The sequence below is a fragment of the Rhinopithecus roxellana genome, chromosome 5 (genome assembly GCF_007565055.1).
Source record: "Rhinopithecus roxellana isolate Shanxi Qingling chromosome 5, ASM756505v1, whole genome shotgun sequence".
Classification (NCBI taxonomy): Eukaryota; Metazoa; Chordata; class Mammalia; order Primates; family Cercopithecidae; genus Rhinopithecus; species Rhinopithecus roxellana.
In genome coordinates, this window is record NC_044553.1 from 39,703,005 (window position 1) to 39,991,362 (window position 288,358).

Here is a 288,358-nt window from a genome sequence, read left to right on the forward strand (position 1 = left end):
CCATGTCTTATATCCAGGTCACACCCATGCAAGAGGTGGGTTCCCATGGCCTTGGGCAGCTCCAAGCCCTGTGGTTTTGCAGGATATAGTTCTTTTCTCAGCTGTTTTCACAGGCTGGTGTTAAGTGCCTGTGGTTCTTCCAGACACAGGGTACAAGCTGTTGGTGGATCTACCATGCTGGGGTCTGGAGGACAGTGGCCCTCTTCTCACAACCCCAGAAGGCAGTTCCCCAGTGGGGACTCAGAGTGGGGGCTCTGACCTCACTTTTCCCTTCTGCACTGCCCTAGCAGAGGTTCTCCATGAGGGCCCTGCTCCTGCAGCAGTCTTCTGCCTGGACATCCAGGCATTTCCATACATCCTCTGAAATCTAGATGGAGATTCCCGAACCTCAATTCTTGACTTCTGTGCACCCACGGGAAATTACCAAAGATTGGGGTTTGCACTCTCTGAAGCAACAGGCTGAGCTGTACTTTGACCTGTTTTAGCCATGGCTGGAGCGGCTGGGATGCAGTCCAGAGGCTGCACACAGCAGGGGGGCCCTGGACCCAGCCCAGGAAACCATGTTTTCCTCCTAGGCCTCCAGGTCTGTGATGGGAGGGGCTGCCATGAAGGTCTCTGACATGACCTGGAGACATTTTCCCCATTGTCTTGGTAATTAACATTCAGCTCCTTGTTACTTATGCAAATTTCTGCTGCCAGCTTGAGTTTCTCCCCAGAAAATGGGTTTTTCTTGTCTATTGCATCGTCAGGCAGCAAATTTTCCAAACTTTTATGCTCTGCTTCCTCTTGAGTGCTTTGCCACTTAGAAATTTCTTCTACCAGATACCCTAAATCATCTCTCTCAAGTTCAAAGTTCCACAGATCTCTTGGGCAGCGGCAAAATGCCACCAGTCTCTTTGCATGCCAAGAGTGACATTTACTCCAGTCCCCAACAAGTTCCTTATCCCCATCTGAGACCACTTCAGCCTGGACTTTATTGCCCATATCACTATCAGCATTTTGGTCAAAGCCATTCAACAAGTTTCTAAGAAGTTCCAAAATTTCCCACATTCTTTCTGTCTTCTGAGCCCTCCACCTCCAGGAAGTTCCAGACTTTCCCACATTTTCCTGTCTTCTTCTGAGCCCTCCAAACTGTTTCAACCTCTGCCTGTTACCAGTTCCAAAGTCACTTCCACATTTTTGGTATCCTTTTTTGTTGTTGTTGTTGTTGTTGAGACGGAGTCTCGCTCTGTCACCCAGGCTGGAGTGCAGTGGTGCGATCTCTGCCCACTGCAAGCTCCACCTCCTGGGTTCACACCATTCTTCTGCCTCAGCCTCCCGAGTAGCTGGGACTACAGGTGCCCGCCACCATGCCCAGCTAATTTTTTTTTGTACTTTTTTAGTGTACAAATGCCATCAAGCAGGGGCTCAACCACTGTGTTAGCCAGGATGGTCTTGATCTCCTGACCTTGTGATTTGCCTGCCTCGGCCTCCCAGAGTGCTGGGATTACAGGCGTGAGCCACCATGCCTGGCCATTTTCAGTATTCTTATAGCAGTGCCCCACTACCTCAGTACCAGCTTACTGTATTAGTTCATTCTCATGCTGCTCTGAAGAGATACCTAAGGTGGAGTAATTTATAAATAAAAGAAGTTTAATTGACTCACAGTTTTGCATAGCTAGGGAGGCCTCAGGAAACTTATAATCATGGCAGAAGGCACCTCTTCACAGGGTGGCAGGAGAGAAAATGAGTGCAAGCAGGGGAAATGCCAGACAGTATAAACTGATCTGCAGTGACTTATATCAACCTAAAGATAGTTAGAGGAACTACTAATAATGGTTATAAGATAGAATGCAAATGTTATCAAATGTGATAATGTAATTATAAAAACACACATGACAAAACTTAAGAGAAGGGTAGAGAGTCCAAGAGAAATAACAGGGTCCTTAATATTGCCGCCTTATACAATAGAGAGCTAAGAAGCACTGTCTACAGCTAATGAAATAAGAAAGATAAAACTGTGTTATTAAATATTATAAAGGAAGCCTATAAAGGAATCAAAAATAGTGACATTATGACACTAGAAGAAGGATGAGAAAAAAAGGAGGTGGGAAATGTTGTGAGCAAGATCATCATCTATTGGTCTGGAAAGCCATTAACTAATTATTAATACTATTAATATGGATTTTTTTAGAGACAGGATCTTGTTCTGTTACCCAGGTTGGAGTGCAGTGGCACAATCATATCTCACTTCAGCCTCACACTCCCAGGCTCAGACAATTCTCTTGCCTCAGCCTTCTGAGTAGCTAGGACTACACACCACCATGCCCAGCTAATTGGAAATTTTCTGTTTTTCTTTTAGAGATGGATTCTCACTACGTTGCCCAGGTTGGTCTGAACTCCTGGCCTCAAGCAATCCTCCTACCTCAACCTCCCAAAGTCCCGGATTCCAGGTATGAACCTCTGCACCTGGCCCCCATTAATATATGTCTAAAGTTAAATTAAGAAAACAAGAAACAGTGATATAAAATACTATTGAGAGATGTGGAGGCAACTACCAGAAAAAAACCAAAAACACAAAATAGTTTGAGTGTTCCAAGTAGTTCTCCCTCTTGAAAGCTAAACTTGGTGGCAGAGAGGTGTATTTTGTAATTCTTGGGTTTTCACAATGTCCTGCTGTGCTATTCACTTCAGAATCACATGCAAGAACAATATTTGATGAAAAAGATGAGAGGAGCAGAAAATGAAGAGTAATGGCATTTAGAACCAACTTTCAGTTCTATCATTCTATATCATATTTTTTACCCTATGGTTGAGCCCCTGCTTGATGGCATTTGCTGCATTTTGTTCTCTTAAAAAAATAGTTATGGTAGTTATGAATTTAAGCAATGATCCCAAAGAAACTACTTTTACATTTTGAGATCCTTTCTGGATCTGTTAACGTACTTAAATGCTTTTACAAAGTTGTAAAGACTCTTCTGAACCCTCAGCACACTTCTCAAACCTCTACCCTCTTCCCTTCATACTCTACCCTGGAAAATGACCTTACCAACCTTTCTCCTATGGATGGAACTCAGGTCAGTTAGCAGGCACTGTCTTCTACTGTCCCTTGTCCCCACCTGACCTCTAGTCACTCACCACTGACTGAAAGACATGCTAAGGCTGATCATCCCAGCGCTTGCCGTCTTGCCTCCTCTCTGTCTTTCGTTTGCCTTTCATACTTTTTGTTTTGCCTATAACCATAATCAAATCTTTCCTACATTTAGAAGCAAAACCAAAAACTTTTTTTTTTTTTTTTTTTGAGACAGCATCTCACTCTGTCACCCAAGCTGGAGTGCAGTGGTGTGATCATGACTCACTGCATCCTTGACCTCCTGGGCTCAAGGGATTCTCCCACCTCAGCCTCCTAAGTAGCTGGGACCACAGATGTATGCTACCATGCCTGGCTAATTTTTATTATTTTTGTTTTTATTTATTTTTTGAGACAGAGTCTCACTTTGTTGCCCAGGCTGCAGTGCAGTGGCACAATCTCAGCTCACTGCAACCTCCACCTCCCAGGTTCAAGCAGTTCTGCTACCTCAGCCTCCCGAGTAGCTGGGATTACAGGTGCACACCACCACGCCCAGCTATTTTTTTGTATTTTTTAGTAGAGATGGGGTTTCACCATGTTGGCCAGGCTGCTCTCAAACTCCTTACCTTAAGTGATCCACCTGCCATGGCCTCCCAAAGTGCTGGGATTACAGGCGTGAGGTGGGATACAGTGATGTCTGGCCCTTGGCTAATTTTATATTGTTTTGTAGAGATAGTCTCAATGTGTTGCCCAGGCTGGTCTCAAACTTTGGGGCTTAAGTGATCCTCCCACCTCAGCCTCCCAAAGTGCTGGGATTACAGATATGAGCCACCTCACCCAGTCCCTTTCACTAACTTTGAGCTTGGTTTGTTCACGCTTTTCTAGTTGTTTGAGATGTGTTATTAGATTGTTCATTTGGAAGCTTTCTACTTTTTTGTTGTAGGTGTTTATTGCTATAAACTTCCCTCTCAGCACTGCTTTTGCTGTATCCCATAGGTTTGCTATGTTGTGTGTTTCTTTCTTTCTCCCTTTTTTTTTTCAGACAAAATCTTGCTCTTGTCCCCCGGGCTGGAGTGCGATGGCACGATCTCGGCTCACTGCAACCTCCGCCTCCCGGGTTCAAGTGATTCTCCTGCCTCAGCCTCCCAAGTAGCTGGGATTACAGCCGCCTGCCACCATGCCCAGCTAATTTTTGTATTTTCAGTAGAGACAGGGTTTCACCATATTGGCCAGGCTGGTCTCGAACTCCCAACCTCAGGTGATCCGCCCGCCTCAGCCTCCCAAAGTGCTGATATTACAGGCGTGAACCACTTTTTTTTTTTTTTTTTTTTTTTGAGACAGGGTTTGTCTTTGTCACCCAGGCTGGAGGTGCAGTGGCTTGATCATGGCAACACTCCAGCCTCAACCTCCTGGACTTAAGCCATCGGTCTTAGCCTCCCACATAGCTGGGACTACAGTGTGCATCACTACACCTGGATAGTTTTTAAAGTTTTTTTGTAGAGATGGAGTGTCACCATGTTGCCCAGGTTGGTCTCAAAATCCTGGGCTCAAGTGATCCTCCTGCCGTGGCCTCCCAAAGTGCTGGGATTACAGGCATGAGCAACCTTGCCTGGCTAGTATGTTGTATTTCAATTTTCATTCGTTTCAGGAAATATTTTTATTTCCTCCTTAATTTCTTCCTTGACTCAATGGTCATTCAGAAGCATGTTGTTTAATTTCCACTGTATTTTTAGTTTCCCGGGTTCCTCTTGTTACTGATTTCCAGTTTTATTCCACTGTGGTCTGAAAAGATACTTGATTTTTAAAAACTTGTTGTGAGTTGTTTTGTGTCATAACATATGATCTATCCTGCAGAATGTTCCGTGTGCTAATGAGAATGTATATTTTGTAACTGTTGGATAAAATGTTCTGTAAATGTCTGTTAGGTCCATTTGGTCTATGTGCAGTATTTTTTGTTGTTATTTTGTTTTTTTTTTGAGACAGTCTCACTCTGTTACCCAGGCTGGAGTGTGTTGGCATGATCTCAGCTCACTGCAACCTCTGCCTCCCTGATTCAAGAGATTCCCCTGCCTCAGCCACCTGAGTAGCTGGGATTACAGGTGCATGCCACCACGTCTGGCTAGTTTTTGTATTCTTAGCAGAAATGGGGTTTCACCATGTTGGCCAGGCTGGTCTCAAACTCCTGACCTCAAGTGATCCACCTGCCTTGGCCTCCTGAAGTGCTGGGATTACAGGAGTGAGCCACCAAACCTAACCTGTAATTTAAATGCAGTTTTAAAATTTTCTAATGCTGAAAATGCAGTGTTGCAGTCTCCACTGTGATTGCATTAGTGTCTTTCTCTTTAGATCTGATAATGCTTGCTTTATCAATTGGTGCTCCAATGTTGAGTGACTATGTTTAGAATTGTTATATCCTGATAAAACTGATCCTTTTATCATTTTATAATGTGCTTCTCTCCTTACCATTTTTGACTTAAATTTTTTTTTATCTGATTAAATATAGCTACTCCTGCATGCTTTTGGTCTCCATTTGCATGGAAAAATCTTTTTCCATCTCTTTACTTTCAGTCTTATATGTGTCATTACAAGTGAGATGAGTTTCTTGTAGGTAGCATATAGTTGGGTCATGATTTTGAACCCATTCAGCCACTTTACCTCTTAACTGGAAAGTTGTAATCCATTTACAATATTATTGATATGTGAGGGCTTATTGCTGTGATTTTATTATTTCTGGTTGTTTTGTATATCATGAGCTGGTGTTGGCAGCTGATGGAATGGGCTGGGTTGGGCCAGTCCCCACGCCCACAGGTGGCGTATTAGGTGGGTGTCCACTGTGGTGGTAGCAGCAGGTTCAACAGGACTGACATCAGGCCTCCAGGAGTCCTCAGATGTCAACAATGGTGGACTCAGCTGGTCAGTCCCCAGGTCCCTGGATGGCATGCTTGGACACAGGATGTGGAGCCAGGCTGAGTGGACCTGTTCTCAAGCCTCCTAGTGGTGTGTGCAGGTACTGACTGTGTCAGGCAGGGGAAGGGTGATCCTCAGGCTTATAGCAGGATGCTTGTGGTGGTGGCGGCGGGGCAGTGGCCACACTGCAGCTCGGATACCGTAGAGGGCAAGGTTGTTTTCAGTTGCAGCAGCCACACGCAGGAGGCTATGAGCCTGCGCTTCACTCGTGCATTGGCCCTGGTTGCAGCAGCCTGCATCAGGCCACCGCAGGCAGTGGAGTTTGTCCTCGGGGCACACGAAAATGCATGCCAGCTCTACTACTGGGGCAGCAAGGTCTTTGCCAATGGCTGGGCACTTCAGCCCTGTAGGGAGCAGCCAGCTGTGGTGGTGGCTATTGGGCGGTGAACATCAATGAGGTTCTAGAGATGTGGAGATGCAAGGGCTGTAGGGCCTCTCTGCAGGACGCACTTTGGTGGGGACTAAGCACTCAATATGGTGCCTTGCTGTAGATGCTTAGGGCTTTGGGTGAGGGGATAGCGTAAGCTGTCTCTCTGTAGCAGTATCTTTTGTGGTCTCCAGGCAGCTCCCTATGTTAGTCTTGGGGTCTGCGAGGGTCTAGAGGCTTTCCTGTGGCTAGGATGCAGGAGTCTGTGGTGAGAATGTGGACTTCTGGGAGTCACTCATTTAACCCTTCCAGGCCCCCAGAAGATCCTGGCCAAGTAGGCTGCCTTGCTTCCCTCTCCTCCCTTAAGTGTCTCCTGTCCTTTCTCTGTTTAATTCCTGAGTTCGCTCTTGAATGATCTGGCTGAGGTGTTATCTCCTCACTATTGTGGCTCTCTGTGGAGGAGCAGAGTACCAGATGTCTCTAGTCAGCCAAGTTTAAGCCCCTCCTCTGTAATGTTTTACAAATAAGATGAAAAAGACTCACAATCTGCAAACATTTAATCCTACCTTAAGTACAAAGCCTTTACAAATGAAAAAAAAAAATCAAAGATTACAAGTCAATTTCTTTCTGCATACAGTAATAGTTGAAATGTAGAGAGATCAACTTCAGAAAAAATACACGGAAAAACATACCACTTTAATAAGACAACACTGCAAATTAAATCAATAGAAATTAGGTAGATCCATTTATTTTTTAAATACAAGTATAATTTTGGAAAGGGTATTTGACAAATTCAGCATTAACTGCCAACTCTATAGACATGTTTAACAGAAAACAAAACAAAAAACAAAAGGCATTTAGTCTTGGCCCTTTCAGTACAGGCGAAGTGTCCTACTGCATCACAAGTGCTAGTGATGCAGTAATAGATCCAAGGGCATAATATTAAATGTTTTTTCCGACTGCGATTTAGTTGAAAAATAACATAATACAAACATATATTAACTATCAAGACCACCAGTGATCTGCAGAATACCTAGAGGCCTACCTACTTAGAAGGTTGAAACTTAGTAAAACTGTATTCAAGTCAGTGTTTTTATTCTTAGATTAACAATGACAGAATGTGATATCTTTGATTCCAACTTTATAAGGTGTGGTGGGGAACTGAGAGGAGATATTGGGGAAGACTGGCAGTGTGTGCTGAGTTTGACTTGGGAATGTGGCTCAAATTAGTCAATATTGATTAGGATATTGTTTTAGAAAATTTTAAACGTGTCCTAAATTGTGGCATATTGAAAACGATATTAAGGAACAATGATTCATTAGCCCTAAACACAATTTAATGAGTGCCATCAATGGGCTTAAGAAATAAGCAGGGATGGGGGATGGTGAGGCAAAATGAGGTGAAAGAGAAAATGGAAAGTGGAAAATATGCTTGAACATTGGAGAATGTGAAAAGGCCACCAAATAAACTGCTTTAGTCATCACTCAGAAGTGCTCTTCCCATTGGCTACCTGCTCCTGATCACCCAAACACCAATTTTAGAGCACAGAAGCAGTAATCCCCTTTATCTGCAAATTCACTTTCTGTAGTTACCCGAGGCAACCTTGGTCCAAAAATATTACATGGAAAATTCCAGAAATAAACAATTCATGTATTAAATCACAAGCCAGCTGGGCATTGTGGCACACGCCTATAATCCCAGCACTTGGGGAGGCCGAGGCGGGTGGATCACCTGAGGTCAGGAGTTCGAGACCAGCCTGGCCAACATGGTGAAACCCCATCTCTGCTAAAGATACAAAAATTAGCTGGGCATGGTGGCAGGCACCTGTAATCCCAGCTACTTGGGAGACTGAGGCAGGAGAATTGCCTGAACCCAGGAGGTGGAGGTTGCAGGGAGCCGAGATTGCACCATTGCACTCCAGCCTAGGCAACAGAGCGAGGCTCCATCTCAAAAAAAAGAATAAAATAAATCACAAGTCGTCCCGAGTGATGAAATCTCATTATCTCTTGCTCTGTCCTGCCTGGGATGTGAATCATCCCTTTGTCCTGCTTATCCACACTGTATACTACCTGCCCCTTAGTCGCATAGTAGCCGCCTTGGTTGTCAGATTGAAAAAACATAGTTGATAAAGGGTTCAGTACTATCTGAGGTTTCAGGCATCCACTAGGGGTCTTGGAATGTATCTCTTGCAGATAAGGGGATACTACTGTATTACATTTCAGCTTCCATAAACTTTAGTAATTTGGATTAAGAACACAAAGCTGATTTAGTAAAAAGTATCCATAAATATTCAGAGGTATAGCTTTGTTTCATCAAGTAAAAAGAGCAACTAATTCCAACTGTTGAAGTAGTAACAAGTAAAGGCTTCACCAGGCTTTCCTTGATGAATAGTTAAGACATATTTTTAGGTCATCAGCACAAGATTATTGAATAACTTGTATGCTACAAACATGCTGCTTCCACTCATCAAAACAACCCAATAATCCTTACTATTCCAACTTGCTGAGAACCATGTCAGATGTTGCGTTCAAGAATGAAATGTTCCTCAAAACTGTTCTATCAAATGTAGTAGCTATTGGACATAAAACAAGTAATTTATTTCAGACTTGAGTTTTCATGAAGTATTTATCATCAACTTCAGTTTATTCCAACATTAATTTATGATAGGACAGTTATTAAGATTAGCCATTTCTCAGACTGTAACTTTGAAATAATAAGAAATGGACAATTAAGCTCACTAGTCAAAATCTTGATTCAAGTGGTGACACAATAGCTTACAAATGTCTTCAATAAACTCAGCTTTGAGGCAGAACAAAAAAACAGAAAAATCTAAAACCTCTCTATCCCAAGCACCAATAATGGAGGCTAAGCAATTATATCTACAAATCTGTAACGACAGGTCTCTCCTAATGAAAAATCCTGAGATTTAAGCACTGTGACTTACAGAAGGCAGGTTGGCTTAATGAGGAAATTTACTTTTAATAAAAAGACAATCAGCAATATTTTATTTTGGGCACTTAGCATTTCACAGATCCTCAATACGTTTTGAGGTAGGTCAAATATTAATAGTGTATTTTACAAACAAAACTCAAGCAGTTGTTTTGTTACTTGTCCCAAACCACAGGAGCAGTTCTATCATGGTCAAGAATAACATGGTCTCTCTGATCTTTCAGATTAGTCTTTCATGTGTGAATTTAATGGTAATTACTTGCAAATATTCATGAAAAAACCAAAAGACTAGATATAGAAATTCTACTCTGGGATATTTTAAACTTCTTAAATTGATCCTATAATGAGTATATACTTGCTCTCGTTACAAATATATATATAACTGATCTTTACAATTACAAATAAGCACAGGAGTGACTGTGTTGCTTTTCTGCCTTTTGGGGTTAGTACATCAGGAAGATAATCAGCAAGCTTTCCTCAGAGCACTAGGCAGCCTTTAACTGAAGGTGCTATGTTCGAGGCACCATTGAGTATGACTTGGGATCACAGGAGAGCAGGTATATTGATGGAACCAGGATTCAGAAAAGATGCCTGGATCCAAAAAGGGGACGCTCTCTGCAAGTCGAAGATGAAGAGAAAAACAGTAACATCTCAAGCCACTGATCCTGAGTATCACGCTACAGCATCACAACTACTTGTGACAGGAGCTCCTACAAGAGCAGTAAACTTGTTCCAATAAAGTCTGTTAAGTTCTGACTAACTAGATAAGCCACAAGTAAAACTAAATTGGTATTTTACTAAAGTGACATCTACAGAAGCAAATATCTACACATTTTTAATAGGAGTTTTACCTGTCATGTAAATTACTCTCATTGTCAAAAGCCTAATTCAATTAGCTTGTCATAATCCCTAAAATAATTTACCAAAATTCAGCTCATTTTGACATAGGTTCTTGAGCCAGTATTCCGAACTGTTTCATTATAAAGTTCCTTTTATTTATACAATTGTAGAATATTAGTAATAATAAAGGATCAAGAGTAGTTAACTTGAGCCTAGGAGTAAGGTTGCAGTGAGCTATGATTGCAGTACTGCACTAGAGCTCAGGTGATACAGCAAGACCCTATCTTAAAAAAAAAAGAGAGAGAGAGGTTATCAACTGAGAAATTAGAAGGAAAATGCCATTATTGTGTTATATAAAAGAGTAAGGATATAGACACCTATGCTTCCATATACAACAAACAGCTCAATACCATTTTGAGTCAAAGAACAAAGGGGGAAAAAAAACAGGTGGCAGGGGGCATGGAATGCAGAGTATTGAAGCCTTTTACTCTAGTGTCTCCAAAATTGAGTGTGGAAGTAAAAAGTTTCTACATTTAAAAAGTTCATATAAATTACATGAATTGCAACTTTCATAAAAATCAAAATGAAAGGTTCTGCATAGGACAAAAGATATGCCTAAGCAACATATCGTATTTGCACAAGGCCACTGAATGTCATGGATATTAGGAACAAATGAAAAGCTTAAGTCTATGGCAGATTGAACTAAGATTTCAGTTTGATATTCTATAAGCCCGAGATTGTAAACTACTCATTATACAAAAGCTATAATGATTTACAGAGTTTTGTGGAGGAACTTGTGCTTCTGGTTGGCACATTATCTACTCTTTAAGTATGTGAAATTAATACAGACATTTGTGAGAGGTTGTGCAAAACTACTGTATTTACAAAAATGGCACAAAAGTGAATTCAACAGTCAATGCACATGCATACTTCATTCACATCTTCAACAACAAAAGGTATTCTAACTCTACAGAACTGAATTATTAGCTTCAATGGCAGCTGTTAAGCACTAGAGTCACATAAGTTACACCAGAATGGGCAAATATTGCCCAAGTAAAATTCTACTGTTAAAGCTGAAACAGGTTTAAGGCCATTCAAGTTCAAGCACAGAGATACAAATCTTTCAGAGCCCCATCTAGTTGTGTTTGAAATATGTGACCTTTCTTCTAACTTGTGGTCTTAAACTTCTGTTTTACAAAATCCAAAAGGTAAATACAGAAGAAATCAATACAATAGAGATTAAATAAGAGTAACATACAAAGCTATAATTAAGATGAAGTAATGAAAGCCAAAACATTAAAATTTTAAAACTTGCTTGTTATTTGTTAGAACCAGTACTACACTAGGAGTTAGGTAATATATACAATTTTTTTCAAGTAGTTTACTTATGTTGCTCTAACATGTCCTCTTCACCAGTGCACTGTTAAACTAATCAAAAATTCTACACATGTATATTCTACAATAGCAGCACACACTACTGCTACCTGCAAAGCTGTCAGTCTCAAATGACTTAGTGAATGAAAGGAAATAAAAAGTAGATAAGTAACATATTAAGGAGAAATAATGGGAATTAGCAGATTCATGCAGTTCAGCCTTTTAATCAGCCAGCCAGCTTGCTAGCAACAAGGGATGGTTTCCGTTGAGGAAGGTCCTGCTGGAGTGGGAATGTGGTCACCAGTGACCTCCGTCTTATCTGGAGCTGCAGCAGGAAGTTGCTTGTTCTTCATTTTTGCTTTAGCCATGTTGTAATCCCCAGAATCAAAATATTTTTGCTATAAGTAAAAAACAAACAAACAAAGAACAATTCAGATTAGAGCTTAGCAATTACTGATTTAAGATGTCGATGCAATCTCATACTGTCAGTATAAGGTTGGTCTAAAAAAATTTAAACAGGAATATGAATTAGATGAAACAGTCTCTGTATTGAGTTCCAGCATAAGTCAAGAGCTGAGAAGCCCCCTTCAGACCAGGCACAGTGGCTCATTCTTGAAATCCCAACACTTTGGGAGGCCAAGGCAGGCGAACCACTTGAGGTCAGGAGTTCCAGGCCAGCCTGGCCAATATGGACAAACTCAGTTTCTACTAAAAAAAAAAACCACAAAAATTAGCTGGGTGTGGTGGCGCACACCGTAATTCCAGCTACTCCAGAGGTTGAGGCATGAGAGTCACATGAATCTGGGAGGTGGAGGCTGCAGTGAGCCGAGATTACCCCACTGTACTCCATCCAGCCTTGGCAACAGAGTGAGACTGTCTCAAAAAAAAAAAAAAAAACAAAAACCCTCCCCCTTCAGGCTTTCTTAAACCATTCTGGTTCTAATAAAGAACCATCAAGACTAATAAAATATTAAGCTATTTGGGAAGTCCAGACTCAGTGAAATAAAAACCTTTCATTTATTAATGGAACAACCAGGTTGAAACACTTGCTTAAATTATTTTATAAATAAAACACATAATTTGGCTGGGCATGGTGGCTCATGCCTGTAATCCCAGCACTTTGGGAGGCCAAGGCGGGTGGATCACTTGAGGTCAGAGGTCAGGAGTTTGAAACCAGCCCGGCCAACATGGTGAAACCTCGTCTCTACTAAAAATACAAAAATTAGTCGGTTGTAGTGGCGTGTGCCAGTAATCCCAGCTACTCCAGAGGCTGAGACATGAGAATCGCTTGAACCCGCCAGGGTGTGGAGGTTGCAGAGAGCTGAGATTGTGCCACTGCACTCTAGCCTGGGCGACAGAGCAAGACTGTCTCAAAAACAAACCCACCCCCCCATAATTACAGTTATTAAAACTATTACTTATAGTTTCTGGTATTCTGTCATTTAGAGCAAGTGTTTCTGCAAGAATTTAAATCATATTTATTTGAACTAAAGCAGTTCACCAAAAATTAAGGTAAAAATATAAATATTAGAATAATGAAAGAAATAAACTCACTAGAAATTACTACTTAAAATGCACATCCCTACTCCACACCCCCTCCATTTTTCACATAGAGACACGAAGTATGACTACTGCTTTTTTTAGTTGCCCTTTACCACTAACATGCAAATTGTGATGAGAGCTAAATATCAACCTTAATACAACGAATCTACTTGACTTCTAGAGTGAAAACATAAATTTGCCTGGGTTCTGACTTACACCTATCATGCTGAGCCCACCTTTACTGAGTGCCTGCTATAAGTGAGGCACTATGTGAGAGCTAGAGTCAGATACAAAGATGGGACAACAGTCAAGTAAATCAACGATTACAATACTGCCTTAAGTACAAACGGTGCTATATGGTGCTCAAAGAAGGGGACTCTAATCTCAGTCTTGGGTTGGCCAAGGAAATAATCCAGATATGAAATAAGGGCTTGGACAAAGGGTGAAAAAAACATAATATTTATGGAATCTTATGCTAATATCTTCAGGGATATTTCACATGATAAAACAAAATAGCTGGGAACTCACACCTTAGTATAAGACTGTTCAGTGGCCTCAGGAAAGTCTCATTGGCTGCTTTCCTCCACCATTCTTTGATAAGCCAGACCTGGCCTATGGCCCAAAGGCCTAAGGATAGAAACTGCTTTAATGTATTACTGTATATGTACCATACAGAAGAGTAACAAGGAACCCTGGACCAGGCCTATCTAAAGCTTTCTGCAGCTTCACTTCTGTATGTTTTAAAACGAGCAGACAGAAAAACCTCAGAATTTTGAGGCACTGTATTATATTAAAAAGCTACTTCTGAATTTTGTAGCCTCTAGAGGAGAACAAAGCAGCCTGCCAAATTTCTTATTTTGTCAAGAGCACATACTGAGAAATTTAACACACATGTAAATTTTAGGCAGATTTCCCCCCAATGTAATAAACCCAGTTTCTAAAGTGAGTAATTTTATAGTAAGCAAAAGTTCATCACAAGGGGATCTCATTTAACTGTAGATTACGCTACTCTGGGGGAAAGGAATTAAATTTAGTATGACTAGAGATAAAACTAAAATCAATGCTTGACAATTAGAATTGCCCTAAAAAGGAAAAGTTTACTGCAAAAGGTAGCAAATAATCAAACAGAGATTCAGCAAATATAATAATACAACAAAGATGTCAGAGAAAGAAGCTAATGCTTTAAGATAGAAGTGAACTAAATTAATGTTTCTCAAACTGGGATCCACAGATAACAATGATGATGATATCAGCTGTCTTTAACAATCTCTAAATTTCATGAGTTTGTAATGAAAACATTTAAAAATTAATTATGATCTAGATGATAATCTTATAAAAGCCTTCTCTCACCCAAATTTACAGGCCATACTCACATTGGCATTTACAACTACACTGACACTAAGTGATCACCTAAACTGATAATGTTCAACTTTAAAGCCATGTTTTTTACAACTGGATTCTCTCTTTTCTTGGGACTTCACAACCCCTACAAATATGAAAAAACAAAACAAAAAACAAAAAGAAATAAAAAATGTAAAAATGGGCTACACAGCTTCTTGATATCCCTCCTAGCTCTGATCATCTATGTAGTCATGCATACATGGTCATATTGTTAAAAGCCTAATAGTAACATTAACCTCATAATAACATTAATGAGTACAACACAGGAAGAAACCTATTATAACCATCATATCTAACCAAACCTTCTCAAATTAAGAAGCTACTTAAAGATGCTAAGATAATTTGTCAAGTTTGCTAACTAGTGACAGAGGAAAATTAAAACCCAGAACCTGTGATCCAGAGTTTTAAAAAAATCAAAACTTCATATAAAAGAACTTATTCACTGATATTCTGTTATAATACAGAATCATTAAAGAGCTCACTTCTCAATTTCTATCTACTTATTTCTTGATTCAGTGGCATTTTTTTCCTTCTCAACTATTTATATCTACGACACCAACTCCAAGATACAATGTATATGAAATCTGACTTAAAGATACTTAAAAAGTAATAAATAATTGAAGCTAGAGAAAAATTAAAATGATAACTGCCCAAATATTGGAAGAAAGCCTATCAGTCAACGTTATGCTGAAGATGAGCAAAGAAAACACTTCCTAAACAGTAATAATCAAGTCAAAATAATTTAATAGCCAAAGATTAAATAATTTATCTCATAACTAAAAAACACAGTTGTCATTCTACTTTTTCTATTTATCCCGTACATTATGAACTTTATGTTCTAAAATAACCACATAATACTCTATTTTACTGACTTCAACTTATTTAATCATTTCTCTGCTGTTGAATAGTGGGGTGCTGTTACTAATTATAGTTAAAAGCTATAAGGAGGATCTTCCAATTTGGAAGACTTTTTCCTTGTACTGAATTATACCCTTAGATTTAATAAGACATTATTGATTTGAAGAACATTTTTATAAACCTTAATCCATACCCCATTCTGAAACGAGTAATAATTTTTAATGTTTAAACACAACAAAGAGCGTGTTAGTTTCATTCAACTTCAACCTTAGCAACAGGTATTATTTTAAACATTTTTGTAATTTAGTTATATAAATACTATGATGTAATTTGCATTTCATTGATTTCTATAATGTATAAACATTTTTCTGTTTATTATATTTCCTGTTAAAATCCTTTATCCAGGAGCACCTTAAGTGTTTTTCTTGAATACTTAAAAATTCCCTTTTGTGTATTTAAAAGTTTTTGTATGTATTTTAGATATTAACTATCATTTTTGTAATAACTTCCCTACTTGATTATATATTTCATGGTACAGGAGTTTTACATCTTTATAAATTTGGTGTAATTATTTCTTGTCATCCTACTATTTTAAAGCTGTGAATGTTATTCTTTTATGTAAGATTAAAAATACCATTCTATTTTTTGCCACTTTAAAACAATCCATATGTAACTAGAGCTAATACACACACACACGTTTTTTAAGCAAGCGGCCGATACCAGTATATAAATGTATTTAAGGAGAAACATGATTTAGCATCTCATTCAACAATTCTCTTCTGTAAGTAATATTTCATCCTTCCCTGTATAGTAAATAATTTGAATATGCTTAAGCTGAAGATGGAACTAATTTTTTATGGCAAAGGAAGGGGTCACAGGACAATACTTTTAGGGAACAAACAGGTCAGCATTATCTCAATCTCATTATTGAGAAAAAATGGTATCTACCTCACAAAACATGCCAAGAATTTGAAAATAATATCTTCAGTAATTTGAACTATGAAAACGAAAATGTTTAAATTGTATTAGAGTAAATCTGACTGTGAAACATATTACATAAAGGAGACAGCTATGCTTTTATAAGTGATCATTTCATCCAAATAAGTATTTTAAGCTTTTGAATGTTGTGTGGGAATCATCTGCAAAAAAGATGTAAGTTTCAAAATATGGGCAGAAGGATAAACACCAGCTTCTGCATAGTGGTTGCTTTTGGAGAGATAAGGCAAAGGGCTCATATTTACATATAGGGCGGGTTTCAACTATATCTACAACATTTTCTTTCTTAAGAAAGATAAAACTGAAACCAACATGGCAAAATATAAACATTAAATCTGGGAAGGGGTACATGGGTTCTGTTATATCTGCTCTATTTCTACATGCTTTAAATAGTTTATTATTAAAAATGCTAAAGAGTGGTACATTCTCATAATGCTTATTTATAAACTTCAAAATATTGGAAAAACCCATTACAGATACATATACACACATGTACATACCTGATAAAGTACAACGCTATATGCACAGTCATTTCACAATCTGTCAGCATACTGAGTTCGTAGGGCTTAAGTATTTGGAAATTACCCATGAGAACTTACCCCTTTCTGCAAACGTTTCCTTAAGAAATCTGAACCTCCAGGCTTTTGTCCCAGATGAGGATATCTTGCTTTTAATTTTGCTTCTTCTGCTTTCTCTGGACTAGTCACTTTATCTTCCATTTCCTAAAATAATTTCAAATAAATTACTTCTCTATTACAACTCAGTTATTTAAAAGAATTCACCTTTAAAAATCTGGATTCTGAATTCTAGTTGTTAAATGCCAAGTACCACAGCTTCTGACTAAGAAATCAAACCCAGAAGCCTTTAAAACATCTCTATCTTGTTTTTCAAAAGATCCATGTGATAGCTCTATTATAGCTGTGATGCATGTGTAACACCCCACACACTGGATAAAAATATCAAGATAGCTCAGCTCTGAAGTCTTGCTTGCCATTACTTTTCCAGTCATGTATAATACATTTATAGTTAGTCACCTTCTATGGAACTCTTCAGTTCTTTGCCTATATTTAGAGAATCATCCTAATACTGTTAAAATATACAGGATTTTTTTCTATTTATGTAAAATTATGTATGATTTGAAGTTACTGAGATTCTTTACTAAAAATTAACAGCAGCCTACTCATCAGTACATTTTTCTTGAATACAGATGATCCTGATATTTTTTTATAATATATTTTTAATATTTTTATTATTTTAAATAATAGGCCGGGCGCGGTGGCTCAAGCCTGTAATCCCAGCACTTTGGGAGGCCGAGACGGGCGGATCACGAGGTCAGGAGATCGAGACCATCCTGGCTAACACGGTGAAACCCCGTCTCTACTAAAAAAAATACAAAAAAAAAAACTAGCCGGGCGAGGTGGCAGGCACCTGTAGTCCCAGCTACTCGGGAGGCTGAGGCAGGAGAATGGCGTAAACCCAGGAGGCGGAGCTTGCAGTGAGCCGAGATCCGGCCAGTGCACTCCAGCCTGGGCGATAGAACGAGACTCCGTCTCAAAAAATAAATAAATAAATAAATAAAAATAAAAAAATAATAGAGATGGGGTCTTGCTATATTGCCTAGGCTGGTCTTGAACTCCTGGGCTCAAATAATCCTGCCTCAACCTCCCAAAGTCATAGGAGTACAGGCATGACCCACCATGCCTGGCCCATCCTGATATTTTTAAAGAAGAAAAACATCAGTTTTTGTCAATCCTCACATCTATGTATATCACTGCCTAACTCTCCCCCATGTTTAAAATGACAAACTCTGTTCATGTCAAACATCCTATTCTTTAATATATCAAAAACCTGTTTCCTGTCAGAACTATCAATTCTTCAGTCTATTCACTTTGAACAACAGTTTTGATTTATTCTGCTTTCTTTCAAAGTGCTATATTTTATAGGGAAGGAGTGTTTATTACTTCATGGCAAGTACTGCAGAAGAATGAATCAAGAAAAACAGGCTGGGCACGGTGGCTTACTCCTGTAATCCCAACACTTGGGGAGCCATGGGCAGATCGCTTGAGGCCAGTAGTTCAAGACCAGCCTGCAATATGGACAAAACCCAATCTTTGTAAAAAAGTTTAAAAATTAGCCAGGCCATTGGTGTGTGTCTGTGGTCCCAGCTACTCAAAAGGCTGAGGCAAAATGACTGCCTAAGCCCAGGAGGTTGAGGCTGCAGTGAGGCATGATCACACCACTGCACTCTAGCCTGGGTGACAGTGAGACCCTGTCTCAAAACAAAACAGGAAAGGTAAAAAAAGAAAAGAAAAGAAAAGAAAAGAAAAAGAAAGGAAAGGAGGGAGGGAGGGAGGGAGGGAGAGAGAGGGAGAGAGGGAGAGAGGGAGAGAGGGAGAGAGGGAGAGAGGGAGAGAGGGAGAGAGGGAGAGAGGGGAGAGGGGAGAGGGGAGAGGGGAGAGGAGAGAGAGGAGAGAGGAGAGAGGAGAGAGGAGGAGAGAGAGAGAGAAAGCTGTCCTGAGATAAGACAAACCGGGCAGCTGGCAAGGCACATTTTCTAAGTAATGGACTCATTTCTGCACATTAAATCAGCAAATCACATACATCTGCCTATCTTGAGCCTTCTAGGTTACTTAGGAATAGTCAAAGCAAACCATTTATCTATCTAAGAATTGGAAAAAAATACTTTATAAAATGTTGGCATATATTATTATATTCATACATTTAAAAAAAGAGAGATGAAGATCCTGTTTCCCTTCCCTTTGTACCCACAGGGGGGAAAAAATTACAGGTCAGGCTATATTGTCCAGGCTGGTTTTGAACTCCTGGCCTCAAAGCTATCCTCTCACCTCAGCCTCCCAATGTGCTGGGATTATAGGCATGCACCACCACGTCCAGCTTTCATACATGTTTTATAATCAGCTTCATTCATTTTATATATTATCAGTATTTCATCCTGAACTGCTTCTTCATTTGTTGTTAGATCTTCTCTTTTTCAGTCTTGGAGAATTTTGAGAAAAAAGCTGCTGCTCTCAAATACTGTTTTCTGTGGAGCCTCTTTTTATGCTGCAGATTCATCCATTTATGTTATCTCTTTACAGTGGCCACATCATTCACTCACTTGACATGCACGACATTCAATTATGTGCACTCAGCCAGAAATAGAGAATTTAAATAGTAGTGGTGAGTCTACCAGTCATTCCATTCAAGAAGGGTATGCCCTAGAGAGGTAAAGTGTGAGGTATGTGATGCAAACCTGCCATTCCCACGTTAGTCTCTCGTTGGGTATCTTGCAGAGCGTAAGTACATCATCATTGTAGTGTTTAAAATCTCAGCCTGTACAACACAAGCCTATTACCTCAGCTAGCACTCAACCTAAGAATCACCCTAGCCATCTAGCCATCTGTTCAAACGCTGTACATAAAAGTGACTACCTGCTCAACTGAGAATTGATGGGGCAGTCTCCAATATGATTATGCCTTCTCTAGAATTTTGTCAAGGGTGATTTTAGTTATACGTGATTTTTTTTCCCTTACTAACATTAGAACCTAAGCCCATGTAAGATATGACCACACCATATTCATCACAAAAGCCAGAGAAATAAACATAAATGTAAGATTACCAAGTTTAATGTAGGAAGGCAGGCTGAGTCACTGCACAGCTTCACTGTGGCTCAGCCCTCACTGCAGATACCTACTGCAGCCCAAGGGTGTTCTCAGTGCTGCAGTTTAGAAGTGGATGTGGGAGGAGAGGCCTACTCTTGGGTTTCCCTGCACAGCTGGCTTCAAATAATATTGGTTGAAAAGGATCCCAAGCTAATTGTCACCTTTTAGTCCCTGCACCTTCAAATTAAGGGTGTTACTGGAGTCCTACATTTCCAATAAAAATTCAGCTTTCTTTAGCCTAGGAAATGAGACCTCTCCACTTCTTCCTTTGATTTGAAATAGTTCTCCAAGTCTAACAGTTCCCTGAATTCCTAAAATATTTTCAAAGGAAAATTGTATGTAGGTAGCAACTTACTCTAGTTTCCAGTGCTGCTTCTGCAGGTTTCCTCCATTTGATATATAAAGGAAAATACCTTGTACACAATCCTGGCATTTCCTTATTTTCTTTTTTTTTTTTTTTGCCATGTTGGCCAGGCTGATCTTGAACTCCTGACCCCAGGTGATCTGCCCGCCTCGGCCTCCCAAAGTGCTGGATCACAGGCGCAAGCCGCTGGGTCCAGCTGCATTCTCTTGTTTTCTTAATAAGGAATACATTGATATATCATATTAAGCATGCTCAATTAAATTAAAAAATGTTTTGGGCAAAACAGCATCTATGAGCTGCAAATACCATTTATATTTAGAATGAATTTATAATATGTCTTCTTGAACATTCTTGCCATAGCACAATTGAAAGCCCCTGCTAGCTGCAACTTCCTAACTGGATTCAGAATTTCAGTTGGATTTAACACCAAAAGGGGAAAAGACGACCTAGTCTAGATTTTTTGATGTAGTAAACACCATTAAGACATCCACAATACTTTTCATGAATCCTACAGAAACATTCTACAGAGGTAGGTAGTTCTAGGACCTTAATGATAAGTTAGTTCAAGTGCTTGGACATGCATTAATATTCTGACAGTTACTGAGTTTCTATTAGGTTCTGCCAGATTAAAAGGCATGAGAGAAAGAATCCATTCTGCTCCTGGTGATGCCACCACCAATAGCAGACAGCAGTCGCCCCTGTGAGCTCCTACAGAGGGACGTATCGCAGATAAACAGGGGCTCTAGTAGCAGATGATCGTCTGGTCCATGGGAGCAGACGATCATGGACTCTGAACAGTACTCATCCTTGCAGGGTCAAAGGCTTTCTGTAATCCTTACCTCTGGAAACATCATCTTCCTCTCTTTTGTTCCTCTGTTCCTTCTAATAATGTGTAACCTTATTCCCTAAAAATCATATTCCTTCCTTTTTAAAACATGCAAAGTGGTTTCTGCTCCTGTCTCCCAACAGGACACTGATAAAAGCAGGTAAAATAAGCGATTTATCCATAGTCATGTTCAAAAATGCAAAATAGAATATAATTTGATGGGACTCCATGTTTCTGGACCTCAAGGGAATTCCTAAACATTTACTTAAGCTAGAATGAAAACAAAGGGGAGATAAGCAAATAGTTATTTATTTGCTTATTTTTTCCAAAAAGAATCACAGAAAGATTAAATCATAAACTAGTCAAACTTTGGGTTAAACAGGTTAGGATGTAAGGGATAAAGAACAGAAATGACTATTACTAAAGAAAGAAATTGGTATATATATATACATATACTGGTAACAAGTCAATATTGTAATTTTAATGTCTTTATCATGTAGAGGTAAAAAAGGAAAAAAAAATACTTTATAACAGTACCATATTTTTAGTTTAAGTGTTCTATGGTCCTGTATAATTTAGAATAGGGCTTATAATCTTAATTTTTACATCTTGTTTAGTTAAGAATGCATGAAAAACTTAAACGAGAAACAATTAAATAGCAGAAATAAAAAGGAGTGTTGGGGAGAGCAAGAAAGGAAGAAAAATTTAAAAAATTTTAAATACCAAAAAGAAGCCAAAGGTAAGGAGAAACAAATCCCAATATGTGAATAACCATGATAACTATACTGAAGCAATAAACTATCCATTTAAATCCAGTAGCTGAATTAAAGAAAAAAAAAAAAAATCTAACCACTTGTGGAGCACACATTTAAAAAAATCTAAACAAGGACATAGGTTGAAAGTAAAAAAGACTGAGGGGTAGGTGATGGTGGTGACATACCAGGCAAATCCTTACCAAAACAGAGCTAGCGCAGTGCACCTACATTTTTTTTTTTTTTTTAAGATACATGGTCTTCCTTTGTTGCCCAGGCTGGTCTAGAACTCCTGGCCTCAAGCAATCCTCCTGCCTTGGCCTCCCAAAGTGCTGGGACTGCAGGCGTAAGCCACTGTGCTGGACTGTGCCACTAATAAAATGGCCTGAAAATATATAAAGCAAAAATCGACAGAACTATAGGGAGCAACTGACACTATGGAATTCAACACACCCTCCTTACTTATTGATAGCTATAAAAGATAAAGTAGTTAAGATACTTGATTTTACTTTTACACCTAACAATTAGGGAATACATATTCTTCCACAAGCACAAATGGAAAAACTGACTTATACTAGGCCATAAAGCAAATCTTAACTATTTTCTTCCAGACCACCATCTATGACTGCAATTCATTAAAGTCAGTAACAATAAAAAAATTATAAATCTCTAATATTTAGAAATTAAAAACATACTTCTAAATAACTCCTGGTTAAAAAAGAAAGCATGAGTATTTTAAAAAATAGGAGTTCTACACCTACCTGGCAACACAGTAAGACCTTGGCCTTTACAAAAAAAATTTTTTAATTAGGTAGGTGTCGTAGTAGATGCTTATATGCCTATAGTCCTGGCTGCTTGGGAGGCTGAGGTGGGAGGGTCACTTAAACCTACCCTGGGAGACAGAGCGAGACCCTGTTTCTTTAAAAACGAACAAACAAAATCCTACACATACCAAAACTTGTGGGATATAGCAAGTATCCCTCAAGGGCTTATATCAGAAAAGAAAGCTAAATCTCAATGAGCTACTGCATCCAATTTAAGAAGTCAGACAAAGAAAGGAGCCCAAAGAAAATAGAGAAATAAAAAGCAGAAATTAATGAAAAAGATAAAATAGAAAGGGCCAATAAAGGGGGTGGGGATGACAAGCTTAAGAAGTTTTTTTTTTGAGACAGAGTCTCACTCTGTTGCCAAGGGTGGAGTGAGGTGGCATGATCCTGGCTCACTACAACCTCCACCCCTCCCCCTGCCGAATTCAAGCGATTCTCCTGCCTCAGCCTCCTGAGTAGCTGGGATTACAGGCACCCACCACCACGCCTGGTTAATTTTTGTATTTTTAGTACAGATGGAGTTTCACCATCTCGCCCAGGCTGGTCTTGAACTCCTGACCTCGTGATCCACCTGCCTCCGCCTCCCAAAGTGCTGGGATTCCAGGTGTGAGCCACCGTGAAGAAGTAATTTTTATAATTCAAATCTGGTTTTGAAGTTTTATTCTCCAAGAAGCCTTTGTGTTACACAGCAATTTTACTACATTTTAAAAATAGATGCTGTAATGTAAGTGGATTTACTTAGGTAAGTAGCTTCTAAATTGATAATGGGGTCCGGAGAAGGCAGAATTCTGAACTTCTGGCTATTGGCTACAAGTTGGGAAAGGAACCCCAGGATATGGTAACACAGATATATGTTTACACACAGATACATGTATACGATTTATCCAAAACAAAAACTAAAACCTTAAGAACAGTATTTTTAATAATAGTTATTATCTTGGCATGTGCATTTTTGTGAAATGTACAACTGAAATACATCAGAAATTCTTTCTGTGAATAGGTGGGGTATAAGTTATAAATACATACATGTAAAAAGGACATTCAAATAACTTAGGATTATTTTGTAGTCCATTATACACTGAGCATAATTATGTCTCAATGACTGATACTACTTTTCAGCCTTTGGCAGAGGAGAGTTATACAGCAACACCAGCAATAAAAATCTGATCACTCTAAGCAAATTCTCCTCTATCTGCTCAGCAGTATGTTCACTGATGCACTGATTGATGAATAACTGAAAGGATTAATGAAAGCCAACAAATGCTTTGGGATATTGCCAGGAAGGTACCAATACCGTATCAAGCTCTATGGAAAATTACTGTTGTCATTCTATTAAGTCCTTGCTTGCCCAGTGTCTAGCATTTAATGAATGTTCAATAAAAGTTCATTCATCTGAATGAAAAAATACAATGTACTTGTTTCCATAAAGCTATAAAGCTAAGAAACTTTCTCCACACTTGAGGATTTCACCATCAGCTCATCTTTAATATTTTATGTTACAGTCAAACACAGCTTCAGGATTAAAAGTTGTTAAGTATTAAAAGTCTTGCACAAACAAAAGAAGCAATCCTAACAAACTGCTGTATAGCAAACTGCTAAGACAGCTAAGAGAAACACTTAAAAACTTTTCTGACGTTTACCTCCAGATTGTTAGGAATCGATGGTTGCAAAGACCAAGGGTGCATGATGTGTTCACTCTGAATAGAAACAGAAAACATGGATGTGGCGGTGGCTCACACCTGCAGCCCCAGCTACTCGGAGGCTGAGGTATAAGGCTAGGTGAGCCCAGAAGTTCAAGGCTGCAATATGCTATCATTGTGCCACTGCACCCCAGCCTGGGCGACAGAGCAAGACCCTGTCTCAAACATAACAAAAATATTCTTGAGCCTTTAGGTAACCAAAAGTAGTGTCAAAAGAGCCCCTGAAAATACCAATATGAACTCCTATTTTTAAAATACTGGAAGCATCGGAAAACAATTTATATCTCTTTATGGTTGATATATTAAAATAATTTAGATAAAGGTTCTTTTCCTCTTCTACCACTCATAAAGGCACCAACCTGTATCTTTTACCTGACAATGTCATCGACAGCTTTACTGTAGATATCCTTTCCACGACATGTTAGTTTGGTGAGTCTTACAACCTCTAGAAAACCTGCTATTGAGATCTTAAAAAAAAAAAATTAAGGCTACAACACAAACGAAAAAATATATACACACATCCCTGTAGTTTCGTTCAAGAGATCTTAAGTGGGTCTAAGCTAAGGTTTTCATCTTACCACGGTCTATTCTTCTCTGTGGTACTAGCATCGTCATTTGTTTTGAAATAGTACGTCGGCAAAGGTTTTAACAGAAAAGTTCTGAGAAAAATCCATTCAACCATTTTGTAAATATGTCAAGCACAATGTTGAGTGCTGTGAGACAGCAGACATATAAACCAGGGTCCCTAAGCATAAGCTGCTCACAGTGCAATTAAAATTACCATCTCTCTTTTTTTTTTAGACAGGGTCTCCCTTGGTCACCCAGTGGCGCCATCAAAGCTTACTGTGGTTTTGACCTCCTGGAGGTCAAGTGATCCTCCCCTCAGCCTCTGGAGTAGGTGGCACTACAGGTGTAGATTTATTATTATATTTTAGAGATGGGGTTTTTCTATGTTGCCCAGGCTGGTCTCAAACTCCTGGCCTCAAGCGATCTTCCCACCTTGGCTTCCCAAAGTGCTGGGATTACAGGCATGAGCCACCCTGCAGGGCCAGAATTATCTGTTTTAAGTTCCCACTTGCCTCTTCTCCCCTCCAGGTCTAGTACACATGCCTTAGCTTACTGTTGATAGATTCATGAGCTCTGTGCTCAAAACTTCTAAATGTTTTGTTTTCACTTCAGTGGTTATCTTAAAGACAAATATAAGCATATTCTGCGGCATCTGAATCACCACGTTGCATCTAAGTAGTGCTATGTGGGTTCCGCATCTGAGCTTTCTTGCACAAAGACTCAGCAGGTTACTCCAACTGTTCAAGAAAATGAGAAAAGAATGGAGCTGAACTTAAAATGTGATTGTATCTATGACTCTGGAAACTCAGTGACCTCATAGCTTACTCTTTTTTTTTTTTTTGAGATGGAGTCTCGCTATGTCGCCCAGACTGGAGTGCAGTGGCGCCATCTCGGCTCACTACAAGCTCCGCCTCCCAGGTTCACGCCATTCTCCTGCCTCAGCCTCCCCAGTAGCTGGGACTACAGGCGCCCGCCACCACGCCCGGCTAATTTTTTGTATTTTTTTTTTTTTTTAAGTAGAGACGGGGTTTCACTGTGTTAGCCAGGATGGTCTCGATCTCCTGACCTCCTGATCCGCCCGCCTCGGCCTCCCAAAGTGCTGGGCCTACATAGCTTACTCTTAAAGGGTGAACTGAGCCACCACATGGCCTAGGGGAGTGTTTACTTGACAAACTTAAAAACTCCCTTAACTTTTAACAATTGCTGTCATATTCCAAATACATTGGAAACTTAGTTTCAGCAAAATACCAAGCACACAATCAAAAATTTAGACTGGCTTTGCTTGTATTTAATCTATTTTAAATTTTATTTTTTTCAGACAGAGTCTCACTCTGTTGCCCAGGCTGGAATGCAGTGGCACGATCTCTGCTCACTGCAACCTACACCTCCCAGGTTCAAGCCATTCTCCTGCCTCAGCCTCCTGAGTAGCTGGAACTACAGGTGTGCGCCACCACACCCGGATAATTTTTGTATTTTTTAGTAGAGATGGGGTTTCACCATATTGGCCAGGCTGTTCTTGAACTCCTGACCTCGTGATCCACCAGCCTTGGCCTCCCAAAGTGCTGGGATTACAAGTGTGAGTCACCGTGCCCGGCCAAATTTTATTTTATTTATTTATTTTTTAACACAGAATCTTGTTCCGTTGCACAGGCTGGAGTACAGTGGTATGATCTCAACTCACTGCAACCTCTGCCTCCTGGGTTCAAGCAATTCTTGTGCCTCAGTCTTCCGAGTAGCTGGGATTACAGGTGTGGGCCACAGCACGGCCTTTTAAATTTTTAAAAAATATTTTTAAAGGAGTTCACTGTAGCCTCAAACTCCTGGTCTCAAGTGATCCTCCCACCTCAGCCTCCCCAGTAGCTGGGACTACAGGCCTACAGGCATGCCACCACACCTGGCTAATTTTTATTTTTATTTAATTAAATTTTTTTTTTTTTTTTTGAGGCAGAGTCTCACTCTGTCGCCGGGGCTGGAGTGCAGTGGCCGGATCTCAGCTCACTGCAAGCTCCGCCTCCCGGGTTTACGCCATTTTCCTGCCTCAGCCTCCCGAGTAGCTGGGACTACCGGCGCCCGCCACTTCGCCCGGCTAGTTTTTGTATTTTTAGTAGAGACGGGATTTCACCGTGTTAGCCAGGATGGTCTCGATCTCCTGACCTCGTGATCCGCCCGTCTCGGCCTCCCAAAGTGCTGGGATTACAGGCTTGAGCCACTGCGCCCGGCCAATTTTTTTTTTTTTTTGTGAGACAGAGTCTTGCGGTCGCCCAGGCTGGAATGCAGTGGCATGATCTCGGCTCACTGCAAACTCCACCACCCGGGTTTGCGCCATTCTCCTGCCTCAGCCTCCCGAGTAGCGGGGATTACAGGCACCCGCCACCACGACCAGCTAATTTTTGTACTTTTAATAATGGTCTCAATCTCCTGACCTCATGATCCGCCGTCTGGGTCTCCCAAAGTGTTGGGATTACAGGTGTGAGCCACCGTGCCAGTCCTATTTTTATTTTTTGTAGAGACAGAATCTTACTATGTTGACCAGACTGGTCTCAAACTCCTGGCATCAAGCAATCCTCCTGCCTCAGCCTCCGAAAGTGCCAGAATTACAGGCAAGAGCCACCATGCCTGGCTGTTTTAGTTTTAGAGTGGTACACAAGTTAAGAGATAAGAGTTTATACTTATTTTTTATGTTTGTACATATTTAATTGTATCCTAATACAAGATAGGAATCTATCTGGTTTTCTTCTCTTACCAAGGGAGCACACACCACTCAAGATAGAGAAAGTGACTTAGCTTTTACTCCATGCAAGGCCCAGCTATCTACCTTAGTTCTTTAGAGGCAATAGGCAACCTACCAGTAAACTATAAAGGTATTTTTAGCTGAATACTTTGGCTTTAAGTGGAGGGTCAATTGGGTACACAGACAATAACTCAATTTTTTAGGTCATCGAACTGATCCTCCAAATAGAAGAAACAGGTGATTTGGCCCACAGGAACACAGAAGTGACTGTGCACATTTTCTTCATAGTTAGGGACACTATCCATGCCACAGCCACTTAGCATTTACAGTCAATCCTGAATTTAAGAAGGAACATTATATTCCTAACATATTTTGGTTGATTTTAATGACAGCAGCTAAAACCAAAGCACCTTAAATGTTTAATGTAGACAATCAATAAGAGAAAATGTTCAAGCTACCCTTAGTATTGTTAAAAGACACATTAGGCTTTTCCAAGTAAAAGTATTTACACTCTAGAAATCAACACTGCATACTTTGGCAACACACTAACAGAACTTATCAAAGAAAATTACACAGCACACTACGGTGCACCAGAAGTTAATGCTAAGTTTGATGTCAGTGTTTAAGACAAAACACCACAGATAGGGACTTATTTGTTAGGGTTCCTAAATTTCAAGCAATAATGAACACAACAAGTATTTTTACAATAGGCAGGTAATACTTAATATTCCTTTTAAGATTGCAATCTTCAATATTTGTATTTTTTGCCCCCCCCCAAATTCATTGTTTTGGTAATGTGTTAAAATATCTATTTTCACTGGATATTCTCAAATAATGTGGCAACTTCGACTTTTACCTATGCTATACGTTGTTTTCTCGCTTTTCAATTACTTTAACATCCTAACAGAAGCACCCAACTCAAGAGAAGTTAACACGGTTTTAAGAACATATGGAATGGCTTTAGAACACTAATCCAATTCCCAACTTAATTAGGACATAAGCGCAACATTAAGCAGAAACCCGCACGAAGGTCAAGCAGTAGACCAAAATCGTATTTAACGACAACACAACCTGATTTGTAAGAAAAATTGTTGATAAACAATTTAGGAAACAGGATACCTCGGCCCTTTCTCACTTCTCGGCCAGTCACACCTACCTAGGAGAGCAGGGCGGTGGAAATAATTATAATGGGAGAGAAAAACACTAGCCTAAATAGAAAGTCTTGATAGTCATAATTTGAACCACACTAACACTCCTGGCCTATTCCCCTACATCAGGAAGGCACAAGTGCGTTTTAAAAATATTCCTATGTTTCCAATAAAACCCTGATTAATTTCGTGAGTAAAATTTTAAAATTCCATCCTTTCGATTTTTAGTCGAGTACCATATCTGAGTCCTATTGACTGCAACCTTTTCTGGCACAGACTGCGCTGAACACTACAGGTGACTCACCTCCTCTAGGCCTCACCCCGCCGTGGGAGGCAAGCACCAGGATTCCGCCTTTACAGGTGAAGGCACTGAAGGCCGGACTGTACCCCTGACCATAGTTACAAGGGTTGGCCCTGAAATGCCAAGCCCGGCCCACATCGTGGCCCGCACACGAGGCACTGCCTTTGGCGTGAACCGCACGCTTACAATACAAGTAGTTGGAGAGTTCTTCAGAGAAAAAAATCAAACTTCCTAAGCAAATTGACGCTCACAGAAAAACTTTAGGCTCTACGCCCAGACTGCGTCCTGGGCGCTCACGTAAATGTAAGTGACTGAGGAACACCGCGACCCACGGAGGTGTTAGAAAAGGCACGATTCGGAGTAAACGCGGGGCACGCTGGAACTCCCAGTTTGTCGGCGCACCAGCCAGTGACTGCGGGAAGCCAAAAGTGGGGCGCAGGCGCCTCGGCCCCGCACGCAGGGCGCGCCCCTCCGCCCGGCGGGAGCAGGCCGCCCGCCAGACCCGGCCCCGGCCAGGGCCCACGCCCCACGCCCCGCGCACTCACCTTCTGCTCCTCCGCGGAGGCTGCCTCGGGGATTTCCGCAGACATAGTGCTCCCTCTGCAGACGAGACGCCGGGAAAAGATGCGATTAGCGGGTGGCCGAGGCCACCCGGCAGCCTGCCGCCTCAGGCCCGCCCGCCGCCCGGCCCAGCTCTCCCAGCGCCCGCCGGGCCGCCTCCGCCCGCAAAAATGGCCGCCGCCTTATGACGACACGGAGCCGCGAAGCGCTCCGCTGGCCAAGGCCCTCGCACGCCGGAGCCCGCCTGCCCCTCGCGCACCGCGCCCCTACCTACTTGACCCCGCTTCTCCCGCTCGCTGTCTTCCAAACACTTCCTTTTTTCCTTCAAAGGTCGCCGCTCCCGCCTCACCTCACATCCGCCTGTGGCTGCCTAATGCTTCCTGGGAATTGTAGTTTCTAAGTGGAACCGCCTTTCCCCGCCCTTTCCTGCTCACTCTAGCCCCCTCGTTCTAGGAGCTTTTTATTTTACTCTTTCTACTTAACCAGCCTCGCCTAGTTCTGTTCTCCTCGCTCTCCACTCTGTAGCCACACAGGCTGTCTTTTGGGCACGCCAAAGCTCCTTCCTCCATTCTGCCACGCCTTCACATCTCCAGTCTTACGTCTCTGCCTCAGAACCTTTCCTTCCTAAACCTCTACACTAGGCCAGAGCCACCTCTTAAAGGCCGTCACAGCTCTGTACAGTTCCTCAACAACACGAACTGTATCATTAGACAATTGTCGTGACTTTAGGTCACCTTTCCTGCTCAGATAAGCCACACCAGGGCAGGGATCTCGTCTGTAATTACTTATATTTTACTCTGAGGGTCCAGCACTTCCTGGATACCCTAACGAAGCAATTCAGATTCATTTGTCCACTCCCAGGGGGTCCACTCCCACAAGCTTACCGAAACTGCTAGCATTGAGCTCCCCAATGACTTCCATTTGCCAAGCCCTGTGGCTTCATACTGAATCCTCATTCTACTTGATATCTGAATTTACTGGCAATGTTTGTCGGTTCCAACAAAATGTCCCTCAGAAACTTGGAAATAAGATTGCCCTCAAAGAGTTAAACTAGTAAAAAACCACAGAAAATGAATGCAATTCTGGGGGCAGGGAAGCAATCGAAAGACCCTAAGTGGCTGGATAAGGAATTTGGAAACCATCGAAACTCAGCCAGGATGTAGAATCTCAGACAGGAAGAATTGCACTGGAATTGCAACTAGAAAAACAAAAAGAGTTAATATTGCGCTCCTTTTGGAGAAACGAAGGAAGGTGTTTGTCAGCCAAGGAAGTATTGAAAGTAAAATGGTTCAATAGGCCAACTGTTTGACAAAGATACCCCTTAAGAATGTCTCACGCTGGGCTAACTGAGAAACTATAAGATCAACGACATATTTGTTCTCATTCTATACTCACAAAGTAATACACTGAAAATTTGCCTTTCCCTTAAGCAGAACTGCAGAGAGAAAGAAGAATGCACTAGTTAGGCCAACTGGAGCATTTAACAATTGTATTTTTATTAATAAATTGACTGGCATTCTAGTATATGTCCTATATTAATGTATTTGTGAACTTGGGTTAAAATCTGATAGACATACACTTATGATGAAACGCAGCCTCAAGAAAATTGGCTGTGGCCGGGCACAGTGGCTCACTCGTAATCCCAGCACTTTGGGAGGCCAAGGCAGGCAAATCACTTGAGCTCAGCAGTTCAAGACCAGCCTGGCCAACGTGGCGAATCTCTGTCTCTACAAAAAGAAAAAAAAAAAGTTTTTTTTTTTCTTTTTCTTTTTCAGACAGACCACCCAGGCTGGAGTGCAATGGTGCAATCTCAGCTCACTACAACCTCTGCCTCCTGGGTTCGAGCAATTCTGCCTCAGCCTCCCAAGTAGCTAGGATTACAGTTGCCCACCACCACACCCAGATAATTTTTTGTATTTTTAGTAGAGACAGGGTTTCGCCATGTTGTTCAGGCTGGTCTCGAACCCCTGGCCTCAAGTGATCCACCCTCCTTGACCTCCCAAAGTGCTGGGATTATAGGCGTGAGCCACCACACCTGGTCTTTTTTTTTTAATTGGCTATGTGACCTTGGGTAAAAAGAATCTGTTTCTGATAGTGACACTCGCAGGAGGGGAAGTTTGAATTTCTGGACGGCAGACTTTGGTCAAATGGAGAATTCACCACGGGCAACGCTCCACTATACGGACTGCCTGGAAAGTCATTCTTTCCCAACTAACACCACTCTGCATCATTATGAACCTTAATGTGTAAAATGGCACACTGGTCCCCAGCACCCTGTTTCTCAAAACTCCCTTCTCTTGATCTCCAGGATACTATTGTCTCATGGATTTCCTCCTACTTGACCTGCCTGTTGAATCTTAACCTGCCTCTTGATGGGAGGATTCTAACAGTTCTGTCCTTGGATCCCCTTCTCTTCTAGGTTTACACAGCCTCCAGGAAATAACTTCCACCTTCATAACTTTTTTTCTTTTTTGAGACAAAGTGTCACTCTGCCACCCAGGCTAGGGTGCAGTGGCACGATCTCAGCTCACTGCAAATTGCCTCCTAGGTTCAAGTGATTCTCCTGCCTCAGCTTCCCAAGTAGCTGGGACCACAGGCACATGCCACCATGCCTGGCTAATTTTTGTATTTTTTAATAATTGTAGGCCAGGTGTGGTGGCTCACACCTGTAATCCCAGCACTTTGGGAGGCTGAGGTGGGTGGATCACGTGAGGTCAGGGGTTCGAGACCAGCCTGGCCAACATGGTAAAACCCTGTCTCTACTAAAAATACAAAAATCAGCTGGGCGTGGTGGTGGGCACCTGTAATCCCAGCTACTTGGGAGGCTGAGGCAAGAGAATTGCTCAAACCTAGGAGGTGGAGGTTGCAGTGAGCTGAGATCACATCACTGCACTCCAGCCTGGGCGACAAGAGTGAAACTGTCTCAAATAATACTACTACTAATAATTTGTAAAGACGGGGTGTTGCTTTCTTGGCCAGGCTGGTCTCAAACTCCTGGCCTCAAGTGCTCTGCCTGCCTCAGCCTCCCGAAGTGCTGGGATTACAGACTTGAGCCACTGGGCCCACTGGACATTCATAGTTTCAGCTGCCATCTAGGGATACCTTCTTTTTTGGGGCTTCATTTTATTGTACTTCTAGATACTGCGTTTTTCACAAATTGAAGGTTTCTGGCAATCCTGCCTCCAGCCTCTATAGGCACCATTTCTCCAACACCATGTGCTCACTTTGTGTCTGTGTGTAACATTTCGGTAATTCTTGCAATATTTCAAACTTTTTCATTATTATTACATCTATTATAGTAATCTGTGATCAGTTATCTTTGATATTACTATTGTAATTTTGGGGGAGTACCACAAACCACTCCCAAATAAGACAGTGAACTTAACCGATAAATGTGTATGTTCTGACTGCTCCACCAACCAGCATTCCCCTGTCTCTCTCTCCTTGGGCCTCCCTATCCCTTGAGACACAATGATATTGAAATTAGGCCAAATAGTAACCCTACAATGGCCTCTCAGTGTTCAAGTGAAAGGAAGAGTTGCATAACTCTTGAGCCCAGGAGTTTGAAACCAGCCTTGGCAATGTGGTAAACTTCATCTCTACCAAAAATACAAAAATTAGCCAGTCTCATAACCTGATCTCTAAATAAACAAATAAAGAGATTAAAATTTTTTTAAAGGCTGGAAATGATTAAGTTTAGTGAGGAAGGCATGTCAGAAGCTGAGACAAGGCCGGGCGCGGTGGCTCAAGCCTGTAATCCCAGCACTTTGGGAGGCCGAGACGGGTGGATCACGAGGTCAGGAGATCGAGACCATCCTGGCTAACACGGTGAAACCCCGTCTCTACTAAAAATACAAAAAACTAGCCGGGCGAGGTGGCAGGCGCCTGTAGTCCCAGCTACTCCGGAGGCTGAGGCAGGAGAATGGCGCGAACCCGGGAGGCAGAGCTTGCAGTGAGCTGAGATCCGGCCACTGCACTCCAGCCTGGGCGACAGAGCAAGACTCCGTCTCAAAAAAAAAAAAAAAAGAGCTGAGACAGCCAAAAACTAGGCCTTTTGTGCCAGAGAGTTAGCCAAGTTATGAATGAACAGGAAAAGTTATTGAAGGAAATTGAAAGTGCTACTCCTGTGAACATATGAATGATATGAAAACGAGACAGCCTTATTTCAATTCTATGAAGTCTCAGAGAGGTGAGGAAGCTGCAGAAGAAAAGTTTGAAGCTAGCAGAGGTGAGTCCATGAAGTTTAAAGAAAGAAGGCATCTTCATAACATAAAAGTATAAGGTAAAGTAGAAAGTGCTGATGGAAGGCCGGGCATGGTGGCTCAAGCCTGTAATCCCAGCACTTTGGGAGGCCGAGATGGGCGGATCACGAGGTCAGGAGATCGAGACCATCCTGGCTAACACGGTGAAACCCCGTCTCTACTAAAAATACAAAAAAAAAAAAAAAAAAAAGAAAGTGCTGATGGAGAAGCTGCAGCAAGTTACCCAGAAGATCTAGCTAAGCTAATTGACGAAGGGGGCTACAGTGAGCAACAGATTTTCAGTGTGGACAAAACGACCTTCTGTTGGAAAATGTCATCCAGGACTTTCATACTAGAGAGAAGTCAATGCCTGACTTCGAAGCTTCAAAAGACAGGCTGACTCTCTTCTTAGGGGCTATTGCAGCTGGTGACTTTAAGCTGAAGCCAATGCTCATTTACTGTTCTGAAAATCCTAGGGTTCTAAATCTGCTCTACCTGTGCCCTGTAAATGGAACCACAAAGCCTGGGTGACAGCACATCTGTTTAGAACATGGTTTAGTTTGATTTAGTTAATATTTTAAGCTCACATTGAGACCTACTGCTCAGAAAAAAAAAAAAATCCTTTCAAAATATTATAGCTCATTAACAATGCACTTTCCTAAGAGCCCCGAAGGAGGTGTACAAGGAGATTAATGTGTTTTCATGCATTCTAACACAACATCCATCTTGTGGCCCATAGATCAAGGAATAATTTCAACTTTCAAGTCTATTTTTTTTTCTTTGAGATGCAGTCTTGCTCTGTTGCCCAGGCTGGAGTGCAGCGGGTGCAATCTCGGCTTACTGCAGCCTCTGCCTCTTGGGTTCCAGCGATTCTCCTGCCTCAGCCTCCTGGGTAGCTGGGATTAGCCACCACACCTGGCTAATTTTTTAATTTTTAGTAGAGACGGGGTTTTGCCATGTTGACCAGGCTAGTTTCGAACTCTTGACCTTAGGTGATCCGCCTGCCTTGGCCTCCCAAAGTGCTTCAAGTCTTAATGGGAAATCCATTTTGTAAAGCTATAGCTGTCATATACAGTGGTTCGTCTTATAGATGTGGGAAAACGAAATTGAAAACCTTCTGGAAAGAATTCACCATTCTAGATGCTATTAAGAACATTTGTGATTCAAGGGAGCAGGTCATTGTATCAACATTAACAGAAATTTGGAAGAAGTTAATTCCAACCCTCATGGATGACTTTGAGGTATTCAAGACTTCAGTGGAGGAAGTAACTGCGGATGTGACAAAAAGAGCAAGAGAACTACAAGTGGAACTTGACAATGTGACTGAATTACTGCAATATCATGATAAAATTTGAATGGATGAAGAATTGCTTCTTATGGATGAGCAAAGTAACTGGTTTCTTGAGATGGAATTTACTCCTGATGAAGATGCTGTGAATGTTGTTGAAATGACAACAAAAACTTCATTGGTACTCATTACCAACCTCTCTTCATCCTCCTCTCCCCAATTCCTTTGCAGCTTCTGGTAATCACCATTCCTCTCTCTACCACCATGAGATCCACTTTTTTTTTTTAGCTCCCATATGAATGAGAACATGCTACACTTGACTTCCTCTGTCTGTTTTATTTCACTGAATATAATGACCCCAAATTCCATCCAGTTGCTGCAAATGACAGAATTTCATTGTTTTTTTATGGCTGAATAATATTCCATTATGTATGTATACTACATTTTCTATACCTATTCATCCATTGATGTACACCTAGGTTGACTCCATATCTTGGCTATTGTGAATAGTGCTGCAGTAAACATGGGAGTGCAGACATCTCTTTGACACATTGATTTCCTTTCTTTCCTTCTTCTTCTTTTTTTTTTTTTTTTTTTTTGAGACAGAGTCTCACTCTGCCAACCCAGGCTGGAATGCAGTGGCTTACTGCAACCTGTGCCTCCTGGGTTCAAGTGATTCTCATGCCTCAGCCTCCTGAGTAACTGGGATTACAGGATGCACCACCACACCTGATTAATTTTTAGACATGGTTTCACCAGGCTGGTCTTGAACTCCTGATGACCTCAAGTGATCCACCTACCTTGTCCTCCCAAAGTGCTGAGATTACAGGTATGAGTCACTGTACTTGGCCAAGGATCTGAATTCTTTTCTTTTCTTTTTTTTTAAACTAAAAACGTTTTTTTTTTTTTTTTTTTTTTTTTTGGAGATAGAGTCTTACTTGGTTGTCCAGGCTGGAGTGCAGTGGTGTAATCTTGGCTCACTACAACCTCCGCCTCCCAGGTTCAAACAATCCTCCCACCTCAGCCTCCCAAGCAGCTGGGATTACAAGTGTGTGCTACCACGCATAGCTAATTTTGTAGTTTTTTGTAGACAGAGTCTCACTGTGGTGTCCAGGCTGGTTTTGAACTCTGAGCTCAAGTGATCTGCCCACCTTGGCCTCCCAAAGTGCCGGGATTATAGGCGTGAGCCACTGCACACAGCCATATGTCTTCTTCTGAGAAATGTCCAGCCAGGTCTTTTGTGCATTTTAAAATTGAAGGATTTGTTTTTTTTTTTTTTTTTTGCTATTGTTTGAGTTCTTTATATATTCAATCTCTTGTTTGATGGAAGTTTGCAAAGTTTGTAGCTTCTCGTCTTCATTTGTTTACTCTGCTATGCAGAAGATTTTTAGCTTGATGTAATCCCACTTGTCTATTTTTGCTTTTGTTGCCTGTGCTTTTTTTGTTGGTTTCTTTTAGAGATAGGGCCTCGCTCTGTCACCCAGGCTGGAGTGCCATGGTGCAATCTCAGCTCACTGCAACCTCCGCCTCTCGGGTTCAAGCAATTCTCCTGCCTCAGCCTTCCCAGTAGCTGGGATTACAGGCATGAGCCACCGTGCCTGGCTAATTTTTGTATTTTCAGTCAGAGATGGGGTTTCACCATGTTGGTCAGACAGGTCTCGAACTCCTGACCTCAGGTCATCTGCCCACCTCGGCCTCCCAATATGCTGGGATTACAGGCATGAGCCACCGTGCCCGACCTGTTGTCTGTGCAACACCTGTTGAGGTGTTACCTAAAAAGTCTTTGCCCAGACCAATGTCCTGGAGCATTTACCCAATGTGTTGTTTTAGTAGTTTTAGGTCTTACATTTAACTCTTTAATCCATTTTGACTTGATTTTTGTAGATGGTGAATGATAAGGATTTAATTTCATTCTTCTACATATGGATGTCATTTTCCCAGCACCATTTACTAGAGAAACTGTCCTTTCCCCAGTGTGTGTTCTGGGAATCTTTGTCAAAAACGGGCTGGCTGTGTATTTGTTTCTGGGTTCTCTATTCTGTTCCTTTGGTCTATGTGTCTGTTTTTATGCCAATACTATTCTGTTTTGGTTACTATAGTTTTGTAGCACAATTTGGGTAGTATAGACATTTTAACAATATTAACTGTTCCAATCCATGAGCAAGGGGTAGCTCATGGTGTGTTCTCTTCAATTTCCTTCATCAATGTTTTATAAATTTCCTCATAGACGTCTTTCACTTCTTTGCTTAAATTTATTCCTAGGTATTTTACTTTTTTTGTAGCTATTGTAAACGTAATTGCTTTTGTTTTCAGATTGATTGCTACAACAAAAGGTTTTAAAATATTATATAAACTTAGCTCATAAAGCAGTGGCCAGATTTGAGAGGACTGACTCCAATTTTGAAACAAGTTCTATTATGGGTAGGTAAAATGCTGTCAAACAGCATTGCATGCTACAGAGAAATCTTGTGTGAAAGGAAGAGTCAATTGATGAGAAACTTCATTGATGTCTATTTTAAGAAATTCCCACAGCCACTCCAACCTTCAGCAACCACTACCCTGACCAGTTGGCAGCCATCAACATTAAGGCAAGATCCTCCACCAGCAAAGATTATGACTTCTTGAGGGCTCAGATGATTGTTAGTATTTTTTAGCAATAGATAATTTTTTTTTTTTTTTTTGAGATAAGGTCTCACATTGTCACCCAGGCTGGAGTTCAGAGGTGCCATCATAGGCCACTGTAACCTTGAACTCCTGGGCTCAAGTGACAATAAACTATTTTTTATTTTTATTTCTTTTAGAGACAGGGTCTCACTTGTCACCAAGGCTGGAGTGATCTTGGCTCACTGTAACCTCAAACTGTTGGCGTCCAGTGATTTACCTGTCTCAGCTTCCCAAAGTGCTTGGATTACAGGTGTGAACCACCATGCCCAGCCCCATCATCTGTTTTTTGTTTAGGGTGTGTTTTTAGACATGATGCTATTGCACACTTTTTAGACATGATGCTATTGCACACTTCTAAGGTATAATATAGTATAAACATAACTTTTTAAAATTATTATTTTGAGGGGAGTTTCGCTCTTGTTGCCCAGGCTGGAGTACAATGGCATGATCTCAGCTCACCGCAACCTCCGCCTGTCGGGTTCAACTGATTCTCCTGCCTCAGCCTCCCAAGTAGCTGGGATTATAGGCATGCGCTACCATGCCTAATTTTTTTGTATTTAGTAGAGATGGGGTTTCACCATGTTAGTCAGGCTGGTCTTGAACTCCTGACCTCAGGTGATCCAGCTGTCTCAGCCTCCCAAAGTGCTGGGATTACAGAGTGCGCCACTGGGCTCAGCCAAATGTAACTTTTATATGCACTGGAAATAAAAAAATGTGTATGACTTACTTTATTGTTGTGGTCTGGAACCAAACCTGCAACATCTCCAAGGTATGTGTGTATTCTAGATTAGTGCCGTCTCATAGCACTTTGTGTGACGGAACTGTTCTATATGTGTGCTCTCAAATACAGTAGCCACTAGCTACATTTGACAATTGAGCATTTGAAATGTAACTAGGGAAACCAAGGAATTGAATTTTTAATTAATTCTATTAGCCATAGGGAATAGAATCACGGAGTGACCCTTTAGACAGAGATTCTCATTAAGTTTGGGGCAAGGTCCAACAACTGATGTTGAACCAAAGTTCCTCTGGTGATTCTGATGCATACATGCACAAAATATTTTTTTGATTTGGAACTTGATAGGTGTGTAAAAGCTTTAAAGAGAACAGGGTTCCTTTTGAGGTTTAGTTGGCCTAGTTCAAGAGTTTATAGGAGTAAGGAGATGAAGTAATGTCTCCCTCCATTCAATCCTCAAACAATTGAGAGAGGAAGTCCACCTGCATCATCAGAGTGTAGCAAACACCAAGAACAGAACACATTTTGAATGAGAGGAAGAGACTGGAAAATCAACTCAGGGAAACCAAGTGAGATACTGAACACCAAAAATCCTGGGATGAATAGTGATTTCTGTGAGCAAAGCCCAGAGATTGTTAACTGAATAAACAGGTCAGATAACTGTAAACAGCAGTTTCAACAACTTGCGTGTTGAAAGTGGAACTTAGAAAGTGGATGATCCCACTTCTCTAGACTTAGTGGTTGGAACAGGAAAATTTTGAATAAATTAAAAATAAAGGGCTGGGTGTGGTGGCTCACGCCTGTAATCCCAGCACTTTGGGAGGCAGAGGTGAGTGGATCACTTGAGGTCAGGAGTTTGAGACCAGCCTGGCCAACATGGTGAAACCCTGTCTCTATTAAAAATACAAAAATTAGCTGGGCATGGTGGCAGTGCCCAGCTACTCAGGAGGCTGAGGCAGAAGAACCAATTGAACCTGCGAGGCGGAGGTTGCAGTGAGCCAAGATCATGCCACTGCACTCCAGCCTGGGTGACAGAGCGAGACTCCATCTCAAAAAACAAAACAAAACAAAACAATACAGTGAACGATAGGGTAAAAGGGGATCTGGAAGAGACTCGAAAAACTGAATCTTTACCTCATGCCTCCTGACAGTATATTACATCGAATAGTGTCTGAGTTGCATTAGGATATTCATTCCCAAAGTTGTAGGTTTTAAAAAAATTGGACACTTGAGGTAGACATTTCTTTACTATACCTCACTTACCACGTGGAAAGTATTATCTTTACTTCCAAGAATATTGATGGAAAGTATATTTCTGGTGGAAAAATATAATGGAAATGAGGAAAAAAGGCAAAACATCAGTGTAGTAGAGTGAAAAAGACACTCTGTAACCCAGATTTGAATTCTGGTTCTTCTACTTATTGCCAGTATGACCTTGGGCAAGCTTCAAACCCCCTTTTAACTGGAGAATAACTGTAGAATTTTCACTCTTTTTCTGAAGCATGGTTTTTAAGGACTCAGTGACATATAAACTGCCTGTACAATGCCTAGCACATTGCAAGCATTCATATGTTCTCTTCCTTCTCCCCATGTCCACATTTTTGCCGTATCTCCCACAGATAGCCTATGATGGAGTAGAATGGGCTGATTCCAGTGCTATATAGGGATAGTCTAGGGATTTAGAGTTAATGCTCACCAATATGAAAAGCCTACTTCCATTTAGATTGACCCTGTTTTCCTAGGTCTAGCAAACCATATGGTGTATCACATACCAAATTTTCAGCAGTCACCAGCCCTGTTAAAGCAGTAGCTGCAAAGATCAACTTGAGGGAGTGGACTTTTTCATTTACTTTATATACTTATATGGTGTGAACATTTTTTATAATGGACATGTATTTTATAAAGTCAGAAAAGAATCACCACTTTATTCACAAAGTTAATTAGGAAAGAAAGAGTGAGGATTTCAAAGATGAAGCCTTTGAAGGAGAAATTTTCCCCTTCGTTAGCCCTCAGGGAATGACAGATCTGGTGAGGGAAAATGGCAAGAGGGGAGAAACTTCTGTTGCGTATTTTCCAGCTAGACCTCATTTCATCACTTCGATTTTTTAAATTCTCATGACAGATTTTAGCACTGTAATCGAAGAAAATCTCCAAAGGTTATTTGTGATCCATAGTTCCTTTTTTTTTTTTTTTGAGACGGAGTCTCGCTCTGTCACCCAGGCTGGAATGCAGTGGCGCATTCTTGGCTCACTGCAAGCTCTGCCTCCCAGGTTCACGCCATTCTCCTGCCTCAGCCTCCAGAGTAACTGGGACTACAGGCATGCGTCACCACGCCTGACTAACTTTTTGTTTTTTTTTTTTTTAGTAGAGACGGGGTTTCGCCATGTTGGGCCAGGTTGGTCTCGATCTCCTGACATCATGATCCGCCCGCCTCGGCCTCCCAACCGTAGTTCCTTTTTAAAGGGAGTTATCAGTTATGACTCATTTTATTGATCTGCAACACTGCCAACTGGGCCTGCAGTAAGATCTCTAGTATCTATCACAGGTAACAATGTTGGTTGTCTGCTGGTGTCTTTCTGTGCATGCCAACACTCAACTGTTATATAATCTAGTGATATAATTGAATACAGATAATAGAGATGTGGTAATGCCTTGGCCTATAACTACACAAGGGTAGAAAAAGAACCAGTGTGATAGAGATAATGCCAGGGCAAGTGAGAACAGACGCTGGGTAATTTTACCTCACAGAGGAAAAACATAAGTGAAAAAGGCCCTAAGAAGTAGAGGAGCAAAAGGTCAGCACGTGCTTGCTCTGCACAAACTTACCAGGAAGAAAGCACAGGATGCACCCAGGTGTTCTATTCAACTTCAAAGTTTCTAAAAACTGCTCAGAAAGGTTGGAAGACCATGTACTAGAAAGAATCTCAGAAAGACTGCAGTGTGGTATCCATGCAAAAAGACACCTGCACACAAGTATGTGACTATTTTTTGGGTAAACTTTACTGGAGAGGTCAAAAAAGAAATTTAAAAATGTTTTTGATGTTTTCCAAGTTTTATATAAAATTACCAATATTGACTTTTACCACATGCATATCTAGATTTATATATTGAAATACTTATTTCAAGAATTAGATAACAGAATTTAAGAAGAGAAGGCACATTAATCATACTCTTGCCACATTTTCTCAATCACACAGACCTGAAAACATTAGGGGATTCCTGGAGTCAGTTCCATCAGATACCATTAGAGCTGGGACTACAATCCAAACCTTTGGGTCCTTGTCCCATCTGTTTTCCACACAGTCTAAAGATTGAAAACAATCTTCATAATTTGCACCACTGAAATATATTTTTTTTAGCTTTATGCAATATAAACAGCCTTTTTAAACTGATATTTTAAAAGAAATATATTAAGAGGTATCTGCTTGCCATTCCACAGTCTGCTGGCCTGCAGCCACACACTCATCACCTGGACAGATAGATTCTCTTAAGCAGTCTGTCTAATGCCTGGGTCCGAAAGTAGACTTTCCCCTTTCCCAATTCCAGACTGCTTACCAGGTTCTAGATTCCCAAGTCTCCTGGGTCTGGCCTACTTGAGTGGTATGTTTTTTTAACTTGCAGTCATAGATTTCTACCAGCATTCCTAGTATTTTTGCCTTGTTATTTAATCTGCTGTTGCCCACTGTCTGAGCACAAACATCTAAAAACCACCCTGTTTTTTCCAAGGGTGTTGGAAGACAGACTTCTGATGTGCTTAGTGATAAACTGGGAACAAGACTCAAGACATCTTCCCCCTCCTTCTTTGCAGCTGTACAGCTAGAATGAAAATGCCTAATGGCTAATTCACTCAATCACATAAATGTCTCATCTACAAATAAAAGCCAAGTACACGTTTCTTAGTTTTTTTTGCATATATTTACAATATAAATACTAATTTGTTTCCAAAGTACATATTCTTTTAACAGTTTGAGAAAATTATCTAGCATAGGACAGTAATTTAATGTAAAGACTCTATAGTAGTGATTAAGGAAAAATAGAACTGTTTGGGGGACAAGGAATCCTGGCTATGAATGGGCATGATGATCTGAACTTGCAAAGGGAATGTGAAGCAGCTTAGTCCACATTGCACTGCTAATACAATAGGTGTGAGATAGCAACCTGGATATGGTGTTATAAAAACTAAACATGAGAGATATAAGAAGTACACATGCTTGCATAGTGTGTTAATTTTAAAGAAGCTCAACATTTTATTCTCATTTTCAATAACTTAAATGAACAGCACTTAACACATCACACAAAATTAAAGACTTGTGCATATATTTCAGATTTCAACATTAATGTCAAAAATACATAGTATGATTTTACATAGGATTTGTGCTACATTAGAACACTAGAGACAAACATCACTTGAGTATTAAGGAAAACATTAAATATTAAATAACTGAGAAATAAAATGTGTAAACACTAATCTAACTGGGGGTTTTGCTATTGCAACACGTCCAATGAAGTGGTTTCAACAGTACAAAAAGTATCAGAACATGAGTTTTTCCAGTCTACATGGAATATATGGATTTCATTTCAGGAATCCTTTCATAAAAACTGGTCCAGGATAACGGGAGAGGATCCACTCTCCTGATTGTTAATTTGGTACACTCCATTCTATGCTAATTTTTACTTGCAAACTTGGGTACTGAGTAAATACTTTAAATCATCACTCCTTATCAACATCTTGGTGAAAACTGAGGGTTTGTTGGCGATTCAGTGTAAGATTTGAGTTCATATGCAGCACCGCTATCAACCTCCATTGACTTTCTAGAGAACAGGAGCCGTACATCTCTATGGAGGTAGATCTTTCCAGATTTAGAACTCTGGAACCTAAACAAATAAACAAAATATAAAACATTTCAGAGAATGAGTTTTTAAAATAAACTAGAATAATTAAAATTTGAAAGCAGGAAGAACTAATCTTGCTACAATATTAGGTCAACACTAACTATTTAACATGATATTTAAGGTCTTTTCTAAAGACCAAAGCATATGCTTTTATTTAAACATTGCTCTCTTACCATTCCCTAAATACCTCATACTCCTTTTCCTTCCCTGAATGCCTGAGATGCTTCTTCCTGTAGATCTTGAGTGTCAAACAGAATCTTACTTTTCCTCCCTGACTCCACAGTACACGCACCTTTCCTCATCTGCAGGTTCACGTGGCAGTTCACTCACATTACTCAATAACATTACATTTGGGCTCTGTAGCCCTGGCATCTTCTAGCTCCATAGACCCATTTCACACAACTTAGCCTCCCATGATTTGGGGTAGATGATAAAAAACTATAATCAACAGTGGCTAGGCTAAGTAACACCCAGCCACCATCAAAAGTCAAGAGAAAAGTTAGCAGTAAAATGAAAATGGCTATCAAAACCGTATATGAAACGGTTTCTATCCACTGCTAGTATCTGTAACACAGTGCAGGGATTTGGAATTTTCACTCACATTAACTTACCTACCAAATAGACAAACATACCCTGTAGTGCTAACGTCTCTTTGTTTTTCCCTTGGCATAGCATAAATACTCTCTGGGTTTGTGGATTTTACTCCTGAACTAGCTGAAAGATGTAGTGGTTACAGCTCTGTATGTTAAAGCAGACTGGCTCTGACTGGGCTCACTCTTCCCTCCTCTCTGAAGTTTTTCACCTTCCCAAACTGAAGGAGAACATTCTTTGGGAAGTATACCGTTTTCCCTAAAAAGGTTTCTTTAAAGTGTCCTGTCATTATGTGGAGATTATAAAAGCTAAGGTGGCTGATTTTTACTCTGGCCAGTATCGGTTACAATTAGCTATGGTTGTTAAACTTCAAGAGGAATGGTGTCAAATGCAAGTTTAACCAGAGAGGGTTGAATCTTTTTCTAGTTTGGGAGGTATTCTCATAGTCTGCAATTTCATACCATGTCATTCATTTATTCACTCATTCATTTATGAGACAGAGTCTTGCTCCTTTGCTCAGGCTGGAGTGCAGTGGCGCGATCTCAGCTCACTACAACTTCTGCCTCCCAGGTTCAAGTAATTCTCCTGCCTCAGCTTCCTGAGGAGCTAGGATTACAGGCGTCCACCACCACGCCTGACTAATTTTTGTATTTTTAGTAGAGATAGGGTTTCACCATGTTGGCCAGGTTGGTCTTGAGCTCCTGACCTCAGGTGATCGCCCGCCTCGGCCTCCCAGAGTGCTGGGATTATAGGTGTGAGCCATCGCGCCTGACCATACCATGTCTTTTAAAAACTGTTTTCCAAGTCTGTTTTTCATAGATTTTTCATTCCCACAATCTGTGTAACATTTCTCATGTGGCTTACAGGTAGTATCAGGTTTGGTTTAAATACATTATGCTGGCTGAACATGTCTTTTGCATACAGAACAACAGGCAGAAGACTGAGATGAAAGAACTAATTAGTGCTTTGGGAAGAATAATTAACAGACTTTCATGTATGGGACTTGAGTGTATAGCTCGCTGCTTTTTCACTCCAGATCACCACTGCAAGGCATATATAAAGAAAGATAGCAGGTGGTCACCATCAGCAATAACAGATTGAAGAAGTCTTCTGCCTGGACCCGAGATGAAAGTTGACTCCTCCTGATGAGTAACACTCCTTACTGTAAGGAGTTAGTCTAAGATAAACATCACTGATGTGACTGAGGACTTTCTATGGAAGGGATCAGAAAATTATTAGAAACAGAGTTAGGCAAAAGTCTACTGAGCCCTCTTTTAACCAATCAATTCGCTCATTGATCCTGAGAGCTAAACTAGGATTTCAGGGCTGAAAACCTTACCCTGATATACTGACAACTTTGACCTCAAGAGCAAACAAGTGGCTTCTCACAACCTTGAACCATGAGTTGGGTAGTAAAAGTTAGAGGGAAAGATATTTATAATGGAAGGACTAGAGTATAAGCTCTACGAGAGCAGATTTTTGTCACTGCTGTTTTGCTAGTGTCTAGAAGCACGCCTGGCCCATAAATATCAGTTGAAGAAATTAATGAAGTTTAAGAACTTCTCTTTCCAATACAGTAGCCATTAGCCATATGTGGTTATTGAGCATTTGAAATGTAGCTAGCTCAAATTTAAGTGTAAAATACATACTTGATTTCAAGGAGTTAGTGATATTAAATATCTCATTGATAATTTTTATATCAGTTATATATTCAAATGGTAAAATTTGGATAGGCTGAACTAAATAAAACATATTAATTTACCTGTTTATTACTTTTTAAACATGGCTATTGAAAAATATAGAATGATTTGGCTGGGCGTGGTGACTCATGCCTGTAATCCCAGCACTTTGGGAGGGGGAGGCGGAGGCGGGTGGATCACAAGGTCAAGAGATTGAGACCATCCTGGCCAACATAGTGAAACCCCGTGTCTACTAAAAATACAAAAATTTAGCTGGGTGTGGTGGTGGGCACCTGTAGTCCCAGCTACTCGGGAGGCTAAGGCAGGAGAATCACTTGAACCCAGGAGGCGGAGGTTGCAGTGAGCCAAGATTGCGCCACTGCACTCCAGCCTGGCAATGGAGTAAGACTCCGTCTCAAAAAAAAAAAAAAAAAAGAAAAAGAAAAATATAGAATGATTTATATGGCTCGTATTACTTTTTTTTTTTGAGACAGAGTCTCACTCTTGTCACCAGGCTGGAGTCCAGTGGTGTGATCTTACTTAGCTCACTGCAACCTCCACCTCCCGGGTTCAAGCGATTCTCTTGCCTCAGCCTCCTGAGTAGCTGGGATTACAGGAACCCACCACCACGCCCAGGTAATTTCTGTATTTTTAGTACAGACAGGGTTTCACTATGTTGGCCAGGCTGGTCTCAAACTCCTGAAGATGATCCGCCCACCTCGGCCTCCCAAAGTGCTAATTACAGGTGTGACCCACTGCACCCGGCCCTCGTATTACATTTTTAAATAGTATTTGTTTAGAAAATGTGTTTCATTGCCCCAGATGCATTTGTTTTGGCATAAAATATTTTATATTAAACAGCTATAAATGAAAACTTCCTTAATTCAACAAGTAATAACAACCACAGGAAGGCATCTTGGCACATCATCAAGAGTCCCCAAGCTAAGCAAAGTCCCAAGGGACACTGGTCTAGTTACAGTCACAGTTTAAAAAAAAAACACTAAAAATTTCAGAGTTGTTCTAAAGTAACATTTTCATATTAATTTGAAGCATTACCTCAGATGTATGAGGTAGCGTAATAACCGTTCTTCTGTGTGTCGGATGTTCTCTTTATTAACACTTCTCTTCACCTCTTGTTTAACAGGTACAGAAAAAGTTCTTTGTCGTAGGAATGTCTGATGATTGGCTGGCATATCTCGTAAATCATATATCACAACAAACATCTTCACCACAGTCTTATTAGGATTAAATAAGGTCTGAAGAAACAATATAGAAATTATTCCTTAAAAATAGTGATTTGTTGATGTGACTCAGAATGATTGTGCCAATAATCAAACAAGATTTTAAACAACAATACCACTGAATATAATTCAGTTTCAGGGACTAAAATTAACAAAATTTCAAGTTTATGAAATAATATTCAGTATTTTTTAAAAGGTTCCATTTTTTGTTTTACAATAATATAAGGTCCAGTAAAAATCAAAATCTTTAATCACAAATTTCATATGTATAAATTTTACTCCTTGTTCAGAGGAGTAACTCTAAGGAATAGTTCTACTAGCTTAAGCAAAATACATCCTTATTGGGTTAAAATATTCCAGTTCAATTATTTCAAACATAACAGCTTTGCTAAAGAGTATCAACTTCAAACTTCTCAAAATTGAGTTTTAATTTTTCTCACATTTTAATACCAAATAGAATATTTCAAATAAAAATACAAGCTCAGTAAAATTAGCATGTTTGATGTCTTAGGGACATGTGATTATTATAAAATTTAAAATAGGTGCTCAAAGAAGAGACTTTTTCCTATCTGAACATTTCCCCAAGTTTAGAAAACAAAGCTCACTAGATCTATTAATTTTAGATCTAAAGTAGGCTTAATACTTCATTTACTCATACATGGAATCATTTCAAAATCTGTAGCAAAACTAAGCTTTAAAAAAAATCCTCAATATCATTATAGACCAAAATATGTATCCATGGTGACGACTGAATTAAATTCAATTGTTGCTTGGTTATGAATAATTGAAGGAATATTATTTTTAAAGTACTCATTTTTACACAAAACCCCAAGCTGCTGATCTGACTTTAACCAAATTACCAACACATCAATAGGTAACTTGGTACCCATGCTTTCAGAAGCTCATCCGTGGCACTGGACATCACTCACTGAATCAAAATGAGAAATATATCAATATCATAATCCAATTGTTGAAATCTAGTGAGTCTTAAGATTAAGGCTAATACATTCAACAACCACACCTCATAAGCCAGGAGTTCAAATCATGTTTATACACAGTTAAACTGTACACGGGATAGAAGACATACCCACATTTCATACTTATAATTAACCACTAAAGTTGGCAGTCTCCAAACAAGAGGTGAATGTGTTACCTCCGAGTTTATGCTTCACTATGATCACAACTGACAGCTAGCTTTCTGCTGACCCACACTTTCTCATGAGCTACACAGCCAAAGGCAAGAGAACACTGTCACTCCTTTACTTCAAGAAATTGGTTTACTTGTGGTATTCTTGTGGTAATTCCTCCTCAGTAAAACTTATATAAATATGTATTACTATATATGTATATATATATATACACACATGTACACATATTACATAGTTCTGTTTCATTCCTGTGTGATAGGAAATAAATGTATAGACTCCTTGCAGTATTGGAACAATGATGATGAGTAAAAGTGATCTGACAAAGTACTGAACACACTGAGGTCAAAGGTCATAAAAAGGCTTGCTGGATTAGGTCAAATCCTGGGAATGAGGAGCAAGCCTTAGCTAGACTCTCTTTCAGTCTGCAAACTCTGTAATAGATTTGAGGGCTTGCAGGATTATGCTGGGTCAGATCTAGAGTGAACTCAATTTCAAGCTGGCCTTAATATTAGATTCTTCTTCTCAGAACCCTAGACCAGGGACGATGAAAGACTGTTCTGAGATAGGAGGACTCTGAGCCAAAAGATCAATGCCTAGACCAAAAGGAATGATGCCTTCTCTGCCCTGACATCTGTCAGACTATATTTCTGCTTTGTGTGGTCATCTCCTTAAATCAATTTTAGAAATTATTAGAAATAAAATAATTTTGTTTCTCAAGTTTTCCTGCCAAAGCAATTCTAATATTTGGGGTCTCCTTTTAAATAGGTTCGTCTCAATCTGGTTTATTAAAAAGAAGGCACCAGTAATATTGGGTTCTAAATATATTGAAAAGAGCCCTATTGAAGTTATGCAAACTGTCATATGCTATTTTTCTTAAGTATTCACCTTGATTAGCTTATTAATGCTTTCCTTTTATGGAGGTCCCCAAATGGTCATTCCTGGGGCAGAGCAGGGAAACTCCAAACAAAGCTGCAGCCCCACTGTTACTTACCAAAGTTGTTGCAGCAGCAGTAGCAGGAGAAAGGGCTAAGTTCTATATGTATGTGAGAGAATGATTATTGCAATTGTAGGCTATAAAACACATACCACTTGTATTGTTCCTGAAGGAGGTACTCGATAACCCCTTTTACCAAGGGACTCTAAAGTAATCACACCCTTTAAATAAAAGAAGACAAATTGAGTACAAACTGATGCATATGTACATAAAAGACTAAAATAACTCATGTAATTTATTAAAATTTCAGAATTCTATTTCTATGGAAAAACATTCATATTGAATTAATAGAGATACATTCTATGTTTCTACCCCTAAGGAAACACTTTACTGTTCTTCCTGGCGATGTCACTATAAAGAATATATAACATCAATGGCTACAGCACCCAAAATTACTATTAAGATATAGGAATAAAAGTAAGGAGTTCCTAACTAAAAAGGAAATGAAGGAAGGTAACAGGACCCTTTCCATGTATCTTGAGGGAGAGGGGAAATGAAGAAGCAAGTAATTTATTGGTCTTTGGGCATGTAAAAAGTCACAAGTGTAGGAAAGTAAGTCTTGGCCAAAAATAAAGTCAATTCTTCAGTCTGGGAGTTAAGTTACATATCTGGATTTCTGAATAAAGACAGAAAAAAAATAAAAAAGGAATTTGGAAGTCTGTAGTTCCTGCCTGGTACTACTTTATGGGATAAGAGATGTTTAAGACAAAATGTGGAAAATGAAAGTTAAATCAGTAACTTTCAGGCTGTGGAAGTTCTATAGTAAAGCTATAAAATCTCACCTTCCTAAAATTACATATTTCTTCAGAAACAATCTTATATCATGTTGTGATTTAATCTGGATATTATTAAGGTATTTTGCTTTTGTTTGGTCATTTACTTATTAAGGAATCTAAGAATCCAAATTGATTCTAAATCAGAACACAATGGATTGAGAGCTGATTTGAGTCAAGGTTAAAGCTAAATGAGGGTTATTTCATTAGAGAAGTCTAAAAGAGGATATTAGGAGTCCTCCAGTTGGTCTGGTACTCAAAGAACGATCCTCAGATGAGCATCATCAGCATCACCTGTGAACTCGTTAGGACTGTGAAATGTCTGGCCTCTTCCCAGACCTTACGAAGTCAAATATACATTTTAACAAGATTCTCCAGATGATATCAATTTACATTAAGGTTTGGGAGCCCTGCTCCAGTATAGGAAGTAGTTTTTCTCAGGATGTTCTCGTTACTGCAAAATCCAATCAATGGGGAAAAAGCGTATGTTAAAACAAGGTAAGTTCAAACGGAATGTGTAAAAGTTTCTCAATAACCAGGATGATCAATAACTAGGATAACCAAATGACTATCGGTGGTAATTGTGATACTTTTTTTTTTTTGAGACGCTGTCTCACTCTGTCACTGAGGCTGGAGTGCACTGGTGTGATCTCGGCTCACTGCAACCCTTGCCTCCCAGGTTCAAGCGATTCTTCTGTCTCAGCCACCCAAGTAGCTGGGACTACAGGCGCTCACCATCACGCCCAGCTAATTTTTGTATTTTCAGTAGAGATGGCGGGGGGTGGGGGGGGGGGGGTGGTTCTACCATGTTGTCCAGGCTGGTCTCGAACTCCTGACCTCAGGTGATCCACCCGCCTCTGCCACTCAAAGTGCTAGGATCACAGGCGTGACCCACCGTGCCCAGCCTGTGATACTTAAAGAATGAATGGTGATGCATTTATGTTAACTGGGATAATACTTTTCTTTCAAGCAGTTAAGGTAGTTAAGGAGAACTGTATGTTCTACATTTCATGATTCCATTATTATACATCGTACATGCCAAACTTATATAAAAGCAAATATAAAACAGGACTGTCCTATTAGGTGACATCTCTCTGTTGGGTTCCAGGGTTAGGAAGTAAAAAGGAGTGGATAAAGGTAAAAGGGAAAGCCACATTCTGACATATGGATTCCTCAACCTCAAGTGAACAACACTTGACATCAGATTATTAAATTAACACATTAAGGTTAACACATACGTGGTTCTTGACAAATCAGATTTGTCAAGTGGTTATTTAAAGCATGAAAAAAGCACATCAACAAACTGCAACCCTAACCAAAACAGCAATGAAACAATTTATCTCTTGCAATCTGCCCTACATGCCTAATGAGGTACTCTGTATACTACTTTTTTTAATGAGCACAATGTGGCTATTTACTCTACATGAAAAAGGTATGGTATATTATACGCGTCTTCTTCCTAGTTTCAGAAAGAAAAAGTAAAATATACCTAAATAATAGCTATCTTTAAAATCACATAACTACATGTAATATACTACCGTTCTTCCTTGCCAGCCATTGGCCTCCCCACCAAATACATACAGTAAAAGTGGTAGAGCAACTACTACCAAGTTTATACTCGCTTCCTTTAATACATTCAATTCCAATAGTTTTTAGAACACAGTAACAGTAACTAAATCAATTTATTTAAAAAAATAGCTTTTTGAAAAAAACCATAAAGTTTAAGGCAATAATTTAAAACAATTTGTAAGCAATGTTAAGACTAGTAGCATTGGCAAGTTAGGAATTTTAGAAAGGGACTGGGAAATTATTTGGAATTTTATTATTATTCATCATTATTGTAATAATTTCATCATTTTAACTGATCAGCATATTAATATTAATACCTACGAAAAGTTACCATATTTAACACAAAAGAGAAAAACACATTTTCTTCTGGCATTTTTGTTTTTCTTTTTTTTGAGATGGAGCCTCGTTCTGTCATAAAGACTGGAACGCAGTGGCACAATCTTGGCTTAGTGCAACCTCTGCCTCCTGGGTTCAAGCGATTCTTATACCTCAGCCTCCCGAGTAGCTGGTATTACAGGCACCCACCACCACACCCAGCTAATTTTTGTGCTTTTAGTAGAGATGGGGTTTTACATGTTGGCCAGGCTGGTCTTGAACTCCTGACCTCAAGGTATCCGCCTGCCCGAGCCTCCCAAAGTGCTGGGATTACAGGTGTGAGCCACCATGCCTGGCCTTTCTTCTGGTATTTTAAAATGGAATAGTAGGGTTAAAATAAATATGGTCAAAATCTTATACAAAAATTCCTCAAATTATTATGGAATAGTGAATATGCACAAATAAGTGGAAAACCGAAAGAAATATATCTTGATCTGATTAATTACAAATGAAAGGAAATCATACGTGGCCCTGATAATATTATAATGAAAGTCATATTATAAATTTGCCACTGGCACACCTACCTTAGATATTTCTGCCTGGTTTCACAATACAACAGTTTCTAGACAGCTAAGTGTTGTCATATAACACTTGGAGAACATTTTTACCACTAACTCCCAACCGGAGAATAATATTATATGGCTTTGAGTTAATCTTTAAGGAATCATTTAATGAGAAATCCTATACCACCTCTATACCACAAAGATAGGATTTTCTGTGCTAAAATTTTACCCGTGTGAGTCATTTGTATAATCTGTGATAAGACGTCCCAAAATTATTATCAGAGTAACAAGGTTATTATAAGAGTAACAAATAGGAGTTTTATGTCTTCGCCCTGCTGGTCTGTGATATGCATAGTCTTACCAAAACATAACCAGTTCTTTGAAAAGAGACTCAACTACAAAAGTATAGATAATATTCCCTGAGGAACAAAATTAATCCATAGCAGGAAACACTGGGACTGGGTTATTTGCAAAAAGAATGCATTCCTAATAAGTAAACTTTTAATAGAAAAATACAAACTATTTTTTGAAAATATTCTAATTTTTTCATAGGAAAAATATAAACGGGATAGTTGATTGAAGAATGTTATCAGAGAAAAGAGAATCAGAGATTCTCAAAAGGATAGATTAAATTCAGTAACCTGATTCATACCCTTGCCAATATCTATTCAATGATCTGCAATCATCTGTGTGTACATCTCTAGTACTTTCTGGAGTGATAAAATCTTTTATGTCCCAATCATTCATTTTTTAGACATCAACTAAGGTAAAAGATTAATGCTGTTTTGCTTTTTAAAAGCATAGTTCAAATTACCTTTTGCTCATTAATTTCCATCAAAGATATTTATATGAGCTGATTTTCAGCCAGTTTACCCTTTTACCTTGTTTCCAAGCCATCCTAATGGCCAACAGGGACTCTGTTCACTAATGACAGATCACAGTATTTTATTTTATTTATTTATTTTGAGACAAGAGTTTTGCTCTTGTAGCCCAGGCTGGAGTGCAATGATGCGATCTCGGCTCACTGCAACCTCCGCCTCCTGGATTCAAGCGATTCTCCTGCCTTAGCCTCCCAAGTAGCTGGTATTACAGGCGTGTGCCACGATGCCCAGCTAATTTTTTGTATTGTTAGTAGAGACAGGGTTTCACCATGTTGACCAGGCTGGTCTTGAACTCTTGGCCTTAGGCGATCTGCGGGCCTCAGGTGATCTGCCCGCCTCAGCCTCCCAAAATGCTGGGATTCAGGCATGAGCCACTGCACACGGCCAGATCACAGTATTTTAGACCTTATCTTTCCATCCTCTATTACTACATGCCAATAAAAGGTGTGAAACTGATGAGATTCTTGATGTCCTGGTAAGGCAAACAGGCTGTAGATATACTCTCATACTGTAAGTATTTGAGTATGATATGCATTTATTCTGGTATTAAACTTATCTCAGTGGTACTTTCCATTTCATTAACTGTCCAAAATTATTTTTTCCAAAATAATTCTGAAAAGTGGGTACATCTTTCTATGGTAAATGAAGAGATAGCACATGTAATAACTGGGCAGGTTTGTGAAGGGGGGCCTCTTCTTTCGATAATAACCTATGCTGGGCATCTTCATGCTTATGACCCACAGATGTGAATGTTGTTGGGAAAAGAAAATTTTGAATAAACAAGCAGACACCACTATGCTTTTCCTATCAAAGTGTGAAACACTAATCAAGCTCTTGACTAATATCTTCACCCTTACAATGGAGTAAGCTTTCCTTGAGGAAACTGGGCCAATAATGAGTAGGTCACATATAGGTTCCTAAGAATAGCTTCCTTTCCTCTCTGTTGTTTCTCAATTATATAGATGTCCCTTTTTACAGCTTTTATTTAATAACAAAAGTCATTGTTACTAATGTCCTTGAAAACCTAGAAGGTTGGAGAGAGGCGTGTTAGGAGAGGAAGCAGTTGGGCCAGGTAGTAAGTTAGGAAATTCAAGCAGCAAGACTAGGCTATAATGTTCAATGCCTACAGTAATCTGCATTTCTCAAAAGTAACACCTAACATGAAAACCCAGATTTGACTCCATATTTGATACCATCACTGTCAACTTTTTACAGACCTGCATGGCTAGCTACTTACCTCTCTTTGTCTTTTGGAAGAGGGCTGATACTAATCATATACTAGTACTCAGTATCGTTTTTGCAAACGAATGCTTATATTATCCATAAGCCATTGGAATAAAAAAAAATCAGAAAGGTGAAATCATAAATTGATCTTAAGGCTCAACACTATAACTCAGAGGTGTCCCATCTTTGGCTTCCCTGGGCCACACTGGCAGAAGAATAATTGTCTTGGGTCACACATAAAATATACTAACACTAACAACAGCTGATGAACTAAAAAAAGAAAAAATCACAAAAAAATCTCATAATGTTTTGAGAATGTTTACAAATTTGTGTTGGGTTACATTCAAAGCCTTCCTGGGTTGCATGTGGGCTGTAGGCCAGACAAGCTTGCTCTAACTCCTCTTAGTTATTTCACTCTCCATTAAGACATTAGCATGAGTCTGAAGTAGCTAGTATCCTAAAGAACTCTAGGATTAGGCCAGTTGTGGTGGCTCATGCCTGTAATTCCAACACTTGGAAGGCCAAAGTGGGAGGTCTGCTTGAGGCCAGGAGTTCAAGACCAGCCTGGGCAACATAGGAAGGCCCTGCTTCTACAAAACATAAAAATGATCTAGGCATGGTGGCGCATATCTGCAGACCCAGCTACTTAGGAGCTCCAAGGCAGGAGGATGGTTTGAGGCCAGAAGTTTGAGGCTGCAGTGGGCTATGACTGGACCACTGCACTCCAGCCTAGGCAACAGAGTGAGAGCTTATCCAAAAATAAAAAAATAAATAAAAAAAGAACCCTAGGATTAGAATAGGCCCAAAGACAAACCAAACCAAACAGGAGAAAAGGGAGTAAAAGGGCCCTACAGAAGCCTTTTGTCACCAAAGCCTTGTAGGACTAGAGGGCCGAGTACATAGTAAGCATTTGAGAATGTGTATGGACCCAGCACGATGGAATTACAGTGTCACTAATCGATTTTTACCATTTTTTCAAGACAAAGAGAAACAAGTACATTTTTAGTACCATCCTTAAATGCAAAAGAGGTTATCTGTTGTTTGAACTAGCTTAGAAAGAAGTCGTGAGGTAATATTTTGGCATGTTAGTTTGTATTCAGCTCTTAGGAAGTGATTTATACTTTCAAGTATTGCACCAAAGCACTTAAAGAAATTTGTCATTAAGTTGGTTGATTTGGCAGGAAGACACACAATATAAAAAATACTTGCCATATAAGGAGAGGGAGCATTGTCATCTGAAACACTGTAGAATGACACTTCAACTGGAAGAGTCAAATGTGTGGGGCAGAAAGCACCACTTGCCCCTACCTCGGCAGTAAAACCATCAACAATGCCGAGAGGATCTAAACGATAGTTCAAGACAGATTCCTGGAAGACAAAATAATTTTTATAACTCAATTTAAAAAGCTAACACATTCATTTTTTTTCTATTTAAAGAAATATACACTTAGCCTAAAGGCAGAGAAGTGATAAAAAGAAATATATTACTAAGCTTTCTAGCACTAGAACAGTGGTTGTTACCATTGCCATGTCCTTATTTCTGCTTTTCATCTGACTTGAAGTCAACTCCATCTCCCATCAGTCTTCTACCATCCTACAACAGTTTGTTCTTCTCTCAGTATTCCAACTCACACTGAATTCTCCTGCAACTTCAGCATTAGTTAGGCCTAATTATTTACTATGTTGTTTTTATATCTGTAAATTTAAAAATATGCTCTATCAGAGCAGGTATTTACCCCTTGCAGTGCCTATTCATGGTGCTAGGCACAGAGAAACACTTGAAAACCTAACAGGTTATATATGGAAGTTCCATTAAAAGATGAAGTCAAGCACTTATAATTCTAACCAAGAAATAATTGCTTCTCTTATAAATACTGTAGTATGTGACAAGTTTTATTTTGTTTAATTTAAAACATAAAAACATGCATTTATAAAAAGTTAAAAGTACAGAAATAGTACAGAAGCCCTTATCCATCCCTCCCCCCAGGTCATTTAGTGAGATAACTACTTTTAACAATTTAGTGGTTATCTTCCCAGTTATGAGAAACATATAAAACTTTTTGCAAGCTTTATTTTATATACATATATTAACACATATATGCATACATCATGAAACGTGAGTAGCATTCCTTTAATTCTTTGAAAAGAAATGCTACAAAGCCTCATGATTCTAAAAGTTTGTGTAGTCTAAATGCGAAATAGTGACATATCAGCAATTCTAATCTCCTGATCAAAAAGATAAAGCCAAATGACCTGGGTCACAATCAACCTTCTATATCTCCTTTTTGCCCTCTAATCAATCCAATCCATATCCTGTTGATTTTACCTCTCAGTCTCATGGCCTCATCTCCATCCCCACCACCACCACTATCCTAGTGACTTAGGTGATCCTCATAACCTCTCCTCTAAATTAACGCTACATCTTCTAATTAGTCTTTCTATCTGTAGTGTATTCTCTGTAGTACTGCCAGAGTTCTTTTTTTTTTTTTTTTTTTTTTTTTTAAGGCTTATAGTATCATCTACCACTTAAAAACTTTGTTTCCTGCTGTCTATAGGATGAGGTCAACATTCATAGCACAGCACTTAAGCTCCACCATGCCTCTTGTTTCATCTCTCCCAACATGTACAGAGTCCCATGCTCCAGCTCCAGTTGATCCTTTCCGACATCGCCATGCTCTTTTACATTTGCACATGTGCCTTTGCACATGCAGTTCCCTTTGTCTAGAGTCTCTGATTCCTGCACAAATTTACTCGGCAAATTCCTTCTCATCTTTTGTGACCAAGCTCAAACGACAGTTCCTCAGTAAAGCTTTCCTCAATCCCTTTTTAGCAGAGACAGTAGATATAAGTACTAGGAAACTTCTATTACAATGCTAATTACTTGAGTTTATAAATTATTTACCCTCCTGGGTAAATTATATGCCCACCTTCTCCAGTAGACAATAAACGTCTCTAAGGCAGGAACTTTATCATTTAAACTTTGTATTCCTAGCACATAGTAAGTACTCAACTATGTTTCCTAAATAAGAAGTCCATTCTGAAGATGCAAAAAATTTTCATAGGAGAGGCACATACAAAAATGTTTATGGATTAAGGCAAATGACCAATATTAGTTGCTGACTCTATCTGAGATAATTTAGATTTTTGTAAATTTAATATACAAGCATATATGCGAGGCCCCACTCAGTGCAGTATGGCAAGAAAAAAAAAAAAAGGCATGAAAATAAAAAGCCAAAACTATCTGTATTTATAGAGGACAAGATTGTCTACGTAGAAAAATCCCAAGGATTATTTTTAAAAATCTACTGAAATTAATGAGTTGAACAAGATCACTGATTTTTTATAGATAACACACACATACATTCATTTAAAAATACTAGCAATGAACAATTGACAATTTTTAAGTTACAATATCCCAGAAAACATGAAATACTTATGTATACATCTACAAAAAGATATCAACAATCTGGGCTAGGCGTGGTGGCTCACACTTGTAATCCCAGCAGTTTGGGAGACTGAGGTGAGTAGACGGCTTGAGGCCAGGAGTTTATGAAAAGCCTGTGCAAACACAGCAAGGCCCTATTTCTACGAAAATTTTTTAAAAAATTAGCTGGGTGTGGTGGTGCAAGCGTGGAGTCCTAGCTATTCGGGAGGCTGACGTGGGATAAATGCTTCAACCCAAGAGATCGAGGCTGCAATGAGGTATGATCATGCAGCTACACTCCAGCCTGGGTAACAGAGAAAAGTCCCTACCCCTATTTTTTAAAAAAAGATGTCTGAGATATGCATGCTAAAATCTATAAAACACTGATGAAAGAAATAAAATAATATCTAAATAAATAGATTTCATGGACTGAAAGACTTTATATTTTTAAGATGTCAATTTTCCTCCAATTGGTCTATATTAAAGTAAGCCAAACAAAATCTCAGCAGGCTATTTTGTGGAAATAGACAAGCTGATTCTAAAATTTGTATGAAAAAATAAAGGAGCTAACATAGTTTAAGCAATTCTGAGAAAAAACAATAAAGTTAGAACTCACATTACCTGATTTCAAGACTAGAAAATTGAACATCCATATGCATAAAAAAGGGAACCTTGACTGCACACCTCCTATCATGTAAAAATCAACTCAAAATAGATCACAGATCTAAACATATGAGCTAACACGAACTTTCAGAATAAAACAGAAAAAAAGCTTTGTGACCTTGGGTTGGGCCAGTGGTTCTCACCCAGGGGATATATGGTAATATATGAAGACATTTTTGGTTACTAGAACTAGAAAGGGGGGTACTATTGGAATCAAGTGGGTAGAGGCCAGAGATTCTGCTAAACATCCCACAAAGCACAAACAGCCCTTCAGAAGAAGTATCTAACTCAAATATCAACAGTATTAGTGTAAAGAAGCCTTGGGCTAGGTAATGTTTTTTTAGATTCAACATCAAAAAGTAAGATTCATTAAAGAAAATGTTACTAAATTAGACATCAAAAAACTTAAAATCTTTTACTCTTGTAAAGACACTGTCACAAAAATGTACAGCCAAACTTCAGACTTGGAAAACATATATGCTTATTTGGCAAATAAGTGCAGGAAAAGAGGCTCAACATCAATAGTCATCAGGGAAATACAAATTAAAACCACAATAATTAAGGTGAAAACGACTGATCATTGCAAACACTGGCAAGGATGTGGAAGAACTAGAACTCTCATACAATGCTGATGCAAATTAAAATGGTATAATCACTTTGGAAAACAGCCTGGCAGTTTCTTAAGAGTTAAACATACAGCTATCCTATTACCTACTCTACTCCTATTCTCTTCTCTTCTATTCTTTCCTCTCCTATTCTGGGTAATTACCCAAGTGAAATGAAAATTTATGTCCACATAAAAATTCATACACAAATGTTTATAGCAACTTTATTTTTAATAACCCCAAACTGGTGACAACCCAAATGTCTAAAATCAGGTGAATGAATAAACAAACTGTGGTCTATCCATACAACAGCATTGAAAATGAATGAACTCTTGATACACAGGACAACACAGATTATCTTAAAAAAATGACACTGAGTTAAATAAATCCACAAGCCACCCCCCTAAGAGTAAATACTATGTGACTGTATTTATATAAAATTCTAGAATATACAAGCTATTTTATACTGACAGAAAGCACTAAGATTCCCTCCTATAGGAAAAATAACTCATTTCCAATGGTTGTACTATGCTGGACTGAACTGACTGAAGAAAATCACAGGACAGATGAATTGAGGATGACAAGGTTTTGCAGTAGAAAACTCTAAATCAGGGGTGTCCAATCTTTTGGCTTCCCTGGGCCACAGTGGAAGAGAACTGACTTGGGGCATATGTAAAATATGAATTGTCTTGGGCCACATGTAAAATACACTAACACTGGTTGGGCATGGTGGCTTATGCCTGTAATCCCAGCACTTTGGGAGGCCGAGGCAGGTGGATCACCTGAGATCAAGAGTTCAAGACCAGCCTGACCAGTATGGTGAAACTCGTCTCTACTGAAAATACAAAAATTAGCTGGGCATGGTGGTGTGTTCCTGTAATCCCAGTTACTTGGGAGGCTGAGGCAGGAGAACTGCTTGAACCTGGGAGGCAGAGGTTGCAGTGAGCCAAGGTTGCGCCACTGCACTCAGACCTGGCGAATAGAGTGAGACTGTCTCAAAAAAAACAAACAAAACAAAAAACAAAAAAAAAAAACTCTCTCTCTCTCTCTCTAGATACATATACATACACATTAACAATAGCTGATGAGCCTAATAAAAATCACAAAAAAAATCTAACATTTTAAGAAAGTTTATGAATTTGTGTCGGGCTGCATTTAAAGCTGTCCTAGGCCCCAGGCTGGACAAGCTAAATGGTGGCAAGAAAAGGTGACTATTAGCTATTAGACTATTTGGGTGTTATTCTATGTCCATGTGTTTCCAAACTCCACCTAATGCCCCACAAATAATGTCTAAGGATGATGATTTCCCCCAACAACATTACAGGGATAAGACTTTTCCCTGTTTTCACTAAACAAGTCTAACGTGTCATTTTAGTTACTCAAATCTAACCCCATCTTTTATTGCACAGAATGTCAAATTCACTAAGCCGAGGAAATATCTTCTGTAATTTACTTAAGAAAACATCAAATTCATTATAAATAAGACCTATGGGTTGGACAGTCTCAGAGCATCTCTATTTCTTCCTTAAGTCACTTGAAAAATGTATGTATATCTGCACAAATAGAATCCTCTGAAAAAAACTGTGTACTGATTTTTAACTATCTTCCCTGATATGGTTTGCATATTGTCTCCCTCAAATCTCATGTTGAAATGTAATCCCCAATGTTGAAGGTGGAGGCCTGGTAGGAGCTATTTTGGTCACGGAGGTGGATCCTTCACGAATGGCTTGGTTCCGTCCTTGCAATAGTAGGTTCTTACAAGATCTGGTTGTTTAAAAGCATATGGCACCTCCTCCCTTGCTCTCTTGCTCCTGCTCTCACCATATGATTTGCCTGCTCCCGCTGTGCCTACTACCATAAGTAAAAGCTCCCCGAGGCCTCATCAGAAGCAGATGCCAGCACCATGCTTCATGTAAAGCCTGCAGAACTGTAAGCCAATAAACCTCTTTTCTTAAAAATTATCCAGCCTCTGGCATTTCTTTATAACAATGCAAAAACAGCCTAATACATTCCCTTTTCTAAACTTTTCACATATCAGACTGCTTTCTTTTTCACTTATACATTTTTTATAGTACATGCCTCAAAAGTGGCAATAAAAAAAATTTCTTGTAGTACAAAGGCTGCAGAGCCACCTGACCCTCACAATGGCCTATGCACTTTTAATTTGATGACAAAGAGGAACAGAGAGCTTGACATCTTTGAACTGATACCTTGGAAGTGACATGGAAAAGACTTACTTACCATGAAATATCTTTTCATTCCCACTAAAACTTTGAAAGATAGCTTCACTAGTAAAATAGTTATAAAGCAAATGGTTAACATACCAAAACACAACTCCTGTAAAACTATCTTAAAAACACAAAATTTTAATTATTTTCCCCTAAAAAAACTCACCAGTTAAAATCACTTTAAAAATGTCATTTATACGTTCATGTTTAAGGTTAAGCTGATTTCTAATTACAGACAATTGAAACCCATGATTTCTACTTGACCCCAAGTAAAAATATTGGGAGTAAACATATCAGAAATCTTTATTTGAATTTTTAAAAAATAACCTTGTTACTTTAGAATAGCTGTAGATTTACAAAGAAGTTGCAAATAAAGTACAGAGAACCGTTTGGTTTTGTAAATCAACTTTCCTGATTATGAAGAGGCTGCTAATAGTCCTTCATTATTTTCTCTGGGTCCTAGACCCAATTTTACCAAGTAAGAAGATGTAGCCAAATCTATCCTCCTGGCTTAAGTACCAGATTCCTCAATCCAACCTGATTTCACCAGGTCTTCTCTTCTTCACTACCAGCTACCCAAATCTAAGATGTCAGTGCCAACAATTCTGACTTTCCTTCTTGTGAAAATAAAGTAAAAAGATAATTTCAAGGCTTGAAAAAAGACAATTATTTATTTCTTTTTCACAACCAAAGTTAAAGACATAAAATGACATCCTGGAACCTAGGGTATAAAATTTTCATTTAAAAAACAGTTTCAAAGCACATTACCTCAAAATTTCCTAGGAGACTAAGACTTGTTATAGGTGGAGCACTAGAACTCAAAAACGGTTTTTCATGAATATCTTGATCATCTTCAATGTTTAAACATGGTCGAGGACTATTAGAAAAACAAATCAGCAAAAGAACACATTAGCCACAATACTTTACTTTTTTAATCTTGACACAGGGTCTCACTCTGCTACCCAGGCTGGAGTACAGTGGCACCATCATAGCTCATTACAGCCTCAAACCCCTGGCTTCAGGCAATGCTCCTGCCTCAGCCTCCCAAAGTGCTGGGGATTACAGGTGTTAGCCACCAAGCCAAGGCACAATATTATTTACTTTTGTACAAAATTAGGAAAATCTGAACAATCCTACTCAAACTACCATATTAATGTTACCAAATTTTACAATATAAAATTTCAAGTTTAAAATTCCCAGATTTTATTATCTTTGTTACAATATTTTATAAACACACATACACACATCCTAAAAGATTTCGAGGTAGAATTTAGAACATATCACATAGTGGCATCTACTGGAAATAAATAATAATTCAGACTTCTATATCAATCTTATTTTCAGTTAAGTATGAGAATACAAGGGCAAAATTGTGTCACTAAAGAATATAATCAGAGTATTATTTGCCAACATGGAAAAAAATGGCCAAGGTTGTTTTTTTTTCCCCCCTGAAAGAGTGAAAGGTAGTAGAGGTTAGTAACTAGAAATATATAAAACCATTTAAATGTTAAAACCAATGTAAGAGTTCATTATGATGACCACTATATAGTTGCTACTCACTGCCTTAATTTCTTCCACACTCATCCTTAATAACTGTGTGTGTACATGGTATCATGCTGTAAATAAGATCCCTGTTAAAATTCTGATTTTTAGAATCAACATTATTTATTGTTAAATACCAGAATTTTGTGAAATTCTGTTTGAAACACACAAATGAATTTTGAGATAAATACCTTCTAGATGAGAAGCTTTTCAGATGCAGTAATGAAGAATCCAGATCAAAGCAACCTGATTGTGTTTTTCTCTGAGGAACCTAAAGTCAAAATGATCATTTGTGATATTAAAAAAAAACATAATTTCTTTCTTGAATTGATAAAAGAGTTTTTAAATGAAATTTAAGCATATCTTTCAAATACTACAACTTCTCCTATAATAGCTTATTTAAAATCATGCTGTTCATTACATACTGTTCTTACTTTTACTTTATTAACTAGTGTTGAAAAAACAGATGATTAATAAAAGCACTTTTACTAGGTTTTGATTTTTTAAGAAGCAGAAACAGTTCTTCCCAAAACCTGTTTGGAAAAACATGGAAAAAATTGCATGGAATTCCAATATATAGTATAAAGAGTATTTTGCTTTTTTATATACTTCTCTATTTTTTTGGGAGGTGGGAAACACTTCCAACTTTAAAATAAAAAGGAAAAAAAACAAAAAAAAAAAACAAAATAGAGATAGGAGCCTGAGGTCCCGCCAGCACTGCCCACTCTTTGCCCATTCCACCTACCGCAACATTTCCAAGAATCCTATGTTTTACAGAGAATAGATTTGAAAAGTACTACACTCCTAGGTTTTCAACCATCGTTGTATACCAGATTACATTTAAAGCAAAACACCACCTAGCTCAAAATATCCTAAAAAAAAAATACCTAAATGTTAATTAAAGGCAAAATCATATACAACATACAAGTTAGACAGTTTTGTTTCTAGAATATTAAATATGTGTACCTGACTCTCTGGTCTAATTGGTGACTGAAGAGACAGATGACACTGAAAATTTAAACCACCTCAACATTTTGGAGAGCTGTACAAGTGCACCATGTTATTTACTGTAGTCAGAACTTAACTGTGAAATTTTCAATCTAAATCCTCATGTCTTCAATTCTGCAAAGTTCTCTACCTTCATTTCTAATATTGCGTTTTCTTATTCTATTTAGTCCTTCCTTTTAAACTTCTACCAGACTTACATTGAACATCTCATTCTCTTTTCTTTATGGCTTTTTCGTGTTTTACTATTTCTCTTCCTTTTTGTGCTTCATTCTAGGTGCTTCCTAAATATTTGTCTACCCACTCACAAAATCTCTATTGAGTTGATCCTAGTCTGCTGTTTATTCATCTGTATGCGTATGCAAGTGTGTGTATACACTTCATGTATTTTTCATATCTAGAATTTCTATTTAGTTCAAATCCATGTTCTTTCATCTAAATTCCCTATCTTTGCCTTCATTTCTCTCCCAGAACACTTTAAACAGTTTTTAACTATCAAGTTGCTCTGATAACAGAGTTCCTATACGTGAATCCTTCCATTTCTTGCTCCTGCTGATTCTTTTAAGGTGCTTTGTAATTTTTTTTTCCTCTAAAGTCATCTTCAGTAAGAGGTATCTTCCATAGATGTGGGATAGTTTCATGTTCCCCTACTAATACTAAATGGATTTCATGGGTTCTTTAGTTTTTATGGCTATTTCTTAGCTAGACATCTCTGAATCTCACAGGTAGCATAAATTCAGAACCCCTACTATGTGTGGCTTAGATTTAGGTACAATTTCTTTCGGGTGCTTCCTTTTCTCCCATGTACTCCACCCCTGAGTAAATAGATGGATATTTTTTTCCCCCTCTCTCATTTAGAGAAGGCCAGTCTTCCCTGTGCCTGGCTTTATGAAGAATCTGGTCTCAGCTAAGATTGTTACAGACTTGCAGCCTTGACTCCTGTCTCAGCAGGGGCATTGAACTCTAGTGCTATTTTAGGTTCAAATATCCTAGGGGAGCAAAATTTGACCCAGGTTACTCCTTGGGAATGTTTCTTTCTTGCTCTTACACAACGTTATGCATTTGGAAGTTATTATACCTCTTCCAGCATCTCTGTGGGGGGAAGGAGCAAGTGTCTTCCTATATTGACTCAGTCCACCGTATTGACCAGAAGTCTGTGGTGCTTTTTACACTAGCAAGACGCTGAAAATTTCTTCCCTGATCTCTTGGGCATTTTAAATCACGTCACAGGTAGGTCAAACATTTGGGGTTTTTATTTTAAAATGGACAAAAAAAATCTGAACAGACGTTTCTCAAAAGACAACATGGAAATGGCCAACAGGTATATGAAAAAATGCTCAATGCCACTAACCAGAGAAATGCATATTAAAACCATAAAAAGATGTTGTCTCACTCCAGTTACAAAGACTCCTATCCAAAAGACAGACAATAACAGATGCTGGCAAGGATGGAATAAAAGGGAAACCCTCATACACTATTAGTGGGAATGTAAATTAGTATAGCTGCTGTGGAGAAGACTATGAAGTTCCTCAAAAAACTAAAAATAGAACTACCATATGACCCAGCAATCCCACTGCTGGGCATATATCTTCAGGAAAAAAAAGGGAAATTAATATATTAAAGAGACAGCTGCACTCCAATGTTTACTACAGCACCATTTGCAACAGCCAAGATATGGAAGCAACCTAAGTGTCCATCAATAGATGAATGAATAAAGAAAATGTAGTATATACACAATGGAATATTATTCAGCCACAAAAGGAATGAAATCCTGTCATTTGCAACAATATGAACGAAGCTGAAGGACATTATGCTAAGTGAAATAGGCCAGGCAAGAAAGACAGATATTCCATGTTCTCACTCATATGGGGGAGCTTAACAAAAACAATTGAACTAATGAAGATAAAGGGTATAAGGATGGTTGCCAGAGGCTTGGAAGAGTTGTGAGGAAGCAGGGATACAGTGGGAATGGTTAATAGGTTCAAAAACACAAACACTGTTGGATACAATGAATAAGATCTAGTATTTGGTTGTATAACAGGGTGACTATAGTTAACAATAATTTATTGTATATTTAAAAATAAAGAGTGAAATAGGAAGGTTCCTAACATAAAGAAATGATAAAGGCTTGAAGTGATGAATAATCCATTTACCCCGAATTGATCACTACACGTTGTATGCCCATATCAAAACATCACATGTACCCTATAAATATATACAACTATTATGTACCCATAAGAATTAAAAAAAAAAAAAGCAAAAACCATTTGGAATTTTTTAAAAGTTGGACTTTAATTTTTCTAAAATAGAAGCCTGAGGTCCATGTTATACATTTAAATTCTGCGTCTATTGTCCAATTATTTTTTGTACACAAGATACTGTATTTTTCTAGTTACTAAAAAACACATACAACTAAAAATACGTTTGTAGCAAATTACAAGGATTTTTAGTTCTGCTACACAATTTACTGCTTACCTCAAGTTTAACTGAAATGGTAGCCATACCAACTAACTACTGACTGCTTACATGCAAGAGGGATGAGACTAACCATCCTCACAACACTAAGGTAGACATCATCATCCTGATTTACATATGAGGAAACTGAGACTCCAAGAGATTGTGTTGCATAACTAGGGGGAAGTCAATGTGACTCCAAAGTGATGCTTTTAACCACTGCACTCAGATCTGTAAATCTATTTGTAATTGAGGAGTGGAGAGATTTATATGTCTCAAGATGATTAAGTGAAGGGATTCCAAATCAAAAACAGCAATAGATTTAACTTGCAGATGACCCAGTTAGTGGTATCAGTAAGATAAAAATCCACTTGATGGTTTTTGCTTTTTTCACATCTAGTAACAGTTAAAATGCTAGGCAAAAGAATTTCAGAGAAATATTGTAACTCTAATACATTTCATTTTTATTCACATTTTTGTCTTTCCCTGTATTATCACATAGCTGTTAAACGTGTGGTCAAAAAATAAAATGTTTCATAACTGGACATTTAAAGATATTTAAATTTTTTTCAATTAAAATTTGAATGAAATTATTTGTAAACCTTTCAGATGTGTGCAAGTTCTAAGCACGAGATAAGAAAAAAAAAAAATGCTTACAGGGCTTGAAAGAAGAGGCAAACCAGTTTGAGGATGAAAGGCTCTGGTTGAAGTTCCATCCAAGGAATGAAAATTATGTTTTCGCCAGACATTTGAATGTTTCAGTGTAGTCCTCTGTTAGGAAAATAATTAGATTTTAATTGTAATATTTAAATACCATTTAAAGAATTTGGACAGCTTTTTCATTTTTAGACTCATTCCTAATACATTCTGAGGTATTGCTGGTGAAGTTGGTGATACACAAGTGGGATATCCCTTATCCAAAATACTTGGGGACTAGAAGTGTTTAGAAGTTTGGATTTTTTTTCTGATTTTGGAATATTTGCATCATATATACTTTACTGGTTAAGTACCCCAAATGCAAAAATCCCAAATCTGAAATGTTCCAAAGAAAATTTCCTTTGAGCACCTTGTCAGCAATTAAAAAGTTTGGGATTTTGGAACATTTCAAATTTGGGATGCTCAACCTGTATATCTACATCTTATGTTTACACACAATATATATATTTCAATTGGAAAACAATGTCTAAAATGGTTATTGCAATATGCTGAATTAAGTTCTAAAGAAAACATGTCCAAATGTAAATGCCTTATATGTTCATGTTTGTTCAGAATTTATCATCTAGCAAGCTAATATTTGATTATTTCAATTTGTGAAAAAACTACTACAGTAGTCCCCTCTTATGCTTAGGGGATATATTCCATGAACCCCAGTGGATGCCTGAAATCACATGTAGTACCAAACAATATATATATATTTTCCTATACATATCTATCCTAAAGTTTAATTTATAAATTAGGTACAATAGATTAATAATAAAAAAAATTATAATAATATGACATAATAAAAGTTATTTGTGAATGTAGTCTTTCTCTCTTTCAAAGGATCTTATTGTACTGTACTCACCTATTTTCTGACCTGGTTGACCATGAGTAAACTGAAACCATGGAAAGGAAACCATGGATAAGGGGCGACTACTGTACTCACAGGAAAAATTAGTATAATGTTAGTATATTATATAAATACTAGTATAATGAAAAAATATAAAACTATGTCAATTAAAACCATTTTCAGATGATATAATTTGGTGGAACATCATACAGAAATATAAGAAACACTGTAAATTTAAAATTATATATAATGCAGTCACAGCACTATGTTTTTGATATTATACAAGAAATAGGTTAATTCTTAAGGACTGGACAAGTTTATACCCAAAGATCAGAAATTCATAAAAATTACATGAATAAGAATTATAAAAGACTATTCTGGGTCTTGGCTCTACCATTTATTAGCTTTGTAACCTGGGCAAGTTATATAATTTCCCTAGCTCAAGGTCCTCATTTGTAAACTGGAGTTAGTAAAAGCACCTAATCTCATATCAAAGTGAGAGGGATTAAGTAAGTCAACATGTGTAAAATATTCAGATGGGGCACACAGTAAACTGTTTATTATATTTAAAACAGGTACATGAAAAAAATGAATTTTAGTGGGCTTGAAAAATACCATGGCCAGGGTTAAGCCTCCCTATTAGATAACAGAATCAAAAGAACTGAATATTCTTAAGGCCATTGTAGGTTTTTGTGACATTTATGCTTTTAGAAAAATGGAAACTAACATTTGATTAAACCCCATGTTAGGGCGAGATCTTCTGAAGAAAAATATAAACTGGAAACATGGCATAATTTTGAAATGTCCAGAAAAACGAATTTGAGTGATAAAAAAGACAAACCAAGGTCATTTAGACTTGGATTAAGGTACTTAAGAAGAAGTTTTCCATATAATTGAGATACTGCTTGGAAAAATAAAGGAAAGTGAAGCCTAATGATTTTTAGAAATTAAAAGGTAGTTTGGTAGGAAATCAAATAAAATGAAAATAACTTAAAATATCTTTTATGTATATAGTACATTAAGGACTACAAAATATTTATAAATTGTTTATCACTGCTCTAAGGCAAAAGATATTAATCATGAGTCTTGTAAAATTGAGGAAACAGGTTTTTAGAAGTAATATGACTTATTTATGGTCACTCAAGGACTAAACTGTGAAGCCAGGACTAGAACTCAGGTGTTTTGACCAGTAGCTTGGTGATTTCCCTATAGACATTTTGAAAGTCATTAACTGATCAATGGCATAGCACAATGGGCACACCGCTAATATTGGGTTGGACCTGCTAACAAATAATACATTGAGCTAATACAAATTTGATTTCTGACTCTTGTTTACACTCCCAGAATTGTTTGTAAGTGCTGAAATAAACAAAAAAGGGCAGCAGGAGGGATTAATTTGTTTTCTCAACAGGAGGGAAGAACCAAGGACTTGTACAGTCCACAAATTTGTCCTTGATTATTGTCAGGTAGTAGAAAGGAGCCTGGATTAGGAGTCAAGAGACTGGGGTGAGGGTGCCAGTTGAATCACTAAGGACTTTGTACAGCTACTGGTATGTCAGTTATTCTCTTTGAGTCCCAGTTTCCTCATAACTGTCCTACCTGTCCCATATGGTGAAGTACCACAAAGAACCAAGTATCCTATTAGGTTTGTGCAAAAGCAATTGAGGTTTGCCATTACTTTCAGTGGCAAAAACTTCAATTACTTTTGCAGAAACCTAATATGCAATATAACTGAACGTTATATACAAGCAACATACAAAATCCTAGTAATATTTTATAAATATTATATAGTATTCATTCTCTTGACATTACAGATCACATATTAAAAAGCTGAATGCTTCTGTTTTTGTTTTTTTTTTTTTGGTTGGTTGTTTTTTTCCTGTTTTTGTTTTTTTGAGACAGGGTCTCACTCTGTCACCCAGGCTGGAATGCAATGGGACAATTATAGCTCACTGCAACCTTGAACTCCTGGGCTCAAGTGATTCCGGCACCTCAGCCTCTCAAATAGCTAGGCCTACAGTCATGTACCACCATGCCTAGCTAAGTTTTAATGTTTTTTTTTTTTTTTTTGTAGAGACAGGGTCTCATTATGTTGCCCAGGCTGGTCGCCAACTCCTAAGCTCAAGTGATCTTCTGCCTTGGCCTCCCAAAGTGTTGGGATTATAGGCTGTGAGCCACTGTGCCTGACCTGGGTGCTTCTGACTAGAAGAAAAAGAGGCCTTTAAGATGGGGGAGCAGGCAGAGAACAGAGCTAGAAGACCTAAATAATAGACCTAACACCTCATGAAAACAATTACTGTCCTATTAACAGTTTTAAAAAAAGGTACCACTTCCTAGTTTTTAAACAGCCTGATCTTTATTTCCTCCATTTACTTTCTGTTCTTAGGAGAGTGGGTTATTTGCAAGGATGTTAATACTAGTTCTGTAGGTTTATTGCTGTATCAGATTGTGTGTCCTATAGATAATGGAACCTTGGGACTTTATAACTAGATCTCCTGTGAACAAAATTTAAATCATAACAAATATTTCAGAATTATATTTGACATATTAGATGTTACTTACCAATACCTCTGTATTTTTTGGTTGCTCACACGTAGACAAACAGTCTTGTATACTTGTCTGAGAATAGTTTTGGGATTTTTCATTAGTTGGATCTTCTTTCTTATCCTGTTCATTTTTTAATTGGTCTGACTTTTTACATTTGAAACCTTCATTATCTTTATTGAGATAATTCTCTATGCTATTAAGTTGAGTGTACTGCTCACATGTCTTAGGCCTTTTTGAGTCTTTATTTGAGGACATGCTTTCATATTTGTTCAAATATTCAGACATTTCCAACACAGTAACTTTTATTTTTGAGTCATTTTTCTTTGAATCATTAGATTGAAGATTGCCAAAGAATTTTGGATTATAGTTCTCATTTATTATTTTTTCCTTATACTTATTTGTACAAATCTGTTTGTCAATACTGCTGCAATTTGAATACTGTTTATCAGTTCCATTGCTCATTTCTTGCTCCTTAAATCTGCTTGTCAAATCTAAGTTATTTTCTTTGTGCTGAGACAAAATTGAGGAAGTCGACAAACTAGAACTTTTGTTCTGTGTTTCCTGATACGTACTTTGGATGATTTCACTAGGATTGTTCTGACACTGATTTCTCGTTTGACGTTTCAAAGAACACTTTTCTTTACTATTATTTTTAAAAGAAGTAAAACATTTATTAGATACTAAGTTTTTCCCATCACTGGTATCTCCTAACAAGGAACATTTTGTGTGAGAAATGGAAACTGAGGACTTATCCTTAATTTTCTTCAACAAATTTTTGTCTTCATATGAACTCCTAAACATTTTAGATGCAACCGAACTGGAGTCATGCATGTTGAATGACGGCCGGGGGATATGTGATGCTGTTGGATCAATGTGCTCCAAGTGTTGAGCAATCCTTGCAATAACATCTTGCCGCTCTTGGAGTAAAGAGCCTATCAAAGGATTAGTCTCTCCAACAGGCATATGAGAAGAAAAGTCATTAGAAATACAAGTTGCACTTCGAGAAGTTTCTGGTTTTAGTCGAATTTTCCCCTCATTGCTGTCTTCTGGGGAGGTAAACTCTGGATTACCAAAAGACATGGAGAAAGTTTCTTTACCTTTTCCCACATTCTCATTTTCTTGTGAAACACGGGAAAGTTTTGAATGGAGTGAACTAGACTCTTGAGTATTAAATGGATGTCCAGAAACATGTGAAGTGCTTGGATCACAATGAATCAAATGCTGGGCAATTCTTGCAATGATTTCTTGCCGCTCCTGAATTAAAGAGCCTATTAAAGGGTTAGTCTCACCAGCTGACTGCCAGAAACTCTGGCGGTTAGAGACACTGGAATCGACCATTGAAAATGATTTTAAAGTTCTCACTGATGTTTCATGTGATTTTGTATCGCCTATACCACTAAAGCCCAGAATATTGGCCTGAGATGTCCCATGGTCAGATTTACTGCCAGTGCCTGGATACAGTTTGACGTTTTTGACAGCTGCAGTATATTCTGGACTTGGGCCACTTTTTGCATGTAATACACTTTCAGGTGCCATGGTCCAAGTTTGTTTGCTACACAGACGCTGTGAACTGTTTGTACCACATTGTTCTGCTTCATTTGGATTACGGTGCTGATGGGTTTTAAGTTTATGTTGTTGAATTCTTTTCTCATAAAGGCCAATATTAGTGTGAATACTGCAGGTCAAGACTGGGTAATTAGATTGTCTGGGCAAGGACTGAACACTGACTTTCAAGGCAACATTGTGAGAAACATTAGGAACAGGAAACACATGCTCAATTGGAGTCTGTGAAAAATTCCACTGTAGGTCTACATCAGCAGCACTGATTCTAGAATCACACAGAAAAATACTGTATTAATGGATTACAAAGGTTATATTCTTATTATTTTATATTATTGTAAATGTAAAGCAGTCATACACTTATTTTTGTTTGCATTAATTACCACTGAGGTTTACTTTTAGCCATTTTACCATGCATATAATTCTGATAAAACCAATGTAAGTAATACAATAACTTATGCTTGGAAGAGATAACCTTTTTAAGACCACCAGATCACTTAAGCATTAAAGCTCAAGAACATTATAATTTAAAAATATTTGTTAAAACAGAAAAAAAGTACTTTGTAATTACTAGTACATAAATGGATTCAGCTAATTTTATTGTGCAAGGTGATTAAGAGATACCCTATCTCATGGCCATTTGCCTAAAAAGCCAATTAGCTAAACAGCTAATTGTTAACAGCCTATCTGTTAACATTATCCAAGATGCCAAAAATTAAGTAAAACACAGAAATTCAGCAGCCCAGAAAACTTTTCTACTTTATAATAGTAGCATTAAGTCCATTGGTTCTCTAAAGTAAGCTTAAAAGTTCTCTTGATATTATTCTATATCAAATTTAATACAACAAACAAAATTCATACTGATTCAATCTAAATCTCTCTAACTTGTTTTGAAAAACCTCAGTAAATTTTATCCATTTATATTTAGAATTGAAGGAAATAATCTATTTAAAAGGTAAAATACCATTCGGTTGCTAACCAAGGTGTTTGAATATGCACTGTCCTTTTTTTTTTTTGGCCCTAGACATACCTGTAGAGAATATTTCGTGGAATAGCACCATGAGAAACACTCAGCCATGCACTTAACTGAGAAAAAAACACAAATGACCGGACAGCCAACAGAAGTGTCTTCTCTTCAATAAATCGGTCACCATTCCTAAGGAAAGTAACAAAGCATAATTTAAAAATAAGCAAGTACAAAATGACTGAATTTTAGAATGGCACAAGCTGACATCCATAAACTTATCACTCAGGATTTGTGCTTTGAAGAGCATAGGAATGCACTTACGATGTCACTTGAAGTCACAACTACTAAATGTAAGTACTACATTTACTCATATTTAGTGCCAAATATAAATAATATCTCAATTTTATTACATAAATAGAGGAATTAAAAGACATGACACATTAAAATAATTTATAGCAAGTAATGGAAAACTTGATTTACCAAGAACAACTCTGAACTAACGTTCAACAACTTACTGTCGAGGAACTGGCTCCAAGATCCATCTTTCTAATAATAATGCATCTTGCTTAATTGCAGGATCATTTAGATCAATACCCTCTGTGGTGGGCCCATCATCGCTGTAGCAGCAGTCTGGTAGTAGCATCATTTCCACCATGACTGGAAGGTTATTCTTCCACAACAATGTGACCTCAGACCTAGTTCGTCTGGCTTGGCGGCACTTAGAGAAAATGAATATAAGCAAAATGTCTCAAAAACTCACCTAATTTTGTATTATAGAAAATTATAATTGTAAAGTAGACATCTGTATGAGAAATGAGTCATCTATTGTAGAGCTTTTGCTCAGAATGCTATCTAGGTTTCCTCATTTAATAATGGATCTATGCTAGTGAGCTCTAGAGTGCAATGATTAGTACTGAACATTTATTTTATTTTATTTTTTTTGCGACTGAGACTCACTCTGTCGCTCAAGCTGGAGTGCAGTGGTGCGATCTCGGCTCACTGCAACCTCCGCCTCCTGGGTTCAAGCGATTCTCCTGCCTCAGCGTCTCAAGTAGCTGGGATTACAGGTGCCTGCCAGCATGCCGGGCTAATTTTTGTACTTTTAGTAGAGACAGGGCTTCTCCATGATGGCCAGGCTGATCTCAAACTCCTAACCTCAGATGATCTGCCTACCTTGGCCTCCCAAAGTGCTGGGATTACAGGCATGAGCCACTGTGCCCCGGCTGTACTGAACATTTGTAATGCAAATTTTCTTGAGGAGTGTATCTTTGCTTTACCTTGTGGAAAAAGAACTGCTATATCCAATGTCTGACAGGCCTCTGAGTTGGCCCAGCCTTGACTACTTTATTAATTTCATCATTTCACAGAAAAGATTACTTCTTAAATCTGAACACCAAAATGTTAAAAACTCATTTTCATTAAACACTCAAAATAAACAAGATCTTTTTTTTTGAGATGGAGTCTCACTCTTGTTGACCAGGCTGGAGTGCAATGGCATGATCTTGGCTCACTGCAACCTCTGCCTCCCAGGTTCAAGCAATTCTCCTGCCTCGCCTCCTGAGTAGCTGAGATTACAGGCACCCGCCACCACGCCCAGCTATGTTTTGTATTTTTAGTAGAGATGAGGTTTCACTGTGTTGGCCAGGCCAACCACTACGCCTGGCCTCAAAATAGACAAGATTTTTAAAGTTTAAAATTTTGGATCACATTTGAGAAACTAATAAGTGCGAGAAAAATTCTTAAAGCAAATTGTATGCTACCTACACCAAAATATTTTGAACAATGTTACACAAAAACATTAACAAAAAATATCTTCCCATTAAAAAAAGGAATACAAAAGAGAAATTGGTTAATGTGGGGTAAATAATCATAACAACATCAATTTACCAAATGAATAACAATACAAAGTGGAAGAGCCAGGGCTGAGATTCTAAAAATAAAGCAGGCCGGGCATCATGGTTCATGCCTGTAATCCCAGCACTGTGGGAGGCTGAGGAGGGCAGATCACAAGGTCAGGAGTTGGAGACCAGTCTGGCAAATATGGTGAAACCCCATCTCTATGAAAAATACAAAAATTAGCCGAGTGTGGTGGCACGCACCTGTAGTCCCAGCTACTCAGCAGGCTGAGGCAGAAGAATTGCTTGAACCCAGGAGGTGGAGGTTGCAGTGAGACAACATTGCGCCACTGCACTCCAGCCTGGGCGACAGAGCGAGACTCCATCTCCAATAAATAAATAAATAAATAAACAAACAAACAAATAAATAAATAAATAAAGTAAAATCCAACAGCAGAGATAGTCTTAAATCCAGCTTATAAGATGGCAGGTATGAAACCGGGTGCCCACCTCCCCAGTGATCAGCAAAACTACCTGCAGTGCCTTCAAGAGCCTTATTTGAGAGCCAAGTTTATTAGCTATGGTCCAGGATTTGGATTTTTTCCCCTTTATGATTATGATCAATTTTACATTGAAATGTGATAATTATAATTGTAATAAAATAAAGGTGATGATGAACATAAACTAGTTTATATAAAAGATATAAAGCATTCAACACAAGATTCTCACCTGGGCCAGCTTGTCACTACATTCATGTTTGGTAGTTACTGGGTAACAAGACTGTGCTGGAGGGCAATGAAAGCTTTCTGTTCGACCTTTTACAGAACATTCAGGTGTTCGTCCTTCTGTTATCAGCAAGGCCAAAGAGACCAAGAACTCCTCTGCATCATATTCAAAATATTCATCCAGAGTATCTGATATAAAAAAAGGGGCAAAGGGTCCTCAATTTAATGTACTCTTAATAAGAACTCATCTGGTCTGCCTAAAATAACTAATGTCACATTACACATTTAAGAATATTCATTTAACAAAGAGTGAAAATAATAAAATAAAGACAATCAAAATATACTAAACTCTTGATTCACAAACTATATAGAAGTGAGGAGATGATGGATAATTCCAAATTCTAGTTGAACTGGTTAAAATTATGGAATTGTTTTTATATAAACATTAGTTAAAACACTGAAGGTTTAGAAATACATTATCATCCTATAATAATAATAATAATTATTATTTTTTTGAGACAGAGTTTCATTCTTTTTGTCCAGGCTGGAGTGCAATGGCATAATCTGGCTCACCGCAACCTCCACCTCCTGGGTTCAAGTGATTCTCCTGCCTCAGCCTCCCAAGTAGCTGGGATTATAGGCATGTACCACCATGTATGGCTAATTTTTGTATTTTTAGTAGAGATGGGGTTTTGCCATGTTGGTCAGGCTGGTCTCGAACTCCCGACCTCTGGTGATCTGCCCGCCTCTGCCTCCCATAGTGTTGGGATTCAGGCATGAGCCACTGCGCCTGGCCTATAATAATTATATTTTTGGGTCACGTGTGGTGGCTTACTTTTCTAATTAAAAAGTAACACATTTTCTGAGAAATTTATAAAATTCATAGAGTAAGACAAAAATAACTCATTATTCAGAGATATCTATTTTAACTTTATAGCCTATAATAATTATATTTTTGGATCGGGTGTGGTGGCCAAATATATATATATTTGGATGCCAGGTACAATAGTTTTTCCACACAAATAATCACTAATAGCTAAAAGGTTAAAATGTCTTATGTCGTATTTTTACCTAAGATGTTCTATTGCTAGTATTTACATATTAGAAAAAGATACAGATCCACTCCATGTTTCTTTTTCTCTCCCCCTCCCTTCCTTTACTAGTTCCTTAGTTTCACAGCACTAATTCTGTGACATGAAAATTCATAGTCATGAGGTCCTCTGTGCTTTTACTATATAGTAGTAACAATTGCTAAGGAAGAAATGCTATAATTATCCAGCAGCAGCACAAAGCCTGATTTGCAATATGTGGAGTGTGGTATTTTGGTTATTACAGTTTCAAACAATCTAATCTGTAGATTTTTTTCATGTAGTTATGGTAATTTAAATATTTCTCATGCGTGCTCATAGTTTTTTAACAGTTAATTTTAAAAACTGTTAACCTGCTATACGATTCAATTTGTTGTAAAATTTGTTGTACAAAAAGTTGCTCTTATCTCTGCCAATTAAGCAACAAATATTTCAAGTGCCTATTATACCTCAGGTAATAGGGGGACACAGTCATATGTACATAGTTCCTAGTTTTGAAACCTTTGCAATTCAAAGAATTTTAAAAACAAACAGAACAATGCAGCATGAAATGGGAAGAGAGAAGGTGAATTTGAGCAGAGATTTCTTATAGAGAAAAGTATGCAAAAAGAAGGACTGGAGCCAGATTATGAATAGCTTTGAAGGGTATGATGAAGAATGCTCTTTTCTAGCTTCAGGAAGGCTTATCAGGAAAGGAAGAAGCCTTGAAGTAAACTTTATTGAACTGGCATTTTAAGACCATTCAGAAAAGTTTCTCTAAAGTGACCATTTGGAACATATAAAATGACAGCCAACATTTGGTAATTTATCACTGTCAGTTCTAAGTACTTTCTACATATCAACTCATTTAATCCTCAGAGCAGCTCTAGAAGGTGAGGACTATTACTTCTATTTTTCAGATAAATGAAGCATGGATAGGTTAAGTAACTTGCCCAAGATCATCAATTAGGAAGTAGCAAAGCTGAATTTTGAAGCTGGACAGTTTAGCTCCAGAACCTGGGCTCTAGTTCTATTCCCAGTCAATTCATTCAGTTTATCATACATCCCCAGCTTAAAAAATACATGGATCATACACTTTAAAAATTCTCAGAGCAGTAGACACAACCAAATACATACTATACTGTGATAACCACTCGTACAGACATTAGCAGTCTATAAGAGCACAGACTGGTGGCCAGTAGTTGGGTAGGCGTATGTGGTGGAAGACAGTGGTGAGGAAAGATTCTAAGGGGTATGTGGTGGAAGACAGTGGTGAGGAAAGATTCTAAGGGGTATGTGGTGAAGACAGTGGTGAGGAAGGGTTCTACGGTAGTGACATGTTGCTTGAGACAAGTCACTTACTGTTTTCTTCCATTAAATGAAGGTAACATCTGCCTAGTTATCTGAAAGAGCTTTAGGAAGATCACATAGAGCAAGATTTTTTTTTTTTTTTTTTTTTTTTGAGACGGAGTCTTGCTCTGCCGCCCAGGCTGGAGTGCAGTGGCCGGCTCTCAGCTCACTGCAAGCTCCGCCTCCCGGGTTCACGCCATTCTCCTGTCTCAGCCTCCCGAGTAGCTGGGACTACAGGCGCCCGCCTCGTCGCCCGGCTAGTTTTTTGTATTTTTTAGTAGAGACGGGGTTTCACCGTATTAGCCAGGATGGTCTCGATCTCCTGACCTCGTGATCCGCCCGTCTCGGCCTCCCAAAGTGCTGGGATTACAGGCTTGAGCCACCGCGCCCGGCCTGCATAGAGCAAGATTTTAACAGTGGCCATTGTCAAGAGTGAACACCGGCAGCCTTCTTTAAGTTGTGTGACCCCTGGTTGGAAGTGATGGTTCATGCCTATAATCCTAGCATTTTGGGAGGCTGAGGCAAAAGAATCCATTAAGCCCAGGAGTTCGAGACCAGCCTGGGCAACACAGGGAGACCCTGTCTCTACTATATATACAAAAAAGTGTGACCCTGTTCCCCAACCGCACCAAAGCCAATTGATTCAAAGTGGGCACCTGACCCATCCTGGGTCAGTCTATTCCCCAAGACACTGGAGTTAGGATTCAGAGATGTTAGTTTGTCCCTATCTGCTATGACTTAAACTGAGGCAATGTACACCCAGGAGCTACGCAATGACCATAGACTGCCATGGGCATGGAACAGAAAATTAGAGAATGAAATAAGCTCCATAGTGAATGAGAGAGAAAGGAGACTTTGTAGCCATAGAAAGCCAGAAAAAGTAGTTGCCTGATTCCTGACAATGTTCCAGTCCCTCATAAAACTACTGAGAGAGAACTCTGTATCCCTAGCAATCAATTCCTTTAAGCTTGAGTGAATTATTTGTAATCAAAAGCACCTTGACTAGTAACTAAAATATATTGTTATGAAATTAAAGATAATCATCAAAAATAAAAAAATTGCTAGCCTATAAATGAGAATTATTGAGTGATGGGCTTTGAATTGAAATTCATATATTGAAGCCTTAACCGGCACTGTGACTGTATTTGGAAATAAGGCTTTTAGGAGGTAATTACAGTTAAATGAGGTCATAAGGGTGGTAATGCAGGTAGCTTTAAAAGAAGAGAAAGTGACCTCCTCTCTCCCTGCTTTCCCCCACCTCCCACAGCCCGCATGTGTCTCCCTCTCGCTTTCTTTCTCTTCAAGGAAAGGCCACATGAGCACACAGGGAGAAGGCAGCTGTCTGTGAGCCAGGAAGAGAGCTCTCACCAGGACCTGAACATGCTGGCACCCTGATCTTGGACTTCCAGCCTTCGGAAATGTGAGAAAATAAATTTTCGTTGTTTAAGCCACCCAAGTCTATGGTATTTTATGGCAGCCTGAACACACTAAAACATTGAGGAAAATAAAACTTTCCAAAAATGTGACTATTTCAAAATTTAAATAATAATTTTCTAACTAAAAAGTAACACATTTACTGAGAAATTTATAAAATTCAGAGTAAGACAAAAATAGCTCATTTTTCAAAGATATCTATTGTTAACTTAATAGCCTTGTTTTAAGCATGTATACAACTTTTAAAACAAACTTAGGTTCATACAATGTAGCTTTTAATCTTATTTGTTACATCACACTATATAGTCTCCACTTTTGAATAAATAAATATTATTTAAAATAAATAAATAAATGAAATATGTAAAATTTGTAAGAAAGTCCATAATTCTTTTAAAACCAAATCCACATAATTGTAACACATAATTGACTGACTACCTCTGCATTATCACCTTGGTATTAAGCATGACTCATCTGCAGGCCTCTACCCAGAGCATTAATGTATATGATCTCCCCAAATAATGTGTACCAAAGCCTGGCTAAAAACTCATCATTGCCCTCATCTATTTTTATTCACTTTTTTTTTTTTTTTTTTTTTTTTTGAGACAGAGTCTTGCTCTGTCACCCAGGTTGGAGTGCAGTGGCACATTACTGGCTCACTGCATACTCTGCCTCCCAGGTTCATGTTCACGCCATTCTCCGGCCTTAGCCTCCCGAGCAGCTGGGGCTACAGGCACCCACCACCATGCCCGCCTAACTTTTTTGTATTTTTAGTAGACGTGGGGTTTCACTGTGCTAGCCAGGATGGTCTCGATCTCCTGATTTTGTGATCCGCCCACCTCAGCCTCCCAAAGTGCTGGGATTACAGGTGTGAGCCACCACACCCAGCCCAATTTTTCTTCACTCTTAACAAGGAAGTCTCTTAAAACTACTTTTTAAACACTACCACTACCACTATACATATCCTAAAGAGCACCTGATCATTTCTGCAGCGACAAAATTCTGCAAAACTAACAGGTTAGATTAGGAAAGGACATACAAAGTGGGGAAGAGGGTGGAGAAAGTGCAATGACTGAAAGAAAGATAGATGTTACCAGGACTCTATGACTTGTTATCCTTATGCCTGCAAAACTGTAATACATTTCCAAAGCTCTTAGCAGGGAGTGGCTAACTCTTGCAGTAGGAATTATCAAGTTTAAAGTGATAAACACTGAACTGTTACAAAAGAGTATTTTCTTCTTCTTCTTTTTTGTTTTAGAGACAGGGTCTTGCTTTGTGCCCAGGGTGGAGTGCAGTGGCGTGATCATGGCTCACTTTAACCTCAAACTCCTGGCCTCAAGCAATTCTCCCACCTTGGCCTCCCAAAGTGTTGGGATTACAGATGTGAGCCACTGCCCCAAGCCACTTTTAAATAATGTAACATTGGACTAAAATTTGGTTGCTTTGGTCATTGTCTCTGTGGGGCACACACTAAACAAACTTCAAAACCATGACTGGAGTTTGCAATCCCTCAGATGACTTACTGAACTTAGGGTGTTAAATGTTTCTTTTTTTTTGAGACAGAGTCTTGCTCTGTCACTCAGGCTGGAGTGCAATGGCGTGATCTTGGCTCACTGCGAACTCCGCCTCCCGGGTTCATGCCATTCTCCTGCCTCAGCCTCCCGAGTAGGTGGGATTACAGGCGCCTGCCACCACGCCCAGCTAATTTTTTGTATTTTTAGTAGAGACGTGGTGTCACTGTGTTAGCCAGGATGGTCTTCATCTCCTGACCCCGTGATTCGCCCGCCTTGGCCTCCCAAAGTGCTGGGATTACAGGCGTGAGCCAGGGCGCCCGGCGAGGGTGTTAAATGTTTAAATGAAAAATCTGAAACAAAGATTAGAGATGATACTAGTTATCTGTTAATTACCAGTGTAACTATTACATAAGTATTGAAAGGAATACTATGGATTATACAATGGTATTTTGAAACACATAAAATATTACCTAAGTACAAGTGATATGTGATGACAACTTTTAGAAATTTGTCGGCTGGGCACGGTGGCTCAAGCCTGTAATCCCAGCACTTTGGGAGGCCGAGACGGGCGGATCACGAGGTCAGGAGATCGAGACCATCCTGGCTAACACGGTGAAACCCCATCTCTACCAAAAATGCAAAAAACTAGCCGGGCGAGGTGGCGGGCGCCTGTAGTCCCAGCTACTCCCGAGGCTGAGGCAGGAGAATGGCGTGAACCTGGGAGGCGGAGCTTGCAGTGAGCAGAGATCCAGCCACTGCACTCCAGCCCGGGCGACAGAGCAAGACTCCGTCTCAAAAAAAAAAAAAAGAAAAAAAAAAAAAAAAGAAATTTGTCAAGAATGTCTAATTTTAATAAACGAGAATACTAAATCATAGTAGTCCTCAGAACAGTTACATTGTTATAGGTTGTCCTTGAAAATTGGCAGTAAAAAATTTTTTTAAAGAAAAGTTGGCCGGGCGCGGTGGCTCAAGCCTGTAATCCCAGCACTTTGGGAGGCCGAGGCGGGTGGATCACGAGGTCAGGAGATCAAGACCATCCTGGCCAACATGGTGAAACTCCATCTCTACTAAAAAATACAAAAAACTAGCCGGGCGTGGTGGAGGGCACCTGTAGTCCCAGCTACGTGGAGGCTGAGGCGGGAGAATGGCGTGAACCCGGGAGGCGGAGCTTGCAGTGAGCCGAGATCGCGCCACTGCACTCCAGCCTGGGCGACACAGCGAGACTCCGTCTCAAAAAAAAAAAAAAGTTACATCATTAAAATTTTTATGTCAACCTCTAAACACAACAGAAGAGTTTACTGAAGAATATGACCAATAATTGGGAAATATGGCAGACTAAAGAGAATTCAATAGATCTAATTTGATATTCTGAGGACATAGCTCACACTAGAAATAAAGTCTGATTTTAGAGCACCTGAAAAAGTCTACTTTTACAAAAAAAAAAAAGTGTTTCAAATCTAGACTAATATGAACTGCTAGGCCTTCTTACCAGTTTCACATGTTAGAAGAAATAAATTATTTGGCCAGGTGTGGTGGCTTACTCCTGTAGCTCACTCCTGGAGGTGAATCACTTGAGGTCAGGGGTTTGAGACCAGCCTGACCAACATGGTGAAACCCTGTCTCTACTAAAAATACAAAAATTAGCCAGGCATGGTGGTGCATGTTTGTAATCCCAGCTACTTGGGAGGCTGAGATGGGAGGATCACTTGAACCCAGGAGGTGGAGGTTGCAGTGAACTGAGATTGCACCACTGCACTCCAGCCTGAGGGACAGAGAGAGACTGTCTTAAAAAAAAAAAGAAAAGAAAAGAAAAATAAATTATTGGACATACAATGTAATATTGAAGAGAACAGAAAGGATGTTATAAATTTTCACAGGCTATGAAGGACAGATCACTGGACACCAGTGATTAACCAATGAAAACACAGTTCTGGGGGTCCCTCTACCTAAGACCTCAATGAGGATTGTGCTTGCACTAGGCTGTCTGGGAGCTATGATCAGACTGACTGCTTTTGCATGCTCTTCTGGTTCTGGAGTGTAGCAGCTTCTTAAAATTCCCCACCTGTTGTCCATCGAGAAAAGTGAACAACTTAGCCATTGGGAAAACTTTGAACAACTGGAGTGATCCGTAGACTAAACAGACTAAGAAGTAAATTCTTCATTGCTAGAGGTGTTCAAGTAAAGTTTGATAAACACTTGCCAGGGTGTGGCTGAAGAGATTTACGTAAGCGAGTGGTTCAATTAGGCTTGTTCTCAGGTTTTGTCCAACTCTGAGAATTTATGATGCTTTGTTCTTCAGAAAAACCACAGGAGAGAGACCAGAACCACTAACTCCTTCTTGAGAGACTCTAACCAGGAGCCCAGCTGAAGCACTACTCATTATATACACACATTTCTTGATTTAGGAAAACAAACAAACAAACAAACCAGGATGGCTCAAAGCTACTTCAATGGGAGTGAAAGAAGAGTGTCTTTCCCATTGCTAGGCTGTTACATACGCTGTTTTTTCCCTAAAGCCTGCCAGGGAACGAGAAGGAGTCTAGGCCTCTTATGCCATGAATTAACATGGAAAAGGAGGCCTGGGAACAGCCTGGGGAACTGCTGCTAAGAAAGTTTATCTAAAAATCATGTCCAGCCAGGGGCAGTGGTTCATGCCTGTAATCCCAGCACATTGGGAGGCTCAGGCAGACTGATTGCTTGAGCTCAGGAATTCAAAATCAGCCTGGCAACCTGGCTAAACCCCATCTCTACAAAAATCAGCCAGTGTGGTGGCATGTGCCTGCAGCTACTCGGAAGGCAGATGAGGGAGGATCACTTGAGCCTGGAGGTTGAGGCTGCAGTGAGCTGGGATTGTGCCATTGCACTCTAACCTGGGCAACAGAGTGAGACTCTGTCTCAAAAAATAAAATAAAAAAAAAAAGTGTCCTTTTTGCTTCATGATGTACAACTGATTACTGCGAATAAAAATTCTCCTTCTATGAATTTGTCCCCAGGAAATAACAGAAGAAGTACACCAAGCCAAATGTCCAAGGATGTTTATGAAAACGTTTATACCAACTTTAAAAAATCGGCATCAACCTAAATATTCAACAATATGAGACTGGTTAAATGTACTGTGGTTCAATTAGATCTAAAATAATGACATATCTACTTTTGACAAGGAAACATATCTACAATATAAGTAAAAACCTAATGTTTAAGAACAATGTTAGGATTATGTATCTGTGGAATCACAAGCATATATGAGCACAGACAGACATACATACAACAAAATATTATCAGTCCCATAAAGCAAACACATAATCTCATATACTAAATTGTAAATAAATCACTATTCTCTGACTAGCATTAGGTTAGTAACTCCTATTAACTGAAAAATAATATGCAATAAAAGCAGTCCCAGTTTCATATATTTTTAACTAATGAGTTACTACTTTTTGTAACCCCTACTGATATGGTTTGGCTCTGTACAAATCTCACCTTGAATTGTAATAATCCCCACCTGTCATGGGAGGGTCCCAGTGGGAGGTAACTGAATCATGGGGGTGGGTTTTTCCATTCTGTTCTTGTGACAGTGAATAAGTCTCATAAGTCTCATGAGATCTGATGGTTTTATAAAGGGGAGTTCCCCTGCATACACTCTCTCTTGCCTGCTGCCACTTAAGATGTGCCTTTCACCTTCCGCCATGATTGTGAGGCCTCTCCAGTCATGTGGAACTGTGAGTCCATTAAACCTTTTTTTCTTTATAAATTATTCAGTCTTAGGTATGCCTTTATTAGCAGCATGAGAATACACGAATACACTTACTATTTCTTTTCTTTCTTTTTTTTTTGAGACAGTCTCGTTCTATCACCCAGGCTGCAGTGCAATGACATGACCTCGGCTCACTGCAACCTCTGTCTCCGGGGTTCAAGCAATTCTCTTGCTTCAGCCTCCTGAGTAGAGATCACAGGTGCGCTTCACCATGTCCAGCTAATTTTTGTATTTTTAGTAGAGATGAGGTTTCACTACATTGGCCAGGGTGGTCTCAAACTCCTGACCTCAAGTGATCTACCAACCTTGGCCTCCCAAAGTGCTGGATTACAGGCATGAGCCACTGCACCCGGCCTACAATTTCTTAAAGTAGGTCATAGTTTGGTTACTTAATACTGGCATTTGTGAAGACACGCACAGGTAACAGTATACTGGTTCTGGTATTGAGAAACTGGAACTTAGTATCTGAAACACTTTTTCTTTTTAAAAACAAACTTTTAAAAAAATTAGGTAAGAACTGGAATCTCAGTGAGATTCCGTATGAGAAACATATGGAAATGAGTTGAGGCACCTGAGAATGGATATTAAGAATTAGCGGAAGAGGTTATGCTCAAAGAATGGGACTCTCAGTTAACATAACCACTATGTAGGTACTAAGACTTCATTTATTCAACAAATACCATAAAAGTACCAGGTTCCAGGCACTTTTGTAGACAGTGGGGCTTGGAGCTTATATTGTTGTGATGGCACAGAAAAACAAAAACAAATTAATAAAATATCAGATGCTAAGTATTATGCAATAATTATAAAAAGGATGATGTGATATGAGAATGATTCTGGCAATGCTTTCTATCAGGTGGGTAGGGAGGGCTTTTTGAAGCAGGTAACATTTCAGCTGAGATCTAAATGACAAGGAGCTAACCATTCAAAAATTAGGGGAAAGAGCATTCTGAGCAATGACAAAGGTGGGAACGAATGGGTCAAATCCCAGGAACTAGAAGGTGAATGAGGCTGAAATTGCAGTGGGGGGAGAGGGAAAACAGTAAGAGATGGACATTTAGCCAGGCAGGGTGGCTCACACCCATAATCCCAACCCTTTGGGAAACCAAGGTGGATGGATTGCTTAAGCCCTGAGTTCGAGACCAGCCTGGGCAACACAGTGAGACCCTGTCTCTATTTAAAAATAAAATAAAATAAAATAAAAAAATAATAAATAAAGCCAGGTGTGGTAACATGTGCCTGTGGTTCCAGCTACTTGTGAGGTTGAGGCAGGAGGGCTGCTTGAGCCCAGGAGTTCAAGGCTGCAGTGAACTATGATTGCACCACTGTACTCCTACCTGGGCAACAGAGCGAGACCCTGTGTCAAAAAAAAAAAAAAAAGTTTAGAAAGGTGGTCAGGGACTAGATCACAAAGGATTTTGAAAATAGGGTAAAAAGTTTAGATTTTATTCTAAATGGAATGGGGAGCCATTAGAGGGTTTTAACTAGAGAAATGCATGATCCGATTTACATTTAAAATGATCACCCTGGCTGCTATGTGGATAAAAGAATAGGGGGAAAGAATGAAAGTAGCTATACTAATTAGGAGGTTATTATAGTTGTCTGGGGTTGTAGGTATAGCTTTGGGGATCGCTGGCATTTGGATAGTATTTATAATCAAGAGTTACCTAGAGGAATATGTAGATAGAGGAGAGCAGGGAACTCATGACAAAGCCCTGGGGGCACTCCAACAATTAGAGAAGATAACGAACAACAAAACGAGCTGTCAGGTATGGTATAATGGAAGCCTCGAGAGAATAGAAAGTTTCCACGAGTGCATGATCAATGGTCTCAAACACTGGTGAGGTTTAATAAAATATAAACAAAGAAGTGACCATTGAATTTGACAATAAGGAAGTCACTGGTGACCTTGAAAATAGTGAGCTCAGTAGGCGGTGATGATGGAAGATTAGACAAATGTGACATACACTATTATTCTGCAGCGTATATATGATAAATGCAAAAGTCTACTTTCTTAGTCCTCTCTTAACACAATGGGCATTGATATAATACAATAGCCCTTTCTAGAAAAGTATTAAATATGCAATATCATCACTCATAGAGAATTATTTCCAAATCTCAAAATGAGACTAAAAGTAGTTTTAACTGCTTCCCTTCTAAGGCTGTGGCACAGGTGGTAGGAGATTCTCCTGTATAATCCTGAAATTACTAAATTTTAATTTGTTTTAACTTTTTCTCAGAATTAAACTCTTCCTTTTTATCCCCCAAACAGTTACCTAGTTAGGTTCTTATTAATTTATACCTGAATTACTACAAGTTTCCTAGCTATTGTCTAGGACTCTAGGCATCTCCTTATCCATCTTGAATCCTAATGCAGATTAATCTTCCCAAAAAGCCATTCCATTACAATCCTCTCAAGCTTAAACGTTTTTGGTTTTTTTGTTTTTGTTTTTGTTTTTTGTTTTTTTTAAACCTATCAAGCATGACTTCCTCCTCTCCTTCCCACGAACTCAAAGTTTTCTGGACTCCCACTCTTTTCTATGAAAAAGCCCATTCCTAACTCCTTTCCACATTGATCTCTGACTTACTTTGTACTCTTCCCCAGAATTTACAGAAGCCATCTAGGCTATAAATGGTTACTGTAGGGTGTTGGTGTACCAACTAAAGGTCATGAATTTCACCTTCTTATGGGTAAAATTTCACTCTGTTCCACGGACAGACTGTACAGTTAACTTCAGCCAAACTTCTCCAAAACTTAGGGCATTAATCACAAATGTGACCATGAAAAAGGAAAGGACATATCAGTGCAAATGAACCACACTTCAGGAAAAATTCAGCACGATTTGACAGCTGTATAGTTGTATCAACCTATTCATTTTTTTTTGAGTTTTCTTAACATGTTATGGACGTATATCTACTAATGGGTTAAATTTCACAATCACTGAAATATTTTTGGCTTCTCATTTATGTGTTCCAATCTCAAAGGAATATGTTATGTGTACCGGTTTTTTTTTTTTTTTTTTTTTTTTTTTGAGACAGAGTCTTGTTCTGTCACCCAGGCTGGAGTGCAGTGGTGCGATCTTGGCTCACTGCAACCTCTGCCTCCTGGGTTCAGGTGAAGTTTCCTGCCTCAGCCTCCAGAGTAGCTGGGATTACAGGCACCTGCCACCATATCCAGCTAATTTTTTTTATTTTTAGTAGAGATGGGGTTTTACCATGTTGGTCAGGCTGGTCTCAAACTCCTAACCTCAAGTGATCCACCCATCTTGGCCTCCCAAAGTGCTGGGATTATAGGTAGGAGCCACTGCACCTGGCCATGTGTACCTGTTTTAAGTGAGAATTGTAAAGGATCTTAGAAATCATCTTAGCCTAACCTACTTTACTTCCAGATGAGGAAAATAAGGTACAAAGACATCAACTTCCTTGCTTAAATAATATACTAAAAACCAGGCAACAGCGAACTACAATTCAAGTTTCTCAATACCTAGTACAAGTCATTTTATATACCATGAAAAGTTTTCAAGCAGAGAATAAGAGGCAAAGCTGACATTAGTGACAAGTGTGAAAAACACTGGCCACGGCTATAAGTGAAACAGCAATTTTATGTGTACACTACTACTTTATTATTAGTTATAAATATTCTCATCTACAGAACAGTATTTTCTAATATGAAAATACTCTCTATTCTTGGTCTTGTTAATCCACAACAGAATTTATTTATTTTAATCCTCAGCACTCTATTATGAAAAAAGACAAGTGATCAACTTATCAACTATGATAAGTAACAAATTTATCACAGACTGACTTTTAAAAGCAGTTTTCTGAACTTGAGCATGGTTTGTTTAAATTCAACCAAGTATCTCTGCTCTACACCTACACAATAACCACCAAAGTTCAAAATTATGACTAAAATACTGTAATATCATAAGGTGCCATCTAAAAAAACAAGTTATATGTTTTTATGGTAATCTAGCTCTTTGAAAATTGGCTATTAAATTCATTGTCATGTAAAACCCAAACATTCAATTAAACAAAGATGATCCCCATCAACCTGAGTTGTGAATTGTTTTATCAAGTTAGTCCTCATGAAGCAGCATAGAGCAGTAGTAAAGGGCTCAACTCTGAAGTCTGTCTGAAGTCTGTCAACCAGCTCTGCTACTTGCTAGTTGTTTGGATTTTACACAACATCTCTTTCCTCAATATTTCACCTAATTAAATGGGGATAATAGTATCAACTTTCAGAGGGCAGTTACAAGGATAATTATTTATGTAACTTTTACAATGCTGCATGTGTTTGTTAAATTTAAAATAAAACTAAATGCTATGATACACATCTTTCCCCATTTTACAGATGAGAATCCTAAATTTACAAAATCATTTGCCCAAGGCCACATACTTTATCAGTAAGTGGAGGATCATCTTGAAGCCCATTGGTATTACATGAATTCGGACAGTTATTCCTTTTGTTCCGCATGTCTCCCCTTTTTAAAGCTCTCAATTTAAGCACTATGGAAAAAGTCTAGATCATGTGGTTCCAGAAACAAGAGGATATCCAACTTAGAAACATTATCCTTATAATGCATGGCAAAACAGTACAATTACATCTGGTTATATATAAAGTGTTTTAATGTTCTGCTTTGTGCATTAAAAAACACCTAGAGTTAATTAAAACTAAGCTTGGTCCCTTTATCATCAAAGGGAAATAAGCAGCTTCTGTGGGAGAAAAGATAAGGGAAAGCTGGAAAAAAAAAAAAAACAAAAAAAAAAAAAAAGAGAGAGAGAGAGAGAGAGAAAGGTCAAGAGTTTTTTTTTTTTTTTTTTTTTTTTTTTTGAGACGGAGTCTCGCTCTGTCGCGCAGGCTGGAGTGCAGTGGCCGGATCTCAGCTCACTGCAAGCTCCGCCTCCCGGGTTTACGCCATTCTCATTCCTCAGCCTCCCGAGTAGCTGGGACTACAGGCGCCCGCCACCTCGCCCGGCTAGTTTTTTTTTTGGTATTTTTTTTAGTATAGACGGGGTTTCACCGTGTTAGCCAGGATGGTCTCGATCTCCTGACCTTGTGATCCGCCCGTCTTGGCCTCCCAAAGTGCTGGGATTACAGGCTTGAGCCACCGTGCCCAGCCCAAGGTCGTTCTTGTTGCCTATTCTGTACCAGTTATTCAGCCTCTTGAGGTTTGATCGGTGTCCTTACTGTAAAACACGTTGGTATTTAATTCCCAATCCCAGTTTTCCTATTAATTCTAACTAGGTTTTCCAGTTCTCTATTCTGCTTTCCTGCCAGAATGCTTTGTTTCTCTGCCCATGCAACCCCTCTGACCCCTATTTTTGTCAATGAGACATAACATTAGTTGTGTTTCCTCAATGTCAACCATATTTGATAGACTCCTGTTTGCTACAGTCACCCAAATTCTAAACCTGATACTTTCAAAGTTGCAAAAGAAGGTCTATGAATGAGTTAGAAAATACTCATCCTATTTTCTATGGGAAGGGAAGGAGAAGGGTAGACAACTTAACTGAAGAGTACCCTGTCACAAACTGCACATTTTTCAATGAAGAAACTGAACATTTGCCAACTTCTAATCACTGATTTCAGTTAAATTTCAATTACCTTATTGTAATGGCCTGTTTGCCTCTAACTCGACTATAAACTCTATGAGCAAAGAGCCAGGTCTAAATATTCATCATTTTATTACCAGTGCCTAGGACACTGCTTGACACATAGGAAGTACTCAGTAAATATACAAGCAAAATGAAAGCAGGCATAAAAGTGTCGTGATTTAACTTAGCTTATTGAAAGGCACTAGCACTTGTAAATCAACTTTGATCTATCTTGAAGTATGACCAGCTGAAGAATTCACACATTATAAGACAGGCAAACTCAGATTATTAGCCCTACATTAAGGGAGAAAAAATGTCAGAATGCATAAGAAGTCCTTTTGCTTTTATTGTACTATGATTTTTAAAAACAGAATTTAACTTATTCACACTGATTTTAATAAAGAGTTGTTAACACAGGCAGGACTGAAATTATTACATTTATGTATGTTCCTGGGCCTCAGACATCAGCATCTCAAGAGAATTTATAATGCCACTTAATAGCCAATTCTGCAATCTGATAGTGTCTTCAATAAAATGGTAAAAGTAGGTCCCTTTCAACCTCAAGTAATTTTGAGAGGCAGATTTCATCACACTCAATCTCACAGAAGCCAAAGGAAAAATCTTTGGCTAATTCTCTAATTGCTAATTCTCGATTGTGAATGATTAGGACAACTAGAATCACCAATGGAAATGAAGGAAAGAAAAGCAGGCTTGGTGACTGACAAGACATGCGGGAATTTGGAATTTAATTCTTTCCAATGCTCTAAAATGTCTCTTAGATATATCTAATGCTGTTCTTCATGTCTGCAGACATTCTATCAGGCCCACACACACTCTTGATTATGAACAAAATCAATATTAAATATTCACTCAATGATTTTCGATATTTTAAGATTAATAGTATTTTATAAAGCTCTTTGAGCTTCTTGGAACAATGAATCTAAGTAATGTTAAAATCCAAGTATTTCTAGACAAAAGACTTAAAAAGAACCTAAGAGAATTCTGGAAACACAGAAGATGCTCCTCTGATATGAGCCATGCCAGGGCGGTATACTCAGAACTCAGGCCACACTGATTTTCTGTGATGTTCTCTAAGTCAATTACAGCTAAGTAATAAAATGGGTACTAATACCTTTCTCACTTTTGTAAATACTGCAAAACATAAAACAGTAATTACCTGTCAATCTGAATTTGTTACCATAACTATTTACTACAGTAATTTAACAACTACAATGTGATACCGTTTCTGAAAAACACTATCCTAGATACAGCAAAACTTTTAAAAAGGCATATTTTTAATGTTATTTAAACTCCTCAAATGATATTATGAATAGATTAAAAGCTTACATGACAAAGAAATGTCATGTGATTAGTTTTTATGTATCTTCCATTAAAATAATTTTAACTACTTAAATTACTATGAAAGTACAACACGAAACAAAGACTCTATTTCAATAATAGTACAATTGATGACTTCATTAAATAAATTTCGATCTACTTTATGCAACTACTTAATTTTTCACTCAATTGTTAACAAATACATTTTCCAGACCACAAAAACCTGAAGCTAAGGTAAATCTCCTCCTTTATACAATCCTGAAAGGCCATTCTCTTCCAAGAAGACTAAAATTGGCTGCCATAACAAACGTCTTCCCCTCGCCAATTCAAATTCTTAATTACAGAAAGCCTTCAAACTGTAAGTGCTGTCCACATTCCCTTCCTGGCTGTTTAACAATTCAAATGTAAGTCATTGGTAAGGGTTTTTTTGGTTTGCTTTTAACTAAAGGTTTTTTTAAAAATTCAGTATCACGTTAGAGGTCATATAAAGACGTTTTAAGAGCAGTTTTAAGTTTACAGCAAAACTGAGTGGCAAGTACAGAGATTACACCCGCTCCCCAACACCTGTATGGCCTCCTCCATTATGAACAACCCCAAAAGAGTGGTACATTTGTTACACTTGATGAACCTACACTGACACATAATAATCACTCAAAGTCCATAGTTTATGTTGGGGTTCACTCAGGATGTCATATATTTTCTGGGTTTGGAAAAATGTTAATGACATGTATCCACCATGATAGTATCATACAGAATCCTTTCATGCCCTAAAAAGCTTCAGTGGAAGTAAGGGTAGTTAAAAAAAAAAAAAAAAAAAAAAAAGGCCAGGCATGGCGGCTCATGCCTGTAATCCCAGCACTGTGGGAGGCTGAGGCGGGCGATCATGAGATCAGGAGTTCGAGACCAGTCTGGCCAACATGGTGAAACCCCGCCTCTACCAAAAATAAAAAAAATTACCTGGGTTTGGTGGCGGGCGCCTGTAATCCTGGCTACTCGAGAGGCTGAGGCAGGAGAATCGCTTGAACCCGGAAGGCAGAGGTTGCAGGGAGCTGAGATTGCGCCACTGCACTCCAGCCTGGGCAACAGAGCAAGACTCTAAAAAAAATAAAAAAATAAAAAACCAGAAAAGACTAGAAGGATAAGTAACTAAGAACTGAAATCAAAACGAAGACGTTTGTAGGTATGATATGCTTCATAATTTTAAAAAATTTACATTGTCTCACGTATGACAAAATAAACCTGTTTTTAAAATTTCAGCATGTATATGGAAAACTGAAGTCTGGGAATTCTGCACAACATCTCACTCTTGCCAAGGTCTCACTGTTTGTAAGGCAGTACTAGTTAGTGAAAAATAATCACTGCATTGGATTTCATGAGGTCCACATTCTCCCTATTAACCTCTTTTGTTCTAGCTTTCTTTAACTATCGAAGTACACCACTTCTTAAAAAAAATCTTCCAACTTTAAGATTTTATGAGTTGATGAAAATATTAAGGTGAAGAATTATGGTATAAAGGGAAAAAAGGTAATATTCAACTTATAATATTGTTTAACTTTCCATAGGATACAAAGCTGATAAATCCAAGTAATAAGACAAACACCTAAGCCTGTGTGTTATGGTAAATTAATTTGCCATATATATATATATATATATATAATTTCTAGAAAGCATTTTGCATTTTTTAATGCAAGAAACAAGTTTTAAAGCAAGCAACATATCTCAAATTGAACACCCATACTGAAAGCTATAGACAAAAAGTTAGATTTCCTTGTTGGCTGGACAAATAACTAAAACGTTCTAAAACACAATGCTGACCCAATAAATTGCATGGTCCAAAATGTGTTTTGCAATTGAATAGGCAGTCCTTTACTTTTACATGAGCATAATATTTACTTTGGGGATAAATGTCAGTAAATATGCAGTAGACCTATTCCATCATAAAGTTGTACAGTTATCACTTGTTTCACTGGGGCATTACCTGCATTGTGTAATGTAGTTCTCTAGAAATCATGGACTTCCTTGTTTGTGGCAGAATTTAAATCAATTCTATTGGCAAGTGAATCCTTTTTACAAACTGTTATTATTTACTTATTTAATATGGTTATTACCCATCTGCTTTCTGTAAATTCCACAGGGGCAGAGATTTTGGTCAGTTCTGCTGACTAACACAGACCTAACATCTGGGAACTATGACTGGCACATGATAGGCACTCAGAAATATTTGTGGAAGTGATTAATTCTACATTGTGAGGAAGCTAGTTATATAAATCAATACTACACCTAGCCAAGAATAATGATGGTATTTTCTTTTTCTTTTTCTTTTTTTTGGAGACAGAGTCTTGCTCTGTTGCCTAGGCTGCGGTGCAGTAGAACAACCATAGCCCATTGTAACCTCAAACTCCTGGACTCAAGCGATCCTCCTACCTCAGCCTCCCAAGTAGCAAGGACTACAGGATTGTGCCATCATGCCCAGCTATTTTTTAAAACTTTTCGGTATAGACAGGAGCCTTGCTATGTTGCCCAGGTTGGTCTCAAACTCCTGGCCTCAAGTGATCCTTCAGCTTCGGCCTCCCAAAGTGCTGGGATTACAGGTAAAGGCTGACAGTGCTGGGAATACGTTGCACCTGACCAGACAGTATTTCTTAAATAATTTTCCCTTCATTATAGGAAGGTAGCTGTATACCCATTGACTAAAAACATCTTAAAGTGGAAAAGACTAATTTTATCTGAATTTTAGTTCATGATACTGTTCAAAAGTTACAGTGCCTCAATTTAGTGAGCATAAAATATTGACTACAACTTAAGCAAGTAGTTCTCTTAATCTTTATTTCTCTAGTAAGAGACGATCTATTGCTTGAGAACCATGCTGCTTATAATAATTTCTTCTGTTTGTTTAATAACACCATAAAGGTTAATTTTACTAAGGGTTAAATAAGATTCCAAAATTATAACTAATCTTATACCTGAAATACTGAAATCTGATACTTTTCTATGGAACTGTGATGGTAAAACATTGTAGCATAACTAGGAGAAAAGAATAGGCTTTTTTGATCAAGTAGGCATAAAAATCCAAATACCGAGTAACTCTGGGAAAGGTGAAATAATAATTCTTGCCCCTGAGAAATTTATGGGGAAAAAAAACTCTGCCCTTTGATTTTTGGCACACTTTGCTATGATAGGAATTATTAGATTAGTTTTCAGTTAATATTTGACCTTTAAACAGCAACCCCAGTGTAGTTGACAAGTATTTATTTTAAAACTGACTATAAACATACTGCTCCATACAGTCAGAAGATATTCTTAGCAAAGCTTTTATACAAAGGACCAGAATATAAATTAAGAAACTACTGATTTCATGAAGTATTTCATTCATAATATATTTTATTCAAGGAATGTCATGAAGCATAAAATCTTCCCCCCTTAAGAAATGAAATGGGATTATACGTAACATAACTGATGGCCAAGGAGAAGTGATAACTAAAATTCATACAAAAGATTTGAAAATAAAATTGTCCTTTAATAACTGTTTTGTAACTGTGGTAAGTAAAACATTTACTGTAGAATTCAATTTTACAAAGAAGGGAGTAAGATCCAATAAGTTCAATCTGAGCAAGTTCAGGCATGTTAGTTCATTTCTTCATTTATGAAATGGGAATGATATGTGTTAGGGGAGCAGGGAACCTTTTCTCTTTATTCAGGTTGGGCCTGTATACATAGAGAGGACAGGACTTTACCATAAGCCTTATCTTCCTACTAGGTGATAGGCTGGAGGGAAAACCTGATTTCTATATTCACTCCTTTTTGAATTTTTCCACAAGGCTGGTGGGGTGGCTAACTGACTTTGAAAATCACTGGGCTGTTTTCAGCCAGGACAGAGTAACAGATCTAATTTATTCTTACACTTTAAACCACTCAAAATACATAAAAGAACTGTTTTCAGACATTGACCAGTAGACAGGACAGGACTGTTATCCAGATGGGGAAAAAAACGGGTGAGACCAACAACTGCCCCACCTTACTGTCTGGAGCAAGTTTCCAGACTGAAGCACTGGGAAAGCCACACAGAGGCCAGCAGTCTCCCTAAATTGATGGGAAAAGAATGAGAAGGGAAGGTTCTAAGCAGTTAAAGCACCGAAGAGGAGAGAGTAGCACACAGAAAGCAAGCTCCAGAGAAATGGAAAGCAGTGAAAGAAAAAAATGCCATCAATTAGATTTAAAAAACCAAAGCAGAATACTTTTTTAGATATCAAAGCACCGAAAAAAAATCACTATCAGCAGACCTGCACTATCAAGGAAGTTCTTCTGACAGAAGGAAAATAACATTATCTACACAAAGAGCACTGGAAATCACAAAATCATGTACGTAAATATAATTTTTTCTAAGTTTTAAAAATCACTTTTAAATGTAATTATTTAAAGGAAAAATAATCATAATGCATTGTGGGATTTATAACAGTCTAGATATAAAATGCGTAACAATAGCATAAAGGCCCAAAGAAGGTGAAATGGAAGGTTCTTATACTATACACAAAGTGGCATATTATTGCTTGGAGGTAGCCTATAGCAAGTTAAAAATAATGTGCACCCTAAAGTAACTAGTAGTAAAAAACAAAATCCAAGAGGTATAACTAAGAAGTTAACAAATGAGATAAAATAGAATTTAAAAAAAAATCCAAAGAGCTCAGAAAAAGAGTGAAAAAGGGGCCAGGCACGGTGGTTCATGCCTGTAATCCCAGCACTTTGGGAGGCCAGGCCGGGCGGATCACCTGAGGTGAGGAGTTCGAGACCAGCCTGGCCAACATGTTGAAAGTGTCTCTACTAAAAATACAAAAATTAGTCAGGCATGGTGGCGTAAGCCTGTAATCCCAGCTACCTGGGAGGCTGAGGCAGGAGACTCGCTAGCCAAGATTGCACCACTGCACTCCAGCCTGGGCAACAAAGTGAGTAAAAAAGGAAAAGAGAGAAAAAGGCACAAAGAAAGATGGGACAAATAAAATTGTAAGATAGTGGATTTAAGCCCATCTATATCAACAATCACCTTAAATGTGAATGGTATAAGCATCTTATTAAAAGGCAGACGTTCTGAGATTTTTTTTAAAAAAAGCCAGACCCAATATATACTACTTACAAGATGTCAATTTTTCTTTTTCTTTTCCTTTCTTTTTTTTTTTTTTTTGAGACAGAGTCTTACTCTGTTGCCCAGGCTGGACTGCAGTGGCATGATCTTGGCTCACTGCAACCTCTGCCTCTCGGGTTCAAGCAATTCTCCTGCCTCAGCCTCCTGAGTAGCTGGGATTACAGGCACATGCCACCACGCCCAGCTAATTTTTTTATTTTTGGTAGAGACAGGGTTTCACCATGTTGGTCAGGCTGCTCTCGAACTCCTGACATCAGGTGATTCGCTCGTCTTGGCCTCCCAAAGTGCTGGGATTATAGGTGTGAGCCACGGTGCCTGGCCAGATGTCAATTTTGAATATAAAGAAATAATAGGTTAAAAGTTAAGTGTTAAAAAAATATATACCATGCTAACACTAATCAAAAGAAAGCTGGAGTGGTTATATTAATATCAGATTAAATAGATTTCAGAAAAAAGTGATATTGCTAGTGATGAGGTCTATTTCATAATGATAAGCCAATCACCAAGAGTGTGTAACAGCCCTAAACACTTAGGCACCTAACAACATAGCTTCAAAATATATGAAGCAAACACCAACAGAACTGTAAGGAAAAATAGAAACACCTACAATTTTATTTGGAGATTTCAACATACCCTGTTTCAATAATAATCAATAGAACAATTAACAAAGTATCACTAAAAATATAGAAAACTTGACACTTATAAAACACTCCACCATCAAAAGCAGAATGTAGATTCTTACCAGATGCACACAAAACATTTACCATGATAGATCATATTCTGGGACATGAAACAAGTCTCAATAAATTCAAAAGAATTTAGACGAGGTGCAGTGGCTCACACCTGTAATGTCAGCACTTTGGAAGGCTGAAGTGGGAGGATCACTTGAGCTCAGGAGTTCAAGAACAACCTGGACAACAAAATAAGATACCTGTCTCTACACATACACACACACAAAATTAGCTAGGCTCAGTGATGTGAGCTTGCAGTCCCAGCTACTTGGGAGGCCGAGGTGGGACGACAGCTTGGGCCTGAGAGTATGTGGCTGCAGTGAGCTACGACTGTGCCTCTGCACTTCTGCCTGGGCAACACAGTGAGAATTAAAATTGGCCGGGCACAGTGGCTCATGCCTGTAATCCCAGCACTTTGGGAGGCCAAGGCAGGTGGATCATGAGGTCAGGAGCTCAAGATCGGCCTGGCCAAGATGGTGAAACTCCATCTCCACTAAAAATACAAAAATTAGCTGGGTGTGGTGGCAGGCGCCTGTAATCCCAGCTACTCAGGAGGCTGAGGCAGGAGAATCACTTGAACCCCACGGGCAGGGGAGGTTGCAGTGAGGCAAAATCGTACCACTGCACTCCAGCCTGGGTGACAGAGTGAGAATCTATCTCAAAAATAAATAAATAAATAAATAATAAAATAAAAATAAAAATAAGGATTTAAATCATAAAGTGTTTTCCAACCACAATGGAATTAAATTAGAAATCAATAAGAGATATCTGGAAAATCTCAAAATATTTGGAAATTAAATGACTGGTGATTTTGATAGTCATTGCACCACCCTTAACTCTGAAATGAGGCTACCAAGTGCTATGAGCTAAACTGTGTCCCTTCCAAAATTCATATGTTGAAGCCCTAACCCTCAAGGGGACTGTACTTGGAGACAGGGCTTTTAGGAGGTAATTAAGATTAAATGGGGTTATACCAACAGGGTCCTAATCCCGTACAACTGAGAATACAAAGGAACATTATATTCTTTATATTCTCTTAAAAGATGAAGGCTCACATAAAAGCCATGCGAGCAAGCCAGTAAGAGTGCCTCACCAGAATAAAATCAGCTGGCATCTTGCTCTTGGGCTTCCCAAACTCCAGAACCATGATAAAACAAAATTCTGTTGTTTAAGTTACCCAGTCTATCGTATTTTGTTATGGCAGCCTGAGCTGATTAATATACCAAGGCTAAATAAAAGCCAGGAATTTGAGTCCTTATTTCCTGTTCATTCCTGAAACTCAGGGGAAGTAGTCTTGCCCTTAGCTTTAGATTCCTGGATAAGGCATGCTGGGGCCTGCACCTAGAGCTAGGTGTTCTCAGTTAATAAAGAGGGAGTTTTCCTGTTCCTTCCTGAAACTCAAGGGAAGTGGTCTTGCCTTTAGCTCTAGATTCCTGGATAAGACATGGTGGGGCCTGCACCTAGAGCTAGGTGTTCTCAGTTAATAAAGAGGGAGTGAAAGTACCAGGTATAAACTGGGGTTTCCAGAAGTCTTACACTTGGGGAATCTGGGGATGCATGCTCAGATTAATAGTGTGGTACTGTATTCCACTACCAATTATTGTGTGTATGTACTTCTGGTTGGCACTCATTTGGAGAAATGGTACCTTGAATTCCCAGCAATTATAGTAACTATCCAACCACCTTACTAAGGGAAACTTAAGAGGAAGAATAAATTTGGGATTGGGAGATCGGGGGTAGGAGTAGGAAATGTTGGACTTCGTGAATGTTACATGTATTTATCATTTTTGTTTGCTGTTAAACATCAAAGTCCTATGGCTTTAATTGTTATGATGATCAGAAGTGAAGTATATCAAAGACTGAATTATCAATCTTACCCCAAAAGAGAAAAAAAATCTTCTGTTCTATGGCATGGCGAAGTCAAGTTGGGGGACAGGAGAAAAAGGGAGAAAATTAAGACAAAAAGAATGAGGAATAGACGGAAAAGGAAAATGATACATACACGTAGCATTCATGAAGTCCAACACCATTTCATACTCCTACCCCTGCTCTCCCAACCCCAAATTTGCTCATCCTCTGAAGCTTCCTATTTACCATTATCCATGCTCAATCACCCGAGCCAAAAACTTAGTAATTGGGTCTTATAAATTGTACCTCCTAATAGCTCTAGCCAAGTTTGGTCCTCACTGCCAATGCTACTAAGGCCATCATCTCTTTCATTGGTCTCTCTGCATCTCATCTCTTACTCTTCCCATCTTTACCTCTCTTGTTAGAATTCTATAAAATGTAAATATGATTATATTGGATTAAATCTCCATAATGGATCCCACTATATACTAATAGGAGCCCAAACTCTTACACTTTTTAAAGCAGTTTAAAAGTCACTTAGTAGAAACAGAGGTGAAGCCTCCCTTACTCTCTCAGGCAGACATTTATTATTAGAGTATTGCTATTACAGCTAATAACCAATGACTTCCTGTAAGACGGAAGCGCTCCCAGTCACTCCTGTATCCTGAATATTAGGATTTTCTACATAAACAATCATATCACTGTAATGTAATGTTACTTCTTTCCAGTCTTTATGTTTCTACTTCTTTTTCTTGCCTTATTGTAATGGCTAGCTATACAATGTGGTATGAAAAAGCAGCTTGAGTGTCTTCCTTCTGATCTCAGTAAGAAAATATTCAATATTTCACCACTGAAGTATATTAGGTATAGATTTTCATAGATGTTCTTTATCAGGTTGAGAAGGTTTATAAGATTATCTTGGTTTGATGAATAGCATATGATATAAATTTCTCAAGGAAATTTTATTTTTTACTTAATTTAGAATGAACCATGAGTGCCCAATAAATTTTAAAGCAACAAACTTGTTTGCTGAAGAATATGCCATTTTTCAAATTATTTCTTATTTAAGAAACAGCCATATATTTAAAAATACTTATCTTCTATAACATGCCAGAAAAAATACATATCCTATTCACCAAGAGTAAACCCTAATGTAAACTATGGACTCTGGGTGATGGTGTTAAAAAAGAGTACCACTGTGGGCCGGGCACGGTGGCTCCCAGCACTTTGGGAGGCTGAGATGGGCAGATCACCTGAGGTCAAGAGTTTGAGACCAGCCTGGCCAACATGGTGAAACCCCAACTCTACAAAAAATACAAAAATTAGCTGAGTGTGGTGGTGAGCACCTGTAATCCCAGCTACTTGGGAGGTGGAGAAGGGGAATCACTTGAACCTGGGAGGCGGAAGTTGCAGTGAGCCAAGATTGCACCACTGCACTCTAGCCTGGGCGAGAGAGTGAGTGAGACTCTGCCTCAAAAAAAAAAAAAAAAAAAAAAGTACCACTGGGGTGAGTGGATATCAGTAATGGGAAGGTTGTGTGCATGTGGAGACAAAGGATATATGGGAAAGTTCTTCAGAGTTTTGCTGTGAACATAAAACTGCTCTAAAAACAAATCTTATTACTAATTTTAAAAAATTACCTTCTATAAAGGCCAGAAAAACATATACTTATTTTGCACAGTTTTAAAAAATAATCTATTCACTTATTCTAAAATTGTATTTAAGAAGCCTCCCTTGAGAAGCATAGATTATGAAGAAAAAAACCCAAAAATTACTGGAGAAAGCAACTTGAAAGTGACTTCAGGCAAAAAAAGAAAAGTGTCAAAGCTCAGATGAGTCTTTACTGTCCCCCCCCTCCAAAAAAAAGAAGTCCACCCAAATAGGCTTAAATTAAAAGTGTATCTTTTATATTAAGTATTTTACTATCTGATAAGTATGAATATATTTACAAGTCTTCAGGGCCTGAAAATCAGACTAGATTAGTTACTAGAAGGGATAAGTGCTAATTCTGTAATATCATCTGTTCCTGAACTTGTACTACAAGCAAAAAAACTGTTAAGTGGTTAAGGGAAGCACAGTTCTCATAGTAACTGATATTCTCAAAGTCTACTGACAATAACCTTGTTTCTCATATAATCTCTGGTGTTGAGTTTCTTGGACAAAATTTCCCTGGACTAGACTACTGAATATTTGTATCAGGTTTCTATATTTTAGAGATATGCCAGAAGAAGAGTCTCTAATGAGTAGTATTTTACATTTGTAATATTGTACAATATTGTAATATTGTAATATTGTACAATGACAGATTTTAGCATTCTATAAATACAATAGTCTGGGAAATAGCAATTTAGTGCCAGTCAGGTTTCTGTTTGTAAAAGGTCTTATCTATAGAAAATAGCTGAAAAGACAGCTGAATTATTTCATTTACATTGAAGACTGCTGGTAACTGCTTTCTGGTTTGTGACTGTGGATCAATCATGCAGTTTTAACACTGTTATAATGTTATAATAATGGCTAACACTTCTTAGGCTCTTACTATATGCTAGATTCCGTGATGAATATTTATTTATTTTTTTGAGACAGAGTCTTGGTCTTGTGGCCCAGGTTGGAGTGCAATGGCATAATCTCGGCTTACTACAACCTCCGCCTTCTGCGTTCAAGGGGTTCTCCTGCCTCAGCCTCCCAAGTAGCTGAGATTACAGGCACCCGCCACCACACCCAGCTAATTTTTTTTGTGTGTGGTATTTTTAGTAGAGATGGGGTTTTGCCATGTTGGCCAGGCTGGTCTTGAACTCCTGATCTCGTGATCTGCCAGCCTCAGCTTCCTAAAGTGTTGGGATTACAGGTGTGAGCCACCATGCCTACATGATGAATATTTTTTCTTATTTAATCTTCACAAAATACTTAGAATACAGTAAAAGTTAAGATACTTGCCCAAAGCCCACATATTAACCATCACACTGTACTTCCAAGAATAGGCCCATCATATACGTAACAGTCATTCATGTGTAATTACTATTGTTAACTAATCAAATCTAAAATGTCAATTTTAAGACATTACTCTTTTACCTTTTACTAACAAAAAAGCTTCCAATTAAACTATAGTGTGGGCCAGGTGAGGTAGCTCACACCTGTAATCCCAGCACTTTGGGAGGCTGAGGTTAGGAGTTCGAGAAGAGCCTGGCCAACATGGTGAAAACCCATCTCTAATAAAAATACAAAAATTAGCCGGGTGTGGTGGTGGGCACCTGCAACCCCAGCTACTTGGGAGGCTGAGGCATGACAATCACTTGAACCTGGGAGGTGGAGGTTGCAGTGAGCCAAGATCCTACCACCAAACTCCAGCCTGGGCAACAGAGCAAGACTCAGTCTCAAAAAAAAAAAAAAAAAAAAGAGCAGCAATCTTACATCAGAGATTTAAAATGTAGACTATGTACATTTTAAAATAAACTAAATATGATTATCCTAAAATTATCAGTTTTATCAGATTTTGATTTAAATGCAATATATACTACTAGAACTGAAAACAAAGTGAGTAAACTATTTGAATGATTTTCAGCTTCTTTTAAATTTTTATTTATAACTGACATAATTATACATATTTATGGGGTAACAGTGTGATGTTTCAATGCATTTATATATTGTATAATGATCAAATAGTATAGCCATTATGGAAAACACTATGAAGGTTCATCAAAAACTTAAAAATAGAACTACCATATGATCCAGCATCCCATTATTCAATATACATTCAAAGGAAATGAAATCAGTATGTCAAAGAGATACCTGTACTACCATGTTTATTGCAGTCCTTTTAAGCATCTTTTGAAAAGACATCCAGTCTTGGAGAATGAAACCATTTATCACAAACCTCTTATTTGAAGAAAAAATAAAACAGCTACAGGTACAGGTGTTTATAAGAACTGTATTCATAACTTATGCTTACATATTTCTAGTCAGTTTGTACATTAATCAAAGTTAAAATATTTCCATCAAAATGTATGTTTAATAAAGATTGGTTAAAGTAAACCTGTATTGTAAACAATGGGATGAATCAACACTGGATATTTTATGAGAAAGGCTGCCAAAGGGCACTGAGCTGAAAGTTGTTTGACTTCACTCTCTGTGTGAATAGTAACCAAGAGCCCACCTACAGTGCTATGGGGTCTTTCTCTTCCTTTCCACTGCTCCCATCTTGATCAGCCCAAGAGAAGCTTATCTATCATTTGAAGGAGCAATGATGGGAGGGTAGAGACCATGTTCCACGAAAGTAGAAAATTATCAGTTCTACTCAAACAAATATACAAGAAAAAAACAACCCCATCAAAAAGTGGGCAAAGGATATGAACAGACATTTCTCAAAAGAAGACATTCATACAGCCAACAGACACATGAAAAAATGCTCATCATCACTCACCATCAGAGAAATGCAAATCAAAACCACAATGAGATACCATCTCACACCAGTTAGAATGGCAATCATTAAGAAGTCAGGAAACAACAGGTGTTGGAGAGGATGTGGAGAAATAGGAACACTTTTACACTGTTGATGGGATTGTAAACTAGTTCAACCATTATGGAAAACAGTATGGCAATTCCTCAAGGATCTAGAACTAGATGTACCATATGACCCAGCCATCCCACTACTGGGTATATACCCAAAGGATTATAAATTATTCTACTACAAAGACACATGCACACGTATGTTTATTGCGGCACTATTCACAATAGCAAAGACTTGGAATCAACCCAAATGTCCATCTGTGACAGACTGGATTAAGAAAATGTGGCACATATACACCATGGAATACTATGCAGCCATAAAAAAGGATGAGTTTGCGGCCTTTGTAGGGACATGGATGCAGCTGGAAACCATCATTCTTAGCAAACTATCACAAGAAGAGAAAACCAAACACCGCATGTTCTCACTCATAGGTGGGAACTGAACAATGAGATCACTTGGACGCGGGAAGGGGAACATCACACACTGGGGCCTATCATGGGGAGGGGGGAGGAGGGAGGGATTGCATTGGGGAGTTATACATGATATAAGTGATGAATTGATGGGTGCTGACGAGTTGATGGGTGCAGCACACCAACATGGCATAAGTATACATATGTAACAAACCTGCACGTTATGCACATGTACCCTAGAACTTAAAGTATAATAAAAAAAAAAAAAAAAGAAAATTATCAGTTCTAAAAAAGGGGGTGATGGACCAGAAGTGTATGAGAATGATAGCTTGCCAAAAAGAAAATGAGATGATGTAATCACATCAAGAAAGAATACCCACCAGTTCCTTCAGTCATTTAACCAGTTGAAGGAGGCAGGCAATGCCACTCTTGTAACTGTTTGTATGACTGGATTCATTCATTACTTTCTGTGCAAATACAGGAAGATCAATTATTTGAGATGGAAAATTATAATTTAATTGTAAACGGAAGTTGTAAAGATATCACCTTGTTATAAGGTTGGTAAGAACAGAAACAACACATTTTCTGATTTTTTTTCCCCACAAAGTAAGTTTCATATTGCTCTGTTTCCTCTTTGAAACAGTAACTCTGCCAAAGGCAGTATCGTTTGATAAAGGTAACAATCAAGCAGTGGGATTTAACACTAAAGTAATGTTTTAATTAATGTTTTATTGGATGACTCTGTGGTTATTATCATTAACTTCAGGTAGCCAAGTAGAGAATATTTCTCAGAGCCAGATTAAACTGGTTTTAGTTCAGCCGATTCTCACACAATGAGAACTGTAGTCAACTAAGCACAGCTATTATGATCAAGCAATTACTTATTTTGTGTTATTCTGAAATCATCTGTTTAGAAGATAAATTTGCCAATCTGTTGAAATTCCATATTTAACTTGGATCTTTCCCCTAGATTTTGATAGCTAAATAACAGATCTTAAAGATCAGCATTTTCAGTTGTAATATATCCTGAAATTCACAGATCTCTCAATAAAACAAAAATCAAATGAAAATAATACGAAGCAACTTGCAAAAAGTATGAAAATTGCTGCACTAGAAGCCAGAAGACCTGGATTTTAATTTCATCTTTGTAATGAACTAGCCCTGAGAACCTTGGGAAAAGCCAATTAAACTCTGTGAGCCTCAGTAAACTCGCATGTAAAATGAAGGTATGTGAAACTAGATGGCCCCTTCCAATTCCAATTATCTAATTCTACTTAAGCCAAATTTTGAAATTATAAAATACTACAATCCCATTTATTGTTAGTATCAGTCTGGCCACAAGCACAGACTAACTCTGTTACATTTAGCCTGCCACAAACTAAAAATAATCATGGGGGTGTAGGTCAGAGTACAAAGCTTGTTCCAACTATAGCTGTTTTGCTTTTTGTGACTTGAAATCTTAGAATTACTTATGCCTCCTCTCTTTCACTTATTCCCAATAAGCCATCAATGTTAAAGTCCGACTGCTATTTCAGCAACCTCCCATATCTAACTCCTCACCCATTCCCAGACAGGCCAGAACATTAGATGCATAAAGGGCAGTAATGACAGACAGGTGAAAAAAGATCATTATTTGTTTTTTTGTGACAAGGTCTCACTCTGTCGCCCAGGCTACAGTTTAGTTTGATCATAGCTCACTGTAACCTCTAACTCCTGGGCTCAAACAATCTTCCCGCCTTGGCCTCCCAAACTACTGGGATTACAGGTGTGAGCCTCCACACACAGTCCCTATCTACCTTTTTTAACCTCACCTTCTAACACTCCCTTTTATGCTCCCATCACACCTGCCAAACTCATTCTCTCCCAGGGCCACCTCAAGATGCCCCACCCTCTGTATTCCACTAAATCACTAGAATTCCTCCTGTTTCCAGAATTCCCCTCATAGCAGGCCTTATAAAGACGTACCATGGAAAAACTTTGTGGTCAGAAAGTGATTCATACTTTGTGCATCAGGAGAATATTCTAACTCTCTTAACATGCTTTCTGCTTTTCCAATCTTCAGATTTAATGGTTGTTCCCAAAAATTACAGCTAGTGACTCAAAAAATACTTGAACTTCTTAAAAAAAATTGACCCAGCATCTTGCTCTGTAGCCCAGGCTGGAGTACAGTGGCACAATCGTAGCTCACTGAAGCTTTGAACTCCTGTACTCAAGGGATCCTCCCACCTCAGCCTCCTGAGTAGCTGGGACTACAGGCATGCACCACCACACCTGGCTGTTTTTTTTTTCTTTCTTTCTTTTTGTAGAGACAGCATCTTACTATGTTGCCCAGACTGGTCTTGAACTCCTGGGCTCAAGTGATCCTCCTGCCTCACAAAGTGCCAGAGTAACCAGGTGTAAGCCACAGTACCTGGCCTTGAACTTTTTTTTTTTTTGGAACTAACTTTTCAAAAACTATATTTTAGCCAGGCGCGATGAGTGGCTCAAGCCTGTAATCCCAGCACTTTGCAAGGCTGAGGCAGGTGGATCACAAGGTCAGGAGTTCGAGAACAGCTTGACCAACATGGTGAAACCCCGTCTCTACTGAAAATACAAAAATTAGCCAGGTGCAGTGGTGTGCACCTGTAATCCCAGCTTCTCAGGAGGCTGAGGCAGGAGAATCACTTGAACCCGGGAGGCAGAAGTTGCAGTGAGCCGAGATCACGCCACTGCACTCCAGTCTGGGTGACAGACGGAGACTCAGTCTCAAAACAAACAAACAAACAACAAAAAACTCCCATATTTTAAAGGTTTAAATCTTGTCATTTATGAAAGTTTTTAAAAATATTTGGTAGAGTTTTAAAATATTTATAAAGTTCCTGAATATATCTGTTAAATTTATTCAAAATTAGATGTTTGTTACTCTTGTGAAAGGCATTTTTTTTTTTTTTTTTTTTTTTAAGTTTTGGAGATACGGTCTTGCTATGTTGCCAGGCCGGTTTTGAACTCCTGGCCTCAAGCAATCCTCCAACCTCGGCCTCCCAAAGTGCTGGGATTTCAGTCATGAGTCACTGCGCCTGGCCTACATTTTCTAACATAATTTCTATTCTTATGGAGGAAAAATTTAACTTTACCTCTTCATCCAGTTCTTCAGATTAAAAAATTAGGGTAAGAAACAATCAGATGATCTCCGTTTCAGCTTACATACATAATTCTTCATTACATCCATCTCATCTGATCCCATTACCTTCTTTCATGGCTTTTTATCATTGTTAGAAGAGCCTGTGACACCTTATACTTTTCCTTCTTAGAATTTAGCACAAATAAAATTAAGTCATTATTTGAGCTTTATGAGAATAAGATCAACTCTCTTACTATTGCTTAGCATAGTGCTTGACATGAACAGGTAGGCACTCAAATGGATGTTTAATGTTTCATCATATTTTGTTTTCTTCTCAGTTTCAGCCTATTTCTGGTTAAAGTGATGAAAGCTAATTGTTACCCTTCTCAGATAACTATTACTTTATTCTTCTCTTGGGTTTCATATTTTAATTGCCAATTGTTTTTCTATCTTATCAATGTAATTATCTTAAATGAGATAAGGAAATATTTGTTTAAAGTGATTAGGCAATCACTAAATCTCTATATCAAGGGCAAAAATTGTCAAAAATAAAAAATAAAAGTAGAGAACACTTTGAGTTCTAATTTCTGTATTGATTACTAGAATTTCTAGGCCTCAACAGTTATTTAAAGGATTACAGATTGATCACAGGAACCTATTGAATGCTTATGTGAGCAGCTGAGGGCAACTCAAGCTATATAAAAAAAACTAAATTATAAGTAATTTGAAAGGCTAGAAGAGTAGAAAAAAGAAGTATTTGATATTTATGTGTTAAAAACTGTCAGTGAGGTTGAGCTCTTCTACAGAGGAAATGGGAGAATAAGCTACTGTCACTACCTTCTAGTAGGGGGCAGTTGTATGGAGAGAACACAGATAAGCCTAATTCATGGTGATGTGATAAATGAGGTCAAGTGCAGTGGCTCACGCCTGTAATCCCAGCTCTTTGGGAGGCCGAGGTGGGTGCATCACGTGAGGTCAGGTGTTCGAGACCAGCCTGGCAAACATGGTGAAACCCCATCTCTACCAAAAATACAAAAATTAGCTGGGCATGGTGGCACATGCTTGTAATCCTAGCAACTTGGGAGGCTGAGGTGGTAGGATTGCTTGAACCTAGGAGGTGGAGGCTGAAGTGAGCCAAGATCACGCTATGCCACTGCACTCCAGCCTGGGCGACAAAGCAAGACTCCATCTCAAATAAATAAATAAATAAATAAAAAACAAATAAAATAAGAGATCAAGGTGCTATGGGAATATTTAGGAGGGAACTCAATCTTGGATATCAGAGAAAGCTCCCAGGGGGTATGATATTTAAAATGTATGACTTAGAACTAGTCAGTGTTATCGAGAACACTTACTGGTTTCCTCAATTCATTTCTGTCTTATCTGCACTAATCCTATTCAATTTAATTTCTCCGTGCTCTGTGTAAACCATCAGACACAATTCATCATAGTTTCAGGGACTGAAGACTCTCAAGTAGAAAATACTGTCCTTTTCACTATCCTTTGTGGGAATATTCCTGATTATATGGTGTTATCACTCCACACCCCATACAGAAAGAACTCTGAGACAAAGATCTGAGAAAACATTGTAACAAAAGGAAACAAACTCCTGTCTCTCAAAACCAAATTCTAGATTTACCTATACTCTCATAACAATATTCTGTGTTTAAAAGGCAACAATCCACTATCCCAGTGCTGTTTTTTTTCCCCCAGCTTCATTAATCCTAGATAAATGGCACATAACTTTCCAAAATTACCCTTAAACTTAATCTAGTCTTACATTTTTACCTCATGGGAAAATGGTTATAACATAAGTGGTCCCCCAAAATACATTCTGTCCTTTCAACCTCCTTCTCCCAACCATATGAATGACCCCTACTTCTAGTACTCTCAACATCCTATTTCCCACTGAACGTGTGTATGTGTGAAATCTAAAACTCCTCGAGAAATAAAAAGTGGACAAAGACAGAGGTCTTTTTAATTAAGAGGTGAGAGACTTGGGGGCAGAGCGAGACTCCGTCTCAAAAAAAAAAAAAAAAAAAGAGGTGAGAAACTTGGGCACACACAGATCAGTTCTGCTTGATTCTCTTGAACAAAGATAGAACTGGGTGACATTCATAGCAGTGGACCTGTCATTCCTCGTGCAGAATGATTTCTGGAAGAGATTCCAGGTGGCAGCCTAAGGCCAAAGGAGGTGTCATTAGGTCTTCTCTAATCTCAGTCTACAACTCAGAGATGTGGCATGTAGGTTTTGAAGACCTGAACACCGCATTCCAGGCTGGTCCTTTTGTGCTAGATTTTCTATCAGAAGCCATCTAGAACGTCAGAGTCCGCGAAGGAATACTGGGTACTGTCCAGGGCAAACCCATCTACAAGGGTACTAATGTATGGAGCACCTACGGGAACATTTTACCATATCCCTTGAAGCGGGAAAAAAAAAAAACAAAACCATGTGACACTTGGCTTGCATACATATTCTGAAAGTCACATCCAGTCCATTTTAAGCCTCAATTTTTAAGTATTAATGCTTTTATACTCTGACTATAAAAAAATTTTGTTTTAAAAAATTTCTTAATCTAAGGTAATTTATGATACTCTTTGCTATTTTCCACAAAATTATGTGTACATAAACACAGATATGTTTTTCCCCCTAGCAAGGGGGTTAATAGCATTAAGCAGATTCTCAAAAGGATCAGCAGAAGATGCTGACATACAGCAATCATTCTTTTTCTACATGGATATTTTTGAGAGAAGCGATTTAAGGTAAGTATGCATTACCCAAAAACATATACACCAATGCAATGTAGTCAGTTAAAATTAGGATACGTATTTCTAAAAGGGCCTCCCCTTTTGTCAATTGCAAGTAGTCTCTGGGCCCAATGCAGAAGCTGATTTGTTAATATTACTGGATTCAATGACAGTGATAAAATGGAGTATACTTGGAAAATACTTTTTGTTTTGTTTTATATTTGTGTGTTCTCTTTCAATAAGCTAACCTGCACCTTCCAGCAAATTGGAGGGCTAAATAAATTTATGTAAAAAAAAAAAATCACAAAAATTATACCCTTAATGAAAATATGAAAAATAGAATGGAACCCAGATTAAACCTCTCTCCCAAAATAACGTATGTCAGCTCAAAGCAACGAAAATACTGTGGTTAGTTGAAAAAAGCTGAAATTTTGTGTAATTATGAAAGTGAAAAAAGAGCATTTTGGCTTTGAAGTTTGAGTTTTCACACCAACATTAGATTTTTAGTCTTAAATTTTAATATTTCAAGACAATTACACTCATATCTGTGATATTTAATTTCTGCCTTCCAGGCAGCTGGCTTGTCCCTTGTCATTAATATGGAAGGCAATTACAATGTCACCTTTAGCTCAGTTCTAGCTGAGGAATTCAAAAGAAAAGTCAGAAACAAGTTACTTCCCAGTAAATAAATCACCAAGGGATTTAGCTAGTCAATCAGCTCACCATCTGCGGGGGTCAGAGGGGTGGGGGAGATCTGGGGGTGTTAGCACACACAGGAGTGTACATACACACACAACAGAAACAAAGTAATACTACAATAATCAAACTATATTAATATGTTATCAAAACACTACAAACAGAACAAATGTTTCTTTTGCCTTCTATGTCTCTTCTCATTTTACTCATTCTTTCCTTATCACTATTGACTATTACCTTTCTTCAGATATTTAGCCATGCACTTACCCATGAATCCTGTCTTCTTTTTCTGTCCCAATCCCCATATCTCCATGGCTTTCCAGTTAATGAAGTATCTTAGGAAATTGAGAAACCTAGAAGTATATCTTAGGGAAAGGTCTAAAAAACTATGCTTAAAATTCTCAAAACACTGAGAAAACTCAACATATTCACATTTCTAATGTAGAATAATTTTAAAGAAAAGTTATAATAAAATCTCACATTTTATTATAATAACTAATTAATAAGTAGTAATGAATCTAAGTAGTTTCGCACATTCTTTCATTTAAATCCCAAAATCATCCTAAAATCTCATGATACTGAGGGGGATACTAAGGCCCAGAAGGTGAAACTATGCCCAATATTACACAGCTAAATAATAAATTATACAGGCAATCCACCCAAAATTTTTTCCTTTTTATTTATTGATATACCATAGTTGTATGTATTTTGGGGGGTACACGTGATATTTTAACACATGTATACAATGTGTAATGATCAAATCAGGGTAACTGGAATATCCATCACTCAAACAGTTATATTTTCTTTGTGCTGGGAACATTACAATTCTTCTGTTCTAGGTATTTTGAAATATACAATAAATATTAACTATAATTTCCTATCATATTGTTGAATGATAGAACTGGTTTCTTCTAACTGTATGTTTGTACCCACCACCCAAAATTTGAACCTCAAAAAGCAAAACACCTTCAAAATATTAAGAAAACAGAAACCAACATAAATTTTAATGGTAAATATTTAGCAATGTTAAAGAACAGGAATACACATAACTGATTCACATAGTATCCCTATAATATGATAGATGACAGGAAGCTTATAGCAAAATCTGAGGCCCAACTGTGTATGAGCCTTAGGGGCTGATTACTTTTTATACATTATCTTGACTACTTTCTCAAATTTATAATTTTACTGTCCCTGGGCTTATTATAAACCTTCTCTTCAAGTCCTATGAAGTCCAGAAGTCTTTCAATGAGTAGAACCGAGGAATCCAGTGAAAAAAAGAATAGAAAGATATTTCTAGTTTCTCAATAGTTCTCATGCTGTCACTTTTATAACTGAGCCTCATCACAAAGGATTATATAATAGATTCAAGTAATACTGCAAACAATTTTATTTTTAAAACTTAGGTCTTTGATTTTTTGATACTGTAACATCTGAAGATTAAAAAAAAGATTTACTATATACTTGAAAAAGCAATATAGTTTATGCAAAAACACGGTTGATATGTGAAAAAAGTTGTCAAGACCAAATTTTTGGCCCTGCTGACTATGAAAAGCGAGTATTTCTTGGATTCAAACTATGAACAAGTAATGAAATTTCTGCAAGGAAGACTCAAGGAAAACACGTGTCATATAGCACTTAAGGCATACATATAGAAATCAAACATTTGTGATAATACCTGAAGTAGGAATGATTTAACAAAAGATTTTCACAGAACACTTAGAGAAAAAGAAAAACTCAGATTGTTACCCCTTCCCAATCTGAGTTTTTATGTTACAGATGTTTTAAAGAACTGTAAACAAAACAACATGTATATATTATTGCCTGATTTCAAAATAATCAAAAACAATCTGTTTTACTTAAAACCAATTGTAGCAATCACTGCATCTAGTTAATAGTAGCACTTCTATTTGCTATTCCTTATAAAGAGGCAAAAACAAAAAAGAAATCACTGTTTTTGAGAACTAAAGTATTTTTCCATAAGCACAAAATAGCCAATTTAAAGATATGACATAGACAGAGACAATAAAAATTATATTGTCAAATAACAGACAAATACAAAAAAATTGAAATATGCTAGCTCAATTACCCTGAAGTTCTGCTACTGAATAGGAACTTTCAGATGCTCCAGTATATAAAACATTTTTAGGTGCTAAGCCCAGGAATAATGTCTGGAATTCTGCCAATAATATTCCTCCTGAACACAATGGCAAAGCCTGTGTGTGACACAGCAGTACACTCAACTTTTTTACAATTTCATGTTCCCCCATCTTTTGCAGCATATGAATGAGAAATAGCCTTTCTCTTGGAGGCTCTATTAATTTTTATGAAATAAACCAACACAAAATGGGTAGCAAACTGATTTAAGCAAAATTTTCATTGTTATGGTTCTATAATTAGAAAATAAAATTAGTAATTGATGAGAGCTACAGCTCAAAAAATGAAAATTACTAGATTGACCTTCATGTGGTTAGTCATATTTAACAAACTTGAGTCCTCTCTGCCTGTGTCTGCCTCTCACTCCAAACTCCCTGTCATACCCCTACCCCTTCTACACACAGCTGCTCTTCTTGAAGTGAGTGCTTTACATTGTGGAGGCCACCAAGTCCAAATAACATAACTTTATTTTGCTATAATTTTTATAACTTCTATCAAATTCAAGTTTTTGGCTGCACCTTACAAACTTGAAAATCTAAGAAATGCCAGTCTTTTAAACTTCAGCCACATATAGGTCTATGTAAAACACTTTTTTAATCTTTAAGGGCTATTTTGTAAATTTTCACCAATTATTAGAAATATTTTTAATACAAATATTTTATACATAGTATTGTTAAAAAGATCAGCAAAAGGCACAAAAGCATGGGATATATTTTGAGTTCTTTTTAAAGAAAAGAAATTTCTCTCCTTACCAGAAATGCTAACACTGATCGTTAAGACTTTCTAATGACAGGTATTTTTTGAAAAGAACAACAACAAACCCATCGTATTCCAAACTATATAGTTTGTAGAGATAACAAAGCCCTAATATTAACTCTGAGCTTATACTAACTTTACTCATCAGACATATATCACTGAGTGAATTAAAAGCCACTTAGCCATGTAAAACGAAAAAGCAAAGGAAAAACTGGTTATTAGCTCAATACGGATTGTTCGTAAAATGGGCACTATGCTAATTAGTCTGCTCTGCTTTAATTAAAAGAATCATTAGCTAAATCACATACGTAAACTTCAATTTCACAGTATTTGAGAAAGATACAAAAAGACCTTTTGTTTACTAAAACACTTTAAAACTTTCCTATAATCTGTTGAACAGACCAATTTTTCCAGATCCTGTATAAACAAATGGTAACCTATACTTTGTTCAATTATCACATATATTAGTGTAGTTTAATAAGATTTGACTATATTTGAAGTGTTAACTAAGTCAGATATATAATTATTACATTTAGGAGGTCTACTTCAATTTTAAAATACTAGCTTAACCTTGTATGTTGTCTTCAAAATCCTTTATTTTTCAGTTTTCTATATGGATGTTTAATAGAACACTACACTGACTTTGCAGTTTAATTATGACGCTTTACCTGAACTGCACAGAACTAGTTAATGGATTAAATAATTAAGAGATTGCACAATTTGAGGTAGATTTTCAGAAATGCTTTATAAAAAGATTTTAGCACACCAATTACTTAAACTATGTCAAAAATCTCACTTAGTTAAATTCTGACAATCTTTGTCAAATTCAGACACATGAATTCAATTAAAAATAAGCAGCTTATTTAAAATACATTTGTCTTAACAGCTTTAACTTAAAAAACACCTCCTGCCCCCATATACAGTTAATGCTTCTGGCTAATGCACATTCTCTTCCCTGTATTCTCATTTGTATCACATTTTTTTCCCCATTAAAGTGAGCACATTGTATTTGGTTTCTTTTCTTCCTATTCATTGTTCAGTTCAGCATTTTAATAATCTTTTCAGTACTGCTGTTCAAAGAAAACAGGCTATATGAAGCTAAAGAAAATTCTCTAAGTTCAATGGTTTTCAAAGTGAGATAATTTTCCTAGACCTATTTATTAAAAATCCATGCAAAACAAGCACCTCAACCAACTGGTAAACAGCTACAGAAAATTGGAAGCTTAAAAATAAAGCCGTTAAAAACACTTCACTACACACCTTCTCTGTGAAGCCCTTTGTTTCCACTGAAAACCATACTGGAATCCTTGTATAAAAGAAGTTGCCTTCTGGCTATCAATAGCTATACTATCAGTAACTGAGGGATCCAGATGTCTGCAGCGGTTAAAACAAATGTTCAGCGTTGGGTGCTGATTCCGCTTCCCTCCGTGCAAGGTTTTTCACAAAGGCAGCAGAGTAAGAGCGCACATAGCAACAGCACTCACAGCTGATTGGACAGAGGGTGTGCTCAACCTCCCCTGCTCACTAGGTCCACTACAGCTTCCTGTCTACTTGGCAGCACTGTCATGTTTTCTTTGCTCCTCTTAGGAACTCAGCTGTGTTTAGGCAACTTGAAAGGAAAGAACAGTAGACTGACAATGGCAAAGTATTCTAGTGTAAGCCCCTAAAATGTGTTTCTTCAGTTGCTTTTAAAACAGAGAAATTCGTGAGACAAAAATTTATTTCAGTTAGTGAAATAAATGAAACTGAAGACAAAGAAGGGTTGTGGAGGGAATCAATTACTTCACATTTAAATTAAATCAGGTCTACCAAATGAAACCCTGTGAAAATGTGTAAATAAAAAACTTTACAATAATCAGAATAAAGCATTATCCTCCATATACCTAGAACTATAAAGTATTTTACAACACTTCACAAATTCCTAGAAAAGCACAACCTGTTACATATTTAAAATGGGATAGGTCCTGAAATGGTCTCTCCTCAAATGCATGCAGTACCTTTTAAGAGGGCTAAAGAAACAGGTTACCAGACTGACTAGAAAAAGATTCAGAAAGGAAAAATTATCAGTTACTTAATAATCTCTGACAATACAAGATTTAACTAGGTCTTTATAGTAAAATGTCTCTGGATACATAGAACAATGACATTTAGCTTAAATTCATTTACTTTTTGTTATCATAAAATTACCCAGAGATATAAAAGCATAGACTTTTTTTCAGATTTCAAGTACTGGGGTTCAGTTTGCCAGTTCATACTGTCTCCACGAACTTTAATAGCAAAAACCCCTCCCCAGCTTACAAAGTTGTTTGGGAGAATCAATGAAAGTAGTAGGGGATGAACAGATGTGATGAATTATAAAAATTTCTCACTTTAGAAGTATTTCCCCTGAACGTCACATCAACTAGGATGGTGGTTTTCAAACGTTTAAAGCAATGGAACTCTATTTGCATTCTTCCTATAAAATGCATTATCAGTGGTAGCTCTAGGACTTCTATACAGGAAAGGTTTGTGGGAGTAGGCTGAGGCAGCAGCAGAAGCATGCCGTTTACTACTCAGATCTTTGTTTATCTTGAGTGTCTCGGCATTAGGGAGTGGAGGCTGATGGAAATGTTGGAGTTACTAAAGCGCCCCATGAGCACTATGAGGCTATTTTTAAGTGAGAAGCCACAAATAGCACGCAATTTCATCTCAGACCCAGAATCCACAAGATTTCTACCCCTGAAGAAGCTTCTAGGATTCCTGGAGTTCTATAGTACAGAAGAAATACAACCTGGAAGAGGTTTATTGCTTTAAAGAAATCTCATTACTTTAAAGAATCTGATCACTCGCTCCACATTTAGCCAGAGGGAGAGCTGCTAAGCCCCCTGAGAAATAACAAGACGTGTTTGGAAACACAATAAGCCTGAGGTAGGTGACTCAGAGAAAGAATGGCATGGTAGAGAGAGCAAGGATTTTGGAGGTAGGCCAACCTGTGTTCAAAACAGGAATCTGCCATTACTAACAGTGGGACCCTAAAAGATTATTACACCATTATGAGCTTCAGTTTCCTCATCTGTACAACTCCTAATCCAAGACTAGTCACAGGCCCACTGTACTTTTTCCTTAACACTTAGTTCATAGAATGTAGAAAGACTGTTTACAAAATGACTGGTTTAATGAGTCTCCTCCATCATACTGTAAGTGCTTTAAAGGTAGGTACTATGTCTACTTGTTTACCTAGCACCATGCCTCATTTATATTTTATATAATATTTGATTTGATTTCCAAATCATGGGAGGTGACTAGTACAAGTAGAACATCTTACTTGACCATCTTCATTGTTTAAATAAGGAAATTAGATCTAAAATTTACAAGTCACAACTAGAAGTTAAAGGAAATCAAATTTAAAAATTTTTTGGATTAATAAATTTATATTTCAAAATCAACCTTTTTCTATCTCCTATAATATATAATCCCAGGGTTGTTTTGGAATATTTTCTTTCAGTTATAATCCTTAAACTTTAAAATTAAAGGCTAGTGATATCATATATCTATAATATAAATCTATTGATGTCATATAAAAAAAGAATTTACAGAAAAAACATTAAATGTATTTAGTCACAACACATAATTATAAATGATAAAAGACACTCTAAATAGATGTGCCACCTTAAAAACTTAAATCCAACTGAGACAGCATTTTATTTAGTGAAATGCTCTCCTCTCTGCTGCTAGTTTTCCAATAAATTTCAGAACAGCACTTCATATATTTTTGAAAAAAGTTTGCTTTTCCCCAATTTGCTCATCTTGGTACACAAAACTAAATAATGAGTATGCTATAAAATGATGGCACATTATCTACTTTGTAAATTTCAAGACTACAAACTAAGAATCTGAATAACATGAATTTCTACACAAGTGTTAGTCCCAAATTCTCAATTCTCAATTCCCAACCATGACAAACCTCCTTCCCCCACTCCTCCAGAACCCACCTAGCATGGTTGTTAAGTATGTTCTCTAAATGGACAGTTCAGGAAACATATCATGCTCCTGCAGGGAAACAAATAGGATAGTAGATCTTTTACAAAAGTTTTAAAAACAAAACTATATATTCCAAATACAAAATGCAAAAATTTCAAATAACTATTTCAGATCATCTATGCTTTCTGTTAGCAGAAATAACTGAGATATACTGATAGTAAGATACTTTAAGAGATAATCATGCTATCTTTGAGACTTTCTAAACAAAATTATTGCAGATAGAAAAAAGAGCCCTTCAAAGGTAATGATTAAATAGCTACTACACATATACACATAAAAATAATTACTAAATATATATTATATATATATTAAATAGCCACTACCTACTGGCCCATGGGCCAGGCATGATGCTAATCCCTTTACATACTCTTCTCAGATCCTTAGGTAGTTGTTATCCCCACAGATTAAAACTGGCACAAAATCCAACCTCATGATTGGAAAGACCCCTTAAAGCAGCAAGACATAATGGAGGAGGAAAGCCACAAATTCAAGCTCTTTCCACTTACAGGATGTGTTACCAAATTATTTAACCTGCCTGAATCTATTTATTTGAAAAGTGGGAATAATCATTTCTCTAAGTGCTATAAACCACCTAGGTGAGTACTTGGGCTCTTAATTTGAAGTCTCCTCTTTCCCTTTGCAGACATCAGGTCTACATGACATAACCATATGTCTGCACACACACACATGCACACAACAAATAACAGCAATACATTAGCATACATTAGTTGTACACAGTATTAATAAAAACGGGAATGAAACAACTCTTGACCAAAGAAAGATATCTGTGATGCTGAATTATTTTTAAGTTTCTTAAATAATGTCACATCTAACAACACATGTAACAGCTGAATAACTAATTTGTAATGAAGACTAAGCAACAGTTAAAATTTAACATTAACAGTTTTGGAAAACAGAGAAATTTATGACATCATTAAATCAGTTTTTATTAAAAAACAAAATATGATGTCCAGGTCACTTCAGGGATAAATTAAACCATACATTATAGTGACTGCCATTTACATGAGATTCCCAGCAATCATACTTGCTGCAATGATCACCCACTGACCTGTATTCATTATAACAAAGTACAAATAAACCAAATGGCCAAACAGCAACCCAAATATACCGTTTTAAGAGTTAAACACAGTCTTAAAATTAAAATGCTAAAAAGTACCTAAGAGACTTAATTGAGGATCTCATCTTTCAAAAGATTTTGGGTTATGATGACCTAGATTAGTTCCAGGAGTAGTGCCTTGTTTACAAAATCTAAGATCTTGGAAAGAAGAAAATGTTCTAGCCTGTTTTTTGGCATCATTCATACTACATTGTTTAAAATGAGCTAGAACAGGGGTTATTTATAAGCTAAGCTACTAGACAAACACTTCGTCTAATAATATCTTGTAGACACATAAGTCAGATTTAATAAGAATCAAGATCATGTATTAAGAATTCACTTTTAATATCCTATATACTTTGTAAATTAATATCACCACCATTACATAAAATGTGTGCAGAGGTGCATATGGGTTTTTCTTTATGCATACTTCTTTGAAAGATATATTATGGGATGTTGTTAATCTCCTGCTATTACAAAGAATGCTATGTTTGATTCAATCTTAGATTGAAAATCAATCATACATTTTTATTATAATAAAATAACATTTTACGACAAGTTTTTCCATGAAGATAATGGATCCCATATTTACCTGTCCCTTTGACAACTGCAACTTTGTGAAATAATATTTTGTAGATGAAGAAACTGGATCATAGAAATTGAGGTAGGTCACCTTGTAAGAATCACCTACTCTAGGTTTAATTCCAAGTGCTGTGGTTTTTTTCCACAATTACCTATTACTGATACATGTCATTATCTCTGCTAACAGAGACAAACAGTCATACAAATGACTGATTCTGCAGTTTAAATTCTGGAGACTGTTAACAGAAATCTGGTTGAGTGAAAAAGCTGTATGTGTATTCAGTCAATCTTGTGTAGCTTAAGGAGACTCAATCATTAAGTCCCCAAAGCTTTAATAGTTTGCTTTGCATTTAACATTTTTAAAAATCTGCTTATTTGAAACTATTTTACGTTGGTTTGCTTCCAAGTGATATGACTAAACTCTTTTGGCTACCTCAAACTCTAGCATGTCTAAAACTGAATTAGTTTTCCTCTGAACAAGAGTCACCATTATTGTCAGTGACATCCTCCCAATTCCCTAAGCTAACAAACTTTGGAGAGAACCTACTCATTGACTGTGTGTTTAGTAAGTGCCTGGCACAACCACTTCACTCAGGTTATGTCATTCTAACAAAGTTATAAAACGGTGTAAAATACTATACCAGTTTTAATCAATCTAATGGCAACTCAGAGTAAGTTGGCAACTTAAGCTTACACAGAAAAGGTAACAAAATCAAATCTTGAACACTTTTAGTTCTAAGTGCTAAAACAATCTGTAGAATTAATGTGCTATAAAATTAATATAAGGGGTTGAGACTACCATTTTCTTTTTAAATAAAGTAGAAAAAAGAAAAAAATCAGTCATCATTGCTCATGGCAAGATTGGTAAATAACTTGCTTTTGGGCAGGGGTCGATACGGATGTTGTTATGGGGCAGCAATGTGAAATGTCTAATTGTGGATTGCAGTCAAAAAAATGCTAAGGCCACTGCTCCATCTGACACTGTCTCTCAGTTACTACCATCCCTCCCACTGTCTCCAAATAGATACTGGTTTTTACCATATCATATTCAACAAACATGGACTTTGGAAGCACAACAGCTGAAATTAGGTAGAACTGTACTAAATAGAGTTGGAGAAAATAGTCACGAGAGACTTACAGCCAAAATTCACATGTATCACAGGCTGTCACCACTCAATTCTACAGACCCTCTTTTCCTAGAGGTGACACTACTAAAGACACAGATGTTCAGAGATCCCTAACGATTCACAATGTACAAATGCTGTAACTACCAAATATAGCTTTCTGTGTAGAGGGAAACCATAGTTGTCTTTTCCCTTATATAAATGCTAGAGTCAACCTTTCTATGAGAGCTCTCCATTTTCAATGCAATTTCAGTTTATAAAGTACTTATTTGAATACCTCAATAGTTTTTACCATTTTAGACCAAGAAGATTTTAACTGCAGCACCTGAGAGAGGAAACAACAGTAAGACCTCATAAACTGAGCTCCTCAATTGAAGCTTGCACTTCCTGGGAATAATTTTTCATTCTTCACTCACAAAAACAAAACAAACCATCAAACATACATGCCCCCTCCCATTCAAACTCAAAATATTGGAGACCACCACAAATAGAAAGGGATAGTGGAGGTCAGGCATGGTGGTTCATGCTCGTAATTCCAGACTTTAGGAGGCTGAGACAGGAGGACTGCTTGAGGATAGAGTTTAAGACCAGGCCGGGCAACAGTAAGACCTCGTTTCTAAAAAAAAAAAAAAAAAAAAAAAAAAAAAAAAATTAAAAATCAGCTGGGCATGGTGGTGCACACTGTAGTCCCAGCTTCTCAGGGACTGAGGCAGGAGGATTGCTTGAGCTCAGGAATTGGAGGTTGCAGTGAGCCACAATCAAGCCACTGTACTCCAGCCTGGGCAACAGAGCAAGAACCTGTATCAATAAACAAAAAAAGAAAGGGATAGTAGAGTGTACAATTTCTGTAAGTTTGTACAGGCCATCTGATACTCTCTTATTCCTCTGGGCCAGCTCCTCTACCCCCAAGTCCCACCTCTTCTAAAACATCACAGGGTAATCTCAGCTTCTGATTCACCTGTTGCACCAGGAAGAAAGGACTTTGTTTTTTGTTTTGTTTTGTTTTGTTTTTCAAACTACAAGTTTCTGAGGGCAGAGGCCATGTTAGTTCTTGCTCATCACAGTACTTTCAGCACATACGCCAGGCACATTGAAAGTGCTCGGTGAATACTTGTTTCAGTGAACAAGAGAGGGGGAATGGTCCAAATGTCTAAGGTTTTACTATTTCTAACAGTTAAATTCTAAAGTGTTGTCATATTTAACCAATAAGACTATATAATCACAACTATATTGCAGAAGGAAATATTCATAAGAATTCATATCGCTTTCAAAAAGAACATTTTGTCAAAATATGGGTGTTGGGAGAAACATTTTAGAAATAGAGCATTTCTAAAACAAAATCCAAGTGTTTTGTACTAAATCAAAACAAGCATCCCATGTTGTCAATCCCTTGATTTCATACAAGTGCCCATGTAAATTACAGAATATTAGATGCAATATCCTACAAAACACAGCTGGGGCAAATCAGCTATTTTAACCTATATTTAAGCTATCTAAGTACAGAATGAAATACCAGTTAATGAAAGACAAGATTTGAGTGCACTAGCAGAACAGTAAAATGACCATTACGGTTATCATAAAATTCATTGTCCACTGAGGTGGGAGGTTTGCTTGAGGCCAGGAGTTCAAGACCATCCTGGCCAACACAGAAAGACCTTGTCTCTAAAAAGAAAAAAAAAGTATTAAAAAAATTGAAGAATAAAATTCATGATCCAAACAGTGGTAACACATTTAGAGTGAAAGGAGACCATTATGAAATCGGATTGGACACAGGGACAACAGGCATAAACCAGGACCATCCTATGTAGCATTTAACCCAGCCCATTAAAATAGTTTGAACTTAATGGTACAGTTAGAGATATAAAACGGTTAAATATGTTAAATTTTTTAAGCGTGAATTTTGTATTTCATGAAACTAACTGATAAAAGCCCAAACATAAAATTATGGTATCTTAGAACTTACATAGTTGTTAAGTAAGCAATAGGCACTTAATTTTTTTATCAAGCATCTAATAAATACTAATTCTGTGTCAACCTGTGACAGGTGTGAGGAAAACAGCTGGGAAGAAGTCAGATGTCATCACTCCCTTGAAGAACAATTATTCTAGTGAAGGAGACAGTATAAACTGAAGAAATGAGGGAAGCACAAACTATCATATAGTGGCTGGCCTTCTTGCAGTTCCTAAAGCATGCCAGACTCTTTCTAAATTCAGGACCTTTGCACATATACCTTTGGCCTGGGATGTTCTTCCCCCTTACACAACTGGTGCCTTCTCATCCTTTGCTCATTTTCTCAGGGGCCTTACCTAACCATTCTAACCAAAGAGGACTTCTCCTTGCTCTCACTTAGCCACTCTCTTAGCCTTTGTATATTTCCTTCAGCGCACTTGGAATGTGTTTATCTTACATATTGAAGAGATGCTAATTTATTAACAATGATAGGCAAATTTATTGAGTATTTATTCAGAATCAAATACTATTTTGTTTTGTTTTGTTTTGTTTTTTTGAGACGGAGTTTTCTTTTGTTGCCCAGGCTGGAATGCAATGGCTCGATCTCGGTTCATTGCAACCTCCACCTCCTGGGTTCAAGCAATTCTCCTGCCTCAGCCTCCCAAGTAGCTGGGATGACAAGCATGGGCCACCACGCCCGGCTAATTTTTTTGTATTTTTAGTAGAAATGGGGTTTCTCCTTGTTGGTAAGGCTGGTCTCGAACTCCCGACCTCAGGTGATCCGCCCGCCTCGGCCTCCCAAAGTGCTGGGAAAACAGGCATGAGCCACCGTGCCTGGCTCAAATACTATTTTCTAAGCACCTTATATGGACTATCTCATTTCCTCATTACAATAGCCCTTTAAGTAGGTACTATCACTAGCCTCATTTTTTATACATTGAAACTAAAGAAAAAATATTGTCCTCTATATTTCTAAATAATTAGTTTGTACTATTTCCTGATTTTTAAATTTGACAATTATTTCTAATTTCTTATTTCTTTATATCCATATCTTTCTTAGCTTCCTAGTTTCAAGAATGAAACGTCTTATTCACTTTGAGTCTACTTATTACCATTCGACTTACTTCTAAGAGTATGCATGTATTACTTTGAGAACAATGTCAAAATATAATCACCTAGTCTGTTCCTTTCCAGTTTCCTGATAAAAGCCAGATGATCATTATTTCATTTCTGGTGCCAGAACCTAAAGGCAACTGTGCTCTGCTAGAGGCTAGAAGTAATACCAAATACAGAAAATACTAAAGCAACTAGCAGAGAATTTGAGTTTTACTTTTTTAGTTGGATAGGTTGCTTTTCTCCAGGTCTTATGTTTTCTCAACTGTAAAAATGAAAGAAACTCACACACTTTAAGGATCTTTCCAACTGTGGTTTCTAGTGACAGAGTGATTTTGTGAGTAATTTCAGAATAACAAAATTATTTTCACATCCTGAACTTTTAAAAGTGGATTTAATATGTACCACTATGTAACCTGAATTTTGTTGTTGTTGTTAGCAACTTAGAGTACCCTGGTAAATACCTAAATTCTGCACCATAAGCTACTACAAAAGGTACAGGCCAGGGTTAGACTACAACCTCCTGAACCACAGAAGTGTGGCTGCAGAACCTGCATTCAATCAACACAATAACTACTCAGAGGCATAGGGATGTTCTTTACCTCAATTTCTGAAAAGTTAGTATGCCAACTTAATGACACACATGCTCAGAGAAACAATATTTAAGAAAGGAGTTATGCCATCAGAAACCTTACAAGCCAGGCCAAAAAAAAAAAAAAAAGTAATGAATGATCAAACCTTAGACCTAGAAGGAACCTCCAAAATGATCGAATCTAATCTCTTATCAGATGAGGCAACTGGTGGTCAAAGAGGTTGGTGATTATTCACACAGATAGTGGCAAACTAAGACCAGGAAACTGAGATTGCTTCTTAGTGCTCTGTCTACCACAATATACTGAACAAACCTCACTCTTACGATCACCATTTTTTTTTTTAAAGCTTTAGCGTGAAAGTGTTTATCTGGTTGGGGAGAGAAGAAGATACATCTCTACTCCTGACACAGCTAGGAAAGCTTATCAGTATCATGGGGACTTCCTTCATTCTCAGACCTTACATGAAGCTGAAGGGTATGAAAGCCTCTAATAGAATTCAAACTTCTGCCAGCAATTATCTGGAATGAGAAATGGAATCTCCAGTTTTACTCTGTATTTTTCTTCCATTTGTTATAACACACAGCTATTTTAAAATAAATAGTGCAGCTTACTACTCTGACAAAGAGTATTATAAAACAATAGACATAGTATTGTTAGTATTGTGTACCATGTTAACATTCCCAAGAATTTTTGTAAAATAAAACACAAATCCTTCATATATTATAAACAAAGAATGGTGGCAAAGGGAAAAATAAATGGAGAAGAAAAAGATTTAGCTAACAGTAGATGCGTGTTAGGTATTTTTTATAACAGCAGGCCATAATGTAATTTTGAGAGCTAAAAACTGATTTTAAGACTGTCTGATACTAGCAAATGAATGAGGCTCAAACGCCTTATAGCTTAATATTCAAAACTCTAATCTCTCCCTATTCCAAAGCAACCCTTCCCATTCACATTAGTCTATCTGTCATCCGTTAAACATTGGAATTCTATCTTCACACCTTAACTCATTCCCTCTGATCAGAATGTCCTTCCTTCCATTCCCTTCCCTGCCCCAATCTCTAAATTTTTATCTATCCAAATCATACCAGTTTTTAAAGGATCAACTCAGCTGCTGTCTCTGCTAAGACAGTCCCAGCCCTAAATTAACTTCTCCAACTGGAATTAATCATTCCCTATGACCTTTGATAAACATTACTTTTATCATTCATTCAGTTCTCAAATGTCCTGCATTATACTTATCTTCTTTCTTGGATTTACATTTTCTATAGGGCAGACAATATAATACATATCTCAGAGGTCATACCACAGAATGGTTCATCAATAAATACTACTGAATGAAAAGAAAAAATTTAGCCCAATGATCATGTGCACAAAACCATCACTTTTTTCAGATTACCTAATTGTTGCAAGATAAACTAAAAATAAGAGTTGTACATATTGTTAAGACGACACATATTACATTAATTTAACTATTTAATCAAAACTTTTTTTTTTGAGACTAGGTTTCACTCTGTTGCCCAGGCTAGAGTGCAATGGCTTTATCATAGCTCACTACAGCCTCAAATCCTCAGCTCAAGTGATCCTCCCATCTCAGCATCCCAAGAGCTGGGACTATAGGCGTGCACTAACAAGCTCAGCTAATTTTTATTTTTAAGTTTTTTTTGTAGAGATGGGGTCTCCCTATGTCATACAGGTTCGTCTTGAGCTCCTAGGCTCAAGCAATCCTCCCACCTCGGTAACCAAAACTTTCCTTAGTGAGATATCAAAGAAGTTGAGAAATATTATAGCTGAAATAGACACACATATCTACGTAAAATGAATGCCACAAAAATTCAAATTCATTGCACAGCAAATTTGAATTCTATCCATCCAGAGCAGGCATAAGTTTCTCTTTTTATCCAAAATTAGAGTAAGCTGAAACACTGTTGAATCAACAAAGGAAATCGATGCCAGAGTTTAACTTCACAGAAGGCTACTCTGTCTTGTGCTCAGTCCTTACTAAAGTAGGAAACCATGGATTGACAACATCTGCAGTTGAGCACAACTGTCATGACAGCAAATTCTCATATAATTACACAGCACTAAAGACTTTAGACATTATCCCCCCCAGACTTTCTAGATGTAAGTACTACTGTTAGTAAACTTTATTATAGTTACAGTTCTAGAATCCTAGTTGGAAAAAGTAGATTTAGGGGATACTGGCCCTGTATCCTCAGCATGACAACTTGTTTTAATAGAAAGCTGGCGCCCACCTTGTGCCCAGGCACTGAGCTGGATGCTAACATGTACTATTTCTTTCAATCCTCACAGAAACCTTGAGAAAAGAATTGCTATTCCCATTTTTACAGATTTCCGGGCAATTAAGACATAGAGAGTTTAACTTTCCTAAACTCACCCAGCTAGTAAGTAATGATGCTGATGTTTGAACAATGAGTTGTCCAGCTCCAAACCCATGTTCTTTCCACTGCCCTAACGGCCAACAACAATTCCTGAAAGTCAAATCAAGAATACCATCTAGAGTGTGGGCATGGTGGCTCACGCCTGTAATCTCAGCACTTGGGGAAGCTGAGGCAGGAAGACTGCTCAAGGACAGGAGTTCCAGACCTCGGCAACATAACAAGACCTGTCTCTACAAAAAATTTAAAAGTTACCTGGGCAGGATGGTGTGCGCCTGTAGTTTTAGTTGCCTGGGAGGCTGAGGTGGAAGGATTACTTGAGCCCAGGAGTTCAAGGGTGTGGTGACCTATGATCATGCCACTGCACTGCAGCTCGGGCAACAGAGTGAAACCCTATCTCTGGGTGGGGGAGCGGGGTGCAGGGGAAGGAATACCAGCCAGAAATTGACCAAAAGAAAAATCTATTACATGTTCTCACTTGTAAGCGGGAGTAAACACTGAGTATACATGGACATAAAAGTGGGAACAATAGACACTGGGGACTACAAGGGGAACGGAGGGAGGCAGGTGCAGACTGAAAAACTACCTGTGGGTACTATGCTCACCATCTGGGTGATGGGATCATCTGTATCCCAAAACCCAAGCATCCCAAAATACACTCATGTAATGAATCTCCACATGTACCCCCTGAATCTAAAATAAAAGTTGAAATTATGGGGGTGAGGGGAGACTGAAGATTTCAGTTAGAATTTAGGTTGGGCATATAATGTTGGAGAATGAAAAGATGTCTACTATTTGTACGTGAAGGAAAACAAGATACAAATCAGATAGTAATTAGCCATTTTCTTTCAAGAATATCTGTAAGAATGTGAAATCAAATTTAGAATCGTTTGTGTGAGTTTTGCTCATACATTAAAGCTAACAAGAGTGTCAGGTAGGGGAAAAACTATTTTTATTCTCATATACTGTTGGTGACCAAAAATTGGCATTTTTTTACCATAATCAAAAAGTGTGATTTTATAATAATCAAAAAACGTTTGTATATACTTTGATCAAGTAATTCTACTTTTAGAACTTTATCTGGAAAAAATAAGGAAATACACCAGGATTTAAAACAGGAATGTTCGTTACAGTGCTGTTTGTATTTGCCAAAACTTGGAGCTTAAGTATCCAACAAAAAGATTGTACACATGAAAATGGTTAGGATGATAAATTTTATGTTATCTACATTTTACCACAGTTAAAAATTAAAACATTAAGAAGTATAAATCGGCCAAATAACACAGGCATGCAAAAGTTAGCTATACAACCATTAAAGATACCATCATGGAAGAATAATGACATGAAAATACACAAATTATATTAGGTAAAAAATAGTTTGCTAAATAGTATATATGGTTTGATTAAAAAATATATTATTAATATGTACATACATTTATAGACTAGAAGGAGACACACACTCACACCCCCAAAATGTGAACTGTCTAATCACAGAATAGGAGCATTACTATTATTTTCTCCCTTTCTTTTAGCTTATCTTTATTTTGTACTTCTTTGACAGACTCATATTACTAGTGTAATTTTTAAGAGGATAGAAGATTGAAGGATGTTAATGTCTTAGTTTAGGGAACCAATATATCTGAGGCCATGATTCCTCAAACCACAAACACTACACTAGCAAGAGACATTGCCAAAGGAGTCAAGAATTTTTCTAGTTGCCACCCAGACTCACACACAGTACCCTGATGACTTATTCATCTGTATGTTTCCAGAACCTCGCACAATAGCTGATATGTAAACATAAATGCTTAGAGAATGAACAGCTGCTTATATTTACATAGCACTCTATCTTGTATACAGGGAGTTCATGTATATCATCTCATTTGATCCCCCAACAACCTTGTGAAGTGGGCATAAACATTCCCATTTAGAAGCAAAAAACTGACAGAGGAGAATTAGATCTTAGGGTTACTAAACTAACACATCTCAGAAAAGAGAATGCATAAAGTTGTCAAGTAATAAGTTTTATGCTATACCACAAAGATATTAAAATGCATGCAAGTGTTCATTCAACAGTCAACATTTATTGAAGAGCCTCTAAATGCCAGGTACCTGTCTGTGTATAGGGAAATGCAGCAGTGAACAAATGCCACTAAATCCCTTCCCTGCCCTCATGAAGCTTATATTCCTGTTGGGGAGAGGGGAAAAGAAACACAGAACATCAGGTTAAACAATGTTAAGGACTATGAGGAAGAGTAATGAAGAGTAAAGGGAGAATAAATTAGCTGTACTCTTCGAAGGATGGTCTGAGAAGGCTTCCTTGATGGCAGAAAGTCAAGTTAAAAAAAAAAAAAAAAGGAGCCATGAGACTTATATTCTGAGAGAAGACATCAAATATAAAGGCCCCAAGGTGTCAAATGTGCTTGTAGTGACTAAAGAATAACAAGACCAATATGGCTAGACTGCAGGGAACCTTGGAAATCACTAGGAAATGAGGTCAGTCAGCCTGAGACTTTAGGTTTAAAAATATAATTCTTTAATGTGTTATCGATGAATAAAATCTGGAATTTCAACAACATTCACTTTTCTCTTTAATCCATTTTGTACAAATAATATTTAAAAGCTAGAGGAAAAATCTACTAAAATATTACTTAGCTGTTCTATTTACATGATCTAATTTTTAATCATATTCTTATGGTGTACTCCAAAACTTTTGTAAATGTTTTCTAACATCAGGGTCTAACTCAATTTCTGTAAAAGGAAGCAATGCACAACTTTAAAAGGCAGTATGACTAAAGATATTATTGGAACAACAAGGTAAACATGAGTATAAACTATACATTAGATATCATTATTATGTAAGTATTAGATTTCTTGAATGTAGTAACTGTATTGCAGGTATACAGAAGAATACTTTTATTTTTAGAAGACATGCAGTGGTGTGGTGGTAAATGTTTAACAACTGGCTCAGAAAGGAAAAAAGGCCTTGGTTTGTAGCACTGCCAATTTCCATGGTATAAATACCGTTACCATGGCTGATTTCAAGTAACCAACTAGGTGTAGAGTTGAAATGAAATGTACACAATCAGCTCTTGCAAGTCAGTACCTGCCAGCTCTAGCATACTGCTGGATACATGTAGTATGTGGGGCTGAAGTGTCAAGATGTCTGCAACTTATACGAGTGGCCAACAGGTATATGAAGATATGTTCAACATTACTAATAATCAGAGAAATGCAAATCAAAACCACAACGAGATACAACCTTACTCAGGTTAGAACGGCTGGAGACAAAAGAAAACAAATGTTGGCAAGGATGTGGAGAAAAGGGGAACAGTTACACATGGTTGAGACTGTAAGTTATTACAGCCATTACGGAAAACAGTACAGAGGTTCCTCAACATATCAGAGATAGAACTACCATATCGTCCAGCAATTCCACTACTGGGCATATATATCCAAAGGAAATGAAATCAGCATGTTGAAGAGTTATCTGTACTCCCATGTTTACTGCAGTACTACTCACAATAGCCAACATATGGAATCAATCTCTGTCCATAAAGAAAATGTGGTACACACACACGTGCATACACATAATGGAATACTATAGAGCCACAAAAGGAATAAAATACTGTCATTTGCAACAACATAAATGAACCTGGAGGACATCGTGTTCAGTGAAATCAGCCAGACACAGAAAGACAAATACTGCATGATCTCACTTATGTGGAATCTTAAAAAAAGCTGTTATCATAGAAGCAGCGAGTAGAACAGTGGTTTCCAGAAACTGGGGAAGGCGAAGGAGAGAATAGAGAGAGGATGATCAACAGATACAAAGTTACAATTAGATAGGAGGAATAAATTCTGGTGTTCTACTGCATAGTAGGATGACTAAGGATAACCCTAAATTATTGTATATTACAAAATAGCTAGAAGAGGCTTTTGAATATTCCCACCACAAGGAAATGATAAATGTATGAGGTGAGAGATATGCTGAATACCCTGATTTAATTATTACACAACACATATATGTACTGGAACATCATATTGGACCTCATAAATATATACAATTGCAATGTGTCAACTGAAAAAAGTAGCAGTTTGAAATAATAAAAAGGCTTTGCATTAAAAATAGAAAAAATAGACAACAAAACTCCATGTCTATCCATCCCACCCACCTATCTCACCTACTTATATGGAGATACAACAAAAGTTGTAAGATGTTAACAATTAATCTATGAAAAGCTAAATGGATGTTAATCGTAGTATTTCAACTCCTCAGTGGGTTTGAAATTTTTAATTATAATAATGGTACAGCAAGCAAAGTATGGTAACTTAGAGAAATCCTATGGTCAGTTCTTTTATAAAATGAATAATAATTTTTTGTATATCAGCATCCTTCTGTCAAACATACCAAATATGATATAGACCTTTAAAGTTATTTTAAGACCAAAACAAACAAAAAGAAGTTTGTGAATATCAAGGGCTAAAATTGTACATTCTCTTACTGTTAAAAATTTAAGTAGAAATGGCCAACTAGATAATGATCTCTCTCACAAACCATGATCTCTCTTCACAAAAGAAAATTGCTAATGTGATGGAAAATGTAAATGCATTTTCTAGATGTTAGGATAAAGTTTTATAAATAGCCTAATTTCAGATACTGATGCTAAATTAATTCCATTCAGGAATATACATTTGGTTGAGTGGGAAACCAAAATATGAAAACTTTAAATATTAATTTGTTTATTCCCAAATACAGATTGGTCATGTTCCCAAAAGGGATATGTTTAAGTTTGACCATTATTTAGGCTTATATATTACTGACAAGCAACATAAGTTATGATTAGATTCCCGGAAGAGTCTACCAAAGGTTTCTTAACCTATAATGGCCATCTTGCAGCATCATGGAACAAATCTAAATTCTGGGTCACAGAAGCAGAAGGGCCATGCTCCAAGCACTGTATCGATCCTAGGTAATACTCTGAAATAAAGAAAAAAGCAATTTTGGGCAGCATCTCACCACTCTGTATTTTCCATCAGCCTCTTTCTAGTTCCCACCTCTGCCTCACTCTATGCCCTAATGCTGCTCTAAACTGTTCATTATGGTCTACTATCACCCAGAAACAGTGGGTTGTGTTCCAAATTACCTACTTTCCCTCTCCCATTGCATTTGCATTAAAGATTGGGTAGTTCAATGCTGGTTTTGATTTTTTTCTATGTGGTTGTATATTTCAGAAGACAAAGTTGACAATGACATAATAAGTGTCCATTGATCTTTTATGCTTGTTACAACTAGTTTTCAAAACGGAGTTCTGAAACACTCATTTCCTCAGTGCAGCTGTTCCAAGTTGTGTATTCTTGTTAGCAGAGGAAACCACTTAGCAATCCCTACCCAGTGCTAGGCATATGTTAAGTGCCAAACCATATGTTCTCAGTTTACCTTTCCCACAAGGCTTAAGGTTGATGATATTAGAGCAAAAACACAAAACCGTTGTTCAGAAAGGCTGTGTAATTTTTTCAAGGTCATTTGGCTAGTAAGTGCCGAAGTTAGAATTTCAATCTAAATTCGATCCTAAAAGCTTAGTGTCTTAACTTTTCTTGCATTATAGTAGGTTGCTAAAAGGAAACCATTTAAACTAAAATATGACCATCATTTCAACCATCCTTGAAAAATGTATAACTAAGTATACATTTATTAATCCAAGTGATCTCTAGTTTGGTATAATTTCTGTCAGGATAGCAAGAGGAAACTAAAAGTTATACAACTAAGATGCAGCTGGCTGTGTTTGGGAAGACCTGGCCCTTTGCTCATCTATACAAATAATCCTGCCCACAGAGTAAATTAGTCCACATTTATATAGCATTTCACGGCTTACTATGTTCTCTGACACATTATCTTAGTTGAAGCTCTGAAGCAACACCCTTGGCCAGCTACATCTTCCAGATAAGAAAACAGGTTTGGGACTTAGTCCAAGAATGGGTCCCAAATCTAAACCATAAATCCTTTGAGTTTTTTTTCCTATTACTCTATCCGACTTGTACTTTCTTATACTCATAAACCTGAGGTTTACTAATTTGAACATACAGACATTCTCCCTCTCTCTCAGAAACAGCAACAGGAGCAAATTCAGCACAGGGGGTGGACGTCAGAGAGCTTCTAGCAAATGTTTGTGCATGAATCATCTGTTAGTCAGATGTATATAAACTGGAAACCATTGTCACCAAACGGCTTTTGCCTACTTTGAAGATATTTTATAGTGTTTTAATTCCATAAGATATGATTAATTGAGAAATATAATCTTTATCTTATTTTTTTTTTTGAGACTGTCTTGCTCTGTCGCCCAGGCTGGAGTGCAGGGGCGCGATCTCAGCTCACAGCAAGCTCCGCCTCCCAAGTTCACTCCATTCTCCTGCCTCAGCCTCCTGAGTAGCTGAGACTACAGGTGCCCGCCACCACACCTGGCTAATTTTTATTTTTATTTTTAGTAGAGATGGGGTTTCACCGTGTTAGCCAGGATAATCTCGATCTCCTGACCTCATGATCCACCCTGCCTCGGCTTCCCAAAGTGCTAGGATTACAGGCATGAGCCACCGCGCCTGGCGAAATATAACCCTTATTTAAGTAAGTTATGGACAGTATCCTTCAATGTATTTCCAAAAAATTTTATATAAAATTGTGATAAGAACCTAACAGTCATTAATTCAAACCAATCCCTAAATTGGTAGAATTTCAGCTGGTATCAGTAAAACAATCAAAGATTGCTACCCAGCTGCTCCTATTCCTATCTGCTCCACAAACACTGAGACATACAAGTCTTCTTTCATTTAATAAATATGTATTAAACACCTATGCACCTACCATGTACAAGTCTGCTTACTAAATGATGGGAATACAAGTGTGAATAAGAGACAAGGTTTCTGGACTCACAAAACTTAAAATCTAGCTGTAGAGACAGACAATAAACAAAAGAAATTACAAAATGTTGTCAATGCTATGAAGGAAATACAGGCTGCTCAGACACAGAATAACAAGGGATATCTCATTTAATTAATGACAGCAATTAACATTCACTGAGCACTTTAGATAGGGTAGTGACAGAAAACCTCTCTGAAAAAATGACAGTTAAGTTCTATAACAAAAGAATGACATGGAGCCGCCAATGTGATGACTGGGGAGAAAGGCTTTTTAGGCAGCAGGAATTGCGCATACAAGATCCTGAGTGGTATTTAAAAACCTAAAAGGCAGTTAGTGGGGCTGGATATGGTAAACAAGGGGAAGAGACGAGTATCTTTTACATGGAAAGGGAAATATGAAAAAGCTCAACTCAAATTATTACCAGGAATTGTGGTATTACACATGGGCTCTTAGTCTATTATTTTTTATTATCTACTGGCATTTTTTTTTACCTATTCCATCCTGTTTTACATAAGCAAGAGTCTGGGCCAGGTGCAATGCCTCACACCTGTAATCCCAGCACTTTGAGAGGCCGAGGCAGGAGGATTGCTTGAGCCCATGAGAGTGAGAACAGCCTGGGCAACATAGTGAGATCCCATCTCTCAAAAAAAAAAAAAAATAAATAAATAATAAGACAATTAGCCAGGCATAGTGGCGTGCACCTGTAGTCCCAGCTACTCTGGAGGTTTAAGCAGGATGATCTCTTGATCTCAGGAGTTGGAGGCTACAGTGAATTATGATTGCACCACTGTACTCCAGTCTGAGTGACAGAGTAAGACCCTGCCTCATGAAAAAGAAAAAGTCTTACGTGAAGAGCTATTCTGATTTTTCACCTATTTGAGCAAAGACTATTAACAAATTGACTTTGGTTCACCTACTAAGAAGTACTGTTTCCAAGTACTACAATTTTGTCCTTTTCATTATCGAAAAAAAAAATCAGTATTATTAGTCTGAGTTTAATATTTCCAGTTTTTAAAATCCCCAGCCTCAAAAAGGGTGAAAACATTTTCATAATTAGATCCAAAGGTGAGAAAGGCAAAAGAATAAATATAAATATTCTTTAAGAACTAATTTTTTTCCTACATTTGTTCACAATGCAGAATGCTCAGACTCCATGGGTTTCTTCAGTTCTTGAAGAGAAAATCAATTTTTAAGTCATTCTCCTTATATACACATTTGCCTCTCAGTTCTGCCTTCCAATTATTTTTTTTTCTCATTCTTCAAAGAAATGACAGAGTTTAGTCCACTGAATCATCTCCTTCTTACTGGATGACAGGCAAAAACATAGACGGGGTATTTCTATGTCAACCCCTTTAGTATCTGAATCTCAGAAGTTGTATCAAGCCAGTGATTATTTGACAGCTACTAATGTCAGGACTCATCAACATAAATGGATGAAAGACCAACAGTAGCCAGCTTTTAACTTGAGATCACAGTGAATATACAAAACATGCAGCTGAATTAGCCCCCTTCTTTTGTCTTCCTCAGCTTTCACTAACTGACTGGCTTCTTCTTTAGAAAATGTCCAGAAATAATAGTTTATATTTGAATGCTAAGTGTCAGCCACTGTCTTAAGCACATTACACACATGAATTTAATCCTCAAAATAACCATGAGCTGAGGTACTATTACTTTCCCTATTGTAAAGATAAAAACTGAGGCAGAGAGGATACGCAGCTTTCCAAGATCACAATACTTACCAAATACCTGTTTTGAGTTTTCCTCAAGTATTTTTAAACCACTTTGGTCCCAAAATCTTATGGTATTTTAACATTAGTTACTGCTACCAGTCAGGGAGCTTAAGAGCATATACTCAAGTTCACTTCACATTTGAGCATGCCCTTTTATTAGCTGTGTAACCTTGGGTAAATTACCAGACTTCTCTCTGTGACTCAGTTTCATTTATCCATAAAACAGAGATGACAACAGCATCTATTTCCTTGAGTATCTGTGAGGATTAAATGAGTTATATATGTGAAGTACTTAAGACAGTGCCTGGCACATAGTATGAACAAGTATTAGCTATTGTTATTCATACTATCACCACCACCTCTACCTGGGAATTTAGCAAAAGGCTGCTTTATTTAATCTAGTCAATATTTCTTCTCCAACATCTGCCATTTCTTTTGTTTGACTTACATCAATTAACAATGAACTATTCTTAGCAAGCAATGCACCTAATTGCTTTGCTACATTTTTCTAGTCCTTAACACTTCTTTCCTCCTATTTCACCTGCCTAGGAGTGAATTGTTTGAGGTTAACAGAGTTGGCATTATGGTACAGTTAAGTTCATAAACCACTGGAATTCTAAGGCTAATGTCTAAATTTGTAATATAGCCAAGATGGAGGAAAAAACTAAGCACTTCTCTCTTTTAACCTCAAAAACAAAAACCCCAAAATTAGTCTGGTGTTTTGTTTGTGGAACACATTTTGTACTAATAGTTTTAACTTAAAGATCAACAGCCTACAATGTTTTTGAATATGAATTTTAACAGTAGATTTAAATTACTAATTTATTGATGATTTATTTTATAGGTCTTAATCTTTCATAGTGGTTTTGATAAGCTCAGATATCAAAAATACAAAATTAGAAATACATTTACAACATAACCTAATATGTTTTTAATTACTTCTACACTAAGACCACATTTATTTTTAAACAGAGATAGGGTCTTGTTATGTTGCTCAGGTTGGTCTCGAACTCAAAGTGGTCTCGGTCTCAAGTTCAAGCAATCAACCTGCCTCAGCCTCCCAAAGTGCTGGGAATTACAGGCATGAGTCACCGCAACAGGCCACGGACCACACTTTAGACTTCTCTTGAAACACCAGGTATTCAGTATACACACAGATCTAGAACCAGGTCCAAACTTGTACATCCTTGAGTCAAAGGTGGAATAACATTAAATTTTCCAGCTGCCCAGCTCTAGTCAGCTGTTAACATCACTTAAAAATCTAATTATTCCAGAAAGCTTAGTCCACCCATGTCATCCTCGACATATAGAAGTCATAATTGTAATAGCAAATGACAATATAAAGAAACACATTATACATATACTGCAAGTATCCTTCTGTAGCTTTTATATTTTCTTAGATAACTATATATTAAAAAATTATTAATCTGCTCAAGTCTTAGCAGGTTGAACACTATGAATGCAAAACAAAACAAAATAGCATTAGGTTATTAAACATTTCATTATTTCTTCTGTTGAGTGTATCTTGTAACTGACCAATATATAAGCATCTGTAGTGTTTATTTAACATAATAAATGCTATTATCTATTTAACACCTGCTATGTGCCAAGCACTGTCATATTTCATTCTAACTGTGAGAAGCTGGAATTATTCCCATTTTACAGATAAGGAAACTGAGACTCTTAGAGATTATGTGATGAAGATTAGAGAGCAAGCAAATAATGGAACAAGTATAAAAACACAGGTCTGTTTCTAAAGCTTGTTAATGACAACATCTAAGACTCATCTTTGGCAGTGTTACCCAAGTAATGTTATATTATTGCTTAAAATTAAATTTTTTACCTTTACAGTAAAATACTATCGACTATTGTGAAATGTAGCTATCATGCTATACCATAACATCTTATTTGAAAATATAGTAGAAACTCCTGATCTTCAGATAATTTTTTCTATTGGCTATCAGTTTGTTTTTATGGAGGGTATAGAGAGCAGAATTGACCAATGCTCCCCATACCTTCCATAAAAAGACAGTCAATAGAAAAAGAATTAAGCTTTTTTTCCTGACCCCCACCTTAGACTTTTACTGTTAGCCAACCATCACACCCAATCATGTAGGATAAGAGGCTATTGTATTTATTTAGAAACTTTAACTCTTTGACGTACAGCTGTCTCCCACAAAACTAGTATCTGAGTCTCTACATTAAAATTCACACTTTACTCACATTCTGAATGAGTAGCTGAGCAGTTCTCCTATTTATGTTCATCTTATAGAAAACTTAGTGTTAAGTACGGTTATCTCATTCTCTAGCTTAGAGACCAAAAGCAGGAAAATTAAAAGGTGGCAAGGATAAATATATTAACAAAAACTATTGATATCCAGGGAACATAAAAATCAGAATAAAAAAGATAGGCTGAGATAGTTTAAACTAGAGACAAAAAAAAAATCTCAAACCAGAAGCATGAACATTTTAAAAATGTGTCCATATATCATGATTACAACTGAAAATATTTTGACGTTTAAAAAGTTTCAATTATACAGAAAAGTAATTTATATAGGATAGTTCTTTAGACACCAATGTAGCTAAAAAAAAAAAAAAAATGAAGTGTAATTGTTTTCTTGTTAAGAGTTGTCCATAACTGTGCCTTTCAAATTGCAGGTCATCATGACCCATTAATTGGTGAAGAAATCAATTCAATGGGTGGTGACAGCAATTTTTCAAAATGTGAAACAGAATAGAAAATATAACACTACACTGCGCACAGTAAGGGTAAGTACATTTGTGAAAAGCTTATTTCAATATTTCTTTACTAGTTTGCTAAGTAAAAGATTACTTACACTGGTCTTAGTAAAAGACAAAAAAAGCCATGGGTCTAAAGGTTTATGTTATTATTATGGAATATAATCACAATACTAAACTCACAATCCCATCATTTTTACCTGAGAATGCTAAAGAAAGCTACAATTTTTAAGGTGAAAACTTCTTTGGAAATCTTGATGAATAAATTTGTTTTCCCTAAAAATCTGTATCAGTACATAACTAAACATTTTATTGTGTTTAACACTAGTTTTGGCTGCAAATACTATTTTTAAAACTGCTTATGACTGTAAAGCAACTTTTCAAAACAATTCAAAATAAATAGTGACTTTGATTTTATTTGCTTGTTTATTCTGAGATTCAATTACTAACCTTGGTGCCATTTTTCCAAAGTCATTGATGTAATCTAAAAATCTAAACTTGGTATATTCTACACAAGGAACCTGCTCAGGAGCAATACACTTACTAATACTTGATACATACATAGCTGCTGCCTAATTGTGTATCATAGCCAACACCTAAAACTAATTTAACTCACTAAATTAAGTACAGTTTTCTCCAATTCCGTCTGGTGCATTTCAACAGACCTATTTTACCCAGAGAATCTGTCTAATCACTTTGAAAAAATATATGGAAAAATAACCAGTTTAATATATATAAATTTTAAAATAAGCATCTAATTTCGTTGGATAAATTAATATTTGCAATCCTAAAGACTTGGATTTGGAAGGAAATCTGTCATCTAGTCCAGCCCCCTACCAAATAAAATAATCCCCACTTCACAGTGTTCCTTGGAATCAAACTCATATCTGACTGAAAAGCTCTCACTACTAACCACTATTATATTAACATTTTCTAAAATTGGTTCTTGCCATTAATCAGAAGACTGATTAAACAATTACCTTGAAATCCTTGAAAAACAGTGTATATAATATTCTTACAAATCCTGAAAATACAGGTTTAAAAAGGAAGTGACATTTACTTATCACTAGGGATTTCAGTGGCCCAAACTGTCCATATGCTGGTATACTGAATACTGGAGTACTCTGCAAACTTTTAGAGTTTGCTTAAAGCACAAAAATCAGCTAATCAAAGTAGTAATAAAATAATACTTATCAACTCAAAATCTTAAGTTTTCTCTTCATTTTATCAAGTTCACATTCAAGTTTAAAAAGCTTATGAACTTCTTGAAAGCTGAAGTTAATTGACTGCCTAAAAACGAGCAAGTACAACTCTAAAATACCTGTATTGTGGCAACAGATACAAATACCGTTCTTTACTTTCATTTTGAGATACACTAGAATCTCTCTTGAAGCTACTGTTTCAGAAGTACTTTTGTTAAAAAAGCTTAACCTTCTCTTCCATATGCCTTTCTCTACCTCACCAGCTGGAATCTATCACAAAAACAGATAATCACATATGATACAGAAATAGTTGATCCTACTGCAGAATTAGGTTAACACTTCTAAATTGAGGCACAGAAAAGAAGGGGGTGGGGGAACAAGCCCTACTTAAATAATTTACCTCGGTCTGGCTTCATTTTCACATCCAATTTTCACCCAGAGTGCTGTGAAATGCACGTGTGGGTTCTTTCAACAGGCTCGCCGCTGATTCTACGGCTTCTGCTTCGTTTTCAAAATGCTGAAAGAGATAAAAATAAAATTAATCTGGCCCTATTCTAATACCCGGACCTTGCAAGTAAACTACTGTTAAGTTAGGCCTCTTCCTGGCACCAACTGCGGTGACAGCACCCTCGGCTGGTCTGAAAAAAGCAAAACTCTCTCTGCACCGCCTCCCCCATCTCCTCCGGATCGAGCACCCTCTTCCCTGCCTCTGTGCTCTCCAGGCCAATGTGTCCTTCTCTGACACACAGTCTCTGAACCCAAGCAGGATCTATTTATAACCTGGAGGTACAGGCAAGAAGAAGAAAAAGATTCGAGCAACACAAACTAACCCCTTCGTACAAAAACGCCTCTGGGAACAGGGGCACCTCTGCAGGGTTGGTATGGAAATTCTTCCACCTGGTGCCTGGGCGCAGCCAACTCTTCCAGTCCCCTGCGCCTCCCGAGCGCTCCGCCCGCCCCGCCGGGCCTCACCTGTGTAATTACCCTCTGGCTAGCCTTCCTGCGGCAACCGCGGCCAAGTTTACACAGAAACCCGAGTCACCTCCTCCTGCCCAGCCCCCAGCCCCAAACGAACTCTTCCGGGCTGTCCCGGGGCGACCCTACCAACTCCCAACCAGTCCTCCGCGGCCGGCTCCGGGGGAGGTGTTTACAGCCGGGGGCTTGCCCCTTCCGTCCCGCCGCGGCCCCGGATTTCCTTCAGCCCCGCCGCACCGAGCGCCGCGCCTGCCCCTCTCCCTGCCGGAGAGTTGTTTTCATGGCGCTCTCGGGCTGGCCGGCTCCTCGGCTCCCTCGGCCGACCTCTGCTGACTAACTCGCTCTCCTCTCTCGTCCCAATCCCGCCTCCTCTTGGCACTTCTCTCCACCGCTCGCCCAGCGGCTCACATCACACTCCCACCTCAGACCTCAGGCTCCGAGAGGCGCAGGGCCGGCGGGAGCGGAGTGTGGAGCGCAGCGGCCCCAGGGGCTGCCTCAGGGGACCGTGGGGACCCGAGACGACCAGCCCGAAGCGGCTCCCCGGCGCCCCTGTGGCCATCCACCCGCGCCTCAGCCACCGCCTCGCTACGCTCCCTACGCTCAGCCCCTCGCCCTGCCTGACTGGCACCGGAGCCCCGCGGCCCCCGGGCTTCCCCCGCCCGTATCTCCAGCCGGCCCTCTTGCCCAGAGCTTCTGCCAGCTCCTTGCCCGCCCGCTGTCTCTAGCTCTGGCGCCCGGGCTCCACGTCCCCCTCGCTCGGCCAGTTCTTTCTCTGCTGTTTGCCCTGTCAAAACACTGCCTGAGTCACGTGTCCCAACAACAGCCAACCCACCCCGCTCGTCACTTCCTCCCCGGCGGCCTCCGCGGCCCTGGCGCCCGGTTGCTATGGCAATGCCGCCGCTCGCCCCGGGGCGCTAGTTTGGGACCGGGTTTTCGGTGCAGGTGCCCGGCGGTTGCGACGGCGCCGGAGATGGCGGCCGGGAGGCACCGGCGGAATACGGGAAGCCTGAGAGGTCCCAGGCACTTCGGCTGCTCCCCCAGCCAGCAGAGACGCGCCTGGATTCTGAGACTAGGAATCGGAGCTGCGCTATTAGAGCGCAGGGTAACTGGGGAGATGTCATCCAAGGGCCTGCCCCAGACGTGGAGGATAATTATAGTCTCCTCCTCCTCCTCCTCCACACGGGATGCTGGCGCAGAGTTGTGATCGAGCCCCAAGTGGATTGCAGCGCATAATGGAACCCGGGTTTAATGTGGCCGGGACAGGAGGGTGGGCAGCTATGCGGGTCAGGGAGTGGGATAATTTAAGAACAGGAAGCCCACCCCCACCCTAGATTTTCCCAAATCACTAAGGATTTTAGTAGGATTCAGAACCCAAGCTTCCAAGACACTGGCTGTGCTAAAAATAATCTTCATAACTTCTAAAACACTGACTCATGGGCAGGAGGACACTTTGACAGCATGTTATTGTTGGGGAGCTGTAATTTTGTTGTGCTATAGCAATGTGACATGATGACATTTCGTGTTGTGATGTTGTCGTCATTTAAACACAAACAGATGACAAGAACCTGCTGTACTTAAAAAAACACAGTCTTAACAAGCGCTGCAGCTATTAGCTACTCAGTCTGTAGACAAAGTACATCTGGGGCATGAGCCCAAATGGAGACAGGTAAAAATTTGCAAGGCTCTTTGGTTTCATTAGAAAAAGGTTTTTTTTTAGATATAATTTTGCATAAAAGGATCACAACAGGAAAGTACTAGGACAAGTCTAAGGCGATTTTATTTGTGCCTTTCTGTTTTAATTTTTTTTTTTTACAATGAGCCTATTATTTTCACATCAGAAGAGTTTTATATAGTGCAAGATTGACACTTCTATTTTTTGGGGGGGCCTCAGATAAAGTTCTTATGAAAAAAGCATGAAATATTTAAAAAGTAACATTTTCTACTGCTTAGATATGTACAGTAAAATAACATGTACAACTGAAATTGTTAACCTTAACTCCACGATTGTATCTAATCAGAGCAGAGAGAACATTCAGAAGGGTAACATTTCATTTTCTCTGAAATGTTCTGGCATCATGAAGATGAAACTGACAAATGGCAACAGTTCTTTAATCTATAAAATGCTACAAATATTAAATCCCAGTGGATTTGACTTTGATATTATTGAATACTGTATTATGCAGTTTTTTAAAAAATGAACTGAAGTTTTACTTGTTCTACAATCACTTTGCAATTAACCTTGGTAATGGGAGACAGAACAGTTACAGATAAGCCAAAAACCTAAATTTAGCACAACAGCTGGGACCAAATAACAGCTATTGTAAAAGGCTTACTGGGTGAACAGGCAGTAAAATCTGGTTTAGCTTCTTTCTTCCTCTATCTAATGCAAAAGAGGTAAAAAGACCAGGAAATGTTGAGAGCAGAAGCCAAGACTATTAGTCTGTAGCACAAACTATTCTCTCTTAAATAATTTTTTAACAGCACATGGGTAAATGATGATGTCAACATTTGTTAGACTAACCTCAAGTCTTTTTTAAATTTAGAATCTTAAACCTTTTCAAAAATCTGAAATCATTATTGCAGTAGAAAAAGTATTTAAAAGGTGTATTTCTGACTCATTATTCAAATTGTTTCATTCCATAATATGCATTTACTGAATACTACCTGGTAGGCACATACAAGTCTCTGAGAATATAAACGTCACCAAAACCAGATAGGGTCACTACTCTCAACGAGCTTACAGTACTACTACAGTTACATGGCCCTAATCAAGTCATATTCTAAAATCTTTGTTCCACCTATAAAAACGAGGTGTTTAGACTCTGACAATAGTTATCGCTTTCTTTTATCCTATGATTATGTAACACATGTTCAGAGTGTTTGGAAATAATGCCTTGAAATGGCAATTCACTCTAAGGTGCTCTGTTCACACCTCAGAGCACGTAAGCAGAACAAATGTTGGTGAAGGGTAAGGGTAAGCAAGGGAATCAAGATAGCTGGCAAGAACTTTACCCTCTTTTCATCTGGTTTGCTTTCCGTTTTGCTTTCCCCTAGGGTTCCAAAGCCATATATGAGTAACTAACTTCAAAAAACGTTAATTCATCTTCAGCAACTCATCTTCATCCCCTCAACTTTTACAGGTTTTGTTGAAATGGGTGGTGTATGATCAATCTGTAATGACAGTCTCTAAGTTCTTTTACTTATTAAGGTGATGAGGATAACTGGTTTGTTCACTTTATGAATACAAGGCTGTTACTATGACCAAAGTCATGGAACCAGTCCAGGCTACCAGGATGAGCTCCCCCAGAGCAGGGATTGGTACCTTTTTCTTTCTTGTATCCCTAGCACTTAGCAAAGAACTGGATATAAAGTAGGAGCTTGGTGTTAACCTTTGTATTCTCTAATACGCTTTTCTTGTGCATGCCTATATTCTGCACGTCTAATACTGGCTGGCATTTTCTCCCTAGTGGGATAAAGCTAGAGGTGAGAAATTGGTGGGTAGCACAAATTTCATTTGTAAATGATACATTTTCATTATACTTTTGAGGCAATGTATACATTATATGTTGTCTCATAATAGTAGCAACCCATTGTGGGTTGAAATGTGTTCTCCCCTCAAAAAAAAAAAAAAAAAAAAAAAAAGAGAGAGATATGTTGCAGTTCTACTCCCATCCCCCATCTGTGAATGTGAACTTAGATATGTACAGTAATGAAGTTAAGATGAGGTGGATCATTAGGGTAGATTCCAAATCCGTTGACTAATGTCCTGATAAGAAGGAGAGGTTTGAAGGCAGAAGACACACAGGTAAGATGACCCTGTGACTAAGAAAGAGAATGGAGGTTCTGATTGGTTACTCAAACATGAAGAACTTTAACTCTGTAAAAGTTACAGTAAATGAGTGAAAAATGTTAAGATCTCTCTAGTATCTTAAAAGAACAACTCTATGACCCACAGCTAGAGGATAATCATGAATAAGTGGTTGGGAATCAAATGAAGATATATTATTTTAAAGATGGTAATCAGTACATCTTATTCACCATGAAATATTGTAGAAATAAAGATGAGTAGAATTAAAATGTATAAATAAATCTGTTCTTGCAAAGTTAAAAAAACAAACTGTGTACTTTTAGTACTTGTTGAAACAAGATGAAATGCAAGCTATCTTTTCCATATCTAAATTGTTTCTCATTATCCACTTAAATTCAGTACAGTTAATTTCTAAGAGAGAAAAATCATGGAGTCATTGCTAAGGCATTGGCTTCTGTAAACAACCCTCTACCTTCACATATGTTGGTTGTCTGGCTTATTCTTTTTTGAGGTTCCTGTTTGTCTACCCTCTAAAACCACAGGTATAAGGAAGTAAAAATATATTCTTTCTGGTCCCAGCCTGCATAAGTGTCTTAGGGCTTAGAAATACAAGGGCCTCTAAACTTCAAGGTGGATAAACCTTTAATTAATTTGACCATTTTGCTGAGCTTCTGGAGGTCTCTAAGCCACCAAGACTTAATGTCTTTTTATAAGAATAATAATGGCCGTTTTTCGTGACAGTAACTGTGCTCAGCATTTTACATATATTATGTATTTGATCCAAAGAGGGTGATAACTATTTCTCAGATTAGGAAATTGAGGCTCAGAGAAACAAGTTTCCCAAAGCTATACGTAATAAGTAGAAGGCAGCTGCTTCCTGAATACGCTCATTTAATTTCTACTACAATATTCTGAAATAAGTTAAATAATTTCGAAATTCTCAAGTGGGTAAACTATGGCTCAGAAATGTTGAGAAATGGTTCTGCATTTAGAATTTAAATTGGTTGCTATACACTTAGGCTTAGTGCTTTAAGATATAAGTTCTAAATCAAATAGCCCTGGCTGGTTTGTTATGTGTACACCCCAAAGAGCAAATAGTCATCCTCAGATAATAGCTGCTGAAATTTCTTCAGTACTTAAGTCATAAGCACTATTCTGAGTGATTTATATATTAGTCCATTTAATACAACATCCCTATGAAATATCCCTATTTTATAACCAAATAAACAGGAAAGGGCAAGTTAAATAATTTCCCCAAGTTTAAGCAGTTAGGCAGTAGCAGAGTCAGGATTCATACCTAGTGAGCATGACTTGAGAGCATATGTTCTTACCCTCTATTTGTTACAGGTCCCTTAGTTTCATTTTCCACCCAAACCCTGCACCTTCCTGACACTGGGCTTCTGCCCTACATGAGATCCCCACCCCCAACTACTATGGAAACCCTTCTGGACTTTCAGGGCCCAAAGTCTCACCTCACAATGTCTTTTAGAACCCATACACTCACACACACCATCTGTCTTTTTTCTGAACACGTATTTATGATCTTTAAACCGCATATTCCTTTTATATTTTAAGGGCAGATGGACTGACTTCCAATTCCTTTGTCTTTCCTTGTTGAATAGCACCAGCCTAGGCACAAAGATTCAAGTTATTATTGAAGATCCAAGGCTGTCACTGTTCTCTAGAACTGCCCTGGCCTATACAGTAACTACAGTCATCTGTGGTTATTGAGTGCTTGAAATGTGACTAGTGAAACTGAGAAACTGAATTGTTAATTTTAATTAATTTAAATATAACTTTTCAGCTGGGCATGGTAGCTCATGGCTGTAATTCTGGCACTTTAGGAGGCCTAGGTGGGAGGCTTGCTTGAGGTCAGGAATTTGAGACCATCCCGGGCAACATAGGGAGACCATTGTCTCTATAAAAAAGTTAGAAAGTTAGCCAGGCATGATGGCATGAGCCTGTAGTCCTAGCTACTCAGGAAGCTGAGGCAGGAGGATCACTTGAGCCCAGGAGTTCAAGACTGCAGTGAGCTATGATTGTGCCCCTGCACTCCAACCTAGGCAACACTGCAAGATCCTGTCTCTAAAAACAAACAAACAAATTTTCAATAATTGAACTCATTTTTAAAGCTAAGTATGCTTGGAACAACTGAGTATATGCATCTAATTTTTTTTACACTTGATCTTAGCCAAAAGGCCAAGAAGTAAATCTAATTTTTTAACTGCAGATTTTAGGAAATCTAAATACAGATCAGGTTTTCTTTTTTTTTTTCTCCAAATTTTTAAAGTTCTTCCAAGAGACAGGGTCTTGCTCTGTTACTCGGGCTAGAGTGCAGTGGTGTGATCCTAGCTCAAGCAGAGTTCCTGCCTCAGCCTCCCAAAGTGTTGTGATTGTAGGCAGGAGCCACTGTGCCTAGCTCCACATCAGGTATTTCTAATGAGAACTGAACCTACAAATTGAAATGTGCTGTGAGTATAAAATATATAGCAGATTTCAAAGACAGTGTGAAAAAAATGTATAATATCCCTATTGATACTTTTAAAATATTGATCACATGTTGAAATGGTAGTACTTGAAATATATTCAGTTTCTTTTTAATTTTTCAAAATGTGGCTAATGGAAAATTTAAAGTTACATATGTAGCTTACATAATATTTCTATTTGCTGTGGGACTCAGTGGCTTACCCAGCATCTCAGAAGTCATTTGAAAATCAGCCATGTTCCTCAACCAAGTGATGCCTTTTAGTGGTACAAATTCTGGGCTAAGGAAACTTGCTGCTTGCCCTAATCTTTTCTTTTTCTTTCTTTTTTTAATGTGTCATGTGGCATTTAATTGCCCTTATCTTATCAAGGGTTCAGTGCACCCTAATGAGACTTGAATGCATCACAAAATGGTAAGGGCACAACCTAGATATAGTAGGAACAATGGTGAACAACCCTTCTGAAAACAGGCTAGATTCAGTAGAGTTTTTTGTTTGTTTTTGTTTTTGTTTTTTGTTTGTTTTTCTAAGACAGGGTCTTGTTCTGTTGCCCAGGCTGGAGTGCAGTGGTATGATCTCGGCTTGCTGCAACCTCTGCCTTCCAGGCTTAAATGATCCTCCTGCCTCGGCCTCCTGAGTAGCTGGGACTAAAGGTACATGCCACCACACCCAGCTAATTTTTATGTACTTTGTTGAAAAGGAGTTTTGCCATGTTGCCCAGGCTGGTCTTGAACTGCTGGGCTCAAGTGATCTGCCTGGCCTTGGCCTCACAAAGTGCTGGGATTACAGGTGTTTGTTTTTTAGAGACAGAGTCTCACCCTCTCACCTAGGCTGGAGTGCAGTGGAGTATCTTAGCTCATTGTAACCTTGGACTCCTGTGGGCAAATTATCCTTCTGCCTCAGCCTCTGGAGGAGGTAGGCCTATAGCCGCCCACCACTGTGCCTGCTCATTTTTTAACTTATTTGCCAGGGTATGGCAGAGGAGTTCTCGCTATGTTGCTCAGGCTGGTCTCAAACTCCTGGACTCACTCAAGTGATCTTCCCACCTCAGCCTCCCACAGGATTACACAAATGAGCCACAGCACCCACTTTAGGTTCAGTAGAGTTTTCATAGAAATTAATTTTCTCTTCATACTTGTTAGAGGGTCACACACAGAACTACCTACCCAAACAGTGTGAGCTATTTTCAGAAGCAGTGATGGGCAGACTTCACTTTAAGCAGCTTCACTCTTCATGAGCTGGTAGAGATATTGTTTCTTATAAATGAAGTTACTGATCCTTTACATCTTGTCATCAGAATATATCAGTTCATTGCATCCTAATGAGAATTCCACAATAGTACTTTTCATGGTTAAAAAGATTTCATACATTGGACTTGAAAAGTAGATATAAACAGCAACAGTGATCTCCATTTCAAAATGTGCAATATAAACTGATCAGGTATTTCAGAAAAGCATTTTTGAATAGAGTTCTACCCTTCAAAAAGATTTGTAAGAGAAATATTTTCTACGGTTACTGTCTCAATTTAAAAAAGAAAAAGATTTGTAAGAATGCATAAAAACTACAGAAATTCCCTAACCCCTTTTCACAAATGGGAAAACTCATAATTGAGACTAAATTCTTCACATGTAGTAGATAGAGCATGATAAAACAACCTGTAGTACCTTTTTGATAAATCCAGTTTCTGCTGCTTCTATCAGAACCCCAAAGCTCAATTAGGCATAGAGAATTCTAGGAGCTATTCCTTTATTTGCTGATTGTATATATCTCAGTTTTCCTTTTGGATTTTCAGATGGGGTCTTGCAGTGTTTCCCAGACTGGTCTCTAACTCCTGGGAGCTCAATCAGTCCTCCTACCTCAGCCTCCCTAGTACCCATGGTTAAAGGCAAGCTCTGCTATGCCTGGCTCTCAATAATTTCATGCTGCCATGCTTCAGAGAAAAGAGAACATTAGCCCTCTTATTTCAAATTGCACAGGCAAATTCTTTACCTGCAATTCAAAATAATTGGTCTTTATTTCCAAAATGTCATTTCTGTATAATATAAGTTTAATTCAATTCTGTATTCATTGAACTTTGTATGCCAAATACTTTGCTGGGCCCTAGAAATACAGAGACTAGAAAAGCAAGTGTTTACCCCCAAAAGCTCTATCAATCTAGAAGGGAGACAGTCATGTTAATAAATAATTGCAATTTCGTTTGGTAACAGCAAAAATATTCGTGCATAAGGAGAACACGTGGCACAAAGAAGGAAAAGTTAATTCTCTCTAGGAGAGGGGGCTGCTAAGGAAAGAAAATAACATATTAGCTATATTTTGGAGAATAAAGAGTGAGGTTGACAGGCAAAGTGGGGTAGGATGGTGGAAGCTATTCTTCACAGATGAAACAGCATGTCACTGAGGCATGTTAGAATACATCAAGATGCCATTTTGGAAGGTCAGTTTCAAGGAGGTTAAACATAAGCAATAGGTACAGCATTAGAGAGAGGTTTTGCTTGTGTGTGTGTGTGTGTGTGTGTGTGTGTGTGTGTGTGTTTGGCATTAGCCCCAGTCTTCATTCCTCCCCACATCCATGCCTTTGGCAGGTAACTGCAGTCCCTCTCACTAACAGGTCAGAGTATATGTCCCAGCTCTTGGTTCAGCCACATAAATTGCTCTAATGAAGAGAATAAGGCTGAAGGGACAGTATACTAGCTCTGAGCTAAATCTTAAGAAACCTTGCCTATTTCCTCTGTTGTTGTCTTTGCCATTACCATGAAAAGCAGATGCCTGGGCTAACCTGCTGTTCCCAGGAGAATAAGACACATGGAAGGGACTGGAGCTGACTCACACATCAACCCAACTTTGATTAGCAGAACCACCATGGCTGACCCATAGATTCATAAGAATAAGTTATTGTTTAAAGTTGCTAATTTCTGGAAGAGTTTGTTATGCATCATTGTTGCAGCAACAGCAAACCAAAGTAACTATAGTAGCAAATTTGGAATTTCTTGTAGATGACAGAAAGCTATAAAAGGTTAACAAATAGATTGTTTCAGAAAGATTGCTTCAACAACAGAAGATGGAGATGGGAAGAGAATGGTGGGGGAGGTGGTAGCAAAGAAGTTATTCCGGTGATCCAACCTCAAGCTCATGTAAATGTGAACTAAAGCAATGGCAGCAGGATGGAGCAGAGAAGACGGACTGGAGAGAGTTTTAGGAGGTAGAATTGATAGAACTCTGGTGGTGACTGGCTGTAGGGAAAGAGAGGTCAGTCATCCATCCTCCTCAGAATAGTTGGTAGGTCACCATGTACTTTAAGATAGGAAATATAACAGAAAGATCAGATTGGCCACTGAGAGATGGGGGTGGGGGAGAAAAGGACCAAAAGAACTTAGTTTCAGATGCATTTTGTTTGAAAAACCCATAGCATCTAGACAGATATTCTGAAGACAGAAAAAGATTCTGCTCTGGGACTTCAGGATGAGGTCTCATTTGAAGGTATAGTACTCAGAAGCCATCAGCCTGTAAACGGTGGCTGCTGCATGGGAGTAGATGAACATATTGGTGTCATGGTCTATCAGGAAGGAAAGGGTGTTTAGCTATGTTGGCTGTTGTGGAAAAGTCAAATAAAACAAGGACTGAGAAATATCTTTTTGATCTGGCAATCATGTCACCCAAAAGAGAAGGAACAATTTTGAAACTCTTTACAGATGGAGAAAGGTAGCCTGGGCCCATTTGAACTCACTGTGTATTCAGAAAATAACCCACAGTTGAGAAATTCACAGTGCCATTGCTTTGAATGAAATCCTTACTTCATACCAGGTCATTATGGTATAATTCTGAGAATAGTTAGTAGCTTTAGCCCAGGCACATATTTTGGGAATTCAACATTGTTTGTACTATATCCCCCCAAAAAACATTGTCCATGATCTCGATGTGTGCCAGCAAAATCCAACATGCAGAGGTTTTGCAGAAATTGTTTTTCTGAAAGTAATATACTTCAGAAATGTTTGATTTATAGGCAGTCACATGTGAAAAACTAAAAAATGTCCCTAGCTGTTATTCAAAAATATACATGTATTGAATTTCTTTGCAGTGTGCTATATACATGACATTTTCCTCTCAGTAAATCATGGCTTATTTCTGTCTCTTCATCAGAATGTACCATGATTCTTGGAAACGTGACTGGGTATTGATGTCTTGTCTAGCCAATGAAATCCACATAGCAAAGATGTTATGAAGACATGGAAACATGAATATGAAATAAAATCAGTATAGCTATTTGGATGATTAGCTATTGACACAAGACAGCCCCTGGTTATTGCCTTTAATAGTAAGGTAGCACGAGGCCATGAAAGGTGCCTCAGTGTACCTGCCTCATTTGTGGCTCCCTTTTGGCCATGTGACCCTAACTCCCCTGGCCAGAAGTGGCTGAACCAGCAATCAATACCTGACCTGAAGGCAACACTCTATAGGCTGGCAAGCAGCCTACAAAGTTGCTCAGTGCTAGAGAACTGAGCCCAACGGAAGAAGTACATTCTAATGGTTAGTGATTGGCCAATCATGTTCTTTATGATGGTGCTGATGGGAGGGTAGTGATATGCATCAGACATGCAGAGTTAGTGCCAGCTGGAGCAGACACAGAAGCCTCCCTAACAATGAGCAATGGAGAAAGGAACAACAGAGGGTTCTGAGTGGATACCAAGTACTCCTAAGCCAAAAGCTATAGTTAGGCTGCTGGAGGTACTGCCAAGTCCTGAATGATGGCAATGATGGTCCATTTTTCTGTGCAACTTGACTGTATACCTGTTGAGATTTTTTTGTGTTCCTTTTAAGGCTCCGTGAATCTTTCCAATAAACAAGTTTGCAACAAAGTCAACCTGAACATCTCTGATACTTGAAACCTGAAAATATCTAATACAATTTTATATCACTTTCAAATCATGAGTGAAGAAGTTAATGTGTTATTGAATTAGATTCCCTATATCTATGTCAGTTACTTATTAAATCAATAATAAGTACTGATAACCTACTATGTGCCAGACATATACTAGCATTAGGAATTTCGTAGTGAACAAGATTGACATGACTCCTGCCTGGATTGTGCTATGGTCTAGTCTGGAATATTTAGACTCCTTGGGTCTTAATACATACGGAGAAACCCAAACTTAATGTATGTCAGAAGCATGTGATCTACATTTGTTTGCTTTCATTTTAAATATTCATGGTTTCCGAATATATTACATGAATAAGAATGTAACATTAAAACCCATGTGTTAACATTTTAATCTAAGGATATTTATATCAAAGTACAGCTTAGTTCAGAGCTTTCTAAAATTTAGCACATCTGAAACAAAGTGAACAACAGAAAGAAGGTTGACAAAACCATAAACTGTTAAGTAGAACATAGCCCCATGTAGAGTCAGAAGTATAGTACTGTAACAGGATGAGACTTGCAGAATCCAACAGAAGAAGAGGAGAAAATGATGACATTGATATGCTAGCGTTTTGCAACAGTAGTAATGTGCCACCTGTAAATGGAGTGAATCCTGGAAATAAAAAGGTTGGCCATTTTTCCTCATCCTAAGTAAAAGATAAACTGAAAATTAATGGCATGGATTGCCCAAGATAACAGACTGAAAATAAAGATACAGGTGATTCATTAAACTAGATGAAGAAAAATGGAGAAGATAGAATCTGAGGCTTGGTGAAATTGAAATGTCAAAGAATTGACATTGATGCATTCTGTGATGATCCTGCTGGTAACTCAATAGTCAAGCAAAGGATTTTAATGTTATATTTCTTAGACCAACTAAAATTAAGAATGAATGTCTTTCCCCGTAGAGATAAGATGGCCCAGGGGGAGTGGAGAGTTGAGGGAGCCTTGTTAAATGCTTCTGAGTTTCTAGGGCTTTCTTTTTTTTACCTAGTCAATCTCTGCTTATCTATCTAGGACTCTTTAGTTATTATTTTAGTGGAGCATCAAGAGACTAAAAATGCTCTTATGTTTTATCATTCAAACATTTTAGGCTTTCTTTCCAAGATACCCAAATCCCTAAACGCTTGAACTTCTAATTGCTTTACAAGACTTAGTCTCATTGGTTGCTATAGTACTGCTGTGGAAATTCTCTTCCTGTCTTCAATTAAATAGGCTGCAGTTTAAATGTCTGCAACTCTCTGGGAACACAAACAACATTGGAAATTAGAAAGATAACTGTGGCTACAGCAGGTAACTTTTAATTATCAGGTTTATATGGAATTTTATACATTCAAATTTGAAAACTAAAATGAATAGATGGCCTTAAGGAAACTAAACTATTAAATGGAATCAAGAATAGGTAGAGAACCCAAATAGATTGATAATCATCTAAGAAACTGAAAAGATTTGGGAGGCTGAGGCAGGAGAGTAGCTTGAGCCCAGGGTTTCAAGACCAGCCTAGGCAATATAGTGAGACTCCGTCTCTACAACAAGTTAAAAAATTAGCCAGGCATGGTGGTGCATACCTATAGTCCCAGCTACTCAGGAGGCTGAGGTGGGAGGATCACTTGAGCCCAGGTGGTCAAGGCTGCAGTGAGACTTAATCACACCACTGTACTCCAACCTGGGAGACAGAGCAAGACCTGTGTCAAAAATAAATAAATAAGAAAAGAAAAAGAAATTGAAAAATGAGTCAAAGATCCACTCCAAGAAGAGATACCAGGCCCAGAAGAGTTTGAGAAAGTTCTACTAAACCATCAAAGAGCAGATCTTGCCTTTTTTTTTTTTATAAGCTGACCAGAGCAAAGGAAAAGGATAAAAAGTCTCCCATTTCATTTTAGATCAACATAATCCTAATAAACCAAAATGAAAAGTAGTCCTCCATCCCCCCAAAAACATAAGAAATAAATCTCAACTGTAAACATAGAAAGAAAAATACGAAATATCAGCACAGAATCCAGCAGTGTATTAAAGGAATATTACATCATGACCAAGAGTTTATCCTGGGAATGTAGGACTGCTTCAAAATTATAAAATGTATTAATACAAATTGCCATACTATCTGAGTGAGGAAAATAGAAAGCAAATGATTGTTTTATGCCAAAATCTACACTTGACAAAATTTAATATTCATTCCTATTAAAATGTTTTTGAGAGCTAAGAAGACAGGAAAACTTTTGACACAAGGTTTTGCTCCATCACCCAGGCTGGAGTGCAGTGGCGTGATCCCCGCTCACTGCAACCTCTGCTTCCCAGGCTCAGGCAACCCTCCCGCCTCAGTCTCCTGAGTAACTGCGATTTTAGGTACGCACAACCATGCCCAGCTAATTTTTGCATTTTTTGTAGAGACATGGTTTCACCATATTGCCCAGGCTGGTCTCAAACTCCTGAGCTCAAGCCATTGTCCTGCTTTGGCCCCAAAGTGCTGGGATTACAGGCACAAGCCACTGCACCCAGCCTGAAAACTTTCTCTTTTTCTTCTTAGAGATGGGGTCGCACTCTGTTAATCAGGCTGGAGTGCAGTGGCTTAATCAGGCTCACTGCAGTTTGGAACCCCTGGACTCAAGCAATCCTCCTGTCTCAGCCTCCTGAGGTGTGAGTTACAGCACAGGGCCTTTTTTTTTTTTTTTAAGAGATGGAGTTTTACTCTGTTGACCAGGCTGGCCTTGCACTCCTGGCCTCAAGTGATCCTTATGCATTGGCCTCCCAAAACCTTGGGATTGCAAACATGAGCCACCATGCCTGGCACAAAACTCTCTTATAGAGCATTTACCAAACCTTATAGTAAGCATCACACCTAATAGTGAAACATTCAAAGCAAGCATTCCTTGAAAGTCAAGAACAAGAATATCTTGTGCCACTTTAAGTTTTAGTCAATATGCTAAAACAGAAAAAGAGACATACAAATGGAAAGATTGAAACAAAACTATTTCGGGCATGGTGCAGTGGCTCACCCCTGTAATCTCAGCACTTTGGGAGGCCGAGGCGGGTGGATCACTTGAGGTCAGGAGTTTGAGAGCAGCCTGGCCAACATGGAAAAACCCTGTCTCTACCAAAACTACAAAAATTAGCCGGGCGTGGTGGTGCATGCCTGTAATCTCAGCTACTCGGGAGGCTGAGGCAGGAGAATTGCTTGAACCCAGGAGGCGGAGGTTGCAGTGAGCCGAGATCACGCTCCTTCACTACAGCCTGGGTGACAGAGCAAGACTCTATCTCAAAACAAAAACAAACAAACAAAAAAACAAAAACAAAACAAAAAAAACTATTTTGGAGAATATAGTTAAATTAGCAGAACTAATAGAATTTAGTACTGTGGTTGGATATATGATCAACATTTTACAAATGTATTAATACAAATTGCCATACTATCTGAGTGAGGAAAATAGAAAGCAAATGATTGTTTTATGCCAAAATCTACACTTGACAAAATTTAATATTCATTCCTATTAAAATGTTTTTGAGAGCTAAGAAGTAGGTAGGGTAGAAAATGTTAAGGGATGGGGTCCATTCACAAAAACAAAACCATACTATCACTTAGAAATAAATCTAATTAAAAAACATTAAAGACCCGTGAAAAATGGCATAAAAGATCTAAATAAATTGGAAGACAGATCTTGTCTGTCCTTTCTCAATCCATAAAGTCAACGTAATCTCAGTCAAGATTTCCAAAATATTTTCTAATGGAGTTTAACAAATTAATTCCAAAAATTTATGTGGAATACTAGAATTACACCTGGCACAGTGAAATGCTTACTCTAAGAGAGACACATAAAAACTAATACCAACTTAATAGAAAAACCACTTCTAGCCTTGCCTCTCATACTTATGTAGAAGACAGTAGTTGAGTGGAATGGCAGATATGTGTATCTGAACTACTTAAATTGTTCTGATACCTCGCTCTCTCTTCTCTTTTGCTCAAGTTCTCTAAATTAATGGGTTAAGTGCACCATAAGGTGTGACTGCTTTGCATTTTTATACATTTTCTCCAAATATACAACATAGAATTTTGTAATGTTTCATGTGAATCTCTTTATATGGTCCACTTAATCCCTCAGCTCAGTGTGTGTGTGTGAGTGTGTGTGTGTGTGTGTGTGTAGAGAGAGAGAGAGAGAGAGAGAGAGTTTTTGTTTGTTTGTTTTTCGAGATGAAGTTTTGCTCTTGTTGCCCAGGCTGGGGTGCAATGGCACGATCTCCGCTCACTGCAACCTCCACCTCCTGGGTTCAAACGATTCTCCTGCCTCAGCTTCCTGAGTAGCTGGGATTACAGGCATGCACCACCACACCTGGCTAATTCTGTATTTTTAGTAGAGATGGGGTTTCTCCATGTTGGTCAGGCTGGTCTCAAACTCCTGAACTCTAGTGATCTGCCCTCCTCGGCCTCCCAAAGTGCTGGGACTACAGGCATGAGCCACTGCTCCTGGCCTGCTGAGTATATTTTAATATATGATTGCTCAGAATTAAAACAAATAATTACCATTTCTACTTTGAGACTCAAAAATTTCTGAAAATTTGCTGGGTGTAGTGGCCCATAATCCCACTACTTTGGGAGGCCGAGGTGAGAGAATTGTTTGAGCCCAGGAGTTGGAATATAGCCAGACCCCATCTCTATTTTTTTAATTAAAAAAAAAAAAAAAAAACTCGTGAAAATTCGACCTCATGCCCTATTATCAGATAAGCTAGAAAATACAAAATACACACAATGCCAAAATAGAACATTTGTGATATACATAGAACCCCACTGTTTTACAACAGCACTGCTGCTAGAGTACTAAGAAAAAAATCTATTACACATTTTAAAATTTAAATTTAAAATATGTTTTGTCTCACTGATTTACCAGGGACAATTACCGAACTGTCCCCATTATTCTTTGTTTTTCTTTTTTCTTTTTTTTTTTCCTGTTTTTTGTTTTGTTTTTTTGAGACAGGGTCTCACCCTGTGGCCAAGGTTGGAGTATAGTGGTGTGATCCCGGCTCACTGCAACCTCTACCTCCCGAGTTCAGGCAATTCTCATGCCTCGGCCTCCCAAGAAGCTGGGATTACAGGCGTGCATCACCATGTTTTTTTTTGTTTTGTTTTGTTTTTGTTTTTTTTTTAGTAGAGATGGGGTTTTACAGCATTGGCCAGGCTGGTCTTGAACTCCTGGTCTCAAGCAATCTGTCCACCTTGGTCTCCTAAAGTGCTGGGATTACAAATGTGAACCACCATGCCTGGCCCTGACCACTTTTTAAACATTAGTTTTACCACCAAATTGCTCAGGCTAAAGTACTCTCTGAACAAGTCCACACTTCATCTGTCTCCCTTGTGCCAATCAGCTTCCAAATCTACATTTCTAGCATAAACCATCCTTTCCTGCCCTCCAGGCTACCCAGCTGTCTACATCTACAGGATGACTCACAGATCCTTCCAAATCAACATTCAATCAACAACATTCTCTTTCTTCCCTGAGAGCTTCTACTTCTCTCCTGCCTTTTCTTCCTTTGTGATTAAAATCCTCCCTATTCATTATTACTATATCTATTGAGCACCTACTTTGCACCAGTCACTGTTGTCGATATTTGGAACAGTGAATGAAAAGAATCTTGTCCTCATGCACCTATGAGTGTGCTGGGACTCATATTTGCTATGTGGACTGAGAGGGACAATAAATGAATAAATGGTATGAGATATGAGAGGCAGGAAAAAATTGAGCAGAGCAAGTGGGATTTGGGGAAAGGCATTTCCAGATAGGGTTGTCAGTGTAGGTGTCATTGGAAGGAGATTAAGGGAGAAAAGACTTGAAGAGGTTTGAGCAAAGACATGAAGGAGTTAAGGGAGTTAGCATGTGGCTATCTAGAGGAAGACTGTTCCAGGCCAAGGGACAGTGAGCACAAAGGCTCAAGGCAGGAGCATTCTCTTATATGCTTGTGAAGAGCAGTGGCAGCTGGAACTCAATGAATGTGGGTGGGGAGACAGTAGAAAATGAGGTTGGAGAGGGGATGGAGGCCTAGATTACATGGGGTTTTAGGGACTATCATAAGGACTAGTCATTGCAGGGCTTTGAGCAGAGACATTATGTGGCCTTACTTATGTTTAAAACGTTCACTCTGACTGCTCTGTTGAAATTAGATGATAGTGGGGCAGGGGCAGGCACATGGAAACTAACTAACAGTAGGCTATTCCTGCAACCCAGGTAAGAGCTAGTGTGGTTTGGTCTGCCATCCTCTGTCTTACCCAAGCTAGAAATCTCAGTGAACTCCTCTAGCCATTCCTCCCTCCCACTTCCCCACCCATTCCCCTACACACCCTGCAATATACACACCTGGATTCTATTTCCAAATACCAGCCACTGCCCTCTACCCAACCACAACAGCCTCCATTCAGGCTTATCTGGATCATTGAAACAGCCTCCTAATTGGCCTCCCTGCCTTTCACTTACCCCTTCTTCCAGTCTATCCTATCAGTTGGGGTGTCCTTCTCATTACAGAGGGTTCTAGCTTTGGATATATGCATAGAATTCACTGGGTCTGTGACCTTGTGAATTCTAGAAAAGTTTGCTTTTATTTTCATTTACATCCAACTGAAATTTGGCATTTCCTTTATGCTTACAAACATAAGCAACAAACCGCAGTACCAGTGACTGTCACCAACAGAAATTAGATATTTTCATAACATGATTAAAGTTGACACATATCTCAAGGTATCATTTATATGCATTACTTTGAAATTATGATATTAGACCTACCACTAAATTCTTTTAAATGTGCTAATAATTGAGCAAATATCACAATTAAGAACTATTTTGTATTTCAAAATTACTGAATTCCTTTTAATTCCTATGTATTTTAATTTATACAAAGATTAAATATATGATATTTAATCTAATACAAATTATATTCTGAGGGATTCATGGGCTTTATCAGATAGCCAAAGGGGTTCAAGGCCAGAAAAGATTAAAAACCCATGTTCTAACCATATCTAATCTATTCAGACCTGATCTTATTACTTCCATAATTTGAAAATCCTGAGGTGTCTGGCTAGCATACAGGATAAAAGTCCGAAGTTCTAACAATGCTAATAAGGTTCTCCCATCTTCACTTGGCTTTTTCTGCTTTATTACAAATCATTCCTTCTTTCTCCTATCCTATGTTCTGACCACCACAGATCCCCGCTGCTCCTTGGCATATGCCCTTTCATTCCTCTGGGCATTTGTTTCTTATGTTCCCTTTTCCTGCAAAGCCTGCACGACCATGAAAACTCTTGCTCCATCTTCAAAGACTTCCCTTCTTACAATACTGGCATCTCAGGCCAAATGAGTTTCTCCCTCATCCTTGCTCCTGTAGCATGTTATACGCCACTTTTCACATCTTACAGCAGTCTTGGTTGCCCACTTGCCTCTCTTTCTCCACAGTAACACCTCATGGGAGGACCTATCTTACATATCTTGGAATCCTTAGAAGATGTGAACAGATGCTTCATAAATGGCTAGCTGAAATGAACTAAATACTTTTTAAAAAAATTTATCTGAAACATGACTCACTTCTTTAATGCATAAGAATATGACAAAATATACCTTAGAATTTTTTCCCCAGTCTTCTTATAACCTTTAGGTTAAGCATATAATGTTACATTTGCTTATAAATAAATGTTTGCAAACCAGACTAGAAGATACTTGCAATACATATATCTAACAAACAATTCGGAACTACCATTACAAAAAAAAAAAAAAAGATTTCTACAAATTATTAAGAAAAAGACAACCAGCCCAATAAAAAATTGGGCAAAGACTTGAACAGAAACTTGGAAAAGATAGATATCCAAATGGTCAAAATAATGAAACAAAGCTCACCAGGGCTTTATATGACTCGTTAGGATGATACAAATTAAAAATCACAACAAGAAACCACTACCACCACTCCCAGAAAGGCTCAAATTTAAAAGATTGACAATCCTAAGTGTTTTCAAGGATGTAGAATTCTTCTTTTTTTTTTTTTTTTTTTTTTTTTTGAGATGGAGTCTCAATCTGTTGCCCAGGCTGGAGTGCAGTGGCGTGATCTTGGCTCACTGCAACCTCTGCCTCCTGGATTCAAGTAATTCTCTTGCCTCAGCCTTCCAAGTAGCTGGGACTACAGGCATGTGCCACCACACCTGGTTCATTTTCTTTTCTATTTTTATTAGAGATGGGGTTTCACTGTGTTAGCTAGGATGGTCTCGATCTCCTGAGCTCGTGATCCGCCTGCCTCGGCCTCCCACAGTGCTGGGATTACAGGCATGAGCCACCGTGCCTGGCCCAAGGATGTAGAATTCTTATTCATAGCTGGGGGAACATGCACAATAATACAATTGTTTTGAAAAACCACTGAGTTTCTACTAGAGATAACATGCATCTGCTTTATGATCCAGTAATTCCATTCTTTATACTCAAAAGAAATTAGTGCTATGTTCTCCCGTTTGTACATTATATTCACAGCAGCTTTGTTCATAATATCCAAAAGATGAAACAATCCAAATGCTCAAATAAATTGTAATAGATTTACATAAAGGAATATTGCACGTTAAAAAAAATCAGCTCCAACAAGTTGGAGAAATCACATAGAGATACCACGTTGAGTGAAAGAAGTCAGACACAAACAAGTTCTAGTGTGTGACTCATTTATACAAAGTTTAAGAATAAGCACAATGAAAAGATGTTTATAGAAGTCAGAATAGTGATTAACCTTTCAAGGAACAGACTGAAAAGTACACAAGAGAATCTCATGCAGTACAGAAAATGTATAATTTTATCTAGAGGGTGGTTATACAGATGTATACATAAGTAAAAATTCAAGCTACACACTTAAGATTACTGTACTGTCTTCATTTACCATTTGTAAGTTGTTACTCACTAAACAATATAAATAAACTTGGCCGAATTTGCTGAAGTGGTGGTGATTTTGGAAACTCGAGCCATGGCAAAACTTTGGAAAACGGTTTTAATATAGTCCAGAACATACTGCCAGTTGACTCAGTGAAAATAAGAAAGTTATTATTGGATGAATAAAATGGAGAATGAAAATAGAAGTACAGAAACTGGAAATAAAAGCACTGCATAAATGCACAGTGCTAGCATAAGCTTGCCCCAGCCTCGGACCAATAAAAACCTAGGTTAAGCCACTAATGGCTCAGAAATCACTGAGTACCGTGACAAGGTTAGCTTCCTAACCATCAGTACCTGTTTTGTTTACTGTCTACTTTCTACTTCCTCTCCTCTTTTTTGTCTGTGCCTTCACAGTGGTGGCAGTTGGGACTGAAAAACATTTTATTCCTGTTGTAGTCAGGCAGGAGATGGAAAAATGTCTTTGAAGGAGATTATTTGGCTAGAAGGAAAGGGACCTCCAAGTTCCAACATTCCCACATCCTTGTTAAGTAAATATGGTCATCCTTGATGGGTCCTCCTCCTGGTTCAATCTCCAAATCCTTTTAATCCTATCTTGTGCCTGCACAGCCTTTTAAGGCCTTTAATTGTTCTTGTACAGCTTCCTGAGTAAGTCTTCTTGCCTCAGAAGGCCTCTTCACCCTCCCATTTCACTCTCCAACAGAGTAACTAATTCGAAAAAACCAGATCTTATCATGCCATTCCATTTGAGGGTTCCTTTTGTCTCGGAGAATCTAAACTCTGCGGTGGTAAACAGGGCCCTTTATAATCTGTCCACACATATTGCCCCCTCCAGCCTTATCTCCCCAGCAGGCATCCTGTGCAAGTCCTTAGAATGTGATATCAAGTGGGAATGTGCCCAGGTTAGCCTGCAGAGTATCACCATGCCCGTGTCTGACTGTTGACCCTTACTGTAGCATTCGGATTTAGTGTTTGAGGAAATCTGAAGGATACTAGTGGCATCAGCAGCAATTCAGTCTTTTGCCTTCTTGCCCTTGTCTCTTGGAATTTTCAGCTTTAGAGCGAGATTTCCAAACCTGAAGATTAATCACAACACAGCTTCTTTTTCCTTAATGCTCAGAATATGCATGGGTATGCCATCAACTACTGTATTTTCTTTTTCTTTTTTTTTTTTTTTGAGGCAGAGTCTCACTCTGTCGCCCGGACTGGAGTGCAGTGGCCGGATCTCAGCTCACTGCAAGCTCCGCCTCCCGGGTTTACGCCATTCTCCTGCCTCAGCCTCCCAAGTAGCTGGGACTACAGGCGCCCGCCACGTCGCCCGGCTAGTTGTTGTATTTTTTTTAGTAGAGACGGGGTTTCACCGTGTTAGCCAGGATGGTCTCGATCTCCTGACCTTGTGATCCGCCCGTCTCGGCCTCCCAAAGTGCTGGGATTACAGGCTTGAGCCACCACGCCCGGCCAACTACTGTATTTTCAATGTATACATTTTTCAGATCTAAAGTTTAGATTGTTAACATGAAATTAACTGAAAAGATTGACCATCAGTGGAGGAAGAAAGTAGATGCTTATTCTCTTTTCTACTACTTTTTTTTTTTTTTTTTTTTTTTTTTTACAGGAACAACTCTATGATCTTCTTGGTGAAATTTTACATACCAAATTAAAATTTGCTTGTCAACAAATTTAGGTTATGAACCCCTCAAAAGAAATAGGGAGGCATGAATAATATGTATTATTGTCCGTGTGTAAAGTTCCTAAACCCAGATATTGCCTACCCTTCTCTAGGTTTGTAAGACTGTAATATATAACCCACAGTGTAGGAGTTCAAAACTAGTACCTAAGTATTGGTTTCAAGGGGGGTCTCTGCCCCCTCTCCTCCCCTGCAAAAAATATTGTAAGCTGATGTATTTTGAGGGAAAGAGTCCATAGCTTTCAGGTTCTCAACAGGATCCAAGACCACTTCAAACCATAGCTTTCAGGTTCTCAACAGGATCCAAGACCACTTCAAAAAAAGCCTTGTTGTGACTAGGTTTTTTATACTTAGAAGCAACTACCCTTCATATTTATCTAGAGCACACTTAAGGAAGTGCTGTCTAGCAAACTTGAATGCTGCAGACCAAGATGTCTGTAATTCTTCGGCACAATTAAAGATAATTAAGCAGTATGTTATTATTGTTTTTAAGTTGTTGCTTTCCTTTATTGGAAAGCAAACAAAATAAACTACTTGTTTTTTACCTCTCTCATGGAAGTAATTTCTGGTTCAGTTTTTTAATATATTTACCTTAACATATATTTAACAAAAGAAGACTTTAACAAATGGAAGGATATCCCTTGTTCTTGGTTAGAATACTGAGTCATCAAAACGTCAGTTCTCCCTAAGTTAACTTATAAATTTAACACGATCTCAATAAAAATACTAACAAGTTGTTTTTTTTTGGAGCTAGACAGGTTGATAAAGTTAATATAGAGAAAAAAACATACAAGAATACCTAAAAAATGTGAAAAGGAAGATTAACTGAGGGGAAGGGGAGAGAGACTAGTCCTACCACATAATTAAAATATACAACAAAGCCTCTATACTTAAAACAAGGTTGTACTAAAACATGAAGCAGACCAACAAATGAAATATAATAGAAAAAGAACATATGGAAATACGGCATATGGCCAGGTCTGGTGGCTCACGCCTGTAATCCCAGCACTTCAGGAGGCCAAGGTGCGAGGATAGCTTGAGCCCTGTCTCTACAAAGTGTAACATTAACCAGGCATGGTGGCATAAGCCTGTAATGCCAGCTACTTGAGAAGCTGAGGCAAGAGAATCACTTGAACCCAGGAGTTGAAGATTGCAATAAGCTGTAAGGGTGCCACTGCACTCCAGCATGGGCAACAGAATGAGACCCTGTCTCCAGTATATATATATGTAAATCATAGAGGTGATTTCTTTAATCACTAGGACAAAAATAAACATTTGAGATCTCAGTATAACTGGCTACCCATTTAGAAAGGATAAATTAGATCCTTTCTTCACAATACACAGAGTAAACTTCAAATGATCAGAAATCTAAACATAAAAGGTAAAACTACACTAATAGAAGAAAACAGGCGAATTTCTCCATAATGTGGGCCGAAGGAAAGGATTCCTAACTATGATTGAAAATTCAGATACCATTAAGAACAATACATTTGCCATCAAATGAATTTAAAATTGTGCATAAAAACACTAAGTAAAATTAACATACAAATGAAAAATTGGGGGAAAACATCTGTACCATTTCGAGATAAAGATCTAATGTTCCTAATACAGAAAGAGCTTTAAAAATAGAGAAGACCAGGGCCAATGGGGGAGGATCGCTTGAGGCCAGGAGTTTAAGAGCAGCCTGGGCCACATAGCAAGACCTCATCTCAACTAAAAAAATAAATTTTAAAAAAGAGAAGATGAAAAATCTTACAGAAAAATAACAAACACATGAAAAAATGCTCCACATCACTAATCAGAGAAATGCAAGTCAAAATCACAAGATTTTACAGGAAATACCATTTCATACCAGTCTGAATGTCTACTAAAAAGTCAAAGAACAACAGATGCTGGCAAGGCTACAGAGAAAAGGGAATCCTTATACAGTGTTGGTGGGAATGCAAATTAGTTCAGCCACTGTGGAAAGCACTTATGGAGATTTGTCAAAGAACTTAGAACTACCATTCAACCCAGAAATCCTCTTATAAGGTATACATCCAAATGAAAAATCTTCCTACCAAAAAGACACATGCACTCACATGTTCATCATGGCACTGTTCACAATAGCAAAGATACAGAGTCAACCTAGGTGCCTAACAACAAATGAGTTGGATAAAGAAAATGTGGTACTTATACACCATGTAATACCACACAGCCATCAAAAGAGAACAAAATCATGTCCTTTGCAGCAACATGGATGCAGGTGGAGGCCATTATCCTAAGTAAATTAATGCAGGAACAGAAAACCAAATGCCACATGTTCTCATTTATAAGTGGGAGACAAAGATTGGGGTACTCATGGACATAGAGATGACAGCAGTAGAAACTGGGAACTACTAGGGGCAGAGAAGGATGAAGACAAGAGCTGAAAAAGTAACTGTTAGATACTATGCTCAGTACCTGAATGACAGGATCAACTGTACCCCACACCTCAGTATCATGCAGTATACCCAGGTAACAAACCTATGCATGTATCCCCTGAATCTAAAATTTGAAAAAAAAGTGTTTCCAAAAAAAAAAAAAAAAAGGAAAATGGGCAAAACACATGAATGGATAATCACAAAAGATAGAAAAATGACATTTAAAATGACATTAAAAATGACATTTAATGAGCATTTAAAATTCTCAGTTTCACCCATAATAAGCCATTCTGTCAGATACTTACCCAAGGGAAACAAAAACATATGTCTACACAATGACTTGTACACAAATTTTCATAGTAACTTTATTTGCAATAGTCCCAAACTAGAAACAACCTAAATGTCAATTATCAGGTAAAGAGATAAACAAAATACAGTATATTCACACAATAGAATAGTATTCAGAGATAAAAAAAGAACAGGGTCTGATACACATAACAATGAGGGTGAATCTCAGAATCACTACGCTGAAAGAAACCAGATAAAAGAATACACATGGTGGCCGGGCATGGTGGCTCAAGCCTGTAATCCCAGCACTTTGGGAGGCCGAGACGGGCGGATCACGAGGTCAGGAGATCGAGACCATCCTGGCTAACACGGTGAAACCCCGTCTCTACTAAAAAATACAAAAAACTAGCCGGGCGATGTGGCGGGTGCCTGTAGTCCCAGTTACTTGGGAGGCTGAGGCAGGAGAATGGCGTAAACCCAGGAGGCGGAGCTTGCAGTGAGCTGAGATCCGGCCACTGGACCACTGCACTCCAGCCTGGGTGGCAGAGCAAGACTCCGTCTCAAAAAAAAAAAAAAAAAAAAAAAGAATACACATGGTTTGATTTTTATATACAAATTTAGATACTGCAAACTAATCTAAAATAACAAAAAGCAAATCAGTGGTTCCTTGGGCACAGGGGTGGAGGGAGGAATTTATTTAAAAGAGCCACAGGAAAAATTTTAGGGGTGATAGAAATGTTTTATACTGATTGTATACTAATTAAATTTTATACAGTTCATAGGATTTCAACTATACTTCAATAAAGTTCACAAAAATGGCCTTTAAAAGATCAATTTCATTAATAATAAGCAAAATACAAATTAAACTACCCTAAGATACTATTTCTTGTCCATCAGTTTAACAAAATGGTGCATTCTGTTAGCAAGGCTGTGGAGAAACCCATCCCATATGAAGGGAATGTGCTATACCTAACAAACCTACCTGATGGTTGCTTAACCATCAACCAGCAATTTTACTCCTAGAAATCTAGAAAAGATATACTTCCAAACATCTGAAAATACATATGCACAAGGTTATTCATTGCAGTATAGGAGACTAGTTTAATAAAATGTGGTACACACACCGGGGCCTGGCGGGGGCTGGGGGCTGGGGGAGGGATAGCATTAGGAGAAATACCAAATGTAAATGACGAGTTGATGGGTGCAGCAAACCAACATGGCACATGTATACCTATATAACAAACCTGCACATTATGTACATGTACCCTAGAACTTAAAGTATAATTTTTTTAAAAAAGAAAGAAAAATAATTAAATGTGGTACATACACACAATAGAGTATTATATTGCTGTGTAAAAATAGGGGGCGGGAATGTCTTCTGAACTAATTTGGTGTGACTTCCAGGATATATTATTAAGAGAAAAAAGGAAAAAAGCAAAAGAATATCCATAGTATACTACCTTTTTATAGAAAATGAGGAAGAAAGAAAACATACATAGGTTCATTATTTTGCACAAAAAGAAAAAGGGGAAGGACATATCAGAAAATAAATAAATTGGTTACCTTTAACCAAAACAGCATGGTACTGGTACCAAAACAGATATATAGACCAATGGAACAGAATAGAAGCCTCAGAAATAACACCACACATCTACAACCATCTGATCTTTGACAAACCTGACAAAAACAAGCAACGGGGAAAGGATTCCCTATTTAATAAATGGTGCTGGGAAAACTGGCTAGCCATATGTAGAAAGCTGAAACTGGATCCCTTCCTTACGCCTTATACAAAAATTAACTCAAGATAGATGAAGACTTCAATGTAAGACCTGAAACCATAAAAACCCTAGAAGAAATTCTAGGCACTATCATTCAGGACATAGGCATGGGAAAAGACTTCCTGACTAAAACACCAAAAGCAATGGCAACAAAAGCCAAAATAGACAAATCAGATCTAATTAAACTAAAGAGCTTCTGCACAGCAAAAGAAACTATCATCAGAGTGAACAGGCAACCTACAGAATGGGAGAAAATTTTTGCAATCTATCCATCTGACAAAGGGCTAATATCCAGAATCTACAAACAACTTAAATTTACGAGAAAAAAACAAACGACCCCATCAAAAAGTGGGCAAAGGATATGAACAGACACTTCTCAAAAGAAGATATTTATGCGACTAACAGACATATGAAAAAATACTCATCATCTCTGATCATCAGAGAAATGCAAATCAAAACCACAATGAGATACCATCTCATGCCAGTTAGAATGGCGATCACTAAAAAGTCAGGAAACAACAGATGCTGGAGAGGATATGGAGAAATAGGAACAGTTTTACACTATTGGTGGGAGTGTAAATTAGTTCAACCATTGTGGAAGACAGTGTGGCAATTCCTCAAGGATCTAGAACTAGAAATACCATTTGACCCAGCCATCCCATTACGGGGATAGCATCTGAAAATACATATCCACAAGGTTATTTTATATATATATATATACCCAAAGGATTATAAATCATGCTATTATAAAGACACATGCACATGTATGTTTATTGCAGCACTATTCACAATAGCAAAGTCTTGGAACCAACACAAATGTCCACCAATAATAGACTGGATAAAGAAAAGGTGGCACACATACACCATGGAATACTGTGCAGCCATAAAAAAGGATGAGTTCATGTCCTTTGCAGGGACATGGATGAAGCTGGAAACCATCATTCTCAGCAAAATATCACAAGGACAGAAAACCAAACACCACATGTTCTCACTCATAAGTGGGAGCTGAACAATGAGAACACATGGACACAGGCAGGGGAATATCACACACACACCGGGGTCTGTTGTGGTGGGGGGGCTGGGGGAGGGATAGCGTTAGGAGAAATACCTAATGTAAATGATGAGTTGATAGGTACAGCCAACCAACATGGCACATGTATACCTATGTAACAAACCTGCACATTGTGCACATGTACCCTAGAACTTAAAGTATAATAATATAAAAAGAAATTACCCAGAAAGAAGAGAAAAAAAACTTTGTGGATGAAAGTACATATTGCAGCATTATATCAATTTAATTTGTAAATGAGGTATAACAGGTACACTGTAAAAGATACATAAGCATATAATTCAGTGAATTCTTACTTAAGTATATACACATGTGATCGCCACTCAGATCAATACACAGATTCCCAGTACCAGAACAGAGCTCTCTTATCTTTAATGTCAATAGCACCAACACCCCCAGCCCAAGCATCTCACCCCCAACTAACCACTATTCTCACTTCTATCACCATAGTTTTGTCTGTTTCTGAATTTTGTGTAAGTTGAGTAAAATATAATTTTATATGATTTTTACTCTATATTATATATGATTTATAGGATCAGTTATGTATAGAAGTTTTTGTTTTTGTGTGGCATTCCATTGTATTACTATACCATAATTTATTTATCTACTCTCTGATGTACATTTCGGTCGCTTCCAGTTTTTCAATATTACATATTAAACTGCTGTGAAACAAACAAAAAAAAAGAAATCAGTCACCTTCAAAGCGTGCAAAAGGAATGGGTTAGGGGAGCTAGGTCAGGGAATTATACTTCTATAAGTATACATGCTTTATTAGTTTTCACTTTTGGAAGGATATTAATGTTCTACATATTAAAAAATAAAACCAAGGCAAGATGGAGTGAAAACTGTAACAATACAAACAAATGAACCAGTGAAAGCAATGTTCTCTCAAATGAGTAATAAAGCCACAACGAAGGGGGAAAAAGAACTAATCCAACCAATTTGTGAACACAGGAACTTGACTAGCCTCAGTCTATGGAGAAAAGAACTACAAATAAATCTTTTACTCTGGTTAGTAGATGAGCTTTCCATGACGACATGGCTTTAGCAATTCAGAAATTATTTAATACATATTGCAGGACTGGACAAATGAATGCAATGATGTTGTTGGGAACGAAGGTTTTCACTAGGAAGGAAGGAGACAAAAATGCTCATCAGGTAGGCTGTCTTATAAGAACAAACAAAAAGAAAATGTTCCAAAAAAGTGATAGGGACATGTCAAAAGGAAACAAAAACTAACTTGAAAGACCCAAATCTGGGAAAGTTGAGCATCAAAAAATGAATAAATAAATAAATAAATAAATAAATAAGGACAATAATGATTATAACTCACTGCCTAAAAATAGGAATTCATAAGTCTATACAGAGAATAACTCAGCAATAAAAGGGAGCGATGTGTTGACACATGCCACAAAATGGGTGAAATCAAAAACATCATGCCAAGTACAAGAAGCCAGATCACACATTGTATGATTCCACTGATATAAGATATTCAGAATAGGCAGATCTGTAGAGAGAGAAAGTAGATTAGTGTTTCCCTAGGGCTGGGGGAAATGGGGGGATGACTGCTAGCAGGTATGGGGTTTCTTTCTGGGGTGCTGAAATGTTCTAAAATTGATTGTGGTGATGGCTATACAATTCTGACTATACTAAAAACCACTGAGTTGCACATTTTTAAAAGGGGAATTGTATGGTATGTGAAATATATTAATAAAACTGTAAACAAATGGTGGTAAAGATTTCCTTATAACAGAATGTCATTTGATCAATGTAGAGGCAGTGGTGATATAATCGGAAAGTTACCATTTTACAGCCATCATGGTAAATATTGGTTTGAACCAAGAATGGATGCTAAATCTAGGGGCAAATGTTTGATACAGAGCAGGGTATTTACATGGGCTCACTGTCTTTCCACAAACTGTTTATTGATTGCAAAGGAACAAGTAGTAAATATACAGTGGAAAAACTAGGCAGCAACTAGGTAATTAAAATTAACACCACTCAATAGAGACAGATATCACATGTCTCCAGAAATGATATTCTGAGAAGGGCACAAAATTGCCTATGAAAAAATCCAGCTAGGGATGCATACCAGATAAACCCGTCAAGAACATAAAACGATCAGCCTACATTCTTCAAAAATGTCATTGTCATAAAAGACAAAGACAGGCTGAGGAATTACTCCAGATTAAAGGAAGTGAAAGAGTCATGATTTAATCCTATGTTGGTGGGAGAAAAGTATTACTGTTTGGACAAGTGAAATTGAAATATAGACTGTAGATTAGATAAAAATAATAGATCAATATTAAATTTCTGAAATGTGCTATTTTGTGGTTACATGAAAGAATATCCTTGGTCTTAGAAAATTTACACTGAAGGAACATGATATTTGCCACATACTCTTGACTAATTCAGAAAAAGAGTAAAATAGTGAAAAGGGGAGAGAAGGAGGAAGAGAGAGGGAGAGAGTACATTAAAGCAAAAGTTTAATAAAAGTATGTTTGTGAGAATGAGAAATACTCAAAGATACAAAATGGTATTGTTAAATTCACTTGCCTTTCCTATGTGAGCCCCTGAATGCCGTTTTGCTTTGGATAGCCAGGAAAATCCCAGTCTCAAATCCACACCATTCCTGTCATAGAAACCTTATTACCAGAGGCTGAAACCTCAGGAGGCTTGGGGATGGTTTTCCGGGACTTCAGGAAAGGAGAGTGAAGTTACCCGGGGAAAACTGCACTGAATATTAAATTAGAACTGTAGTAAATAGGACAAAATGAAAAATGAACAAAATGAAGGGAAGGAGGTTGGGCAAGGCTGGGGTCAATCACACTTTCAGCATCTTGGGAGACTGGTTCCACAATCAGACAGCTTAGTCCTTTCAGAGAGTCCTTCCTCTCTCATCCGCACGACCCTGCCCTCCTTTCTCACAGCAGAAAACGGCAGGAGAAGATGAGAGGGACTTTCCTTCAGGTTCCAAAAGCACTTTTGGATCTAGCCCCAGTGTCAAGGCTGCTTCTGGATTCCCACTCCCAACTCTAGGATTTCTAGGGCACCTAAATGCTTGATGGGATCATCGTTATTAAACTGTAGGACACAAACTCTCCTACTTGTGTGATTTATGAAGATGCGTTTGCTTATCAGATTGACTTTATAATGGAGGTCAAGGTTTGGGGGGTGGTTTTTGAATCAAGGTATGATTACTGAATTAAGTCACTCTCTATTGCATTGTTTTTCAATCTGTTAAGTGAGAATAGCTGCATTTGTAAAATCTACCTTGCAAAATTGTTGGGACTGAAGAAACAGTTTCTGCTAAACCACACTGGGAAAGAAATAACCCAGCATCCCTTTAAAATTGGGTACTTTTTTTCTGTTTCAGTTGGTCAAAAACAAATTCTCCTCAGAGGCTCTCACCAAAACGCTTAAGTCACTCACAATATTATCCAGTTGTTTACAGGTAGCTAATTGTTTTACTAACATATCGTGGAGGCTACCTCCCTTCCTCCGTGGTAGAATAAGGTGTATTGCTAGTTGCTTTACTAGCACACTGTGGGAATCATCTCTCTTTCCTTGCTGGTAGGATGAAGTTTCTGACTTAAGTAGTGATCACAAACCCAAATGCCTCCAGAGCCCAATCAGGTAACACAATTTAGAGAAGCTGGCTGAGGTGGAGGTGCATAATGATGAAGGGGTGGTAAGGACTGGACCCATGGAGAGTACTCCCTGTCTGCGAGTCTTCATGTTAAAAAAAAAAAAAAGAAAGAAAGAAAGAAAAGAAAAAAGAAAGGTGAACCTAGGCAGACCAAACAAAGCACACCCAGGCAAATGGGTCAGTTTTGCCCTCTCTTTATTGGAAGATGTCTACATTCCCTTTCACCTCCCAAAACCCACGATTGATCATTTTGAAGTTTTACATTTGTTGTGGAAACTGGCCCAGAGCCTCTTTCCTAATATTTATTAACCTGCCTGTCACCTATCATTGCAAAATCATTGGCTTTTGCTGTCACTTATCATTGCAAAATCATTGGCTTTAATGTAGTAGAGAGGTTACTGCTGAATGAGAAGTTTACATAAATGTTTCTCATATTTGCTGAACTTTACCCCAAAGCTCTAATTCTACCATCTCTCTTAAAGGACCACACTACTGGTTAAAAAACTACAAGGTGCAAAGTATTTTTCACACTGACCTTTTAACATAAAATGCATACAAGTCCCTTTCACTCGTAGGTTCCCAAGACTGCACGCAGCTTCCACTTCATGCCCCCTGAATACTCCAGATCGCTCTCCCACCCCCTCCACTTGCTAGCCCCTTCTCCCTCCTCACTCCTCACCACACACCACTTCCTATCTCTTATCTCCTTACTCCCATCAGCCGTTCCCACTCCCCTCTTTCTCCAGACACGTACCTATTGGGTTGTGTCCACACCAGCCAGTAGCTTTCCCTCACACAGAAAAGGGAGATGATCTGAAAGTCTATAGGCAACAGCAGCAGCAGTAGACTGTTCGCTGTGCCTTCTGTAAATAGAGCAAGGTAGAGGGTGGAGTCTGGGGAAGGGAGGAGCCCTGAGGGAAGCTAATTAGAGAGACTCGCCCATCAGAGAGGCCAGGCTTGTTGAAGGAGGCGGGCCTTGGACTGTTGCAGCCTGGCTAACTCAAAGTCATCTTACTGTTAAGGTCTGGTTCCCAATACTGCAGCCTGATTCCTCTCAGGATTTTTTTTATTGTTATAATTATGTTGAACCTAATACCATGACATTTGTGTTGATGAGTTGATCTCTGCCCTGCAAAAACACAGAACCACAAATGTCTAGAGCAAGTGTTATGCTGACCAGTCCCTGCTGGGCTGTATTGCTGGCAGCTGATCCCAAAGCAAGGCAGAGGAAGGTCAGGTGTCCCAAAGTTTCGAGGCCCGGTGGGTGGGTGTGAGAGTTAGCACCTGGAAGATGGCAGCTGTAAGCAGTCAAGTTTCTGTTCCTGTTGTTTGTGTATTTATGTGATTTTAGGTCCCTGAAACATAGGCTGGGCCTACCAGCTCCTTGGACTCTTATTACAGTCTGCTGCTGTGCACCTCTTGGAATCCAGTCTCTCTCCTGGCTACAAGGCCCTCCCTACTCTGCCTCTGCCAACCTGTCAGCTTCCTCCACTACCATGTGACCCTCTTTCATTATGCTCCCGCCTCACTGTCTTCTTGATGTGTCATATAGCTTAAATAAGCCAAATGAGATCTGCCTCAGGGCCTTTGCACTGACTATTTCTGCTACTGGAACATTCATCTCACTTCCCTCCCTGCTTCTTTACTTAAATATCTGGCTCCTTCTCATTCAGCTCACAGGGTCACTGTCTTTCTAAGGTTTTCCCTGACTCTCCCCTCTATCAGAGTACACAGTTTTGTTTTCTTCGTAGCTGTTAACACTACCTGAAATCATTGAATGTTTTTATTTACTTGGTCTCCATTACCCTCTCCCCACTAGATTGTAAGTGCCACGAGTTGGCTCTGTATTGCTCATGACATTATCCACACCTCTAGAATCAGTACCTGAAACATAGTAGGTGTTTACTGTGTGTGTAGTGACTAAATGAATGGACACCATTCATTCACTGACTAAATGTTATTGCATCCTTGGTGTGTGCCAGGCACTGAGTACTGAAGACACAACAAGACAGCGAAGGGCTCCCTCAAGGAGGCTTCTCATCTAAAGGGAAGAGGGCCATCACATGAATAGTCAATTGAAATTATATTTTAAAAGAAATAAACAAAGAAGAAACCACATGTTTGTTCACAGATTGAAATGAATGCGTATACCAGAAGTGCTAGTAGGGGGTGAGCACCCAGTCATAGAGCCTAGAATTCTTAGGAATCTGAGCCATGCTTATAAATTGCTGAAGGGATTTTATTCCTGTAAACATGATGGGATCCCATGAAGCAAAGTCCCCATTTGTAGCTCTCAGACTCCCTTTCTGCAGAGGAGTGTAATCAAGACCGCCCTGTAGCACCAGCATATTTACGAGGCCCTGTGTGTTTTCCTGGAGAATAACCTTTGAATCGACATTTCAACGTTCAAAGAATACAAATTCTAGGGATGTCCTAGGGCTCTCCGTGTTTTTGGAGCTTGTAAAAGAGATCTGCCATGAGGCTAGGCGTGTAACAGGCCAATGGGGCTTCTTTTAATGTTTCAGAGGAGGATTGAGACCAGGTCATTTCCCTCGGGGAGAATTCACTTCAATAATCTTGTTGGAATCCTCCAGTTTCCTCCAGGACTCCAAATCTCTACTTGACTTTTTTATTACCTGCCTGGCCCCTGAAAGTATTTGATTTTGTGGGCCCTGCTTCTAGACATTGTTTTTGGCATCCTGAGAGTTTTAGGATTCTGAAATAGCTGGAAATTTTTTGCTAAAAAAATCATTTTTCAGGTCCTGTATCTCCTGGAAAAATTCAGATGTTAAAATGCTAGTAACTAGGGTACCAACCCAGAAAACTTTAATACACAGAGGTCTAAGATTCTAGTATTATAACTCTCAAATCCTAAAGATTCATAAAATAAAACTTTTGGGGACCATTCTTTTGAATTTCCTCAAAAAGAGCAATTTATTCATTTATTTATTTTAAGACAGGGTCTCACTCTGTCACCTAGGCTGGAGTACAGTGGTGCGATCTCAGCCCAGTGCAACCAACAGGGCAAATTTTACCCTTTGCTGGTTGTTTAGTTATTATTGCTGCCTAACAAACCACTCCAAAACTTATGGGCATAAAATAATCATTTTATTGTGCTCAAAGGTTCTGTGGGTTAGGAATTCTGACAGGGTAGAGAGGATACAGCTTGAGTCTGCACTGTGATGTCTGGGTCCTCAACTGAGAAGAAGGCAGGGGTGACTCAGTGGCTGAAGGTGAGAATCAGATGGAGACATCCTCACTCAGATGTCTGGTAATTTATGTGGACTACTGGCTAGGCACGCCTTCACATGGTGTCTCAGTGGGGGAGATGCACAGGCTAGTTTGGGCTTCCTTACAGCATGGCATCTGGGTTCCAAGAACAAGAATTTCAAGACAGCAAGGCAGAGGTGCATGGCATTTTTACCATCTGGCTCAAGGTCTCATGGTAAGAAGACAATGTGGGATGGAATTATTTGAGGCATTTTTGGAAAATACAATTTGCCAGAGTAATAGATTTGACTTTCAAAAATAGCTAAAAGTCATTAGGAGTTAAGCCTTGATGAATAACGTGAGTGAAGCTGTTTCGATTAAAAATTGAGGAGTGTGGCCATTAAATAACAAGAACACTTTCTTCTGTGGATCACATTCAGTCCAGAATGTATTTTTGAAAGAGCACTTTTAGAACTTTTCAAACAACCTGCTTCATTTTACCAATCACCATGGTTGATTTGATTGGGCAATGTATGACGTATATCATCTTCCAGGGAAGTATTTGAAGAAGAATTGCCATGTAGACAGATACTTTCTTGAATTTTTATTGAAGATGAATAAATATCTTTTACAGTCTATACCCCAGATTGCTTTTCACATTTGTGAAACAGCCTTGAAACCCAGGCAACACAGTCCTGTTCCATTAATGAGCTTTTATCAAATGGCCCCAGGCATCCTCCATCCCAAGTTAATCAGATTAACTTGTATCTTATCATCTTATATCACATTTAGTACACACAGCCATCTTCACAAGCTACACTTTTCTTTTGGGATAAACTCTGATATACTAGCAACAATCAGTGGATCTAAAATGCTTTATAACGGTGTTTCCTAAAACTGTGTTCTGAGAAGCACTAGTTCCTGGAGATGGGACATTTTCCTCCCAGAAGTTAACAATTATCAATTCATATGAGTATTAAAGGATCTCCACACAAGAAACTTGTTTGACATTGTTAACCTAGTGACCAAAAACTCCTTTTACAAGGAGATCCTATTAATATCTCTTGGAACTAGTATACTGTGGAAAATACTGCCCTGTGGTCTTGTCCTTAAAACATATTTGGAAATAGCAATGACAATAACAACAAAATACCATTGGTTTGCCATTTTGCCCCCAGCATTCATTTTTAGCTTCTGATTAAACTGGTGCCAGTTAATCTGATTAACTTGGGATGGAGGACACCTGGGGCCATTTGATAAAAGCTCATTAATATAACACTACTGTGTTGCCTGGGTTTCAAGGCCACTTTCACAAATGTGGAAAGCAATCTGGGGTATAGACTGTAAAAGAACCGAAGAGTTGAAGGAAACCTTAGAGATTATCTACTTTAACTCCTTTATCTTAAAGATGGAAACTGAGGCTTAATGTCTGTTGGACGACTTCCCCAAGAAACACTGGTCAATGCCAAATCAGAACTGGAAGCCACATGTACTTTCCTAAGGTAGCTTTTCCAAATATTAAAAAGTGCATTTGTATGTCTTAGAATAAGTCTGGATCCTGTGTCCCTCAGGAACAAGAATTTGGAATCAGGCCTTATGAGACCCTTTTCCATTTATTAGCTGTGTATTTTTAGGTAACTTACTAACCCACTCACCTCCTCCAAGCCTCTGTTTTCTCATATATAAAATGAGAATGATATTGTACCCTAGCTGCCTTATGCCATAGTTGTGAGGGTCAAATGAGATAATGTTTTTGAAAGCACTTTGAAGGAACTTTGTGTGGAGTATTATACAAACATAGGCAATTGATTGCTCTCTGCTAATATGCAGCCCTCTCAGCCCATAGAATCGTGACTCTGGGCTCCTTAGTAATTTGATTGGCTTGAGATGTTGATGGACTCCCCAGTGTAATTTAAACCAGCCACTGTCTTTCTTTACCTCTCCTTTTCACCTGTTTTATCAAAATGAATCATTGAGGACAAAACCTCAAAGCACATTTCCAAAGATTTTTAGAGATAAAACCTAAGATATGGCCAGGCGTGGTGGCTCATGCCTGTAATCCCAGCACTTTGGGAGGCCGAGGTGGGTGGATCACGAGGTCAGGAGATTGAGACCATCCTGGCTAACACGGTGAAACTGTGTCTCTACTGAAAAAAAAAAAAAATTAGCCGGGCGTGGTGGCAGGCACCTGTAGTCCCAGCTATTCGAGAGGCTGAGGCAGGAGAATAGCAATAGCGTGAGGCAGGAGAATAGCCTGAACCAGGAGGCGGAGCTTGCTGTGAGCCGAGATTGTGCCACTGCACTCCAGCCTGGGCAACAGAGTAAGACTCCATCTCAAAACAAAACAAAACCTAAGATACAACAGATGCCCTCTCACTGCACTTAGGAGTTGGAAAATCTAATGTTTGTCTTAAAAAATTCCAGGTATTGGGAAACCTGTTAGGCAGGCTGACCACTATGATTTGTAAGGCTCAGGGCAAGAATACTGAGGCCCACACACCCTATGTCTACATATTTAAAAGTTGTAAATTAGGTTTACCAAGTGTTAAAAAAAAATATATGTTCAATTATTTGTGTGTGCGTGATAGAGACTTGCTCTGTCGCCTAGGCTGGAGTGTAGTGGTGTGATCTCTGCTCACTGCAACCTCGGCCTTCCAGGTTAAAGTGATTCTCCTGCCTCAGCCTCCTGAGTACCTGGGATTACAGGCGTGCACAATCACACCTAGCTAATTTGTGTGTGTGTGTGTGTGTGTGTGTGTGTGTATATATATATATATATTTTTTTTTTTTTGTAGAGATGGGGTTTCACTATGTTGGCCAAGCTGGTCTCGAACTCCTGACCTCAAGTGATCCACCTGTCTTGGCTTCCCAAATTGCTGGGATTACAGGCATGAGCCACTGCACCTGGGCTGAATAAGCATTTCTAGGCAAAAGTGTTCTTATATTTCATACATTGGGAGTGGTTGCCAACTATCTGGGACTACAGGTGCATGCAGAGCCCAGCTTCTGCATTTGAATGAAAAATTCTTAGAATCCTACACAAAATGTAGCATCACAGAGAGAGCTGAACCTGGCTCCAAGACCCTGGCGCTGTGCCCATAGCCCACTCCCTTCTTTTCCCTGGATACCATGTAGCACCATGAAGGCCTCTCTCATATACGGGAGGTGAACTCCTACATCCAAACTGCATAACCACATCCCCTTCAAATAGCCACCCCAGACTACCCTTTAGACCTAAGGATTTGCGGCATTCATTGCCAGAAGGCTGGATCCCAGGAAAAGGCCTGCATAGCCTCTGGAAGCAGGCTCAGGACTGTATGGACAAGGAATTTCAGAATCCAAACAATGATGTTCCAGTCATGGTCTAGAAATGGGTGCTTAGACTGGAAGTGGCATGTCCCTCATCTCTGCAGTATCCTCGCTTTGCCAATAGAGGCAATGCCAGATGATGGCCAGGACAGGTGCTCCTTTTGCCTGGGTCTAAGAAGGGGACTGCAGTTAGAAGCCTCTTGCAAAAGTCCTAGTGAATGGTGACAGGACTGTGACCAAAGAAGTAAAAGGGGTCAGCGATCGGGAAGGTCACATAGGGACTTCATGGTACTTAGAAACTAACAGGCCATGGGAGAACAAAAAAGGAAGGAGGTAACAGAAGACACCAAACTTTCAATCCTGGGTTGTCGATGGGGCTGGGGGAAATCCTCTACCAGGAAAATCTTCTAAGGTTTCTGTTAGCATTACGATATTTTCCTGGCTGAGCAACACTCTTTTCCGAATAGTTTTAAACAGAATCGTTACCCATTCATGTGTTTTCACAATAGTGCATATTTTTAAGCATTTTCTTCATGCGTGAAATGTAAGTACATTTTTGCTTAGAAATGCTTATTCAGGCCAGGGTAGTGAATGGTTCACACCTTTAATCCCAGCTTTTTAGGAGGCTGAGGTCAGAGGATATCTTGAGGCCAGGAGTTTGAGACCAGCCTGAGCAACATAATGAGACTCCATTTCTAAAACACATAAATAAAAATAAAAAAGAAGGAAATGTCCATTTACAGCAATATCGTAGAGCAACATACTTTAGGAAAATGTGTGATTTCTATTTAAAAGTTTTGCCACCTTAAGTCATACAAATGAACTTGATTCTGTAAACTTTATGGCTAAGAATTCAATCAGCAGCAAAATAGGGCTATTGAAACTGCTTCATCACTAATTTTTATTTTTCATTTTATATTATTTTTTGAAACAGAGTCTCACTCTGTCACCCAGGCTGGAGTGCGGTGGCATGATCTCAACTGACTGCAAACTCCACCTCCCAGGTTCAAACAATTCTCATGCCTCAGCCTCCTGAGCTGCTGGGATTACAGGGGCACACCACCACGTCCAGCTAACTTTTGTATTTTTAGTAGAGATGGGGTTTTGCCATGTTGGCCAGGCTGGTCTCAAACTCCTGACCCCAAGTGATCCGCCTACCTCAGCCTACCAAAGTGCTGGGATTATAGGCGTGAGCCACTGTGCATGGTCTGTCACTAGTTTTTACAGTCCGCTTCTAGAGTGTAATGGGGTGAGATTTGACTAAGCCTGAGCCCTCAAAAGTATAAAATATGACTTTTTCTATTACAGGTTAATCCAATTGGATCATAGGAAAGAAATATGTAGGTAGACTATAATTATTGTGGTTGGTACATAGCCATGACAGCTAGCCAACAATCCAGTCAGAAAAGGCATGTTATTTTTGGTTGGTTCATTGCTTTTGTGAGACATCAGTTTGTGCTAGATAACTCTGAGAATGTAATTGAAATCTAGAGTTATTGTTCTAAACTCACTTATAATATGAGAAATAAAAACATATCTTTCTTTGAAAGTAATCAATTAAATGCTTACTTGAAAAATAAAAATGTTTATTTAGTCTTATGAAAGTTTCTATTAATAAATAATAAATTGTAGAATTCCCAAGATGGTTTTTTCCTTAGTAGAGATTTTTAAACTGTTTCACTCTTTCTTGTAATATTGATAACTATGCCAGGTAAACCACATAGAATTAAGTGCATCTTAGGTTAAAGGCCCTTAGAGCATTCCAGATGCCCCAGGTATCCACAGTGTACCCCAAATCAGAGTTTAAGAGACACTGAAAGGGACTGGAGCAGGATATGACCATGGGTGACAAGATCTTCATCGCCAACTTTATGTGCTTTGCAGTTCACAGAATGCATTTGGTAAACCCAAGGTCTCAAATAGGGGTGGTAAAAGCTAGGGGTAGAGGTGGGGGCAATATGGCTACTAAGAAAATGTATGGCCAGGCACGGTGGCTCATGCCTGTAATTCCAGCACTTTGGGAGGCCAAGAGGGGTGGATCACTAGAGATCAGGAGTTCAAGACCAGCCTGGCCAACATGGTGAAACCCCATCTCTACTAAAATACAAAAATTAGATGGGCGTGGTGGCGGGTGCCTATAATCCCAGGTAGTCGGGAGGCTGAGGCAGAAGGTGGAGGTTGCAGTGAGCTGGGATCGTGCCACTGCACTCCAGCCTGGGAGTGTAGTGAGACTCAGTCTCAAAAAAAAAAAAAAGAAAATGTATTAGAGTAAATTCTTACTCTTTCTTTAGAGGACATGGAGAAGCAAGGGAGTAGAATTCCTTGCTAAGTCATTCCCCTCAGTCTTTGTTGACATCTTAGGAACACCAGACAATCACATGCTTCCTTTTTTCTGGTTCTCAATGAGTTGAAAAATAGGCATACAAGTGTAATGGAAATCAAAATTCATGCTTACTCTTGGTAAAGCTGGACCAGAGAACACAGCTTGCACTGTGGCCTGGATAGGGGCTACTACCAACCGAGTTTGGTCCGTCATTTCTACCTATGCATAGAGAGAGTTTTCTTCAGAGCACACTTGACCTGCCTATGCTGGAAAGGGAGTCTCTGCTCTCATTCCCTGTTAAACACAGAGAAGTGAGCCGTGGGACATCAGCCTCCAGAAGGTAGGCCCTGAGCCCTCATCCTGCTCTGCTGGATGCAAGGGAACAAAATTAGAGAGAACTGCATGCGGGCAGGTCTCAACTAGGGAGAGAGTGCAGGCAGCTTGACCTTTGCTCCCATCTGCCTGACCGTATGGCCACTCCTCCCCACAGGGCAGAGCTGGAAGCAGTTTTCTTGCTTCTCTGAGAGGACAAAGTGTGGACAAAAGGCACTATTTTAGGGCCCGATGATGTAACACAAGAAGAAAGGGAGAAGTGTTCCCTCGGCTGTCATGTGGCTCAGTGTTATCCTCTCAGAACATTCCAGAATAGGTGGGTTCCGGAAGTTAGATTTTGAAATGAGCTCAAGTAGTAATCAGGGTAGCTCTGACTAATATCCACTCCCTGCCACTCACCGGTGGATGAGCTGGGGGAGGCAGATGTAATTTGTGGTTTGAGCACTTGCCACTGGAACTCTTGAGATCAGTCCCGGAAAGGAGCCAGGGATTCCCTGGAGAAAGGAAAGTAATTTATATTTATTTTTATTTGAAACTGTCCTTAAGAATAAAAGGTGTCTCCCTCCTGAGGCTGTCAGTCAGGAGGAGAAAAGCCTTGGTGAGGAGTGGGCGTGTGTGGCTATGTGTTTGCCGGCAAAGTTGAGTTTTAATAATGTCCTCCTTCTGCTCTTCATTTAAGTAAAACCCTCCCTTATCTTCAAGATGACCTTTGCTTCCACCTAAACTCGTCAAAACAGGCATTCCTTCATTCCTTCAAGTGTGGCTCATAGGTAGATGGTAGAAGAAAAATAAATTAATTAAAATAATTAACAATGAATTGTGAGACTTAGATCTCTTTAGCTACCTCAGATGCATTTGTACTTTTTTTTTTTTTTTTTTTTTTTTTTTGAGACGGAGTCTTGCTCTCTCGCCCAGGCTGAAGTGCAGTGGCACGATCTCAGCTCACTGCAAGCTCCACCTCTCGGTTCACACCATTCTCCTGCCTCAGCCTCCTGAGTAGCTGGGACTACAGGCGCCCACCACCAAGCCCGGCTAATTTTTTGTATTTTTAGTAGAGGCGTGGTTTCACCTTGTTAGACAGGATTGTCTCCATCTCCTGACCTCGTGATCCACCCGCCTCGGCCTCCCAAAGTGATGGGATTACAGGCATGAGCCACTGCACCTGGCCAAATGCATTTGTATTTTGAAAGAACAGTGAATCTATAAATACCTCATTGGTTTAACTTTCAGGCAGAATTCTGAAACTATTTGTCTGGGAATCGGAGATAGATAGAATTGTTCCCTGTACCATGGAGACAATACAGCCTTCTATGAAAAGTACAATGAGTAAGGACCAGGCACAGATTCAGCAGAGGTCAAGGAGGATGAAGACACAGAAGTGACCATTGATTGGCATAGAATGAGGTCACTGGTCACTTAAAGGAAGTGGGGAGCAATAGTGCTTACGGAAGATAATGCCAGTAGTATGGTTCAATCCAACTAGTAGTAAGAATGGGGTACTATCTGCCAAGCTCTGGGCTGTACACAACCAAAGCTTAAGTAAAAGAATACACTCACCTGGAAGAATGGGACAGTGCTCGGGAGAAGGAGTAGAATGAAACATTTTAGTAGTCTGAACGTTTGAAATGGTGAGTAGACTTCCCTTTTTCTAAGCAAACCCCTAGCCTTGAATGAAGAAAATGCCAGCCCCTTCCTTTCTGGCCGTAGAACTCATACCATGCTCCACCTAGATGACATGCTCTGGCCAGTCCTTTGATCCATCCAAATATGCATTCGGTTCCTCCCCTAGGCAATCCTTCTGCTCAGCCAAGCTGGTACCCACTTGGCACCTCATACCTTTCACACATCTCTCCTTGCCTCTGCTCCTGCTATTCTCTCCAGCTTCCAAGACAGGGCTCTTCACACTCCTTCTGAATTCTGCACCTCCTTTGAAGCTGGCCCAAGTACTCAGGTTTTCTGGGCAGGCTTCCCTGAGTACCAGGATCCTTCCCTTCTCTGAACTCCAGGTATTGTGTTAATAATCATAATGGCAATGATCACAGCAGTAATGATAATGCCTTACATATGAATAGGTATTAAGAATTTTTCAAAGTGCTGCTGCATACTTCATTACACTTATGTGTCACAGGATGATGCAAAGGATGGTAAGAGATTAAGCTTGTTTCTGCCTAAAAACAAAATAAACAATTCAACAATGAGGCTGGGCACTGTGACTCATGCCTGTAATCCCAGTACTTTAGGAGGCTGAGGCAGGAGGATTGCTTAAGCCTAGGAATTCAAGATTACAGTAAGCTATGATTATGCCACTACATTCTAGCTTGGGCAACAGAGTGAGACCCTGTCTCAAAAAAAAAAAAAAAAAAAAAAATCAGCAATGAGGTCCATAAAGATTAAATACTTTTCTACCTTTCCAGGGCCATATACTCCAGGATGCACTGCGTCTGCCATTTAGGTCTGATTTAAGGTACAGTTTCTGATTAAATGTTATTTTACACTGATTTCAAAGTACTGCATATTGCTAGTCTTGGCTTTCTAATCAGGTATATACTTTTCTTCAGGGCAGGAAAATCTCTTGTCTTTTTTGGTATTTCCCTAGCACTCGGGATTACATTGAGTCCACAAAGGGGGCTTATAAAATGCTTTAATGATGATGTTGATGGTCACAGGGTTATATTCCTGCACGTTGTATGAGCGTGAATATTTGAGTTTGCTGGGAGGCACCAAGGCACCATAATTCCATTTGACCCTATTTCTTTTTTTTTTTTTTTTTTTGTATTTTTAGTAGAGACAGGGTTTCACCGGGTTAGCCAGGATGGTCTCGATCTCCTGACCTCGTGATCTGCCTGTCTCGGCCTCCCAAAGTGCTGGGATTACAGGATTGAGCCACCGTGCCCGGCAGACCCTATTTCAAGCGTTGGAGATCATGGGGCATCTGGAGATCATGGGACACATGTAGACTGAGGAGCAGCTCTCTACAATGAAGTTCTTTTAGATTAGGAATGCTAGCATTGTCTACAACATCAGTAGTACGTCATCAGCAGACAATGATATACTACTGATGTAGTCGACAATGCTACCATTCCTAATCTAAAAGAACTTCATCATGGGTATACAGATGAGGAGGAATAAAATGTCTTAAAGTGTCATCTCCATAGCCCCTACAATATTAATTTTAATTTGGAAGTATGTGCCCTGACCTTTTGAGCCATCTGATGTGAAATTCCCTGCCTTCCTCTCTCCTATCAGTCGTGGCATTTTAACCTGTACCTGGTTCAGTGGGAAAGAGGGAAAGCACTTGATTCTATGGCATGGCAATAATGCTCATAAAGAGAATGTGCTGGAAGGTTGGCCATTCTGCTGGTGCCTTTGGCCATCTGAAAGGGAAACTGGGGAGACATGAGATGGTCCTCTCTTTTCTGGGGCTTTGGAAGGAAGGCTGGTCTAAGGATCACTCCCCTGGCTCCATGGTTGACCCCTAAAGGAGAGGAGTGGAGCTCTGCACAGGCTCCAAACCCAAATCCTTGAGGGTAAAGCTACTAAAGATAATTGAGGTGACAGGGTAAGGACAATCTGTGGTTCAGCTCAGGGATGGGCTGACTGCATGTCAAAGGAGTGATGGAGCCACTGCTTGATGTATCTACTGGCTTGTGGCTGTGTAGATTTATGTCCCACAATTAGGGTATGCCATCTCAAAATATGATGACATCGTGACAGTTTGCTTATACATTAACATTATAGCTTCAATATTTACAGAAAACCCTACTAACTATTGATTACTGTGTAAAAGATTAATTGGAACCAGTATTCAAACTCAAGTATGTAGGCATGCCAGCAAGATTATTGAGTCAAAAAATATTAATGTATGCCTCTCAGTTTCTGAATCACTCTTGTGGATTACTTTTAATAAACATGTAACAACTACTTCATTTCTGAATAATGACATCAAATGTTCCAGAGAACTCGACCTTTTCCAGAGGGAAATCAATCAAACTCTGACAATGTAACAAACATCCTGAGACAAATGTAAGGACAAGGGGAATAAATAGAATATGTATTATGATAAGAATTATTTCCAGAATTCTTATCTTTGAGTTGATCACACTGGGAAGTCCTAGAATTGGCTGTGAGATGAAAACAAAGGAAGTAGTTTAAAAATTCTGAGTAAGAAAATATTTATTTCATACATATTAAAGTATAAAATCTTATTACAGAGGCAACACTAGCAGCAAGAAAGAATTTTAAAACAGTGTGAGATAACATTCAATGATAAACCATAAATCAGAGAGACCAAGATGACAGATATAATGCATGGGCTGGTATCTAGTTGTTTAACTCATGCCTCAAAGTAAAACAAGCAAGTACTCATGTAGTGCTGATTATATGCCAGGCACTATCCTAAGTGATTTAAATATGCTAATTGACTTAACTCTCATAATAACCTGATGAGATAGGTCTTATGATACTCATTTTATAGATGAGGAAACTGTGGCACAGATCAGTTAAGTAATTTTCCCAAGGTCACACGCCCAGTAAGTGACAATGCTGGGGATGTGACCCCAGGGAGTCTAATTCCAAAGCCTGAGATCTTAACCACATAGCATCTCGTATGTCTAGTACTAGTGGTAGTAATAATAACCCTTTTGTTATTATCTCCTATTTCAATACCTGAAGTAAACCTTCAGGTATTAAATGAAATGCATACATGCATGTAACTGACCATTGTTGTATAAGAAGCCATATCCAGAATACCCCATCTTCACATATGCAGACTATAATGAGCACTATGCAAGTGTCCTGATCATTATCTAGCTCACTTACGTGGAGCCGGAAATTGTTTGCAGGCCCACAGCCCATTCCCTATATGCAGGTTGCCATAACTTGTGCCATGGAGGTACGAACCACCAGGCCAGGCTTGGACACCTGCTCCAAAGGCAGCCATCTGAAGACTGGGCAGTGACCTGTGGCCGATCTGACCTAACCCCTTCGAACAACATGGTGGTGATGGGACCCGTCACACTCTCTCTCGGAAACGTTTCACATGAGGCCATAGAGCAGATGCTGAGTGAGCGAACTGGTGTTGAATTGGAGAGAGACCCAGAGAAAGCACTGGAGAGAAGTCATGAGGCATTAGAAGCCATGAACAAGCGGGGGCATGAGGTAGACAGGGAGAGGGCAGGAGTCAGTCAGCTGCGGGTAGGAGGAAAAACACGAGCCAAGAGCCGGCTGTGAGGAATGGAGTCATAAATTCAGTTGCTGATGGAGAATGCGGGTGAGCCCTGGGTTGACACTGGGTGACCAGAGCTAAGTGGCATCTTGAAATGTCATGAGTGACACTTTCTGTGAAGCCAGCAGTGCAGTTCTGAAGATGGTTTCTTGTCCTCTTTAGGTTCCCATACATCCTTATAATAACCTCCCATTACAGAAATATTTTGAATATATATATATTTTTTCATCTTGCAACCTGAAATAACCTAACCCAGGGACTTAGAATCCTAGCCTTTGCCTTCTTTTTGTTCCTCCTCCTCCTGTATGCCATTACCAAATCCTTGCCAAATTTGTCCTTGGACCCCTCCTCCCTCCTTTCCACGCTATCTATGGTCCTTAATCCTCCCACCCACGTGCCTGCAGTGGCCTCCTAGCAGGGACTGCTTTAAAAAAATCAGAAACATAATTTTCTAAATTGTTTAAAAACCATTCTGATGAAGAATTTCAGTGAGTTTTGGACTCATTTGTTTAAAAAATATAAATTGGCTCTTTTTGATGGATGTGCTATTATCACTGATTGAAATAAAAGAATATGAACATTTCCTGGCTGAATTTCAACAAAAATGCTTGCATAATGGTATGTGGGATTGAAAAAGTAATTGTAATTTAGAAGCACACTTCTTCTTTTGGGTCAGCTTTACTTTGGTAAAGTGTCTTTTATCAGCTATGACAGCCCTTAAAACCCAGTGTTAGAATATACCTAGTCTTCTGTAAGTCAAAATTTTCAAAATAATGAATCTAGCCCATCTTATTTATTCACCCCTAAATTATTACTATTTTAAGGAATAATTAATATTAAATATTATTTGAAATGCTTATATTTTCTAATCTCTCATTTAAAAAATTCTTTCTGAGCATATGTTTTACAATGCATATATTAGTAAAGTAGTGTGAACATTTTATAAAGTGGTACGAGTTCAAAGCATTTTAAATGATGACGTATGTGACAAAAAAATATTGGGGGGCCAAGGCCTATAGGATAAAATGTTAGGTTGTCAAAGTTTTTCTCTGGTTAGCCTCCTCTTACCTTGCCTCTCTGACCATTTTCCACCCCAGCTTCTCTGCTTCATTCAAGCTCTCCATTTCTGGAAGGTGATGCTACTACAAGCTCCCCTCTCAGCTTCTCCTTCGTCAGGTGACCTCAGTTGACATTCCTTTCTCCTTCTACCAATCCAGATGATCAAACTTTATTTTATTTTTGATATGGTTTGGCTGTGTCCCCACCCAAATCTCACCTTGAATTGTAGCTCCCATAATTCCCATATGTTGTGGGAGGGACCTGGTGAGAGGTAAGTGAATCATGGGGGTAGGCATAGGAAAGCCTATGCCGTTCTTATGGTAGTGAATAAGTCTCATGAGATCTGATGGTTTTATAAAGGGCAGTTCCCCTGCACACGCTCTCTTGCCTGCTACCATGTAAGCTATGCCTTTAGTCCTCATTTGCACTCTGCCATGATTGTGAGGCCTCCCAACCATGTGGAACCGTGAGTCCATTAAACCTCATTTCTTTATAAATTACCCAGTCTCAAGTATGTCTTTATTAGCAGTGTGAGAACAGACTAATACAATTAAAAAAAAAACACTTATAGTCCCAAAGTTTTAATTTCTCACCCATAACAGTGATACAGACACTAGTTTAAAATATGCCAGTGTCCAATATTTTAGTTCTTCTTTGTTTTATTGTTGAACTACAAATTAGATCCTAATATTATAATGTTATACCAAAAGTGTTTAGATTTACCTGCATGTTTGCCAATATATTGACTCATTATTTCCTATAGCATGCCAGATCTTCCCCTTCCCATCATTTTCCATTTCAGGTAGTCCATTAGTAGTAGACAATGCCAATAGCCCTTCCACATCCTCTCAGCACAATTTTCAAGCTCAGCTGGCCATCCCACTCTCAACACCTGTGATTGTGCCCAAGGGCTCTCTCTGGCTGCTGCAGCCCCTCTGTTCCTGCTGGGAGCAGGCCAAAAATGAGGGGGAAGTAATGTCTCCTGGGAGCAGCCCTCAACTAAGATCTGTGCTGAGACCAGCTCAGTCAGGGAGACCCTAACCCAGTGGTGCTAGAGGAATTAAAGACACACACAGAAACATAGAGGTGTGAAGTGGGAAATCAGAGGTCTCACAGCCTACAGAGCTGAGAGCCTCAAACAGAGATTTACCCACACATTTATTAACAGCAAGCCAGTAATAAGTATGGTTTCTATAGATTATATATTAACTAAAAGTATTCCTTATGGGAAACAAAGGGATGGGCTGAAACAAAGGGATGGGTCTGGCTAGTTATCTGCAGCAGGAACATGTCCTTAAGGCACAGATTGCTCATGCTATTATTTGTGGCTTAGGAATGCCTTTAAGCAGTTTTCCGCCCTGGGTGGGCCAGGTGTTCCTTGCCCTCATTCCGGTAAACCCACAACCTTCCAGTTCCTTGCCCTCATTCCGGTAAACCCACAACCTTCCAGCGTGGGCGTTATGGCCATGGTTAACATGTCACAATGCTGCAGAGATTTTGTTTATGGCCAGTTTTGGGGCCAGTTTATGGCCAGATTTTGGGGGGGCCTGTTCCCAACAGTCTGCAGGGAGTTGTTGAATACACCAGCTCTCTTGCCCTTTAGGCAGGAAAAGTGAGAATTCTCTTTCCTGGCCCCAGGTTTCCTCAGTAGGATTAAGCTCCGGTTGCCAATGGTGGTGACTTGCTTGATAATTAACTTGTTTTGGCTTCCTTTCCTTTTTCTTCTCTCACTTTCCTACTTGCCTGCAACTATTGCCTGAGATCACCTCACAAGTAAAATACTTGCACTCAAATCAGAGTATATTTTGGAGGAAACCCAAATGAAAACAAGATTCTTTGTAAGTTCCCTTAGTGCAGGTCCATTGGTGGTAAATTCAAATTTTGTTTATCTGGGAACATTTACATTTCACTCTTGTTCTTGGAAAATAGTTTTGATAGATGTACAATCCCAAATTGTCAGGTATTTTTTTCCTCAAACTTTGAAAGTATAATTCTGCTCTCTTTTGCCATGCACCTGTATAGGTGATATGTCTTTTCTCTCTGAGAAAAGATCCTCCCTTTGTCTCTGGTGTTCTGCAAATTTTACTATGATATACCTAGGTTTACATTTTTAAGAAATTTATTTTTCTTTTTGGAGATTGCTCTTACTGGATCTGTGGATTCTTATCTTTCATCATTCTGGAAAGTTCTCAGCAATGATCTCTTCAAATACTGCCTCTCTTGCAGTCTCTCTTATCTCTCCTTCTGAGACTCTAGTTAGACATATGCTGAACATTTTCTAATGTCTAAACATTTTACGATCTCACCTCCAGTTAGCCAATTTTTACTTCAACTGTTTCTAATCTATTTAATCCTTCCATTGAGATTTTTAAAAATTCATATATATATATATATATATATATATATATATAATAGTAGACATCTTCAGAATGTATTAATTCAGTGGCTTCTATATTTATGTTTTTATTTTTAAAGTTCTATGTGAATATTTTTTCAATTGGCTCTATCATTTTTAAAATTTTTTTATTTTGTAGAGATGGGGTCTTACTATGTTGCCCAGGCTGGTCTTAAATTCCTGGGTTCAGGTGATCCTCCTGCCCTGGCCTCCCAAAGTGCTGGGATTACAGGTGTGAGCCATCGTGCCCCGCCACCTCTATCATTTTTTATTCTCTTTTTTCTTTGTATGTGATTCTAACTTCTATTTCTTTAGACATTTCATACAGTGTTATTTTATACTCTTATCTGAAAATTCTAGTATTTAAAGTTTTTGGAGGGTTCTAACTCTATTGTTTTTGCTGATGCTCACTCATGGTTTCCCTTCCCCCTATTTTTGTTTTGTTTTGAGACAGGGTCTTGCTCTGTGGCCCAGGCTGGAGTACAGTGGCTTGATCACAGCTCACTGCAGCCTCAACCTCCTGGGCTCAAGCCATCCTCTTGCCTCAGCCTCCTGAGTAGCTGGGGCTATAGGTGTACGCCACCATGCCTGGCTAATTTTTTATTTTTTGTGGATACCAGGTCACCCTGTGTTGCCCAGTCTGGGCTCAAGCTATCCTCCCACCTTGGCCTCTCAAAGTGTTGGGATTACGGGTGTGAGCCACTGCATCCGCCCTCCTCTTCTCCCTGCTGATCTTTGGTAGTGACTGTACATTTGTTTGATCTTAATCTGTAGGAAACCTCAGGGCCTAAACTGAGATTGCTTTCTTTCAGAGGAAATTTTCATTTGTATCTGCACACAGGAGGCACTACCTACCTGGGAACATTTGATGTCTTCCAGCATCCTTGGCTTACTCTGAGGTCTAGGGTTCACACCTTCACTTTGCTGCTGACCCAAGTCTTAGGCTCTGTTATGGCCTGAATTATGTCCTTCTCAAATTCATATATTAAAGTCCCAACCACCAGTGCCTAAGAATGCAACCATTTTCAGTTAATATAAGGTTTTTAAAGAAGTGATTAACTTAGAATGAGGCCCTTGGGGTGGGATCGTAATTCAATATGACTGGTGTCTTTATAGAGGAAGAGTCACCAATGAGGTGTGCCCACGGGGATGACCCTGGGAAGAGGCAGCAAGAGAGCCACCATCTGTAGACCCAGGAGAGCAGCCTCAGAAGAACCCAACACTATCAGCTCCTTGATTTTGCACTGCTAGCCTCCAGAACTGTGAGAAAATACATTTCTATTGTGTAAGCCACCCAGTCTACGGTACTTTGTTATGGCAACCCAAGCAGACTAATACAGCCTCCACAGGGCAGTTTGTTAGGGTTTGCCCTTAGGGTAACTGCAGCTTTCCTGTATACCTACTATTCCTCATTAGGATTCAGCTCATATTTTCATCCCTGCCCCTGGGAAATTTCCCTTACTTCCTACAAGCTCACGGATGCAAATAAAAGTATGTTTCCATGCAGGTCTAGTTGTTCTGTTGGGGTATCTGTTCAGAGTGTCTGGTCTGCCACACTGCCTGAAGTGCTTTAGAGTCCACCGCTTCCTTAAGTGCTGATTTCACTCTTCTTTCTTCTGTGATATCTTCCTGAGAAATCTTCTCCCACGGGAGTACTTCCCTCCTTAAACTCTTAGCACTTACTTATGCATTATTTATTGTCACTTAGGCTACCTTAGAATTAGTCACCGGCTGGGCGCTGTGGCTCACACCTGTAATCCCGGCACTTTGGGAGGTCAAGGTGGGCAGATAACCCGAGGTCAGGAGTTCTAGACCAGCCTGGCCAACATGGTGAAACCCCGTCTCTACAAAAATTAAAAATTAGCCCTGATGACGGGTGCCTGTAATCCCAGCTACTGGGGAAGCTGAGGCGGGAGAAGTGCTTGAACCCGGGAGCGGGAGGTTGCAGTGAATTGAGATCACGCCATTGCACTGCGGCCTGGGAGACAGAGCAAGACTCTGTCTCATAAAAAAAAAAAAAAAAAAAAAAAAAAAGAATTAGTTACCAACTATTTCCTTGAAAACAGAGGTCAGTTCTTACACCTCTTCCCTCATGCAGCTCATAGGACAATCCTAGACACAGTGTGTGCTGATTTCATGTTTCTGGAATGAGGGAATATAAAATAAAAAACCAGGAGTCAGAAACCTGTTCGCTGTCAGTATGACATTAAAAAGACTGCATGAACCATAGAGTTGATTGTGGATGTTAAGTGGTCCAAACTTTTTTTTTTTTTTTTGAGACGGAGTCTCGCTGGTCGCCCAGGCTGGAGTGCAGTGGCGTGATCTCGGCTCACTGCAAGCTCCCCCTCCCAGGTTTACGCCATTCTCCTGCCTCAGCCTCCTGAGTAGCTGGGACTACAGGCGCCCGCCACCACACCCGGCTAATTTTTTGTATTTTTAGTAGAGACGGGGTTTCACCATGTTAGCCAGGATGGTCTTGATCTCCTGACCTCGTGATCCACCCGCCTCGGCCTCCCAAAGTGCTGGGATTACAGGCGTGAGCCACCGCGCCCGGTCACAAGCATGTTTTAACAACAAAAAGATCACATCTCAGGCCGGATTCACAGGGAGCCTTTGGGTAGTTAATGAGAGACCTTTCATTATTGGTCAGAAACACCCCTGAAGGGAAATGAAAATTGAAGGCATCAGGTCAGTAATCCTCATTTATTTAGCAAGTTCTGATCTGCCTGAGAAACAGCAAAAATAATGGAAACGAAATTTATCTTGCACTGCCTCAAACCGGAAAGGAAAACACAGTCACCTGTTGGGACTCATTTGCATTCTATTTGGTAATGGTTTCCAGATTCCTCTTCCAATTAAAAAGCAGGGCAGAAGAACCAAGATTGTTTAGTTAAGTCTGTTTGGTAATAGTTATTAGACCATAACTACATAAAGTCACTTACAACAAGGGATCAGAGTCTGTAAATGAATTCTGATTTAAAAAATTAGTGAGATTTCAGGGTTCTGCAATTAATTGGGTCATTTCATTTTGCTGAAGAAATAAGGAATGAAGTGCAAAACAAATATTTAATGGTCATATAGCCACATGGTCATAACAATTTTATTATATTAGAGTTTCTTTCTTTTTTCTTTTTGAGATGGAGTCTCACTCTGTTGCCAAGTTGGAGTGCAGTGGCACGATCTCGGATCACTGCAACCTCCGCCTCCCGGGTTCAAGCAATTCTTGGGGTTTCATTTTTAAAAAATTAACACATGAATCCCAGTCAGGAAGAAGAGGGACAATGAGTAGTTAGGAAGCTGAAGGGGTAGAAAGATGAGAATAGAGATTTAAAATGCAGAGACCACAGCAGAGAGGTGTTGGCTTCTAAGCCTACTTTTTTGAGGTCACTCAGAAATCTGAAAGTAGCCTTCCTCCCTCCCAGCCCCAAAGGGCTTCTTGAGGGGTTCCAAGAAGCATTTGGAGTCTGGACAGCTATAAACTGTATCCCCTGTCCCTGCCTTGCAACTAGGTGTATTCTATATCCATGATATGCTAGGAGGTCAGGATTATTCTTAGACCAGTTTGAACCCCAAAAACCTAGACTGAATTTGATTTAGATTCTTGAACAGGCTCCAGTTTCTGAAAGGATCACATAGCCTTGTAATCAGAATGCTGGTGGTTTCTGTAGACGTATCTTCCTGTTGCCTTTCTTTTTTAACCAAACTCACTACCTGCTTAAGTTTAGCCTTCTTTTCTCTTTATGGAAGGGACAGTTATCTCCAAATAGGTCTAAACTCAAGTTACTTTCTAGCCCGGCACTTGCTCAGCTGGTAGCTTGTGGGGCTATATTTACTTAAGTGTCTGCATCCTCTTCTGTTAATCAGTTCTGCATATCAACATCCCTCCACTCCTTCTTTTGGTGAGAGAAAAATCCACCCTCCCCAAATCTGCAAAGGCTCTGCGTAGCACACATGCTTCCACTTTTGTCGTCTCCTCACAGACGGCATGATCCATTTCCTGTTGACTTGGTTTGTCTCACGCACGCGCCATTAGATCTTATGACTAACGCATGCCACCTTCTGAAGAGAACCTAAATAACCTACCTGTAATTCTAGTTCTTTTGTAATAGACCCAAATCTGGTTTCTCTTCCTGGTCTAGTTAAGGCAAATACTATGGAGGTAATTTTTCTATCCCCTTCCCTAAGGATGTGAGGGTCAGGTTAGCGACCCACCGCTGCGCTGCACTTCTGCTTCAGAAGCAAAAGAAAGACAATAGCCAAAGGGTTACTGGAGAAGCAAAATAAATAGTTTTCACTTATTACAGCTTTTGTGGTCCAGTTCTCCAAGGTGCATAAAACCAGCACATTGAGATAGGGCGAATGAGTCTAAGTGTTATATCGTGGCTTTCTTGTCTCATAGTACACCCCTGGAGAATACCTGAAACCCCGTGTAAGCCAACACCAAGCTTAAAAATGCCTCTCTCTCCTCTGGCTGGGGGAGGGAGTAGGCTTCACCTTGTAGAGGGACAGTAAAGGCCATAGCCTCACTTGCTTGACTAGGACATTCTCTTGCTGGAGACCTGCCCAAATACAAGTACAGCCCACCAAACAATTTCTCCCAGAAGCATGGTTGGTTCCTTCTTGAACTGTCAGCATGACTTCAGAAATGTTGGGAAGGGCTTTCTTCTAGCAAAAACTACCTCCTCTACCTTAATAGCCAGAGAGTCAGCCACCTGAAATTCTTTTCCTTTTTTCCTTTAAAAAAAAAAAAAAAAAAAAAGAGACAGAGTCTTGCTATATTGCCCAGGGTGGTCTTGAACTCCTGCTTTCAAGTGATCTTCCCGCCTAGTCCTCCCACAGTCCTGGGATTACAGATGTGAGCCACCCCACTTGGCCAGCCACCTGAAATTCTATCAGGGACAGATTCCTTTAGCTGAAGTCAGGTTCAAATGTAATCCTCCCAAGAATGGTAACATTATCCATCAATGTATGAAACGAAACAACTTGTGGTTATTGAAAAAGTCATATGTGCACATAGTAAAACAAAATTCAGATAGTACAAAAGGGTGTGTAGCTGGGCACATTGACTCATGCCTGTAATCCCAGCACTTTGGGAGGCTGAGGCAGGAGGGTCACTTGAAGCTAGGAGTTCAAGACCAGGGCAAAAAGCAAGACTGCTGACTCTACAAAAAGCAAAAATTAGTTCAGCATGGTGGCATGTGCCTATGGTCCCAGCTACTCAGGAGGCTGAAGTGACCTATGACTCCACCACTGTACTCCAGCCTGTACCGTGGAGTTAGACCCTCTCTCTAAAGAAAAAAAAAAAAAAAGAGTATACATTAAAATTAGTCTTCTTCCTCCCCAGTACCCTCAGTACCCCAGTTATTCCCCGTCTCTCCACTCCCCATGTCACAGCAATCATACTCAGCAGCCTTATCTGGGCTTCCTGAAATATTCTGTACATTTTCAGGCATATGTATAATATATGCCCCTTTAGAGCCCTCCCTCTTTTTGCCTCCTTGCTTTTGCTCCAAGGGTAACTTAGCACTTGGAGAGGGATTTCATCCTTCTCAGCAGCTGCCCTGTGTTCCACGGTCACCACAACAGAGGGCAGAAGCTGACCTGGCTCAAGGATGATTGAGAGGCTCAATATTTCCTTCAACAGACAAACAAAAAAATGCCAAGGTCACCTTAAGGTGGCTTGCTTTAGTAAGACATAAGCTCATAAAACAGTATTTATTCAATGAAACATGGTAAAATATTTTGGGAGTAAGTTAAGTTTTGCCATGAGAAGTGCTTATAAACTTTGAGAGCGAGGTAGATCTTCACATATCCAGCCTTCTTCTACCTGAATGTGTTGCTGCTACTCTTGCTTTTGTCCCTTATGGGTTTAGGGTGCAGGTAGAGACCAGGCAGAGCAGTTGTGAAAGTAGAAGGGGTTGGACCTTGCCCAGAACGAGGGGTGAGATTAGGGTAGGGGTGTAAGTTAAAAATAAAAACAGACAAATCCATTTCCCAAGAGAACACAGGGGAGTTTCCTGTAGAAGCCTGAAGCATTCTGATTTCTACATAAAACATTTCATGTCTGTGACTTACTTGATTCTAAGGTTAGAATTAAGTAGACTCCATCCATATAATGAATAAGTAAGTAGGTTTTGTGTTTCATGAGATTAAGATAAATGTGGTCTAATTGAGCAGTACCAGTTTCATACATGTTTGATACTTTATATAACTTGTATAATTATCATTTATGTCATTCAGCTTTTCCGTGTGACACTTTCTCCATTTATAAGATACACTTAGAATTCTGTCAGTTTAGAAATTTTTAACTGAATCTCAAACTTTTAGATCTAACTTCCAGGTTACAAAAACATCAAAGAATAGAGAAAAAGCTAAATAACATCACTAAGAAGCCATTAGACACATCCAGGAGGCCTGGCATTTGGCAGGTCAACTGATGCCATGTCGACAGAAAGAGACTGTTAGAGATTGAGAGACTGTAGGGACATTAAAAAACAGATGCAATGTATTGTCTTGTATTGGATCTTAGTTTACACAAACCAAGTATAAAGGACATTTTTAGGACAATTTGGAAAATTTGAGTTTTAATTAGGAATTATATATTAAAGAATATAATTATTTTATTTAATTTTCCCCCAGAAAATCCTTATGCAGAAAGGATTATAATCATACCATTTGGCTAAATGTAAATGTGTTATTTTGACTCTAAAAAAAGTTTTATTTGCAAAAGATGTACCCTGAAGTTAAAAAAACGGTGTTTTTCCTCCCCTTGAACTTTGAGTTCTTAAAATAAAGGTTACCAGACCAGGATAAACATGGCTGTGCTACATTTTCATTTTTGTGCTGGTTGCTCAGAAGCAAGTGTCATTATTAACAACTGGGATGGGGTGTGTGGAGAGGAAATTACAGCTAATCAAAATGTTTGCAGCCATACATGGCTGTCATTCTTGAGTTACCTCTTTGTGGGTATTGAGTTCTTGTATTAAGTTTTGCACCATCAGCAGGGCAGGACATGTGTTATGTAAAGCCAGGGTTCTTGCATCACAGTATTCAAGCCCTCTTACCCAGATCCTATCACATTCAGCTGCAGATGTAGCAAGAAGTTCCAAAGAAAGAAAAAAAAAAAAAAAAAAAAAAAAAAAAAAAAAAGCATGTCCCAGGACTACAACCTGCACTCTGGGTCTCAGTATATTATGAATTAAAGAGAACAATAAAGACTCCCTGTTGGGTGGGAAGGCAGAGGTAAGTCACTTGGGGCTTCAGGGCCCTCCAAGCATAGAAACCTCAGAATCATGTCTGAGTCTCTCCTTTCTTTCTTTCTTTTTTTTTTTTTAAGACGGAGTCTCGCTCTGTCGCCCAGGCTGGAGTGCAGTGGCCGGATCTCAGCTCACTGCAAGCTCCGCCTCCCGGGTTTAGGCCATTCTCCTGCCTCAGCCTCCCGAGTAGCTGGGACTACAGGCGCCCGCCACCTCGCCCTGCTAGTGTTTTTTTTTTTGTATTTTTTGGTAGAGACGGGGTTTCACCGTGTTAGCCAGGATGGTCTCGATCTCCTGACCTCGTGATCCGCCCGTCTTGGCCTCCCAAAGTGCTGGGATTACAGGCTTGAGCCACTGCGCCCGGCCCTGAGTCTCTCCTTTCTAAGAAGTCCTTTCTCAGGAGGAACCAGTGAGAAGAACCAACTATTATGTGGGCGCTCCAGCTTCCTGGGCTGGAAGATTTGGACTAGACCTTGAGGTTCCTATAGAGACAGCTGCCCTCAGTGGCCCCCAACCTGAGCCTGGACCTGAGAGTCAGGAACAGCTCCCATGAGAACTGCCTCTTTAAACTCATTCCTGTCTGTCCTAATATCCCTCAAGCCGAGGCCCCAGGGATCCCTGCTGGATTCTGGCTGATTCAGAAGGCCGTGTCCTACACATCCTTCCAAGTGGCTGCTCTACTGAGTGGGCTGGGAGGAGGTGCAGCCTGCTGGGCAGTGAGCATTGACTGAGTATTCTGATAGCGCTGGGGAGCTCTCTGAGCAGGCACCACATGCCCATCTCTCCATTAGCAGTAGGCTATGGATTAGGAGTGGTAGAAAGGATATCTTTAAATAGATTTCTTTGTTTGTTTGTTTGCTTTGAGGCCTAGTGATTGAGGTCACTCTGGGAAAAGCTTCAGGAAGCTCTGGTCAGAAACTTTGGGTTTTACATTTCACAACCATTATCCTTCCACTGGGGGAAAGAAAAGGTTAGTTGGGGGATAGGGGGTAGAGAAATGAGGACCAGAAGTTCCCAGCCTAGGAAAATCAGAATATGAAACATTATTGAAATACATATTAATATTTCATATGTCTTAGTCATGGCTGGGAGGGTTCGGCCTAGTTGGCAAACTCAGCTTTATCAGGGAATCCTTGGTATCTGCTGCTGAAATGCAACTCAGATCCTTGTCACCTTTGAGCCTGTCCTTCACAGACAAAAGACATGAGTTTGGAATGTGTTTCTGCACTGTGGAAGGGGGAATAGACTTATTCAACATCTTGGCTTTAAGTCCTAGCTCTGGTACTTGTTAATCTTGGTGTTTTAAATAAGTCTTGGCAGGCATCGTGGCTTATGCTTGTAATCCCCGCACTTTAGGAGGCCAAGGTGGGAGATTCCTTGAGCCCAGGAGTTGGAGACCAGCCTGGGCAATTTAGTGAGACCATTTCTACAAAAAAATTTAAAACTAGTTTGGTGTGGTGGTGCATACCTGTAGTCCTAGCTACTCGAGAGGATAGCTTGAGTCCAGAAGGTCAAGGTTGCAGTGAGTTATGATCACACCACTGCACTCCAGCCTGGGTGACAAAACAAACAAACAGAAAAAAACAACAAAAACAAGTTTCTTGGCCTCCCTGGGGCTCAGCAACTAACAGATAACTGAGATAACTGTGGTCAGATACAGGCTTGGGAAACTGTACATGGTGAGCAGATCTGGGGCTTGTGAGAGAAGACAGAAGAGAATTGAGTGAAGCTCCTTCCAGGCCCAAAACAAAAAATTATAAATTTGGAGGCTGGGTATGGTGGCACACACCTGTAGTCCTAGCTACCTGGGAGGCTGAGGCAGGAGGATCGCTTGTGCTCAGTAGTTTGAGATTGCAGAGAGCTGTGATCACACCACTGCATTCCAGCCTGGGTGACAGAGCAAGATCGTCTCCAGTATACATACATAGATATATACACAAATATATAATTTGGCTGTAGTTTTATTTTTAAAATATATTTTAAATGATGGAACTTCCTATACTAGCATATAATTTATAATTTCTTTGTAATTCATTTTTTGAAAGTGTTAAACATTTGCAAGTCGCCCTTTATTCTTCTTTCACCAGTGTAGTATTAATCACCCAGTGATTACCCAGAGATAATGCTTAGGGCTCCTTCCTGATGCCCCAGGCTAGGGGATAGACAGGGTAGGGGATAGGGTGGGGATGGGGTGTGGGCAGGTAGTTTTGCCTCCAAACCTTAGGTCACTATTTACAAGTTCATTGCAACCTGCCTCATCATGTAAATCCCCATAAAAATGGCATCTCCCTATAGTGACTGTCCATCAAATCATGACTTTGTCACCTTCTGCTCATGTGTTCCGGATATCTCATTGTTTTACCTCCCTCTCTCTGCTCCCTTTTTCCCTGGGTTTTGCTGATGGAAAGTGGTCAAGTGCTGCCACCTACTGGTCAACCTGTATATTACTAAAGAGCTGTGGTTTGGAAAAGGTTAAGGCCCAAGGTGCCTGTAATACAAATGAATGGATTGCTGCTTTTCACATAATTTTGTTAGCAACCTATCAGGCAAAGAAAGAGTTCACAACTGACCTTTCAGGGAAAAACGAATTTTGACACAGTTGTTTAATGAATGTTAAAACTTTTATGTTGAAATAGTTTTAGATTTACAGAAAAGTTGCACAAATGGTACAAGAAGTTCTGCTTGGCCTTTGCTCAGTGTTCCCTAATATTAACATTCCTAAGAGGAACTGCAGGACAATAACTGAAAGCAGGAATTGGACATTTGTACAATACTGTTAACTACTCCACTGACATAATTTTAAGTTTGCCAGCTTTCTCACTAATGCTCTTTTTCTTATCCAGGATCCAATGATTCATTATCTTCTATTATATTTAGTTGTCTTGTCTCCTGGACTCCTCTAATCTGTGACGGCTCCTCCATCTTTCTTGACCTTCACACTTTTTTTTTTTTTGAGACAGGGTCACCTAGGCTGGAGTGCAGTGGCACGATCATCAGGGCTCACTGCAGCCTCGACCTCCTGGGCTCAGGAGCTCCTCCCACCTCAGCCTCGTGAGTAGCTGGGACCACAGGTGCAGGCCACCACACCTGGTGATATGGTTTGGCTCTGTGTCCCCACCCAAATCTCATCTCAAATTGTAATCCCCATAATCCCCATGTCTTGAGAGAGGGATTGGGTGGGAGGTGATTGGATCACAGGGGTGGTCTCCCCAATGCTGTTCTCGGGATGGTGAGTGAGTTCTTACAAGATCTGATGGTTTTCTAAGGCAGTTTTCCCTTGTTGGCTCTCCCCTGCCTGCCGCCACGCAAGGTGTGTTTGCTTCCCGTTCTGCCACGGTTTTAAGTTTCCTGAGGCCTCCCTAGCATTGGGGGAAGTCTGAGTCAATTAAACCTCCTTTGTTTGTAAATTACTCAGTCTCGGGTACTATCTTTATAGCAGTGTGTGAATGGACTAATACACCCGGCTAATATATATGTATAATATATATAATATAATATATAATTATAATATATAATATATAAAGTATATATTACATATAACATATAAAACCCTGTCCCCACTATAGATAATATATAATATTATTACGTATAATATAATATAAATAGTGGAGACAGGGTTTTTTTTTTATGTTGCCCAGGCTGGTCTTGAACTTCTGGGCTCAAGCCATCTGCCTGCCTCGGCCTCTCAAAGTGCTGGGATTACAGGATTACAGGCGTGAGCCACTGCACCCGACGACCTTCACATTTTGAAGAGTAATGGTCAGTTGTCTTGGAAAATGTCTCTCAGTTTTTCCACTATTTTCTCATGATTAGGTTGAGGTAATCTGTCCTTGGGGAGAATACTACCATGTTCTTAGTGCATCATATGAGGGGATGCATGATGTTGATACATCTTATTTATTCATAGTGCTGCTAACTTTCATCTCTTGGTTAAGCGGGGGACTGTCAAGTTCCTCCTGTTTAAAGTTGCTATTTTTCCTTTGTAATTAATAAGTATTGCAGGAAAATGCTTTGAGATTATGCAAACATCCTATTTCTTACCATGCTTTACCTATTGACTTTAGAATTCCTGGATGGTTCTTGCCTGCAGCAATAATTAATGTGGTATTTGTTTGCATAGCTGTGATTACCTATTTTCATCTCTCCTACATTTTAAAACAGGAATTCTACTATAGGGAAGAGCTGGCCCTTTCCCCCATTTATTTATCTATTCAATTATATATTTAGCTCAGTTTGGACTCATGCATATTTTATTCCGTGGACTATAATCCAGTACTATCATTATTTATTTTGTTGTTCAAATTATCCAAGCTTAGGCTTTGGGAGCTCTTTCTTTCTTTCTTTTTTTTTTTTTTTGAGACGGAGTCTTGCTCAGTCGTCCAGGCTGGAGTGCGGTGGCACGATCTCGGCTCACTGCAAGTTCCGCCTCCCGGATTCTGGCCATTCTCCTGCCTCAGCCTCCTGAGTAGCTGGGACTACAGACACCCGCCACTACGCCCGGCTAGTTTTTTGTATTTTTAGTAGAGACGGGGTTTCACCGTGTTAGCCAGGATGGTCTCGATCTCCTGACCTCGTGATCCACCCGTCTCGGCCTCCCAAAGTGCTGGGATTACAGGCGTGAGCCACCGCGCCCGGCCGTGGGAGCTCTTTCAAGCTAGCTTCTGTGCCCTTTGACATGCCCCATAATTTTTAAAAAACAGCTTTCTGGAGGTATAATTGACAAATACAAATTGTGCTAATTTACACTGTATAACTTAATATATATGTGTGTGTGTATATATATGTGTGTGTATATATATATATATATATCAGCTTTCTCAGGAACCTCACAGACCACATATGTTATTCTCAATGTGTGAACTCAGAAAAGGGCATGTGAAATCGCCTTCCCTGAGCACAATTACTCAGTTACTACCCAATTATCAGAAGTATCCAACCCAGGACCTCAGGACCTTGGCATTTTGCCCTGTGGAGAAATAGACTTGCCATGACAAAAGTAGCAATTATGAAGAAGTTACAACGGTTTTAAAAAAAGAGTGGGTGTGGTGGCTCATGCCTGTAATCTCAGCACTTCGGGAGGCCAAGGTAGGTGAATCACTTGTGGTTAGGAGTTAGAGGCCAGCCTGGCCAATATAGCGAACCCCCGTCTCTACTAAAAATACAAAAATTAGCTGAGTGTGGTGGTGCACGCCTGTAATCCCAGCTACTCAGGAGGCTGAGGCAGGAGAATTGCTTGAGCCCAGGAGGCGGAGCTTGCAGTGAGCTGAGATTGTGCCACTGCACTCCAGCCTGGGGTGACAGAATGAGGCTCTGTTTTTAAAAAAAAATCTTTAAGTTCTGAAACTTTCTGAACCACTAACATGTATGGCTGCTGGCTTCCTTGCTGAGAGGGCATGTGAACATCAGCTTGGTGCTTTCATCCTCGGGCAGAGAGGAATGACAGAGAAGGAACTCTGAAAAGCATCTCCTCTACAAAGGTGACAAGAACACTGGCAAAAATGGTCAAAATCAACTTTTTCAGAACTCTGGAAATTATCCAAAGGCTTGCAACAATTGGAGGAATGTTTAAGAAAAACAGCCTGAATCTCAGTAAAAACAGCCAGGTTTGTGACATTTTAACTTGGGCTATTCCTACAACCTCTGATATGGTAATACAGGAGTTACCAAGAAATTATTTGTCAGTTAGAGCAGGTAAAAGAGTTCTCAGAGGAATTTTCCTTGAATAAAAAGCATCCCCCTAACCACTTCTTCACTAGCAGAAAGCATCCTGAAAAATCAAGCTGCAAGCATAGATATGCAAGCTAGACGCCTGCGTATGTAAATGACAGCGGGTGTAACTGGAAGCCAGGTACATTCAATATGGTGATTCCCGCTCCCTTTCCTTGTCACCATATGTGCCAGTTTCATGGCACCAGCCAGGTAAAGCCATGTGTGCAGGTGTCATGGCAACAGCCAGGTAGAAGTCACATTTGCATAATAAATGATTAGGCTGGGAGGGCCAGTTTCTTCACAGGCTATGTAAATGACACTCCTGGTCAAACCAATCCCCCGGGCCCTATGTAAAACGATCACTGCTTCCTCCAGCCTCTCTACAAAATCAATCACATTCCACCCCAAACCTGGAAACCCTCTCTTGGGCGACCTGCTCTCTCAACATGAGAAAGCTTTCTCTCCCTTTCCTCTTCTGTGTCTATTAGAGTTTGCAGTCCTAAACCCACTCCTTGTGTGTGACTACGTCCTTACTTTTCTTGGTGTGAGACAATGAACTCCAGGTATTTACTCCAGACATTGGAGCTGTTTCAACAGTTTGGCTGTGTCCCCACCCAAATATTATCTTGAATTGTAATCGCCATATTCCCCACGTGTCTAGGTAGAGAGCTGGTGGGAGGTGACTGGATCATGGGGGATGTTCCCCCATGCTGTTCTCATGATAGTGAGTGAGTCCTCACAAAATGTGATGGTTTCATAAGGGGCTCTTCCCCCTTCATTCCTCTGTCTCTTGCCTGCCACCATGTGAAGAAGGTGCCTGCTTCCTTGCTTCCCCTTCTGCCATGATTGTGTTTCCTGAGGCTTCCTTAGCCACGTGGAACTGTGAGTTAATTAAGCCTGCTTCCTTTATAAATTACTCAGTCTCGGGTATTATCTTTATAACAGTGTGAGGATGGACTCATACACCCTCTTCCCCAGCTTTGCAGTCTCCTTAAGAACTAACAGCCCTGCCACCTCTGGAGGGGGAATGGGAGGGCAGAAGGGGTTTGATGCTCTCTCAAAACACCATTCTCAGATCATCGCCATTCTTTGACTTATCAGGAAGTTCTCTGGGAACCTCCATTTACAGGGCTTTTAAACATTTTACCTAGTTCTGATGCCAGTAGGCTGAGGGAGGCCCCCAAAAGCAGGTGGCACCTTGACCCCAGCCAGTGTCCAGGATGTTGACATTATCGTGAGAAGGAATTCAAGGATGAGTCAGAAAACAGGGAGAGTGTGGAGATTTATTGTAAAGGGAAAACTCAAAAAAAAAAAAAGGGGGGGGGAGAGTGTGCATACTCAACAGAGAGTCTTACAGTGGGGTTTGCGGTTTCTATCTTCATGGGTTTCTTTCACCAAAGGGGTGGAATATTCATGAAGATTCCTGGAAAAAGGTCGAGATTTCTTGGAATCTGGTGCCTCTCATTTTTACACCAAATACAGGTGTTCCCAGAACTGTCATGGTACTGGTGGGCATGTGATTGAGTATGTTAATGAGCATACAATGAATTCCTAGGAGAAACCTAGGTCAAATCCGGTGCCATGTTGGGTCCAGTCAGTCTTAGCCAGCTTGGTTCACACCCTGGCTCAGTCCCTAACTTCTGCAGCTATTCTGATAGTTTCCTTTTGCTTAGTCATATGAAACTACTGCCTGGAATATTCTGTTCTCTTGTGACCACCCTGTATTATTCCTGTCTCAACTCAGTTTCCATCAATTCCTGAGGCATTTGTCAAAAACAATCAGGGGGCTTGGTGTGGTGGCTCATGCCTGTAATCCCAACCCTTTGGGAAGCCAAGGTGGGAGGATTGCTTGAATCCAGGAATTTGAGACCAGCCTGGGCAATATGGCAAGACTCTGTCCCCACCAAAAAACCAAACAATAAAAACAATCAAGGATGATTGTTTAATATTGCAGTTGCCTGAGCCAGGGACAACAGTTGAGACCAACTCAAAAGCTGACCAAAAATCTTAAAGGAAAATTTGGGGAATGAGATATGAAATGTGAAAGGGAAGTAAAAACTTGGGATCCCACTTCACTCGGCTAAAAAGAAAAAATTAATCTGAAAGCTGAGTCATGCAAGAAGCTGCCTTTTCTTTTGTTCCTAACCAGATAGCTACAGATAAAAGGTTAAATATCTTTACAGGTAGCTACTCTATGTTCACGTTATCTTATATGATGTGCTGATTTACTGAGAGTGAGAGGAATATATAATTGACTCTTCCCCTACCGCTCCTTTTCTCTTGCAACGTGTGGATGACCATGCCTTCCCTCTTTCCCCTCCAGTCCACTTTGCCCCTTTAAACATTGAAGTGCTCAAATTCATGTTTGGAGAAAGGCACAGACCACAGACTGTTTCTGTGATTCTGTGTTTTTTTCTTCCAGGAATGTCCTTAAACTTGGCCAAATAAACGTCTAAATTGATCGAGACCTGTCTCAGATATACTTTTTGCTTTACCCCATTGAGGGCTTTGGAAAGTTGCAATATATTCCTGAGAATCTGGACTGCTCTGCACACCTGTGTGAGATATTCTCCTTTATTTAAAGTCAACTGATTATGAACAGCAATCACATCCACCAAATACCTTCATGGCAACACCTAGTGTTTGATTGAGTAACTGGGGACCAGAGACTAGTCAAGTTGACACATAAAACTGATCATCACAAGACAGAACAGAGCCATATAGGAACAGAGCTATATAGGAACATTATAAACAAAATGTTTATATAGCATTGAAATTGGTATTAATCATCCTTGGGGCAGAACTCAGCATACCTCCCACCCATCCCACTGGTATGCCCCAAAGCCCACTCATAACTATACATGTGAAAGTACTGAGAGATAAATGGGCATGATATATGCAACCTATTCTCCAAAGGTTCCAGGAAACTAATTATGTAAACATATACACAGAGAATGATAAAGCAAATGTGACAAAATATAAAGCATTGTTAAATCTGGCTAATAGGTACACAGGAATTCTTTATGCATCCTTGCAACTTTTCTGTAAGTTTGAAATTATTTCAAAATAAAACTTTTTAGAAAATGTCCACAAAAAGCTTTGTAGAAGAACATTAATATCACCTTCATTAAAAGTAGCCAAGGCTGGGTACCGTGGCTCATGCTTATAACCCCAGCTCTTTGGGAGGCCAGGAGTTCAAGACAGCCTGGGCAACATGGCGAGAACCTGTCTCTACAAAAACAAAAACAAAAACAAAACAAAAAACAAAGAGCAAAACACACACACACACACACACACACACACACACACGCACTAGTGGGGTATGGTGGCATGTGCCTGTAGTTGCAACTACTTGGAAGACTGAGGCAGGAGGATCACGTTAGCCCAGGAGGTCCAGGTTGCAGTGAGTGGTAATCACGCTGCTGCACTCCAGCCTGGGTGACACAAGGAGACCCCATCTCAAAATAAATAAATAATTTAAAAAGGGAAAGCAGTCCTACTCCTGTATTTAAAAAATGAAACACCATAGAAAATAGTTTTTTTGTTTGTCTGCTTGTTTGTTTTGAGACGGAGTCTCGCTCTGTTGTCAGGCTGGAGTACAGTGACAGGATCTCGGCTCACTGCAACCTTCACCTCCTGGGTTCAAGCGATTCTGCTGCCTCAGTCTCCCGAGCAGCTGGGACTACAGGCATGCGCCATCACACCTGGCTAATTTTTTTGTAGTTTTAGTAGAGATGGGGTTTCACCATGTTGGCCAGGATGGTCTTGATCTCTTGACCTTGTGATCTGCCTGCCTTGGCCTCCCAAAGTGCTGGGATTACAGGCATGAGCCACTGCGCCCGGCCGTAAATAGTTTTTTTAACTGGAAAAAATCTGCATTTTAAGATATTTGCTGAGCCTGTAATCCCACCTATTAGGGAGGCTGAAGCCCAGGAGGATCACTTGAGCCTAGGAGTTTGACGCTAGCTTGGGTAACAGGGCAAGACCCTGTCTCTAAATCTATTATCTATCTATCTATCTATCTATCTATCTATCTATCTATCTATCTATCTATCGTCTATCTATCTATCTATCAATCATCTATCTAATTTGCTGATAATGAATATAGCTAAGATTTATTGAGGATTTATATGCCAGACACTGGGCTAAGCTTTACCTACTTCTAGTGTCTAATCCTCACAACCACCCTGTAATGTAGATATTTATGCCCATTTTACAGATGAAGAAACAGACTGAGGGAAGTTAAGTAATTTGCCCAAGGTCTTGCAATTAGTAATCAGCACAGCAGGAAAGCCAAACCTGGTTTCCCTGTTGCCTTAGCCAGGCCTCTTGATCGGTTACTACATTCTATTAAAAAGGACCTTAATTTCCCTGCCCTCCCCCAGCTTCTGAGACACACAAATACCCACACAAGTTATTTTACTGGAGAGGACTTTTAAGGACGATCCTCTCTAATTATAATTTTTACTTCTTCTGAGAGTCAATCAGGTTAATATAAATGGCTAATCTCTAGAAATAGTATGTTCCACTTTCATTTAAAAGCATTATTTTGCTCCACTAGAGAACATCTCTTTATTTTCCCTGAATTAATCTTTCTTTGACCATGGCACTGGCTTTTGTTTTCAAGCATGTTGTCCTCTCTGTTTCACCCTTCCTCCAAAGAAAATCGATGAGCTACTTGCTTAGGATTTCAGGTAGAATAAAAACAAAAGAAGGCAAGAATTGTCTAAATTTAAAGTGCTGGAAAATCCAACATTTTATTTACTACATTTTGGTGACTACATAAATGCTGAAACATTTTAACACTGAAAAGCATGATGGCATCATCACTTGCTTTTTTTTCTTTTTTTCTTTTTTGCTTAGCAAACACAGCAGATGATATTGCACGGCATAAAGTGAGAACAGTAGCGAAGCTTAAAATAAATGAAAGAAACCTTAATGCAGTACGGGAGATACTCAGAAACAAACCAGAATAATGCCTAATGCATTACACATTTTTGTTGCTACACACAAAAATACAGAAGAAGCATTGGACAGAGAGAAAGAGAGAGAGACAAAATATTAGCAAACAACCATAACTGGGTACAATAATCATTTAGTCTGAAATGTAGATGCAACGTAGAAACTACCACTGTTTTCTAATTGACAAAGAAAATGACAGCAACATTTGTCTTTTATCAAAAAATCTTCTAAGCCCCTCATGGTTAGGGTTTTAATTAATTGTTTAATTATGTATTTACCCTTTTTTTTTTTTTTTGTCTTTTTTTCATTGTTAAGGAAGAACTCCCTCTGCTCTTGGAAGATTTTCTACTCTACTGATCTTTTCTATTTTATTTTATTTTTACCTGATGATTGTCTTAGGCACCCTCCTTATGTAATAAACCATCAAGCTAACTTGAACAGGGAAACTGAGTCACACTCAAACAATAGCTAAGGTCAAAAGTGTAGTGAAAATAGAAACAGGAGGAAGGGATAGGTCTAAGTGAGTGACAGATAGGCTGATTCAGACAGGACAATAAGCACAGGGAGATATGAAGACAACTACCAAAGCAAGTGGAAGACAAGGTTTTCAACTTTATTGTATTGAAAAATACTTGTCACTTGGTTCAGACGGCAAATCTAAAAGGAGCCCACAATGATTATGTAATAAATGCAGAACGTACCACAACAAATCGAGACTAACATGGAAACGGATGTGACCTTGTGAATACAACGCCGCTCAGCGTTTCACTGCTGATTTAACAGTTGACTCCCTCACCATTGTCCTAAGTTTCCATAACTCATCGCACAGCATTGGTAATAAAAACAAATAATTGGTCAATGCTTCCCAAAGCACACTGAGTGATCCTGCAACCCAAAGCAGATTTATTGCCCTATTAAAACACATAATGAGTATAAAAATGTTCCTAAGAAAGTGTAACGTTTGACCTGAAGTCTAAGCCCTCTCTTTCCTTCCCCATCACAAACACCCCTGTGGAGGGAAAAAATAAATAAAAAATAAGGCAAAATTTGTATGTTGAGAGGGAAAGTATTTACATCTATGGGTTTATGACGTGTAGTCAGAGCAACTTCTTTCAGCAAAATAAAACAAAATAGTGGGCACCGACTCTTCTGAGGATGCCACTGTCAGTTGAGAATTCCAGGTGTGTGCTCATCACAAGTAGGGCCAAGTATCTGAACTGCCTCCATGAAGGGAGCTGAGGGCAGGGATCATCTCTAGTGCAGAAAAGAAACCAATCGGAAGATGAAGAGTGAGTGGAGACAAACTCAGAGAGGCATGGAGTACATTCACCCCAGGACCCTGACATTTGAGGATGACTCCTGTAACTTTGGTAGGGATGTGTGGGGAGAGGAGGGGCAGTCGTGAGTAGCAGATTCCAAGAAACTGATTTGGAGAGGAATGTGTAACTTTGATTTTTCCCTTAAATTCTATTGATAATTGAGGCCAAGCAATCGTGTTTTGCATCTACTGTGGACTGGCCAGAGGGGAAGGGGCCGGGTCAGCTGCTCCCCAGCCTTGACTTTCTGTCTAAGGGCATGAAGCCATTACACTCTCCTCTCAGCTTTGCAAAAGGAACTGTGTCTCCATGCCCTGCCCCCTGCCTTGAAGCAATTGAGAAACTTGGGAAAACCTAGAGGATTTCCAAATTCAAGTTAGCTTGTCTCTTTGAGTTTTTACACTCTACTTCTCATACCCGTGCGAATGGTTAAAAAAAAAAAAAAAAAAAAAAAAAGTAGCAAAGTATCTCACAAATGCCAGTGCTTTGAAATATTTAAAAAGTCTTAAATTCTTTGGAATTTCAGGTCTTACCTGCAAAGTAATCTTTTCTAAAAAAAATTAATAAATTAAAGGAAGAACACGAATAATGCCTTTCTTCTTTCTAAATGACAAAAAGGACTATCTTGAAACACTCACTTTGGCATGTACAAGTTTCTGAGGGGGTCCTGGCAGTGTTTACAGCACACATTGAAATACCTACTAAGAAAAAGCTAAAGATACACCCTGCAGTTAAGAGAAGCTCTTGCCTTCAGCTTATCTTAGCATTGAGAACAAAAAGATTGTAACATAAAGCTTTGGCCATTTCAATTCTACTATATACATTTTAAAAACTACACAGTCATAAATTAAAGCAATGATTAAATAAGCTCATATAAAATGTAATTAAATTAAAAAAATCACAGCACATTATAGAGAAAAATAGGAACCAGCTCACCAAAAAGAGATTATATATATATATATATATATATATATATATTTTTTTTTTTTTTTTACCCTGTGGAAACAAATTTTCTACAGAACACAAAAACTTCATAAGTAACCATCAAAACAAAAATCATTTCTTATTCCATTCTTGCTTTTTTTACACAACCCTTAACTCACTGGGGGAACATTTCCAGAAATTAAGTCTTCCTTGAGCAACAGAGCAGTTCTGCCAAGAAAATAAACCCCAAACCAAAGGGGAGGGGGGCATCCCAAACATACAAACTACAAAATAAATAAGAATTATAAAGGTTTTTTTTAAAGTAACCTTAACAATGATCAAACTACTAAGTTCTGCCTTATCACATAGACTCTCTATACAACATAACCCTAAAACTTTATTACTATGAGGTATTTGGAGGAATTGGTAAAAGTTATGCACGGCCTGCCTGGTGGAGGGACAGGTGAAGTCAGGTGGGGGGAACTTGAGAGGGAACAAGGAGGAGGAGCTTTGGTTTATCAGCAAGAAATTGGGGAAAAAAAGTCATCCTTTGGTATCAAAGAAAGTTTCATTGCATGGTTGCACGGAAAAAGCACCACGGTGAATCATTATTCCTTTTTTTTTTTTCATTAGTGGCCTTTCTAAGAGGCTGAGGTATTCAAAGAGTATAAGGTGAAAGAGGTCAACAGCGGTTTAACACTTTGGTTCAAGCAAGGCACTCGTCCTAGGAGTTTACAAAGTTTGCAACATGTTTGCCTAGAGATTTACAAGTAGAACTAGCAGTCATAAGAGTAGTATTTCCTAATGTTGTTGTTGTCATTATCGTATCGTTATTAAGAATGAAGACAAGTTTACACACTGAGTGAAGAGTGAGGAAGGGTGGTGGGGGAAGGGAAGGGGCGAAATTCCCTCTGCAGACTGAGACCGTGCATGAAAATATCTTTGGTATTCTTTGGTATCATCAATGTGATTAAAATCACCAATGGAAATTGAGTGAGGTAGCGTCTTTGGTTCACACTATAAATAGTAGATCTTTACACTTTTTTTTTTCTTTCTTTCTTTTTTTTGTTTTGGTTTTTTTGTTTTGGTTTTTTTTTGTTTTTTTGTTTTTGTTTTTTTTTTGTTTTTTTTTTTGTTTTTTTTTTTACACGTGGAAGTAGCTATTTTTTTACCTTCTGCTTCTTTGTCCTTACTATTTAGGAAGTAGTTACCAAATGTACTGTAAAGCTAACCACACCACAGTAATAACCCAGAAGGCCAAACATGTCTCAAAACAGCCTCTGGTGTTTGAATGCACCCTAAACAACTAGATAGAAAAAGGAGAAGTGCTTTCTCTTTGTTTGCTAAATGCATAGTTTTCATCCTTTATGTACAAAGAAGGGAGGACCTTTCTTAGGGAAAATGCCTTTACAGCTCATGTGAAAATGTCCTAGGACTCTTTGGTATAGCAAAGTTTGCATTTAATCTGCAACTACGGTCATTCACCTGGGGTAGCAATGGGAGTGGAATGAATCCAAAAGTAGTGTAGTGCTTTTATATTTTCCTGGAAAAATAATTTCGCTTTTTTTGCGGGGGCACAGTGAGTGACATGTTCATTTAGAACTTCTGGATTTCCCACACATTTTCTTTGGTCTTTGTAGTCTATTCCAGCTGCATCCGGGGACTGGAATACTCAATTCCTGACATCCCGAGCTCTTTTACCTGAACATTTATTGACGTCTGGGGTTTTGCGGTGTCCAGACGTCACACCTCCCTGCCCTCTACAAGAAAGCTTCCAGTGATGACAGGACCTGAATGACTTATGGCCAGAAACAGACTAACTTCCATTCTACCAAAAAAAAAAAAAAAAAAAAAAAGAAAAAAAAGAAAAAAAAAAAGGATTACTTTAAGTGCAGTTTTGGAATAAACACACAGACAAATAAAAGAGTAAGATAGATACCTTTTTCTGGTAAATTTTGCAAAAGAATTGAGAAATGATGGGTGAACAAATGGCACATGATCGGCTCTGTGGAATGTAGATTAAAAAACTCAAGCCAGAAATTAATGTTACATTCAATAGGAATGGAAGCATTGTGTTTTTTTTTCTACATGCCAGTTCAGGAGCAAGTAAAGAATCGGTCATACATGATGTAATAAGTGTATTGCTTGTGAGAAGCTGAGTTTTGTCCATCACGATTTCTAAAAAGCAAAGGATGTGAGTATGCTTAAACAGTCGAGTAAAAAAATTGCTTTTCAGGCTCTGATTTGTGCATCTGTTTATGAGAAAATATATCTCTAAGCCCTGAAATTGCATAATGGGTGCAAATTCAATGCTGGTATGAAAGTTATCTTTGGTGTTAGCAAATAGGATAACTGGTGAGTTTCTTAAAAAACCATTATGGTGGGATACTGAAAATGAAGCAATATTCTATGAGACTGTGCCTACACAGTACCAAAATAATTGGTCAAAAATGTAACATGGGCCAGGTGCAGTGGCTCATGCCTGTAATCCCAGCACTTTGGGAGGCCGAGGTGGGTGGATTACCAGAGGTCAGGAGTTCAAGACCAGCCTGGCCAACATGGTGAAACCCTGTCTCTACTAAAAATACAAAAATTAGCTGGGCGTGGTGGCGCCTGTAATCGCAACTACTTGGGAGGCTGAGGCAGGAGAATCACTTGAACCTGGGAGATAGAGGTTGCAGTGAGCTCAGATCGCACCACTGCACTCCAGCCTGGGTGACGGAGTGAAACTCTGTCTCAAAAAAAAAAAAAAAGGTAACATGCATGTTGGATTGATTTTGGGGTTAATATATAGTAACAACAAATAAAAAACATGGTTGTCTGAATTCTGCTTTTCTTTTCTTGGAGTATTGAATTTGGTAAGATTGTGTGTAGACACAGCTTGAATTTCCCTGCATTTAGAATTATCACGTTTTAGATAAATAAGGCTTTCCTCCCTCCTAAATTATAAATACATTATGTAGCTGTATCCCCGGCTCCCTCCATTCCTGGAGAGAGAGAAAATGTTAATCAGTTTTTTCCGTTTTGTTTATGTCATTGACAAGATTCTATTTTTTAATAAATCTGAAGGGTGGCCATTTAAATGGTCTCTTTCAATAGCTGAACTATAATTGTGCCATATTTAGAAGGGAAATTTTTAAGCTGGAATTGTGGGTGAAATTTTTTTAAAAAGACAAAACATGTCAAGGCAAATGCAGTATTTCATCAAAAGAGAAGTCTATGTTGGTTTCCTCTTCTCATTCAGCAGCAGACATGAAGGAGACACAGATAGACGGCTTGTTCAGTTTGCTTCACCTCTCTAGTTGCCTGCCTGTTACAGACCTAGACAAGGTGCTGAGATTTGATGCTAAGGAGTTATGCTTTGTGTCAAGATGGTTCAGTTTTATTCTTTGGCATTTTTAATGAATCTCAATAAAACAACTTATCATTAGGATAACATTTAATTTTATAGTTCTAAGTAGGGGTGGTAATTAACTAAGAGTATCCAATTCTTTACCTAATGGCATAATAGGCATCCACTTACATAAGTTACAGTCCAACTGAATTCAGAGAGAATTTTTCTGGAAATCTAATGATTCACTGGGGTACCACTAATACAACTTCTTTTTTTTTTTTTTTTTTGGCTTTGATTTCTACAGCTCTGGTTAAGTGATTTGGAAAAATAGATTTAAAATTTTGTATTTGTAAGCTCAGGTCTAGTTTTTAATCTGTCCCTGTTAGAGAGCAAAATCTATATTATAAAATTTCCAGCTTAATGCAGTAGCAAGAAAGAATGCAGAACGCTTTGGAGGGTATTCTTAGTTCAATAAATTGATTAATACCAATAGATCAAAAGTCTTGTCATCCACGAGAACACTGGCTTTTTCTTTGCAGTTCCACCAATTCCACCATTTCTGCTGTTTTATTGATGTCCAAGTGATAAAATTTCTGGGATTGGCAATAAGTTAGTTTGATTACTTTTTAGGATACTTATAAGTACTGAATAGTTCATTTGAATAATTTTTTTTTTACTTTATTTGTATTTGTAAAGTATTTAAAAGAGGTTTTTGGTGCCAAATGCATAAAGCAAATATAAGTCAATTAATCTAAGGATAGTTCTTCATTTAGTGACCTTTTATAAAAAGCATTACTTTGGACGAATTTTCTACTTTAGTTACCTTCCCTGTTAAACTTAGTTTTCTAGTGTAAAAATGGGGTCCTACTTTGGAAAGATCCTCAGGTTTTCTCAGCTAGGAACAGATTATGGAATTATGTCTATCTCTCTACTTTAGTGACATTTATGGGTCCTGAAAAGGAGTGTGCCATCTGGATGTACACGTGTACTGCATCGACCTCTCTGCTATGATATTAATTGCTTCCCTGAAGCTACATTCTTTCTTGCCAGTTCTGAAAACTCATATTTCAAATGCTTCAAGAGTCATAAATAATAGTCATGATTCTATGTGGCATGTGTATTACAGCTAGATCAGTTCATACGTATAACTTTACATAGTATCTTGTGTAAAAATAGCTTTGGTTATTAAAATCATTGCAATAAAATACCTGCACTATAATATTAAGTGTGTTCTTTGGTACCTAGGTGATTTTTTAAATGGATGGACTCTTGTTTCATTTCTTAAAAAATATCTGAACATTCCTTAACAAACAAAGAGAATGCACTGGTTTAGGTGTCATTCAAATTTTCTTTGCTGGGTTTGAATCTGCATTTAGGTTGCGGGCCTGGCAGGTTCAAACGCTAGGCTAGATGAGCAAAATCACTAATCCAATGAACTCAGACAACCCCATACCATGTTGGTTGCACTCCTATAGCACAACCATTTCTGAAGACCAGCTCTGCCTAAGTCTCTAACCACTGGTGGTGGTGGTTGTGTGTGTGCGTGCATGTGTGTGTACATGCACGCACACACACATGCACACACACCCACACACAGTACTGAGACATCATACACCTTCGTGGCATGGTAGAACAGATGAGAAAGTTCGATCTTAAAAGATGTCCGCTCAATGGCTCAAAATCACTATGCTCCAAACCACTAAACAGCCAAGCACAGCGAGGATGGTCATGGATTGAAGGTGTGAGATCCAGTGGTGTTTTCCTGCTCATCATTTGTCTTGCCAAGTCGCCGCCCCGCTGAAGTGTGTGTCTCCAAACAAAGTCAGAATGCAGGTGAGCTAAGTCTTTGGTTTCTTTGGACTATAAATAACACTTTTTTTTCTTCAAATATTTCTAAGTATAAACCTGCTATCTTGAGGTCCTGGTCTTTTAAAAATTTTTTTTTAATTTAAAGCTTTTCCACCGAGGTTTTAGTTTGTGGTTCTTCATGCTTTGGTACAAGTGCTTGATGAAGAAGATGAGTTGCCTGAATTGGAGCTGCCCTCATCCTGCCACTTGTCCAGACTCCTCCTCCTTGCGTTCATGAAGAAGTTGCTGACAGTGCTCAACTCCAGCCCCAGCTGCTGGGAAATGGTGATTTGCAATTCTTTGGATGGACGCTTATTTTCCTTGAATATTGCATGTAGAGTTCGACGCTGAACATCTGTGAAGACCAACCTGGGCTTTTTGGGTGTGTTGCCTCTATCTTTCCCATGTTCTTGTTCTTTCCTTTTACATGCTGTGAAGAAACACAGAAGATGTTAGAACAAATGATCTAGGGGAGAATCAAGAGTAAGAAAGAGCTCATAAAAATTTGTTAGCCACTCCTCATGGCCTGCTTTCTGTTTGCTGACCTCTGCTTTAAGCACCATGGGGGGCTGGGAGGAAAGAGTAATAAGAGAATGGAGAATTGGGATATAGGTGAAGTTCTGTGAGGCCTGGGTGTGGGTTGTGGCTTTGATGAGTATTTGCTCTTTGTCCTGGGTAAGTCAGTTAACTCCATCTGGGCCTCAGATTCCTCACCTGTAGAATGTAAGTTTCTGGCTAAATGAACTTATCACTTTGAACTTTTGTTTCTTCATCTGCAAAATGCATATAAGAATACCTACCTTGCTGTGTTGTGGTATGAAATAGTGTATGTAAAAGTTTATGCTAACTTTACAAATGCAATGCCTTGTTAGTAAGAAGCAGTTGTAGCCCTCAAAGGGTTTATAGTCTGCTGCCAGTAGAATATTAAGAGCCTAATCAGAGTCTGAAAACATAGTAGAAAGGAATTGCATTTGTTTCCCTTCTGATCTTTTTTATTTTCCAGGAAAATCTGTATATAAGAAAGTTCAGTATATAGTTTTTTATCATGGCCATCAGTCTTCTACCGATTTTCTAGTGGAACCAGGAACTGTGGAGGTGTGAACCACTCTTCCTCGACATTGAGACTAAACCTGCCAAGTTAGCCATGTTCATCTTTGGGGTCTCTCTGTGCCTCCTTTTTGCAAGCCATGCTCTTGGAGTCCCCCTCATCCCTTACCTGGTCTCCCACTGAGGGGCCCATTCCCTACCCATGCATGTTTGGTCCTGTATTACGAAGCTGCTTTTTGGCTGCTGGAGCTATTCTAACATATCATCCCAATGCAGCCCTCAGGCCCCAGGGTTTGGCACCAGATCAGGGTCTCTCCTGATTTTAGATGCCATAATTCTCTTTCCATCCTAATGTGGCTCACTAGTTTCCACCTGCTAAAGGACTCTCAGGGCTGCACTGGTAACAATGCACACCGCCCCTCCACCCAATCTCCACCATCAATCAATCCCCACAACCATCCACAAATAACCATATAACCCAGGTGCTCTGATATGCGAATGCAGCCTTAAGACAAGGCTCCTATGCCCTCACTGCAATCAGATTGCTGCCTCTTAGCCCCGTATGTAGGTGTTCTAGAGCTGCCACTGCCACCTTTATATCTGGCTGACTGTACCTCTCATCCCCACCATAGTAGAAGATGGATGGCGCATGCTTCGTGGTGGAGGGAGGGATTGCCACTCTTCCATATCGCATCCCTCCCATTGCTGTCCTGCCTGTTGCTGCCTTCTGCTTCACCACATGCATCTGTGTATTCCAGGTTCTCAATTCCTTACCTGATGGTTCACCAACTCTGGCTAAATTCAGCCTCTGTGCTCTCCTCAGCCTCCCCCTCCCTTTCATTCGCAGCTGGGTAGATCCTAGACTTCAGAGTTCCTGTAAAACTTTAGGTGCCCATTGGTAGAAATTAGCTCAGCAACAGATCAGCTGCATAGCTCATAGGTGAAAGCTGGAGAGGGCTCAAGGCTTTACAGTCCAATCCAGAGGGCTCCAATTTTTTAAAACAATGTGCTACTTAGTAAAAAAAAGTTCTGAGTGTATATTCCCTTATATTATTTATTTATAAATCATATACATGTGTTAGTATACTACTGTATTGTGCACATTATAAAACATACACAATACAAAAACATTTTTTTTTGAGACAGGATCTCACCCTGTTGCCCGGGCTGGAGTGCAGTGGTGCAATCTCAGTGCACTGCAACCTCTGCCTCCCTGGGCTCAAGCGATCCTCTCACCTCAGCCTCTGGAGTAGATGGCACTACAGGTGCGTGCTGCCATACCCAGCTATTTTTTTTGTATTTTTTATAGAGCTGGGGTTTCACCATGTTGCCCAGGCTGATCTTAAGCTCCTGGGCTCAAGCAATCTGCCCACCTCGGCCTCCCATTAGAGGTGTGAGCCACTGCCCACAGCCCACAATACTAAAATTTTTAAAGGGATAAAATAAAAATAGACATGAAATTCTCTTCTAGAGATGCATCTGCTTGCCCAGACCCTGGGGTGTATTCACCCCACTTACGGGGCCACTGATCCAACTATTAGTAAATATAGGAGTGAGAATTTCAGAATGAACATGAAGGGAGGGCTCAGTCATGAAAGAGAGATTTGTAGGCAAGGCAGGCCTTATGGCCTTTTGTAACATGTCTTGTAGGTCACTTGCTATGCTTCTTGCCCACCATGGGGGGCGGCATCAACCTAATGGGCAGTGTTACTAAATGCCCAACTCCCTCAGAGCCTCGAGTTATATACATCCTGAGCCAGGTGAGAGTCTCCAAATAGAGTTCCTCCTCCCAGGGGCCTACAGCCCTCACTGGGCACCTAGATTAAGTCCCAGAAAAAAATGACTAAAGTCAACTCCAGTTAGTTTGAGTCAGCCCATGTAGACACAGCCTTATACAATACTGATGCAGATGGCTGATTCATTGACTTAAAAATGAATACAAGGCCAGGCGCGGTGGCTCACGCCTGTAATCCCAGCACTTTGGGAGGCCGAGGTGGGCGGATCACGAGGTCAGGAGATCGAGACCATCCTGGCTAACATGGTGAAACTCCGTCTCTACTAAAAATACAAAAAATTAGCCGGGTGTGGTGGCGGGTGCCTGTAGTCCCAGCTACTTCGGAGGCTGAGGCAGGAGAATGGTGTGAACCTGGGAGGTGGAGCTTGCAGTGAGCTGAGATCGCACCACTGTACTTCAGCCTGGGCGACAGAGCGAGACTCGTCTGAAAATAAATAAATAAATAAAAAAAAATAAAATAAATAAATAAATAAACAAAAAGAATACAACGCAGGTTTTGCTCTTAAGGATGCCAGATTTAAGCAAATAACTGCATATAAGCAATTAACTACAAGAGTATAAAAAGAGTGTACAGAGTCTACTGCTTGAAGATATTCAGGAAGGCATTATAGAGAACGGGCTTCAGATGGGCCCTAAAGGATAAATGGAGGCTTGCTAGTGAGAGGAGTGGGAAGAGTGGGAAAGCTCGTTCCCTGCAGAGGGAGCAGCACTGTGAAGGATTGATAAGTATTAGTAGATTGGTATTTGTGAGGCAAGAGGGCACACAAGAAGGAAAGGCTGTGGGAGATGGCTTCGTGCTTAGACAGAGATCAGATATGAATCATCTCGTAAGTAAGGAGGAGGTATGGAGAGGTATAATAAGTAAGGGTGTAGTGTGATTACATTTGGGCTTAGAAAAACCCCTCTGGTGGTGTTGTGGAGGGAGAACTGGAAAGCAGCAAGATTAGGAACAAGAATGCTACAGTTGGTGCTGTGATCCGAGTGCCTCAGATCCCCCTTCAGGACTGAGGCACTCGTTCCTCCAGCTGCTGGAAGGGTTGGTGACAGGTGGCTCTCAGGTGAGGTCCATTCTTGGAATCGCCCTTGGCCAAAGGTTATGACACCCTGGGGTGGGTTTGGGGTTTGCCCATATCTAGTAGAGGTGGGTGGGGGGGTGTAGGAGATGGGGTTATGGAAGGTGGTGGTCTAGGAGAGTGGAAATGAGTTGGTTTAAGGACCTTCAACCTAACCCCTTGCATCAAGTGAGACAACTCTAAAGAGTCATCTGGTTCAAGAGCACTCCATATAATTGGTTGAGGGTATTTTTGCACCTACATTGCTGTTCAACTCCTCCTTCTGCCCAATCTTACTTCCTTCACCACCCCCAGGGGAGTTATTCTCCTTAACATGCTCCAAAAACCTTTCTGCTTGCGCATCTCAGAAACTCAGAGTCTGTTTTGCAGAGAAACAGACCTAAAATAGAAGTCAGAAAACCACCGTAGGGCCAGGCACAGTTGCTCACGCCTGTAATCCCAGCACTTTGGGAGGCCGAGGCAGGCAGATTACTTGAGGTCAGGAGTTCGAGACCAACCTGGCCAACATGGTGAAACCTTGTCTCTACTAAAAATACAAAAATTAGCATGTCGTGGTCGTGGGCGCCTGTAATCCCAGCTACTCAGGAGGCTGAGGCAGGAGAATTGCTTGAACCTGGGAGGCGGAGGTTGCAGTCAGCTGATATTGCACCACTGCACCCCAGCCTGGGTGATAGAGCGAGACTCCATCTCCAAAAAAGAAAAGAAAATCACTGTAATGAGGACCCATAATTAGACAATGGCAGTTGAGAATGGAGAAGAACTTCTTGGGAGGTCAAATCAAGAAGACTTACTGAGTACTTGGCTAAGAAGGTGTAGTCTGGAACATCTGCCAGGTTTCTGGTTGGATGATAGCAATGGGGCCATTAGGAAATACAGATGGAGAATGAGTTTTATGAGGGTAGTAACCACTTCTATATGGAACAAATACTATTGGATGTGTTTGCTGGACATTCTGTTAAAGATCTCCAATAGGTGGTTGTCCAGCAGGCAGCAGGATGTATGGGATCTGGAGTTCAGGGAAGAGGTCTGGGCTAGAAATATAGACTTGGAAGTCATTAGGTCTCTAGATGGTAAATTACACAGAACACACACCCATGGAAAAGTAAATAACAGAGCACTGGGTGCAGACTTGACTTATTTATCATTCAAAAGGCAGAGCTAAGGGAAATCAGAAAGAGTTATTCATCTTCCATCTAGCCAGATTGTATGTTTGAATGACTTCAGTCTGGTCCTTGGCATTTGGCAGGACTGTCTGCTGAAGCTACCCCTGAGCCAGCATTTCCCAAATGGCATCAGGAGAATGATACTCTCTCAAACAGGGGTTCCTTGAAAAGATGGTTTGCAGATCAAGGACATTTTAAAAAATCTATTATATATTGCCTCTTCCTCAAGATTCACAATATATGTAAGCACACCTAATTCTGTTTCTCAAATTTGTTTGACCCCAGAACCCTTTTTGGTGGAGACTGTCGATTAATGTCTTATACAATATTAATGTTGGGGAAATGCAGTTTGGAAGTTCCTGCCCCGGGACCTCAAGCACCGTAGACGTTATAACACAAGAACCTGGGGAGTGAGATTCTCTTGGAGCAGGGACCCTGGCTGACTCACTCTGTATCTCCAGGACACTCTGGCCTAGGGCCTGGTTGTAAGGGCAGATCAGTATCCATGTGGGTGTGGGACAGAGGTATATCTGTGAATAAGTTGATGTGATTAGATCTGGAGGAAATGCTGCCAAAGTTGGAGGTGCTGAAAAAGAAAGCAGAGATATCAGTAAAATGGAGAGTAGACTAAAGCTTATTGAGAGTCACTGAATGACCAGAGGAGGCTAGGAGGAGCAACCTATAGAAACAAGCCATACTTCTAGAAGCTTTCACCAGACCATAGCTGTGAGAGCTGAAATTTCCACAGAGTTGATTTCAGAGTAGAGATTACCCATCGTAATTCCTACCTTACCATTGTAAGGTAGGAAACTCCAAATTGGAGGTTATGAGAGTCCACGTGAGTGTGCAGGATCTTTCTCTCTCTCTATCTATATATATACAGAGAGAGAGAGAGAGAGAGAGAGAGAGAGAGAGAGAGAGAGAGAGAGAGAGAGAGAAAGATGCCCTTGGGGGTGGGCAAGCAGACAGATCTATAGGATGCACTGGCAAAGGGCAGCAGGGGCTCATATCAGACTTTGATGTTTATGGGTGAGGTCACCGGAAGTGAGTACTATGAAGGAGGTAGAAGTAGGCATGAAAGATGGTAAAAGTCAGAGCATGACTTTGTGTGCCACAGGAATAAAAGATTATAAAAAAAAAAAAACAAAAAACAAACAAAACAACAGAGCATAAGGGTGTGGGCAAAGGACAGAGGCTTCTATTTCAGGCATGCCTGGGGACTGCTTTGACCATAGTAGGCAAGGCAGAGCCAAGTTAGTTTCAAGAAATGTAACTTTGCAGGAGGTTGAAAGGTATTTTGTGAACAATGAGTTGTGAGGTCAAGTTAGTTTGGGAAATGCTGAATTAATTAATGATTAACCAAACTTCTTTAATGCAGGACTTTTCAGAGCTTTAATATGTTACTGAGCATCAACACTTTCTAGCTTATAGGGTCTCCCAAACTTATTTGATCAAAGAACTCTTTATTCTTTTTTTTTTTTTTGAGACGGAGTCTTGCTCTGTCCCCCAGGCCAGAGTGCAGTGGTGCCATCTCAGCTCACTGCAAGCTCCACCTCCCGGGTGCACACCATTCTCCTGCCTCAGCCTCCCAAGTAGCTGGGACTACAGGCGCCTGCCACCACACCCGGCTAATTTTTTTTGTATTTTTCGTAGAGAAGGGGTTTCACGGTGTTAGCCAGGATGGTCTCGATCTTCTGACCTCATGATCCACCCGCCTTGGCCTCCCAAAGTGCTGGGATTATAGGCGTGAGCCACCGTGCCCGGCCAAGAACTCTTTATTCAGGGAATTTCTCTCAGGAATGGTGTTCCTTAGAACAGTTTCTCAGAGTGTGGCTGGCAGACCTGTGCTGGTCTGTGAACCATTAATGACCTGCAACAAGGTCAGTACAAAAAATTGAGACTAAGCAATTACAAACGTTTATGGCAGTTTGACATTGCTGCAACATTCAAATGTGTGATTATTTCTCTAGTAATATATTTTTTATTGTATTATCAAAATTATTCATTCAGGACAGATGGAAGTTAGAAACAAACCAACAAACTAGTCCTTCACTACCTAGAGTTTAAGAAGCCCTGTCTTAGAACACACTTTATAAAACATAGTATATAGTAACATCTTAGGATCAGTTGTCACTCAAGCATTTGTATACCAACTTATATCCATTTTCCTGACTTCATGATACAAAGGACTTTACAACGTATAAAGTGCTGATTGAATTATGCAAAAGTCTGCCAGGAATTTGTCTGGGAATATGTGGGCACAGACATTTTGGCCTGGGAGGCATTAATAAAGCCAGATGAACTTATGATACAACTTCTTAAATGAGCCTGGACTCAGAAGATGCAAGCTCTGGCCCAGCTCCGTGGATATGCACCTGCAAATACCACCAACTTCATGAATTTGGGGATTATGTTTCCAACACAGGAAATTTGGGGGACACATTCAAACCATAAAAGATATTATCTTACTAATTCTTAGTACCATTTTGTGAGGTGAGAGAAGCCATCATATTCCATTTTGCAGCTGGGGACACTAAGCTCAAAGAAGGTGAGGGACTTGGTCAAGATCACACAACTATCAGTGGCCACAGAGCTGGGCTTGAGCTGTGTGCCGGCAGCTTATCCACTCAAACGTGGCTTGCTCTCTGTGAGTCCTTGGACTCTAGCCAAGTATTTTCTCCCTCGAAATAGCTGCCCTAGAGGATGTTGTCCTAACATCATCGCAGAGAAAGTGGGCTAGAAAGCAGTAAAGGGGAAGGGCTGAGATGTCCAGGACACCATTAAACTGCCTTGACATCTAAAGACAACTTGGCCTTTTCATAAGGGCCTGCTGGAGATGCAGCATCTTCACCCTAAAGGCTGATGTAGATGCTGAAAACTGCAAACCCTCAGCAGCCTGCAGGGCCAAGTGTTCTTGCACAGGTAAGCCTGTGATGTCTCAGTCACGCAAGGGGGCTCTGGCCTGGATTTAGAAGAGAAACGTCCAGGCGGCCCTCAGCCCCTTTGCTGCTCCAGTGCCTCTGGGTCAGAAGGGGGTGCACTGGTAAGGCAAGACACATCCTGAAGTTCTCAAGAGCCAGCCCAGGGCTGCTACCCAGATTCCTGATGGGCTTGGCCATGACATCCCTGCAAACCCTGCTCAGGAGAGCTTGGGGCTTCAGGGGTAGGGAACAAAAATATCCAAAAGCATGTGGGCCAGAATGTGAAAATTCACAGGGAAAGAAAGCAGGCTGGTGGTTGCTTATGGCTGAAGGGGTGGTGGTGGGAAATGGGAGTGACTAATAGGTAAGGTGCTTCTTTTTTGGGGGCTGATGAAAATGTTCTAAAATTGACTGTGGTTGAAAAGTTCTGTGACTAACTGGATAATTTTAAATGGGTGAATTCTACGGTATGTGAGTTACATCTCTATTAAGTTGTAAGAGCAGCGACAGCCAGGCATGCACACGGGGTGAGCCCTCTGCTCTCACCCCTACCTGCCACTGAGAGAGACCGTTTTCTGGGCTGTGGCAAAGGACAAGAGGTAGTTCATGTGCATTCAGCCCCGAAGACCCTCTCTTGTCAGATGAAGCTGTTTTTCAAAGTAAACTCTTAGAGACAATGTATGTGGACAAGTGAGCACACAAATAAACAGATTTCAGTAAAATGCAATGGGGGTAGCGAGAGACACATGAAGGGGGAGCTATGCAAGTAAACGTGGCAGGACTGTTCCTGAGCCTGTATTCCAGGCCAGTACCTACACTGTGGAGATTAAAGAGCCATTGGATTGACCGAAACAGTCAGGATTAGAGCTCAGACTCCAGGAGTCCTACGTCAGAATGTTATCTGCCTTGCCTTGAGTGATCTTACTGTGCTGTGCATATTTTTATAAGCTGTGTCCCCAGTTGTTTGGGGGATAAAGGAGCTCTTAAGTGGCAAATTCAGAGGGCACAGCCCAATGTGCCATTTGCAAAGCAACACCAGTGAGCTATAACTGATATGGGCAAGGACAGCCTTTGCATGGGAAGCAAAGTCCCGCACAGATTGTCTGGAAACTGACGGCCAGCAGAGGGAAGTGGAGCCCAAACAACCCGCTGGACATGAGCTGTGTTTGCTGTCTCTGTGGGTAGCCAGAGCAACTATGGAAACTCTTTTGGTCACACACATGGAAGGCCTAATAAGAACATGCAAAGGGCAGACATTCCCAGTGGGGAATAATCACCGTAACTCACCCTTGTGTCTTGCTTTACAGTGGTTAAAACACCTCCATAAAACCTTACCATGTGATCCCCACAAAACTCAGGTTAGGTAGAAATGGGTATTTTTTCTTTTTTTGTAGGTGAAACCCTGTCAGAGAGGTTAGGCAAGTTACCTGTGGGCTGGTTAGTAGGGGACTTGGGCCTCCAGCTTCACTGGACCCTGGAAGCAGAGGGCAGCAACAGTGAACACATCATGGAAACTTTCCCCAGGATGGTGAAACGGGGGCCGAAGCTGAAGCAGCGGGTGAAGTGGAGCTCAGAGGACTTGCACCCAAGGTGAACAGAACAGCAGCAGTTGGTCAGCCAAGCAGTTGTCAGTTGTCAGCCAGACCTGTGTTGATGTGGCTGAAAGGACTGCAGTTTGGCCTTCCAGGAAAGTGGGCTGGATGGAAGTTGAGACAAAGGGAGTTCTGGCAGCATAGCAGACAGCACACCCATGCTGGCCTGGGAGAGGGACTGGAGTAGTCTCATGTCAGGGAGGGTGCAGGGGAGCATGGGATGGCTGTCTTCTTGTGTGTATCAGCTTTGAGAAGAAGCTGAAGGAAGCAGCTCACCCAGTGGAAAAGGAAAGAGCAGGAGCAGAGGGCCTTGGCAAAAGCCAGGTCAGGGAAGTGACTGTAGCCTCTCCCTGCCCCTGATCTGCTTCCCTAGCAGAGGTGTCCAGGACAGAATCCTGTCATCCCATAGTCTGCTGCCTGGAATCCTTCCTGAGTCAGTGAATAAAATGTGGTGATGGACCTGTCTTCTCCAGGTGAAGCTCCACAGCTGCATCCCAGGAGAGATGGGAACCCTGGACAAGGTTGCCTGGGCCTGGGAGGGGTGGACAGCATCTCCTGAGCTAAGCCCCATTCATGAATCACCTTACCAGACCTCACAATAAGGGCACGAGGGAGATACTGTTATTCTCGCTAGTCGACGAATGAGCAGCCTGAAGCTCGGCGAGGTTAAGGGACTGGCCCACGTCACCCCAACAGCAAAATGGTACAGCTGGGATTTCAGCCAGCGCAGGGCCCCATGACAGCACTGGAGGACATCGGGAGGTGCGCCCCCGCTCCTCCTCAGGAACAGACTGCGGGGAAACAGAACCATACCAGCTTTCGCTTTCTCTGACCCTGCAAACAGCTATTTTGGTGTGATTCTAGACTATCTCAGTTCTTCTCTCCACAAGCTTTGTCTTCCATCCCTTGTTCTGTTTTCCCTGTGATAGAGGCTAAACCTGAATTAGAATAGTAGCTGAGAATTCTTGTCGAAAGAATGCATTTAGTACCCAATGACACTGGCATCGTCCTCTTGCTGGCCATCCACGCTCACGTGCACACATTTTCCTGAGCACAGGCTCATCAGTTTTCATACTCACAGGAAGAGACACCCATCAACCTGACCCTTCCCTCCATGAAGCTCTCCCCCTGTACTGCAGCTTCAAAGGAACTGGTGGGGAGTGAGAAGCTGCAGCCTTGCACCTGCTAGTTTGGTCAGTAGCAAAGGGCAATATGGCTCTTTTCTGCAAGTTTGGCTCAAGAATTTTGATTTCTATCCATATATTGAAGGGATATCTGCACTGCCATGTTTATTGCAGCACTATTCACAATAGGCAAGATGTGGCATCAATCTAAGTGTCCATCAACAGGTGAATGGATAAAGAAAATGTGGTACATATACATATATACATATAATTCAGCCATAAAAAGAATGAAATCTTGTCATTTGCAGCAACACGGATGGAACTGGAGGGTATTACGTTCAGTGAAATAAGCCAGGCACAGAAAGGTAAATATTGCATGTTCTCACTCACAGGTAGGAGCTAAAAAAAAAAACTGAACTCATGGAGATGGAGAGTAGAATGATGGTTACCAGAGGCTGGGAAGGGTAGTGGGGAGGGGGGACAAAGAGGGGATGCTTAATGGGTTCAAATATACAGTTAGATAGAATGCATAAGATCTAGTGTTAGGTGGCGCTATAGGGCAACTACAGTTAATTATAATTTATTGTGTATTTCAAAATCGCTAAAAGAGTTGAATTGGAATGTTCTGAACATGAAAAAATGATAAATGCTTGAAGTGATGGATAACCTAGTTACCCTGATTTTATCATTACAGATTGTATGCTTGTATCAAAATATCACATGTACCCCATAAATATATACAACTATTATGTATCCATAATTAAAAATTAAAACTAAAAAAGGATTTTTCTAAATTCTTTAAGAATTCTAAATTCCTAAACTTCTGGTAATGGCTGATCAGTTGGAGTTTTATTACATCAGTATCCCTCACTTAAAAAAGACTCTCAATAGTTTGCCTCCAATAATTGGAAATCTGTGATATGGATGCTCTAGTTATAATGGTAATTCCACAAAACAGTCAAAACAAAAAGCATACCTGATGAATTACCTGCTTATTTTTACCTCATCTATGCCTATTGTGAATTGTAAGTCTTAGCTTATCGACCTAATTTTTCTAATTAATAGATGTATATGTTATAGTATTTACAGTAATTGAGAGTTATAAAACAGAATTTCTTTTAAAAACCTACAATCTTGAGTTTTCACTAAGTCATCAGACATTTTCTCTAATTAATTTCCAATTAGTGAAGTTTTCCTAGTTTGCTTTTCTGGAAAGTTGTCCGTAGAATCAAACTGTAAATGCTATTCTTCCCATGACACGCATTTTGTACAATTCGTTTCACAGGGATCTCCCAAAAGCCCAAGATGAAAGCCCTTGGCGGCTGCTCTCCCATGATATTCAAGGACCTTGACACTCTGACCTCAACCACGTTTCCCATGTCACCTCCTACTACTGCCCACTCAATATCAATCGCTCCTGCCACACTGCTCAGAAGTCATTCCTAGGTACGAACCTCCACACCACCACTGCTTTGCCCAAGATGTTTCCTGCACCCAGAATGTCCTTCCTTTTCTCTTTTTCATACAAAAACTCCCTATGCAATGAAGGCCAACCTCAAGCATCTTCTTTTCTGCTAAGCCTTCTCCCTCCCCTCTCCCTTCCAGGGAGAGTTGTTGTCTTTTGTGCCCACAGAGCACCCTCCCACAATATAATTAGTTACCTACCCATCTCTCTCACACAGTCGGTAACACTAGACCATGTATTATTTCCTCAGCATACTCAGCACCCTTGTTGGAAAAGCAAGTTGGATGCGGCTCCATAGAAAATAGAGATGCAAAAGACACAAGTCTTTTAAGTTTTGAAAATGTGTACATAGAATGAAGTTCCATGAGATAGCCTTAATACCTTTACTGGATAGTGATATTTGCAGTAGTTTAATGGCACCATGGGGATATTTCTGAAATGTTATATCAGAAATATATGGGGATAAATGGGGAATATATGGGGATATATCTGATATGTCACTGACTGGGAAGTCAGTGAAGGTTGGCTGAGTCCTTGGTATTGCCACCACTCCTATGACTGGGTCTGAAGGGAGCTCAGGGACAGGTAAGGAGCAGGCTGGAGCAACAGAGCTGGAGGAGCAGAAGGCGCAGAGGAAATTAATTTGGAGTGGGACATTGAAATTAGTTAGGAGTAGGTAATCAGCCCCTCTTGCTCAAGGTTAGGTGCTCAGGTGGGGCCACTGAGTACCAGAGGGCAGAGGTGTACTGTCTGTGTCCGTCTTTGCTAAGTTTGGGTGGTGACTGGTCCATATCTGCCTTAAATAGAGAGGAGATAAGGATCAGATTTATGGATAATGTCAGCAAATATCCAGAGAGTCTGTGTGGTAGAAACCTTAACAATAAATTCATGAGATGACTCCAGCAGAATAGTCTTGAAGAAATTCAAATTCAAGGGATGAAAGACTCAAAGAATGCTTTGTAAATAAGGTGAAATGCTATCCCATTTTGTTTCTTTTTCTTCTGGCAAGCCGCTGGGCTTTGTGAGTAGGACCTCTGGCCATTATAGAGCCCTGGATCCATGGGTTAGGGCATCATTTCTTTCTCCTGGGCTTCAGGGCTGGCCTGCATTCTGCAATGGGAGAGACTGGAAGGACCCTCAGAAGTTTTTAGTCTTCTCTGTAAATGGGAACCACTGAGAAACTTTAAAAGCACTTGTGCCTGGGATCCTTCTCCAGAGATACTGATTTATTCAGTCTCGCAGAGGCCTAAGCCTGGGATTTTTGAAAGCTCCCTAGGTGATTCTAATACTTAGCCAAGGCTGAGAACCACTCCTCTAAATCGGTCTTCTCAAACTTAAATCACCTGGACATCTTGTTAAGACGAAGATTCTGATTCGGCAGGCCAGGGTAGGCCCTGAGATTCTGACCATCTAACAAGCTCCCAGGTGATGTCTAGCTGCTGGTCCAGGACCACACTCTGAGTAACAAGGGCTGAGAGTCCCGAGCGTGAACTCCATTAAAGGTGTGGCCCAAATATATCACCATCGCCTGGGAGCACAAAGGGGCGGCTTGTTCACAATGCACATTTTGGAACCTCATCCTATACCTACTGTCTCTGAGAGTGAGGTTTGCAAGCAGATATTTTGTTTTCTAATTAATTTTTTTAACGTGGAAAAAAATGAACTTTAATGTGGCTTAAAAATACCACAAACCAAATCCAAAGACAAAAATTGAGAAGCAGTTGTAAAATACACAATAATTTCTTTATGCAAATCACTCAGAAATAAAAACATCCACGGCAAAGGATATGAACTCTCTGTCAGTTTATGAGAGAGAGAGAACATTTATTTTGATTTTTTGTCTATCAGATTGGCAAAGATTTAAAACCTTACTAATCCTCAGTGCTGACAAGAATAAGGAGCAATAGGCACTTTTGATGGGAACATTAGTTGGAACAACTGTTCTGAAAGATGATCTACATTTACATCAATATTAAAATATATTTACTTTTGATCAAGTAATTAACAATTCTAGGAATTTATTCTAAGGCTATCTTCAGGCAAGTGCTCAAAAATATACGTACACATTCATCATAGATCCTTTTATAGTAGTGAAAACTATAGGGAGTTAATTAAGGAATTATGGTAAATTTGTGTTTGCAAAGACTTGCTTACCTATGACTACATCCCCAGAATCTAGCTCAGTGCTTGGTCTATATATGAACGTTTATTGAATAAATGAACAAATAAATATAGTAGAAAATTCTATAGCCATTAAGAATAATGATGTAGATATATATTTATTGCAGTGGAAAACTATTCATCCTGTCTTACAAAAAGGACAAGCAGACGACAAAACTGCATAGATAGAATCATCTCATTTTTGCATAAAAAGCAAGTGTGTGTGTGTGTGTGTGTGTGTATCTATGGAAAAAAGTTGAGAAGAATGTATACCAAAATATAAATTGTGATTCTTCCTAAATGGTGAGATTATAGATGTTGTTTGCATTCTTATTTATGTTGTTAAGTAATGTCTGGATTTTTTTTACACTGAGCATGTATTAATAGATGTAATTTTTATAATCACAATTTTTTTTTTCATTTTTGTTCCATAGGTTATTGAGGTACAGGTGGTGTTTGGTTACATGAGTAAGTTCTTTAGTGGTGATTTGTGAGATTTTGGTGCATCCATCACAAGCAGATATTTTAAACAAGCTTCCCAGTAATTTGAATGCCCAATAAACTGGAGAGCCACTTGCTCCTAGGACAGTATTTTAGACCTTTCCAAGATCAAAAGAATTACTCCATACTTTGGCAAAAACACAGGCTGACTACATCAGAATTTTAGGAGTGGCCTGGGAATCTGTGCTTTGAGAAGTATACCAGGTAATTCCTGTGATTTTGGGTCCAGGAAAGCTTGCTTTGTGGGGTCTTTCTGTGGGACTGGGCAAGGCCCAGGTAACCATCCTCTCCCTGCAGTGAAATTGTACTTGTCAAACCCAGCTGCATTGATTGTCATAGACAGTCTGGCAGAGGAAAAAAAAAGCGAGATGTGTGTGAAGTGTCCACGGAGTTCATTGCTGGAGGCAGAGGGTTTTGTTCTGTGATTATGATGAAAGAGGAAGTTGGGTGAGAATGGAGGAAAAGATCACAGTAATGACTGTGAGTTTTTAGCACTAATTGACAGGGCCTCCTTCATCTTGACTTGTCCAAATTTACTGCCAAGTGCCTAACATGGGAGGGAGGGAGCTGTGGGACTGAAGGGCATCCCTGTGGGCAAGTAAGGGTATCTCATGCCCAGAAAGAGGAAGAACAAGGTTTCTGTGCCACCCCTTATTATCCACCGGGCTGGCACCAAGAGATGAACTAAAGAACTGGAGGGTTTTTGTTGTTTTTGTTTTATTTCTGCACCTCCACACCCATGCTGTGACAGGACCCCTATTAGTTTGTACTGGGCTTGTTTTAGAGTTGTTACATTTAGAGCATGCTTAAAGTGTTATTTTACATAATAACACGTGGCATGAGTGCACACACACATACACATAACACAAACCCAAACTGCATATTTTGGGGTGTGCTTATCAAACTGTAACATGCATTAGAATCACTTCCAGGGCTTGTTAAAATGTAACAAACCAGAGTTTCCAGCCAGTTTCTGATTCCATAGGATTTCTAACAAGCTCCCAAGTGATGCTGGGGTGTGGATATGGTGGATGGGGTGGGGAGAGAGAACTGCAAAAGAATCTTAACCAAAGCATTCTTAAACAGGTTTGTTTATTTTATGGGTATGGGCAAAGCAATTTTGAAATGATTTTAGATGTATTACAGGATTGCGCAAATGAGTAAATGTGTGTGAGAGAGAGACAGAGAGAAAGAAAGAGAGAGGGAGAGAGGTAGGTTACTGGGTACCAGAGTTCTCACTGTGCAGGAAAAGACATGTAAATAGGGAATGGGGGAAGGCAGGAAAACATCCTCTGAGGATATATTGCAATTGGAGGTGGAGGTACTAGTATGAACTAATGAGTTTAGAAGTACGTACATGAGCATGTATATAAGCATATTTATGTGTACATGGATATTATGTATGTATGAATGTGTATATGAGTATTTGTATGTGTGTGTAAATAAATGTATATGTATCTGTTTCCTGGCTTTGTCTGAGAGGGCAGAAAACCAAAGTCATGGTTTTCACCCTAATAGCCATGAGCACACTTAGTGCCCAGGCCATCTTGGACTCTAACATTGTTCCCTACCAGGATGAACCAGGGCTCATCAAAGAAGTGGCACATTCTAGGATTGGGGCAGAATATGTACCAAATGAGCTTGGAACATCTTATGATGCCAGAAAGTTAAAAAAAAAATGTGAGCATGTCACAGGGACACAGGAGTCAGAATGAAAGGGCTCTCATCAGTCAAATCTGGGACAATTTAGCACCAAAAGAATTAAGTACAGTAATGAATTGTAAGCCACTGGAAAAAAAAGGAACGCCTGAGTCCACTCCAATAATAAATGGATAGTGAGAGAGAAGGAAGGCTGTTGTTTACTGTAGAAAGCTAAAGGCTGACCGTTAAACATGGCAGGAGTGCTAGAGAGGGAAAATCATTTTAAAACCATGATGACAAAGATTAGATCAGGCAAGAATCAATAGAAGCTAAATCTATGGGGGAATTTTGATGAAGGGTAGGATATTTGCATGATCTTAACGCATTTCCCCATAGCCTGCTTATAAGTTGTAAGGAAGGAAATAAAACAGTGATTATACAGTAGAGAAATCAGACAACACCTTGATCACCTTGACTGAGCGATCAAAATTAACTCACCTATTAAGTGAGGGACAGACAGACACTGTGCGCTTTCAGATGTGATCCCTTGAAAAAATGACACTGTCACCTATGCAGCTTTCTGGGTAAGAAAGCTCAACCTCGAACTAATCATGAGGAAACATCAGGTAAACATGAAAGGAGAATAATCTTATTTTAAAAGAGAGCATGTCAATATTGTAAAAGGCAAAGATTGTGGAAATGTTTCATATTAAAAGCAGCAAAAGAGATGTGACTACTAACCTCAAGACTGAATCCTGCATTGGAGGAAAACAATGCTAGAAGGGACATGACTGGGTTAATTCACAAAACTGAACTGTGGCTATCTAAGAGAATATCCCTATTCTTAAGAAATACATTCAAGTATTTAGGGGTAAGGGGCCATGACATATGCAACTTACCCTCAAATGTCTCAGTGAAGAAAGGCTGTGCATGAGAGAATGAAGGCAAGAGCACACATGCCAATGATAAAGCAAATGGGATAAAATGTTAATTGGCCAATTGCTCAATGTTAATGGGGTAAAGAGTATACCGATGTTTTCTGTAGGATTTTAATTTTGCAACTATTTATAAATTTGAAATAATTTCCAAATAAAAATGTTAAATATCATGTTTTTGAACGTTTAATGACATTGAGTTAGATTTAACTGTAAATTCAGTTTTTTCAATTTTGTGAAAAATAAAAGTTTTAGATGTATTTTGTATGTGTACTTTTAAAAAACTAGAAGGAAACAAACCAATATATAAGTAGCTATTATCTCTGGGTTGTGGGATTATGGGTGTTTTGATTCTGTTTTATTGTTTATAATGTTTCATATTTTCCAAAGCTTCTACATGGAGAATGTATTCCTTAAATAATGTGAGAAATAATTTCTCAAATAATAGCTTAAGAAAAATTATTTTTGAAAGAAGAAAAAAACTATTCGATAGAGTTTCATGTATACTTTTGCTGACTGCTGTGCCATTAGTTAATAATGGCAAAAACAAAACAAAATGAAAAACCCTGGAAAACACCTGAAATATCCAATGATAGGAAAGGTTGTTGGAAAGACTATGTAAATGAAGATATTTCTAAAATATTATGAAATCAAAAAAATTTGATTCCCAACCAATTTATGGACCAAGTTAAGTGCCTAAAAATAGGGGAATGGTTAAATAAATTATAGCATAGCATAGCTCTGAAATAGAAGATTTGTAGAATATTTTCTAATATAGAGTGCTCCAGGAACAAAGGGATAGCTTTTGCCTCTTCCTCTGCTACCTTGCAAATATCCTCTCACTATACCTGTATGTTGAATAAATGAATGCTATTCATGATGTATTTGGGAAAGGACAGGGATGATGGAATTACCAGAGTTTTTTTATTGCCTCCATTATTCTTTTATGTATTTTCAAATACTCCACCATAAATTTAATAACAGGATTTTTTAATTTAAAAAGTTGCAAAATAGTAGTATATACCATCCCATAGGGAAAAGATTGGAAGGACACACACACACACACACACACACACACACACACACACACGGTTATCTGTATGGGGTGCTGTGGGTGATTCTTGTATTTTTTCTTCTTTATTAGTATTTTACCCTGCAGCTCCAGCTCAAAGGATGTATATAATACTAATACTTTTACAACAAGAAATGAAGTTACTTATTTTATTTTTTTATTTTTTTGAGACAGAGTTTCGCTCTTGTTGCCCAGGCTGGAGTGCAATGGCACGATCTTGGCTCATTGCAACCTCCCCCTCCAGGGTTCAAATGATTCTCCTGCCTCAGCCTCCCAAATAGCTTGGACTATAGGCAAGCGCCACCATGCCCAGCTAATTTTGTATTTTTAGTAGGGATGGGGTTTCACCATGTTGCTCAGGCTGGTCTTGAAATCCTGACCTCAGGTGATCCACCCACCTGGGCCTCCCAAAGTGCTGGGATTACAGGCGTGAGCCACCCGCACCTGGCCAGAAGTTACTTTTTAAAAAAGCATTGGAATTAAAAAATAAATTAAGAAATAAGATACAAGGTGCTTGAACATGGTAAGTATCAAACGAATGTTAAAAAAATTTACTAAGGCTATGTCATGACAAAAGCAGACTTCAAAGAAATATATATAAATGGTACAATAATTAACTTTTTGGAAAAAATCTCCACCCTTGTGTTGAAGGTAGTGCTCTAAAATGATATTGTAGTTGTGTCTGAGTGTAGTTATTACTTTAAAAGAGGAAACTGTATGGTAGATTGAATGTTTTATAAGCTTGCATTTTGAACATCTTTCACACATTTAATTGTCTTTCGTAAAAGAGCTAGAATAAGAGGTTGAGGTGGGCAGATCACCTGAGGTCAGGAGTTCCAGACCAGGCTGGCCAACATGGCGAAACCCTGTCTCTACTAAAAATACAAAACATGGCCGGGTGCACTGGTATGCACCTGTAATTCCCAGTTACTCTGGAGACTGAGGCAGGAGAATCACTTGAACACAGGAGGCGGAGGTTGTAGTGAGCCGGGATTGCGCCACTGTACTCCAGCCTGGGTGACAGAGTGAGACTGTCTCAAAAAGAAAAATAGAGCTAGAATAAGGGGACCACCATTGAAGCACTTGGGAGCACTTTCAACCTACCTAGAGGGGTAGTCACCCTGTGCTACTTCTCTTTTAATTTCATTACTCAGATAATTGCACTGGGCAACATATTCTAGGGAGGCAATTTTCTGGCAAAATAATTAAAAGAAGTAAGAGCCATTTAGTACTTTCCCTAGAAAGTTATCTTTTGGGAGATGGGAGAGGCCCTTGATTATTTTTAAAGAGGAACACACACACACAAACACATACACACACTTAAAAAGCCATAGACTATCTCTTAAGAATATATAAGAAACTAGTAACAGGGGTTTCTTCTAAGGGAGGGGGACTTGGGGACCTAGGGAATACGGTTGGGAGGAAAACTTGTTTTTTTCCGTATACATTTTCATGCTGTCCAACTTAAAAAAAGTGATATGCATATAGTATATGTTCAAAATATTTATTAATTAAAAACAATTCTTTTAAAAAATCTGTTGCTCATGGAACAGCTGTGAAAATAACTAGATTGGAGGAAAGCAAAATGTGTTTTCATATGAAAATATGCTTGCCTTTAAACTGATTAGTTTCCATCACAGTCAGATTTGTAAGTGACTCAAACCAGGACTTTCCAACATTTGTCTGCCCCACCCACATGTCTATGCTTCTGTCTACTCTGCTTTGTTCTTTGTTTATAGATAGACAGCTCTTGTGTTACCATTACTGGGGAGTTACTTTTGTTTCTCTAACAGCAGGGATGGATTTGGGCTAACTCCTTCCACTGGTTCTTCAGGGCTCCTTGTACCCAGGGAGGTGGCTGGCTGGAATGTGAATAACTACCATTGCCCTCCTACAGCAGGAAGTGAAAACTGGACCCAAAAGACCCACAGTCTTCACCTCATTAGCATCATGCTCACGTCGTGTCTCTCCCAGTAAGTAACAAGTTCCGGTGAGACAGAAACAATCTAACTGGATACCTCAAATCTGTACAGAAGCCAGACAGCCCACCTGTTGTAGGAATGTGTTTGAGAGGGTGGGCTATTCTGAAACATTCCATCTTTATATTGACATCCACATAGCCACTCTGCAGTTAAAGGTATATCCAAGCACCCAGCTTCCCATGCCAGAAGCAAGGAGCCTGTTCCATTTCCATTTTCACTCTCCACCTTGTCTACTTGACTTTAGAAATAGCTGTCAAATTTTGCCACCCAGTTTCTCCACCTTTGCTGACAATGACATATAATCAGACCCTCAGAATCTATTGCCACTTCTAGTTAGTCCCCTGCGACTTTTCTTCCCATTATCTCCATCTCCAGCATGCTTTCAAAAGCACAAATCTGATCATTTCACTCCACGACAGGTCACAACTTCCTTTGGGCTGCACAAACACACCAGGTCCTTTGTCATCTCCTTTCAGTCTTCTTTCCAGTTTTCCTGCCTGCTCCCATAGAACTTTATTCCTACCCAGATCAGAGACGTTGTCAGTATTTATTTTCCTGCGTGCTTCCTCCCTGTGAGCTCCTCCAGGATACAATAGACACCTCATTCCTCTTTTGTGCCCCTGTACTCAGCCTAGTGCCTGGCACATAGGAGGCACCTGATCAGTGTTTGGGCGAATGAAGGAAAACAGACCTTTTGAGTGACGTAACATGGCCATGAGTGGTGCTTCTCAGACTTTAATGGACACAAGAATTTCCTGGGGGTCTTGTTGAAATACAGATTCAGGTTCAGTAGGTCTAGGGTGGAACCTGAGGGTCTACAGTTCTTACAAGTTCCCAGGTGAGGTCGATGCTGCTGTTCAGGGAGCCACACTTTGAGTAGTGAGGACCTATAGAACATTAATAACTTTTTTAGATGGAGGAGCAGGTTGAATCAATTATTCCTCTAAGGATCTTGAGGTTTGAGTGAACTTTTGATTTCAAAAAGATCAAAAGAAGTAAAAGATTTTATAAACACACACAAACACACAGTTATACACAGAGTAAGCTACGAAGCTATAGGTTATTCCAGAAATAAATAAGGGAGTAAGAGTCGTCTGCCCTTAAATTCTCAATACCATTATTCTAATTCACCACTTGAATTTATATTAGAATCACCTGGGAAACTTTTTAAGCCGCACATATTCTCCCCCTTTCTCCCCCTCCAATCTGATTTGCTCTTCTAGAGGAATGTGAAACCCTCAGTCCATGGCTCCCCACCACTGAAAACCACAGCTTTGGAGAATGCTTTTGTAATTGATGGCAATGTTTTGTGTCACTCAGCTGTGCTGGGGAAGAAACAAGCTTTTAGCTTCATAGTAATTCCAACCTAAGAGCTCTTCTGCAAAAGGAGTTGAGCCAGGGCCCCCACGCATGCTGTTGTTCCCTCTGCCTGGAAACCTCTTCCTCCATTTCTGTCCCAAGTCCTACTCATCCTCCAGATCTTCAAAACTGTCCCTTCATCACACCTTAAACTTGTCCTTCCTGGAAAACACACACACACACACACACACACACACACACACACACACACACATGAAACATGTAAACAGCTATTTGTTCTCTTCCCTGCTAGACTGTGAGTTCCAAAGAAAAAGCGTGTTACACATTCCATTCCCAGTCCTCAGCACGGAACTTGCTACAGCAGGAGTACAAATGAGTGAAAGAATTAACTCTTCTTTCCATATTTAACAAAATTCTCTCTTTTACTTATTTTATCCTCCTGTCCAAAATTGGCTGAATATAATTCCTATGAGAGCTGACATTTAGCATGGAGCTAGAACCTGCTTAAATGACAATAGAGTATGTCTTGAGGTTTGCTTGGTCCAAATTGCTTGGGTTGGGGAATCAGACAAAAACAATGTTTTTACCTCCCCAACGTTAAAAATAAATAATAATCACTGCCTACCAAACAATATGTATCATATATGTAAGATATGAAGCACAGTAACAAAATGAGCAGCTATGAGCCCACCACTCAACAAAAGAACTAGAACATTAGTTGCCTTGTGAAGCTACTTGGTGTTCTTGCCTCTTATCTTCCTGCCTTCCCCTATCAGAGGTAACTACTCCTTTAAATTTATGTTTCTCATTTTTTAAAAAAAATAGTTTTTATATATCATGATTTATTTACGCATTCCTTGTCAGTGAACGTTTAGACTTTTTCTGTTTTTCTGCTCTTAGGAACAATGCTGATATGAACAATCTTTGCATGTCTCTAAGAGCATTTATGAATTTACCTATAAAATATGCCAAAGGGTAGAATTGCTAGATATATGTAGGTGCAGGTGGAGAAGATGATGCCAAGTTATTGACACTATTTTTTTTTTTGTAGTCAAGGTGCCAATTTACTTTCCTTTCCACCAGCAGTGGTTAAGAGTTCCTAATGACCCATATCCTTGCCAACACGTTTGTGCTACTAGAACACAAGCAATGGAATCTCAAGCCGCAGCACTTTGGAGCTCGAAGGCAGAGCTCCTACCTGGATAGGTTATTTACTCCTGACCACCTGACAAGGGACTGCTCCCCTGAGCCTTACACATTGTTGAGTCCTGAAACTGCAGACATGGCACTAAACTTAGAAGAGACTAGGGTCCCAACTAAGCTTCCCCCATGGATAGATACACAGTCATCATAGAAGGCAATCAACCATAGAATGTGACACCTGGAAGGGACCCTAAAGCCAAATCCTTAATTCCACATTTATTGAGACTGAGGCCCAGAAAGGTTAAATTACTTGACAATATCTAAGAGCTAATTACTACAGGAAACTTTCTCTGGGGCACTTGATTCTTAATCCAGAGAGGGAATTTTATTTTATTTTTTGTAACTGAAGATGGTATAATACGATCCATTACATTAATAATGACTCTGTAAATATTCAAATAACTGACCAGTTTATTTTGCGATGGAGTCTCACTCTGTCGCCTAGGCTGGAGTGCAGTGGTGCGATCTCGGCTCACTACAACCTCTGCCTCCCAGGTTCAAGTGATTCCCCTGCCTCAGCCTCCTGAGTAGCTGGGACTACAGGCGCAGGCCACCATACCTGGGTTACTTTTTTTTTTTTCTTGTATTTTAGTACAGACAGGGCTTCACCCTGTTGACCAGGATGGTCTCAATCTCATGACCTCGTGATCTGCCTGCCTCAGCCTCCCAAAGTGCTGGGATTACAGGCATGAGCCACTGTGCCCGGCCGACCAGTTTATTTAAAAAGAAAATACTGCTTTTCGCAACGGGTTTGCCGCCAGAACAGAGGTGTCGTGAAAACTACCCCTAAAAGCCAAAATGGGAAAGGAAAAGACTCATATCAACATTGTCGTCATTGGACACGTAGATTCGGGCAAGTCCACCACTACTGGCCATCTGATCTACAAATGCGGTGGCATCGACAAAAGAACCATTGAAAAATTTGAGAAGGAGGCTGCTGAGATGGGAAAGGGCTCCTTCAAGTATGCCTGGGTCTTGGATAAACTGAAAGCTGAGCGGGAACGTGGTATCACCATTGATATCTCCTTGTGGAAATTTGAGACCAGCAAGTATTATGTGACTATCATTGATGCCCCAGGACACAGAGACTTCATCAAAAACATGATTACAGGGACATCTCAGGCTGACTGTGCTGTCCTAATTGTTGCTGCTGGTGTTGGTGAAATTGAAGCTGGTATCTCCAAGAATGGGCAGACCTGAGAGCCTGCTCTTCTGGCTTACACACTGGGTGTGAAACAACTAATTGTTGGTGTTAACAAAATGGATTCCAGTGAGCCACCCTACAGACAGAAGAGATATGAGGAAATTGTTAAGGAAGTCAGCACTTACATTAAGAAAATTGGCTACAACCCCGACAGTAGCATTTGTGCCAATTTCTGGTTGGAATGGTGACAACACGCTGGAGCCAAGTGCTAACATGCCTTGGTTCAAGGGATGGAAGGTCACCCGTAAGGATGGCAATGCCAGTGGAACCACGCTGCTTGAGGCTCTGGACTGCATCCTACCACCAACTCGTCCAACTGACAAGCCCTTGCGCCTGCCTCTCCAGGATGTCTACAAAATTGGTGGTATTGGTACTGTTCCTGTTGGCCGAGTGGAGACTGGTGTTCTCAAACCCGGTATGGTGGTCACCTTTGCTCCAGTCAACGTAACAACTGAAGTAAAATCTGTCGAAATGCACCATGAAGCTTTGAGTGAAGCTCTTCCTGGGGACAACGTGGGCTTTAATCTCAAGAATGTGTCTGTCAAGGATGTTCGTCGTGGCAACGTTGCTGATGACAGCAAAAACGACCCACCAATGGAAGCAGCTGGCTTCACTGCTCAGGTGATTATCCTGAACCATCCAGGCCAAATAAGTGCTGGCTATGCCCCTGTGTTGGATTGCCACACGGCTCACATTGCATGCAAGTTTGCTGAGCTGAAGGAAAAGATTGATCGCCGTTCTGGTAAAAAAAACTGGAAGATGGCCCTAAATTCTTGAAGTCTGGTGATGCCGCCATTGTTGATATGGTTCCTGGCAAGCCTATGTGTGTTGAGAGCTTCTCAGACTATCCACCTTTGGGTCGCTTTGCTGTTCGTGATATGAGGCAGACAGTTGTGGTGGGTGTCATCAAAGCAGTGGACAAGAAGGCTGCTGGAGCTGGCAAGGTCACCAAGTCTGCCCAGAAAGCTCAGAAGGCTAAATGAATATTATCCCTAATACCTGCCACCCCACTCTTAATCAGTGGTGGAAGAATGGTCTCAGAACTGTTTGTTTCAATTGGCTATTTAAGTTTAGTAGTAAAAGACTGGTTAATGATAACAATGCATCGTAAAACCTTCAGAAGGAAAGGAGAATGTTTTGTGGACCACTTTGGTTTTCTTTTTTGCATGTGGCAGTTTTAAGTTATTAGTTTTTAAAATCAGTACTTTTTAATGGAAACAACTTGACCAAAAATTTGTCACAGAATTTTGAGACCCATTAAAAAAGTTTAATGAGAAAAAAAAAAAATAGAAAATACTTGTTTAACTTAAGTGACATAAATTTGATAACTTTCATTTCTTTGGTTATAAACAGGGGTGATATTATTTGATGGGATAAATAAATCACAATTACAGTTTCCATATGCAAATTTAACTATACTAAGAGATACTGGTCTCCTGGGGGAAAAACAGTCCCCAATTATCTGATTGATCATTCTTGTCCTTGGATCATTCCCCATAACCACCAGCCAGAGACTAGGCACTTCCTTAAAAAGCCATTTTTGTGAGTAAGGAAAACTTTAAATTCATTTCGTTTAAAATCATCTTCCCTTTAGGAGCACTCATAATTAGGCTATACTAAGATTCTGGGAACGACCTATGGAGATTATTGCAAAATAGCCTCAGTGACTTGATGGTTTCTAATCCACATGTGAATGTGGGAAAATGCCGAAAAGAGAGCAATCTGCAGCAAAGGTACTTAGCGCTCTTCGGAGTGTGCATAATAACCGCGTGTGGTATAAGTCCAGGGCAGAGGCATCTGTCTCCATCCATCTGACAGTGAATGTGGAGCTGGGGAGGTGAAGGAGACCTTCCTAACAGGATGGGTGTTGGTGTGAACAAAGGGGGCTTTCGAAGCCTGTAGTGGAAATTTTTCTTCTGGAGCTGTGTCCTTCAGGAATTCTCTTCCTCCCTACCCCTTCCCATCTGCCTGGTTCTCTCTACACCAAGTCGCCTTTTACCATTTAAACATATGTTTTGGTTTAACAACGTCTGCAGGCAGATGCTAAAAGCTTTCTGTGAGGCAGCCCTTTTTTAATGTCAGGATGAAACTCAGGAGCTGTTTATTACTCTGGGGTAGGGGCTTGGAGGGAAAGAACACCAAGCAATTTTGTGCAGGAATATGCTGACCAAACAGTACTGAGGTACTTCTGGTTCCAGTTTTCCTCCGAGCAGTCATTTTAATCAGCACTTCCCCTTTTAATGAGCTGGTAGTGCCATTACATAATCACCCAGCTCACTGGATTAATGATGAAAAGAGGAACTGATTTTTCCAGTTGCATCATTTGAAGTAAATGTTAACTTTCTTTCTGAGTCCTTAGTTAACCGCATTAGTGTGACAAATATGTCTTTGTCTAGCATAAGTAATTAGAATTTAATCACTTTAACTGCATCTTAATTACCCCAAATGAATTGAAAAGACATTTAATAGCAAAGATTAAATTGCCTTAATGAACGATTTTTGTGACTCCATCAATACTGGAATCGCGTTAGCCACTCCTCTCACGCACTTCAGTCGTAGAAGCTGCAGCGAACACAGAGGTCACTAGGTGGCGCGCTTCGCTCGTTTGTTTATTTAATTTTCCCCATTGATCTGTTTTAGAAGACAACAGGAAAGAAAGCAAAAAGCATATAGTTTATTGCGTTCCTTCGATAACCTCTCTTTGGGACTATGAGATCATCACCAGATGTGAAAACGAAAGCAGTGATTTCAGAAACCGTCGATTCTGAGTATCCCACGGCGGCATATGCAAAGGAAGATGAGAAACACATGGAGACTGGAAACACGCAGTGTTTGACAGAAATTGCAAGATGCCCTCTAGACAACTGCCAGCCTGTATACTGAGTTTTGGTCAATTTATTACTTTTTAGTGCAGAGCCCTAAAATATGAGTTACGGACAAGCTTTGAAATAGCAAGGCAGGCACTGACGTGGAGCCAAGAAGTGTAATTGCTGTCCAAGTGCAGATCAGAATGCCAACGCCTGAAGGTATGGGGAGATCTGGGCCCTTGGGCCCCCTTCCAAGGCAAGGGACAAAATGGACGAGTTCCACCTACAGGCACATCTAATGAGATAGGTCTTGTCCATCAATAATTGTTTAAGTGAACAAATGGATGGGGAGACTGGGATTCCACATCTACCTCTGGCACTTCCTTGCATTTTCTGGCTGCTTCTTCAAAACAGAATAATAAAAAATCTCTTTTAAAAGTCTTGAGTATAAAAGAAACAAGTTCTCATAAGTGACTCTCTTTGAGAGTCCGAAATGAAAGACACACTTTCTCTATTTTCAAGAGCTTTATTATGTAGATACTTTCGAATCAGTTATTGCCACATTCTTGCTCCACTAACCTGGTGCACCTGTCCTGGCAACAGAAGCATGGGATGGAGGATAAAAGGTTCTGGGCTTTGAAATGGGAAAGCCGAGCTCAGGGCATTACTGTTTTTCAGAGGTGTTATCACAAGTAAATTATTTAGCTTCACTGAAGAGAGCAACAGGGAAAGAAGCAGTAACCACCACATAGACTAATGTTTCCCAAACTTGGCTGCACATCAAAATTGCCTGGGGGTTTATAAAAATCCCAATGCCCATGTCACGTTCTGTACCAATTACATACAAATATCTGAAGCTGCAGCTAGGCATCAGTTTTTTAAAGGTCTGTAAGTGATTCCAATGTATAGTAAGATGTGGGAACCACTGGTATAAATGGTGAGTCTTCAATGAGAACATCTATGTTCCTATCGCAGTACCCAACAAATAGAATGTGCACAAAAAACTTAAGCTTCTTCCTTATCAGTTACTATGACAAATGAGATGGGTTGTACTTTAGGGTCTAGTTCTGTCCAGCTGTTGTCTTATTAAATTGCCTCATCTAAAAGAACATTTCTTTGTTTTCTTCAACTTTTATTTTGAGTTCCAAGGTACATGTGCAGGATGTGCAGGTTTGTTACATAGGTAAACATGTGCCATGGTGGTTTGCTGCACAGATCAACCCATCATCTTGGTACTAAGCCCAGCATCCATTAGCTATTAAAAGAAGAAAATTTCTAGAAGTTAATTTGTTCCAATTTTATGATACTGTAACATCTCTTGGAAGAGACAAATGTGGATGCTTCTATAGCAAGACCCTGTGATAAATAATTTTTACATTTGTATCAAAATAATCAGATTGTCTTGTGATTGGTCTAGTTGCCTAGCCCAATCTTATTATCTCAGGAGGAAATTAAGCTTCATTAGTATTAACATACTTGTGCTAAAATAAGAACCTATACAAACCTATTGATAGAAGGTAGGAATTTATGATTGTGCACTAAATCCATTCACATAAGAAATACTTTTTTTTTTTTACTGGACTCTATGAGACTGACATTTTTCATGTAGAAATAATGTGGCTTTCTTCTCCCAAAGATGCTTATCCATCTTATTTAAATAGAGACACAATGAGAATATTATTTAATAAATATTTGTTAAATGTTTTCTCCAGCATTATAAGAAATGCACCCTCTAACAACCACAACTTCAGTAACGCCTTCCTTCTGTTGCTACCTTAGGTTGGGGGCCATTCAATTTTACCAAGAGTGTGGAAATTCTGCTGTTTTAATGGGCACTGAAATGAAACTAGTCATTTTTTATTCAACCCATCAAGACTCCTAGACTGATTTAAAATATTAAGTCCGTGTTTAAATATTCCAATATATGGACTTTACAAAGAGCACGAGCAATGTCATTTGAGGAACAAGGCCTCAAGCTGAGGAGCAGGATACTGGAGAGCCTCCTTCTTAATTACCCGCCTTTATTAGACTTGAGGATTTTCTGTCTTACAAGAAAATCAGAAATAAATTTTATTGGTATGCTCTGTAAGAACGACTTCTTCTGATAACTTGGGGTAGCAGCATTTGTTTGATTAGCTGAATTTGCCATGAATGTGGAAATAATGACATCAAACCAGCTCGTGTAACAACCTCCTTAAAGACCTCGTAGATTAGAGATGACTATAGATTTTCCCCAGCGCGGATCAAAGGGACCGAATTGAACGTTTTAGCTTAATGATCCAACCCCTGTCACACCCACAGGGACGCGAATTCCGATTTTATAAGCAGGTGTGCACGTGCCCTCAGATACACAAAGCCGCGTGGAGGGACAAAAAGATCAACCACCCGATCGACGAGGATAGGTTTGATCTTTTCGATTACCTCACTGTGCCAGTGTATATTCCTGACTGGGCCATTATAAACTTCGGAACTTTAGCTGTTAATTTTTGTTTTCTTACTATGACTTCCGAAAGACATTCTATCCGCCTATCAGGGGCAAAGAGAAATGGGATCAGGCGACAGGGCGGTGGGACCCTGTCCTAGGGTCCTGACGCCACGCCAGGGCTCCAGGCCAGTCGGCCTCCGAAGGCCCTTTCACGCACCCCACACGAGAGGAAACAAAGACTTCCCAGCTCAAGGCCTCAAGGCTGCCTCCTGACTCGGGCCAGTTTGCAGGAAGAGGAAACAACAAAACAAAGGAACCGCCAATCTGCCGGGTATTATATCCCTCAGCTCCAACCTCTGACTTCAGACCGCCAGGGTCACCTTCTCTACTCTGACCCCGCTTTTCTTAAATGAAAACATGCCAACAAAAGCATACTTTGGATGCAAAATCCAAGTACGCATCTTGTTTGGGGAGGTTAGAGCTGGGGTGTACTTCGGGGGATGAGAATTTTGTTTCATGAATTGGGTAACATCCAGGCATTGTTGGGGACCTCGACATACCCTCTATATAGCCTTCTCTTCCTCCTTCACACTTTCTTCCTATCAAAATAGTTATTGTTTTGAAATTCACTAGGACAACGACGTTCTAAAAACAAAGACGCAGCAAGCATCCCTTTTCTCTCCGCAGCGGGCTGAACCACTGACGCTCGCGGGGCGCCCGGCCCCGACGGCCCGCAGGGGGCGCGCGCCGCTCCCCTAGCACAGCCCGGCTACCCCAAGAAAGAGAGCCGAATGGAGGGAAGCAGGGAGCGCGGAGGGCTCGACGTTTGCAGATAAGGAGAGGCGCATCCTGGGATTTGAGTCCTCTGCTGCTACAACACAACCGTGCTATTGGTGGCACTGTCCCACTCAAGTGTCGGTTGTAAGCGGAGATGTCGGGACTGGGTCTCTAGCAACCCCTGTGCCCTGGGTCAGGCGGGTCGCCCAACTACCGGGATCCCTCGCCGGATGCTTCCAAGGCTATAGGGGCTGCACCCCCAGACGGGATAGCCACATACCTCCGAACAGGTAGTGGAGTTTGTCTCTGGCAGGCATCCTAGCTGCGCTGACACCAAGGTCGCCACACAACAGCCATCAGCCCCCCTCAAGCCCCAGAAGTAGGTTTTGCCTGCTTCAGGTCGTTGCCACGAGCCCACTTCTTATCTCCAAGGGCACCCCCCTCTCCTCAGCCCGGTTTATACCCGTTACCCTGAGAGAATTACATAGAGGGAACTATGGTCCTACACCCTCGAGGGGACAGACACCGGCCGCGAGACAGGCACCACACAGAGCCTTCTGGTGACTGTCTGCAACAGCGAGACCTTTTGGTTTTACAATCTGCTGGTGTGTGTGTGTGTGAGGGTCCCCAGCCGACTACCGGGACGCACTGCCACTTTTCGGCCTGGTAGGCTCTGAGACTCCTTGGTCTCCGCAGCAGGCCATCCCAGGCCTTCGGAGGAGGCGCTCCCCGCTGGCGGCGCCCCTCGCCCCTGGCTCCTAGGCGGACACGGTCGGTCGCGCCCTGCCGGCCCTTTGTTCGCGCCGCAGCGGGCTGGGAGCAGCTGCGCGGCACCAGATCCGCAGGGCCAAGACGCGAAGCGTGAGGAAATCGCTGCGCTTGACGCCTTCTCCCCCAACTCTTGGGCCCAGAAACCCTGTTCCAGCTCCTGCGTCCCACACGCCCAGTCCTGGCTTCTCTCCCGGCCCAGTAGTCTTCAAGGATTGAAGGGCGCTGCCTAGGGCCCCGCACTCCTGCCTGGCTCCCATGGCCCAGAAAAGCGGGGGGACATTTGAAATGTCATCCCTGGGATAAATATTAACAAAAAAGCAAATGGACTTGTGCGGGAGCCAGTTATCAATCAACCAGGCCGCAAGGCCACTCAGGGCAAACACAGCCCAGGTTGGGCTGGGCGAGACTTTCTCATGGCCGCCTCCCGACCGAACCCCTCCCCTCTGGCTCAGGTCCTCTTTCAGGTCTTTCTGGGGCAAACACTGGACGGGAAGGGGGCGCAGTCCGGGTGCTGGAGGCCCCGCCAACCCCCCCGCGGGGTTTGGAGGTTTCCTCCCCTCCAAGTCGGGCAGGGTCGGAGTGCCCAACACCCACCCCCGCCCGAACCTCGGGCCTGCGCGCAGCCTTCTACTGGGTCCGCGGTGCTGAGCTTGCTGGTGGTTGTGTGTTGTAGTCTCTTTCTGAGCCGGCAGCCCCCGCCGTGTGGCCGAAGCTCTCTGGAATCTTTAATTGGAAACTAATCTTGCGTCTTGATAGGCGCCCACGTCAGAAGCGCGCCACCCACCCACCCGCCCGCCTCATCCGGGAGGAGATGCGGCGAGAACCCTGTCGCTCTGCTCTTTAATGGGGCAGCAGCAATAGTACATGGAGGGAACATATATTGATTTTTAAGAGGTAGCTAATTTGGTGGGAATTTTCTCCTGTCGCCCTTTTTCCACCAGCCGCTGTTACTTCGTGACCGGAAGGCGCCTCCCCAAACAGCGCCACGAGCAGAGGGTTTTGACCCTCTGCAACAGGCGGCCGGCACCTGGAGGACAGAGGGGCGTGGAGAAGCCACCACTCTCCCGCTGCGGAGCGAAGGAACCGGGCTCAGTGAGCCCTGACCTCGCAAGGTGGTTGGAACGAGACTGGGGGAGGGTCTCTGAGCACAACAGCAAGGAAAGCTGCCAGGGGCTCCTCCTCACAGGGGAGCTGGTGGGGGGGGGGCAGGCACTAATGTCCTGTAGGAGCGGCCAAGGCGCTCTGCAATTCGTTTTAAGGTTCTTGCACTTGGCCCGCTAGAGATCATTTGGAAAGTTCAGAAAATAACCCCACTCTTTTTACAATATGAAAATGTTAATGAGAAGGCTCGTTCTTCAGTAACTTAAAAATAGGTTGTGAAGAGACTGTTCCTGGTTCCTTGCAGGAGGCCCTCCTGGACCAACACAGCGCCCTCAATCCTAGCCCTTTCCACCATCACTTTTAAGTTAAGGAAACAAAAATGTAATAGACATGCTTCCTCAGGGTCTCAGGACACAGCCGGCTGGGTGTTTGGTGCCAAATGTCTGCCCTGCTGGAGTCTCCAATGTTTCACTTTTTCGAGGAAAAGGCCATGGGTCTGGGGCCGAGGGCTGCATGGCTCTCCACAGGTTGCTGGGTGCCCAGGCAGGCGCTCCTTCGATAGCCTCCTGGGTGCCACGAACACCTGACAGGCACCAGGTTTGCGCCTCCAGCTTGCGGGTCCCAGCCCTCAGGCTCCCTCCCCCTCCACAGTGCCGTCCCCCGAGCTCGGCTCTGTAGCTCTCCACGCTTGGAGGTCAGAGGGCGCTCCTGTGGCCAGGTTTCCATGGCTCAGAGGTCGTCTCTGAACAGAACGTGTCCGTCTGTCCTTCCAGGGGGCGACAGCAGGCAGTGGGGGGAGGAGGGACATTGAAGTCCAGAGCAAGAGCCTCCAGGAGGCGGGGGTGGGGGATGGGGACCGAGTTTTCCTGGAGGGGTGGCCTTCTCCATTTCTATCTTCTTCCCACATTCCCTTGCCCCACTCGTTGGCTTCAGCAGGCACTGCCTGGGTAAGAGGCCCTGAAGCCCGGCTCTGGGGTGGTGTGAGTGTGTGAAAAGGCACTACCTTGGGCTCTGGAGAGACGAAGCTCTTAAGGCGAGGAGCAGCCCCTTCGCCCACTCCCTCCGGAACCTCAGCTGCTTGCGGGCAGCCCACGGGGGTGGATATATGGAGATATTTCACTCTCTAGCACAAGGACTAGAGAGTGGAAACCCAGGAGCCTGCGATTCGCGGGGGCGCCCAGCAGGAACCTGCATGAGGACTTTGCCTGGGGCGAACGAAGGCAGGGCTGGGCTGGAAAACCTGGCAGGGCAGAGTCTCAGCCAGCGCGGCGCTTCGGGACGGGAGGCCTGGAGCGCCCAAACCCAAAGAACGCTTTGGGTGGCTTCGGGGCATGAATCACAAGCTGGTCGGCACCTGCCACCCCCTAGCTTCTCATTGGCAGGCACGAGTTGGGGGAGGGGGCTTTGGCCTCACGCTTTGATTTTAGACTGTGAAACGGCTCAGTGCCCCCGGCTCAGAGCGGATTGACTGTCTCTCGTTCTCCAGGGACGAATTAATGGAGAACGATCAGTTAATTAACAAACCCTCATTCCGGCTTTTACCTTTTCTCTTGGCCAAGGCTCAGGCCCGGGCGCCGGGCTGAGACGGAGGTGGGGGTTAGGGAGTTTGGGCGGGGGGAAGGGGGCATGAACCAAGAGTCAATCAACTTGGCAACCGCTGCCCGGATCTCATCAAACCCAGGCCACCCTCCGCTGTCCTTAGCTCTACCTCCCCTCATGTTCTCCACCCTCAAGGGTCGCCGAATCCTCCTGAAATCCCCGGTGGGGTTCGGGCTGGGCTCAGCTGTCTTCTCCGCCTATCCGTGGTCTAGGGGAGCCAGGCGCGGTGTCTGCGCCCTGCCGAGGAGACCTTCCCGCTGAACTCAGAAACACCTGGGGTTTGGGGTTTTGGGCAGGAGACCTCTGCTCGCAGACTTGGGGGTCATTTACACACTCCCACCCCCAAATCCCCCTCCCGCACGGGGATTCAGGCTAAAATCGCGAAGAAGAATCATAAAACAAAATGCAAAGTCCTCAGGGAGTCGGCAGCGAAGGCGGTCCCCAGACTTGGCTATTGCTTTGCAGCTCTCACTGGGACCTTGGGACGGCCAGTCTCCCTCTCCTTTCCACAGCCAATTCCATTCGCAGAGAGCGTCCTAACCCTTACACCTTGTCTGTGCTACAAACCCATTGCCCAGTGGCTTTGAAACTTTTTGCCCATACTCTTAGATTGAGATCACTCCAGCCAGCGCCAAAAGAATGAGCGCGGGAGGGGATCACAGCAGCCAGTTCAGCTAAACCTCAACGCAGCTCCGGCACGCTCCAGCCCAGCGCCTGGGATGTGTCAGAGTTACCTGCGAGGAACATTTGCGTGCGATTCCACGCTCGCGTTGTCCTCCCTCTTCCCAAACCCGGATCGCTGAACTGAGAGGTGGCGCAGAGTGTCTCACCAGGTGCGGGGATTTCTCTCCGCCTCAGGCCGTACGAGCTTCCCTCGCTGTCCCTGAGCGCAAATGCGCCTCTTCAGTCGCCGAGGCCCCGCCGCTTAGCTCTCGGAGCCTTCCACAGCCCAACACACTGAGCCCTAGAGTAGGAAATTTGCTCCCACAGCCTGTGCTGGCCCTTCCAGGCACAGGGAGTCCCCCTTCTGGGGGTAGGGGTGGGCGGAATGAAGCGCACCCAGCCCTCTCTCCTACCCTCCCTCCTTTGGTCCCTTCGGCTTTCGTGTACCTTATCTCCCGCGCGCCCAGCTCCTTGGCCGGCTCACCTGCTAAGCGGAGCGCGGACATGCGCTGGAACTCTGGCTCCTGCAGCCACTTCCACATCCTCCGGAAGGTCTCCCGGCCGGATTTGAGTTTGCTCCAGGGTTTGGGGTTGCGCAGCAGGTCCGAGAGGGTCCCCTGGGAGCGGCAGAGCACCCTCTGCGCGAAGATGGCCTGTGGGATGCTGTAGCGCTTGAGCTCGGTGGTGATACGCTGCGCCACCTCTTTGGTATTGATCTCTTCCATCTGCCCTGAATTACTTCCATTGCTGACCTGCGCGCCGGTCACCGAAGGGTTGGGCTCCCGGGCTGTGCCCAGGAGCTGCCCGTGGCCCTGGGCGTTCAGGTGGGCGTGGGGATGGTGCGGAGGAAGGCCGTTGATGGGCACCATGCCGGCAGAGGTGGGCGTGAGGTGCTGCTCCCCGTGGCGGCCGAGCATGGCCGGGTGGTGGGCTTCGAAGCCGTTGGGGGTGAGCATCTTGTCGGTGGGCATGGCGGTCCCCGGGTGGGCGTAGTGGGGGAGCCCTTGCTGGGAGTTGTGGATGCTACCCAGACTGGAGCTGGAGAGGGGCGAGAGGCTCTGGCCCATGCCGGCCACGTCCTTGTGGTAGGGGGTATAGAGGTTATTCATGGAGGCCAGCCCGCGCTCATCCCGCATGAGCGTGAAGCTACCGCTCACGTTGCCCGCCAGGCGCTGGTGGTGGTGCGGGTGGTGGTGGTGATGGTGGTGGTGGTGATGGTGGGGGAACTTGTCCGAGACTGTGGAGATGGGCGGCAGCGGCTGCAGAGGGGTCAAGGTGGTGTAGGTGGTGGGCATGCTCATACCTGGGGGAGTCTCGCAGGCCATGGTCATGGTGGGGTGCAGGGGACCGGCCAGGCTGTGCTCGGGGGCCCGGTGGTGGTGGTGGTAATCGCTGCCGCCGCTGCCGCCGTCCAGCAGGGACGCCATGCCCATGGAGCGCGGGTGCGCAGGGGGCAGGTGGCTGCCGCGGTGCGCCACGGAGCTGCGCGCGTGGGGGCTGCCGCCCAGCAGGTCGGCAGGGGCGGGCACCGGCTCATGGCTCACCCCGTGCAGCTCGCCGATCGCTTCCATGGTCAGCTGCGCGTTCATCGTGATCCGGGCGAGCAGGCGGCGGACACAACATCGATGTGGCCAGGCAGAGGCGGCGAGGGGCGCACGGAGTCCGGTCTTCACATCAGCTACTGGCGACTGTTGCCTTCCTTCCTCTCACTGTGGGGCTCTGTCTCTGTCTCTCTCTCTCCGTGTGTGTGTCTGTGTGTGCGCGCGCGTGTGTGTGTGTGTCTCCTTCCCTCTTACCCCCCACCTTCCCCTCTGCGTCCTCGGCTTTTTTTTTTTTTTAATATTAATTTCCAAAAAGGATCCGCGCCGTTGGGAGAGCGCAGTGCTCCAGCCCGCCCGCCCCGGCCACCTCTCGCCCCTCTCTTTCTTAAAATTCTGAGGCCCCCGGTTCCCCTGCCGCGGCCCGCGCGCCTGCCGCGGCTGCTGCCTGCCAGCGCCGCTGGTCAGCTTGAGCCATGGCTCTGTTACTGTTGCAGACTCTGTGGCCGCGGTTCGGTAGCAGCCGCTGCCGCCGCTGCCGCGGCCCGCCCTCACGCCCGCCGGGGGCAGCGCGCATGCGCGAGGCCAGGCCCCGCCCCCTCAATCCCCGTAAGCCCGGCCCTTGACGTCCCCGTACAAACGAAGGAGGGGGCCCAGCGCCTTCCCAGCGGCGCCGGATAGCCAGGGAGCTGCGCGCACGTGCGAAAGATTGGCGCAGAGCGCGACCTGGGGCCGCCGCTGCAACCCCAGGAGACTCGCGCCTGGCTGGCTCGCCTCCCTTGCTTGGGTGGGCTCTCTCCTCCCAGCCCCGGGACGCTCCTGTCCGGCTCCTAGTGGCTGGCGTGCTATGCTTGGAGAGACATCGCCCCTCTCTTTCCAGTTGCTGCTTCCCGGTGCAGGTTGCCCTGGGAGCTGGGGACTGTGTTATCACCCCGTCGGCTCTAAGCTTTATTTCCCGGGGGGCTGCTGGGAGTGCGCTTCCCACCCCTGAATACACGGCCTATTGGGGGGTGGGGGTTGGGGTGGGGTGGTATGCAAATTGCTTAAAGGGCTGCGTCCGTTTGGCGGCCGTTGACCCGGCACCCTTCGTTCTCCCAGATACATATTTGCCCACCCTTTCTCATCCATGCCCTAGGGAGAAGAGCACTCAGTGCCTGGAGTCCTAGTTAGGACCATACCTCACTGTCCCCCGCCGCCTGGCTCCTTCTTCCGCTCAGCTCATAATTAAGGTTGTGCGTCCGCTTCGTCAATGACTCGGCCTGTGGAGGGGGGCGAGGGAGAGCGGAGCGAGTGCCCTGGTGGGTACCCGTGTTAACTTCCGGGTGCTGGTGGGGCCGTGGAGGCTCAGACGGTTCCTCCGGTTACTCCCAAGGCCCTCCTGCTAAGGCACCCAGAGGCGGTTGCTTTCCAGAAGTACTGACGCAGGCAGGGTGGACGCCGGCGCGCGGGTCTCCGCTTGGCTCGTAGGGACGCCCTTTTCCCAGCGTCCCCGAGAGAAGCCTCCAGATTTGAAAATCAATTCAGCTTCGGGAGTAATTTCGCCCTTCCCACAGGCACACTCCAATCCGGAATCGAACCTGGTCTTTGGGCCTGGTGGGGACGCCTGCGTAGGCCCCCAGTTTGAGACTTACACCCGGCCGCCACATGCCGCGGCTTTCTTTCATTTACAAAAGAAAGAAAAAAAAATCCGCAACAAAAGGCAGAGCCGTGTCCGCTTAGGTGCTTTCATCCCTCGGAGAAAGGACAGATGTGCCCATTGTCCAGCCCGTGGCAGTTATGGCCGGGTCAGCGCCGAGCCTCAGCCCCAGGCAAGCGGTGGTTACAATGAGAATAGCCTCTCAGAGCCGGGGTATCTGGACTCAGATACGGAATAAAGTGTGTGTAGCCTTTGCTGGGCCAGACTCAGACTGCAGGTTTGCTTGCTGGGGCACCAAACTGCAGCCCACCCGTGGTGTTTCCACTGCAAATGGAAGTGGAAGCCAAGGCCTCCATTCAGAGAGGCCAGGGCTGTGGCAGTGATGGTAGTTGGGTCCCCAAGGCAAAAGTTTGGACTGGCCAACCCTTTGGGAAAAGTCTCCACCGGCCCAGGAATGAGTAGGCCTATCTCTTTGCCCAGGTCCTTGCTACCACTAGGGCAACATCCTAATCCAGGTAGGTCAAGTTCAGTGGATACAGTCAACATGACTTCCTTGAAAGTGCCATGTCTTGGGACTGGTTAATCTGGCTAGTTTTATCACCAGAGACACTCCCATCCTGTCCAAACAGTGCATATGGAGGCCCTGCAAATAATTCATCTCAATGGATTTCATGTCTACTTGCATAAAGAACATTTTGGAATTTAGGAACTCCCACAGAAGAAAATATATTTTGGGTAAAATACACTGATGTAAAGAAACTCAGAAAACACAATTATCTCTTCAAACTTGTATCTATATCTACCTATTCATACATGCATACACACAAGCACAAAACATATATTTCCTGCCTAGTAGATTACATTATGTTGGTGGAAAGCTGCATCTTTGGTTTTTAATTGTTTCTGTTCTCATTTCCCACAGCATAAGAGACCAAACAATGGGTTAAAGTAGCAGGCAGTCTTTCACCTAAACAGTTGTCCCCCGCCCCCCAATATTTTAATCCTGCTGAAATGATTGATTTGTCCTTATGACAACTCTCTTCCCAAAAGGCAGTTTGTTAAAAGAAAGAAAGAAGTAAATACCACCAAGTGCACAAATTGTTCATGGTTTTCTCTTTGCGTAGCTAATTAGGAACTTGATCTTGAAAACCCTCCTTTACGTGAGGCGCTCAGCTGAGCCTCTGGAGTCCACCTGAAGAAGGCTGGCATCAGGTGAGCTCAACTTTCCCCCTCCCCCAAGGGCATTTATGAAAGGGGGGCTGGCTCTGTGTTGGTCCCTAAAGAAGGAGCCAAGGAAAAGACCTGAAGAAGCACCATATGTGTTGGGCTTGCTCAGTAATTTTTGATTTTTTCTAAAACATTAAAAAAATTGTATGTGCAGGATTTGCTTTGGTTTGCAAATCTCCCTAATCTTTCTTGGCTATTCATACCGTTTATCTAACCATTGTTCTTCCCTAATTGACTGAGTTACAGTGGTTTCTCAGTCAGAAACAACACATTACTGTATTCTTATTTGACCTCTCAAAAGTTTTCTTCTTACTAAGAATGTGATGGGTAGGAAGAATGCTCTTCTTAGGCCTAGTTAAGGTGAGTTTGTATGTATGGAGGGAGGAGGGGCACCAGAGAGATTATTAACTGCTGGAAGGCTGGGACTTCTTTTTGTCATTTTGTCCCTTTCCTTCTTTCCCCCTTCCAGTGACCAGAACAAAGCCTGGCACCCATTAGGTACACTACGGGGATTGAAGGAATTAGAGCCCACAGAGGAGTCCCTGGAAACTTGGTAGGTGTAGGTCAATGTGTGTGATTGAGGGGGAGAACTTATTTTTAGCTGCTTAGATTTTGTGTAGCTGCAGGAAATTTAAAGAAAAAATAGTGTCAACCACTAGCAGAAAATTACATACATGTATATATGTAAGAAAAAAGGAAATAAGACTATGACTGGATGCTTGTTGCTGACAATATTTTCAGCATGAAAACAAGGAATTGAAGATGTTTATTTTGTAAACGTCAGGAGGAGAACCTGGGATATGGGATGGACAGGAGCAATCCTTCTTATGCTGGGTAGGCTAGAGCTTACCAGGCAGCCCTACCAGGTTCAGCAAAGAAAAAGTGCAAAGAGAATAAAACCATTCCCCCACATGCTGGCCACATGAGCTTCTCTGAAAACCTTCCACCGGTTTCAGAAATTAATGCTTTAATTATTTTTGTGAGTAGTAGAGATGTAACATATGGCCCAGTCCTAGTTCTCAGGACCATTCCAAAGAAATGTTTCTAGCTCCTCCAAACCATGAAATGTCTACTTCCCATTTTTTTGGACTCACAAAGAGCCAGATCCTGGGTGTCAGGACAAATTCTTCTACCCAGGGATCCAGGGGGAGACTTACTCCTTGGCTAGAACCCCAGGACATGCTCACTAGCATTTCTGATGCCTGTAGCTAGTGTAACATTAAACTCTTGGGGAGGAACCATTTCTTTGGTGTCTGGCTACGGTAGAGCACTAGATAACTGGAAAGTGAAGGATTTGGTCCTGGGTGCTTCCTGGCAAGCTCTCCTGTTCCGCTTCTACAGAAATTTTATTCAGAAAATTGCTGTAGGCTTAGAGTAGAACACCAAGAAATTCAGAATGGGGTGGCCTGGCGATTCACTATTGAAAACTATTTTTAAAAATCACTCAATGATTTCTCTCCACTCTCTGGGGACCACGGAAGTGGTAACTAATTATGCTGGCCCTTTGCTTCAATCTTTGATACTCTGTTTAGCTTATTTTATTCATACGTTCGGTACCATTTTTCCTTCTCAAGTTACAGTTTTTGTCCGAGAAAATATTTTAAATTGGGCATTTTTTTTTTTTTGCACTTTACTCTGTTTTATCTACTTCTTGTCCTTCCATATCCCAAAGAGAAGATGCTCTGTCAAAGGGCTGTCAGCTCATGCCATCCGCAACTGACTCCAGGTTCTGGAAGTTGCCGAGGGCTGCCTGGGCGGCCATCCAAGGACACCAGACCACTCCGCTCGTATCTCTGCTTACTTCCTGCGCTGAGGGAAAAAACACTTGCTCTCCTGGGTGCTCGGGTAAACTAGAGGCGGCTTCTTCTGGGTTGGAATCCGTTTTGGCGGTCGCCTGCTTCCGCGAGGGCTTTTTCACTGCTTCAAGCCAAGAGCGCTGAAGGGAGAAAGGGTATACTGATGCCGTAGGGCTCAGGGAGGGGTTCCAGGCTCCTGGGGTGTTCTCCCGCGCTGGCCGCAGCCAGCCCAGTTCCGGAGGAGCTGGCCTCGTCCAGCCAACAGTTCAGTATGTTTTCTTTCATGGTCATAACTTCATATAATTGAAATAGTCTACAAAGGACACCAGCTCAGGCCACGAGGGCGTTGAATTGTCCGGATTTGGGGTGGCGGCTAATGCTCCTCTTCTGGTGCCTCCCCCGCTGGTGCTCTGAGTTCCATTAGCCACGCGCTAGGGTAGAGAGTGCCAAGTTTAGGGGCTGGAGAGGACAAGGGGAAGGACGAGAGAACTCTTGCACTGACTGATGCAGTTCCAAGCGACCCGAAAATGGGGGGGACGGAGGACAAAGTCGGCCCAGGACGATCTTCAGGCGCAGCATTCTCTAGCCCTGGAGCTGGCTCCAGGGAAGGGCGGAAGCCGAGGGTCGCTGTCCATCCGGGAGCCTCGGATCCACGGGACTTGGACCAGCCACCCCACCCTATGGCGACTGAGGACTGGGCGGCCGAACTTGCGGCCCACTTAGCTAATGCTGGGTAATGCCGGCCCCGGCCCAAGAGCAGCAGCTGCACTTGGGAAGGAAAACTCTTTAAACAAATCATTTTGGTGTCTAATCAATTAGTGTTTGCGCAGTCAAGTACCGTAGATTTAACAGAATAATCGTTACTGCCCTTGTCTTTATTTGACCCGCAGACACCTAGAAGATTTAAAAATGAAACGCCGGTGTTCCGGGCTCCCAACCCCTTGCCTTAGACTCCCTCCCGGGCCTGCTAGGCCGGGTCGGGGCTCTTGCTTTCTCCAGGCCTAACCTCTTCTTTGTCTCCCTCTTCAGTCCTCCTTCCCCTTCATACTTTTCCACACTTTACCTTGTTTTCTTGCCCTTCTGGCCCTGTCAGCCTTCCAAGTCTCGGTCTCCTCATCCCCCAGTTCTTTATCCCGGTGGCTGGCACGAGAACCGGCTTCTGATTGTCGGACACCCAGGACTCTGGGCCAGCGCACCTGCCTTTTGGACTAAGAGCCATCTGGGCGTAGAATTAGGGAGTCGCCAAGCGCCCAGTTGTCTTTTCTCTGGACCCTCACTCTCTTACCCCTTCCTGAACCAGCCCAAGACCCGAGGGGATCCTATGCGAGCTCTTTAGCTTCTGTGGAGCTTGGAAAATACCTTTACCTGCGGGCGGGGTCTGCCTGAGTCCCTCCCGGTAAATGCAGTGACCCAGGGTGCAGGACGGGGATTAAGAGGAAAAGCTGAGAGTATAGCCTTGGTCCCCAAAACCCGTTTGTGGGGCGCGGGGGAATTGGGTCTAAGGGCGGGAGGGAGGACGTTGTTGGGGGGAATTCGTGGGGGGCTTCCCAGTTGACTGTTTTGTGGTGACTGCACTCTCTGATGCATGCTTCTCTGGGCCAGGTTAGCTTCCAAGGTCCAGGGGTTGCAGCTAGGAGGTTCTCCAGGTGCTTCTGAATAGCTGCTCCTGCGCCTCCCTCCTCACCCGGTGTCTTTTTCAGGCCTAACAGGTGTGGACGCCTGTGTATGTGTAGACAGTCTGGTTGTGCGCCATGCCTGGTCCTCAGGCCACCACGACTGGGCTGCAGGAGCGCCCCAGCCCTGAATCGAGGCTCCACAGGGTTGGAAGGATGCTTACCAGGGCCAAGAGACCTGGAGGTGGGATTGTAGAAGTTTGGGCCAACCTAGTGGCCAAGAACATCTCCACTCCTTAATTCTGATAATCATTTAGCTCAGCAGGGAGAACGAGGTTGAAGGCTGATGCACCCGGGTAGTGCCTGTACCTGTAGAGGCTGTAATTCTAAAAGGGGGCGAGGGGGAGTGTGCTGGAGGTAAAACTGGGTCTTCCTTTCCACATTTGGGGCTCTGGTTGCCCCAAATTGAGCCTGGAATGTTTATACGCCCCCAGAACTGCCTAGCAGTCCCTGGTCTCCATCACCCACCTGAGAAACTTTGCTCTCAACAATAGATGATTATAATGTATTTGACTGTTTAACATACATTTGACCTGTATTTTCCTGTTTAACATACATTAATCTGAGTAACAAAAAAAATCAATATTGCTAACAACATTGCAAACAAATCCTCACACAAAAACCTCCTCCGATTTTCAGTCACTCCTACCCCCTTGAATTTTGTTATTCACCTTTAGTCTACTGGTAGCCCCTGGCTAGTCTGGAATCCAATCCTGGCTGGCTGTCAACAGCCCTTCTCTAAAACTCCCGATTTTTTTTTTCTTTTTCTTTCTTTCATTTTATTTTTTTTCAGCCATGAGTGGAATCTGGGACATTCAAAATGCCATCCTCCTTTCTCTTGGGCCATTTGAAGACCTCGAGTTTACCTCAAACTTCGTCCCTTCCAGCACCAGCAAATGCCCAAAGTCACTGGCCAATGACTTATGCTTTTTTGTTTTCCTTCCCTAACAATCTCCCCTGTGTGACAGCCACCAGCACCTCCCTAGGGCAGGAGACCCCACACTCTGCTCTCACATAGCTGCCACCTGCAGCTAATCTCAGCTGGCAGTTATTGTTGAAAGTTTATGATTCTGATTTTGATTATTTTTAAAAATTGGTGTTTTCCACCTGGAAGGAACAGACTGGAAGGGCTGGCTAATGAAGGAACTTAGGTTTGCAAAACACTGTGAATAATTTAGTATTGTATTTCAAGGAAAAAAATATAGCTTTCTTAAATCATCCCCACAATGTAAATTGCAGACTTATAGTATGGTCCTGGTAAGTCTAAATTTTTAAAGGAGCAATATTCAAAGAGACATAGATGTCTGTATTAATTATTTATTCGCTGGTGCCTTCCTTCGTTTCTAACTTATTATTAATTAGGCGCCTCTAGTCTTTCGCAGAGCGCTCCACTGAGCCGGTTGCAGCTTTAAATATGAATTAAAAGCAAATCCAAGCTACTGTAATGCGAAAATTATTCCGTGTCTTGCATGGCAGAGATGAATAGCTGCGTGGATCAATACGGTGAAACTCGGCTCCCAACGACAGGGTTATTGATAGCTTATATTAATGATGTTAATGATGGAAAAAGGAAAACAACGGCCTACCCGACTTAGAAACTTTTTAGCCGCTGAAACCCCGCAATAAAAACGGGAAGGGGGCAGGAATCAGGCTTAAGTGTAATAAGAAAATTATTTATGAAACCGGATAAATGACTTCAGAGCCTTGATGCATTTGAACCTAACGCTCTCGGCTCCTGGCGGCCCCGGCTCCAGCTGGGGAGACCGCGAAAACCCCAAGCCACGGAGAGCTGGGGGGCGGGGGGCGCTCCGCTTGCCTATGCAGCCTCCGGCTTGCCGCCCCTCTTCCTCCGTCCCCGCCGGAAGAGCCCTCTGGGGCGCTGGTCGCAGAAGCTTTGGGAAGTTGGTGGAATGGGGTAGGGACAGGGCTGGTCCCTGCTGTCCAGGCGGGGACAGAAAGCCTGGTTAGTGGTGACCAGCGGTCTGGGATTTGGTTCGTTTTCTTCACGGGTTCTCTTGGCACCTGCTCAAATGCTGTGGCCTTGTGTGGCCCAGGTCGGACTCTGCACTGTGGCCTCCTGCCCATCTGGCCAAGGCTTTTGGGATCCCCCAAATGCAAACGGTGCCTGGTGCCTGAGCAGGAGAGGGAAGGCTTTATATGAAGAGAAGCCGTTCTAAGCAGGGTAGGAAAACTGGAAAAGGCGCTCACCCTCCTCCCCCGTCCCCCGTGCCGCCGTGGGTTCTTTACCAGGCCCAGGGTTTAATTGGGCCTTGGCATAAGGCTCCCAGCAAGCGCAAGACATTCCAGGCTAGCTGTTCTGGGCTAGAGGAGAGTGAGCGCTCAGGTCTGGGCCCAGTTCTCCTGTAATTCGGCACAGGCGCCGCCCCCACTTACCCGCTGGCCCCAAATATCGACCCACTCTCCGTTTTCCCCTAGTTGAGGGCCACTGAGAGGGAGGAGGAGAAACGGAGGGGGTGGGGGAGAGAAAGGTTAAATCCGGAGGACCGCGGGAAAGGTCGAGCCCAAGGGTCAATCTCAGGCCCGAGGTCCCATCCCCCACTGCTGGGGGTAGAGCCGCCAGGTCCCCTCCCCCGAGCTAGGGTCCTGGGTCCTTGGAAGCGAAGCTGGGTGAGGGAGTGGGGCGACCCCTGGCCGCGGTGGGATGGGAGCGGTGCTGCAATGCTAGGGTAGCCGGTGGTGTCCCGGCCTGGCGATATGGCCCGGGGTGCCCTGAGTTCAGTCTTTCGGATTGGTGTGGGAAGTTGAGGGGCTTTTAATTTACGCCCGGACTGTCATTTGTTCTGTGCCTCAGAAGGGAGGAGAGGCCGTCTGGTACTGCACGCAAAGGCCCAGGTGGTCCACCAGGGCAATTACAATTTCCTAGAAAAGACCGGGTAATTTTGTGTGTTTTTTTTTATTAGATCTTTTAAGATCTGTTTTTCTTCCTTCTCTCCCTCCTGTCTTCCTTTCTCTCTCTTCCTTTCCTACCTCCCTTCCTTTCTCTCTCCTTGGTTCCCTCCCTCCATTCCTTTCTTCCTTCTCTACCACTCGGTTTCTTATTTTCTTCTCCCTTTCCCCTCTCCCTCCTTTTTTCTTTCTTTTTCTCCACCCCTATTTTATTCTTTCCTTCTCCCTAGCTTTCTTCTCTCATCCCCTCCCTCCTTCTCTACAGGGGAGCCTCATGCAGGTCTCTACACCTCCAGACTTTCATATAAAACGTGTCCAGTCCATTTGACACAACAAACTAATCCTGTTTCTGAAAAAAAGGAGAAAGAAAGGAAAGCGCCAGGTAAGCCTCAGGATGCAGAGGCGGTACCTAAGCTCCTGGGACCTTTTCGCAGTAACTGGCCTTTCCTAATGTTTCTCAGCTAGGCTTCAGTCCTTACCCCGTGCAGGGTCCTGCCCCTTTCCTGAGCCTGGTACATTTCTGACATCCGTGGAGGATGCATTCCTTTTGCTAAGTAATATTCCCGTGGTGCCATCTGCGCCCCTGACATCAGCAAGATTTGGGGGTTGTTTTTATTTTTATTTATTTGATTTTATTTTGAGAGAAACTTAAACCTGTCAATCTCCAATGCTGTAACCCCTAAAAGCACCGTCAAAGCCTTACATCTAGTCTAGGGCACCGGGGCGGCCCATTCAAATCACTGTCTCAGACAAAATCCAAACTTCCTGCCACTCAGGAAGAATCCCTTGTCAGCTATCCGGCTTCAAAGTCCACAGCGTGTTTCAGATAAGCACCAGCCTGCATAGACGCAGCCCCATTGCCACACTGTCTACAAGAAAACAGCCGTTCTTCAGAAAGGAAACACAACAGCCACTACAAAAAATCACTGGATTCTGGAAAATAATCAATATCAAAATCAGATTTATTGTCTGCTTATGTGATTAAAAATGACAAAGTGTTGCCTTTTATTTTCATAAAAAGAGAGAAGGCTGAACAAAATAATTTACTATCGAGTTCTGCTCGTTTCATTTGCCTAGCAAAACCTGGAGGAGGCCTGTAGGGCGGTTGTGGAGAGCAGTGGCAGAGCCAGAAGCCCACTGCCCAGGAGTGAGCTCGCTGTCAGAGGATGTGTGTGCTACTGTGTCTGAGAATAATTTCCTAATCCAAACCAAGCTGGTTCAGCTGGGCAGGTCTCATTTCTGTCTCGCTCCAAAGAAATACTGGGTAATCTGTTCCTTGCTCATAATTTTTTGATTCAAACCCAGACTCCAGGTCCTGTTCTTCCAAATAACTTTCAAGACGACACTGCTGTATTGGTTTCCCTCACAGTCTTCCTGGTTCACTTAGCCACAGCCTCCCAGATCCACATCCAGCCTTCCATCCTGCGAAGAGCTACGCCATCTGTGTGTGTGTGTGTGTGTGTGTGTGTGTGTGTGTGTGTCCGACTGCTTGGCCCGGGCCGGGCTCTCTTTCCTGGGAGGTTTGTAGGGTTTCAGTCTAGGCTGGAATCACTCAAACTGGGTTTCCGAAACCTCTGTGGGCTGGATTCCTCAAGTGTGGCAGGCAGAGAGTGCATTCGAGGAACACGACTTCATTGGGAACGGGCTGATTACACGGACGATGGGGTTATTTATCTACGTTAAAAACAAAAAAGGAAAAACTAAAAAAATCCAGTGTGTATCTCATTTTACACTCCCCTTCTCCTCCCCAGGCCGGATCAGACTACCCGCGTCTTTCCGATGCTGCTGCTGCTGCTCTTGGATTACGGTACAGGGTGCGCAGCCAGGGCTCCTATTCATCCGCTGCCTTCCTCCGGAACAAAGTGGCTCCCCATCGCGCCAGGGGTCTCGGAGCGAGGCCCGCGAGAGTGCAAATAGCTTCACTCACACTTAACAGCACCACTGGAAAAATAACTACCAAGCCGGGTCCCTGAGAGCCCCTAAATGAGCCTTCCGATTTGGAACTGGCGTTGTTCGGCGGGTTGCACACGCCAGGGACTAATTTGTACAGGCGTTAATTGGTCCTCCGTTTGTTCTGAAACCAAACCGAGAGGGTTCATCTCCTGGTATTGGTGCAAATGAAACCCAACCAAACCATCTCCTCCATAGAATCCCCAGGGGGCATGGCTCCTGCAAGGTTATCCTGGCCTCCTCTTGGGGTCCAGGGCTTAAGGAGAAGCGGACATGGTCCCTTGTTACTTGTAAATGTGACAGGCCCCGCTGGACGCCAACGCTGGACTAGCAGTGGCCTAAGACCCGCCAGCTCAGCCGCCACCTGCTGTTGGGTTCGACTTTTGTCTCTCTTCGCCCCTGTCGTGCGGTGCCAGAACGCCCTTGAGTCAGGGCGCCTTTTCCCCAGATGCTGGAAGGGAGGCGGCAAGGGAGCCTGGGTTCCAACAGACAGGCCTGACCTGGCTGCCTCTGGGATGGTGAAGGCAGCCCGAGGGTCGGGCGTCGGGTGGCCCCTGCTGTGGGGCAGCTCTAGCTCCTTTCTGCGTCAAGGTAGAGTCCTCCACTAGCTTCCCAGGGAAGAAACCCAGCCTTTCCTATTGCCCTGCGGGGCCCTCTCTAGCCTTGTCTCCCAACCCGCCTCCCTCTGCAGACTCTAGCGCCCCGGAGCTGTCGGGCCAAGGGTCAAAGGTCAGGCCTTCTCTAGGCCCAGAGTTCCTTTCCGCTTGGGCTGGTGTGAGTGCACGAGTCGCCCAGGCCTGTTATTCCCGCTGGACGCCCATTTCCAGAGAGAACAGGCGCATATCTCAGAGCTTAACCTTCACTTCCCAAGTTAGCTCTCTGATTATGTGGGGTCTTGATGGGGGTGGAGCAGTTTAATTTAGGAAATTATATCCAGACCATAAAGTCACTTATCTGGACATTTTAGGAGGGTTTTTTTTTTTTTTTTTTTTAATGATTTCTGTAGGCTTAAGCAAGTCGAGGTGGCTTTGACCACAGGACTGAGGAGGAGTCTCCCATTGCTTAATTTCATTGCCCCAACCTGGCCAGAACTGGAAAGAAGTTGCCAGAGGGATACAGGAAAAGCAAACGAATGCCCAGTCCTTCAAATAGACAGTTCTGTTCCAAAGGGGCTGACCTATTGCCTGAGTGGGGGCAAGGCTGGGAGAGTAAAAAGCAGATTTCTATGCATGTTCATGTGGGCCAATGTAATGAACACATCTCTATCAATTTCTGGAGGCAGAAGGCTCAATTTATTTTGGTTTTAGTCGTGGAAAGTCCTCAGCCTTAGCTCTGACTGATGACAGAGCAACCGAGTAGTTAGAATTCTTTCTCCAACGAAAGCGATGGTCAATAGAATTCTCAGTATCAAATGAGCAATAATTTGCTGTGGCTACATGCTGGATAATGAAAGATGTTAGCGGGATCAATAAAAAATGAAAACACTTTTACTTACATCTTGAGTTACTGTTTTAAGAGAGCGAGAGATGTAACAAACCCAAAGCCAGGTTCAGAGCCACCCAATACCCCTCAAAACCCCAAGGCAGAGAGTTTTGTCACCACTTGACTGGCCCTTCCAGAATGCCAGGCCTCCACCTTCTCCCTCAGGAGAGTAGATTATTTACATCAAATTAACCCTGTAGAGACCAGTAATAATTTAACTGCCAGGGTTTAAAATTTTTCTTTTGTTTCCTAAAGCCGGGAATACATTTTAAATTGTTTTCCACCAGGATTAAAGGTCACGTAACTGGTTGCAGTTTACCAAAAAAGTATGCAAGTGTCCCAGAGCTGACTTGTCCTTTGAAATGCCTCAAAATGTGCATCTGACCCAGATGCTTAAGAGGGTAAAAGAATACATTTAATTCCTTTGAATTTGTTCTGTGTTGCCATTTAATCTGTAAAGTTCAGACCCTAAACTCGATTTTTCCACACAAGTTAATTCCCCCATCTTCTTTCATAATCATTTCATGTTTAATTTGTTTTCAGTTTGGATTGGGTTTATTTGCACTTTCCAGTCTGCTTTTCTCACCACTCAATCCCAAACGTTTTCTTACATATCTGATTGTTAAGGAACATACTGTGAAACAAACAGAGACACATTCTACGTTTTTAAAAGATACCAAGACGTAAAAGATGAGAAAAACATTCCGGGTGCTCTGCATAAACCACACGCAACGAAAAAGCTCACCGCCAGACAGCTTCCAGCAATCGAACCGATACAAGTAAAGCACGTTTGAAAATGTGTTTGGCTGTTTTTGTAGGTTTAAGAAGACTACATTTTTCTGACCACTTCAAAAAAACAAACACGAATTCAACCGCTGCTTTAATGCCCTCTGACCAGAGGAGCTGATTTTGGCACCGAGTTACCGGTCAGTGCTACAAAGTCAGTGGCCTGTGTTTATAGCAGGTTTGGCTTGGATTTGGCGAGACAGCCAGCAAACCTGGGAGATTATGAAACCATGAACCAGCCCAGGGAAATGTAGTCAAGTTTCAGTTTGGGGATTTCTCCGGGTGAGGGAATCCGGCGAGCTCCATTTCTACAAGGCTAACAAACGCAGATGCAGTTTGGCGGCCGCACGCTGCCTGGCAGGAGAAACGCACAAACCGCAGACGCGTGCTCGCGTAGTGGCCACTAGCTCGGGGCACGCCCGTGTTATTTACACCCTGCTCGGGGGCCCCCCTCTCATTTGTTACTTTAAACTCGCTGGGAGGAACTGTTAGCTGCCATGGCGGGACTGGCAGGCTGGGAGGGGGGCGCCCCCGTTCGGCTCACGGGGCCGTGACGCGGCCGCTGCCCTCCGCCCCTGGCTTCCACCCTGTTTGCCTGGCCACAAGCGCGGCGGTGGACCAGCGTGGCCAGGCCCCCGGAGCCCTTGCCCCGGCCTACCGCCCCCTACTTCTTCCCCCCCGCCCCCGCTCCTCCATAAGCCTGTGAGACTGGCTTACCCTGGTGGGCGAGTCGCGGCGCATTAGCGGATTTCATGGCAAGTTGCTTCTGTGACATGAGATCAGGTTCGCGTTCGAGGATTTGCCCCCTAGGAGGGAAGGAAAGGAGAGTCAATCTGCATAATTTCAAATGAGAAATAAATAGGGAAACAGGGAGCTGAATTTCAAGCCCCCTAATTCCTCCCTCCCCTCGAACCTATAAGTCACCCCGCACCCCCACAACACGCCCCGTGCACAGGAAAAAAAGTAATCCGCACACTTCGCAGGTGATACCTTTTATTGTGCTCATTTTAAAGACAGGGACAGGATGGTCTCCTGCCCGAAGACTTTCTCTGCAGCCGGGGCCTGGGGCAGGAGGGTCAGACGGGCAGCATCCGGGCCCGCGGATTTCTGCAAGGTCGCGGGGTGAGAGGTGCGGGGAGGATAGACGTCAGGCTCGGCGCCCAACGGCCCCCCTAGGCGCGCAGGGTCTGGGCCAGACGCACAAGCCCAAATTCCCTCCAGCTCCTTCGGCTCCATCTTTAAGTCCAGGCAAAGATCAATTCCCTCTCTCTCTTGCACACACACATTTGCAGCCATAAATAAACAGCTCCCAGCTAAATCAGGAACCGGAGAGGAGAAAGGGAAAAAGAAAGGAGAAAAGAGAAGGATTGAGATCCCGAGCGCGAGTCTCGCCTCTCCCGGGCGCCGAGTGGCTCTTTTTGGTCAGGCCAGCCTCGCATTTGGGGATGCAACTTGCATTTGAATAGCTGCCTGGGCTTGTTATGGACCGGGGAAAGCTCTGAAAGGGAATCACTATGCAAATTGTCCCAGTTACAATCGAAAGGTTCGATCTCCAGGAGCTGCCTGACGGAAGTTGATGTCAGCTATCTATGCATTAGGGTTGCATTACCGCCTTCGTCTGCCTCCTCGCCACCCCCGCTCGCGCCTGCAGGGGCGGCTTTTTTTTTTTTTTTTTTGCTTATGTGTATATTTTCCCTCAGTAATTAAAAAAAAAAAAAAAGAAAAAAAGAAAAAAAAGAAAATAAACGACTGAAGGTGGTGGCGTAGCTCGCTAGGGCCTGGGAGGCCCACGGGCGGAGAGGGGAGGAGGTGTGGACGGAAGGGTGTGTGTGTGTTGGGGGGGGGGGTCGTTCTTTTGCAGCAGGTGTTGATGGTGCGTTTGAAATCAAACATTTAGATTTTTTTTTTTTTTTTTCACTGTGCCGGACGAGGCGGAGGCGTTGGCGGCGGGGGGTTGAGGCGGCGATGTATGCCTCCGCCCGCCCGCTTGATCCTACAATGCTGGCTGCGGATCAATACCCGCTCACCGTAATCCCAGTAATTGTAGGGCTCGCAGCTTTTATTTTAAAGAAATAGGACACTAGGGCGCCGGCAGGCGGCCGAGGCAGAACGGTTGGGCTGTGGTGCCTCCGGGGGCCTTTTGGGGCGCCCATCTTTTACCCCAGAGCTCAGAAAGCTCCGGGCAGCGAGGTGGTGGCGGAATGGCCAGTAGCCAGGGCCCACCTGGCGGCCCGCCGGGATGTGGAGGCCCACGTGAGTTCCGGCCGGGCATGGCGCTGACGAGAAGCCGCTGCTGGGCGCGTAGGGTAGGCAGCACGCGGAATCTGGCCTTTTCCCGACCTGCGCGCGGGTCCTGGCGGGAGGCCCAGGTCCAGGATGGGCGTCTTGGGCTTGGGCGCCGACTGTGGGCGGTCTTGGCCCCAGACCACGACGCGTGGGGACCCAGGATGCTGGAACTCATGCCTTCGGCCTAGAAAGACAGAGGTTTTGTCCCCTTTCTGCCGCCTTCCAGGGCCGGAGGCCGGGCCAGGCTCCTGGGTGGCCTAGCTCTGGCCTAGTCTGCGTCTGGCCCTCGGTCTGGGAATTGGCAGGGACGCTAGGACCCAGTGATCTATCGCCCGCGCGGCCTCTTAGGCCGGGGTTTCCTCCAGGTGTTCTTGCCGCGCGTTCGCCCGACGTCCGCAGACCCCGTCGCGCCCGCAGGCCGGGCCAGCTTCGCATGGCGCCTGCTACCTCTGCCGCCCGCCCCTTGCTGGCAGAGCCCGGGCGGGACTGCCGGGGCCTGGGGCCGCAGCCCCCGCGCCGCTGGCCGCCCGCAGCTTCTGGCGCCCCCGAAAATGACCATCTGTCATTCAATTAAGGTTTCAGGGCAGCTGATGGGGGAGCCAGGGTCAGCGACCCCAGGACAAAACGGCCTGCTGCCTCGGATAGGAGAAGTTCAAATGTTAAATGCAGAACATTGTGCCCTCTCCCAGTCCGGGGCCCCACCCGGTCGCAGGTCCGGCCGGTGGACAGCAGCGGGGTGAAGGGCAGCGGTCATTAGCACTTAGATTTCAGCTCTGGGCCCAGCTCCTTCTGTTGGGCTATTTTGACCAGAGAACCTTTAACCCTTTCACGCCAGCCCTCCCTCTAGAGAAGGCCAGATTGTCCAAAGGGGGAAAGTAAGAGAGGGAACTTAGATGCACCCTAATGAAGAGGGTTCAAAATTTCTTTTTGTGCTCATTTCTTCATAGGAATAGCAGACAAAACACCTACAAGATAGAAAAACGTTCATTATAGCCAAAACCAACGAAAAGTCCTCAGAAAGTTTTACTTTTACATTTTTAGTTTTGGGGAAAGGAGTGCATTTATTAAATATGACCGTGAAACTGCTGGGCCAGTGTGGAGAGAATCTGTAAAATATTCCAGACTTTTCTCCCATAACTATGTTTACCCAAATGTGTGTGAATGGTGATGAGACTCTGCTAGCTACAGACAACTCCATTTATGTGTTGGTGATGAAGTCTCCATGCAGCCAGTCTCATTTACAGTTGAAAATAAGTTAGACAGTTGGCTTTTCCCTTTTGAGACATTCCTATAATAAAATGAGGTAAAAGTAATTGTAACTAATGGAATTCATAAAGTACACTCATTAAGCATGTATATAATGCCCACACGCTGTGGGCATTTAGGTATTAATATGCTTGGCTTTTCCGCACTAATCTGAGGAGAAGCAGCCACACACCTAGCAGTTTTCAGTGGAAGATCCAGCTAGTCCTCTTAATTATTAACCAGGAAGCCTGAAAACAGCTATATTAGCAAGATATCATTTCCAGGCTTCGAAATCTAAGTCCTTCAGCAGGCTAGTTAGCAATAGAGGAAGAACTCAGAGCTTCTAGCTTCCAGCGCCTGGTTCTAAACATTAAATCTAGTCCTTACTTTTTGGAAGTAACTATCAAGCAATCAATTAATCAATCAGGCATTCAGCATTGAAGCACCTTAGAAAAATTTTCATTGGATAACAATGAATAATGCATGGCCCTCCAGTATATTGACTGTGGTAAATGGTCTTTAAGGTAAGGTGCTGCAACAAGTACCTTTAAATAAAATCAAATAAAAAGTTTACCACAATCATAATAAATTGTTCAGTCATCTTCTTATTGACCCATGTAGTGTCTTTCTTCAGGGGCATTTGGAGTTATTTTTTTCCCCCTTACAAACAGACCAGAACAAATTGATGAATAGAGCTTTCACTATGCTAATTTAGACATTATAAATATTTAATTAACATCCCTAATAGCCAGCCATAAAGCCCCCCTCCCTTCTGCTTTACACTCTTCTTAATCTAAAGTAAATGCTTTTCCCATTAATAGACTGATGCCATATTAGCGCTTCCTCGGTAAAAGAGCCCCATTTAGTCCAAAAGGAGGGAGCACTGAGTAGTCTGCATTAGGCAGGGGTTTATTCCTGTTTGTAAAGGATCCTGGGAGCTGTTACACATCTCTACAAATTCTACCTTTCTTGGTTCTTGCTTAAGTGAGACCATTCTAAGAAGGGGGGAGCCTCTCAATTTCATTTTTTGAGGCACTTTCAAGGTTGTAGTAGAATAGAACTATTTATTTTAGTAAGCCCTAGAAGTGGGTCATAGATAATGGATAGCAAATTTCTAACCAGGGACCGTGCTAGTCTTTTCAGCAAAAGTTATGCAGTGAAAAGAATTTTGAACCAGGAGTCAAAGGACCTAAGTTCAAATCCTATGGCACCCACTAGCAGTGGGACTCTTGGGCAAGGGATTTAGCCCTTCAGAACTGCAGTTTTCTCTTTTAAAATGGAGGTAATGTCTATGCCATAGAGTAAAAGATTGAATGCGAGAATGTATGTGAAATTGCTTGGCATATAGTAGACAATAAACATTAGGTTAATTCCTAAATGACTGCCCCAAATTCATGAATCCTTCTCTCCCCTTATATTTATTCTTGTCATCCTTAAAATACCCTGTTATCATAATCTAACATTGCAATAACACTTTATATTTGCAAGCATTGTTTGTCTTATTAATCCTTTGATTTGGTTTCTATAATGTAAAATAGGGAGAAACTAGAAGACCTAAACTCTGAGCAAGAGACAGTTTAAAAACAGATACTGGAACTTAGATGCTCAAAACCTCTGAGTCATAAACTCTGATGACTGAAATGTCCTTCCACAACAGTCCTTGTGTGGTTTAGAAAGATTCCAGAAGCTACATTATATTTCCCTGGGGGCAGGAATCAGGTCAGAACTGAGAGTTCAAGAAATTAGAAGCTCTCCAGGCTGATCTAACTCTGGAACTAGAATCTGCAGATGCTGAACATTAAATAGCTGAAAAAAGGAAAAGAGGCTTCGGACAATTTAAATGTAAAACACTGGAATGATAAGCCATTTTATTCTGAGAATATTTCTCCATCTGAGAAAAACAGACTTAACTTGTGGGATGTTGCTGGTTACAGAGAGAGTAGAAACTCTGAGTTATTCTTTTTGTTTGCCAGCACAAAATAAATACCACTTAATGTAATATACTCATTAATACTGAGAAGAGATATATTTATCTGGATAGAGTAAATATCCTAGTAAAATCACATAGTTTTGATTTTTGGTGGAAATCAAATTTTTCTTTTCCTTTTTGGTTAGCAGTGGAAAGGCCCAGATAGAAAAAATAATGGGAAAAGCGCAAGAAATTGGCTGGAACTACTTCCTACGTAACAGGGAGTGGCAGGAGGTGTGAGCTCACAGACAGCAGAGACTGTCCTTGGATAGCTCCCCCTCTCTTTCATGCTCTGCTCTTCCACTCTTCTGCTCTCTCTTACTCTCTCATTTTTTCGTTCTAAGCTGTGCAGATCCATTGAATAGAAAGGGAAACATTTTTGCACCCTCCCTCAACATTTTGCTTGAGATACCTATGGGGAAAATTTTTGACAAGTGTTTCCTAGGGGTGTGTCCCACAGTGTTACTCTCCAAGAACACCATCAATTCATTCTACAGGAATGATTGGTGTGGGCCCAGAGAACTCTCATCTACTTCTTGGGCTTTCCATGTGAAGACAAGTGACCTCTTGGAGTTAGGCTATGGAAAACTGCTCTGAAGCTCTTAGAAACAAGGTAGAAAGTGATTTGCAGAGTGGAAAACATTATGTTTCTTAGCTATTCACTGCCCACTATTGCCAGGCTCCTTGCTAGGTGTACAGGTATTCAGAGAAAGTAAGAAATAGGACCTGTTCTTTATCTGAGGGAAGTGACAGACATTTAGATGGTATTTCAGAGATCCAAAGAAAGCTGGGAGAGAGGTTGGGGAACTGCCTGGGGACAGGGAGTTTGTCACCAAAGGCTTTATCTAGGAGGATGAGATGGAGTTGGGCAGGTGAGGATGAAAGGAGAGGAAGAACATAGAGACAAACAGAATGAACGAAGTGTCCAGCCTGGCAGACATGAGTGTAACAGCTCCAAGAGAAAGTCAGCTGGGGCCTGGGAAGGGCCTGTTGCCAAGTTGGGTTTGGATTTTCTCATTTACCCAGCAGGGAACCAATAGAAGTTTTTAAGCAGGTAAATGAGGTAATACAATTTATTGCTTAGCAAAAGAACTGGTTTAAGAGTGAGGAGAGTGGGGACAGGGAGGTCAGTATAAACACAACAGCAACACACACAAACAAAGCTGGTGTTCCTGTTGTTGGTATATAAAGCCCTAGTCCATTAAATAATTTTCCAAATCTCCATTTTTTCTTAAGTACAAAAATCAAAGTATCAAATTTATCTGAGGAGAATAAGTGTGATGTTTTTCTATTTACTGTTATTGTTTGATTTTCCCTTCTATTACTATAAGCACCCCATCATTTTGCATCTGAACTTTGTTGTTCTCTGTTGAACTTGATTGGCTTGTTTTGAGTGGACAACCATTGTCTCAGAACTGAGGTTCTGCCTGTGTCTGAAGCTTGCTCTCAGTGGCTATGTGCGCTGGTCACATTCGAACAAAACATACGGCAACTCAAAAAGCCTTGAAGAACAATGCGAATCTTCACTCTGTCTTCCTTTTTTTTCTATGTTTATTTTTAGAGATGAGTTTTCATTTTGTCCCAGGCTGGAGTGCAGTGATGTGATTACAGCTCACTGCCACCTCGAATTCCTGGGCTCAAGGAATCATGCTTCAGCCTTCCAAGTAGCTGGGACTACAGGCACACTCTACCATGCCTGGTTAATTTTTTTTTTTTTTTTTTTTTTCACAACATTTCGGTTGTGAGAACTCACCACCTTGCCCAGGCTGGTCTTTAACTGGGCTCAAGTGATTCTTCCACCTCGGGCTCCTAAAGCGCTGGGATTACAGGTGTGAGCCACTGTACCTGGCCTACTTTGTCTTCTTGAAAGTGTTTATATGACACTCTACACAATAAACTTCCCAAAGTTCATCTTTAGATGTCTCTTCTTCCTTGCAAGTTTCCCTATGTTGCTAAACAAGCTCTTCTCACCTCTCTGAGAGTCCCTTTTCAGCCATGCTGCTCTTCTGTTGGCTTTCTTCTTCTTTGCTCCCTTGCTGTTCACGTACCACCAGGTGTGTAGAAGCCCATTTCCCCAAGGCAGTCCTGTGGGAGTGTCTCCTCCACCAGCTGGATTTCTTAAGAGAAGCATCCCTGCTGGAATTTTAGGGGAAAAGCCTCTTTGTTCTTATGCTTGGGGAATATAATACTCACATCCACAAAACGGCAGAGAACATTGAACTGCTAACAGGTTTGATAGACTCTGTGTGGTGAGAATTCAGAAAGGAGAAGATAAACTGGACTAGAGTAATCAGAGAAGGCTTGAACCGAGATTGGTAGGATTTGGGGAAGTGAGAGGGAGGCCACAGAACATTTTGGTTGTGAGAACTAGCCCACAAAATGAGCAAACGTACAGGCCTAGGAACTGAAGATTTTCTTTGTGCTTTACACTAGAAAATGAAGTACACAGTCAAGCAAAACTATAGAGCAGAGATGGGAGACCCTCAGAAGATCATCTGGTCTGTCTGTCCTTGAAACAGAGAGCTCAAATAGACAATGATTAATCATTATTTTCAATACCTGTTGATAGCTTATTTCTCCCATCCTTCGGGGAACCTGTAATTTCTTTTTTTTTTTTTTGAGACGGAGTCTCGGTTTGTCGCCCAGGCTGGAGTGCAGTGGCCGGATCTCAGCTCACTGCAAGCTCCGCCTCCCAGGTTTATGCCATTCTCCTGCCTCAGCCTCCCGAGTAACTGGGACTACAGGCGCCTGTCACCTTGCCTGGCTAGTTGTTTGTATTTTTTAGTAGAAACGGGGTTTCACCATGTTAGGCAGGATGGTCTATATCTTCTGACCTCGTGATCCGCCCGTCTGAGCCTCCCAAAGTGCTGGGATTACAGGCTTGAGCCACGGCGCCTGGCAGGAATCTGTAATTTCTTTTTTTTTGTTTTTTTGAGATGGAGTCTCGCTCTGTCGCCCAGGCTGGAGTGCAGTGGCCGGATCCCAGCTCACTGCAAGCTCTGCCTCCCGGGTTTACGCCATTCTCCTGCCTCAGCCTCCCAAGTAGCTGGGACTACAGGCGCCCGCCACCTCGCCCGGCTAAGGAATCTGTAATTTCTAAGTAATGAGCAAATGAACTGCCAAGTCAACATCCATATTCCTATTCTTCTGTATTAACAAAACTCCTGTATTGTTGGATGTAGCCATGTGCCCAGATATGCAACTGTTATCTCCTAGTCTCTCTTGCAGAAAGATGTTGTGGTCCAGGTGTCTTGTGAGAATTCCAGAAAAGTACTTTAAAGGAGTATGAATCAGCTAGAATGTATGACTTGGTCCTTGCCCCTTTCTTCATCCTGATATCTGAATCATGGGTTTGATGACTGGAGCCTCAGTGACCATCTTACAAGTAAGAGATGATTTTCAGGGTAAAAGCTATGTGCTAAAGATGGCCCAGCAGAAATATAGAAAGAGCCTCATTCCTGATGACTATGGAGCCATCATTTCAGCCCTTGGTGTATATCTCTGGATTTTTTTCATGAGAGAGATATAGGCCTCTATCTAGGTCTTTTTTCAATGTGTTACTGGAAGTTGAATATATTTCTAAGTGATACATCCCCTACAAACTTTGAAAGTAGATTCTAAATTCTGGAAATCCCAGAAGGAGTGTGTTTATATTATTAATAACTCAATCAAAAGAATGTATTTCCTCTGCTTCATTAGGTATTTTAATATAGTTTTGTGCTTTAAAAAAACTTAGGTCAGGCCCGTTGGCTAACGCCTGTAATCTCAGCACTTTGGGAGGCCGAGGCAGGTGGATCACCTGAGGTCCGGAGTTCAAGACTAGCCTGGCCAACGTGGTGAAACCCTGTCTCTACTAAAAATGCAAAAGTTAGCTTGATGTGGTGGCACGTGCTTGTAATCCCAGTTACTCGGGAGGCAGAGGTAGGAGAATCACTTGAACCTGGAAGGCAGAGGTTGCTGTGATCTGAGATCACGCCACTGCACTCCAGCCTGAGAGACAGAGTGAGACTCCATCAAAAAAAAAAAAAAAAAAAAAAAAAAAATTGTAGAGCTAGGGTTTCACTCTGTCCCCCAGGCTGGACTGCAGTGGCATGATCATAGCTTACTGTAGCCCCAAAGTCCCGGGCTCAAGCCATCCTCCCACCACAACCTCCCACATAGCTGAGACTACAGGCACACACCACCATGTCCAGCTAATTTTTAAATTTTTGTCTGTACAGACAAAGTCTCCCTACGTTGCCCAGCTGGTTTTGAACTCCTAGCCTCAAGTGATCCTCCCACCTTGGCCTCACAAAGCGCTGGGTTTATAGGCATGAGCCACTGTGGTTTGAATATGTTCGCTAAAGTTCATGTGTTGGAAACTTAATTCCCAATGCAACAGCGTTGTAGGGAAGGTCTACTGAAAAGTGTTAGATAACGAGCGCTCTGCCCTCATAAATGGATTCATGTTGTTATCATGAGAATAAGTTTGTTATAAAATTACGTTTGTCCCCCCACCTCTTGCTCCTGCTCTTGCCCTTCTGCCTTTTGCCAGGAGATGATGCAGCAAGAAGGCTCTTACTAGATGCCAATGCCATGCTCTTGGAATTCCCAGTCTCCAGGACTATGAGCAAAATAAATTTCTGTTCTTTAAAAATTACCCAGTCTCCGTTTTCCGATATAGCAGTACAAAAGGACTAAGACATCATGTCTGAGCATTTATATTTTCAAGTATATATTCTTAAAATATAAATTGCTTTTTATTTCTTCCTTACATCTCTGTTAGAGCCTTATAAAATATGTGCATCAGAGGGTTATATTATCAATGAATTTTACTTTAGGATAGCAAAGGAGACATAAGAAAATTTCTCTTAATAAAGGGGGTATTGGGTGTAATTGGGCTGAGCAATGCTCTTTAGACCTATGCTACACAAAACGTCTGCTGACCCAGACTGACCCATGCTGCTCACTGCATTCAGGTGGGGGTCACGGTGATGAAGACTGTTATGTATCCACTGAAAAGAATGGAACAGTGCTTAGTGGAGAGGGTGCTCTAAATGATCTTGTCCACAAGGCATGCAATTAAGGTTTTCTTTCTTTTCTTTTTTTTTGAGATGGAGTCTCGCTCTGTTGCCCAGGCTGGAGTGTAATGGCATGATCTTGGCTCACTGCAACCTCCGCCTCCTGGGTTCAAGTGATTCTCCTGCCTCAGCCTCCTAAGTGGCTAGGATTACAGGCACGTGCCACCATGCCCAGCTAAGTTTTTTTTGTACTTTTGGTAGAGACAGGGTTTTACCATGTTGGCCAGCCTGGTCTCAAACTCCTGACCTTGTGATCTGCCTGCCTTGGCCTCCTAAAGTGCTGAGATTACAGGCGTGAGCCACCGCACCTGGCAAGGTTTTCTCTTGTGCTTGAATTTGATTTATCTATTTCTATGTTCCTTTGAAACTTACAGCATTATTTTTTCTGTTGTGATATATGCTCTTCCATTTTAGATTTATTGATATAAAATAGTGAAATCCCCAAATCTGTAGAAAGCTGTAGGAAGCTGTGTTCACATGCCTTTTTCTGTTATTGTTGTTCTTATTTCAGTACCAGGGAGTTTGGCCTCAAACCATTGACTTTTATTGTCATTACCAAGTGTAGTGTCTAGTCGTATATTACAGTGGGTAGTGTCTTATGGCTCATTTGATTAAAAACAAAGTCATCCTCCTAAAAACAATATTGAATACGTAAAAATACTGAATCTATCCCTTGAAATACACATTCTTTCTCCTTTGTGTTTTAGGAATTCGAAACTCATTGTCACTGCAATTGTAGTGCCTGGAAGCAGATTAAAAGCAGAGTAAATAGTATAAGGAGATAGAGAGAAAGATAGTCACATTGAAATAGTAATAGAAATAGAACTAGTACTGTAAGTCAAAAACAAAATTAAACATCTGATGCTTCTTAAACTTGTGTTATAAAATCTGTCATTTTAAACAGGATCCAAAGTAAAATTCCAGCAACTTTTGCGGATTATAAAGAGTGAATCTTATAAGCCTTAGATTTTTCTTAGAAAAACTGGTGCGAGGAGATGGCTCAGCAGGTGGAGCTCTGGATTTTTACCCCCATTCAAACCAGAGTACTTCTATTTTACAAAATATTTTGGATATGAATTTATTTGGGTATATACTTTTCCCCCAAAGCAATAGGAAATCAGTTTAGTACTATTTTGGTTGAACTGAAATGGTCGTAAGTCATCAGTATTTTCTGCATGTCTGGGTAATTCAGTTCTCTCAAGTTTTAGGAAAGTCTGTGGTTACTAGCAAATGACAAAGTACAATGACATTCTCTTTTACAAAGTAATTTTAGCATCCATGCAAAAATAAATCTTGACCCATATTGGTAAAAATATCCCACTTGATTTTCTGAATTTCTATTTTTGTTTTGAATTGTTAAAGATTCCTAATTAGACATTTGACACTAGGAAAAACTAGTGATAGTTTCTTATTGACCCAGGTGGTTTATGTATTTCAAGACCTTCTTTGCCATAATGACAATGCAAATAAAATTTTTCTCAGTGGAGATAATCCTGAATGGGAATAATATCACAATTTTCAGGGATATTAGAGGATGACACAGACATTTAAAGCACGGTTTAAAAATGAATTTAAGAGATGTAACATTCTAGGTTCTTAAGAGTTTTTGCAAAACGGGGCATATATTTGATGCTGACTTAATATAACTCTGTAGGATGAATTGTACCCTGAAATTCCATTAATGCTTAATTCACACTTAAGTTGAGGTAGACATGGCCATTTTATGCATTATGACCTCTCTGCATATTTCAGTTTTCCAATTGTCAGAAAAGAACAAAGGTATCTGCCAGTTTCCTATTTTATCTATGAGGCAAAAATAAAGAAATATAAATGTTAGATTTAAATAAAAGGACAGAGATGGAAGGTATTAGGATAATCATTTCTTTTGGATGTAGACAGTATACCACCCTCCTTCTGCTGATTCCAGCAAAGTTGAAATATATTTGCTCAAAATCAATAAACGTGTCTGTTAATTCGATGGTTAAAGCATATTAGTTGAGGGCTACAGTGGCACAAGACAGGAATGGAGAGTTGGCAGAGGCTGGACCAGATGGCATCATGTGGGCCATGATAAAAACATTGGTGTTGTAGTCCAAATGCAATAGAAGCCCTTGAAGCCTTTTTTTTTTTAAAACTCTTGGTTTATTCACTGAATTATATTTTTCATTGAAAATATTAGATAAATATGTAACACCTTAAAAAATCTGAAATTTACTGTATGTTACAATCATCAAAGGTTCTAAGATTTTCTTTCTTTCTTTTTTTAAATTATATTTTAAGTTCTACATGTGCAGAACGTGTAGGTTTGTTACATAGGTATACACGTGCCATGTGCAGAACGTGTAGGTTTGTTACATAGGTATACACGTGCCATCAACATGTGCAGAACGTGTAGGTTTGTTACATAGGTATACACGTGCCATGATGGTTTGCTGCACCCATCAATGCATCATCTACATTAGGTATTTCTCCTAATGGTATCCCTCCCCTAGTCCCCTACCCCCTGACAGGCCCTGCTGTGTGATGTTCCCCTCCCTGTGTCCATGTATTTTCATTGTTCAACTCCCACTTATGAGTGAGAACATGCAGTATTTGGTTTTCTGTTCCTGTGTTAGTTTACTGAGAATGATGGTTTCCAGCTTCATCCATGTTCCTGCAAAGGACGTGAATTCATCCTTTTTTATGGCAGCATAGTATTCCATGGTGTATATGTGCCGCATTTTCTTTATTCAGTCTATCACTGATGGGCATTTGGGTTGGTTCCAAGTCTTTGCTATTGTGAATACTGCTGCGATAAACATATGTGTGCATGTGTCTTTATAGTAGAATGATTTATAATCCTTTGGGTATGTATCCAGTAATGGAATTGCTGGGTCAAATGGTATTTCTGGTTCTAGATCCTTGAGGTATTGCCACACTGTCTTCCACAATGGTTGAACTAATTTACACTCCCACCAACAATGTAAAAGCATTCCTCCTGGGGCACGGTGGCTCATGCCTGTAATCCTGGCACTTTGGGAGGCCGAGGCGGGCTGAGGTTGGGAGTTCGAGACCAGCCTGACCAACAAGGAGAAAGCCTGTCTCTACTAAAAATTCAAAATTAGGCAGGCGTGTTGGTGCATGCCTGTAGTCCCAGCTACTCAAGAAGGCTGAGGCAGGAGAATCACTTGAACCCAGGAGGTGGAGGTTGCAGTGAGCTGAGATTGTGCCATTATACTCCAGCCTGGGCAACAAGAGTGAAACTCCATCTCAACAACAACAACAACAACAACAACAACAACAAAAAAGTGTTCCTATTTCTCCACATCCTCTCCAGTATCTATTGTTTCCTGACTTTTTAATTATCACCATTCTAACTGGCATGAGATGGTCTCATTGTGGTTTTGATTTGCATTTCTCTAATGACCAGTGATGATGAGCTTTCTTTGATATGTTTGTTGACTGCACAAATGTCTTCTTTTAAGAAGTGTCTGTTCATATCCTTTGCCCATTTTTTGATGGGGTTATTTGTTTTTTTCTTGCAAATTTGTTTAAGTTTCTTGTAGATTCTAGATATTAGCCTTTTGTCAGATGGATAGATTGCAAACATTCTCTCCCATTCTGTAGGTTGCCTGTCCACTCTGCTGATAGTTTCTTTTGCTGTGCAGAAGCTCTTTAGTTTAATTAGGTCCCATTTGTCAGTTTTGGCTTTTGTTGCCATTGGTTTTGGTGTTTTAGTAATGAAGTCTTTGCACATGCCTATGTCCTGAATGGTATTGCCTAGGTTTTCTTCTAGGGTTTTTATGGTTTTAGGTCTTACATTTAAGTCTTTAATCCATCTTGAGTTAGTTTTTGTATAAGGTGTAAGGAAGGGGTCCAGTTTCAGTTTTCTCTATATGGCTAGCCAGTTTTCCCAGCACCATTTATTAAATAGGGAATCCTTTCCCTGTTGCTTGTGTGTGTCAAGTTTGTCAGAGATCAGATGGTTGTAGATGTGTGGCGTTATTTCTGAGGATCTCTGTTCTGTTCCATTGGTCTATGTATCTGTTTTGATACCAGTGCCATGCTGTTTTGGTTACTGTAGCCTTGTAGTATAGTTAGAAGTCACGTAGCAGGATACCTCCAGCTTTTTTCTTTTTTCTTAGGATTGTTTTGGCTATATGGGCTCTTTTTTGGTTCCATATGAAATTTAAAGTAGTTTTTCTAATTCTGTGAAGAAAGTCAATGGTAGCTTGATGGGGATAACATTGAATCTATACATTACTTTGGGCAGTATGGCCATTTTCACGATATTGATTCTTCCTATCCATGAGCATGGAATGTTTTTCCATTTGTTTGTGTCCTCTCTTATTTCCTTGAGCAGTGGTTTGTAGTTCTCCTTGAAGAGGTCCTTCACATTCCTTGTAAGTTGTATTCCTAAATATTTTATTCTCTTTGTAGCAATTGTGAATGGGAGTTCACTCATTATTTGGCTCTGTCTATTATTGGTGTATAGAAATGCCTGTGATTTTTGCACATTGATTTTGTATTCTTAGACTTTGCTGAAGTTCCTTATCAGCTGAAGGAGATTTTAGGCCGGGATGATGGGGTTTTCTAAATATACAATCATGTCATCTGCAAACAGAGACAATTTGACTTCTTCTCTTCTTAATTGAATACCTTTATTTCTTTCTCTTGCCTGATTGCCCTGGCCAGAACTTCCAATACTATGTTGAATAGGAGTGGTGAGAGAGGGCATCCTTGTCTCGTGCCGGTTTTCAGAGGGAATGCTTCCAGTTTTTGCCCATTCAGTATGATATTGACTGTGGGTTTGTCATAAATAGCTCTTATTATTTTGAGATACATTCCATCAATACCTAGTTTTTTGAGAGTTTTTAGCATAAAGGGGTATTGAATTTTGTTGAAGGCCTTTTCTGCATCTATTGAGATAATCATGTGGTTTTTGTCATTGGTTCTGTTTATGTGATGCATTATGTTTATTGATTTGGGTATGTTGAACCAACCTTGCATCCTAGGGATGAAGCCAACTTGATCGTGGTGGATAAGCTTTTTGATGTGCTGCTGGATTCGGTTTGCCAGTATTTTATTGAGGATTTGGCATTGATGTTTATCGGGGAAATGTTCTTTTTTTGTTGTGTCTCTGCCAGGTTTTGGTATCAGGATGATGCTGGCCTCATAAAATGAGCTAGGGAGGATTCCCTCTTTTTCTATTGATTGGAATAGTTTCAGAAGGAATGGTACCAGCTCCTCTTTGTACCTCTGGTAGAACTAGGCTTTGTACCTCTGAATCCGTCTGGTCCTGGGCTTTTTAATTGCTTGGTAGGCTATTAATTACTGCTTCAATTTCAGAACTTGTTTTTGGTCTATTCAGGGATTCAACTTCTTCTTGGTTTAGTCTTGGAAGGGTGTATGTGTCCAGGAATTTATCCATTCCTTCTAGATTTTCTAGTTTATTTGTGTTTATAGTATTCTCTGATGGTAGTTTGTATTTGTGTTTAAAAAGACTTTTGGGCTGTTTCCTGTGGAATGAATGTGGAGGTTCAAGGGTGGGAAGCTTTCAGGGGGTGACTGCAGCTTTAGGTGAGGAAGGATGGTTCGGACTGAGGTAATGGTAGTGGAGAGCCAGAAAAATGGAGATTTTTGGAATATGATTCAGAAGTGGAGCTGATAGCAATTGTTGATGAATTGGAAATGTGGCAGTGAGGGGAAACAATTTAAAAGATAGCTATTAGATAGTTGACTGAAACCACCAGACGGATGGTGGTGCCATTTTACAGAGATGAGGAGACTGGGGGAGGAGCAGGGTATTCTTTTGAGAAGGGGAGAGAGGAGGAAGTAGTCCCCATTTCACATTTTACATTTGAGGAGCATTTTATATGTCCTCATTTCTTCCTTTGAGAGATGATAAAAGACAGTGAAGCCATCATGGGTCAGTTTACTGCTGTGAAACCAGTGAAATGGATATAGTGAATTATGAAATCACTGTGTGGTATACTGTATCTAATTTGTTTTTCTGAGGATCCTACATTGAAAAGTATTTGTTTATTGTTTTTAGGAATTTCGTTGAAATGCTGTAATGTGTCAGTTTGATCAGACTCTGACAGGGAAGAGAGTGGCCTGTACTCAGAAAACCCTAAGAGCACACTCATGTGAGAGGAAATTGCTGCTGGAACATAACTATAGATTTACTCTTCCCGTGGTGACTGTGAAGGAGGCAATACCAATGCACAGTGGCAAAGAAATGGTTTCCCAAAGTCATTTGCTTTCTGTTAAAGATCTTTTATCAGTCAGGTAGATCATCTGTTGTAACAAACTAACCTCAAAAATTACAATAGCTTACCCCAATAGAAGTTTACTTTTTTTGTTCAAGCAAAGCCTAACATGGTTAGTTTTTGGTTGCTGGGTAGCCTTCACTGTGGTCACTCAGGGACACAGGCACTTTCCAGCCTGGTGTCCTCTGATGGAGCTTCTACACTGACTTGGAAGATAGGGAAGAGAATGAATGGGAGGTTTTATGGGCCAGGTCCAGGAATACCACATAACACTTCCATTAGACAGCCACATCGAACTGCAAGGGAGGAGAGGGAAAGGAGTTTAGCTTTGTTTCCAGGAGGAAAAGGGAAAAATGGTGAGCATTAGATACAGGTCTTTTTTTTTTTCTTGAGACAGGTTCTTGCTCTGTTGCCCGGGTTGGAGTGCAGTGGCGTGATTATGGCTCAGTGCAACCTTGACCTCCTAGGTTCAAGTGATCCTCTCACCTCAGCCTCCTGAGTAGCTGGGACCACAGACGCACACCATCATGCCAAGCTAATTTTACAATTTTTTGTAGAAGCAGGGTCTCACTATTTGCCCAGGCTGGTGTGGAAACTCCTGGACTCAAATGATCCTTCCACCTTGGCCTCCCAAAGTGTTGGGATTACAGACATGAGCCACTGCCCCCAGGCGGATACACATCCTTTGCTTCTGAAAGACCCTACTCTTGAGTTCTTAGTTCATCCTGTAACCTTTTCTGAAGCCATCTTGGATTTAAAAGAAAGGCAGTAGAGAATACTCACACTTGCCAAAGTTTCTCTCTAAGCTTGCCTTTTGAAAATTGGAAATTAACACTTCAATTCTTTTGTCTAATAAAAATCACATCTTAACTCCTAAACAAGTTGTTCCACTTGTTTACTGTATCTTGCTTAATAGAATTACTATTTGCTGAATCTCCTATTTGAAACATTTTTAAGATGACAAAGTTCAATAATTTTTGACTTGCAAAAAGGACAAGTTTATATTGCTCGCCCTAATTGAAGTTTCAGATATAGCCTAAATACCTTCCCTTTCTTCTGACCATTAATTGGTCTCCAAGTGTGGGTCATTCTTCTGAAACAAACAGGCAAAGGACTTGAATAGACATTTTTCCAAAGAAGATATTAAAGTGGCCAATAAACACATGAAAAGGTGCTCAACATAATTTGTCATTAGGAAAATGTAAACCGAAATTGCAATGAGATGCTACTTCACCCACTAGGAAGGCTATAAGGAAAAAGATGGACAATAATAAGTGTTGGAGAGGATGTGGAGAAACTGGAACCTCACGCATTGCTGGTGGGAATGCAAAATGGTGCAGCTGCTTTGGAAAACAGTTGGGCATTTCCTTAAAAAGTCAATTACCATATGACCCACCAAATCTACTTCTCGGCGTATGTCCTAGAGAACTGAAAACACATGTTTACACAAAAATCTGTACATGAATGTTGTCAGCAGTAATATTCATAAAAGCCTGGTGTACGCCTGTAGCCCAGCTACTCGGGAGGCTGAGGCAGGAGAATCGCTTGAACCCAGGAGGTGGAGGTTGCAGACAGCTGAGATCCCGCCACTGCACTCCAGCCTGGCAACAGAGTGAGACTCTGTCTCAAAAAATAAAAATAAAAAAAACAAGCCCAAAAGTAGAAACAACCCACATGTTTGTCAACTGATCAAAGGATAAACAAAATATGTATATCTATATGCAGTAAAATATAATTCAGCAATAAAAAGGAATGAAGTGCTGATACATGTTTTAACATGGTTGAACCTTGAAAACATTAAATGAAAGAAGCCAGAAACAAAAAGTCACGAATTGTAATGATTTCACTTACATGAGATATCCAGAATAGACAAATCCATAGAGGCAGACTATAGATAGTGGTTGCCAGGGGCTAGGAACAGGGGGGAAAGGGGAGTGTCTGCTGATGGGTATGGAGTTTCTTTTTACAGTGACAAAAATATTCTGGAATTAGATAGTGATGATGGTTGCATAACTTCTGAACATAGTAAAAACCACTGACGTATCATTTGTAAGAATAAATTTTATGATATATAAATTATATTTCAATGCAAATAATTTAAGAAGTAATGCATGATATGTGCTTTGCAGATGGTTAAATATGCCAAAGATAGAAATATAAAAAATTAGTTTGGGCATATTCATTTGGGTCTATTTCTGAGTTCTTTATTCTGTTCCATTGATGTGTGTGTCTATTCTTCAGCTAACACCACACTGTTCTGATTACTGTAGCTGCGCAGTGAGCCTTACAATTGGGTAGAATAGTTCCTCCTACTTTATATTTTTGATCAAGATTGTTTTAGGGTCTATGTGTATTTTGGGGCCTGTATCTTTCCCTATAAATTTCAGAATAAGCTTGTTTTTATCTACAAAATCTTGCTGGGATTTTGATAGAAATTGCATTAAGCCTCTATACCTGCCTAAGGAGACTTGGCATCTTTACTTTGTTGATTCTTCCAATTCATAACCATGGTATTTCTTTTCCTTTATTTAAATCTCCTTTGGTTTCTTTTAATTAGCATTTTGTAATTTTCAGCATAAAGATCCTGTGCAAGTTTAAGTTTCGGTCTAAAAATTTCATTTTCTTTGTGATGATTATAAATGGCCTTGTTTTTCCATTTTTCTGTTTTCACATGTTCACTGTGAGTATATACATATGTGATTCATTTTTATGTGTTGATTTTGTATTCTGTGACTTTGCTGAATTCACATTCTGCTTCTCTCACTCTTTTTTCTATGTTTCCTGGGATTTTCTACCTGGACAAGCATGTCATCTGTAAATATGGACATATTTATTTCTCCCTTTTTTTTTTTTTATATATTTCTCCCTTTCTAATCTGTATGTTTAATTTTTTTTCTTACGTTATTGGACTGCTAGTACTATGTTAAGTAAGAATAGTGAAAGTGGATTTCTTTGCCTTGTTCCTGGTCTTCGAGGAAAAGCATTCAGTTTTTTCACCATTAAGTATGATACTAACTACAGGTTCAATGTGGATGCTGTTTATCAAGTTGAGGTTAAAAGAAGTTTTGTTGAGTTAAATGTTATACATATAATTTAATTTCAGATATTGTCAGTTTTCACCGAGAAGAAGTTGCTTCAGTTTATATTCCTACCAACAGCGTCTAGGAATACTGTCTCATATTTTATTTCTTTAAACCTAATGATCTTTATCAGTCTGATATAGAAAATGGTATGTCAGTTGGGAGTGGTGGCTCACGCCTGTAATCCCAGCACTTTGGGAGGCCAGGTGGGCGGATCACGAGGTCAGGAGATTGAGACCATCCTGGCTAACACGGTGAAACCCTGTCTGTACTGAAAACTATAAAAAATTAGCCAGGCGTGGTGGCGGGCACCTGTAGTCCCAGCTACTCAGGAGGCTGAGGCAGAAGAATGGTGTGAACCCGGGAGGCGGAGCTTGCAGTGAGCCCAGATCGCGCCACTCTACTCCAGCCTGGGCGACTTAGCGAGACTCCTTCTCAAAAAAAAAAAAAAAAAAAAAAAAAAAAAAAAAAAGAAATAAAATAAAATAAAAAATAAAAAAGTATGTCATTATCAGTCTTTTTGCATTTGTATGTAAGCAAATTTATCTTTTTCTTTACAGCTTTTGAAATTTGTATCATTTCAAAGGGCTTTCCTCATTCCAACTTTGTAATTTTTTATGTTGTTTAATCCTCAAGATTTAATTTCTTTTTAGATCTCTGTCAGTAGTTCATCAAGTGCTCTTGTTAAACACAGAGTCTGGCAAAAGACACTTCCAGTTAATATGTTTTTATCTTTTTCTGTAAGAAAAACTCAATTGCAGTCTGTTTTAATTTCTATTATGAAGAAATTACTCTTAAAATAAAAGTATCTACATTGAATGTAAATAATCCCTTAGAAAAACATGTTGAAAGGGTTGTGAGAGATGTGACCTGTTATGGTGAGACACAGATTCTGGGTCAGTAGACTGGGGTTCAAGTACTACAGTCACCTCTGGAATTGTGTGGCTGTAGAAGACTTGCTTAATTCCCCTGGACCTCAATTTTTTCTTTGTAGCATGAATGAGAAAGTTGTGCCAAATAGTCTCTAGCTTCCTTTTCTTTTGCATGTCTCTGAATCTATGTAGATGTGTATTGTTGAATCCTTAGTCTTGCGATTATATATCGTGTAGGAATTTTGAGCATATTTGCCTTCTCCAACACAATTTAATTTGCTGATGTGAAAAAGTTGTAGACAATTAAAAAAAATACTGTGGCACACATTTCCTGATCTGAAACCGACAGTTTACGTTTTAAATAAGTTATACCATTTTATTTTTGTTCTTTTCACCCCTTCGACCTGAGTGAAAATCATTTATTTGAGATGCTAGTATGCCTGTGCTCTGGTACTTAGATTGATGAGCTAATTCCTCAAAACACACGTGTATTCACTGTGGTATGAAGAACATTGGGCTTCAATCTTCTTATAGAATGTCTTTTCTGTAAACCAGAAATAAAATGCAAATAAGTAATACTTGCTTCTTTGATCATATGTTTACAACATGGAATAATTTTGGCAGAGATTGCTATGAAACGAAAGGAAGTGGGGAGCTTAAGAGGGCACAAGGTCGCTAAGTGGGGGAAATTTTCACCTCTGGAATAACTTGGCCCACAGTTTCCCTACCTCCCCTGAGAATCACAGTCTTTTGTTTCTGATGTAACCCTTATAAACAAAGCACCCATGTGGCTCATTCTTGGAATGGCCAATAAACAGTCAAGTAATCACCAACTCACAATAGCTCAGATCCTTTACTTGCATTTCCAAAAAATGTGGAAGGGATTCACACATGTAGTTCACTGAAACACTTCTTAGAATGCCCTTTCCTTTCCCACCCAATTCTCTTGCAATCTCCAGCTCCACAAGTCACCTCAAACCTCCTTCTCAGTCCAGCTGGCTGCTGTTCTTCTCTCCCACCTCACTTTCCAAACCTTTGCTATGTAGATCAGTCTTTCTTTCGAAATGAAGAGGAGGGGAAATTGAGTTAAAAATTACAGCGTTTTTTTTTTTTTTTTGGTAGGGTGAAGTTACAAAAAAGGCTGTGCAACACTCCTATATTAACAGTTTTGATTATATTATATTATCAGTAAATGTTATACAAACTAGATGTTCAGTAAATATTTCATGAATAAGTGAATGAACTCTGTTAATTCTCATATCCCAGAAATTGCCCTTAGTTTTAAAGAAAATGTAAAAATACTATGAAACATCAGCTCTATCTAGATGTTACAAACTAGATGTTACTGAACATCTAGTTTGTATAACATTTACTATTAATATAATATAATCAAAACTGTTAATATAGGAGTGTCGCACAGCCTTTTTCCTAACTCCACTACCAATGTGGATAAAATTAGATCTTAAGTAGACTCCTCTGTAATCATCTTGACTGGCATGTTACAAGAGTTTTCTTCTAGCTGCAGAGTACACAAAGTCTCACTAACCCATGCCATTTCGCTTTGAGGGACAGAATATGGAAATGGTGTAATTAATGGCTACGTTGATTTTCTATTGTTTCTATTAAAAGTAATAGATACTACAGCAGGAATCTTAATTTTATTTTATAATGCTCCACAATACGTTTCAGAGACATGTCTCTAAGGTTATCTGTATTCATTACTTATCTTTTCTATCTACCCATCCATCTATCTTTCTATCTATCCTCTCTGTGTTAGGGTATCCAACTTATTCCTGGTTTGCCTGGGACTATCTTAGTTTTAGAGCTGAAACTCCTGAATTCCAGGTACCTCCTCAGTCCCATGTAAGTTGGGATGATTGGTCACCCTGATTTGTGTAAGTGTGTGTGTGCCTGTGTGTGTGTGTCAACGTATGATCCTATTCAAAGAGGTTTTTAAAAAATGCGGTGGAGAGATCCAGTTTTGTCCACTTTTAACTGAGACTGCTTTTACTGATCTACCCAGGGCGTAGATTTATAATCCTATGGTGTTTAATAGATACTTTCACCTAACATCTTTTCAGTGTCTTATATCATCAAATAATTGCTATTCTTTTAAAGACCGTGGGAAGTCTCTTGGAGTTTTTTCCAGCTTTATGATTCTACCTTTCCAAATCTAGTCTATTCAAACCCTGTCATATCTTAATGTCCTTCCTGTCAAGTTTCAGTTACAGAGAAGCACCCCTTCCCTTGTAATTACATTTACTTCTCACAAATCTTCACTATAGACACAGAATTGTTTTCTTGCCTAGTTTTTTCTTTTCAATTTTTCACCTCTTGCCTAAATATTCTGTCTTCCTTCTATAACTGCCCCCCTACTTAGTCATCAATTGTTGTTTTGAATACTCCTATTCTTCAAAAACGCTCCATAATAATGGATACCTTGTGGCATGATTAATTTGAATTATTTATTTGAAATTTGTGACAGTTGGATTGGGCTTTATATTATCCGCTAAAAACATTTTGTCCTGACCGGGCGCAGTGGCTCACGCCTGTAATCCCAACACTTTGAGAGGCTGAGGTGGGTGGATCAGGAGGTCAGAAGATCGAGACCATCCTGGCTAACATGCAGAAACTCCATCTCTACTAAAAATACAAAAAATTAGCCGGGCGTGGTGGCAAGTGCCTGTAGTCCCAGCTACTTAGGAGGCTGAGGCAGGAGAATCACTTGAACCTGGGAGGTGGAAGTTGTAGTGAGCTGAGATGGTGCCACTGCACTCCAGCCTGGGCGACAGAGCAAGACTCCATCTCAAAAAACAAAACAAAACAAAACAACAAAAAAACCCCATTTTGTCCTTCTAATGAAAAGTGCAAACAAAATGGACAGAGGTGGCAGGAAGATAAGTAGAAAGAATGTTTAAGAAATTGAGTTGTATATTCAAGTTTTAAAAATCAGTATCATTAATGTTGACAATAATACTGTGTAATATTTATATGTCTCTATTAGTGCAGAACCAATGACACATCTTTTTTCTGTTTATTATCTTAGTCTAAATATGTATATGTACATATATACATAATACACACATATATATGTGTACATAATATATATCTATATATATATTTGAAAAATACAATTAAAGCTACTTATTTGTAAACAAATCAGATAAATTTATTTAAAATTAAAACAATAGCTAAAGCTAATATATACACATGTTAAAAACTCAAGGCTGAGTGCAGTGGCTCACGCCTGAAATCCCAGCACTTTGGGAGGCTGAGGCGGGTGGATCACTTGAGGTCAGGAGTTCAATACCAGCCTGGCCAACATGGTGAAACCCATCTCTACTAAAAGTACAGAAATTAGTCGGGCTTGGTAGCAGGCACCTGTAATCCCAACTACTCAGGAGGCAGGAGAATCCCTTGAATCCAGGAGGCAGAGGTTCCAGTGAGCTGAGATCATGCCATTGCACTCCGGCCTGGGTGACAGAACGACTCCATCTCAAGCAACAACCACCACGACAATGACAATGACAACAACAACAATGACAACCTCCCCTCCCCCAAAACTCAAAACATAGTAAGGTATGAAATGAAAAATAAAACTCTTTCTCTGTATATGACTGAACCGTAAGAATTACTGTCAGCTTCTCATGTAGTCTTTTAAACATTAAAAAATTAAAAAAATTTCCCCATGTGTATGCAGGCATATGCTTTTAAACATTTCTACAAATGGAACATGCTACAACGACTCTTGTGAGTCTTTTTTGTTTGTTTTGCTTGATAACGTATCTTAAAGATATTTCC

At 40.5% G+C, this 288,358-nt stretch overlaps 3 protein-coding genes, 1 long non-coding RNA gene and 1 pseudogene across 10 annotated transcripts; 1 reads left to right on the plus strand and 4 right to left on the minus strand.

Moving 5' to 3' along the window:
- Positions 1 to 6,922: 6,922 nt before the first annotated feature.
- ARPP19 (cAMP regulated phosphoprotein 19) lies at positions 6,923 to 30,105 on the minus strand. The gene is given in 4 exon segments (XM_030930085.1): positions 6,923 to 11,827; positions 11,829 to 11,945; positions 16,944 to 17,066; positions 29,768 to 30,105. Coding segments are annotated over 4 exon segments (339 nt in total). The 5' UTR covers positions 29,813 to 30,105; the 3' UTR covers positions 6,923 to 11,773.
- LOC115897461 lies at positions 22,195 to 29,754 on the minus strand. The gene is made up of 2 exons (XR_004057238.1): positions 29,226 to 29,754; positions 22,195 to 24,942 (listed from the first exon to the last, which is right to left on the minus strand). It is a non-coding gene; the product is annotated as an uncharacterized LOC115897461 (long non-coding RNA).
- A 12,503-nt stretch (positions 30,106 to 42,608) lies between the features above and the next one.
- FAM214A (family with sequence similarity 214 member A) lies at positions 42,609 to 141,086 on the minus strand. 5 transcript variants are annotated; one of them, XM_010361378.2, is made up of 13 exons: positions 140,139 to 141,086; positions 139,709 to 139,825; positions 75,692 to 75,876; positions 73,643 to 73,845; positions 73,191 to 73,316; positions 70,616 to 72,428; positions 67,162 to 67,275; positions 63,237 to 63,316; positions 62,272 to 62,380; positions 55,793 to 55,951; positions 49,351 to 49,419; positions 46,932 to 47,131; positions 42,609 to 43,587 (listed from the first exon to the last, which is right to left on the minus strand). In XM_010361378.2, the coding sequence occupies exons 2-13, from the start codon at positions 139,722 to 139,724 to the stop codon at positions 43,434 to 43,436; spliced, it is 3,228 nt and encodes a 1,075-aa protein (XP_010359680.2). In that variant the 5' UTR covers positions 139,725 to 139,825; positions 140,139 to 141,086; the 3' UTR covers positions 42,609 to 43,433. The 5 variants fall into 5 exon arrangements, 4 of the variants coding, with proteins under 4 accessions (XP_010359680.2, XP_030786230.1, XP_030786229.1 ...); XR_747780.2 differs by having other exon boundaries at positions 42,623 to 43,587; positions 49,256 to 49,419; XM_030930369.1 differs by having other exon boundaries at positions 42,623 to 43,587; positions 140,413 to 141,086.
- Positions 141,087 to 214,182: 73,096 nt separating this feature from the next.
- Positions 214,183 to 250,746, minus strand: ONECUT1 (one cut homeobox 1). Of its 2 annotated transcripts, none has more exons than XM_010361376.2 (2): positions 249,284 to 250,516; positions 214,183 to 214,888 (listed from the first exon to the last, which is right to left on the minus strand). In XM_010361376.2, exons 1-2 carry the CDS (start codon positions 250,386 to 250,388, stop codon positions 214,596 to 214,598), a joined length of 1,398 nt encoding a protein of 465 aa, XP_010359678.2. In that variant the 5' UTR covers positions 250,389 to 250,516; the 3' UTR covers positions 214,183 to 214,595. The 2 variants fall into 2 exon arrangements, with proteins under 2 accessions (XP_010359678.2, XP_010359679.2); XM_010361377.2 differs by lacking the exon at positions 214,183 to 214,888 and adding an exon at positions 246,311 to 249,100 and having other exon boundaries at positions 249,284 to 250,746.
- LOC104660896 lies at positions 238,180 to 239,648 on the plus strand (annotated as a pseudogene). Its single transcript, XR_747779.2, has one exon. The product of XR_747779.2 is annotated as an elongation factor 1-alpha 1 pseudogene (transcript).
- Positions 250,747 to 288,358: the final 37,612 nt, after the last annotated feature.

Coding starts and splice junctions, on each gene's coding strand:
- FAM214A (XM_010361378.2), bottom strand. Junction 67,276..70,615: donor CAAAAAATACAGAGGTATTG/GTAAGTAACATC, acceptor TTTTCCTAACAG/AGGACTACACTGAAACATTC. Junction 62,381..63,236: donor AAAAGCTTCTCATCTAGAAG/GTATTTATCTCA, acceptor TTTTTCTAATAG/TCCTCGACCATGTTTAAACA.
- ONECUT1 (XM_010361376.2), bottom strand. CDS start 250,388: ATGAACGCGCAGCTGACCATGGAAGCGATCGGCGAGCTGCACGGGGTG. Junction 214,889..249,283: donor GTCCGCGCTCCGCTTAGCAG/GTGAGCCGGCCA, acceptor GTTTCTTCACAG/CATGTAAAAGGAAAGAACAA.